General features: G+C 52.0%; 12 protein-coding genes and 3 long non-coding RNA genes across 25 annotated transcripts; 7 read left to right on the top strand and 8 right to left on the bottom strand.

The window, feature by feature from the left end:
• Window positions 1–48,825: 48,825 nt before the first annotated feature.
• On the bottom strand, window positions 48,826–58,622 carry LOC139668512 (uncharacterized). 4 transcript variants are annotated; one of them, XR_011697086.1, is made up of 5 exons: window positions 58,538–58,553; window positions 53,682–53,807; window positions 52,336–52,439; window positions 51,393–51,532; window positions 48,826–49,135 (listed from the first exon to the last, which is right to left on the bottom strand). It is a non-coding gene; the product is annotated as an uncharacterized lncRNA (long non-coding RNA). The 4 variants fall into 4 exon arrangements; XR_011697085.1 differs by lacking the exons at window positions 48,826–49,135; window positions 53,682–53,807 and adding an exon at window positions 56,362–56,445 and having other exon boundaries at window positions 51,165–51,532; window positions 58,538–58,603; XR_011697083.1 differs by lacking the exon at window positions 48,826–49,135 and having other exon boundaries at window positions 51,165–51,532.
• A 2,839-nt stretch (window positions 58,623–61,461) lies between these two features.
• Window positions 61,462–63,698, bottom strand: FOXA2 (forkhead box A2). The gene is made up of 2 exons (XM_071548114.1): window positions 63,612–63,698; window positions 61,462–63,005 (listed from the first exon to the last, which is right to left on the bottom strand). Exons 1-2 carry the CDS (start codon window positions 63,696–63,698, stop codon window positions 61,743–61,745), a joined length of 1,350 nt encoding a protein of 449 aa, XP_071404215.1. The 3' UTR covers window positions 61,462–61,742.
• A 29,496-nt stretch (window positions 63,699–93,194) lies between these two features.
• On the top strand, window positions 93,195–95,496 carry SSTR4 (somatostatin receptor 4). 2 transcript variants are annotated; one of them, XM_071547580.1, is made up of 3 exons: window positions 93,195–93,240; window positions 93,400–93,547; window positions 94,107–95,496. In XM_071547580.1, exon 3 carries the CDS (start codon window positions 94,155–94,157, stop codon window positions 95,394–95,396), a length of 1,242 nt encoding a protein of 413 aa, XP_071403681.1. In that variant the 5' UTR covers window positions 93,195–93,240; window positions 93,400–93,547; window positions 94,107–94,154; the 3' UTR covers window positions 95,397–95,496. The 2 variants fall into 2 exon arrangements, with proteins under 2 accessions (XP_071403681.1, XP_071403680.1); XM_071547579.1 differs by lacking the exon at window positions 93,195–93,240 and having other exon boundaries at window positions 93,372–93,547.
• A 2,167-nt stretch (window positions 95,497–97,663) lies between these two features.
• THBD (thrombomodulin) lies at window positions 97,664–100,332 on the bottom strand. Its single transcript, XM_071547578.1, has one exon. The coding sequence runs from the start codon at window positions 100,205–100,207 to the stop codon at window positions 98,525–98,527; it is 1,683 nt and encodes a 560-aa protein (XP_071403679.1). The 5' UTR covers window positions 100,208–100,332; the 3' UTR covers window positions 97,664–98,524.
• A 3,262-nt stretch (window positions 100,333–103,594) lies between these two features.
• On the bottom strand, window positions 103,595–107,775 carry CD93 (CD93 molecule). The gene has a single exon (XM_071547576.1). The coding sequence runs from the start codon at window positions 107,347–107,349 to the stop codon at window positions 105,616–105,618; it is 1,734 nt and encodes a 577-aa protein (XP_071403677.1). The 5' UTR covers window positions 107,350–107,775; the 3' UTR covers window positions 103,595–105,615.
• An 18,014-nt stretch (window positions 107,776–125,789) lies between these two features.
• On the top strand, window positions 125,790–134,404 carry LOC139668141 (uncharacterized). Its single transcript, XR_011696982.1, has 2 exons — window positions 125,790–130,770; window positions 131,568–134,404. It is a non-coding gene; the product is annotated as an uncharacterized lncRNA (long non-coding RNA).
• An 8,030-nt stretch (window positions 134,405–142,434) lies between these two features.
• LOC139668140 (GDNF-inducible zinc finger protein 1-like) lies at window positions 142,435–155,129 on the top strand. The gene is made up of 8 exons (XM_071547575.1): window positions 142,435–142,504; window positions 143,681–143,858; window positions 146,700–147,878; window positions 148,572–149,453; window positions 150,910–151,004; window positions 151,566–151,733; window positions 152,501–152,658; window positions 154,612–155,129. Exons 3-8 carry the CDS (start codon window positions 146,701–146,703, stop codon window positions 154,762–154,764), a joined length of 2,634 nt encoding a protein of 877 aa, XP_071403676.1. The 5' UTR covers window positions 142,435–142,504; window positions 143,681–143,858; window position 146,700; the 3' UTR covers window positions 154,765–155,129.
• A 20-nt stretch (window positions 155,130–155,149) lies between these two features.
• On the top strand, window positions 155,150–167,180 carry LOC139668138 (GDNF-inducible zinc finger protein 1-like). 3 transcript variants are annotated; one of them, XM_071547572.1, is made up of 8 exons: window positions 155,150–155,395; window positions 157,781–159,111; window positions 161,599–161,693; window positions 162,310–162,459; window positions 162,661–162,828; window positions 163,998–164,155; window positions 165,583–165,787; window positions 166,035–167,180. In XM_071547572.1, the coding sequence occupies exons 2-8, from the start codon at window positions 157,802–157,804 to the stop codon at window positions 166,091–166,093; spliced, it is 2,145 nt and encodes a 714-aa protein (XP_071403673.1). In that variant the 5' UTR covers window positions 155,150–155,395; window positions 157,781–157,801; the 3' UTR covers window positions 166,094–167,180. The 3 variants fall into 3 exon arrangements, with proteins under 3 accessions (XP_071403673.1, XP_071403672.1, XP_071403674.1); XM_071547571.1 differs by having other exon boundaries at window positions 165,583–167,180; XM_071547573.1 differs by lacking the exon at window positions 162,310–162,459 and having other exon boundaries at window positions 165,583–167,180.
• A 479-nt stretch (window positions 167,181–167,659) lies between these two features.
• NAPB (NSF attachment protein beta) lies at window positions 167,660–179,143 on the bottom strand. The gene is made up of 11 exons (XM_071547574.1): window positions 178,998–179,143; window positions 176,294–176,373; window positions 175,889–176,005; window positions 173,404–173,450; window positions 173,217–173,294; window positions 172,416–172,471; window positions 172,116–172,200; window positions 171,423–171,527; window positions 171,115–171,183; window positions 170,859–170,909; window positions 167,660–169,383 (listed from the first exon to the last, which is right to left on the bottom strand). Exons 1-11 carry the CDS (start codon window positions 179,093–179,095, stop codon window positions 169,279–169,281), a joined length of 891 nt encoding a protein of 296 aa, XP_071403675.1. The 5' UTR covers window positions 179,096–179,143; the 3' UTR covers window positions 167,660–169,278.
• Window positions 179,144–184,758: 5,615 nt separating this feature from the next.
• On the top strand, window positions 184,759–186,990 carry LOC139668488 (vinculin-like). Its single transcript, XM_071548089.1, has 5 exons — window positions 184,759–184,815; window positions 185,340–185,582; window positions 185,835–186,007; window positions 186,272–186,389; window positions 186,970–186,990. Exons 2-5 carry the CDS (start codon window positions 185,526–185,528, stop codon window positions 186,988–186,990), a joined length of 369 nt encoding a protein of 122 aa, XP_071404190.1. The 5' UTR covers window positions 184,759–184,815; window positions 185,340–185,525.
• Window positions 186,991–189,584: 2,594 nt separating this feature from the next.
• On the bottom strand, window positions 189,585–206,389 carry ZC3H6 (zinc finger CCCH-type containing 6). The gene is made up of 12 exons (XM_071547567.1): window positions 205,657–206,389; window positions 201,366–201,546; window positions 200,804–200,929; window positions 200,052–200,307; window positions 198,231–198,352; window positions 198,010–198,126; window positions 196,818–196,929; window positions 196,164–196,273; window positions 195,337–195,590; window positions 193,514–194,007; window positions 192,860–193,099; window positions 189,585–191,981 (listed from the first exon to the last, which is right to left on the bottom strand). The coding sequence occupies exons 1-12, from the start codon at window positions 205,746–205,748 to the stop codon at window positions 190,501–190,503; spliced, it is 3,585 nt and encodes a 1,194-aa protein (XP_071403668.1). The 5' UTR covers window positions 205,749–206,389; the 3' UTR covers window positions 189,585–190,500.
• Window positions 205,789–215,017, top strand: LOC139668137 (uncharacterized). The gene is made up of 5 exons (XR_011696981.1): window positions 205,789–205,943; window positions 207,786–207,863; window positions 212,760–212,833; window positions 213,222–213,349; window positions 213,531–215,017. It is a non-coding gene; the product is annotated as an uncharacterized lncRNA (long non-coding RNA).
• On the bottom strand, window positions 209,572–217,182 carry FBLN7 (fibulin 7). 2 transcript variants are annotated; one of them, XM_071547569.1, is made up of 8 exons: window positions 217,033–217,182; window positions 215,636–215,795; window positions 215,005–215,175; window positions 214,492–214,617; window positions 214,284–214,421; window positions 213,214–213,351; window positions 211,925–212,063; window positions 209,572–210,996 (listed from the first exon to the last, which is right to left on the bottom strand). In XM_071547569.1, the coding sequence occupies exons 1-8, from the start codon at window positions 217,132–217,134 to the stop codon at window positions 210,621–210,623; spliced, it is 1,350 nt and encodes a 449-aa protein (XP_071403670.1). In that variant the 5' UTR covers window positions 217,135–217,182; the 3' UTR covers window positions 209,572–210,620. The 2 variants fall into 2 exon arrangements, with proteins under 2 accessions (XP_071403670.1, XP_071403669.1); XM_071547568.1 differs by lacking the exon at window positions 217,033–217,182 and having other exon boundaries at window positions 215,636–216,504.
• A 1,023-nt stretch (window positions 217,183–218,205) lies between these two features.
• MERTK (MER proto-oncogene, tyrosine kinase) lies at window positions 218,206–237,562 on the bottom strand. Of its 3 annotated transcripts, none has more exons than XM_071547564.1 (19): window positions 237,218–237,562; window positions 233,325–233,679; window positions 232,979–233,079; window positions 232,644–232,817; window positions 231,180–231,266; window positions 230,445–230,560; window positions 228,150–228,333; window positions 226,934–227,085; window positions 223,884–224,037; window positions 223,507–223,660; window positions 222,277–222,362; window positions 222,097–222,192; window positions 221,669–221,749; window positions 221,308–221,400; window positions 221,070–221,188; window positions 220,689–220,798; window positions 220,354–220,513; window positions 219,898–220,034; window positions 218,206–218,795 (listed from the first exon to the last, which is right to left on the bottom strand). In XM_071547564.1, exons 1-19 carry the CDS (start codon window positions 237,285–237,287, stop codon window positions 218,339–218,341), a joined length of 2,886 nt encoding a protein of 961 aa, XP_071403665.1. In that variant the 5' UTR covers window positions 237,288–237,562; the 3' UTR covers window positions 218,206–218,338. The 3 variants fall into 3 exon arrangements, with proteins under 3 accessions (XP_071403665.1, XP_071403667.1, XP_071403666.1); XM_071547566.1 differs by having other exon boundaries at window positions 223,507–223,627; XM_071547565.1 differs by having other exon boundaries at window positions 223,884–224,034.
• A 7,314-nt stretch (window positions 237,563–244,876) lies between these two features.
• Window positions 244,877–277,158, top strand: ANAPC1 (anaphase promoting complex subunit 1). Of its 2 annotated transcripts, none has more exons than XM_071547563.1 (47): window positions 244,877–245,193; window positions 246,506–246,667; window positions 246,812–246,863; window positions 247,538–247,647; window positions 247,877–247,959; window positions 248,774–248,847; window positions 249,087–249,220; window positions 250,282–250,502; window positions 251,769–251,978; window positions 252,272–252,367; window positions 252,575–252,665; window positions 252,767–252,832; window positions 252,984–253,121; window positions 253,462–253,602; window positions 253,831–253,891; window positions 254,531–254,718; window positions 255,949–256,023; window positions 256,398–256,663; window positions 256,885–256,976; window positions 257,786–257,934; window positions 259,112–259,190; window positions 259,269–259,305; window positions 259,398–259,468; window positions 259,576–259,754; window positions 262,254–262,480; window positions 263,741–263,859; window positions 264,273–264,544; window positions 265,735–265,969; window positions 266,858–266,949; window positions 267,098–267,232; window positions 267,357–267,439; window positions 267,564–267,642; window positions 268,149–268,223; window positions 268,710–268,786; window positions 269,031–269,121; window positions 269,215–269,268; window positions 269,511–269,704; window positions 269,940–270,026; window positions 270,619–270,736; window positions 271,759–271,836; window positions 272,162–272,229; window positions 273,614–273,752; window positions 274,718–274,804; window positions 275,285–275,380; window positions 275,533–275,731; window positions 276,219–276,353; window positions 276,891–277,158. In XM_071547563.1, exons 1-47 carry the CDS (start codon window positions 244,981–244,983, stop codon window positions 277,004–277,006), a joined length of 5,844 nt encoding a protein of 1,947 aa, XP_071403664.1. In that variant the 5' UTR covers window positions 244,877–244,980; the 3' UTR covers window positions 277,007–277,158. The 2 variants fall into 2 exon arrangements, with proteins under 2 accessions (XP_071403664.1, XP_071403663.1); XM_071547562.1 differs by having other exon boundaries at window positions 249,087–249,232.
• Window positions 277,159–277,904: the final 746 nt, after the last annotated feature.

Raw genomic sequence — 277,904 nt, 5'->3', positions numbered from 1 at the left:
GGGATGTACAAAGTGTCATCCCATCACACAAAAAATGATCCCATGGACCAGACACCTCCCCAAAAAAGTCTGCTGGGAGAAGAGGAGCCAAAAATATTTCACAACAAATAAAGGCTTCAGATTATTTTTCCATCATTCCTGGAGTGATCTATTCCCTCTAAACCGCTGGAATTTCCCTAAACTCCCACTTATGTTGCACAAATGCAGGAGGAGAATTAGCCAAGTTTTAGCAATAAAATACAGCTTGGTTTGGTGACCACCTGCCTTCCTCTGGTTAATAACACCCAGCTCCTGCCTCGGATGCTCCTCCGTTTACTCTCCCGCAAATTATTTTTGTTCTCAGTTGACAAAGATAAATGATGGGATTAAAATATATTGGAGAAGTCCTGGCAAACCCTTTGCCAGCAAAGAGGACGGATTGCTATTATTTCCCTCAGGTAACACAACACAGAAAAACTGGATTAAGAGTAATTTGCTGTGGGGTTTAGTTGTGATCACGAGCCATTAGTGGGACAGCGTTTATGGAAATTGCTTTTTCTCAGATCAGAATTAGCCTGGCTGGCATTACCTGCTGGCTCCGGGAGAAGAGGGACTGTCTGCAGGGAGGGAAATAAAACCAGAGGTCACCAACTGTGCTGGGACATGAGGGTGGAATAGGAGAGGAAAAATCCTGGAATCATTAAGGATGGAAAAGCCCTCCCAGTGCCTGGAGCCCACCCTGTGCCTGATGCCCACCTTGGCAAAGCCCTGCCAGCCCATGGAGCCCACCCTGTGCCCCATGCCCACCTTGGAAAAGCCCTCCCAGCCCAAGGAGCCCATACTGTGCCCAATGCCTACCATGGAAAAGCCTCCCAGCCTATGGAGCTCCCCCTGTGCCATATGCCCACCTTGGCAAAGCCCTCCCAGCCCCTGGAGCCCACCCTGTGCCTGATGCCCACCTTGGCAAAGCCCTCCCAGCCCATGGAGCCCACACTGTGCCAAATGTCCACCTTGTCCCCCAGCCCAGAGCACTGAGTGCCACGGACAGTCCTGCCTTGGGCACCTCCAGAGCTGGGCACTCCAAACCTCCCTGGGCAGCCCCTGCCAGGGCCTGACCACCCTTTCCATGAAGAAATTCCTGCTGCTGTCCAGGCTGAGCCTCCTCTGGAGCACCTGGGACTTTGTCCTCTCCTCCTGTCCCTGTTCCCTGGAGCTGAGCCCGACACTCCCCAGATTCCTCCTCCTGGCAGGGATTGCAAAGCCAGAAGGTGCCCCTTGAGCCTCCTTTTCTCCAGGCTGAGCCCCCCCAGCTCCTTCAGCCCCTCCTGATGTTCCAGCCCCTTCCCAACTCCCTCAGCCCCTCCTGCTGCTCTAGCCCCTTCCCAGCTCCATTCCCTTCCCTGCACATCCTCCAGTCCCTCCATGTCCTTCCTGAATTGAGGGGCCCAGAACTGGACACAGGTGGGGCCTCAGCTGTGCCAGCAGAGGGACAATCACTGCCCTGGTCCTGCTGGCCACAAAATCCAGCATCCTGCCATGAAACCTGAGGAAGAAGGTTCCTGGTCCTCTCTCCACGGATCAGTGTTGCTCACACTGGGACACTCAGCTCACACACCACACACTCCAGCAGTGAGTAATATTCTCTGTACTTCCACGACTAAACCTTGCCTCAGAAATGCTGAATTATATCATATTCTACAGGAAGCAATCCTCTCTTCCTGCTGTCTTAATCAGGCTCCTGAGGCACAAACACTCCTTGAGGGAATATTCCTAAAGGTCTTCCCCAGGGGATTGCATTTCCCCATCGCCAGAGGAGAAACTGAGGCAGGAGGAGCCCAGCTGGGTGCACCCCTGGGGGCTGCAGGGCATGGTTTTCCCACTGGAATGTTGGACCAGGAGTGATGCCCACCCATGGCAATGCTCCTTCCCAGAGGTGCAGCAGGGGGTGCAACCTCATTCCTGAAAAATGGGGATTCTGCCCCAAAACTACCAGAGAAGTGGATGGAAATCAGACCAGAGCCTGCTGAGGTCCCCTGGATCATGCCAGGATCGATCCCAGAGCCCCCACCACTGGCTGGCTTCCTCCACAGGCTCGGAATCAGAAGTCTGCCAGCCCTGAGGGTTTGGAAAACAATACTGGAAGTAATCCCTTTTGATCTGATGCTAATCCCAGATAATTGCTTTCAGGCTTAATAGGAAAACTGCATTTTCTTGGGGGGGATTGGTCAGTTTGGAGGAGCTTTGATTGAGCTGATGCTGGAGGTGCTTGTTTGAGCAGAGGGAGCTCCATTGTTCCCGGGAATGCAGGATGCCAGGAGGAATGCCAGGCAGTGACCCTGCAATGAAACCCGGCTGGGGCGGACACCCAACACATGGGCAGAGCCTCCCGCAGAAAGGAGGTTTTCTGAAGCCCTCCAGGCTGGGGAGTCTCCAGAAAACTGGGAAAGCTGCTGCCATGGAATGCTGAGAAGGTCAAATGTACCCGTGGTCTGGAGGAGATGGGATAATTTCCTGGCTAAACAAACACATGGGCTCAGGGTGCTGTGACCTTCCCCACCCACACCTCTGCCTCAGGGGGTCCAAGAAGTGCCCCCCATTTTCAGGATCCATGGATCTGGGATGTATCCAGCCTCTTCAGGCACTGTGACCCCTCCCAAGCCAAACTTCAAGCTCTGAGTGCTCCCTAAATCACCAATCCCAGCGACCCAGAGGTGTTCTAAGGGTGCTCCAAGCACACTTGTCATGTTAATGGCAGAGCTGGCTTTGGATGGCAGCTCGTGGGTCACTGTGCTCTCCCTCTGTTCCCCCAGAGCCCTGGAGCAGGGCTGACCATGGGCATTCTTCCTGCTTAGGCTCCAAAACTCCCAGACAATGGCTTTGCCATTGTTCATTAACCAGAGGTTCCCATTTCGCAGCTGTGGGTGTTGGAAACACCTCCTGGCCGAGGCCACAGGAACAAGGAGGGTTTGAAGCCATACCAGGCTTGCACATCCTTTTTATTTCTGGAATATTGGCTCTTTGAGGAAGAATTGATTTGTGATGGTTTATTTAGGCAGTCAAGTTCCCAGTTAAGGCTTTGGAAGTGATCACAGAATCATAAAATTCCAGAATGGTTTGGATGGGAAGGGATCTTAAAGGGCAACTTATTCCAACCTCCTGCCATGGGCCTGATCCAACCTGGTTCCAAGTCTGATCCAACCTGGTATTGGGCACTTCCAGGGATGAGGCAGCCACAGCTTCTCCATCTCCCATAGGGATGGATGTGTGGGAGATCCTAAAAGAGGGGATTTTTAGCATGGAAAAGGCAGCTGAACCTTTGGGTGTCAAACCCAAACCAGTCCCAGCTTTTCTGGCTGATTAAAATCGGCCTTGAGATAACTGGTGGAAAGTCAGAAAATTCCTGCTGCCTTTGCTCTGAGGTCCTTTGCCCACTGGGGGGAGCAGATGGCAAACAATTGGATAGTCGGGACATGAGCTGGGAATAGGTTTGAATCTAAAGGAAGGCTGAGGAAACTTGGTAGACCTTGCTCAAGAAAAAGACTGTTAAATAAATTAAAAACTGGAGAGGATTGTGAGTTTTTTCGTGGTGGGCTTGGATGTCTTGCCTTACACGGAGCTGTTCCTACTTAGCAAGGAAACTCCACGGAGATTTCCCTTCATTTAGTTGTATAACTCAGTTATTAAGCCTTAATATAGTTTTTAATAAACGAGTTAATTTAGTTTATAACTCAGCACAGTTACATTCATTTTAAACAAATAAAATACACAGAGAGAAAATGAAATCAACATAAATCCTGGAGGAGTTTTGGAAGCTGCTTTGGGAATAATTTCAATATTTTCCTTTTGGTGAGTCACACCTTAAAACATGTGTCAGTTGTACCTACTGGGAAGGGAAGAAAGAGAAGAAAAGCATCATACACACCCCACACCCCCCCCAGTTCCCACACTGTCACTCCTGCCCCACATCAGGGCCAGGTGCTGCCCTTGGGACCCTTAAACACCTTTCAGGGTCTCTCTGCTGTCCCCCAAAATACGCTTTGGGTGCTGGTAAAAGCCCATTCCTTGTCCCAACAAGGTTTTGCATCCTGGAGGATCTTTGTCACAGCACCGTTTAATCTCTGTTAATGCCTCTTCTGCCTCAGCCACCTGAAGGGGCTCCAAAATTTGTGGGTGCCATCCCCTAATGTCACTTCTTGGGCTGTGACATCCCCTCTGCACAGGGGAGGGAGAGCAAAGAGAAAGGTTTTGGACCAGTGAACAGGATCTGGTATGGGATGAGCCTTTCTACCCTCAAATACCATCAATCTCCACCTTTTTATCAGTTTTATTAGGAGAGAAATGCTGAGTGTCAGTGCCCAAGGAGCTGGTGGGGATCCCCATCCATCCACGGTTCCAGCAGCTCCATGTTCCTCCAGATGGTTCTCCAGATCCCTCTGTCATTCCCACCTTTCTTTGAAGGTGTGATTTGAGCCTGTTTTGGCTGTGGCCAAACAAAGAGAAAAAAACCAAACAACAACAACCCACCCTGCTGCAGCCTCCCAAAAACTCACCGTTATTAGCACAGCAAACGGAACGCTGTGGATTCCCGGGATTTGTGGTTTTCCAGAGTACTTGAGTTGTGCCCTGACTCATGAAAACACACCGAGCCCCAAATAGTTTGTTTATGGTTTAAACAGTTGGGTTTGTGTCTGTGCGTGTGTGAGAGAGATTTATTTATTTTTATTAATCCAGGTCACATTTCCCTGGAGACTTTGCTGCCACTTTGCTGCAGAATCCGATGCCCTTGGATGCCCTTCCAGGGAATTCAATAGCACCTGGATTATGGCCACCAGCCACCATTTCCAGAGGTGCTGAGCAAACACAGCTCCTGGTGGCCTTTGGAGTACACCTTTGGAAATCAGGGATGCTGCCTTCTTTATCCAAGGCACTGGATGCTGCCTTCTCCTGTATCCAAGGGGCTGGATGCTGCCTTCTCCTTGATCCAAGGCATTGGATGCTGCCTTCTCCTTTATCCAAGGGACTGGATGCTGCCTTCTCCTTGATTCAAGGCATTGGATGCTGCTTTCTCCTTTATCCAAGGCATGGGATGCTGCCTTCTCCTTTATCCAAGGGACTGGATGCTGCCTTCTCCTTTATCCAAGGCATGGGATGCTGCCTTCTCCTTTATCCAAGGCATGGGATGCTGCCTTCTCCTTTATCCAAGGGGCTGGATACTGCCTTCTCCTTTATCCAAGGGGCTGGATGCTGCCTTCTCCTTTATCCAAGGCATTGGATGCTGCCTTCTCCTTTATCCAAGGCATTGGATGCTGCCTTCTCCTTTATCCAAGGGACTGGATGCTGCCTCCCTTTATCCAAGGGACTGGATGCTGCCTTCTCCTTTATCCAAGGGGAATGCACTGCCTGGCTCCTGACAGGTTGTCTCAGGAGTGGAGATGGTGCCTCCACTCTGTTTGGGAGGAACAAAAGGCTGCTATTCCCAAGCTCTGGAATGCCATGTGGGGCTGATTACAAAGGTTAAGGCTCAAAGTGAGTCCCTTCAGTGGCTGCAGGCCCAGCCCTGTAACAGCCCCCATTAAAGAAGAGCCCGGGACAATGCAGGGATTGTAATCCAGCCTGGGTTTGTCTCCCTGGGGGATGTCACTGCAGTTCCCCTCAGCCTCTGGCAGTGCCTCTTCCCCTCCAGTTCTCTGTAGATGGAGCCAAAGGGCAATATGCTGTTGGATAATATTCCAAGGCCAACCCACACCTGAGGGCCTCTGGCTGTGTGCAAAGTGAGGGACCAGGAGCAACCACGGCATCCACATGGTGGGATAAATGCAGGGCTCCTGCTGCACCAGTGACTCATCCCAGTATCCCATTGCATCCCAGCATCCCATTACATCCCAGTATTCCACTGCATCCCAGTCGAGCACCAACCATTCCATGAAATCCCACATATTCCTTCCCAAACCATCTCCTGCTCTGTACTCCTTACTGGGATAAATCTAGGGCTCCTGTAGCACCAGTGACCCACCCCAGTATCCCATTGCATTCCAGTATCCCATTGCATCCCAATATCCCATTGCATCCCAGCATCCCATTGCATCACCAGTATCCCATTGCATCCCAGCCAAGAACCCACCCCATTAAATCCCATGTTTTCCTTCTCAAACCATCTCCTGCTCCAGACCCCTTACTGGGATAAATCCAGGGCTCCTGCAGCACCAGTGACCCCCCCCAGTATCCCACTGCATCCCAGTATTCCACTGCATCCCAGCATCCCACTGCATCCCAGCATCCCATTGCATCCCAGTATCCCATTGCATCCCAGCATCCCAGCCGAGCACCTACCCCCTTAAATCCCACATTTTCCTTCCCACACCATCTCCTGCTCTGTACTCCTTACTGGGATAAATCCAGGGCTCCTTCAGCACCACTGACCCACCCCAGTACCCCATTGCATCCCAGTATCCCACTGCATTCCAGTATCCCATTGCATTCCAGCATCCCATTGCATCCCAGTATCCCACTGCATCACCAGTATCCCATTGCATCCCAGCCAAGCACCAACCACTCCATGCTCTGAATTCCATGATTTTATGATTCTGTCTCACTGCTGGCCCTGGTGGGAGATCCTCCACTGGCTGGTCTGACCCATCCTGACTCCGAGGGATGGTCAGGCTCCGGGTCAGTTATTGGGGATGCCCATCATGGATGCACAAAGCCAGGCCATATGCTGGGAAGACACAGGAGTGTCTGCACAGCATGCCTGGCATGGAAAAATTCCCTCATCTTAGTGCTCATTGAATTAATTTAATCATACAGTTGATAATTTTAATGGGAAACAGACTTCTCCAGATTCCATTGCTCCAGACAGGAGGAGGCTGCAGAGAGAAATCTGGGAGCAGAGACACAGACAGCTATTAAATACTATAATATTTATTTTATTAGGGCTGAGAGCGGCAGGATGTTGGCAAGTTCCTAATTAAAGCACTTCTGAATACACAGTTCCCCTCTTCAGAAGAGAACAGGAATGGATTCTTGGTGCCTCTCCTATGGACAAAGGGACTTCTAAGGAGACATTTTGGCACCTGGTTTACTCTTGATGAGGTCAAGGAGGAGGTTTTATTGTTCTGAAACACGCCAGGTCCATCTCATCAACTATGGACAAGGTTCCATTTTCAAAAGGTGTGCCAGGAATTAGAGAAACATTGGATAAACAGACCCCCATCCCTGGATGGGTCCTGGAGCAGCCTGGGCTGGTGGGAGGTGGAACCTGGTGCTGCCCATGTTGGCACAGGAGGCCCCACAAATACCAAACTGCAGCAAAGGGAGCAAAGCTGCTGCAGTGGGGTGGGATGGCCGTGTCTGCCGAGAAAAGAGGGTGAAAGACTCTGGAATTTATTGATTGGATTCCCAGTGAAACACAAATGCCTTCTGAGGAGCCGGGAGGAGATAATGGCTTGGCAAACAAGTGCACACGGAGTGCACTTGGCTGGAGGTATTTCTGCTTAGTCGCAGGGAGCTGAAAGGAGAGGGAAAGGTGAGGACCCCGCTGCTCTCCAAGGATTCCCTCCCATCCAGGGCGGGTGGTGCATTCCTGGCAGGGGGCTGGACCTCTGGGGCAAACCCTGCCTGCTCCTGGAGCTCTGGGGCTTGGGAATTTTACAGCATTTTCCATCCAGATTACCCTGATAAGGTTCAGGACTCCTGAGCATCCCCAGTGCATCCCAGCTGGCACTCCAGTTTAAACCAGTGAGTGACTGGGACAGGCACAGTCAGGCCCAGCACTCCAGAGGGGCACCCTGGGGGGATTCCCAGGATTTAGGCCTTACCTAAAGGCACAAACCCAAAGGGGTTCCCCCTTTCCCCTTCCCTTCCCTGGAATGACTCACTATCCCAAAGGCTCCTCCTTTAGCAGCCTCTCTTTGCAGTCTGGAGCACAAGAGGGGGATGTAGCTGGAAGGGAAAAATTCCAAACAAAAAAAAAAAGAAAAGAAGAAGAAGGCAAAAGAAGTTGTATTGGGATTTTTCAGCTCTGGCTGCAGGCAGAGAATGAGAATATTAATTATAATAAATTACATAGATTGTATAATTATATGTTACAAATTATAATGGTATCATAATAAAATAGTAAAGTAAAACTGGAAATTTCCCTTCAATTTTTCATCTCAGGTTGCAGGCAGAAAAATATTATTTTTCTTATAATTAATAGTACTACAAGTAATAATAATAATAATAATAATAATAATAACAATAACAATAACAATAATATAATTATTATTACAAAATATAAATTATAATTATAATTATTATAAATTAATAATTGATGATGATGATGATGATGATGATGATGATGATGATGATGATGCAATTTTTCAGCCCAGATTGTGGGCAGAAAAAGAAATAGTAATAAAAAATGAAATAAAAATCAAGTTTTCCTGCAGTTTTCCACTCTGGCTCCTGGTCCCAGGGCAGAGTCGGAGCTTTCAGCCCCTGTGGTGGGTGAATTCCAGGGGCTGAATTAGTGGGAATGTGGTGCCATCCACAGGGCTCTGCTGAGTTACTCCATTTCAGGAGCCATGCAGGGGTCGGGGCCAATTCCCACCTGCTCCAGCTCTGCCCTTCCAGTGGCTCCACATAATTCTCCTCTGGGATTTGCCTCAGGAAACCCCCCCGGGGTTGGCAGCAGGCAGGAGTTATGGGGCAGTCTAGGCGTGGGGTGATTCATTCCCATGGGAAGCAGCTGGAGATTCCCTGAACTGAGGAATGGGCTGAACTCAGGGAGTGAATGACACTCTGCCAGGGGATGAGATCCTCCTGGAGCAGTGGGATGCAGCTGTGAGGGGGAATGGAGGTGCTTGGGAAAGCCATGGAGGAAAGGACAGGACGGGGATAAAGTTGCCTTTGGACTCGGGAGCTGCCGCCTCTGCTCTTGGCTCGCTGAGAGCCACAGGCTCCTTCAAAGAGCCAGAGGGCTGAAGGTTTATGGGATTATCCCTAAGCACCTGCAGACCTTTTTGAGCCTGGCCCGGGGCTCCAGGGATGTGATTCATCCGTAACTTACACCTCAATTAGTGTCCAAGTGCTCCTGGAGGAGCATCCAGCGGGATGTGGCTTGAGCAGCTGCCCCAGGTGAGCGGCTCCCCTTGGCTCTGCCCCTCTGCCAGTGCATTCCAGCTCCATGGCTGGTTCTCCAGGATCCAGATCCTCCTGCCTTTTCCAGACTTTCTGTGATTTACTGTTATTTTGACACGGCCCTCTTTTCCCATTTCTCTCCGAAATTAAATGACATCATCATCAGCCTTTAATTTAATTTCCCCAATATTCTGTTCCTTAGACATTCCCAAGCTCACCCTTCCCAGGTCCTCTGGGCACTCTGCTCTGGATATAACAGGTCTTTACAAGTTGCCACAGCACCAACCTTACAACATAAGACTCCTGTTATTCCTCCTTTTTTTGTCAATCCTAAAAGGATTATTTCAAAGCCAATTTTTATAATCACATCCCAGATAAAGAATGTGTTCCCCTGGGGGTGTTCAATGTGTGGAGCAAGGGAAGCACAGCAAGGATTGTGTCCTGGCTCACCATGGTATTCCACACTTCTCACAGCTGGGATGATGCCTTTTTTTCCCAAATCAACCTGTTTCTTGGAATTCCAGCTTGCTGGGGGGCACTGTTGACCAGCAGAAACCCTGCAGGAAGCAAACAGTTCATTTTAAGGTATTCCCAAAAAAAACTTGGAGCCATCACAAGCTGCTGCTTCCACAAGGAAGGAAAATTAGGATCACTTTGGAAAGATCAGGCCAGTTCCATCCATCGGAGTCAGCGAAAATGCATCGGACAATTTTATTGCACTTAATTCTGGGATAATGGAACAATGAGAGATGTCTGTTTGCATTCTGTAAAATTAAACTGTATGCAGCTATTTATCTTTTACCTTAATTGTTTGAGCTTGTTTCTAATGTAAACTGTTGTAATTTTAAATAAATATAATAGAAAAAACTTTCCAAGGTATCGGAAATCCAGAGTAAATTTACTTTGCAAATAGGCTTTGGTAGGTGTGTTCTATGCTGAGGATCCCCAACTGACACTTTCATTCAAAAATATTTGGAGTACTGTGGTGGAGGCTCCAGCACTCCTGGTAGGATGTGGAGAGCTCCAGGAGAGGAGAGGACCTGGCTGGGTGGAGGAGTGGCTTTCAGGTGAAAGAAGGCAGAGTTAGATGGGATATTGGGAAGAAATTCTGCCCTGGGAGGGTGGGCAGGCCCTGGCACAGGTTTTCAGAGAAGCTGTGACTGCCCCATCCCTGGATGTGTCCAAGGCCAGGTTGGACAGGGCTTGGAGCAACCTGGGATAGTGGAAGGTGTCCCTGCCCATGGCAGGGAGTGAAATGAGATGAACTTTAAGGTTCCTTCCAACCCAAATCATTCCAGGATTCCATGGCCCACTGGATCCACTCACTGACCTAAAATGCACACGGTGGTGCTGGATCCCACAAACAGGGAGCCCTGTCCCAAGGGGGCTGAAGCAGCTCCTTGGATGGACATAACTCTGATGGTCCCAAGTCCTCCAGCTCTTGGTTTCACATCACTCTTCTATAGAAATTGCTTAAAAATAGGAGTGAGGCTTGTTGGGACCTGTTCCACAGATCAATGTCATGGGTGGTTGGGGTGGTTGACAGCGAAGGACTCCAGGTCTTTCATCTCCCACTGCTCCTCAGCCAAATATTGGTGGTTTGGACAACATGCCCAAGCGTGTCTCCACGATGCCATCAGACAAGGGAACGCTGGGACGATGACTTTGGGACTCCCAGCAGGGAGCAGTGGGGTCAGGACAACCTTTTCAATGAAGTCTATCATCATGCCACGTAAAATCCCAATTACCTGCACCGGCAAAGTACAGTTCCTGCTTTGTAGCTCTTTGAGGAGTTTTAGAGATGATCTTGGTTAAGCCCAAGATGTTGATTAGGGAGGTGAATGCCAGTGTTGACTCAGCCCCGAGGGGTGGTTATAAATGTGTCTGTTTGTTTTTCCAGTACCTCGGGAAGGCTCCGACAAAGGGTTGAAAGGTAACCCCAGTGATTAATGACATGTACATTCAGCCACGGCTTTAGCACGGGGTGGTCTTGTTGCTTTGGAGTTGAGCAACCTGGGAAGAGGAAAAAGAGGCTGTAAAAGTGAAAGGCCTGTGAAAATTAATTAATTGCCGAAACAAAAGCGTGGGCCCCCTCCCGTACCTGGAATTTGGTGGGCAGTCCCATCTTGCAGGATCCTTGTGCAGGCTCTGTAAATCATGACTGAAGCTGCTTTCAGAGCATGCACTGAGTCAAAAAAGGTGGATTAGGAATGCTGGGGTTGGTTTGGGCTTGTTGGCTGCTTGTGCCAAGAGGATTTTTTGGATGACTGCAGCCCTCTTGACAAGGGGAATTCATTGGTTGGGAATTCAAGTTTACACTGGGCCAGAGCACCATCGGATGTGCCCATGGGCTGACTTGCACTGGGGAGCTCAAAGGCTTTTTGGTGGAGATCCTGGTTCCCAGTAACCATTCCTGATGCTCCAAGAAGACTACTGGGGCAGGATGGAGCTTTGGGTCGTCATCGGGTATGGGCACTTCCAAAACCTGATGCTCAGGAGCTGTGCTAAGTCCTCTGGGACTGTCTGGCTTTGGGTGAGCCCCCTGATTTTCTTGGATTGAGGATCCCAGCCAGGCCAGCATTCCCATGGTATCAGCTGTGTACATGCAGGAAACAAGGAGGTGCTGGGAGGAAACACCCCCGGACACCAGCTTTGAAGGGAACAGGAAAATTCTGTGCAAATGAGGGCCCCTATTATCGCTCTGGTGGCAAGAAACCATCAACACCCGCCAGAAACTCCCTGTGGAAGCCTCTGCTGAGCCGGGCCGCTGCTGAGCCACCTCACCAAGGGACACTGCGGGTCCCCGCGCAGCCCCTCGGCGGCCGCTGCTCCTCCTGGTGTCCTTCGGTTCCTTTAGATGGCACCATCCCCCTGCGCTGGGGCCGCGCCGGAGCCCGGCTCCATTAGTATTCTCCCTGCAAAAAGAGGAAAATTCCTTCATTACGGGCCGGCGGGAGCGCCGCGATAATTGAGGTGGTGTCGGTAACTCCACCACAAGCTCCCGGTTCCACGGGGGGAAGGTCGAGCTTGTGATGCCACAATCCCAGAGCAGCCACATTCCTCCTCTCCACAGGTATCCCTGGGTGGGATGAGCTGCAGATGTGACCCTCCCACACAGCAGCCCATGGGACCAGTCCTGGTTTGAGGAGTGAAAGCTGGTGGGATTACACCGGCTACAGAGCCAAGGGGTTTGCTGGGAGGAACTGGGAATGAGGTTGGGAACCCACGATGACACAGTGGGCTGTGCCAGGGTGGCCTTGGTGTCCTCAGGGGCAGCCCTGAAGGGTGAGGAGCAGCTGACTCCATGTTCTCCGCGGAGCTGAGGTGTGGCTAGTCCTTCCTTTAGCTTTGGGAAAGCCACTGGGGAGGAGAGGATTAAAGCAGAAGGTTTGGACCATCATGGATGATGCTGATTTATAGGGACCATCCTCACCTGAATTGATGGGCCCTTCTTCATTGGGCAACCCCTTGGTTCCAAAAATACATAATCTCTTTGACAACATAGAGAAATAATACTGTTTGAGATTCAAATTCTAGGGAAAATGTGGTGGGCAGAGGAGCTGGGAGTGCTGGGGGTTCCCCCAGTAACTTTTCCCCCCCTCTCTGGGACTTGTTAATTTAAATACAGCATCACAATCGACAGCAGCAGAACATGATTCCCCCCAGCGAGGGAGGATGTGTCTTCCCCTCCCTGACAGGCCAAGTGCCCCCTTTTCCCTAATTCCTGGCTGCCCTGAAACAAAGCAGCAGCAGGGAATTCCCGGGGTCAGCCCAAATCCCTTGTTCTCCCAGCCTGCTCCCGGCCCCCAGGAGCTGCCGCCTTGTTCAGCCTTTTAGAAGTGCAAATAATCTCAATAAATGGGGGGAACAGATCAAGCGGTGGGGCAGGAGCTCATCCCACGCAGCCCAGAGAAACACAGGGCTGGCCATGGCCTTTCTTAGCCACTTTGGTTTATTTTTCCTGCATATTTTTTTAGTGGGGAAGTATTTTTGGTCTCTCTTCCCTAAATATCAGGAGCCAAATTCATCTGATGGGTCTCACAGCTCCATCTCCACACCCACCCCTGCTCTGGCACCTGGGGAAGATCAAAACCATCCCCGTGTTGTATTACCAGGCTGTGCAACATTCCCTCATTAAATTGATGCTCATGAATTAGAAAAGGATCCTAAATCAGTCCAGGACCCAGGAAATTGTAATGGCGAAATATTCCCCTTTACAGGTGTGGTTTGGGATGTGGGTAAAGCAGGAATTGGTCCCAAATAGGTGCTGTGGGTGCTGAGGGTGGGGGAGCTCCTCTGTCTCCCCAACTCAATGTATTTTACTCGTTCTGGAGTGAAGGATCCACTTGTGGAATAGCACTGGCAGGAGAACAATTCCTGCCCTCCAGCCCCTGGGAAAGCCACTCCTGGGCAGCAAAAATGAGCATTAACCCCGTGATATTTTTCCTAACAAACACCCACCACCCCCCTCACATCCACGGGCAGGGAGAGCGGCGACCCCGCACGAGTCTCCTTTATTTCCCTCCGCCTTTTGTTCCCCTCCAGCCTTTGTCTGTGCCGAGCCCACGATGCTCCAGGACCAGCACAGCCTCCAAGGATGCCCCATCCTGGGGTCCCTCCAGCCTTCCCCTCACTCAGGGTGGGCACCCACCAGGAATTTCCCCCCTGCTCGTTTCATCTCCCAGCCTGGGCTGCACAGGCAGCTCGGAATTTTGGGGGATCACAGGGATTGCCAGTGGTCTTGGTTACCTGGGAAAATAGATTTGGCTTCCTCTTGCTTTGGTGTGTCAGCTCCCACCACTTTGGTGTTTCTTTGTGGAGTCCTTCTCGCTCCTCTCCTTGTTGAACACACAAAGTCACTCAGCAAGTATCACACGCTGCCATTTGACCCTTTTGGAGGCATCATGTACAAAATCCTCATTCCTTTCTACACTCATGTTCCCTTTGGATGGAGCAGAGCTAAAAAAAATATTCAGGGTAGTTTAAATAGCCTGGAAGGATTTTTATGCAGAGGGAGCATCCCCACAATCCATTCAATTTTCTGCAACTAAAAATGCTTTCCCCATTAACCTCTGAATCTTCCCCCCTTAACCACTGAAGTTTCCTCCTTTAGCCACTGAGGTGTTCCTCATTATCTGTTGAATTTTCCCCCTTTAATCACTGATTTTTACCCCATTATCCATTGACATTTCCCTCTTTAACCATTGAATTTTCCCCTGTGAAACACTGAATTTCCTCCCATGAAACACTGAATTTTTCCCTGTGAAACACTGAATTTCCTCCCATGAAATACTAAATTTTCCCCCATGAAACACTGAATTTTTCCCTGTGAAACAATGAATTTTCCCCCATGAAACACTGAATTTCCCCCCATCAGCTATTAAAGCTTCCCCCGTTAAAGTTTCATATTCCTTCCTCCAAATTACAAACCCTGGGACAGCAGAGACAGAAATTCCAGGTGCAAGCCCCAATGCAGTTACTTGTAGGTGACAGTGGGTAAAGGGCAAGCACAAATTTAAGGAAAGCAAAAAAAAAAAACAACAAACAATTAAAATGTTAAAAAAACACAAACAACTCCCCCCCTCCCCCACTGCCCCCCAGCAAAATATCTACTGCAGCATTTTAACCTCATTTTTTCCACCTAAATTTGCCCTTCCCACAGCAATGCAGTTTGGAACTCCTCGGGTGCTCCCTGCAGCTTGTGGCTGGAGGAAGGAGCTGTGATTTAGGAACCGGCCTGGGCAGGAGAAGCTCCTTCCCTTTCCCACCCAGAGGGGCCCAGACTCTCATCTGGGAGTCGCTGGTTCCAGTCTGGCCCCGGCGCCCCCTCTGTCCAAGCCCGGCTGCTGAGTTATGCCGGCTTTGCCCACAACTTCTCCTCGAGGAAATTGTATTTAGACAACAATATATTTCATTCAGGTCTTTTGCAATGTCTGGACCAAGGTCAGTTTTATATTCTGCCGAAATCATAAAGTGACACTTGAGATAAACAGAATGTTTACTCTCTCCATGTGAGCCGAAGCTGATATGTAAATTTATCCTTATTCTGTCATCAAATTTGCATTTACCCTCTTAGTCAAACACTACAGGCTTCCAAATCAAACAGCTTTAACGGTGGTCAGCCCTTCCTGACCGATTGCCATATCGGAGCGAGAGGAACGGCAATTTAGATTAAAATGAAAAGAGTAACACGACATAAGGAGCGTCATCCTCTCGGCCAGAATTGGATCAGCTCTTGCTGCCGCAGCCGTGGTTGGAGGCGCGGCCGCCCGGAACGCGGCTCCGCATCCTCCCGTCGCTCCGGCCCTTTATCTGCCCTGCACACACCCTGCTCACCTCTCATTATTTTCTCCCTCTGATCAAACAAGCCAAGTGCCACTAAATAAATTCTGCCATGGGTTTGTGGTTTGGTTTGGGATTTTTTTTTCCTTTTTTTCCATTGGATTTACATAAAAGAAAGGGAATTGATTCACGGCACCGAATCGGCACAGCCCCTTCTGTCTGCAAAGCTCAGGTCAGGGTGGAATAAAACAGGCAGGGCAAGGTGGACACTCAGGTTCAGGGTGGAATAAACAGGCAGGGCAAGGTGGACACTCAGGTTCAGGATAGAATAAAACAGGCAGGGCAAGGTGGAGGTTCAGGATAGAGTAAAACATGCAGGGCAAGGTGGACACTCAGGTTCAGGACAGAATAAAACAGGCAGGGCAAGGTGGAGGTTCAGGATAGAGTAAAACAGGCAGGGCAAGGTGGACACTCAGGTGCAGGAAGGAATAAAACAGGCAGGGCAAGGTGGACACTCAGGTGCAGGAAGGAATAAAACAGGCAGAGCAAGGTGGACACTCAGGTTCAGGATAGAATAAAACAGACAGGGCAAGGTGGACACTCAGGTTCAGGAAGGAATAAAACAGGCAGAGCAAGGTGGGCTCTCAGGTTCAGGAAGGAATAAAACAGGCAGGGCAAGGTGGACACTCAGGTTCAGGATAGAATAAAACAGACAGGGCAAGGTGGGCTCTCAGGTTCAGGAAGGAATGAAACAGGCAGGGCAAGGTGGACACTCAGGTTCAGGATAGAGAAAAACAGGCAGGGCAAGGTGGAGGTTCAGGATAGAGTAAAACAGGCAGGGCAAGGTGGACACTCAGGTTCAGGAAGGAATAAACAGGCAGGGCAAGGTGGACACTCGGGTTCAGGAAGGAACAAAACAGGCAGGGCAAGGTGGAGGTTCAGGATAGAGTAAAACAGGCAGGGCAAGGTGGACACTCAGGTTCAGAAAGGAATAAACAGGCAGGGCAAGGTGGACACTCAAGTTCAGGGTGGAATAAAACAGGCAGGGCAAGGTGGACACTCAGGTTCAGGGTAGAATAAAACAAGCAGAGCAAGGTGGACTCTCAGGTTCAGGGTGGAATAAACAGGCAGGGCAAGGTGGACTCCCAAATCCACCATGAATGTTGTCCTGATAGACAGGTTGTCCCTTTTTCCCAGTGCTTGAAAGCGTGTCCTGATGCCACAGGAATGGGCTGGAAGTAAAGGGGCTTGTGGGCCAGAACTTCTGCAAAGGTCCAGAGTTGGAAAAACATAACCAAAGATGCAGGGTGATAACACAAACCTTCCAGAAAATACCAAAACCCAGGAAGATATTCAACACCTTAGTTAGAGGGAGGATAAATACAGAATTTATGGCCCAAGGGGGTGGTTCCTGTGTCCCAAATGCTAAGCTGAGACCCCACAACTCATTTCACAAATGCCTTAGACTTGTGCATTCAGAGGAGGGGCAGCACTACTTTTTAAGCCTGTACCCAAGAAAAGGGAGAGGTTTAGGTCACAACTAACATTTTTGGGGTGCTCACAGACTTTTGGGTTGAGACAGGAAAGAGTAAAATGGGTTTGAAGACAATGGCTGGAAAATGCCATGGGACACAGAGGGCAGGGGCAGAAAGAAAGGAAGCAAAGACCTGGAGGGATGTGGGGCTGGGAGGGATGTGGGGCTGGGAGGGATGTGGGGCTGGCAGGGATGTGGGGTTGGGAGGGATGTGGGGCTGGGAGAGATGTGGGGCTGGGAGGGATGTGGGGCTGGCAGGGATATGGGGCAGGGAGAGATGTGGGGCTGGGAGGGATGCTGGACTGGGAGGGATGTGGGACTGGGAGGGATGTGGGGCTGGGAGGGATGTGGGGCAGGGAGAGATGTGGGGCTGGGAGGGATGTGGGGCTGGGAAGGATGTGGGGCCGGGAGGGATGCTGGACTGGGAGGGATGTGGGGCTGGAGGGATGTGGGGCTGGGAGGGATGTGGGGCTGGCAGGGCTGTGAGGCTGGGAGGGCTATGGGGCTGGAAGGGATGTGGGGCTGGGAGGGATGTGGGGCAGGGAGGGATTTGGGGCTGGGAGGGCTGTTGGGCAGGAAGGAATGTGGGGCAGGGAGGGATGTGGGGCTGGGAGGGATGCTGGGCTGCAGCTCTCTCCAGGTAACAGCAGGTTTGGTGCCTGGAATGCTGGAGCTGGCACCGAATGGCTTCATCCAGCACTGTTGCTGCACCAGAGCTCCAACAAAACCACCACTAAAAACCCCCACGACTAAATCAAAGAGAGGGGGGGGGGAAATAAAGGCTAAAAAAAAAATTAAAATAAATAAATTTAAAGGCAAAAAGCTGGTGGAGGGGGAGGAAAAAAAGGGAATTTTCCTTTTCAGAGTGGCTGTCAAATGGATCTGTTGGAGTGGGAGGGCTGGGAGGGAACAGATATCTGCCTCTCTCCGGAGCCTGGAAGTATTTCTGCCATTCATGAAGCCAAGGGATGCCACACACATTCTGTTTGTTCAACATAAGCAAACAGATTGTAAACTGGCTGATAATTTTTGTACTGACAATGTCATTTACAGCTGTCAGCCTTTTGTCTGGCATGTTTGCTTTATTCAAATATGAACCAAGTGGACCTCCCTTCCACCGCTTTCTTCTGCATTAAAATCACATCAATTCCGTTCCATTCTGTCTTATCTAAAATTCATTGGAGGCCAATCACTTGGATGAATGCTTTGGGGTTTCCATGGAGGCAAGAAGTCTAGTGTGGACTTCAGGGGATTAGGAAGTTTCAGATTTAAAGCCTTGAAGTGCACGTTTCTTTCAGTTCTTTCTTTTGATTGCAGAGGAAGGAGAAAGAAAAAGAATAAAAAAAAAAAAGAAAAAAGAGAAAAAAAATTTAAAAAGGTAGATTTCAAGATAATTTAATTTTTCCAGGACAGAGCAATCCCTGCTTGTGGCACTTGTGTCCGGACAAGCTCGTCTGATAAGATTTTGCTTCCACATGATTTCCAGCTGTGATTTTTCCAGCTGAGCTAAAGGAGTTTACACTGTACTGGCATCTCCCCCAGCTCAGGGTCCTCAACAGGATCTCTCCACCCGCTCCTATAATAAATTCAGCCCCGTCTTCAATTAGATTGATTTGGATCCAGCTGCTTCCCATGGTGCTGCCCGCAGGTCTGGAAGCATCTCCCTTTGTTAATAGAGGTCATGGCACTTTGTGTTAAATAATTCACATCAGACTATCTGTCTGTCTGTCTGTCTGTCTGTCTGTCTGGGGCAGCTGCAGATGTTGCCATCGGTGAGGAGCCCCCACTCCCACCTGGATCCCAGACACTTGGACACAGACAATATTTCATTTGTATTTGTTGCTGCAGCCGCTGTAAATCAGGAGGGATCCAGTGGGATGAATTTAACTTGATTTCTTTTTATCTTTGAGATTTCCAGTGCTTCTGGGGTTGGATTTTTGGTGCTGAGCAGAGGTTTGGAGCTGGTTTTCCCGGGTTCTTTGGGAGCCAGGGCTCTGCTGCCAGTCTTGGGCTAAGAGAGCCAAGAGTGTAAGGAGCCAAATCGCAAACTGGGCATAAATCTTGGGTTTATGGATTGTGGACAGAAAGAGAAAGGAGCTGTTTGTCCAGGGAAAGCTGGGGCTGGGGATCACCCCTCCTGGTGCCCCCCCAGCTGCTCCTCTGGGGAGAGGACACAAGTAAGAATTAAAGTCCCCTTTTCCCTGTCCTGCCTCGGTGTCCTTTCCCTGCACCCAGGGATTAAAAACCTCGATTCAAACCTCAAAGGAAAAAAGCCTCAGACTGGTTTGGTAAGTCTGAAATCTTCAAAAAAGAGAGATAAATATGTGCCTTTATTTACCTTCTGGGTCCTGAAACTCACTAAGAGCTCCTGGAGCACAGCCTGGAGCTCCTCACCACTGTGGGAGGAGGGGACAGGGGACAGAGCTGAGCTTTCCAGGGGCAGAGCTGGTCTGGGGACCACAGAGACGGTCACTGAGCCATCCCAGCTGTCCTGGCATTGCTACAGTGATGGTGACAATGACATCAGTGACACCAGTGACTGCAATGGTGATTGCCATGGATTGTCTGGGGCAGCTCCACAGCTGCTCCCAGCAGGAGACATTCCCTGTGATCCCTCCACCTGCCACCTTCCCCTCGTCCTCCCACCAGCCCATGGAATGAGACTCATCACCTCAGCCTGGTGGTGGGTCTGGCTAGGTTTTGGGGAAGGGTTTCCCTGAGACTCATCACCTCAGCCTGGTGGTGGGTCTGGCCAGGTTTTGGGGAAGGGTTTCCCTGAAACCCATCACCTCAGCCTGGTGGTGGGTCTGGCTAGGTTTTGGGGAAGGGTTTCCCTGAGACTCATCACCTCAGCCTGGTGGTGGGTCTGGCCAGGTTTTGGGGAAGGGTTTCCCTGAGACTCATCACCTCAGCCTGGTGGTGGGTCTGGCCAGGTTTTGGGGAAGGGTTTCCCTGAAACCCATCACCTCAGCCTGGTGGTGGGTCTGGCCAGGTTTTGGGGAAAGGTTTCCCTGAGACTCATCACCTCAGCCTGGTGGTGGGTCTGGCCAGATTTTGGGGAAAGGTTTCCCTGAGACTCATCACCTCAGCCTGGTGGTGGGTCTGGCCAGGTTTTGGGGAAGGGTTTCCCTCTGCCTGTGGCTTCCTGCACAAAGTACATCTCAGTCAGAACTCATTGCTGTGCCCCTCCTCGCCGATGCAGATTGCAGGGAGAATGTAAATGTCATTATCCATCAATCCCAGAGCTGCTTCTCCTCCTGGAGGCCTCCCCATAACCCCACTTATGCATCAGCACAGCGCTGGGTCAATAAAGCCTCAGCACACCACACACACACCACACACATCAACAAACAAACAACCCGAGCAAACAGGCAAACAAAACTAATCAAGACATTTCTCCCTGTGTCCAGGAAGGAAGGCAAGGACCAGAGTTGCATTTCTGATTTCTGCTGCTGAGCTGCTCGTGCTCCAGGCATTGGGATGTGACCTGGACCACGCCAAAGGTCCTGCTGGGATTTCTCCTGGCTTTGTGCCCCACTCCCCAAACGGTGCAGAGCTGACCACAAAGCTCATCCAGTTCCAGGTGTCCAGGCAGAGGCACCTTCCACCAGATCATCCACCCTGGCCTTGAACATTTCCAGGAATTGGGGCATCCTCCCAACCCCAGGGGAGCAGCTTCAGTGACTGGCAGCACATCCTTCCTCAGAATGAACTGTCCTAAACATGAACCTGAAGTCTAAGCTCCCTTTTTGCTTTTGGTGCTTCATATTTAGTAACTGCCATAATTTCCCCCATTTTTCCCCCTCTTTTCCGCAGCTCCTCTGGTTCAGGATGCTTTGGAAATGACAGAGGTTGTTCCCTCGCAACCCTGGGCTGTTCAACGGTTTAAAATCCCCGCGATGGAGCTGCTGACGGGTTTTGTTCCCTCAGTGCTCTGGCTCATCTTCCTTTCAAGTTGGGCTCTTTTTTCAAAATTACAAAAGGGGGAAAAAAAAAAAAGAAAAGGAAAAAGTGGGAAGGAGCTTTTCCCCATCATTTGTCTTGCTGCATATAATAGCAGGAGAGAAAGGGGAGAAAGCAGAGCAAAGTTTTCCTTTGTTTCAATAATGTCTCATTTCAATTTGAAACAAAATTCAACCTGTGTGTGCTGCTTTATAAACTCCAACCCTCGGGACAAAGGGTGGCAGCATCACCCTCCCTGTGCCAGCTGGGAAAAGGCCTTGGAGCTGTTCAGGGTTGAAGATGATGACTGAGGGGTTTCTCCAGCATGGATTGCTCTGTTTTACCCCAGAACGGTGTCAGAAGTCCAGGAAATCCTGAGATTCTGCTGTCCTGGTACAACTCACTGCTCAAATACCATCTCTTTGGAAAATTGTATTTTCACAGAATTCCAGACTACTTTGGGTTGGAAATGGGCTTAAAGTCCATGTTGTTTCATCCCCTGCCATGGCAGGGAAACCTTCCACTATCCCAGGTTGCTCCAAGCTCTGTCCAACCTGGCCTTGGACATTTCTCTGGGCAATCTGTGCCAGGGCCTCACCACCCTCATAGGGAGGAATTCCTTCCCAATATCCCCCCCATTCCTGCCCTCTGTCACTGTGAAGCCATTCCCCCTTGTCCCATCACTCCATGCCCTTGTCAGAAGTCCCTCTCCAGCCTAATTGACATCAATAGGATTGGGGATTGCTGGGAGATGCCGTGTGGTCCAACATGCCCCACAACCAAAGACCAAACCGACTAAAACTGGAGCTCACTCTTTTTTCATTATTATTATTATTATTTCTTTTCTTCCTTCCCTCTTTCTTCCCCGCACAAACCCCCCGCCGCCGGCTCAGCCGCCCGCACAATCCAGCCCCACAATCCCTGTCCACTCCTGGGATATTTACAACATATCCCACAGTTGTCATGTCAACCCCACAAGCGAGGGCGGCCTTAAATCAAGCTGTCAAGGGGCCAGAACAGCCCCACTATGCAAAACAACGGCCCTGAGTGACACCAGGAGCGCATCTGGCATTTTGGGAGCCGGGCGGCCGCTCCCGCCCTACCTTTGGGTTGGGCCCTTGCAACAGGAGTAGGGCAGGGGCAGAATATCAATGAGGTGGGGAAGAAGGGCCCTTTTTATTCTTGAAAAAAAATAAAACAAGGAAAATTGGTGTTTGTTGGAGTGTCAGGTGGTTGTTTTCCTTCACGGGGGGGATTTGGTGCTGCCACCTCAGTAATTCTGGAGCTGAGCGTAGAAGGCAGTGCTGGGTTAACAGCTGGACCCAGTGACCTTGGAGGTCCTTTACAACCCAAACAATCCCGTGTTTACAGCCAACCACCACAACCTCTTCACTCCACTTACACGCCTTGGACAGCTCCATCCTCACCTGCCCAAAGGAATCTTCCTCCCTCACACCAGAATTTCCATCCACCTGCCAGGGCAGCAGTTGGGAAAAAGCACATTCTTACTGTAGCCAGCCAGTTTTCCCAAGGAAAACCACCATGGGGTGGCTGCCTGGCTGTCCTGGTAACAGCCTGGGAGGGCTCACCCATAGATCACACTCCTTCAAGTTGTGTGCAAATACATGAGTGGGCTGGAGGAGGGGGGTGAGGGAAGAGCATCCCCATGGCAGGAGGAGCTGGGAGCTGTTTCCAGGGAGAAAAACAATTTTCTGTACATTCCTACACTTTATGTTAAAGAAGAAGAAATACCACCTGCATTTCAAGCTCCCCACTCACAAAAAAAAAAAGACTATTTAGGCCAAATATTTCATTCATTGTTCTGAAGTACCAAGATTAAGAAGAGAAGGCCTGATCCCTGGAAGAGTTCAAGGCCAGGCTGGAGAAGGCTTGAAGCAATCTGGGATAGTGGAAGGTGTCCCTGCCCATAGAAAGGGTTGGAACTGTATGAGTTCTAAGGTCCCTTTCAACCCAAACCATTCCATGATTAAAGAGGAGCTTGGAAGCTGCTCAAATACCTCAGGACTCACCAAACCATTCTGCATTCCCCTTGTGTGGGAAATGCTGTGATTTCCAGTGCTGGAAACCCATTTATGCTTTAGTAAGCTAAGGCTGACTGTTGGAAAACAGATTTCCCACAGTCCAAAACGTTGGTACTTCCCACTCTAGTACAACATTTTAGTACCTACAATAATATATATAATACACATAATATATTTAATACACATAATATATATAATACACATACTATATATATAATCTATATAATACAAAACTTTGCTGAACGACTGGTTGTTGTGCACCTGCCCACCCCAGCTCCGCGTAATTCCGTGTTTTCCGCTCTGCAGCCCCCCTGGGAAGGCGGACGGCGATGTGGACAGGCAGGAGTTTTGCCTCCTGGGAGCTCCTCGCTGTTTCCCCGGCTTTGCACGCCCGTATTAACCGCGGGCCAGGCGGGGGAGCAGCCTGGGTGGTAATTTGCCCCATTAGCAGAGGTGACAAACGGAGCAGGGGGGACAGACGGGGAGGTGTAAAGCAATTAGCGGGCCCGTCAGGAGCGCTGTGCCCTCCGCTCCTGCCCGGGAGGGTTCGGGCTGCAGCGCCCAGCAGGGAAATGGGTTCCCAGCCCTTCGGGCACGCTCCGTGGCCCGGCTTTCCCCGGCACTGTGCCCATAACCAGATGGCTGCAGAGGCCATTACAGCCCGCGGTGACGATTTTGTGAGCATGCAAATGATGTCGCTGTGTTGGTGGCACAGTTATTCCCCGCTAATTGCTGAGCTGTCCATCATTATTATATTCCGTGCTGACAGGGGTTGTATTTGCATAGTTGAAGCTATCGAAAGTGAGCATGTGGCTTTGGGGTTTTAATAAAAATATAAAAGTTTATATTTCACCGACCGGGGTGGAATATCGCCAGGCTTTTTTGTATTCACACCCCGGCGCTTCTCTGGGAGGAGGATGAAACTCAGCACGATCCGACTGCGAAGTTTGCAAACAACCTCCCACCCCGGGCTCTGCATCGCATTTGCCTTTGTGTCCTGGCTCAGGGCACGGAGAGATCACAGACCCCATCCTCGCCTGTTTACTTTGGGAACAATCAGTAATGTATGAATAATAATGCCACCCTCTGACCATGACTAATTGAATCCCGGCATGTTGCGGGGCCGGCACAAAGCTCCGCTCCCGCCGCTCCATCAGCACCACGTTTCAAGTAGCAGCCGACAGTGATTGATGCCGACGTGCTTCCAAACAAGGCTCCTTAAACACCCAGCGCTGGCACGTATGGACCTGCAGCCTCGGGATTTAGCCATTGAGTCCCTTAAAGGTCCTTCCAGAGGCTGGTTTGTCCCCTCGGACAAGGTGCCCTTGCAGGAGCCTCATCCTCGCTGTCACCCCGCCAGGATCCTGATTATCTCTGCTGGGACCCCCTCCATCCCTGCCAGACCCTCACCATCCCTTCCAAGACTCCACCATTCCCACTAGTATCCCCAACATCCATTTTGGGAACCCATTATTCCTGCTGGGACCCCACCACCCCCAGCTGTGCCATCCCAACACTGGGGAGAGGCCTCTGTGCTTCCAAACAAGGCTCCTTAAACATCCAGCACAGCACCTGCAGCCCCTGGATTTATCCATTCATTCCATTGAAGGTCCTTCTAGAGGATAGTTTATCTCTTTAGACAAGGTTCCCTTTGCAGTGAGAGAGGGAAGGGGCAGGAATTTTGCTTTCAAATCTATTTCTATCTGTCTTTCCAAGAGGCTGTTTTAGCTTGGAAATCCAGAGGAAAAGCTGGATGGAAAAGCCACTCACAGCCGTCAGGCACAGCCAGGATCCCAACCTTTCAGCTCAGCACCCCGGGGACCCTGGAACAATGCTATTCCTGCCCTCACTGCTCTGGTATCCCACAAAAAAAGCACCTGGAAAAGCACAGGAAAGGAGCTCCACATGGAGCCTCACTGCACTGTGGTGGCATTTCCACCCTCAATTCCCAAAAATCCTCATTTTTCCATCACAAGTTAACCCAGATCAATAGCAAATCCCACCTCCCAAGGGCTGCAGAGGACACAACTGGGATGTGCAGCTCCAGTCCCCAGGTCCTTCCCCAGAACCTGAAAGCTGAAAACTGAGGATTTGAGCCCCAGCCTGCCAGCCCAGGGGTTTATCCAGCTCTCCCCAGCACACATTCCAAGTTGGCTCCCCTGCCATGCTGGTGAGGCAAATGTCCAGGCCCGGCCTTGTGCAGGCAGGACACTGCATTTGGTTAAAATAAGGCTGGGAAGTCCATTAAATCCTTTCTTTAGGGGTATGATTGAGTGAAACGTTAGTGATTTACTTCTCTCCCTGTGTTTGGGATTTCAGGCCCCAGGTGGCAACGACCGGGCCGGCCTTGGGTGGGAGTCAACAAAAACTGTGTTGAGCAAACGAGAGCCAAAGGGAATCTGGCCCTTGGACACAGCCTGATGGTCACTGCAGTGGGGCAACGAGTCTTGGGTCAAAACCTTCTGCTAAGCTTCACCTCAGAGCTTTCCCAAGCTTCCTCTTGGCTGTTGCCATGCAGGAACAGCAGCTGGCAGCAGGGGTGTGCCTGCTCAGTGCCCACCATGGCATCCTGCCCCTGCTTCCTTTCCTGGAGGCATCCTGCCTGCTCCTGCACATACCCAGGGGCAAACCCTGGGAGAAAAAGGCTTTATCTCCCTCCTGAAGACGGGAGTTGCTCTGACTGGAATGTGGAAGATAAATTCAGCTGAATGCTGGAGCCTGCTGCAGGAACAGCCTGCACAGGAGGATCTGGGGGCATCCCAGAGACTGAGCAGCCTGGCACAGGAGGGTCTGGGAGCATCCCGGGACTGAGCAGCCTGACACAGGAGGGTCTGGGAGCATCCCAGAGATTGAGTAGCCTGGCACAGGAGGGTCTGAGAGCATCCCAGAGACTGAGCAGCCTGACACAGGAGGGTCTGGGAGCATCCCAGAGATTGAGCAGCCTGACACAGGAGGGTCTGGGAGCATCCCAGAGATTGAGCAGCCTGACACAGGAGCACGTTAGTTTGGGAGCATCCCAGGGATTGACCATCCCAGTCTGGTGCAGGAGCACCCCAAGGCAGAACATCCCAGTGTAGGACCAGGACCACAGTATCCTCCTGTGGGAGCATCTCAGTCCAGGACCGTCCTGGTCTGGGAGCATCTCAGGGCAGGAGCATTCAAGTCTGGGAGCATCCCAGAGCCAGGTCCCTCATAGCTCAGGAGAGCCAGGGATGCAGTAGAGCATCCCTATCCCAACTGGACTTAGTTAAGACCAGCTGTTTGCCCAGGAATAACTCAGCCTCCACCCTCCTCCCTGGGAAGCTGCCACATTCCAGGCTGTGATGAGCATCCCAGGGCCAGAGCATCCAAGTCCAGGAGCATCCCAGAACCAGAGTATTCAAATCCAGGAGCATCCCAGAACCAGAGTGCCCAAGTCCAGGAGCATCCCAGGGCCAGAGGATCCAAATCCAGGAGCATCTCAGAAAACCAGAGTACCCAAGTCCAGGAGCATCCCAGAATCAGAGCACCCAAGTCCAGGAGCATCCCAGGGCCAGAGCATCCAAATCCAGGAGCATCCCAGAACCAGAGCACCCAAGTCCAGGAGCATCCCAGGGCCAGAGCATCCAAATCCAGGAGCATCCCAGAAACAGAGTACCCAAGTCCAGGAGCATCTCAGGGCCAGAGTAACCAAATCCAGGAGCATCCCAGAACCAGAGTACCCAAGTCCAGGAGCATCCCAGAAACAGAGTACCCAAGTCCAGGAGCATCCCAGGGCCAGAGTAACCAAATTCAGGAGCATCCCAGAACCAGAGTACCCAAGTCCAGGATCATCCCAGAACCAGAGTACACAAGTCCAGGAGCATCCCAGGGCCAGAGTAACCAAATCCAGGAGCATCCCAGAACCAGAGTACCCAAATCCAGGAGCATTCCAGAACCAGAGTACTCAAGTCCAGGAACATCCCAGAACCAGAGTACCCAAATCCAGGAGCATCCCAGAATCAGAGTACCCAAGTCCAGGAGCATCCCAGAACCAGAGTACCCAAGTCCAGGATCATGCCAGAACCAGAGTACACAAGTCCAGGAGCATTCCAGGGCCAGAGTAACCAAATCCAGGAGCATCCCAGAACCAGAGTACCCAAATCCAGGAGCATTCCAGAACCAGAGTACTCAAGTCCAGGAACATCCCAGAACCAGAGTACACAAGTCCAGGAGCATCCCAGAATCAGAGTACCCAAATCCAGGAGCATCCCAGGGCCAGAGCATCCAAATCCAGGAGCATCCCAATCCAGAAGCATCCCAGAACCAGTGTACCCAAATCCAGGAGCATCCCAGGGCCAGAGTACCCAAGTCCAGGAGCATCCCAAGACCAGGTGCCTGATGCCTCAGCAGAGTGGGGGACGCAGCAGAACATCTTCATCCCAACTGGGCTTAGCCAAGCCCCACTGTTTGCACTGGAACAAGGCAGCTTCCCCCCCCTCCCCGGGAAGGCGCCGCATTCCAGGCTGTGGCGAGCAGCTCTGGGGGCTCCCGGGTCCCCGGCACAGCATTCCCGCTGGCGCGGCCCCCGGAAGGCGGCGGGCCCTCCATCGCCCGCACTATATGTACACTTGGTCAGGCTGTGTAAACTTTGACATGTGGATGTCAATCTTTGCCATATTTGCAGATGGCTTTATCAGAGCGTGATTAGTTTCTAGAACAAATTTGAGCAAAAGAAAACATTACCTACAGTATGTAAAGCCAACAGCCCGGCGAGTTTCAGATTTGTCTATTTACATGGGCACGGGGTGTTTTGCTAAGGCTCTCGAAAAGTGATGGTAATTGAACAGTGCCAGTGTGTGAGGAGAAGCTGATGAGTTGTAAAGGTTTTATAAACAACCACGGTGGATTTGGCTACAGCCTTTGGAGTAATGTTTGTTAATCTCACGGAGCAAGTGTGCACCTCACGCAGTGTAAATACTCCCGAATTTGGAGGTGTCAATAGTGTAACTTTTACTGTTTGTAAAATCATTCGCTGATATCATCAGTAAGTTTACCAAACGTCCCGTGGCCAAATATAATAAAAGCTTAAGCAAGCGCCTGCCCAGGAATAAGGGAAAACATGTTTGCTGTTTGTTAAAGGATCCCAAAGAACAGCTAATAAATACAGTCATTATCCTGGTATCTTTGGAGGGATCCGCGGGACTCCCCGGGATGACGCACCGACACCGCTCCCGCTTTTCACAGGGAATCCCTGGGCAAAGAGGGCTCCTGATGAAGCCATCTCCACGCTTCCCTTTCTCCTCACTTGCTCAGCAATCACAGTATCCAAACAGCTCCTGCTTTGCCGGCAGGAAACCGCAGGCGCGCACGCCGAAAAGCCGGAATTTCAGCCAAAAATGCCACGAACCACTAGAGGGCCCAAAAATTTTAACAGAGAGACGCGATGCCAGCAGGGAAACGGGTGTTCCGGAGGGATTTATTTTCACCCCCTCTGAGGGAACGCAACTCTGATTTCCCCCCTTTTTTTTTGGCAATAAAAAGGGTGTGGAAAGAAGGAGCGTGGTGGGAAGCGGCGCCGGGGGTTAATAAGCAGCCCCCGAGGCTGGAAATATTGATGGCAGCGGGAGATGAAACGGCTGTGACATTTAAAGGAGGAATTTGTGAACCACAAATATGAGCGTGACTGACACAGCATGGCAGCACATAAAATCAATACAAATAACCTAAACCTTAATACCTTGATCCCGGGGAAGAGCAGCGCATTACCGGGGGCTGCAGGAGCGGCGGGATGTGCCGGCTGGGCGCTATCGACTGCAGGGGGCAAGGACAATTAGGATGCTCTTTAGGAGGGAGGTTCTCCCATCACTTCCATACCTTCAGGGTGAGACGTGGGAGGGGGGACAGCGATGCCAGAGCCTGGGGGCTCCCTGTGCTCTTCCTTTTCCGAAAATGCCAGGTTCGTTATTCAATATATAAAGGCAGATTTTCAGAGATCATCTCCCGTAAAGAATGAATTCCTTAAGCGGTGGGGCCTTGGGGAAAATGAGTGTTTTATCCTCAGGAAGGAGAGGCGAGATCTCCCCTCCCGCCCCAAGGACGGTGCTAAGCCATAGGAAACCAGACCTCAAGCTGTGCCCGAAGCATCTCCCACTTCTTAGGAGCAACGTGGCTCCTGCTGGATCATGGGGATGTGGGATCCAGGCTGGGGGAACTGCCTGGCCATGGGTCCTGCGAGCCATAAACACAGCCAGGGGAGGAGGGTGGAGGAGCATGATCCCCCCCAAACAGCTTTTCAACAGCCGGGGACCCCCATCAGCACCCCAAGGTGTGGGGAGAAGCGGGAGGCAGCCAAGAGGTGAAAGGAGCCATCACCATCATCATCATCATCATGGCCATCATCATCGCCACCAGCCGGGGCGTGTTTGTTAATGTGTGTGCAGAGGAACTCTGTTTGTTTGGAGGTCCTTAGGAGGAGTGTGTCTAATGTTGACTCTTGGAGTCTAATATTGTTTGAATTTTCTCTCGCCAGCCTAAGTCACGTTTGCTTCCCGTGTTTGTGTGCTCGTTCCCTTTTGGAAACATCCCGGAGTCACAAAGAGCCGAGAGGGTCTCCCGACCACCCCCCTGACATCACAGGGCTTGTGGGTTTGGCTTGGGCCAGCCATCCCACCAGAAAAGTGGGAATTCTGCTCCAGCAGCTCCACAGGCAGGGCCAGGCTCGCCCCCGCCGGGTGATCCCGGGCCAGGGCCACGCTTATTTCCACAGTCAACAGAAAACACGCTGTTCCAGCCAATTCTCCCCTAATCTTTGAGTCAATACAAACCCTGGGCACATCTCTTATCCAGCCCACAGCTCTTTTAAGGTGAAAGTTTACTGCGTTCCCCCCATATCTCCATGGCTGGGGGAATATTCCAGCCCCTGCACCTGGCTCTGCAGCGCTCCTGCAAAGTGAGGAATTGCAGCTCCACACGGAGGCAAAGCTCTCCCAGGGATTCAAAAACCCCTGGGAAAAAGCTGCCAGGGCATGGGAGACCTCACTGCTGGGCACCCACCACCCTCATCTGGCTCCCCAGGGTTGGGTTTGCTTTGGAAATGCTTTGCTGCTCCCAGGGACTCCACAGAACTAATACCCAGTGATGGAATGACCTTTAAAAGGACATAATTAAAAAAAAAATAGCCTGGATGGGTGTAATTCTTACTTCCCTGGGGAAGGAGCAGCAGGGGCAGCACCATGGAATCACTGTCGGGGCACCAGCCCCCGTGCCAGGCAAAAAAAATGGGCACACAGACAATCCCAAATAATCAACTATATATTTCAAAAGGAAAACCCATTTTTTTTACATGTCCCTTTATGTCTCCTGTCCAACATCAGGACGTAACAGCATCAATATGTCTCACCAGCTAATAAAACTCAGCCAGTAATCCCTCCCACACAAGGATTTGGGAGGGAAAGATCCCAAGACAATAGAAATATAGGGATATTTCTCCTTTTTTTTTGTGCCACACAACAAAAGCTGCCGCCTGTAAACTGCTGTTGTGACTGAGAGCCTAAAGCAGGTGCTCAGAGAGCAGCTGTCACATAAAAGCCAATATTTCAAGCCATTATGTTGAAATTACAATTATATTTACCTTTACCATCTTCTGGGCATTATTAATTTCCCCCATTAGCGTCTGCTTTAACCTTTCCTTTTCCACCACCCCCTTGGCACCCAGGATTGGTGTTTTCCCAGAGTTTCCATCCCTCCTAGGGCAGCAGGATGCAGTGATGCCCATGCACATGGATCACTGCAGGGGACTGTCGGCTCAGCCAGGTTTTTGTGGCCCAGAACACCTTGGAAGCCACTGGGCACCACTGGGAACCCACTTTGAACCTGCTCACGCCCAAATCAGAGCAGGAATAGATAAAAGCATCTGTGCACACACACACAAAAAGCAGCCTGGAATTTTTTTTTGGTCACTGAGGGCCAAAATCCCATTTTATCATGGAAAGGAGCTGCTTTGTTGTGCCCTCTTTGATGGGACTGTTTGGTTAAGCACCACAGACACCTGTGGTACCACACCAGGGTTTTGTTAGTTGAGGGGTTTTCTGTGGTCTTTCATCTTTCAAGCAGAGAATTTATTGGCTTGCTTTGCCCTCCCAGATTATTGAAAACCCTGGTGGCTTGGGTTTGGTTTTTTTTTTCCTTCTTTTTTTTCTCCATGGAAAGAGCAATCCCTGGTGAAGGGGGAATTATCTTAGGAACAAGGGAACTGGGTGGTTTGGAGGCAGGAAAAAGCATCTTTCCCAATGTGATGCGAGTCAGACCCACGTATGCCAGCCCTGGAATGGGGCTTGGAGGTGGCATCTCACCCAGGGGAATTTTCCCTGCCCTTCCCAGGAGTCTTTAGGACCTCATCCAGCACTGCATTTACCCTCACACATCACTTAACTGCTGGGTAATCCCATTAACCTCCTCAGCGAAGGTCCAGAACAGACAGTGCCTAGAGCCTGTTCAGTGGGATGGAGGGTTGGAACATGCCCAGACTGTGCAGGGTTTGGGAAGAATGGGAAGAGAGGGCTCGTAGCCCCTCACGTGGCCAAGCTCAGTCCCACTGGGACTGGATGAGGGGACCCATCCCTGGAGATGTGGCTCCTGCCCTTCCCCAGACTGCAGGTGATGGTGAGAAAACACCCCCTAAACTCCTCTGCTCACACAGCCCTGGGCAAAACCCCCCCACAAGCACCAAATATTCTCAAAACCCCCAAATCTGCTGCTGTCCAGGAGCAGGATGAGCCTCCCAGAGCCAGCTCTGTGCGAGAGGACCCAGAGGGCCCATCCACCTCTAAATGCCTGGTGTAAGTACAGTATATCTCCGTTAAATTATGGGCACTCGGATTAGCATGTCCTTGTCCTTGCTCCCGTACAGGAGCCCGGGGGCTGGGTTAAATTATAGGAGCAAATCAAGCCTTCCTTTGATTCTGACCCTAGAGACACAAGAGTCCCAGAGGGTCCCAGTTTTCTTCTGCCCACTTGCCTTTATTTATTGCTAATTTCCCCTCCTACAATAAACACGTCCAGGGTCATCTGCTCCCCATCCTGGGGGCGCTTTGCAGCCGCATAAACCAGGAGCAGCCACGGCATTCCTGCTGCCCCGTTGCTGAGAACCAACAGAAAGTCCTTTATGAACTGATGGGGAGACAGAGGGTGTCAGGAGGAGCAGAGGCTGCTGAATGGATGGCATTTCTTTCTCCCTTTTCAGAGGCCTCCCTGAATAGATTTGTAATGGGATGGGTCGGACTGGGAATGGGGCAGGACTGGGAGCGGGATGGAAAGACCCAGTGAGGGCTCTCCAGGCTGGTGTGGCTGGAAAAAAACACTCCTGGGGTTTAAATCCAACCATGGCTGTGTTTACTTAGGTGGGGAAAAGTGCCCTGGGAAGGTTTCTGTTGCAGCAGGTGGGGATACCTGGGAGCCAGGACACTCTGGATCCCGGGACACCGAGCCCTGGCACAGCACAAACTGGGACAGAACTGTCCCAGCATTCCTTTGATTCTGGGCTGGATTTGTTTCTACTACAGAAAAAACAATTTACACCTTTTCCCCTTTTATGGGTTTGGGGAGGATCAGAAACCACCCCACAGGGCCACATCCCAAACTGCATTCTGGAGAAACAGCCACCCTGCAACTCTTCCTCCCCAAATCTCCTTCCAAACAACACTAAAATGCCCAGATATGACACTAAACTACTTTTTTCTTCCCCAAACAAGAACTTGAAGATAAAAAAGATCCCCCACCAAACAAAGAAGGCTCCACTTTGGCACTTTCAGCTGCCTGAATGACTTAGGAGCAAAAGGCCTGGGGACTTGTGGGGCTCCCAGGGAACCAATTTCCGAGGATATCTCCATGCCAAGGTGGGCAGTATCCAGGAACCCCTCCCAGAGCACCCTGGCACTGCTGCAGACCCCACAAAACCTCGAGGTGCCCTTTAAAACCTGTTCCCTCCCTCAGTTTTTGGGCTAAAATTTGGATGCCTGGAAAGATTTGGGGACATTTTGTGGTAACTTCAGGTGGGCGGTTCTTGTGTTTAGTTTTGAGTTACTTTGGAGGATTTTTTTTAATATTTTTAAAATATCTCCTGGCAGAGACATCATGAGATTTGAGAAGGAGGGAAGGAGGGAAGGAAGGAGGGAAGGAAGGAAGGAGGGAAGGAAGGAGGGAAGGAAGGAAGGAAGGAAGGAAGGAAGGAAGGAAGGAAGGAAGGAAGGAAGGAAGGAAGGAAGGAAGGAAGGAAGGAAGGAAGGAAGGAAGGAAGGAAGGAAGGAAGGAAGGAAGGAAGGAAGGAAGGAAGGAAGGAAGGAAGGAAGGAAGGAAGGAAGGAAGGAAGGAAGGAAGGAAGGAAGGAAGGAAGGAAGGAAGGAAGGAAGGAAGGAAGGAAGGAAGGAAGGAAGGAAGGAAGGAAGGAAGGAAGGAAGGAAGGAAGGAAGGAAGGAAAAGAAAGAATTGGGGAAACAAGTTTTTTTTAAGAAAAACCCTTAAAAATAGAAGTATTTTCTGTGAAGGTGTTTCAGTACAGCCTCACCTGCTCAGTTTTGGTTTCCCTCCACCTTCCAGACCACAGAGCTCATCCCTAAAATACTCCTTGCCCAGCTCTCTGGGGTGATTCCTTGCTCTCTTCCCACTGGGATGCAGCTGCCAAGCCTGGCTTGGAGCCCCAACATCCCGGGCCACCCGGGAGGAGGAGATTTGGGATCCAGGTGCTCTCGGAGGCACATTTATGCAACCACAGCTCAAATTCCCTCAAACATCACCCAGGAGGGTCAAAAGTTCAGGCAGGCACCGCCAACCCCAGAGAGTTTTGTTTCCTGCTCGGGAAAGGGGTGAAGGAAGGACCCAGGGGGGAACAAGAAAGGAGGGAGAAATCCAATAAACGAGGGGGTGAGAAGGGAGAGGGGCAGGCGGTGAGAAAAGCAAACAAGGGCTCCACAAAGGAGCGGAGAGGGAACAAGGAGCAGCACGGAGAGCCCAGGACAGCAGGTCTGGAGGAGCCGGAGGGGCGGCAAAGGGGCTGCAAAGTGGGAGCCACGTCGGGGGGTCGGACGGTGTTTGCCGACACTTTTGTCACCACCAGGAGGGTTTGAGCAGGTGGGGATGGGGCACCCCCGGGGTGGGCAGCGCAAATCCATGGCCACAGTCCGTGCCCACAGCCCTGGGATGCTGGGATAGACACAGCTCCCTTCCTTGGGACTTATTCTGACATGCAACTGGAAAGGGGTGATTTTTGGGGTGAGATCACCTGCCTGCTCTGTGCATGAAACATCAACCTCGTCCCTTATCCTCCTCATGAGCTCCCGTGTCCCACCACACAGTCTGGAGCTCTCCAAGGGCTGGAACATCCCTGGGCACAACAGGGAGGCTTTGCAGCCACCCATCCCAGGTATTCCCAGGATCCCTGGGGAAGCTCCTACCTCCTCCCTGGCACCCTGCCAGCCAGATGGCCCTTGCCGTGCCTCCTACTGGCACCAGCCCGGCTGCTCCCGGGTTTTCCAGGAAGCAGGATGGTCCCTGGGCTAAGGAGAGCGTGCCCTGACATGCTGCCCAGCTCCACCACGGGCATGTGCACCTTGGAGGTGGAACAAAGGCTTTATGGCTCCCCATGGATTCCTGCCGTGGCCTTCCCCGGCTCTCCGGCGACCTTGGGCCTTTATTGTCCCGGAGAATGGACCCTTTATAGACTCCAGCTGGAAAGTGGAAAATTAATAACCCCTGCTTGGCAAAGGCCCATATGTTTTCCACCTTCTCCCGAGATCCAAGTTGTTTATAGTGACATTTATTTAATGCAAATTAACATACAAATGAAGATACATGGCTCTTCCTGCAGGAGCTGCTTCCAGCCCATCCTGGATAATGATATGGGGGGCAGGGGCTAGGAAATAATTCCAAATATTTATCTGCAAACTCCAAACCTCTCCTGCCACTCCCCTAAATCCCTCTGCCCACCCAGATGTCCACTGGGATCCCACCACAGGATGTCAAATGAAATATGATTTTTTACCTATTTTTTTTGAGATTTTTTCCTAACTTTTCTCTCATTCCCAAGAGACCACAACAATTTCCAAATCCCCCTCAAATCCCTCTTCCCACCCAGAGGTGCACTGGGATCCCACCACAGGATGTCAAATGAAATATGATTTTTTACCTATTTTTTTGAGATTTTTTCCTAACTTTTCTCTCATTCCCAAGACACCACAACAATTTCCAAACCCCTCTCAAATCCCTCTGCCCACCCAGAGGTTCACTAGAACCCCATGACAGGGAATCTACTTAAATATCAGCTTTTAAACATTTTTTTTAGTTCTTTCCTAACTTTCCTGTCATTCCCAACAACTTTGCAAACCCAAACTCGTGTCCTACAGAAGAAAACACAGTTTTGCCACCCAATTTTCACCCAAAAAATTACACCTCCAAACCCATAGGAGAAGTTTCCTTTGAAATCACCTCCACCTTTTCTTTGCCCCTTTCTTTGCATGCAGGAGGAATTTCCTCAGCCTCCTGTGAGGCTCAAACAATATATCCCAAGCCAGCCTGGGAGGTGCTAATTGCTTTTTTTATCTAAATGGACCTTTTCTCCTCATGCCACCAGTGCCTGTGGTGGTGGAAGGAATACAATGGGGTGCAGAGGAGCGAGATCCATGTGTACAAAGGGTATTTAGAGATAAAAATAAAGATACAGCACAAAGAAAGGCAGCCCTGCAAGGGGACGCTGTTACCCAGTGATGGATGAACCACCACCAGAAGAAAGCCCCGAGCTGATAAGACTTTCCAAGCCTTATCTGAGCCCGTAGGTACCTCCTGGAGGTGCAACCACCAGGGATTTGTGGGTTTCCAAGGTCTCAGCCTGAAGCAGGAGGGTTGGTGCAAGTCATGAGGAGCACCTGGGATGGGGTGGCAGCAGATCTACCCACATCTCTTGGCAACCCCCCCGGTGGGGTTTGGGGTACTGTGGGCAGTGATGAAGGTGAACCCTGCAAAAGATTCAGGGGCCTTGAGACATTTTAGTCCTGTGGAGTTCCCTTATGGAACCCACAGGAAAAGGGTTTGGAGAAAGGTGAGGGAGCAGCAGGGCAGGGTGGGGTGAGCCTGGCACAGCAACTTCTCTCCAAAACCCCCCAATTTCACAGCGTTTCTCCACCAATGACCTCAGTTAAACCAGAGCAAGTTTCTTCATTCAGAGCCAGCCTAAGCCTCTAAAAACCTGTTGACTTTCCAGAAAAGCAGGAAACGGGTAAACACAGCAATTGGCTGCTCTTTCTGCTGCCCACATGTCACCATGGGGGGGTGGAGGGGGGGAAATTCTATTAGGCTTTTATTTAACATGAATTTGAATGTATTCCAGGTCACTGATCACATAAGCAATGCTGATATGGGTAATAAAGAAGTTCCTACCATACCTTTATTTGCCTTCTCCCTGTAATAAATCTTTATCACACACCAGGCCGATTGCAACAGTATAACTTCCTTTTTTTCCACCCCATCCTGTCCTTTTTTTTTTTTCAGAGAGAGTCAAAAATATAACTGGATACGGCCCAAACTCTCTGCTTTGTCATCCAGGGGAATAACTGGAATTAAGAGGACATTTTGGGCATGGCTAATTCTCCATATTCTCCTGAGGGCCAACTGTGCCCAGGGTCACCCTGGTCCCACAGGAGATGGGGAGAAATGGGTTCAAACCCAACAAATCCCTGGAATTTCTCCATGGATGCCAGCTGGGCATGGGATCTCACTCCCTTGGTGCCCACCAGCCTGGGAACTACTATGGGAGAACACCAAGGAAAACACTCTAGTAGGGTCTGTAATCCCTGGAAATGCAGAAGGGAGAGGTGATGTTAAAAACTGTATCAGCAGCTGCTTCCCAAGCAGAGAAACCTGGATCTGTTTCCTCTTTCCCAGCTCCAAGGGATGACCAACCCTGTGCTAGAGCAGCCAAACACACCCCAGATCCAAGTTCTCCAAAAGCAGCAGATCAAGGGGAAATCTCAGCAAATGAGTAAATCCAGGCTGGATGGGGCTTGGAGCAACCTGGTCTGTTAGAAGGGGGTGGAATGGAATGAGCTTTAAAGGTCTCATCCCACCCAAATCCATCTGGGAAATCTATAAAGGAAAAAAATACCAACTAGGCCAAAAATCATCAGAGACTGAAACTCCTTAGTTTGGGGAGGAGGCAAAGGGAGGGTTAAACTCCACCTGGCATCTGTTCCAGATGTCAACCCCGAGATTTAGCTTTGGCCTGGCCAAACACAGACATGGGGGGCATTCCTGGATGGAAGAGAGTCCACAGGGGATAACACAAAGTGCTTGGGGTTTCCCCATCTCGTTGTGATAGCAAAATTCTTTTCTAGGACTTCTACCATCAACCCAAAAAAATCTGCAATGGCTCTCACTAAACCAGAATCCATGACCCATTAGAAAGAACATTTCCCAAACTGAGGAATATTTACCTCTTCAAAAAAAAAGAAAAACCAAACACACAGAGAACTCCTGTAGATTCTTTGCTGGAAAACAAAGTTCCAGTTCCCAAAGACAAGCTGAGGGTTTCCCACTCTTCCCAGTCTCCTGCTTTGTGGATCCCATTCTCCCTCATCCCCTTATGCTTCATCTGTCTCATTTGGATGATTTGCATCCAAATCTCCCCAATTTTGTCCTTCCTTGAGCACACAGTGGTAGTTCCTGCTAATACAAGGGCATCAATGGCCTTCATCTTTCCCCGTTTAATGATATTTATCCACCATCGCTGGGGAGAGGAATTGGCCGCAGCTCAGTCTGGCAAAATAAATTGGTGCCAGTTCAAGCATAATCCCACTAAACACACAGATTTTAATTTCCCCCCGAAGCCAATGATGCTGCATCTGCAGCCATTGTCCTTGGGACAAAATCTGGACACTGCTTTGCAACTCCTGCACTTTTCTTTCCCTGTAGGAATCCACTTTCTGTCTGAATTAGCCCCTTGGAGGAACAGGTGGGCAATGACACAGTGACTGTCCTGGATTCTCCTGTGGGTGCATCCAGTAGCTGAACCACACTAATTGTTCCTTATACAACTTAAATTCTCTTTATGCTTAAGTCACTAAGGCAGCAGATCACAGAATCACAGAATTCCAGCATGGACTGGTTGGAAATGAGCTTAAAGCTCATCCAGTCCCACAAGCAGGGACACCTTCCACTATCCCAGGTTGCTCCAAGCCTTGGCCAGGGACACTCCCAGGGAAGGGGCAGCCACAGCTTCTCTGCACAGCCTGTGCCAGGGCCTGCCCACCCTCCCAGGCAAGAATTTCTTCCCAATATTCCATCTATCCCTGCCCTCTGGCAGTGGGAAGTAATTCCCCCTGTCCTGTCACTCCAGGCGCTTTTCCCAAGTCCCACCACCAAAGACTCAGCACCAGCCCAAAGGAAACCCTTGGATGTTGCAGATTGGAATCCTCCTCCCCTTGTGGGAGCCATCCCAGTTTTTAGGGTGAGGTCAACACTTCCTCCACAAGGATAAAGCCGAGGCAGCTCCAGCTGTGTGTCCAGCCGAGCCTTCCCTGCCCCATTCCATCTGGCAGCCCCCCAAAGCTGAAACCCTTGGGGAGCCTGTGGAATTATTCCTGCCCCTCTGCTGCCGTTTGCGGAGCTGCCGTCGGGATTACCCGGCCCTGAAAGGCTGCAAATCCCTCCTTTGGAAAAGCGGGATGCTTTACTCCTCCTTCCCAGCGCGGCATTTCAATTCAATGGCCCCGGCGTGGGGACAATTTCAGCCCCGTTGTTGTTATTTGCTGCAGGCTGATGCGGTGATTATTTGTAGACATTTATATCACCCCAAACCTGGCTCTTTTTTATAACTTTATTTCATTTTCTGCTGTTTGCTCCCAGCACCTTTATCGCGACACGCTGATAGTCTGTTCTTTATGGCCCCTCCGCGATTGCCGGGAGCCCGAGCGCCGAGCAATAACGCGCCGATATAAATATTTGAACAGGGAAAGAAAGTCTGGCCGATTCCTGCTGGCAGGACCAAATTAAAACAAATAATACCACTAGAGGGACCTTCAGGCTGAACGCCGGGGAGGTCACACTCGGAGCGCGAGGGTAACACCCCCCAAACCGCCCGGCTCGGACCCTTTCCCTTCGCCCTCCCTGCTCCAGGATTATCAGCCAGGGCGATCCCAACCCCCTGGCCGTGTTTGCAGGACTCGGTGTTTGCTGAGGATCACCCAAATAATTCCACTTGAGCGCAAGAAACGTGTTTTGTTTTTGCAGTTAAAGACCCGGGGCGGTTTAATTAGTTTACTCGGGTCTTTTTTTTTTGCATGCGAGCCCCACGTTCAAAGAGGAGCCTTTCGGGGGGTTTTTCCCCCCTTTTCTTTTCTGTGCCTCTCTCGCTTTTAACGCTGCGTGTGAATAGTGAAGGACGGGAGCGAAAGACGCCGGACTTAGAAAGTAAAATCTCCAGGAAGGAAAAATGGAGGCAAACACAGGAGCTAATTTAGGCAGGCATAGCTGCTGGTGTTTGTGGTTGTCCCTGACAGCGCTGCTGACTCGAAAGCACCTGTGTTTGCTCACTAGCTTTCCCCAATCTGCTAGAAAATGGCCCGAGCTTGTCACATGGCAGCCAGATAGTCCCAGCGCCATGGGAATCAAAAAGCCGGAGCTTTTAGCGGAGTTAATCATTAATGCGCCGTCTCTTTGTCCCATTCAGGAGTGCTGACAAGCGCTTTGATATTTCATATTTGCCATCAGGTCAGCGGCAGCCGGACCCGGGACTAATGAGCAGCCTGGCTCACACCTCCCCGTTCCACTGCCCGCCCCTGGGGTTCTTTTCACCTGCGCTCCGATCCCTCCGGATTCACCTCTGGAGGTGCCTCTGGCGCCCCTGCCCCTAATCCACAACCTCCTCCTGTTCACAGCAGCTCTGAGCCCACGCAGGACTCCCCTGGCTCACACTGAGGGTGCAGCTCTCTGCTCCAACCTCTCACTCTCCCTTCCTTCTTTGGGGATGAAAATCCGTGGCACACACCTTTGGGAGCCACGGATTCACCCCGAGAGTGCTGCTCTTTCTGCTCCAACCTCACACCCCTGGTTCACCCCGAGGGTGTTGCTCTTTCTGCTCCAACCTCAGGCTGTCCCTCCCTTCTTTTGGGATGAAAATCCGTGGCTGACACCTCTGGGAGCCACGGATTCACCACGAGCGTGCAGCTCTGTCTGCTCCAACCTCACACCCCTGGTTCACACCGAGAGTGCAGCTCTGTCTGCTCCAACCTCACACTCTCCCTTCCTTCTTTCGGGATGAAAATTCATGGCTGACACCTTTGGGAGACACGAATTCACCCCGAGGGTGCAGCTCTGTCTGCTCCAACCTCACACCCTCCCTTCCTTCTTTGGGGATAAAAATCCGTGGCACCTTTGGGAGCCACGGATTCATCCCGAGGGTGCAGCTCTTTCTGCTCCAACCTCAGGCTGTCCCTCCCTTCTTTTGGGATGAAAATCCGTAGCTGGCACCCTTGGGAGCCCGTGGCACCTTTGGGAGCCACGAATTCACCCCGAGGGTGCAGCTCTCTCTGCTCCAACCTCACACCCCTGGTTCACACCGAGGGTGCAGCTCTGTCTGCTCCAACCTCAGGCTGTCCCTTTCTTCTTTTGGGATGAAAATCCATGGCACACACCTTTGGGAGCCACGGTTCACCCCGAGGGTGCTGCTCTGTCTGCTCCAACCTCACACCCCTGGTTCACACCGAGGGTGCAGCTCTGTCTGCTCCAACCTCACACTCTCCCTCCCTTCTTTTGGGATGAAAAGCCGTGGCACCTTTGGGAGCCACGGATTCATCCCGAGGGTGCAGCTCTGTCTGCTCCAACCTCAGGCTGTCCCTCCCTTCTTTTGGGATGAAAAGCCGTGGCTGGCACCCTTGGGAGCCCGTGGCACCCTTGGGAGCCCGTGCAGCCGGCCCGGCGGGGCGGGCAGAGCGCTTTGTGCTGGGGACCAGCTGTCACTCCGCGGGTGTGCGCGCTGAGCAAACAACGCGCGGCGAAGGGGGCGCGGATGGGCAGGAATGCGGCGGCCTCGGCTCCTCTTCCTGCCCGCCCTGGCACTGCGCTGGTCTCTGCCTGGCATTGCTGTTTCCCAGGTGTTTGCCCGGGGCCTGGTTGTTCCAGGTGTCAGGAGAAGGAGGGCACAGGTTGTGGGACCTCACCTTGGTTGAAGGGGAGGGTGAACGCTCGCCCTCTGGCCGGCGCTGCTTTCTCTGACTTAGCAAACAAAATGCGTTTGTTTGCGCCAGTTTTGGGCAGAGCCACCCCCCCTAAAGGACAGGTGGGTCCCCAGGTCCCCATAAAGCTGCTGGGGGAGGTGATTTGTGCCAGCTGAGCCACGAATCACAGTCAAACTCCAAGGTGCTTGAACTTTTCCCTTGACTCTGTCAAGCCCTGACAGCTCCTCCACAGAGTCTGCCAGAACAGGGATGGAGGGGAAGCTGTGCCAAGGGGCTTCTCAGTGCTCTGTCCCCACATTTATATCCCCCACACATGGAAATCCAGCTGAACCCCCCCATTTATACCACCCAGGTATGAAAACCCAGCTGAACCCCCCCATATTCCCAGCTGGAGAACTTCCACCCCCAACATCCAATGCCAATGCACCAATGCAGATGGAAAGGTGGAAAATGCCAAATCTGATGAGCAATTAAATAATTCCTCAGCTTTTTGATCCCCCTGTTGCTGAGATGTGCTGCCTGTGGAAGCTGGATGGGAAAACACGGTGGGTCCCTCCGTTTGCTCCGTGGATTTACAGGCTGCTCACACTGGTGAAATGTTGGAAAAATATCCAGGGCTTGCAGCCTCTGGCAAAGGGACACACAGGCAGCTGAGAAGTTTCCACCCTGGCAGATTGGGGCCCACGGAGCTCTGCCAGCCTGTCCCTCCTAACCTGGCACACCCCAACGCCACAGAGCTCCTGATTTTTCACACCAAAGAGGAAACTCCCTTGAGTGTCCCAGATTTGCAAAGGCCAGCTCATGGTGACTCATGGAGATAAAGCTCCCAAGGTCACGGAAGGAGCCTGGAAGGCTGGAATTCTTCCCCTCCAGGACTGAGCTGCATCTGGAGGAGTTGCCAAGCAACCCCTTTGTAAAGACACACCCAGAACATCCACCCCTGCACCTGCAGCATCCCCTGGGTACCTCGGACTGAATATCCCCGTGGGAGGCTCCACGTCAGGGGTTTGTGTTGAGCACGTGGGATCCTGCCCTGAATCCAGAGCGACTCCAGGACAGCACCCCAGGCCACAGCCAGATTTCCCAAAGCCCAGGTAAACATTGCAGCCCAAGGCCACCCAAAGCTTTGATCTCCCCACCTGTTGAAACACCCAGAGAGGCTCAGCTGTTTTGCAATACCTATAACAAAGAATTCAACTTAAGCCACTCCTGAGCAGCTGAGAGCCAGAATTGCAGCCCTTGGAAGCAAAGGAACCACCCTGAGGCCAGACCTCAGAGGGCTCTTCTGGAGAAATTCCTCCACACTGGAGGCACTGGGACACTCAGAGCCACAGCTCCTGCACCTCCAGCTTATGCACAACCCCTCCAGCTCCTCAAGCTTTATTTACTCCTTTAAACTTCTTAAAACCAGCCAAGGGAACACAAGGATTTCAAAGCCAGGCCGTGGGAAGTGTGACAGGGAGCTGGGTAGGATGCAGAGCCCAAAACTTGCTGGTACTCATGGTCACACCTTCCCACCTCGAGGTTCTGGCTGCTGCTCCATCCCAGGCAGGGCAGAAGGGAGGCTAAGCCCCTTTTGTAGGTGGGACTCTCCAGGATTGGCCACCAGGAGGGTGGGAACCAGTGCTTACCCTCCCTGCCACAAAATCCCAGCACTGTGGATGTGGGAAGGGGCCTCTGGACCTCAGCACATCCTCCTGCCCAAAACTGGCAGTGGGGTGAGGTGTGAAGCTCTTGCTTTGCTCAGTCATTGTAGAATCATGGAATCATTAAGGCTGGAAAAGACCTCCAAGGTCATCAAATCCAACCTTTGCCCCATGCCCACCTTGTCAGCTAAACCAGAGCACTGAGTGCCACTTCCAGTTGGTTCTTGAACACCTCCAGGGATGAGGACTCCTCCACTTCTTGGGCAGCCCCTTCCAGCCCCTGCCAACCCTTTCCATGAAGGAATTCATCCTGATGTCCAGCCTGAACCTCCCCTGGCTCAGCTTGAGGCCGTTTCCTCTCATCCTGTCACTTGTTCCATGGGAGCAGAGCCCTCCTGGCTACACCCTCTTTCTAGGTGGGCTCGGAGTTAAAGCTCCCAGAGAGCCAGAGGGAAGATTTTTCTCCCTTTCCACAGGCTTTAGCTGGGGGCTGGATGTGCTTTCCCCTTAGAGGGATCCATGAGGTGGACACAGGGAACATGGATCCAAAGTGTGGGACAGCTGCCGGGGGACATTGAGGAATGAGTTGCTGTGGTGTGGGATCTGCTTCCCAGAGAGAAAACCCAGGGTGCTAAAAGGCTCTTTAAACCAGTGGGGAGAAGATAAATGGAATAAACAGGCAGGACCTGCTGGAGGCAGATCCACACCGGAAGTGAGGCCGTTCTCCAGTAGCACAAGTGATTAATGAGCACAGCAGATTAATTATGGCCCTCTCAGGCCACAAAGCTCCAATCTCAGCCCTTAATGAACTCCTGAGCTGCCGTTGGGCTCCGGGGGTAAATCACAGTTTAGGCCAGGCATAGGAAGCTGCTCTCGGAGCACTCCAGGCTCGTTCTGAGTTGCTTGTTTAAATATTTTTGCTCCCTGGCCGCCACAGCCCATTTGCCGTGTGCATCCTCCGCCGGGGCCGAGCCGGCCAGAAAGGAAGCTTTCCTGGAAAAATCACAAAGCCACTTTCAGCCACAGAAATCCCCATCCCAAATCCAAACAGGGAAGCCTCTGTCCCTTGCCAGCCTAGGCAGGGTTTCCGCCCTGACATAGCAGAGGAGTTGGGCAGGGGAAAGGGAAGGGGCCGCTTCTCCGGCTGTGGGGTGGAAATCCTGCTCTTTCCAGGTGCCCTTTCCAAGCTCAAGCCTCGTGCTCATCATGGATGGGCTGTTTATTCATCCCTGTGTTTCCCACCGAGGATGGAGAACACCCAAAGGCAGTGCAAACACCCCGGGGAGCGGGCTGTGGGCATGGAATGTGGGTTTCCATGTGGAAAAGCCATGTCACCCTCACTCACAGCTTCATTATAGAGGGCTGGAAAGCCTCATTTCTGCAGACTGGGAGCTCAGCTGCAATAGGTGTTTGCAGGAATATGTGGTTGCTTCCTGCCAGGTTGGGGTGCAAAGGGAAGGGGGGAGAGGATGTGCAGCATTCCCAAGGAGGGAGAGGATGTGCAGCATTCCCCCAGCTCACACCCATTGCTGCATCCCACCTGCCAGAGCAGGCCAGGACTGGCTGTGTCCTCAGCACCCTCAGCATCAGGGAACGAATGAGACCCTTCCTAGCACTGCTGGTGACCTTCTCGGTGACCCAGAGCCACTCGGTTAACCTCTGATGATAATGGGATAATGAGTCTCCAATGGGTAAATAGCAATTCCAGGGAATGCTCCAGAGGGCAGGGGTGGCTGGGCAGGGGCAGTACAGCCCATCCTGCACGTCCCAGACACCCTCCACCCCATTAACAGGGAGGAAAAGCACCTTTGCCCCATGGTGAAGAGGCCAGGAGGAGCCACAGGCTCAGGTGAGGCTCCAGCAGATCCAGGAAGGTTTGTATTCCTACTTTCCATTATTAAGAAGCTGGATGGCACTCAAAAGAGCCAGGAAGGAGGAGAGGCTGAGTGGCACAGACATGGTGAAGGAACATCCTGGTTTTGCCCAAATAAAGGATTTAAAGTCCTTTCTGCACTGGAATGGGATGTATCTGACCTATTGGGGGCTCCAGTGACAGAGACAGTCACACAGTGACAGCTGCCCCTCCATCCTGCAGCATCCACAGCTGATTCCCACCTTCCAGGCTTGGCTCCTTTTCAAGACACCCAGACAGTCAGGCCTCATCTTTTTGTGTGGCACCAACAATTCCAGAGCAAAGCCCTCCCAGAGGGGATGTTCCAGAGGTCAGAGGATGCAGAGCCAGTGGCAACTCAAGGTGACCTTCCACTCCTCTGCCAGGAGAACTGGGCAGTGCAAGAACAGTCAGGCTTGGGAAAAAACACAGGATGAGCTTTTATTTTCACTGGGTGGGTTTCAGTGCCAGGAGCATGGATGTGACCAGAGGAATGGATGTGACCAGAGGAATGGATGTGACCAGGGGTATTGATGTGATGGGAGATGTGGATGAGATCAAGGCTGGATGTCATTGGAGACATGGATGTGACCAGAGGCCAGAGTGGCCTCCTATAACATCAGTAAAGATGAGACAAGTCACAGGTCCATCCAGAGTAGTTAAGCACCAGGAGACTCCCATATTTTGTTAAAACGCCAACAAAACAACTCATAGACCCTCTTGCTGGGTGAGGATGAGGGAGCAGGAGCTGGGGGGCTGCTGAGGGTGCAGGCCACCCTCTCTCCCTGCTGGCTCCCTCCTGCTGTGCAAACACAGTGGGAGAGATAAGCCCTGTGTGCACAGCACTCCGCCAGGAATTCGGGGCCGCCTTCCCGACAGCCACCTTGGCCTGGCTCCCTCCCCTTCACCCCTCCAGCACCCACTGGGGATGGCCAGAGCTGCCCCCACTGCAGCAGCCCCACATCGTGCTGAGGTTTATGTGGGGCGTGACACAGGACAGGCAGCATCCCACCAAAACAAGCTGATGGGATGTAGGATATCCAGTCCCTCCAAAAAAAGGGAAGATGGGCATCCACGGAGCAGGAAGGAGACAGGATTCATCCCAGCTAGGGTGATGGGGATGTGTCACACCAACGTGGATCCAGCAGCAGAAACACCTCCTCACCCTCCAGCCACCCCAGCCCAGGACTGGGAATAGTAGAGGCCGGGTTTAAAATTAATACAGGGATAACTGGGAGATTAATCTCCGTGATAAGCAGGACAGTGGGAAGGCTGAGTGGCCCCGTGGCTCAAACAAAGGGATCTGTGAGCCGGCCCAGGGCAAGACGGATGGTTTGTTAAACATTGCCAGCATACCTGGCTGGAGCCATTCCCGGGTCACAGGGAACGGCAGCCGGGGCGTTGGGTGACAGATTCAGCAGCCAATTTCAGCCCAACTTCCACCCTGCTCCTTATCTCTGATGGGCTGGCCGAGATGAAGGTGCTTTCGGGGTTTCGAAGGCACTACACTCCACGGAAAACATTCCTGACCGTCTCAAGATGTTACAAAACCAACACTGCCCACCCAGGGTGGCTGCCCAGCAGGGGCTGCTGTCCCAGGGGCTCCCCAGCTTTCCCAGCAGGAGGAATTCGGGAGAGCAGCGGTGCCCTCTGCGTCGCCTTCCCCCTCCCAAACATTTCCCGAGTGCCCAAAATGTGTTGAGCAATTTGGACTTTGTCCCTCAAAGCCTCTGAACAAGGGCTGGTCACCCTCCCTGTGTTGCTGCTGCACCTCTGACCATGGGGCTCATCCAGCCTGTGGAATCAATTCTCCCTAAAAGCTGGGGAAAAAAACCATGGGACCAAAACTGGCGTCTCTGGGCAGCCTCTTTTTCCTATTCCCCGGTCGGTTCTGCAGGTGAAACACTCAATGACTCTGCCTGTGGAGAAAACCAGGACAGATCCCATCAACTTCCCTGCCTCCTCATCAGCTTCCCTGCTCCTTCATCACATTCCTCCCCCCGCCGCCCACCAGAGATTAAACACTAAAGAACGGCGTGTCAGGGCCACTCGGCTGCTCCTCTCCATCCATTATCGCACTCCAAAGGTCTCGCAGCCCCATCCATTCCCATTTCCACGCAGCCAGCCGGGGTGTCTGGTGTCGCCCCTCCCCTCCCAACCCTTGAACCCCCCTGGTTTCCAGCAGATTTCCCAAGACAATGGCTGTCTGGAAGCTCCTTAACTCCTCGGGTTGGGGGGTTGTGGACACAGGCAAGAGGCTGGGGGGGAAGGCTGTGGCTAAAACCCCATCCCAGGACCCCCTTCCTTCCCTCGAGAGGGAGAGCACAAGCTTTCCCCTCACTTTGGGGGGAGGATTTTCCCTCTCTCTGGATCCTTCTCAGTGTTTTGCTCCAAACTGGATGCTCATAATTTTGAGCAGTGGGTAATTAATGGCATTTATCTCTCTCTTCACCATGCTGAGTCACAGGGTAGGATCAGGACAGCTCCAGGGGTATGGAATCCTCCGCAGGGCCAGGCCAGAGGGCTCTGCCAGGGCCAGCAGGCAGGGGGACAGGCAGATTTCTGGATGCTGGGATGAGACCAGGAGTGGAAGATGCCATTTGGGAGTCACCCCTGCCAGGCAGGACCTACCTGGGGTAACACCAGTCCCATCCCAGGCCATGCCGGGCATTCCTTGCATTTCCCAGGAATGCTCAGAGGACTCTCATGAGAATTTCCTCTGCAGCCCCTGCACCCCAGACCAGATCCAGGGGGCCAAAATTTCCCCATGTCCAGCCACACCTCCAGTTCAGGCACTCCAAAGAGCAGGAATTACTTACAGGGTGTTCAAAAATCCCAAGGAAAGGATTTCTTTTTCCTCAAAAGTTGTTATGAATACATGGTTATAGGTTCTTCTTACTATTATCATCATCATCATTATTTTATCTCATTATATTTGACTTTCATATTATTTATTACTTTATTTCATTATCATTATTTTTGTTATTATTCTACTTATTAAATTGTTGTAATTTTTGTTATTATTACCATGATTTTTATTATCATTTTGTTATTCTTGTTATTATTCTCACCATTATCCTGGGATTGGAGCCAAACATCCTCAACATGGACACAAACTTGATTTGGGGTGTGTTTTATCCCTCCCCATGTAAGATGTATTTAACCCCCCAATCCTCTGGTCCCCATGGCCATCAGTGGTGCAGGGAGGATGATGAGGGTCCCTGATCCCCCTCCAGCTGGGCCTGGAACACTTTAGGGAGGTGCTGGGAATGCCAGGACACCTTATCTGGTGGCAGAGAACCCCACGCTGGCAGCCCTGCCAGGGGCAGTTTATTCCCTTTGAAATAAAGGCAGCAGAATTCCAGTGCCAAATCCATTGTTCCTGGAACAGAAATGACTCTGGGTCTTGCCAGGTTACAGAGCTCCTGTTCAGCAGCTCCTGCCATGCTGCAGTTAATGCCTATTGTTATTCCAGAGCTCGGGATCACCCTGCTTTGAAGTAGGTGAGGCAGGAACGCTCTTTCTTCTCCGCTTTGCTGCTTCTCTTCCTTTATATTTAATTTTTTTCCCCCAAAGCCCTCAAGTCTACCACTTGACTTTGATGGGGGTTGGAACAAGATGAGCTTTAAGGTCCCTTCCAACCCAAACCCTTCCATGATTTTATGATTTAGGCTGGAAACCTTCAAGATAAGTGGGGAAGTTGGGCAGAATTCCCAAAAATTTGTGCACAAAGGGCAGAGAGGAATGTGGATGCTCCAGGGTTTGGCTGTTGGGTTTATGCCACGTTTTGGATGAGCTGGGCACAGCTGGGAAGTTCCTGTGCCACCACCAAATGTCACTGCAATGGATTCTGGAGGATCAAAGTGCTGCCGGGTTCTGGAGCACAGGAATTGGCAGGTTGGGAGTTTTCCAGCCTGGCATGGGAATGCTCTTCCCATCCCTCCTGGGGTGAGGGGTCTCCAGGGGCAGCACAGGATGTGTCACCAGCCTGCACTGCCCTTTCCCTGGAGCCCAGGCACCCCCTGCACCCGGAGCATCCCTCGGGAAGGAGCTGGAGCCGAGCCCACCGGCTGCTCCTTCTCCCGGCGCGAGGCTCTTTATCCAATTTAAACGGCGAGGATTTGAAATGCCACCTGAGTTAAAAGGAGCTGATTAAAAGCGTAGCCTCATCAGAGTTCTTAAACACGCAGTTGCATCGCTGTATTTACATTAGTGTCAACTTTAATTTAAATTCTGCATAACTATATTTGCTCCCCGAAATTCATTCGCCAGCAACACGGCACAAATGACTCGGCAGCGCCGGCACCTTCTCTTTGTCTATGGCGGAGGGGTTTGGAAATTAGCTGGGTAAGTGAGCGCTGGGAAGTGTCATTCCGCCTCTTTAACGTCTCATTAATTAACCCATCCCGCTCTTGGGGCTGAGGCTGGAGCTGGTGGGCACCCTGAAATGGGAATCATGTTGGATGTGCCTTCCAAAGGGAGATCCAGTTGGGCTTGATGGTCCTCGACCCACTTGGGATGTTCTGTGGGAATTAATACAGTGAAATCAAACCGAGTGGCACAACCATGAGGGGGATAAGGCATTGCTTGGGGTATAAAAATGGTGAAGTGTGAAGTCATAAAAACCCTTTTCCTGAGGGTTTTCATGGCTCTGGACACTGGGGATTGGTTGTGGTGGTCCACCCAGGGATGGAATGTCGGAGCATCCCCAGGTGGGAGGGACATCCAGGTGCTCTGTGACTTCAGGGACACGTGGGATCAGCTCTTCAGGGAGCACAGAGACAATGGGAGCCCTCCTGCCTTCCAGCCCATCCTCCTGACCACCCACTATAGATGAAAGGGGAAAAAAACACAACAAAAAAAGCAGTTCCTTGGATTTTTGGGACAGTGATGGTGTTTCCTGCAGGTGTGTTCCCTGACTGATGAGTCCGCAGCCTTTTCCCTTTCCACCTTGTAAAGCCCTTTCAAGTTAAATAAACCTTACTGCAACATTCCAGCTCCCAAACCCTACAGTCTGGGGTCAGACAAAGAGCAGGAATAGCCAAACCTCCCCATTGGCACCGGCCCTGCCAACCTTGCTCCCAGTTTAATTCTAGTATTTTCCTGCCTGATCAGCAATGACATGGATTCAGTGAAGTGAGGGGTGGCCTGGATGGATCAGAGGAAGGTGATTGTCAAAGAGGGAAGGGGAGTGGAGGCCTGGATGAGGTCAGGTGCAAGGATGCTCCCAATATTTTCCATTGCCAGCATCCAGCTCTCAGGAGATGGATCTCACAGCAAGGGCAACACATGTTTATGCTTTTCACACCCCAGGCTCCTTGTGCCTTAAATAAATACAGAATCCTGCATTTAACTGCCCTGCATCTCCAGCCTGGGCTGGACACATCCTTATCCCGTGGAATGTGGCATTCCTGCAGCTTCTGTGGAGTGAGGACATGATGGCACTGTGTGTGGGCACAGCTAAGGCACAGCATGCAAGGGTTTCCTTGCCCCAAAAGGGTATTCTTACCCAGAAAAATTTCCTTGCCCAAAAAGGTTTCCTTGACCCTAAAGGTTTTCCTTGCCCTGAAAGAGTTTCCCTGACTAAAAAAAGGATTTGCTCACCCAAAAAATGCTTCCTCAGCCCAAAAATCATTTCCTTGCCCAAAAATGCTTTCCTGGCACCAAAATGTTTCCTTGCCCCAAAGGGTTTTCTGCCCATCCCCAAAGGCTCCAGACCAAGGTGTGTGGGGTGCCTTGCCCTGGTGACTGACCCTGGGGGCACAGCCTGGCACGGGTGCAGTGGGAATGCCAGGGAAGGCGGGATTGCCTGGCTAAGTAGGGGCAGCTGTGCTCTTATCTGGCCGGAGGAAGGGGCTGCACAACAAAGGGGGCTCAGGAGCAGGGGTGATCCATGGGAAAGCCATTGGCCCGGCATTGTGGCTGCCCTTCTGCTGAGCAAATAGTTCAAACTGTTCATTCCCATCTCCTATTCTCTCCCTGGTACATTGTTTGTGTCCTTGCATTTCATTCCCGAGGAAGATTGCTCTCTGGGCCTATAAGCAAACAGTCCAGAAAAGAGCCAACTATCCTCTCCTTTTCCCTGGAGAACTAGCATTTTTATTTCAGCTCCAAGCTGTCAAAGAGCTGGAGAGTTTATGTCAGTATCCTGAATTAATTGCTTTAAGCTGGAGCAGCCTCCGCCCGCCACCAAATGTCCAGAAGATGTTTATTAATAATGTTTCCTCCAGGTTTTTTTGGTGGGTGGGTGGGTGGGTTTGTTTTGTTCCAAGCTGTGCTCTCACATACTGTGCCCTCTATTAACCGCCTGGCGCCGGGCGAGGTGGGGAAATGAAAGCTGCTTATAGGGAATTAATAGCAGCTCCCGAGGTTCTGTCGGCACGGCGGGCACGGGGAGATCCCTTTAGGACTTTTCAGGCACCGGGAAGGAGAGGAGGAAGATGAATTGCTGGAGAAGGTGTTTAAACACAAATATCTTTGGTAATTAACGAAAGTGGCGAGGAAATTACCGACGGAAAAAAAAACCACGCGGGAGGTAAATGGGTTTGTGTTTAAACATGATATATTTTAAAGTGTTCCCCAGTGTGAAAGTCCCTGTTTAAGGGAATGGAGTAATAAACCAATTTATATACCAATAGAAAGTCGAGATCCTGAGTGCCTTTGTGTAAATTTTCCACTTGACTTTTCATTATCTACCTGAACAAAATCAATCTATATGTATGGGATCAACATGCAATAGGAGAGATAAAAGCCGGAATAAATGTGCTTTGCATATCCCACCGATAAAAGCCCCCGGGCTCCGGCGCTGCCTCTTTTCCAGGCAGATGCATTTTCGGGAATAAATCATCTTGCAGAGGGAAAGGAGAGCGAAGCAGAGTGGGGCTGCTCGAGTGTTTGCTCCCTCGCCTGAAATATTGATCCTGTCAAATGAACAGCCGTTAATAAGTAACTCAGGAAAAATATGCCGGCTCTGCCTTTGCTCCCCGCTGGAGCACGGCCCCGGCTCCGGGTGGCACAGCCAGGAGCGCCCTGGCCGTGGGCACAGCCAGGCCCTGGGCAGGGTGCAGGGAGGTGAGGGAAGGGGACAGAGCAGGAGGAGTGGGACAGGTCCTGGAATCCCACAGGGAGCCCCCAAACCCCAAGGCATTTGCCATCCCAAGTTGTATCCCAAATCCTGCCACATCCCAAACCACGCTGTATCCCAAATCTCACTGCATCCCAAACTCTGTTGTATCCCAAACCTGCTGTAACCCAAATCTGGCTGTATCCCAAACCCTGCCGCATTCCAAACCCCACAATACCCCAAATCCCACCATATTCCAAACACTGCTGCATCCCAAGCCCTGCTGCCTCCCAAACCCTCTTGTATCCCAAACCCTCTTGTATCCCAAACCTGCTGTAACCCAAATCTTGCTGTATCCCAAACCCTGCCACATTCCAAACCCCACAATACCCCAAATCCCACCATATTCCAAACACTGCTGCATCCCAGATCTCACTGTATGCCAAACCCTGCCACATCCCAAACACTGTTATACCCCAAACCCCACTATATCCCAAACCCTGCTGCATCCCAAACCCTGCCGCATCCCAAACCCTGCTGCATCCCAAACCCTGCTGCATCCCAAGCCCTGTTTCATCCCAAGCCCTGATGCATCCCAAGCCCTGATGCATCCCAAACCCTGTCCTGTCCCAGCCCCTTGTTTGCCCCTCAGGGCCTTGCCTGCAAACACCGAGATCATCCCCTTGGCCTCCTGCACAGAGATGGCTCCCACTCATGTCACTTCAGCAGGAGCCACTCCTGATCCTGAGTATTCCCAGTTCCAGCTGAGGGAAGAATATTGCTGTGTTAAAAGCAGCCAAAATACCTGCCCCGTCCGTTTGATAATGCAGAGACTGGAGTGAGGGCCCTGTCCTGTCCTTTCCCCAGTTTGGGTGACTGGTCCCTTCACCCACCCCTTCTCCTTTTCTTGGATCCCAACACCATGGAGAGCTGGATAATGATCTCTCTTTTCTCCTTTTTTTTTTCTTAGGTGAAGAGGCAGAAACTCCTCGTGGGGTTTATTTTCCCTTTAGTAACAGGATATGGAAAAGGTTAAGAGGCACTTCAGCAGATCCAACCCCTCTCCTGGGGTTTTATTTCTGCAGAAAGCCTGACCCAGTTTGGGCAGGGTCTGTCACCCTGGTTGATGAACTCCTTCTCCTCCTCCTCATATCCTTGTGCCAGGGAAAGCAGTCCCACTGGTCAGTGGGCAGGGAAGAGCCAGCCTCCCTCTGGCTTTATTTCTTTGAGGATCTCTCCACACCTCTGCTTGCTGGACATGGGAATTTCTCCATGTCAAGCAGTGCACTTTTTCCTTTCCTTACACTAAAGGTGCTTTCCAACCTTTTCCCCTCTTCTCCCCCTAAAATTCCACACAGGGAAGTGATGGGGAGGAGGGTGGGGAAGGAGATCAAACAAAGAGAAAAGCAGGGATGAACTAATGACTTTCCAAACTGGAGAGTTCGCCAGGATGTTCCTGAGAAACACGTTCTGCCTTCGGCTCGACATCTGCAGTGATTTTATGGGTTTGCTAATGATGGCTCCGATTGGACCCGGGGGTGGCAGAAAGTCCTGGAAGCCCCTTTGGAAGCACATTCACCCTTCTGTCCCCTCTTCCCGTTGCTTCCCTCCCTCCCAGGGCTGCTGGGTTTGTGGCCCCCATTTCCCAGGCATCGGCTCAGGGTGGTGAAAAAATGGGATTGTGCATCCACACATCCCATCCCTGCCCATGGAACCCCCTTTCCTTCCCACGGTGGTTTCAAGCATCCACAATGAGCTCCAAGGTTGGGCATTTCAGAAAAGCTTTGGCATGGGAAGGGGTTCCATCACCACCCACTCTGGGGGGATTTTTGGCTGCCGGAGCTCTTCCTCCCCTCTGAAGCCTTTCCTGTGATCACTCTTGGAAAAATGCTAATGTGCATCCCACAAATAGCTCCACAGATTAATTAGCTCGACTTTCTCAAGGTGCTGTTGGAATTTTCCCCCTGTTTCCATGAAGCCCAGAAGGATCCATCCCAGGCAAGCACCTTCTTTGGCTTCCTGCAGGCCAGGCCATCATCCCTCCCCACTGCAGTCAGGAATTACTGGAGCGTGACCCAGGTATCGCTCTCGAGGACAGACACAAAGAGGCAATCGGAGATGGGAATCTTGGCCTTTAATAGGGATGAGGACACGGCAGCAGTGCACGGGAGAAGCCCAATTTGTCCCAGCTCCCCCTGACACCGACTCCTTGTCCATTAGTTAAATAAATAAAGGAGAGGGAAGGGCAGTGTGGGATCAGGCAGGCGCGGAAGGAGGGAGCAGGAGGCTGGAAGGGACAAGCAAAGCATTCCAAGGGCTCCGAAGTCCCTCGATGTCGCTGCCTTTGGAACCGGGGTGGGAAATAAAATCCCCACGTTTCCACTCCTCTGGGCTGTGGCACTTGGGAGCTGTTTTCCAACAGGGATAAGGATCAGGTGGGAGTAAACCTTGTGGGAAGCTGCTCCTTCCCCAGGCAGGGTGAGCTCCTTGTCCAGTGCCAGCCAGCTCGGACAGGTAGGGAGCTCCCAGCAGGCAGGATGGGGATGTGGGAATCCAGGGAATGATAAGGATTCCCAAACAGCCCCTGAGAGGTGGGAGCAGCAGAAGGGACCCTGCCCACAGCCTCACCCTGCTGCTCCCTGCTTTTCCCACGTTCCCTCTGCAAAGGAGCTCTGTGGGCTGGGGGAAGTGGAGAGGGCGAGAGGGAGTGGGGTGGGATGTGAGGAAGGTGTTGGTGTCAGTGGGGAAAAGGAGAGAAAGGGGGAAAAGGAGAAAAAGGGAAATAGGGAAAAAAGGGGGAAAGGGGAAGAAACTAATGGAAAGGAAAGAATGGAGGTAAAGGTAAGGAAGGTGAAAAGAGAGGGAGAAAAAAGGGAAAGAAAAGGGAAAAGGGGAAAAAACTAATGGAAAGGAAAGAATGGAGGGAAAGGTAAGGAAGGTAAAAAGAGAGGGATAAAAAAAAGGAAAGAAAGGGAAAAAGGGAAATAAAGGGTAGAAATAGAGGGAAAAAGGAAAGGGAAAAGAGAGAGGAAAAGAAAATGAAAAGAGGGAAGAAAGAAAAAGGAAGGAAAAGAAATGGGGGGAAAGGGAAAGAAATTGTAAGGAGAAGAAAAGACAATAAAGAAATAGAAGGAGAGGGAAAGGGGAAAGAAAGGAAGAGTAAGGAAAAGAAATAGGAAAAATAGGAGAAGGAACTAAAAGGGAAGGAAGGAAAAGAATGAGAGGAAATGGAAAAATATTTACGGGGAAAGGAAAGGAAGTGGAGAAGGAAAAGCGAGTGGTAGTGCCCAGAGGGGCCCCTGCCCCACTCCCCTCACAGTCGCCTCTGCCTCATCGTCGGCTTTTAAAAAAACTTTTTCCTTTTTTTTTCCCTATTTTTTTCCCTTTCCTTTCACTCCAGTTTCACACCCGGCTCCCCCTGTAAACAAAACAGCTCTGCCGAGCAGCCCCCCGGGGCGGGGGGGGGAACCAGGCCCTGTGGGGCTCCTGGACCGCTGTCCATCCTTCCTTCCATCCATCCATCCATCCATCCATCCATCCATCCATCCATCCATTCCGGCATCCATCCCCGCATCCTTCCATCACTCCCTCCATCACTCCCTGGATCCTGCATCCTTCCCTCCATCCCCCCATCCATCCCTCCCTCCATCCATCCATCCCTCCATCCATCCATCCATCCATCCATCCATCCATCCATCCATCCCTCCATACCTCCATCCATCCATCCATCCATCCATCCATCCATCCATCCATCCATCCATCCATCCCTCCATACATCCATTCATCCATCCATCCATCCATCCATCCATCCACCCATCCATCCCTCCATCCATCCATCCATCCATCCATCCACCCATTCACCCCCCCGCGAAAAGCACCATCCCGGGCTCGATGCAGCTTTTCCCGTCCTCACATTCCCGTTTCCCGGGTGGATTCCATCCCTCCCGCTCTCCCGACTACTCAGGTGCGCAGTGGGGCAGCAGAAACACCTGTCCCTGTTGTCTGGAGTTGATCCCGGGATTTTCGGGGTGTTCTACAGAATACAGCTCCTTACAGAGAATTTTCGGGAAAAAAACTCGATTGCGAGGACTGTGGGCGTAATTTTTCCACTTTTTTTTGTCCTTTTCACCTTCCTTTCCCCCCTTATTTTTTAAATTTTATTTTTAATTTTCCTCTTTTTTCTTTTCCTTTTTCCTTTTCCCCTTAATTTTTTATTATTCTTTTCATCTTATTCTTTCTTGTTTAATTTTTTCTTGTTTAATTTTTTCTAATTTTTCCCTTTTTTTAAGAGGGATTTGTTTTCTTTCCCTTTTTTTGTTTTTGTTTTGCTTTATTTTATTTCCTTTTTTTTCCCCAATAAAGCCAACTATTACCAAATCCACCTTTCCCACCCCCGACTGCCCTTTCCTCTGCTCCAGCAGGAATATACAAATATTCCTCTCACCTCCGCGGGACTCCGAAAAAACACCACAGCGAGCGAGCAAAAAAAAAAAATCCCCCCGAACTCGTCTGGCTCTTCCCGCATCCCCCGGCCCCGCAATCCTGGGTTTAGCTGTCCCAGAAATACGGAGCTGGCGGATTCCACATCAGTCTTTAGTATTTACTTTCCTGAAGGTTACACAGGGCAGAGGGAACAAACTTCAAACCTTTTTTTTTCCTCCTCCCCTTTTCCATCCTCTTCCCTACCTGGTTTTATGTGGTTTCTGGATTAGTCTAGTGCGGAGCCCGAAGCGGACTTTCTGCAGCAGAAATACAGGATTAGGACTATTTCTGGAAGAAAGGGAATAGTGTGAACTGCCTTGAGCCTGCGATAGTCTAAAGCAGAATTACAGCTTGTAAAATAGGTCTCCATCAGTTTCCCAGGAGACGGGTTAAGCCCTACTTGGGTGTTCCAGCTCTTTTTAGAACCACTAATAATTAGTCTCATCTCACCCCCGAGTTGTCCGGTTGGTTTTTTCTTTAAGATCATCAGTAAATGCACTTTTTGCCCGCGCTACTGCCGCCGCGGGCAGGGCAGGCAGGGCCGGCTGTTTCCAGCATGGTTCTTATCCCGGGGGGAAAGGTTTGGGGGGCGTTGGGAACCCTCCGTTGCCCACCGGGGCTTCCCCATCCTGTGCCATCCTCTTTGTGCTTTGATGTCTTTTGGAGGCATCGCTGCATGTCATTAGGGGCTCGAATAATTAAAAAAAAAAAAAAAAAAAAGGAAAAGTAGTGGGTTTTCCTCCATTCCTGGAGGAAAATAAAATAAAAGAAAGTAAAAATATGGATAACGGAGGGAAAGAAAGTGGCTGGATCGGGGCTGATTTGGGGGCTCAGGCCCTGCAGCCTCTGTACCCGATCCGTCTCAACCTTCCCAAATCCCAGCCGATGCCACCCGCTTTCCGCAAAAAAAAACTAAATCAGGATTTGAGGGAAATTAACGGGAAAACGGAGCCGGGCGCTCGGCCCCGCCGGGAGCCGTGGCAGAACAATCCGGGACGCTGGAGGGAGCTGGGATAGCTCGGGGAGGGAAAAGGGGGAAAACCAGCCGAGGGGCGCGGGTGGGAGGGCAGGACTGCGGGACAGGAGTGCGGGGACGGCGACCCGGGAGGGATGGGGCGGGATGGCCCCTTGGCACTCATGTCCCCCTCCCAGCGAGGGCGACAGGCGTGTAATGACAGGTAATTGGGCTGGCGCGGAGCTGCTTTCGATGAATTATTGAGAGCCCATTAGCGCCGGGGCGATGTCACCTGGCAGGGCAGCGCGGGGATACGGGCACGGACACGGACACCCCGAGCTGTGCCCCCTCCTCGTGCCCTACACCCCTCGCACCCCCGACAGCCACCCTGGTCCATCCTCGCCTGGGCGATGCCACTCGTGCCCGTGCCCGTGCCCGGCTCCGGTGAATCGGGAAGGGCCGCGCCGAAGCTCCCGCTTTTCCCGGGAAAAACGCCGGGGGAATTATTTTATCCTCTGTTTTTTTGCCCACGCGGGTGCTCAGCCGTGACCTGCCCACGGGATCGACGCCGGCACCGGCACCGGCGCTTCCCGGTGTCCCAGCCAAGGGAGAAACCCATTCCGTGGGGAGGACACGGACTGGCCGCTCCCAGCCCGGAACAAAAGATTGTCACGGAGCAGGGGAGGACAAACGGGGGGGGGAAGGGAGAAAGCAGCAAAAATTAAAATAAGCATAAAATCTAGAAGTAAAGCCCTGGAGTCCGGCTGGGAGGAGAGGGAGGAGGCGGGAGCCGGTCGCGCACGGCCCCGTCCCTCTCCAGACCGAGCCACAACGACTTCCCCCACGCAGCGCCGGGTTTTGGGGTTAAAACGGGCAGAATCGGGGCCCCGAGGTGTCCTGGCCCCGGCCGCACCCCGTTCCCACCTGGGCTGCCCCCCGACACCCCTAAAACACCCCACTTTGCTCCCGTCCCCTGCTCCGCACCGGCTCCAACGCTGGGAGAGGGATCCGACAAAACACGGGGGTAGGAGAAGGGGAGCAGGTCTCCATCTCTCCATCCAGCCCTCCTCTATCCCTCCATCCATCCATTCATCCCTCCATCCCTCCATCCATCCATCCATCCATCCATCCATCCATCCATCCATCCATCCTTCCATCCATCCATCCATCCATCCATCCATCCATCCATCCATCCATCCATCCATCCTTCCATCCTTCCTTCCATCCATCCATCCATCCATCCATCCATCCATCCATCCATCCATCCCCACGACCCTCGCGGCCTCCGGGCCGCTTCCCTCGCCCCCACCGGCTCCAAGGCGAGCTGAAGAGGAGGAGGAGGAGGAGGGAGTGCTGGCAAAGAAGCAGAAGGTGGGAGTTGAAGGCGAAGGAGAAGGAGGAGAAGGAGCGGCGGGTGTCCCCTACCTGCGCCCCGGCCGCCGGCCCGGCTCTGCGGGAGCTGGGAGCATCCCGGCATTTATTGGAGCTGAAACTCTGCGACTGTTGACTTTAGCACAAAGCAAAGATTTCGCTGCCCGCTAGTTTAAAAATGAATATTTTACCAAGATATCGATCAGCTTTATAAAATTCAGTTAAGCACAATGGCTCAAAAGGAGGGGGGGGTGGAAGGAAAGGGGACGCAATATAATATCTGTGTAAATTTGCTGAAGTATGACGTGGTGGGGAAAGTTTACCCTCCTGGAATTTGGATCTAGATTCCACCCCCCCACCACCCCGCCTCGTCTTTTTTTTTTTTTCCTCCTTTTTTTTTTTGTTTACTGACTTTGTTTATTCACAGATCACGGTTGCTTAACCAGGCAGGAGCAAAATGCACTTGCTGTAAGGCTGGGGGCGGGCAGGTTGTGTGGGGAGGGGGGGGGGAAAATGCCAGAAGGGGGGGGGAAGTAAAAGAAATAACGTCTAGCGGGGAGGATTTTTTGTGTGTTTCCTCCTTTTTTGGCCATTTCTCGCTCAAATCGTCATTCTTGTGTTTCGGCGTGAGGCAGGGCAGGAGAAGGGGAGAGGAAAAATCATAAAGAAATTGAAAAAACAGGAGGAGAAAAGGAGGGAGAAAAATAGGAGGAAGAAAAGGTAGTGAAGGGCAAATAAAAGGGGAGAAAAATAAAAGGGAAGTAGGAAAACAAGAGATGATAAAATCAGGGGAGACAAATAAAAGGAGGAGAGAAATAAAAGCAGGAGAAAAAAATAAAAGAAGGTGAAATAAAAGGAGGGTGAAATTAACGGGGAGAAAAATTTAAGGGAGTGGAAATAAAAGAGGAGAAAAATAAAAGGGGGAGGAAAAACTAAAGGGAGGGAGATATAAAAGGGGGGAGAAAAATAACGGGAGATAATAAAAATAAAGCGGGGAAGTAGAAAGGGAAAAAAAATTTAAAAATTTAAAAACTGAAAAGGGGGAATAAAAGGAGGAAAAGAGGAAACTAAAATAAGGGAAAATAAAACCGCGTGAGTTAAAAGGGGAAGGAAAAAATAAGAGGGGAGAAAAAATAAAAAGGGGACAATAAATAAAGGGGGGGGGAAGAAAAAAAGCGGGCGAAAGCCCCGGTGGTGGAGCGGGGATCCGAGCGGGATCTGGCGGGGGGATCTGGCCACGGCCGGAGGCGGGGGCGGGGGTCGGTGTCCCCAAAGCGGCGACACCCCCGCGCCCGTGCTCGGGCCCTGCGGGAGCCTTTTATGTGCTAATGAAACACATTGCATGCCCCGGTTCACAACGTGTGTGTCCTTGGCGTATAGAGACCGACACATTGCAGCCTGGAGCCCGGTTTTGTTTTTGGGAGGGTTTTTTCTTTCCCCTCTCTCCCCCCCTCCCCACCTCTCCCTTTCTCCCCTTTTCTCTTCCCGCGGACAATGCGGAATTTTAAGAAGGATTTGAATGTTATTTCGGAAAGCAACATCTATGAGTGCCGTAAACGCGTGGGAAAAACAACAAGTGGTTGGGAAGACGGGGAGAGGGGAAAGGAATGAGCGTTTCTGCGTGGCCGGGGCTGTCAGTGGGCACCGGAGGGTCCCGGTGGTGGGGCCAGTGGCTTGGAGAGCCCGGGAGGTACTTAAAATAAACCTGTTTATGGTGTTTAAAATAAAGCTTTTCGGGTTTTTCGCTGCGGGTTTATACCCTGCGGAAAACTTGGGATCCCGTCCCGGGAAGGGAAGGGATGCGCTGCCCCTGCGAGCCCCAAATCCTCCCCCAAATAACTGCCCGGTTGTAATGATTCCTCCACAGTCTCGTACGGGGGCTTTGGGAAAGGGGGGACACGGCGGGGGGGGGGGTGGTCTCCACTTCCCATCTCCCGGCTTTGAGAGGGGACAGAGGATGCCCCTGGCTGGGAATGGTGGGGTTTGGCAGGGATGGGGGAGTCTGGAAGGAATGGGGGAGTCTGGAAGGGATGGGGGCGTCTCGAAGGGATGGGGGAGTCTGGAAGGGATGGGAGAGTCTGGAAGGGATGGGGACAGTCCTGACAGGGATGGAGGATCCCAGCCGGGAATAACTTGGTCTCGGCGGAGATCTCGGCGGTCCCGGCAGAGATGTCAGGGGTCCTGGAAGGAATGGAGGGATCCCGGCAGAGATGTGGGAGATCCCATCCGGGAATAGAGGAGTCCCGAGATGTCGGGTGTCCCAGAAGGGTTGGAGGGATCCCGGTGGGGATGTCTGGGATGGCAGAAGTCCCGGCCGGGGATCGCAGAGATCCCAGTCGGGGATGTTGGAGGTCCCGGCCGGGGATTGCGGAGATCCCAACCCGGGATGTGGGAGATCCCAGCCGGGCAGGGCGGGGGTCCCATCGGGGCGGCGGCGGCGACGGGCGAGTCCCGACGGAACAGAGAAGCAGCGGGAAAAAAACCGCCAATAACACTTTAATGGAGTTTGCGGCGATGTGGCCGGTCGCTACCAGAATACACATTTATAAGCCATAAATAAAGCATACAGAAACGATAAATTAATCAGATCCAAGTAGTTTACTCTCCCGGTAACATCAAGCGTTTGTTTCAATTACAACGATCTATCCTGTCCTTTTTTAATTATTATTATTTATTTTTTTCCTATTTTTCTCTTCCCTCCTCCCCCCTCCCGCCCCGTCCCCCCCCCCTTTTTACAACATTACAAGACTTTTGGTCCTCGGATTCCAAACTAGCGCGGGTTTCACAATAAAGGAGGGTTTCGTTTTCCTTGTGGGGTTTTTATTTTGCCCCCATCACTTCCACACAAAAAAATAGATATATTTATACCTCCTTGCGACGACGACAACGAAAAAAATAAAAACAAGCCCGAGAGAACCCCCGTCTGCCCAGCCCCGAGCCCCCCAACCCGCCCTCCCCACCAAAACAAACCACCCCACAAGGCAAACCAAGGGAATCGCAGCCCCCGCGGGTGGCTTTGGGCCGGGGAGGAAGGGGGTGACCAACACGCCTGCCCTTGGCACGGGCTCGTGAGACACACGGCTGCTGTTTCCCGAAGGGATGCAAACATCTGGAGCCAACAGAAAAAAAATAGATATATATATATATGTATATGTACCGTGCTCGCCAGCGCTGAGAGTCCACCGCGCTGCTGGGGGGGCTGCGAGGGGGCACCGGGGGCTCTCCCCTCTCTCCAGGGGCGCTTCGCCCTGTTCCCCGTTTAGGAGGAGTTCATGATGGGCCGGGAATACACACCTTGATAGTAAGAAGTCTCTCCGGCTAAAGGGGAGGACTCCAAGCCGGGTTTGTTCGTTACGGGCGCCATGGCCAGGCTGCCGGGCATGGGCGAGGCGTAGCCCGAGTAGTGCATCACCTGCTCGTAGGCCTTCAGGTCCATTTTGTGGTGGTGGTGGTGGTGGTGGTGCGGGTGGTGGTGCTGCTGCTCCGAGGAGGACATCAAGTTGTTGATGGAGAAGGGATGGTTGAAGGCGTAGTGGTGCTCGGGCTTGAGGTGGGCGTCGTGGGGCAGCCCGGCGTGCGGTGGGGCCAGGAGGTGCTGGCCCGGCGAGGCCGAAGGCTCTCCGGGGCTCAGCCCCGCCGTGCCCTTCAGGTCAGCCAGGGCGCGCTTGTGGTCCTGGCACGGCGAGGCGCTGGCCGGGGACTCGGCACCGGCAGAGCCCTCGGAGCCCCCCGAGGAGCTGCCTTCGCCCAGGGGCTGGCTGGGGGGCTGCCCGGGCCCTTTCTTGCCCCCGCCGCCCGCGCCGCCGCCCGCGCTGCCGCCGTCCTTGGCCGCCAGCTGCTTCTCGCACTTGAAGCGCTTCTGGCGGCGCAGGTAACAGCCGTTCTCGAACATGTTGCCCGAGTCGGGGTGCAGCGTCCAGAAGGAGCCTTTGCCCGGCTTGTCCGGGGAGCGCGGCACCTTGAGGAAACAGTCGTTGAAGGATAGCGAGTGGCGGATGCTGTTCTGCCAGCGCTGCTGGTTCTGGCGGTAGAAGGGGAAGAGGTCCATGATCCACTGGTAGATCTCGCTCAGCGTCAGCATCTTGTTGGGCGACTGCTGGATGGCCATGGTGATGAGGGAGATGTAGGAGTAGGGCGGCTTGGCGTGCGTGTAGCTCCGCCGGTACGTCTTGGGGTCCCGCGAGCGGTTCAGGTTGGACTGCCCGTAGATGGGGCTCATGGAGTTCATGTTGGTGTAGGGGGCCAGGGCGTTCATGGAGCCCGCCTGGCCTCCCATGGGGCTCATGCTGGGGCTCAGGTGGGCGCCCATCCCTGCCACGCCGGCCGAGCCCATGCCGGGCATGGCCCCCGCGCCGGGGGACATGCCGGTGAGCGAGGGGCTCATGCCTGTGTTGGCGTAGGACATGTTCATGGAGGTGGCGGCCGTCATGTTGGCCGTGGTGCTCATGGCCGACATGGTCATGTACGTGTTCATGCTGTTCATGCCCAGCCCCGCGTTCATGTTGCTCACCGAGGAGTAGCTCTGTGGGTGCAAGTGAAAGAGAGGGGGGAGATGGCAGAGAGGGGCAGGCGGGTCATCCCGTGGTGGCCAAGGGCAGGCGGACAAACGGGGGACAGTGGGGGATACCCCCAGCCCAGCCCTGCCCGGATCGTCACCAGTAAGAGGCTCTGCAGCCCCGGAGCTCCGCGGGGTGGAGGGGCAAGGGTTAAATCCCGGAGCGGGAGGGGTTGTTTTTCTCCTTAATGAAAAACAAATATAATTTTATATATGTTAAATAAGAGACGGGCTGGCAGCAGGATCGGCGGAGCCGTCCCGGGAAGGAGAGTTGCAGGAAGGGGAAGGGACACCGCTGCCCGGAGAGTGAAAAATACCTGGGAATAGGGAGGGGATGAAGAGGGGGGAGGAAAAAATAGGGAACAGCCGCCTGCAGCCCTATGGGCATCCGCGCCCCCCGAGCCCCCCACTCGCAGCCCGGCTCCCCCACCCGCACCTCGGAACCCCCAACTGCAGCCCCGAGCCGCGGTTTGATGCCAAAGTTAATCGCGACTCGGGGCTGGGGTGGCGCGGGGACCCCGGCCGGGACCGGGGGGGACTCGGGGGGCGACGGAGCCCCGGCTCCTTCCTTACCTCGGGCTCCCCGTAGTAGTTGCTCCAGTCCGTGTGCTCATGGCCTTCCATTTTCACCGCTCCCAGCATACTGGAAGTGGAGTGCATGGCAGTTTAAAATTTAACAGCCACAACAAACGACGACAGAGAGCAACCAAAAAAAAAAAAGGGGGGGGGAGAAAAAAAAAAGAAGGGAAAAAAAAAAGTCCCCAGCCCTCCCTCCCCTCCGCCGGAGCCTCTGGAGGAGGAGGAAGAGGAGGGAGGGAGGAAGGGGGGGATGGAGCGGCGCTGGGGCTGGGGTGGGATTTTTTCGCCGCTGCTCCTTGGGTGGGTTTTCGCAGCGCTTCGCGGCGAAAAGTCGCCCGGAGGCGATGGAGGAGCCGGAGGAGGAGGAGGAGGAGGGAGGAGGGAGGAAGAAGAGGAGGAGGAGGAAGAGGAGGACAAGTGCTGCAGTGACGTGGGTGCCCGAGTGATATAGCACGGAGCGGCCGGGCGAGCCTCCAATCCCCAGGTCCTCGGCTGCCCATTTGAATAATCAGCTCACACCTAGGCGGGAGCGGCTCCTCCGCGGCCCCCCGCGTACCTCTCCGCGCCCGGCGCGGGGGCCGGCGGCGCCCTGGGGCTCCCCGACCACCCCCGCACCCCGCTGTCCCCCCGCCTCTGCAGGGCGACAATTCCCATCACACCTCCCGCTCCCCGGGAAGCCCCGACGCGACTGTCGCCCCCCTCCCCAGCACCGCGATGGGAGCAGCCCCCTCGCAGCCCCCCGAAAACATCTGTGTGTCCCCCCGCAGCCCCCCGGCCCGGCCCCACACACCTTTCCTCCCCGCGGCTGCTCGGCGGTCCCGGGAGTCCGGCTGCGCCCCCCGCCCGTCCCCCCGGCAGGTCGGTCCCCGCCGCCGCCGCCGCTGTTCCCCGGGCTCCGGCTCCTCCCCGGGCTCCGGCTCCGACTCCTGCAACAAAATCGCAGCTAACCAAGCGGGCACGGCTGGGAAAGGGCGGGGAAGCGCCGTCGGGGGCGCGGGGGCTGTCCCGGTGCGGGTCCCGGTGCGCGCCGTCGGGGCAGAGCCGCTCCCGCTGCCGAAGCGCCTCGGAGTGGAGGAAAGAAGGAAAGGAGGAAGGGAGGAAGGAAGGAGGAAGGACAGACGGACGACAAGAATCACCCTCTCATCCCCGGCTCCAAAACACCCCCCCGGCTTCCCCGCCCGCCCCATCGGCGCTGTGGGCACGGCGGCGGCTCCCGTCGGGGTCCTGGCGGCGAGGGGGCACCGAGGGCGGCGGGGAGAGACACCGAGGAGCTTCCCTCCACTTCCAGCACCCCCTCCCAGGGCCGGACTGGGCCCGTGCCTCCCCCGGCAACATCCCTGTCCGCCCCTCCGCTGCTGTTCCATGAATTCCCACCTATATCTGCCCACAGTAAAAAAAAAAAACCTAACCGCAAACCTTATTTATTTATTTCTTTAATTATTTGTTTCTTTATCTCTCGCTCTCCAGAGGGATCACACCACTCCCCCCACTCCGCCGATAGTTTATACACACACACCCCAGAGAGCAGAACTTCACTCCCCCTGCCCTGGGAACACCCTTAAATTCACCCCCGGGACTCTTTTCCTGGAGGAAACAGGGGAAAACCTCCCTCAGAAGTCATCGCCAAACAACCCCACTCGCCTCCTCCAAGAGGGCACGTTTCTATCGCGATAGCCGCGCTAGTGGCAGCCCGCCTCCCTCCCTCTAACCCCACCCGCGTTCTGGCTGGATTTGGGGGATTCGGGAGCTGGTTTGGGCCAGGATGGGGGAGGACACCCCCAAAAAGAGGGAGGGGCCGCCCCTGTCCCGCCCCCAACAGCGGTGACGGGGCGCCCCCTGTCGCCTGTCGTGAGTCCGTGGGAGGGGGTGGTTGCGATACCCCCGGGCGGGGACCCCAGGGACCCCCCAGTGTGGTGCTGGTCACTCCGAGGGGCTCCCAGTGGGTCACCCCATCTGCATTCAGTGGTTTCTCTTCACCCCAAGTCGCCCACCCTGCCTGACTGGAGGTCCTGGGCTCGGTGCACCCCAAAATCCAAACCTCTGACTTCACACATCTCCAGGGAGCTTCCTGCTCCTTGGAAGCGCCATGGAGGGCAGTCCAGAGGCTCAGAAAGGGAGAACTCTGGGAGAATTCAGGAAAACTCAACATGCTGGGCATGATGAGGCTCACCAGCCCAAGGATCCTGTGCCCACTCCCAGATGGATGCAGCGGGTTTGGGTGAGCTCTGGTTGGCTTTAGAATCCCCTTCTCCCTCTGACCACGAGGTGCAGGAGGTGAGTGTGTGTTCCAGCATGGCTGGATCTGGAAGGGAAGCTCCAGGAAAGCTCCAGGGGAGGAGGACAGAGGCCAGAAGGAGAATTTCCCTGTGTAATAAACTCTCCCACCCTCAGGCCTTGGCCCTGCAGATGTTGGGACAGAAGTTTGCCTCTGGCACCTCCACACAAGGGGTGGCAGGAGGAGCTGACCCCATCCCCGAGCTTAGTGGCTCCTGAATTTCCTGGTTTTTTACTTTTTATTAAGTGCCTTTTATCCCCCATCAGGTCCTCAGGACTGGGAATTTTGTCACCCCTCAAAGTTGAGGTTTTTCTCCCTGGTGTGGGCTGGGAGCTGCAAAGCAGAGCTGTTGTTTCCTTGGATTTTATCCCAAAACCTTTGCTTGAGGCCACTCCTCAGCTACAGAGAACATCCCTGCTGTCGGTGCTGCAGCCCCAACACTTAAATCCCATTTGGCTTCTTTTGGATTGTCTGTCTCCCAGCCCCACTGTGCCACCTGCCTGGCCACATGGAACCATCCATGGAGTGAGAACCTCTCCTGGTCCAACACATCCTTTGTGTCACAGGGAATGGGGATGTCCATCCCAGTCCACTGATGCAGACACAGCACTGAGGATGAACCACAACCACCTTCTCCTCCTCCTCCTCCTCCTCGGACAAAGGCTTTGTCTCTGGAACACGAGGGCACAGAGCAACATCAACATTTGTATTCAGCAAGGTGGGCTTGGAAAAGCGGTGGATGGACTGGAGGTGGCTGGATATGGGATGGATCCCGGAGGCTCCGCTCTCACAAATAACCCCCTCCTGCTTCCTACTCTCCCAAGGGCAGCTCCCCACATGGATAAAATAAATATATCTTAAGAGAGCAGGAAAAGAAGCAGCAAAATAAATGTTCTTGCCTTAAGAGGAACATTTTTAAGGAAACCAAGAATGTTAGAAATTAAAATTAAGATTTTTCAGTGCTGCTTTATTTAAACACACCCGGTTGTGTTACGGAGAGACACGATTTCTTCTCTTTAATATTTAACTAATATTTATTTTAAATTTAATTTTTAAATTATGCTCTTATTTGCATTGGGAGCCATGACTTGAGGAGGCATCTCCCCCTTCCCAAGGGATGGTGGGCAGGAGTCGGAATGTGTTTTGTCCACCTCCATCACTCACAGCGATGCCAATGCCTTACCTCGTCCTCCACAACAAGCAGGGTAATTATCTCCCTTCCTCTGATAATTATCATAATTAATCCAGCATAATGAACTCTCCCAATTGCGCCGCTCCTTCAAAATGAATGTGGTGTTGGTTTTTTTCCTTTGATTGAGGAAATTGGGAGAAGTGGCAGCACAGAGAGAGAGACTTCAACAAGGACCAAAAGGATTGTGAGACACAAAAGGCAACTTGTACAGTGTCACCTGGATTTATTGAGGCCTTTCCCTGATAAGACATGGAAATTATGGATGAATCAATGCCTGGAGGTACTTGGGGAAGAGGAGGGAGATGGGACTGAGATGAGGAGAGCAAAGGGAGAAGGTGGAGCTGGGCAGAGAAGCTGCCATTGCCTTCGTGCCATGTGCTGCCTCTCACTGGATTTATTCCCAATTTTTCTTTTAGGATGCTTGGAAGAAACTCTTTGTAAGGTCAAGAGCTCTGCTGGTCTGGGAGTATCCCCAGGAGCTTTGTCTGCAACAAGAACAGACCACTGGAGGAGGAGGAGAAGGATGATGATTGATGATGATGATGATGATGATGATGATGATGATGATGATGATGATGATGATGACAATTCACATTCCTGAAGTGGGGAATTAGGCCGGAGAGAGGCTGAGCATCCCCACCGAAGCTGAGCTGTCAGCACATCCCAAGGTCACGTTCAGTAGCAATATGGGATCCACACCAGGATCCTGCTCCTGAGTTGCCTCTGGAGTTCCCATAAATTCTATGGAGCACATCAGGAAAAACTACTCTCTGCTCACTGAAGGATTCAGATGGGAACCCCCAAAATTCCCCCTTTTCCCTCACCCATGGAGCTTCTGGACTGGAACAGGTGCTGGAAGCAGCAGCACCACCGGGAATTGCCACAATTACACTGGACAATATTGACTCAACCATTTGAAGAACTCCACAACCAAGTCCCTCCTAATTAGATTCAAAATTTAATGGGAATTCTTAATTCTGGGCAATATTTTATAAGGCCTTAACAAGTCTAACAATGGAAAATCCAAGAGTGTGCAAAACTTTTATTGCTTTAATATGTGATGCAGAGCCCAAGGAAATCAGTCTTTTTAACGTTGCAATGATATCCTCCAATCTCAGGGGTTCCATCACAGACAAACTGCCCTCATCCACATGGATTCCTGAGGATCCAGACAGTCAGGAAATGGCTGGCATCCCTATTTTTGGCATATTCAGTCCCTATTTTAATGTTCTTCCCCACTCTGTAATTATTCAATGTGCCAATGAAGGTAACGAGCTGCTGGAATGGGTGGTTGGCACCACAAAGTAAAATAAACCCCTGGAAGTGCCTGAAGGATGTGATGGAGAGGGGAATAAAGTCCCATTATTGTCCCCCTTGGGGTTGGAAGAAGTATCCCTCAGGGATGGAGGAGATTATCCCAGTGGGAATAACAGCTGGGACAACTCTCGGGATGGTCCCTGGGGACAGTGACAACCCAAGGTGGGGATCTCAGTGGCCCCAGCATGCAGAGATGGTGTGATGGGCACTGGTGGGACCACAGTGGGCATCCACCACCAGGAAGGGGTAAAAACCCTCTCCCAGTATCCCACCAACCTTCTGGAAAGGCTCTGGAGCAAAACCAGCAGCATCTGCTCGCTGTTTACCATGAGCCACGTGACACCCCAGTGCTGGTTCCCTCCACCAGCACATTCTACTGGGTAAACAAGATGCTCAGGCATCTGGAATGATGGCCAGGGGAGAAGGCAGGGTGTGGAAAACTGGGAGCTGGCAGATTCATCTCCAGCTCCCCTGGTTTCACCTGGCAGCAGAGAGAGAAGGAGCTGAGAATGGAGATGCCCAACGATGCCAATGGTACAGGTCAAGAGAGAAAGGAAAGAAAGTCTTCCTTGCCCTCCAGAAAAGTCCTGCCATGGACATCTTGTCCCATCAGGCAGGGAAGGTTTCACCTGGCTGACCAAGGTATTCAGGTTTTGGGTTCATTCAGGGAAATATTTTTTGTGTTTAATGATCAGTTGCTGAAAACTGAAATGTCTTTGGTTTTACAATAAGAAAACAAACAGAAAAAAGGAAATATGGAGCCTCCTCCCAAAACCCTCTGCTTTAAAAACTCCCTGTTATTTCCCCTTGCTGCTGGAAACCTTGCAGCCTGGAGAGGGTGCTTCAATTCCCAGAGGGAATTTGCTACTGAGTGAGTGGGATAAAGTGGTCCCAGTGCAGCCCAAGGTGGTCCAGAACATCATCCAAGGAGCATCCAAGGTCCCCCATTAGGGGACCTGATTAGGGAATCAGGGACCCAGTTCCAAAAATTTTAACACATCCCATAAAAAGGAAGGGATGGCAAGGTCCCCATTAGGGGATCTGATTAGGGAATCAGGGACCGAGTTCCAAAAAGTTTAACACATCCCATAAAAAGGAAGGGATGTAACCAGTCAAACCAGTTACAGGGGCATCCCATGGGATCCAAGCCCATCAGAGGCTCCTGATGCTCAGCCCATGGCAGGGATGCACCAGGAGAATGGAGACAGGGGCTTGCAGGGTTTGGAACCACCCAGGGCCCAGGATATGGGTGGGAGAAGCGCCCCTATGGATGAAGGAGTTGGAAGGGGCGATGCCGGTGGGGCTGGTGCTGGAACACAGAGGCAGGAGCTGCCCAGGCTTTCCCATCACACTGGGAGGCTGCTTTGCCGAGGAGATCCATCTCCCACAGCCTCTCCGAGGGCTCTGACGGACATTTATAGCCCTGTGAGTCATTACCGGCCTTGTTTAAACCAGTTATACCTGGCCAAGACCTTGAAAATAGCTCCATTTATCCCGAGCGGCTCCTCGCGCGTATAAATAGCAGAGTGAGGCCGCTCCGAGCCCGGGAATCCAAGCACCAGTTTCTGCTGGGAGAGCACTCTGTGCCACCCCCCTGTCCCCTCCTGGCTGCTGTGGGGACCCTGCTGCTCCCGGGGCACCCCTTCTCCCCGTGTGCCCCATCCGCAGCTGGCGGCTCCCGGGAATGAGGTGTCTGTCCCTGGCAGAGCCACCGGCCAAACAGCCGGAGCGGAGCTTTGTGCTCTGAGAAAACCCCGGAGTTTGGGATCAGGCCCTGTCTGGGAGTCTGCGGTTCCATGACCACTAATAACAGCCCAGGATCACCCCATAAATCTGCTCGGGGTGGGCACAAACCTGTGTCTGTGCCACGAGTGCCCGCCCCGGCGTGAGGGGTTGGTGGCACCGCGGTGACAGCAGGACACCCAGAGCCCGTCACCCTCAGCCTGGCACAGCTGGCATTGTGGCTCTGGAATGGGCACCCTGCCCCGGGGCATCCCAGCACTACAGCTACAGGCCGCTGCCACCTGCAAGGGTGTTTTAACCCCATCCCACTCTTTTCCAGGGAAAAATTTCAATTTTGTGCTTTAGGATCCAGGAAAGCTTTGAGTGTGTGATCGGCTTAACTTCTGCTGAACGAATGTTCACCTGGCTCAGAAATCCTTTGTTTCTGCTAAAAAAATAAATTTAGTTATTCAAAATCCCACCTCAGGGTGAGAACAAGCCTTTGGCACCTGCACTCGGATGAATCCAGTGCTTTGGGGCTCTATATCCAGTGGGTTTGGGCTACAAAATCCAATGTTTTTGGGCTGCTAATTCCAATGTTTTGGGGCTACTAAATCCAGTGGGTTTGGGCTACTAAATCAAATGGTTTTGGGCTGCTAATTCCAATGGTTTTGGGACACTAAATCCGATGGGTTTGGGCCACTAAATCAAATGGTTTTGGGCCACTAATTCCAGTGGGTTTGGGCCATTAAATCCAGTGTTTTTGGGCCACTAAATCCAATGTTTTTGGGCCACTAAATCCAGTGTTTTGGGGCTACTAAATCCAATGTTTTAGGCCACTAAATCCAATGCTTTTGGGCTACTAAATCCAATGTTTTTGGGCTTCTAAATCCAATGCTTTTGGGCTGCTAAATCCAATGCTTTTGGGCTGCTAAATCCAATGGTTTTGGGCTGCTAAATCCAATGGTTTTGGGCCACTAAATTCAATGTTTTGGGGCTACTAAATCCAATGTTTTGGGCTACTAAATCCAATGGTTTGGGGCCACTAAATCCAATGGTTTAGGCCACTAAATTCAATGTTTTGGGGCTACTAAATCCAATGTTTTGGGCTACTAAATCCAATGGTTTGGGGCCACTAAATCCAATGATTTAGGCCACTAAATCCAATGTTTTTGGGCTACTAAATCCAATGTTTTTGGGCTACTAAATCCAATGTTTTGGGCTACTAAATCCAGTGCTTTGGGCTACTAAATCCAATGCTTTTGGACTGCTAAATCCAAGGTTTTGGGGCTGCTAAATCCAAGGTTTTGGGGCTGCTAAATCCAATGGTTTTGGGCCACTAAATTCAATGTTTTTGGGCTTCTAAATCCAAGGGTTTTGGGCTACTAAATCCAATGTTTTAGGCCACTAAATCCAATGTTTTTGGGCTACTAAATCCAGTGCTTTGGGGCTGCTATATCCAATTCATTTCCAAGGGAGAGCATTTCCCTGCAGAGGGATGGAAAAGCTCCATGATGGAGGTGACTCTTTCCAAACATTTCTTCTCCCCCCTCCTCTCTCTGATCTCTTTTTTTTATTTTTTTTTCTCAGAGGAAACATTGCCCAAATCAACACACACCCGAGGAATGGTTTTACTCGGATCGGACGGCACTTTCTGCTGGAAAACCTTCCAATCAGCCGCATTCCCGAGCTGGGCTTATTTTTCACAGTTTTCTGAGTGCGTTTTGTTTTGGTGCCAGAGTAAAGAGCTGGTGGTACAGACTCCAGCCCAACCTGTCCCACCAGCATCCTCGCTGCATTTCGGGGAGGAGAGGCCTCTGACCTACATTCCCAGCCCAGGAAGGAGCCGGGTTATCCCTTAATATCCCTGATTCTCCTCTGAGCATCACAGACACCGGGAAGAAAACCACCCTCTCCCCCCAAAAAAGCAGCCTCCGGGTGTTTTGCAGCCTCCAAATCCCCGCTCCGGAGGGTGGAACAACCTTAACCAGAGCTTTTTAAAGCTCTCCCACCTTTGCCTCCTCTCTTCCTCCGGGAAGGTGTCCCGGCGGCGGCAGAACAAGACGGCTACAGACGGCTGCTGGAAGCCGGCGGCGCGGAATACACTGGGAGGCCTTTTTTTCCTTGGAAAATATTTCCACGCCGCAGGCTGCGGTGACAGCAAACATTCCTGCCGGGGCTGGCGTGGGGAGGCATCACCCTGCGGGATGGCTGGGGCGCCCGGGGCGGCTCCTCCTGCCAGCCCTTCCCTTCGCAGGGTGCGATCCCGCTACCTCTCCCGAGGGAGCAGCGCCCGGGCACACAAAGGCTTTTTATGCTGGGAGGACTGGGGGTTGTTTTTCCAAAAGGGAGACGGGAGTAGCTGCCTGGACCCCCGGGAGCAGCCAGGGGAGCCCTTGCAGCTCCACGTGCCCTCGGCTCGCCGGGAGAAAGGGAGGATTGTTAAAAACAACACATGGGATCCGGAGCTGTCGGGGAGCAAAAGCAGCGCAGGGAAGTCAGGGCTGTGGTTGTAAATCAACAGAGCCGCTGCTATTTCCATCCGTTTGGGAGCAGGGACGGGCCCCCACACCCCAGGTGTGTGCCGAGGGGATCTCGGGAGCTGCTACATGGAACACACGTGGGTTCGTTCCTCCTCTGGGCCTCCCTGGGCAATTCCAGTCCCATGGAGGCAAAGCAGGACCTCCCAGCTGGTCCTGGGGGCACCTGAGCAACCCCAAGGTCTTTCTTCATTTTTAATTTTTTTCATGGATCAGAGAATCCCAGAATGGTTTGGGTGGGAAAGAACCTTTAAGCTCATTTGTTTCACCCCCTGCCATGGACAGGAACACCTTCCACTACCCCAGGTTGCTCCAAGCCCTGCCCAACCCAGCCTTGGACACCTTCAGGGATCCAGGGGCAGCCACAGCTTCTCTGGGCATCCTGTGCCAGGGCCTGCCCACCCTCACAAGGAAGAATTTCTCCCTAATATCCAATCTAAATTCACCTCCCTTCAGCTTAAAACTTCTCCTGTCACTCCATGCCCTTATCAAAAGTCCCAAATGATGACAGTTTGGAAAGCAGATACCCCAAACTCCTGAGAGCTGTGCTGGTGCCAGTCCAAGGGGCTCAGCCGGATTGCATCAGGAACTGCCGGTGTCCCTTCTCTTCCCCAGCAAGGAAGAGCCATTCCCTGGGGCCATGCAATGGTCCAGTCCCACCCAGCCCTGGTGCCGCTGGGAAGCAGCAAGGGCTCAGCTTATCTGCAGGAACAGCCACCCTGTCTCCATCCCCAAGCCTTTTCAGCCCCACTTTCCAGCTGATTCAATCTCTGCATAGCAGACAGAGCTTCCCCAGGTCTCCCATAGGAGTTAAATCCACTCTGGAGAGGACACGGGACCACTACACACCTCATCAGCCACGGCTCCACATGGGAACGGCGGGGCTGCTCCTTATCTCCAGAGATATCAGCTGTGGATGTGCTGGGTGTGTCCTCATCCACCGGGTCTTACCTGAGGGAAGTACCTGGATTATGGTTTATATGTTGGAGTTTGTACTTGGGGTTTATCCCATCTCTCACAGGGAGGGCATTGGAGCATCCCAACTTCCATGGTGAGGGTACCAGAGCACCCCAGCTTTCCCTGTCAGCATCGCAACTTCCATGGTAAGGCTACCAGAGCATCCCAGCTTTCCCTGTCAGCATCCCAGTTTTCATGGTGAGGATACCAGCGCATCCCAACTTTCCCTGTCAGCATCCCAGTTTTCATGGTGAGGGTACCAGAGCATCCCAACTTTCCCTGTCAGCATCCCAGTTTTCATGGTGAGGGTACCAGAGCATCCCAACTTTCCCTGTCAGCATCCCAGTTTTCATGGTGAGGGTACCAGAGCATCCCAACTTTCCTTGTCAGCATCCCAGTTTTCATGGTGAGGGTACAAGAGCATCCCGACTTTCCTTGTCAGCATCCCAGTTTTTCCTGTTAGCATCCCAGCTTCCATGGTGAGGGTACCAGAGCATCCCGACTTTCCCTGTCATCATTCCAACTTTCCCTGTCAGCATCCCAACTTCCGTGGTGACGGTACCGGAACATCCCAACTTTCACTACAACATACGACCTTCACTCCCCCTCTTTCCCCCTCCACTTCCATCACAAAAGATCCCCTAACAGGGTAACTTTCCCAATCCACAGAGGCCATCCTGCCTCTGGTCGAAGCATCCCTGCCCCCTGAGGCAACCCTGTATCCCGGACCCCCCCCCTCCACCCCCTGCCACTGCAAAATGAGGCTCTTCCCAGCCAGCTGCTCTCACGGGGAGGGGGGAAGTTGGGATGAAGCCGCATGCGGTGCCCCCTTCACTGCCCTCCCCCCTTGTCCGAATCCCTCCTCCCATTAACACCTCATCAGCTCCCGGAGTTCCCGGCAAACACAGCCCCCCCAGCCGAGGAAATACGCCGGGCCTTGTGATGCAGAGCCCCCGGAGCGGGAGGAGGATGAGGAGGAGGATGCTTCCTGGCCCTGGATGCACAGCTGCCTCCAGCCCCGGCACCTCGGTGGGCAAACAGCACCTGGGAGGGCAGGGAGGCCAGGATGTGGATTCAGGAAGCGTCCCCGCATCCCGCTGCTCCCGAGCCCCTCCACATAGAGATGCTAATGGGTTCCCCATTATCCCGGGCTCCCGCTGCCCAAGGGGGTGCTCCCCCTGCTCCCACTGTGCCGTGGGATTAGGAGCAGCGCGGGGGGCTCTGCTGGCACCCACCCGCCGGCCTTGGGAGGAAAGGGGGGCACAGGATTTATCCTCGGCTGGCAGCCGCAGCCATGAACGACGCGGTGACAAACAGCGGCCGCTGGCACCTCCTTTGTTGGGAATATTGCAGGAGCAGCCGGAGCTGCGGCGGAGATAAAGCAGCGTGTCAGCTCCGTGGAGGTCAGGGCTGGGAACGGAGCCTGCGGGTTCCTCCCTGCCCGCTCCGCAAACAGGGAGCAGGACAAGCCTCAGGTGGAAACATCACTTGGGGCACTGGGAAAAGGGAAGGGAACTCACAGCCCATCCCGCTGCTGCTGGTTCCATCCCACAAGGATTAAAGCCCCCTCATCCCTTCAGCCCCCTCCAACTTGTCCAAGCCACCTTCTGGGGCTCCCAGAATATCCTAAGCCAGAAGGGATCCACAAGGATCCCTAAGTCCAGCTCCTGGCCCTGCATCCCAAATATCCCACCAGCTGCTTGCGAGCATTGTCCAAATATTTGTTGATAGGGTTTGCCTCTGGGAAACCTTTTTCCTGGCTTTGGTGACCCCAAAAGGACGATGTTTTGGTAAAGAAAGGTGTGTGCAAGAGTTTGTCCATGGGCAGGGGAAAGTGGCGCTTCCCTATGGAATTTTATAGCTCCTCCTCCCATGGTGGGGAGCTCAGTGTGCTGGAGCTGCCTGTGCTATTGGGAAAGGCAGTCCTTTTGGAAAGGGGAATCACCTTCAGGGCAAACCTCAGGCCAGCTGGGGTGGGATGGTCAGGATCTCTCCATACAGAGGGATCCTGCCTGGAGCTCCATGGCATCATTCCCTGGGGATGTGGTTATTACCACCAGAACTCCCTGTAAAGGTGGAGAGCAGATCTTTCTGCACAAATAGAATCTGTCTCACAATCAGAACTTATCAACCAGGAGACATTGGAAGCTCCAGTGGGGAAAATAAACCAATTTGGAAGCAAAGTGCCGGAGCAATCCTTGGTTATCTCCCAGTCTGCGGCGTCTCCGATCGCATCACTCTGGCAATGGAAGCTCTGAGTGATGTAATCAGGGGCAATCCCAAACTCTGGGCAGATAACACCCTTCCTTGTCCCCCAGACAGCTGGAATCAGCTCTGCCCCATTCCCCACGCAGCAATTTCACCAGAGGCTGCTCCCAGAGCTGCCTTGTGCTCAGAGTGGGAACTTGTTCCTCTGTGCCACAGCCAGAGGCTGCATCCCGTGGGAGGGCCGGGATGGGAGCACTGCTGGGATCGGCACTGTCTCCTCCCTCCTCTCGGCAACGGGGATGTGGAAATCCAGGTGCTGAACTGATCAGGGAGCTCTGCCCTGCGCCTTGGGACACCCAGGACAAGGCATATCCCAAGGGCGCCCTCAGCTCTTCCCAGTGCCAAACCATCCCATCCTATTCCCTGCTCCTTCAGCATGGGAAGAGCAGCTCTGCCTCCAGGTTTGGAACATCCACATTACATCCCTCCCTTTGGGCTTTGCAGTGCTGAGCAGATCCCAAACACCACCTTGACTTGGGCCTTTCCAAAGGGGCACAGCATCATTTTCCAGAGGCTGTCCAGGTATCAGCACAATGCTTAAACCCCCCAAATTATTCCCTGTGCTCAGAGCAGCCACAGAATCCCGTGTTTCTGGGAACAGACCGCTGTGAAACATCGTGTTTTGCCCAAGGAGAACCATGGAATATTGGAATTGTTAAGGTTGGAAAAGCCTTGTGAGATAATTGAGTCCAACTGTGTCCCAGCACTGCCAAAGTGACCACTAAGCCACATTCCCAAGTTCCTCATCCACTTGGCTTTTAAATCCCTCCAGGGATGAGGATTCCATGACTGCCCTGGGCAGCCCATTCCAGGATTTGACAACCTTTTCCTGAAGAAATTTTTCCTAATACATACAGAAAGAGATGGCTGTGCCACAGCCCTCCCCAGATGTGGCCAGAGGTTCATCACTCACTCCCCTGTCCCCAGCATGGCCACCCAACGGTCTGTCCCACAGAGACCCTCCCCAGCATCCCTGTGATCCCAAAATTCGGCAGCCACGCACGAGGCGTTGGCGGGAAGAGCTCCCGGCAGCCTTGTTTGACTGAAATAATTTTATTTGAAGACACTTTGCTATTTCAACACTTTTAAGGTGCAGGGGGTTATTTAAGATGGATTCAGTTTTAATCAGTTTAATGGGATTTTCTGTTTTTAGATGGAAGCGCCTCCAAATTGTCTGATTAACTTTTCAGAATCAATACGCTTAACGGCAAAGCACACAATTATCCCGGCAAATGAGCTCCAACGTGGCTCCTGCAGGAAAAATCACCCAGCTCCAGCTTGGGGGTGCAGATCTGCCCCCAGTCTCCTTCCCCAACTCCTGTTCCCTGAGGAAATGGGGCAGCACAGACATGGATCTGTCCCAGTCCCCTCCCCAGCTCCTGTTCCCTGAGGAAATGGATCTGTCCCAGTCCCTTCCCCAGCTCCTGTTCCCTAAGGAAATGGGGGAGCACAGGTATGGATCTGTCTGTCCCTCTCCCAACTCCTGTTCCCTGAGGAAATGGGGAGCACAGACATAGATCTGTCCCAGTCCCCTTCCCAACTCCTGTTCCCTGAGGAAATGGGGAGCACAGACATGGATCTGTCCCAGTCCCCTTCCCCAACTCCTGTTCCCTGAGGAAATGGGGCAGCACAGACATGGATTTGTCCCAGTCCCCACCCCAGCTCCTGTTCCCTGAGCAAATTGGGCATATGGATCTGTCCCAGTTCCCTTCCCCAGCTCCTTTTCCCTGAGGAAATGGGGCAGCACAGACATGGATCTGTCCCAGTCCCCTCCCCAGCTCCTGTTCCCTGAGGAAATGGATCTGTCCCAGTCCCTTCCCCAGCTCCTGTTCCCTAAGGAAATGGGGGAGCACAGGTATGGATCTGTCTCAGTCCCTCTCCCAACTCCTGTTCCCTGAGGAAATGGGGAGCACAAACATGGATCTGTCCCAGTCCCCTTCCCAACTCCTGTTCCCTGAGGAAATGGGGAGCACAGACATGGATCTGTCCCAGTCCCCTTCCCCAACTCCTGTTCCCTGAGGAAATAGGGCAGCACAGACATGGATTTGTCCCAGTCCCCACCCCAGCTTCTGTTCCCTGAGCAAATTGGGCATATGGATCTGTCCCAGTTCCCTTCCCCAGCTCCTGTTCCCTGAGGAAATGGGGCAGCCCAGACATGGACCTGACCCAGTCCCCTTCCCCAACTCCTGTTCCCTGAGGAAATGGGGAGCACAGATATGAATCTGTCCCAGTCCCTTCCCCACCTCCTTTTCCCTGAGGAAATGGGGCAGCACAGACATGGATCTGTCCCAGACCCCTTCCCAACTCCTGTTCCCTGAGGAAATGGATCTGTCTCAGTCCTCTTCCACAATTCCTGTTCCCTGAGGAAATAAGGAGCACAGACATGGATCTGTCCCAGTCCCTTCCCCAACTCCTGTTCCCTGAGGAAATGGGGCATATGGATCTGTCCCAGTCCCCTTCCCAACTCCTGTTCCCTGAGGAAATGGGAAGCACAGGTGTGGATTTGTTCCAGTCCCCTTCCACAGCTCCTGTCCCCTGAGGAAATGGGGCATATGGATCTGTCCCAGTCCCCTTCCCCAACTTCTATTCCCCAAGGAAGCACAGCCAGTGGGATGCCAAAGGAAAGCCACCGGCTGCTTGGTTTGGCTTTCATGTTCTGTATTTTAATCACCACATGTTAAAGGCCCAAAAGAAGACCCAGATCCCTGGAAAAGCTGGCTTGGGATTGCTGGCACACAGGGATAACCCCAAGCTGTCCCATTTGATCCCACTTCCTGGTTCTACCCCCTCAGACACAGCTGTGGGAGCACATCCCTCTCTCATCCATCCCAACATCCCTTCCCACGGGGGACACAGGTCACTTCCAGCTCCCAGCTCCCAGTTTATCCCCCCAGGCTCCAATATCCCCCTCGCTTTTGTCAAGTTGCATAATTTTTTGAACTTCCATACTTGAAAAATTCTTTTGGAAATGTCAGGGTGACGGGAGGATTAAACATGAGCCAGAGCAAACAGCAGTGACATTATTTTAATTCTTTCAGTGCCAGGTCATTTTCTCCATAATAACACGGCTCAGATCCCCGGCTCCTGCCCCTTGCATCATCCTTCCCCTTCCCTGCTCCCTTGTTTTTATTTGTTCCTCCCACAGATAAAAGCAAGGAGGAGGAAAAGAGGCTTCCCTTCCTTTGGCAGAGATTTTCTTCCCATAGCCCTTTGGAATTTCACAGGGTTTGGGCGAATTCAAACTCCCCAGAAATGCCATTTTTTTTAGGATTAGGGTGATATTTTTTAGGGAAGCATTCCCAAATTTATATACCAGTTGTTGCATTATTGCAACAATCTGTATTAGCACCTCCTGGCACATTCCCAGCTGTGGAGCATCCTGTTGGAATTGATGTGTGGAGAAGCCAGGCCCGTTAGCAGGGCCAGGATGATCCAATCCTTAAAATCCTGCCCTTCCCACTGGACTGTGCTGCCCATCTGGATAACTGGAACTGTGGCTGCTGCCAGAATATTCCTGGCTCTGCTTTTGGATTTTACTCCTCTCCTTTCCCCACCAGCCCAGCTCCAGGTCCCTAAACCAGCAGAAAATCCACCTTTTCCTGACAGGGATTGTTTCCTGCTGGACCAACAAGCTGAGCTGGCTCACAGAGGGTGTTGGACTGGGAGCAGCAGCCAGAGGATGAGATTTATCCTGCACATTCCCCTTGGCCTCCGGGATCAGGAGGTTTGTGGCTTGAAGGTACCACATCACAGGGAAAAAACCAAGGTGCAAAAAGCTATTTTGGGAATTGCTGGCCTTCCCAACCCCCTGGCAGAAGCTGCTGCACAGGGACAGCAGGAGGACCCCCGGACCACACCATCCTCCCCTGGGGGTGCTGAATGCCCTGTGGAAAGCTGGAGATCCACCAGGAGAGCCCTTCCCAGGCCGGGGATGCTGAGGGGGAATGGGAGAGCTGGGAGCATCCAGCACAGCCACAGTTGTTTGCTTGGGCAAACAGCAGCTCTTTCTGCTCTCCCAGCTGCCAGATCCTGACTCCAGGCAGGAAAAAACATTTCCTCAGGTAGGGCACTAGCGATGGAAGCTGGGAGTTATTTTTCCTCCAGCTGTTCATACAGCAAGTGGAACTCAGAGTCAACGTGCAGCTCCACTGCCACCATGGATTTCAGCACATTCCCAGGCTCAGGGGCTTCCAGAGGGATCCCAGTGGGATGATTTCCCCTGGGAAAACAAGGAGGATGCAGCCTCCAGCCCAGTCTGCACCAGTGGAAACAACATGGGTGGTTCTTCCCCACCTGGTCAGTGTGGAGGGAAAGCCAAGCAGGGAAAGGTGGGTTTAAGGGGAAATCACTCCTGGAAAACTGGGAAAAACTGTGCCCACCTTGAAAGGAGACAATTCAGGATGGGGCTCTCAGTGCTGGGGGCTAAACCTGAGGGCAGTAAACATGGAAAGGAAATCGGATTTCTGCCTTTCCCAGCGTTTTGCTGAGCAAACAGGAGCTGTTTGCAAACGGTTTGGAGGTGGCAGCAGCTTCCCTGCACCAGTGCCAGACTCTGGGAAGCAAAGGGGAGGTTTCCTCACCCAGGAAAAATGCAATGCACAGCTGGGTCCCTTTTCCAGGCACCCTGGAGAAAGTGTGGCAGCCTCTTTTCCCCTCGATGGTGATCCAGGGTAGGGATGGATGGAAAAGGGGAGAATCCATCTGCCTGAGCAGGAAAATCAATAAATACAGGAATTAAAATAAGGAGCAGCTTCCCAGCAAGGCATATCCCACCAGCCAGGACATCCAGGTGTCACAGCCCACCCCGTGGTCACTGTCCCACCTTGGAGCATGGAGATGCTTCCCGGCTCCCTGGTTTCCTCCCACCGGAGTGGTTTGGGCAGAGCTGCTCCAGGTTTGCTATTTCTGGGCTCTTTTCAACCCCAGCCGGGTTTCAGCTGTGCCCTGCCAGAAAAATTCCCTGTGCCTCCATCCTGGCAGGCAGGAAACCTCGAGGAGCCCATAGGAAACGGCAAAGCCTCAGGATGCAGCACTCCAAAATAAGGTGCAGTTAATTAATATGGTGTGAGGGAGCGGGGAGTGATGTCATCCCGGATTTGGGGAGGATAAATGCATCCCTCTGTCCTGCCTTCAGCCTGCTCTTCCCAGAAATACCCTGCAGGAAAGGCACCCCAAGGAGCTGCAACCACAGATGGGGAACACAGGACCTCAGGGGAAAACTGGGAATATTGAGGGTATTCATGTTAATTTGGAGTATTAATTTGGAATATTAATTTGGACAATGAATTTGGAGTATTAATTTGGAATATTAATTTGGGATATTAATTTGGAATATTAATGTGTAATATGAATTTAGAATATTAATTTGGAATATGAATTTGGAAATATGAATTTGGAATATTAATTTGGAATATGAATTTGTAGTATTAGTTTGGAATATTAATTTGGAATACGAATTTGGAAAGTGAATTTGGAGTATTAATTTGGAATATGAATTTAGAATATTAATTTGGAATATTAATTTGGGATATTAATTTGGAATATTAATGTGTAATATGAATTTAGAATATTAATTTGGAATATGGATTCGGAATATTAATTTGAAACATTAATTTGTAATATTATTTTAGAATATTATTTTGGAATATTAAGGGAAATTTCACATATTACACAAAATTATTGCCTGTGACTTTCACCTATTCCCAATGTCATCTGTTCCCAGTTTTTCCCCTTTCTCTCAGTTCTGGGATAGAACACCCTATTCCCTGTACAGCAGCATTTGGCCCAAATCCCGCTGGATCTGGAGCTTCCCAGCACTCCTTTGGTCCCTGCATTTCTGCACAGCTTGGCTGTGCATTGGCAATCCAAGCTCATCCATTGCCATTTAATCCAGCAGGATTTACACAAATTCCACCGTGCTGTTTAAATATTAATTAGGATTTTGCACCCTGTACATCCTCTCCAACAGTTTTCCTTCCTCCAAACCTGGGAGACATTTCTCCAGCAAGTTTATGGCAAAGGGACAGGGGGGAATTGCCTCATCACCCCCAAATTCCTTGGGAGCCAAGGACCCTCGTTGCTGGGATCAGACTGGAGCAGGGCAATGGATAATTCACTGAATTCCTCCCCTCTCCATCCTCAGCTCCTCAGGTTAAAACGTTGGTCTGGTTTGGGGTGATGTGGATTCAGGAGGTCCTTCCTATTGCTGGAGTTCCAATAAATCCAACTTTTGCTTCTTGCATGGAAGTGTCTTCCCTTAACTTTAAAACTCCTGTGGGAATCAGCCCTGGAAATCCTTGGGATTCAGGTGACAGGAGGGTCCCTTCCTGCTGCCTCTTCCCTGCTTCCTGAGGGGAATTTTTTGTAAGCTCCATGGCCATAAATCCCAGATTTGGGCACGCAGAGGGAATTGGGAACCAAACCCTTCACTTTGGTGAGTGCAAACGAACTCCCACCTTGAGGACGGGTCCCAGCGAGGGCTGAGCTCCACCCCGCAGGCTTTGGGAAGGAAAGGCTGGGATACAGGCAGGATATCCCACTTCCCAGGGCCTCCCGCAGCCCCTGCCACGTCTCCCAGCCCGCTATAGGGGAGGACGTGAGAGGCATCGGGCCGGAGCAGCTGGATGGGCGCTGGCCGGAGCTCGCTCCCAGACGCGTCCTGTGTTCCTTGGCCACCGCTCCAGCCCCAACCCGACCCACCTTATCCCCCCTTCCCAGCGCGGGATGGTGGAGGTTTGGGGACACCCCCTGGCTGTGCCCATCCCGCGCCGGCAGCCGGAGGTGGGAACGCTGGAGGGGCACACACAGGGGCATTGAGCGGCGCTGTGAAACGCCGCAGTGTGTGCCAGCGCCCGGGAGCGGCCGGGCCAGCGGCCAGCGCAGGAATAAGGGAGGCCACTGTGATTCCCAGACAGGGCAAACAGTGCCCGGCTCAGCCCAACTACCCGCCCCGGCCCGCCCCGGGAAGGTGCGACAGCACAGCCCTGACCTCCGGCTCCCCTTTCCTCAGGGATAACGCCACCACGGGGACGGCAAACACAGCCATGGGTAGAGAATTCTGGGGATAAAACACCAGGAAGCTCCATCCCAGGGAGCCACGGAGCAAAGGGAACTCACACCCAAAGCATTATCAGCCTTCCAGGCTTCCTTCGTTCCTTGCGGATATTCACTTAATGAATACACAAAGTAAATAAATCCCTTTTTTTTCTTATCGCTCATCCAGGGATGGACAGGCCAAGGATTCTCCCAAAACATCTCGCCTATATTTTAAATTTTATATATTTGCTTATTTATAAATTATATAAATATATATTATCTAAAATTATAATACATTATAATATATTAAGATGTTTACAGTATATTATGTATAAATTATATAAATATATATTATCTAAATTATAATATACTATAATATATTATATGTAAATTATGTAAATTTATATTATGTTATATATTATATTATGTTATATACTATATTATATTATGTTATGTTATATATTATATTATATTATATTATATTATATTATATTAATAAGCTACACAGAGTGTTTTGTTATTACCTTTATTCCCAAAAATTAGTTGCATTCCTGAAAACAGATTTTCCCCATGAGATAAAAGAAATCCCAAACTTAAGGGAGAAAAAGTGTTGAAAAGTTTAAATTTACTTTTTTTCCTGGAAAATAAGTTGGTAACAGCTGAGTGGAAGTTGCCAACAGGTCCCAGTCAGGTTTAGGCCAATAACCTGTTCCTAATTCAAGGTGAAGTTTTCCCACATCTCCCAAAAACATGGTGGAATTGGAAGGGAAAATGAATTTTTATATAGGTCAGTACCTTTTCCCACTCTTCTTAAATGATCGATTTTCCTTATTGGGAATGACTGGGAGATTTTAATCAGCATTAAAGCCTAGAGCATAAGAATAAGAGAACCCCTCGAAGCATCCCAAATCCCGGGATTTGGTGGCTCCCAGGCAGGAGAGGGCAGCAGATATCCACGGTTCGGGCTCTCCTCGGGAAGCCGAGGAACAGAAGGGGGGCAGCAGGCAGGGAAATTTGGGAACAGCCCGTGGCGGAGCGGGGTGGAACGAGATGCTCTTTAAGTCCCTTCCAATTCAAACCACTGTGGGATTGTGTGAAATCCATGGATTCCTGCTCCTGACTGTCCCCAGGAAGCGTCACGAGGCTCAGGGAAGATCCAAGGTGTGGAAAAGCCTCATCCAAAGGGATTCACGGGGGGTTTACCTGGAAAGGGGGGGCGGCATCACCTCGTTTTGCCAACTAAAGCATCATCCCCTTCTCCAGCATCCCGGTCCCCCCTTCCAGACCCTTTTCCCTCCCTCCAGCTGTTCCATTCCAGCCTTAATGTGACAATCGGGGGCAGCAGCAGCTTCGCCGTCTCTCCTCTCACTCCATTATCCATGTGGCTCCTCTCAGCACCTTCCTCGTTTGGCTTGGACACAAACCTGACAGGATTTGGAGAGAAAACACAGGATCGAGGGGTCGCAGGCAGGGAATGTCCGTAGGGGACCTACATTCCCATCCCAATCCCACCAAACATTTTTTTCCCTGCATGAGATGCATCAGCATCAAAGCAGCACCGCGGTGAGGTGATGTTTGTGCCTGGCACTGTGGAAGGAGGGAGGGAACAGCCTCAGTGTCCGTGTTTATCCTGCAGAGGGTGGAAAAGCAGCTTTGGGAGACTCCCAGCCCTTCCAAGGACACGGAACAGCAGGCAGGGCAGAAAGCAGAGGGGTGTCGTTGCAACAGCACCGGGATGATGATGAGATGCAGAAGAAATGCAAATCAAAGGCAAATCCATCATCCTGGTGGGGAAACAAAAAGCCTGGAGGCAACAGGAGAAGGGACTTTTCCAAGGTCATCCCGGATTCCTCTGCAGCAGAGCACAGGCCCAGGGCACCCAGAGCCCTTAGGAGAAACCACCGGGAAAACAGCACGGGATAAACTGTTTCCCCAGCACTCATCCCATCCTCGTCCCACAGGGAAGGGCCCCTGGAATCCTTTAAATGCAGGAAAATCCCATGTAAGGAGCCCCCATTTAGGTGTTTATTAACCCCCAGCTGTTCCCACAGCATCCACAGGCTCCTGTTTTCCCACCCTTGCTAGGCTGGGAATTTTGGATCCAGGCATGGAGGGGGAGCAGGACAGAACCGGGATGGGATTTCCCTGCATCGGGATAAGGGGATAAAGGGGAAAATTAACTGTATTGCAGCCAAACTCGGGCTAAGGGAGCTAAACCAGCCCCTTGGGCACAGGGAAAACCGTGTCCCACTTAAAACCTGGGACGGGGAAAACCAGATCCCACTTAAACCCCAGGACTGTTTCCTTGGAAGTGGTTGACTTCGAGGCTTCCTAAAAATAGATCTTAAGTCCCCAAAACTGCTGATTCCGGATCTGCAGCTTCCCTGGGAGCTGCAGCATGTCAGGAATGCACTGAGCAAATCCCGCTTTTCCCTTGGCAGTGGAGCAGGCTCTGAGGTTGGGATCTGGGCATGGCAGGGAAGCACCTGAGGGTGGAATTGAGGGGAATCCAAAGATTAAGCTTTAGGAGTTGGCCTCAAGGATCCTTGTGGATCTCTTCCTACTCAGGATGTTCCAGGATTCTATGGATGTTCATAGGGAGTGGGAAGAAAGCAGAAGCTTCCAGAGCACCCTCAAATGGGGTTGGATTTCTTTCTCCCAGACAAATCCTGGTCCTGACAATAGGATTATCATGTTGTGATCCATCAGAAAACCAACCCCAAATTCCTTGGAGTGAGGAGGAAGGATCCCAGGAATGGCACTGACAGTGGAGCTGAGACGACGTGCTGGCCCCAGAATGTTTTCCTGGAGGAACCTCTCGCTGCCTGCCAGGAATTGCTCTGATTCAGCTGAAATCAGTCAGGCTGTTTGATAAGTGGAGTTTTCTGGGAGGGAGAGAGGGAGGGATCCGGCCCCTCCTCTCCCCACAGCCAGAGGAAGGTGCTTTGCCCTGGTCAGCAAATCCAGCTTTTTTTTTTTTTTTTTTTTTTGCAGGCATTGAACCCTGGGGTTGTTTTCTTTCCAGCTCGGCTGGAATGTTGTCAGAAATCTGAAATACAAGCAGGGGGTTTATTTTCTTCCTTTTTTTTTTATTCTGGGTATGGCTCATTTTGCTTTTCTTCACCCTCCTCCCAAAAATGTGCTGATCTGAGAGGGAAAAAATGGGTCTGGAGGCTCTGGAGAGTTCCAGGGGAGTGGGAGTTTGGGGGCTCTGCCACAGCCACCCTGAAAAGAGGGATGGGGGTCCCTGTGGTCCCTCTGGCTCTCATGCAGATGGATAGACAGGGAAAGACACGTTCCCTTCATTCCTCTGAGCTGGAGGGACGTACAAATGAACTCAAACACTCTGTCCAAAGGAGGATTTGGGGATGAGGTCACACAAATCACCAGGGCTTATTTATTCCTTTGCAATCCTGAGCGAACTCAGATGGAAAGGAAGAAATTGGATCCACGAGCGAGGAAAATATGGGAAGGACAAGGACATGGGCATGAGAGGGACAGACTTAGGGAACACTGAGCAAGTGGTTTATTCCCTTAAAAAATGGACTGTTCCCAATGGGAATTGATCCATGAAGTTTGGGTCCTGCTGGTACTCAGGGCCTAAGGAATTTCTAATGAGAATCTAAGGAATATCAGATGGGAGATGCTGCTCTGTGAGGAGGAGCAGAGGCTTCCCAGGCTTGGGAATCTGCTCCCTAAAGATAGATATATTAAATATACATTAATATATTCTATAGTAACATATTAAATATATTTTAATAGAAAATAGAATAAACTTATTCACTATACAAATAAAGTTGACATTAAATTAAATTTAGTATGAAAAGGAAGTTATTTAGTATAAAATGGAATAAGTTCTAAATTTATTTTTTCCACTCCTTTTTCCTACCAGCTGCTCTTTTTTCCAGCACAAAACAGGGAATAAAGCAGCTCCCATTGGATGGACCCAAGGAACTGGATATCCCAGCAATTCCCATCCAGCTGCCCTTCCCTAAGTTTGGGAAGGTGCTGGAAGGGAAGGAGGAAAGCCACGGGCAGGAGTTTGGCTCCAACTCTCTGCACAAATTAATCACAGCCCAACTGCAGGGAGGCACAGTTTTGGGGTAATTTATTGTGCTTTAAGGACTTAATAACTTCCAGCTGGAAGAGAGACCAGGAAAAAATAGAAACATCATTCCAGTGAGCACCCAGCCCATGGATCTCAGTGCTGATGCCCACAATGCCATTGAAATTCCCATCTGGACATGGCCAATATGCTGGAGGAGACCTGGTTTGGGTGGGAAGGACCTGCAAGACCATCCAGGTGACCCCTGGCCATGGTCAAGGACACCTTCCACTATCCCAGGTTGCTCCAAGCCCATCCAAGGTGACCTTGAGCACTTCCAGGGATGGGGCAACCACAGCTGCTCCTAAACTGGCTGCTAAAATAGTCATGGATGGGCTGTGGGCAGTGGGGTGGGTGCCAGCAGTGGGGCACCCCTTCTCCACCCACAACAGGGTGGGAACCTTGTCCAAAAAAACCTGGGATGGGTCCTCAGGACCAGCCCACCTTCACCCCCAGCCCTGCTCATTGTTTGCCTGAAGGTTCCCAGTCCTGGAATTTCCTTTAGAGGGGCAAAACAATATCAGGAAAATCAGTTTGTCTTTTTTTCTCTCCTCTTTTTTTTTTCCCCCTAAAAAGCTGCCCGAGGCCTCCCTGCCTTGCATGGAATAACATCCCCTACCCTCCAGGCTCCCTGTGGCTCCTCCCTAATCCCAAATCCCGCCTGGCACACTCGGGAGAAGCTTCCACGTGTGTCCCCGTCCCTATTTCGTCAGGCAATCTGGAAGGGAAAAAAAGGAAAGCTTCTTTGTGGCTGCAGAGGAGCATCCCATTCCATCCCATCCCATCCCATCCCATCCGGCAGCTTCCCAACGGGAAGGGTGGGGGTGACATCCTCCAGGGCGGGGGGTGGCTGTGGCTGTCCCGCTGCTGAGCCAGCAAAAAGCACATCCAGAGAGTTCCTGCAGCGCCCCTGGGCCCGGCTTTTCCCTGCTCCCTGGATCCAGGAGGCGCAGGATCTGCTGAGGTTTGGGAGGGAAGCATCCCATTCCCACGGGGAGCGGGGAGTACCCAAACGTGGTGTTAAAAAGTAGCTTTATTCCCTTTTCCTTGGGAATTCAGCAGGTTTTTGGGAGCCCAGCGCCAGCTCCTTCCCTGGGATGCAGGTGTGGGTCCGCACAGGATCTCTGGGAAGGGCTGAGGGCACCAGGCTGTGGTTTTGCCCCTCCTGGAGCTGAGGATGCGGCCCCAGAGGCGGAGGGTGTGCCCGGCGCGGTGCGAGCTGCGGGCCCTCCCCAAGGTGTGGTGTTCCCGCCGATCCCGCTTCCCGCAGCAAAAGGAGCCGGGTGTTCTGCCAGGAAATCCCTGCCCTGCCCAAACTGGGGATCTGTAGTCGTGGACACAGAAGCCCAGAATAGTGCGCCTGGGGAGAGATTCGGGGTTGGAAGGGACCAGTTGGCATCCAACCCCAACGTGTCCCTGCCCATGGCAGGGCAGGGGGTTGGATGCCAAAGGTCCCTTCCAACCCGAATTATCCAGGGATATTCTGGGATTCTGTGTCCAGACTCAGTCCCATGGCAGGGCAGGGGGTTGGATGCCAAAGGTCCCTTCCAACCCGGATTATCCAGGGATATTCTGGGATTCTGTGTCCAGACTCAGTCCCATGGCAGGGCAGGGGGTTGGATGCCAAAGGTCCCTTCCAACACGGACTATCCAGGGATATTCTGGGATTCTCTGTCCAGACCCAGCCCGATGCCAGGTGTATCCTCCCCTCTGTGCTCTCCAGGGAATTAGGGTGTTCCCAGCCTCAAGGAACAAGGGGATTCCCAGCTGTCCCACTGGAATTTGGGATGTCTCTCCCTGGGATGGGCATTGAAAGAGAGAGTTTTCTGGGAAAAATCTGTTAATACTCCTGAAAATACCCCATTCCAGATGCCTCTTCCCTGGTTTCAGAGAGCAGTGGGTGATGCCAGAGTTGGAAATCAGGGAAAAACTCTGAGGTTTGGGATGGTGCCCTTTGCCTGGAGCTCCTGGAGCATCCCAATCCCCTGGGATGTTCTGCAGAACCCTCGTGTTGCTCCACAGCCAGACTGGAATTTCGTTGGATTCTGCTCATTTTCTGTCAACTCTTTCTGGAAGTAGAAGCTGAAGAGGACGGATATTTACCCAGAGGAAGGGCAGGATATTCCATGGATAGATATTTACCCGGAGGAAGGGCGGGATATGCCGTGGAACTGGAAGCAGCAACCCCCCAGAATAGGATTTAATGTCTCCACCTTTTATTTTTAAATTCAAATTGCCAATTTAATTGGATTTCTTCAATTAAATGGGAATGAAATTGAGATCCCTCAAAGAGTAAGGAATTTGGGATGCAAGAGGCTCTGGGGTCTTCTGCTGAGCTCGCATGTAATTTTAATAGCTATTTAATTAATTAGAGTAATATAAGAATATTTCATATATTAAATGTAGGGTCATATAACAATGTATTAATATAATACTATATAAGACATAGTGTTGTATTAAAATATAAATAATAAAGCTGAAAATATCCAAATATGCTAAATATTGTATATATTATATATATAATAATATATAATTATAATATTATATATTATAATATCTAATAATATATTATAATATATAATATATTATATATTATTATTATATATGCTAAATATTGTATATATTATATATAATAATATATAATTGTAATATATATTATAATATCTAATAATATATTATAATATATAATATATATTATTTATTATGTATTGTAATATAATATATATTATATTATAAACAATGTCATATTCAGCGTAAATGTATAATTTATATTCTATATAACATAACATACATAACATATAATATATAACATATATGACATATACAACATATATAACATCTAATATATATTCAAAGTGCATTTTAACATATATTTGAAGTGTATTTTTATACATCTAATGAAATAGAGTAATATAATACTATATAATATATTATATAACCTACCATATATTAATATAATAGTATTATATATTAAAGCGATTTAAATATATGTTAATCTATTAATATAATATATTATATGTGGTGCTGTATAACAATATAGACCATATGATACATAATAAATGACATAATATATGATATGCACAATACAATGTAAATATATATTAAATGTAATTTATATTATATAGCAGTATAATATATAACACATATATCATACTATACATAAAATGATATACTATGATACATAATAATAAATATCTTATAATGTAATGTACAAAAATGAAAAGAAAGAAAGAAAGAAAGAAAGAAAGAAAGAAAGAAAGAAAGAAAGAAAGAAAGAAAGAAAGAAAGAAAGAAAGAAAGAAAGAAAGAAAGAAAGAAAGAAAGAAAGAAAGAAAGAAAGAAAGAAAGAAAGAAAGAAAGAAAGAAAGAAAGAAAGAAAGAAAGAAAGAAAGAAAGAAAGAAAGAAAGAAAGAAAGAAAGAAAGAAAGAAAGAAAGAGGTAGGTAGATAAATAAATATTAAAATAAATATATCATAAATATCTTAAAATAAATAAACTTATCTAATACACATTCAAAGGATATTTGCCTGACATTTTACCCTTCAAATATTTCATTAAAAAACAAAAAAGTCTCTTTTTTCAGGAAAAGATTTAAAACTAAAAAAAAAAAACAAAAAAAACACAAAAGGTGATAAAAACCCTCCCCACAGTCTGTTCAGCCCAGCACTCCATTTCTTTGGATTTTCAGTTTGAGCAGAGAAGAACAAGACATTTTTAACACTTTTGGCCACATTCCAGGGTGGATTTTTCAGTTGGAGACAGGGAAAGACCAGCCAGTACCAGCTGGATTTTGCTGGAAAATTCAGTGTAGCAGGATGAGCCTTGGGGTGGGAAATACTGGTGATAAATAAAATATATATGAAATATATATTATATAGGGCAGGTTTCTGTCAGAGAGAAATAAAATCCACACCCAGGTGCCAGCTCAAGGTGTGTGTGCAATAAACCCACAGGGAAAGCTTTGGATTTCACCTGGAAAAACCAATTTTTTGAGGCTGGGATGGAGTTTTACCCATTTAAATAACGTTTGATGCTGTCTCGGAGTGGAGGTGTTGGATATTTTAGAATGAACCATCTGGAGAACTTTGCTGGAGGGAAAATGGGAATTTGGCTTCTTAGGCAAATCGATTAAAATAACTTTGTGCCGAGGCTGTGATCCCAAATCTGTGGGATCCGTGGGATTTGGGAGGGAGGACGATGGAGGCAGGTGGGCTCAGCAGCACCAGGACAGTGTTCAAAGCCACCCCTCAGCTCCAGGAAAACTCATTCTGCACAAGCACAGGGCGCAGGATCCCCTTGGAAATCCCCCTGGAAAATAATAAACAACACCAAAAAAACCCAAATCCAAGAAGGATTTGCTGCTGGAATGGTACCAGGGCACCATTATCCTACATTGTGGCACCAAGCACCCCGAAACGTCCCCCTGCTCCCCACCCAAAGCTTTTCCATGGAAGTCTGGGAGCACAATGTGGGTCAAAGCCCTGCTCGCCGTGGAGGAGTTTCCTCCTTTACAGTAAAAGAGCATTTAACAGTTTCCTGTTGCTCCGGGGGCGGAGGGTCTGTGTGATCTGTGGTGGGTCCATTGTTGGATCACGCCTTTTCCGGCCTCCGGCTGGGACAGGAACCCTCAGAGCTCTGCACCCCCAGGTTCCAGGAGTGTCTGTGTCCTTTACCCCCCATTCCAACCCTCCACAGAGACAGGGGTGCTCCAGGAGCTGCCTGTGCTCCTCCATGTCCCTGCCATTCCAGCAGGGATCTGTGCCAGCTGCACAATTCACCACGGTGGTCTATGGAAGCAGAGGGCAGAAAATGCACCTGCTTTCCCATGTGAGCAGAGCCCATTCCCAGGAATATCATGTACATGTTTATCCATATTCCCATCCCAGCCATCAGGCCTCTTCCACGCACAGATGGGCTCATTCACCCAGTTCCAGCTTCCCAAAAACCTCCCAATGCCATCACTTGGAGAGTGAGATGGGGACAACTGAGACCTTTGCTCTGTCTCTTGATGGCCCAGGCTGGGACAAATGTAATGGGAAGTAGATAAAGGAGCTGGGAATGTTGGAGAGAAGGAGCCTCAGGAGGGACCTTCCCTGTCTCTCCAACTCCCTGATGGGAGGGTGAAGCCAGTGGGGATCAGGCCCTGCTTCCAAGGAACAAGGGACAGGATGAGGGGAAAAGCCTCAATCATAGAATCAGATAATGGATTGGGTTGGAAAAGACCTCCAAGATCGTCAAGTCCAACCCTTGGTCCAACCCCAGTCCCTTTACCACATCATGGCACTCATGTTGCACCAGTGGAGGTTAAGATTGGATATTGGGAAAAATCCTCCCCCAAAAGGGTTGTCCAGCCCTGGCACAGCTCTCCAGGGCAGTGGTGGAGTCCCCATTCCTGGAGGGACAAAACAGCCCTGTGGATGTGGCACTGGGGGACATGGGTTAGTGGTGGCCTTGGCAGTGCTGGATTAACACCGGACTTGATTATCCTAGAGGGCTTTTCCAAGCTAAATGACTGAATTATTCCATGATTCTCTGATTCCATGACCTGGGCTATCACTGAACTGAGCAGCTGCCAGTCATTTCTTGGCACAAAAGTTCCCTGGGGATCCCTTTCATCAAAAAAGCCCAAAACACAGCAACTGATTAAAAAAAATCCCCCAAAGATGCCTTTTCTGCCTATTTTAACTCATCACACTACGAATTTCAGTGTAGACTCTGATTTGGAGTGAGATTGGTGCATTTGGGTTTGGGACCAGGCTGGGCTGGTCCTCACCTGCCACCTCCCCACTCCTGGGATTCAGGGATGCGATGCCATGGGATGCCCCTCTCCTTTCAAGGGAGGGACAGCCAGCAGGAGGGAGCCAGTGGTTCCTGAAGCGCTGGGATGGGGCCGGGCTGGGCACAGGGAAGGCGGGAATGCGCGGGAAGGATGCGGGATGTGGGATGCGGGAGCGCGCGGGATGGGGGGGGGTGCGTTGCCAGGGCAACCTCCCTCCTCCATCTCCTGCCTCCCCCGGGCGGGGGGACCCCGCAGGGACCCGCAGGGGATCCGAGGGCGGGGTGCGGGATGCAGGGATGGGGGGGCGGACTGCAGTTCCCGCCCGCCGCAGCGCCGGGAATTGGCCGCGGGATCGGGAGGGCTCCGCGCCGGCAGCGCCCGGGGGACGCTCCGGCCCCCTCTCCGCAGGGCACCGCAGCCCGGAGGGAGGAGGGTACGTGTGCTGCGCTATTTTCCATCGGAAATCCAGAGCCTGGATGGGAAACCTGCGTTCTGTTTATCTTTAATGTGGAGCTGATGCCTGCGGCGTAGGGATGCGGGAGAGGGGGAAGAGCCCGTGCGCCCATCCTTGCTCTGCCTTTCGCTTTAAAAGGTCCGGATCCTTCTGATCATCTGACTCAGGTCAAGCAGGACTTTCCGTTGCCAACAGCCGGCAGATCCCACCGGAAAATCGACCTGCACCGGCTGCTGCCCCCCAGGAGGGAGACGGGAGGCTCCTGCAATCCCTGGAAGACTGAGAGGTAAAATATTCCCAGCTCGGTTTCTCCTTGTCTTTTCTTTCCCCACAAGGTTAATGAAACCCTGGAGATTTGCAGGGGTTTGTTGAGGTGGATGGTGTGGATTCCCAGGCCATGCTGGCATTGATTCCCAGGCCATGCTGGCACTGATTCCCAGGCCATGCTGCCTGCTTTGCCACCAGCAGCTGAGGAACCCCACGCATGGTTGATGCCCACCCCACACTGCAGCCCCAGAGATCCCAAACCACTGGGATGCTCCAGCCAGGAGAGCCCACTGAGACCCCAAAAAGCCAGGATGCTCCAGCCAGGAGAGCCCCCTGAGACCCCAACAGCCCAGAGAGCCACACTAAATCCCCAAACACCCGGGATGCTCCAACCCAGAGTGATGCTGCTGCCCTGAGGAGTGACCAGAAGGTGTCCAAGCAGGGTGGGAGATTGAGGGACGGAGCTGGGGGGCTGCAGCCAGAGCTGCCCAATCCAGGGGGAATGGCAGGGGATTGGGCTTGGACGTGTCACGCACTGCAGCTCTCATGCCCCCTCTCTGCCCACGCCCTGCCTGCAGGCTGACCCCAGTTCCTGGTGGTGTCCCATCCATGGATCACCTCCCGGCATGAGCACGGACACCGAGCAGCTCCTGGCAGGGGCCCGGGCGGCCGCTGTGCCCCTCTGGACCGTATCCAGCTGGACAGGCTCTGAGATGCCCCCCAACAGCAGCGTGGCGGCAGGAGAGGCCGGCCGGCAGCAGGACCCGGCGGAGCAGGGTGGGACGGCGGGCGAGATCGCGGGCATGGTGGTGATCCAGTGCATCTACGCCCTGGTGTGCCTGCTGGGGCTGCTGGGCAACTCCCTGGTCATCTTCGTCATCCTGCGCTACGCCAAGATGAAGACGGCCACCAACATCTACCTGCTCAACTTGGCCATCGCCGACGAGCTCTTCATGCTCAGCATCCCCTTCGTGGCCACCTCGGCCGCGCTGCACCATTGGCCCTTCGGCCGGGCCTTGTGCCGCACCGTGCTGGGCGTGGACGGGCTCAACATGTTCACCAGCGTCTTCTGCCTGACGGTGCTCAGCCTGGACCGCTACATCGCCGTGGTGCACCCGCTGCGCGCGGCCACCTACCGCCGGCCCCGGGTGGCCAAGATGGTCAACGGGGGCGTGTGGCTGCTCTCCCTGCTGGTGGCTTCTCCCATCCCCGTCTTCGCCGGCACGGCCGCCACCCGCGATGGCCAGGCAGTGGCCTGCAACCTGCTGTGGCCCAGCCCGGCATGGTCGGCCGCCTTCGTGGTGTACACCACCCTGCTGGGGTTCCTGCTGCCCGTGTCGGCCATGGGGCTGTGCTACCTGCTCATCGTGGGCAAGATGCGGGCGGTGGCGCAGCGCGTGGGCTGGGAGCAGCGCCGGCGCTCCGAGGGCAAGCTCACGCGCCTGGTGCTCATGGTGGTGGCCATGTTCGTGGTGTGCTGGATGCCCTTCTATGTGGTGCAGCTGGTCAACCTGCTGCTGCCCGGCCGCCTGGATGCCACGGTCAACAACGCCTCCCTCATCCTCAGCTACTCCAACAGCTGCGCCAACCCCATCCTCTACGGGTTCCTCTCCGAGAATTTCCGGCACTCCTTCCACGGCGTGCTGCGGCGCTGCCTGGACGCCAGCCTGTGCTGCTGCCACGCTGGGGACAGGGACAGCGAGGGGGACGAGGAGGAGGAAGAGCCCCTCGACTACTGCGCCGCCCCCCGGGGCGACGACAAGGGCAAGGGCTGCGTGTGCCCCGCCCTGCCCTGCCCGCAGGACCCCCTGCACCCCCAGCCCTGCTGCAAGTCCGGGCCCCTCCTGGCAAAGACCACCACCTTCTAGGGGCCCCCACGCCGTGCCAGGCCCGGGGATGGAAGGGGATCCCAGAGGGAGAGGGGACGGACGCCGTGCCCGCCCTGCCGGTCCCCCCTGTGCTGTGCAGTTCCCGAAATAAAAAGCCATAAGACTGGCCTGGGATACCGTTAATTCCATGGAGCGAGTGGTCATTGCCGTTGCCTTCGGCATCCAGGAGCCTTCGCTGGGATCAGGGATGGGGAGGATCCCAGAATGCCACTGGTGTTTATTAATCTGCCCCTCCAGATTAATAAATAGCAAATTCCTGTTCCTTCCCAAGAAATTCCCTGAGAGCCAGGGAAAATTCCCAAAGCCCATCAGCCCCACTTTGTCTATAGCAGAGTGATGTCCCACCAACAGACACACCCACACACTCCCTCAAAATTCCCAGATTTCAGCATGCACAGCACCCAAAATTGTAAGTGATGTAACAAACCTCGGGTAAACTTGAAACCCCCAGGACCTTGGGGTGAGGAATAGCTGGGGATGACACTGGCTGGGCTGCACCAAAGTCACATTAAATGAGCCATTTCCAGCTTATCTGGTTTATTTTGGATTTAACTCTGTCCTTTTTATGTTATTCTTGTCCATTATTTATGGCTCATTCCTTCTATTTTAATCCCACCAGGGAAATAACTGACTGGGCGTGTTTTGAGGCCTGAATGTTCCTGGGTTTTTTGGTGACTCCGGGAACTTGGTGAGGAAAACCAGCAATTTTTTGGGAAGGGAAGAAAGAATATTTCCTTAGCAACTTTCTATAAACCAGACTGTAAAAGCTTTATTGGTCTTCACACAGAACCACTGCGTGACATCACCAAGGGTATAATTCCAATAAATAAATAAGTATTTACAAACGTGCTGGGGGTATAAAACAGAGGGTTGACTCTTTGGAAGGAATTAAAGACATCTGCATGTCTCAAACGCTGTCAGGGCCATGGAAGGAACTTTTCATAAGATAAATCACCACAGTGAGAATATGAGATAAGCACAGAAGGGCAGGAGCAGTTTCTGGGGTGTGGTGGCAAAACCTCTGACCTGTGTGAGATGTGGGAGGCTGACCACGACAAACTGAGTTTGTTTAGCAACAAGCTGAGTTTTGAGCCAAATAGGAGCAAGGCCAGGAAGGAGCAGCTCCTTCAAGGTAGGATAATGCTTTTTGTCATGCCACTGTTCTCCCCTCCAGGAGTTATCACAGGAACCAGAAGGTTGTTGATCCCATCTAAGAGGGCGTAACTGGCTCAGGGTCAAACACAGTCATGTCTTAGAAGGGGCCAGAAATGATCAAAGACCCCCGAGGTTGCCCCAGACTCATTTCTGGGTCTTCCACCAGAGGACTGCATGTGGTGCACAGTGTTGGGTCAGACAGGGGAGGGACCTGGGTGTTCCCACCTGGACCTGAAGTTGTATTAACCCTTGGAACTGTTTTGGGGGCTTCCCCCACCCTGATGGGGTGACTCATCAAGATTGCAACAACCAAGTCCCACCACTGGAGCCACTGGGGGTATCTTTCCTCCCCCCTTGTGCTCTCATCCTTGCTTTTTCTTTCTTTTCTTTTCCTTATATGATTTCTTAAGTGACCCCTTTATATTTTGATTCTGCTCCATTTCTATAGAGAATCCAAACAGCTCCATCCCTCCTTTCCACAGAGAATCTAAACAGCTCCATCCCTCCTTTCCAAAGCAGGCAAATTGTTCTGAAATAAACCTGCCACAGAAATATATTTACAATAAATCAGTCACTCTAATTGTCCACTGACAAGACCCTCCGTTACCCAGCCCCGGGGGGACCAATCTTTTAGGAAATACACAGTTCACACAACTGTTTTGATTTTCCTTGGAATCTGCAGCATAGGCTCAGCATTCCAGGGGGGATGCTGCGTGTTAGGAAGGTCACAGCGTGTGAGGGGAGTGTGGGGGAACAGAACTCCCCAGCCCTGACCCCAAGCTCCCAAAACTTCCTGTGGGAAAGCAAACTGCTGCTCTGGGGAGATATTTCACTGGCATTAAGCTGTCAGCACCCGCTCCCACATTCCCACCAGCAGCTTCACCCCACCACGGCCGCTGGAGCAGGACCCCCATGGAATGATGGAGCTGGAAAAACACATCCTTTTCCAGATTTGGCCCCAGGCTGTGGCTGAAAAACAAGCAGCAGGCTGGATCCTGCCCCCCGTGGGAATGTTTTGCTGTGATTTCCAGCATGGATTAGACTCAGCTCTGGACAAGGGAAAAGAGAAAAATCCTTGTGAGCAGGAGGGGTCGTAAGTGGGTTTGTAAAAATACCCTGAATCTGTTTAATGCAACAAGGGTGGAAAATCAGGGAAGGAACTGGGCAGGGAACACGAGGCTCCTCAGTGCTGCAAAGCTTCCCTACCACAATAAAACCCACCCCAGCAGTGTCGTGTCCCTGTTTGACCTCCACAGCCCTCCAGAAAGCCCCAAAATAACGTGAGGGAATAGGAATCAGACCTTGGAGCCTCCCCTGGTTGACACTCAGCTGGGTCCCGGTGATTTAAGGTGGAAAATGCTCAAGAGTGAGTCACGACATGGGGGGACACAGTGCAGAGGTGGGGGGCAGAGGGGCCAGAGAAACTGCTGCCCACAATATCTTTGCTCCTTCTTCCATCACCCAGCAGTTAAAACCAAATTAACCCGACCTCAGGCAAAGGCAGGAGCCTCCCAATCCCGGAAAACCATCCTTTCCAGCCCGGCCCGGGGGAGGAGGTTTGGGCACCTTCCACAGTCCCCACCGACTCATCAGATGGTCCACGCGGATTTAGAGTCAGTTCCACATGGAGATGTCCCTCCTGAGTTGTGGCTCCCCGACCACCGACTCGGGAAAAGGAAAGCTGAATGCCGGCTGAAGGAATGGAGCAGGAACGAAGGGAGCAGGAACGAAGGGAGCAGGGACGGAGCAGCCTCTGCGCCTTCTGCCTTCCTGGCTCTCTGGCGCCAGCCTTCCAAGAGCCGGCTGGAAAGCAGCGAGTATATTTAGAAGTGAGTGGATCACAGCTTTTCCCAAATTATCATTACAAAATTGCTGCAGGGCCGGGGGCGGGAGGGGGAGTAAAATGTTACCCAGTTCCGTCCACCTCTGTGTCTCCGTCCTGCGCGGTGTCCCTACAGTTTCTGTGCGGGGCCGGCACACCCGGAGGAGACCGGCTGGAGTCCCAGCTCCTTTTCGTGGGGGCCACCGCACTTGTAATCCATGCTGGCGGGGGGCCGGCAGCGCTTCTTCGCCAGGTGGTAGCCCAGCGCCAGCAGGGCCAGGGCGGTCAGGAGAGCGCCCACGGTGATGCCCACCAGGGCACCGGGATGGAGCCGCTCCGTCTTCGGTGGGGCCCGGCTGGGCACGGGCGTGTGCAGGACGGGCGTCTGGGGAGCGGACGTCTGGGACTCGGAATCCCCGGAAAACGATCCCTCCGTGCCCTCCGGCGGGATCGGGGCGCACTCGATGTCGTTGACGAGCTGGTAGCCGGCAGGGCAGTGGCACTCATAGTGGCCGGGGTGGTTGGTGCAGTTGTACTCGCAGTAGTTCATGTCACACTCGTCGAAGTCCACGCAGAGCTCGTCGTCGTCCAGCAGGAAGCCCTCGGGGCACTTGCAGTTCAAGCCGTACTCGTCGCACAGGGGCGGGCACTGGCTGTCATTGCAGTGCAGGCGACACTGCGTGGGATCCAGTCGGTCCACGGCGTAGCCGTCATAGCAGCCGCAGCGGTACCCGCCGGGCACGTCCTGGCAGAGCTGCTGGCAGGGCGCCCTGTAGCAGTGGGACTCGGGCTGGCAGCGCCCGTCCACCAGCCGGTGGCCGGGGAAGCAGCGGCACTCGAAGCCGCCCATGGTGTTGACGCAGAGCTGCTCACACAGCCCGGGCTCGGTGGCACAGTCGTCCTTGTCCACGCAGCTGCTGCCGTCGGGGCCCAGGTCGTACCCGGTGTCACACATGCACACGAAGGAGCTGCCGGACACCACGCAGTGATGGTCGCACGGTGCCCCCGCGCAGGGCGAGCGGCACCCGCGCCCGTCGGGGCCCAGCACGGAGCCGTCGGGGCAGGAGCAGCGCGGCCGGCCCGTGTCCTCGCTGCAGGTGCCCTCGCAGCCGCCGCTGTCCAGGCGGCACGGCCACGCTCCGGGCGTGGAGCGGCCCCAGCGCAGCCGTCCGCCCTCGCCGTCCTCGTCGCAGCGCAGCTCCAGCCCCAGGGCGGGCACCGAGGCCACGCTGCGGGGCGGCAGAGCCAAGAACTCCCCTCCGCGGGCTCCGAACGGGGTGGTGTAGCTGACAGCGAGCCCTTCGGCGGGCGGCAGGAGCGGGCAGCTGCTGCCGTAGTTGTACTCGCAGAGGAAGCCGTCGGCGGGCTCCTCGCAGCGCCGCTCCTCCCAGAGCAGCTCCGGCCGCGACACCGTCACGCAGCGCTCCCCGCAGCGCGGCCCCGACGGCGCCCAGTTGGTGTAATCCGTGCGCACGTCCTGGGTGACCCAGCGGAAGCCGCGGAGCCGCCGCGCCGGTTCGGTGCAGCTCAGGGACGGCGACAGGCTGAGCCCCAGCCACAGCCGCCCGTCGCGGTTCTGCAGGAGCAGCGCGATCGCCTCCTCGGCCACGGTGGAGCGGACGGTCATGAGGTGCCCCCCGCCCCGCTCGCACGCCGCGCTCGCCGCCGCGAACGAGCTCGATCCCCAGAACACGGCGAAACACTCGTGCTGCAGGCACTGCGCGCCCGACGGGGCGAGCGGCCCCGGCTCCTCCGCATCTCCCAGCCCCATCCCGAGCAGCAGCAGCGGCAGCAGCAGCGAGAGCCGCCGCATGGCCGGCGGAGGGGGCGGCCGGCGCCGCCGCGGAGCTCTGGCATGGCCAAGCTCGCCGCCCGCCCCCTTTATAGCCGCCCGCCCGCCCGCCCCGTCGGGGGAAGGAAGCGCCTCCGGGGACGGGGAGCGATTGCGGCGGGTGAATCCCGGCCAGACGCTCCCACCCGCCCACGCCGGCCCCGGGCCCCCCTCCCTCATCCTCCCGACGGCTCCGCCCCGGCTGGTCCCGCCCGGGAGGAGCGGGAGGGGCGGGACCGAGCGGGGATCCCGCGGGATGCTCCGGGGAGCGCGGTGGGGCTGAGCAGAACCGGGAAAAACGGGGCTTTTTGTCCTGGTGCAAAGGGGAAAACAGCGACTGGTTTGCACAAAAAGGCACCTCGGGATGGGAGAGGGTGAACCTCGCTGGGATCGTCACCCTGCTGGGATCATCCCACTGGGATCATCACTCCAGTGGGATCATCACTCCAGTGGGATCAGCACCCCACTGGGATCAGCACCCCAAGGGTATCAGCACCCCAGTGGGATCAGCACTCCAAGGGGGTCAGCACCCCAAGGGGATCAGCACCTCAAGGGGATCAACACCCCAGTGGGATCAACACCCCAGTGGGAACAGCACCCCAGTGAGATCAGCACCCCAAGGGGATCAGCACCCCAGTGGGCTCAGCACCCCAAGGGGGTCAGCACCCCAAGGGGGTCAGCACCCCACTGGGATTATCACCCCAATGGGATCAGCACCCCAAGGGGCTCAGCACCACACTGGGATCAGCACCCCAAGGGGGTCAGCACCCAGTTTCTGCATCAGCCCCGCTGTGGCAACAGGCCTGGGGCAGTGCCCGTCCCCCTGTGCTGGGCACTGCTGAGGTCACACGTCAAATTCCATCTCCAGGTTGGGATTCCACATGAAAAGAAGGATACTAAGGTGCTGGAGCATGTTCAGGGAATGGAACAGAGCTGGGGAAGTGTCTGGAGCACAAGGAGCAGCTGAGGGAGCTGGGGGGGCTCAGCCTGGAGAAAAGGAGGCTCAGAGGGGACCTTCGCCCTCTCTGCAATCCCTGCCAGGAGGGGGGAGCTGGGGGATGTTGGGCTCTGCTCCAGGGAACAGGGACAGGAGGAGAGGAAAGGCCCTCAAGATGTGCCAGAGAAGGTTTAGGTTGGACACTAGCAAAATTTCTTTAATAAATAATGTAAATAATAATAACAATTTAATATATAATTATATATGCTAATAAGCTATTCTAGATAATTTATATAGTTATGTAAAATTATAGAATTACAATAAATGGTATAATTATTATTATTATTATTAAGCATTATTATTGCCCTTTTCCCTGCCTGCCCTTCCCCCCCAGCCTCCCCCATGGGCACCAGGGTTTTTGCTTCCAGGATATCGTCTGCCTTTCCCTGCAGACACCTCCAGCTGTCCCATTCCATGGGTTTATCTTAGGGGGATCTGTCTCTGCTGCCAGGACACAGCCAGGAGCAAACTAAAAATGAAAAACAAGCATCCCAAGCATCTCCACTCCAAAGAAAAGGTATAAAAGATAAACCCTTTTTTGTTTTGATTCCGAAGGACTCAGTCACTGCAATTAGCCCTCGGGATCCTCCATGGAGCAGCAAATCCCTATTTCCTCAACTCATCGCAAGGAATTTGCTTTATTAAACTTCATTTATTCTTTATTAAACTCCTGTGGTTTGTCTTGTCCTCTTCCCACCCCGTGTGGTTCCTGTAGCTCACATGAGGCTGTGGGGAAAAGGGAACATGGGGGGAAAGGGGCATAAGAATGTTTAATAACACTAATAATAAACTATTATCTCTCATTTCATCCCCTTGAAGGTTTCAGCTCTGCCACACTCTTGGGAAATGAAGGTCCATGGGGTTTAATTCCAGCAGCAGGGATGTAGCCCAGGGAGAAAGGCCAGAGGGACAGGTTGGTGTCCCTGTGTGTGAGCTTGCAGTGGCCATTCCTGGGATAAAGAATTCATCCAAGGAGAGCTCAGCCCCTCCATCCCCTCCAAACGAGCACAGGAGCATTCCCTGGAGAGCTGGATAACACTGGCCTTTCCTGGCTTTACTCAAACCTTTTGTTCCCCCTGTTTTCACTTCAGTTTTTTTCAATTCTTCTTCTTTTACTTCTTCCTTTTTCAGAAGCAAATCAGCAAAATAAGGGGTGAAATTTCAGGGCAAATGACAGAAAATGAAAGAAACCAGAATGTAATGGGAGGGAAGAAAAAAAACACCAATAGATTTCTGGTTTTTTCTTTATTATTATTTTTTTAAGCAACTGTAAAACCAGATAAAAAATTCCTTTTCAAGGCTGAGTGATGAGAAATATTTCCAGGAAAAAACACAGTCCTCCCAAACAATGATTCCACATTGGTGTCCTTGCCCCACCAACAACATTTGCAGGGTTGACCTTTGTCACTGAAAAGATAATTGGGGCGGGAGGAACATGATTAATCATGTTTTAATAATTCCCTTTATTCCGATGATCCTTCCCCTGAGCTGAGTCAGGGTGCCAGAAATGCCCTTCCTGCTGACAGGCTGCTTTTCCTCTCCCCAAACCCTTAATCATGTTCCTCTGCCATGCAAAGCTCCAGTGAGACATTCCCAGAGATAACGGGATGGAGACCTTTCCCTTTCCCTCTGGCTCTGACTCATCCCTGTCCCTGTCACCCTGTGGGCAGAGGGACACTGGGAGTGGGTACTTGGAATAGTTGTCCTGACCTGTGTGTGTCAACAGGGGGATTTTTGGCTTCTTGTTAAGGTTTTGGAGATGAGGTTCCTCTGTGGGAATGCTGGCAGTTATCCATGAGGGAACAGAATGCAGTGGAATATAAAATAATAATGTAATGTCATGCAACTAATATAATATCCTGGAATTATAGGATAAACAATATTTTCATCCTATTATTTGGTGCCCAAGAAGCAGATCTCTGCCCTCACACAGAGCTGTGCTGGAATCACAGGGATTGCTCATGGATTTAGGGTCATGGTCATGGGATTAGGACCTTGATTGTGGGTTTAGGGACATGGTCATGGTCTTAGGACTGTGCTCGTGGGTTTAGGTCCTTGCTCGTGGGCTTGGGACCTTCCTGATGGTTTTAGGAACTTGTTCACAGGTTTAGGAACTTGGGGTCTTGCTTGTGGGTGTGAGTCCTTGCTCATGGGCTTGTGACCTTTCCTGTGGGCTTAGGAAATTGCTCATGGATTTAGGACCTTGCCCATGGGGTAAGCATCCCAGCAAGCCCATCCCAGTTCCTCCACCCCATGGCCTTGGTAGGGATGAAAGGAAAGGCTGAGATCTCAGGCAGGATGAGCCCTGGCAGAGGTTTTGGGGGCAGCATCCACTGCTGTGGGAACAACAAGGATTCCAAGCACCAAAGGGATCGATTTTTATGAAGACATTTATTAAAACCACTGAAAACACTTTCTGTTCAGGTTTGGTTGGTGTTACATCCAGAAAGCACCATACAGGCTTATTCCACAGGTGGGATAATCCTTTCCTTGAGTGCAAGTGTTTAGTTCTGGCCTGGGAAAATCAAACACTCATCCATGAAAACTCCCTTGGACTAGGATGAATGTCCTGGGTAAGACAGTCCCAGTCCTCTTTGCTTTACCCAAAGGATTCACTGGTCCCTCAATAACTCCCTAAGGAGGACATGGATCAAAATATTCCTGCTGGGTTTGTGGCAGGAAGAAAGGGAGGCGTGAGATTATCCATGTGGAATTGCTCATCAGGAAATATCCCACTAGAAAGAACCCAAATTAAAGCTCAACACAAATTAGAGTCTTCCCTAGGCCAGACCCACCACTGTATCCACTGGAATACACAAAGGTGGAAGGTTGCAAGAGGAATCAGGATTAGTACTTTTTTCTGGAATAAATAACACACCTCAGATTTGTACCAGCTCTGATCCCACTCTTGTGCTTCCTTTCCCCTTATTTGTACTGTTAAATTGAATTATTACTTGACACCTTAGTGAAAATTAAGCCCTTTTTTCCCACACTGACTCCAAGTCAGCATAATTTGATGTCTGTTGGTTGTCCCCCTGATTTTGATGGGATAATAAATTTGCTCAATTTATTCTGTGTTCGGATAACACAGACAGGGAAGGAATTTTCTGCAGGATTTCCAAGAATCCCATTGCTGCATTTTTCCACTTCTCCCAGCCTCTGTGCAGAGAAAAGAAAGCACAGACAGAACGTGGAAAGCATTCCTATCAGCTGCATTTTCCTGTGCTGTGTTTTCATCTTACAATGGAGCCCCAAAGACGAAAAAATAACAGCAGGAAAGGGTTTTCGTCCACACATGGAAGAACAGGATGCAGGTCACTGCCTACTGCAAACTCCTTTGTGTTCAATTCCCATTCCTGGAGCGATTAAGCCTCAAGGACACAATAAACCCTGCAGAAACTTCAGGAAGCTGCTGTACCCTTGAAATCACATGTCTGTTCTTTTCTAGCACCTTTTAGCCCTGTGGAGCATGGAGAAACCAGGCAGGAATGCTGCTGGATGGGAAGCAGGTCCCTGTACCCCTCAGGGTTTTTGGGAAGGATTCCTGGTGAAAAGGCTGGAAGAGGCTTCGTGGTCAGGAGGGGCTCCCTGAAGTCGGGGAAGTACCTGGGGAGCACCTTTGCCCTGAGAAAGCACTTACTGTGGGGTTACAAGTGTGGCACAGAACAAGCAAATATCCAACATCCAGCGTGTTCCTGACACAAGGAGGGAGGGAAAACGCACTCAGCCTGGAGCCCAAGCAGCCAGGAAGGGATCATGCCCCAAAAGGAATGATCCAACAGGAAAAGTCCGGCCTCCCATCCGGCTGCTGCCAAGGAGAGCATTGTTTGCTGTACTTTGAGAGTGGGTTTAGGCCGGATGTGCTGGAAATGGATAGGTGGTTCTTCCAAACACAGCTTTTCCTACCTTTTTTTCCATACAGGTGCTGCCTTGGCTCCTTGCTGAGCAGTTTTCCCAGTGCTGAGGTGACAGATTTTTAATAAAAACCCAAAAATAAATCACTCAAACCCACCCTGCTTGTGTCTGCAGGGGCCAGTTCTCACCCTGGTGAGACACATCCATATTTCAACCGCTTTTCCAAGAGACCAAAGCAAATCCAAAGGTGGAATGCAGCGTGAGGGGTAGGGGAGTAGTGCCTTGGGGATGGCAAAGGACAGGGGGCTGCAGGAGAACTCGGGACGAGCTGTTTTCCTTTAGGAATCCGAACCAATCGTTGTAATTTGTCTTTTTGAAGCACGTCCTGCAGAGCCAAGGGGAAGCCCTGGCAGGTAAATCCCACCCCATTCCCTCTCCCCTTGGAGCAGCAGGGCCCACACTGAACACACAGCAATCCCCCCCTCCCTTTTATTTCCATTTTGGATTCCCCCGTCGCTCCATCCCTGCCTCCTGCCTCCTACCTGCGCTCCCCGCCCTGCCCGCGGCTCTCGGGCTGCTCGGGCACCCAGCAATAATTATCGGCCGCGCTCTTGGCCGGGCGCTTCTCCTTCTTGGCCGCCCTCCTCCTACAAGCCACGAGGGCCAGGGCAAAGGCCAGCAGGAGCAGGATGGCCACCAGGCTGCCCAGGATGTAATACAGGAGCAGCCGGGGGCCGTCGGCGCTGTGCTCGGCGCCGGGAGACGCTCCCGCCGCCGTCGGGGCCGGCGGTGTCACCGCGGCGGGAACTCCCACAGTCCGGGGGATGCTCGTGGTCCACGAGGCTCCCGTGCTCCGTGGGATGCTCGTGGTCCACGAGGCTCCTGTGCTCCGTGGGATGCTCGTGGTCCACGAGGCTCCTGTGCTCCGTGGGATGCTCACGGTTCCCGGGGGGCTGTCGGGGCCCTCCTCGGGCTCCTCTCCGGCCGTGCCTGAGGCGCGGCAGCCGCGTCCCTCCTCCTCCGGGAGGAAGCCGGGCGGGCACACGCACTCGTAGCCGCCGGGCAGGTTGCGGCAGGGCCCGGGACAGGGATCCCGCAGGCACTCGTCCACATCCAGGCAGGAATCCCCGCCCGGCTGGCGCTGGAAGCCGGGCCGACAGGCACAGTGGAAGGAGCCGGGCACGTTGATGCAGAGCTGGGGGCACACCCCGGGCTGGGCACACTCGTCCAGGTCGTGGCAGTGGCGGCCACCGGGCCCTGCCGGCCGGTAGCCGGGCGGGCACAGGCACACGAAGCCCCCCGGCGTGTTGTGACACTCGTGCTGGCACGGCCCGGACTCGCACTCGTCCACGTCCAGGCAGCGCCGGCCGTCGGGGGCCAGGGCGTATCCAGGCTCACAGCCGCACTGGAAGCCGCCGGGATGTGGCCGGCAGGTGCCCTGGCAGGGGTTGGGATGGCAGGAATCCTCGGGCACGCAGGAGGCCATGTCGGCAGCCAGCGAGTAGCCGGGGTGGCAGGAGCAGCGCGGGGGCTCTCCGGGCACCTCCAGGCAGCGGTGCTGGCAGCCCCCGTTGCGGTGGGCGCAGGCCACGGGGCACAGCGGCCCGGGGGGGTGCCAGGCGAAGCCCCCTCCGTCCAGAGGCCCCTTGCAGAGGGCGAAGGCCGGGCTCTGCCCTCCCTCGCAATCCACCTCGGCCAGGGTGCCGAAGGGAGCGGCCGACAGGCGGGAGCTGCGCACCCCGAAGGGGGTGGTGTAGGTGACCCTGCCGTGCCCGGCCAGCGGCAGGAGCCCGCACATGCCCTGGAAGCTGAACTTGCAGAGGAAGGCGGGCAGCGGGAGGCGGCAGGGGCGGTCGGCCCAGCCCCCGGGGGGCCGCAGGCTGGCACAGCGGGCGCTCGTGCAGGTCATCGACGGCTCCGACGCCCAGGCCGAGAAGTTGCCGGGCTCCCCTCCGGCCACCCAGGAGAATCCCCGCAGCGGCTCCTGCGCCTGCACGCAGTGTCCCCGCTGCAGCCACAGCCCGATCCAGGCCGGGCCGTGCCACGCCGCAGCCTCCAGCAGCTCCTGCAGCCGCGCGGCCTCGCCGGGGCTGCCCACGCTCGCCAGGTTGCCGCCGTTGTGCCGGCAGCGCTCCTGGGCACCCTTCCAGCCCAGCTCCTCCCGGTGCAGGGTGTAGCAGGCGTTGTCGGCACACACCACGTCCACCTCCTCCCCGCCAGACCCCGGCACGGCCAGAGCGAGTAGCAGCAGCAGCAGCCTGGCCGCGGCCATCCCGCCGGCTGGACGGACGGACGGACAGACGGACAGAGGGGCTCGGCAACGCCGGCTCACATCCCCTCGTCCCGCCGAGCTCGCCCTACGCGCATCCTGTGCTCCCGGGGCTCCTATTTATCACCGGAGGCCACGGCTTCCTGTAGCGCGGTTTGGCTCCTGGTCGGTTGTTGGTCCCTCGCTGTCCTCCCCTTCCCCTCCGAGCTCCCATCCCAAACCTGCGGCTGCTCTGCCTGGCGACGCTTTTCTACGGGAAAAACTCGCCCCATTCCTGCTTTTTTTTTGCTTGTTTTTCAAGGGCTGGATTTAGTCCCTCACGCAGCAGATGATTTTCTAACCCCTAATAGGGTCCGAGAGTTTGCAGGCACGTCTTGCTAAAAGGGGAAGGAAAACAACCGAAATAAGAAGCCGTGGGATCCCTGGCTATCGGTCTCTAACAGAGACGGAATATTTGGCGCCGTCTCCCTGCACATGCGCGATGCTTCCAGAGCATTTTTCCCTCTTCTTCGTGTGCTTTAAATAGATGGACGAGCCCTGGAATAGGAGCTGGGTCGTGGGAAGGTCCAGGCTGCCAGGACAGAGCCAAGATCTGATGCCGTCTGGAGCAAACCCTGGTCAGCGCTGGCATCACGTGGGTGAGGGTGGAATCCCAGAAAGGTTTTGATGGAAGGGGCTTTAAAGCTCATCCAGTGCCACCCCTGCCATGGGCAGGGACACCTTCCACAGAGCAGCATGCTCCAAACCCTGTCCATTGATGCCACAATGCTCCACTAACAACTCCTTAATCCCCTGCAGCAGGAGGGAAGGCAGGTTGGTGTCTCCAGCCACGCTGCTCCTGGTGCTTTCCACAGGCTGGTTGGAGACCCTGGCATGAAGAGGAGCTGGTGGATGCTTTGATGACACATGTCAAGCAGTGCCAGTCATCTGAACACGTGGCAGAGCAGCAGGGAGATAACAAGGGACAAAAATGAGTTTAAAAATAGCTCATCACTGATGGTCCTCCCACCATTCTGCATCCCCAGGAGCTTCTCCTGGAGCTTCCCTCTGGCAGCAGCTAATTCAGACTTTAACCCCCTGACCTGGGAGCCTGTTGTATCTTTTCCTGCTTGGCAGGCATCTATCACAGCCATGAATTCCCTGTTCATTCCAGGATTTGTTGGTTTATGTGGATTCTGTGTGTTGGGTTGGTTCAGTAACCAGAGGAACTGAAATGAGGAACCCCTTCATTCACTTCCCTCCTAAACTGAAAAGCTGCCAAAAATCCCACTACTGAAGACCAGATTTCTGTTGTCATTCCCCAGACCTGTCCATGTACAGAATTCCTGGGAGAGCCCTGTTTGCTGGGATCTCCTATCTAAGCAAAGCTCCAGAGATCCACATCTAATGCTACAAAACTGGAACATTTTGGGTCAGCAGCCTCCCAAAAAAATTGCAGTGGGAGGGGAAAAAAAACCACCTTGTCATTTTGAATTGTTTTTATTCAGCATTTCAGAAAGGTGGGGGGTTCTTTTCTGACTTGGAAGGAATAAGAGAGCTCAACACAAAAGCATTTCCTTGCTGCCAGCCCAGGACTGTTAGAAAAACACAGATCGTGGTGTTTTCCCTTTCCAGCTGGTCCCACAACTCCCAACCAACAACTTATTTCAACAATCCAAACCAGCTTTTTTTTTTGGTCCATTTTTCTCTATTCTGTGAAGAAAAAAGTGCCCATTTCTAACTATGGATCCTCTGGATAGTCCCAGACTGGGGTTATGAAAAATCCCCCAAATACTTAAATAGAATAAAAATACTTAAATATAATTTCTTATATATATATATATATTTTATATATAATGACCAAGAGGTCATTCTGGAGTAATTAATGAATTGCTGGTGATGTTCTTCATTAGGAAGTGCATATGAAATTAGGGCTCCTGTCCCAGGATAAGACTGTGGTGTCCTTTAATATGCAAAAATAAAGCTAAAAACTTTTCCCCGTGGCTTTATTACATTTCCCCCCCCCAACAAATATTTGAATATCCCTGTTTACAAACAGTTCCACAGACAGGAAACCTCCTCCCCTCACTTTTTAGAGAGATCTCCATCTGCAAAACTTATGCCAGTATTTTTACCCACAGCTCTGGCAAGAGAGATGTTTTGGGGGAGTTAAAAACACATTCTTTTATTTTTATTAAATATTCCACACTCTTTAAATTTCCTTCTCAGCCTGATGTTTGGAAAGTCACGGTTCATAATTAAAAAAGGGGTTTGTTTCTTGGCTGAACACATCCATAAACCCTCACTATGCTTATTAATCACATCCAAATTATCTTCTGGAGAGCAGAATTCCTGCTGGAGGGCACAAAGTGCTTCAAATAAACCAGAATCCAATTAAAACCAATTAAAAAATCGCCTTGATGGAGGAACTGGTTAAAAGCCTGTTGCTCCAAGGCTAAAGAAGGAAACATGTGCTGTGTGTGTGACATCAGCACAGGCTGTTTGTGCAGCTCCCGAGGGGTGGGATGAGGGACAATGGGCCAGAGGGGGGGACACCTGAGCCCGTGGCCAGTCCAGAAGAATGGCAGGAACTGGCCTTCCTCTGGAGACATCTCCAAGGCCACGGCGCCAGGAACGTGCACTGAGCAGCCTGGCAGCCCTGGCAAGGCACTCGGGATGGGGCAGCACCTTAATCCAGGAAATCTGGGGAATTTGGGCCATGTGGGATGGAGTTGTCCCCTCCTAATGCCCAACGTGCCTTATTGGATGGTAAGGTTGTTCCCATCTGAGTGGGACATTTTCCAGCTGAATATTTGGGAAGGCTGATGCCCCATGGGCAGTTTGGGAGCCTCTTGCTAAGAAGCAGCAATTAGCAGGGCTGTAATGGGAATAAAATGGAAATCCCAGGGTTTTCATCATTGTTATGATTGAGGCAGCACCACCACCGTGGACTTGGGGCCAGTTTATCCCTCCAGGCAATCCCTGTCCTTGGAGGAAATGTGTAAGTCATGGAGAAAATATATGGCTCATATTACATATATATATATATGTGTGTGTATGTATGTATGTGTGTATATATATGTATATATTTATATTTATATTTATATTTATATTTATATTTATATTTATATTTATATTATTTATATTTATATTATTTATATTTATATTCACACACACATATATATATGCTCACATACATCTATATATACATATATATAAATACATATATATACACAGATATATATCTCTTCTAATCTGCTCAGGTGAGACCACACCTGGAGTCCTGCATCCAGCCCTGGGCACACAGCACAGGATGGACATGGAGCTGTTGGAGCAGCTCCAGAGGAGGCACCAGGATGATCAGGGGATGGAGCAGCTCCAGAGGAGGCACCAGGATGATCAGAGGGTGGAGCAGCTCCAGAGGAGGCACCAGGATGATCAGGGGATGGAGCAGATCCAGAGGAGGCACCAGGATGATCAGAGGATGGGGCAGCTCCAGAGGAGGCACTGAGATGATCAGAGGATGGAGCAGCTCCAGAGGAGGCACTGAGATAATCAGAGGATGGAGCAGCTCCAGAGGAGGCACCAGGATGATCAGGGGATGGAGCAGCTCCAGAGGAGGCACTGAGATGATCAGAGGATGGAGGAGCTCCAGAGGAGGCACCAGGATGATCAGAGGGAGCAGCTCTGCTGTGAGGAGAGGCTGAGGGAACTGGGATTGTTCAGCCTGGAAAAGAGGCTTCAGAGTGACCTGACTGTGGCATTCCTGAAGGGACTACAAGAAACATGGAGAGACATTTCACAAGGGCCTGGAGTGCCAGAACAAGGAGGAATGGCCTCAAATTGAAGAAGAGTAGCTTTAGGTTGGATATTAGGGAAAAATTCTTCCCTGTGAGGGTGGGCAGACCCTGGCACCATTTTCCTGGAGAAGCTGTGGCTGACCCACCCCTGGAAGTTTCCAAGGCCAGGTTGGATGTGGCTTGGAGCAACTTGGGATAGTGGGGACTGGGGGGGGGGGTTTAAGGTCCCTCCCCACCAAAACCTTCTATATTTTTTTTTATGGAATGAGTGGACACCCACCAAGATGGAAGGAAATAGGGAGTGAGGAAAGGAAGGAGCAGTGTCCACCCCAAACATCCCATCCTTTCCAGGTATCTCCCTCCCTTTTATGCAAGGAGGGTTTGCTCTTTGGCAGTCTGGATTTTGGGCTGGCATTTTTCATCCTGGCCACGTGTGCTTAAGGACCTCCCTGAAGGTTTATCAGCTTTCCTTGTCAGTGTGTCTCCAACACTGCAGCAGCTTCCAGGCCAAAGCTGGGGGAGAGGATGTTCAAAACAACCTTATTATGGAATCCAGGAATTCCATATCTGTCCCAGATAAAGTCCAGGCTGTGTGTGGACCTTTGCCTGTGTTGGCAGGAGCTGTGTGGGGTCTCTGCCAGGTGGGAGGCAGCTGCTCCGGGTGTTCCCAGTGGCTCCCGTGATGATGAGGAGGGAAGTCAAGTAAGGACACAGTCCCTGCCTTTGCCCATCCTTGCTCCAGCTCTCTGTGTTCCCAAATCCACCTGGGCTGGGTTTGCTCTCTTTCTCCAGGAATTCCAAACACTGTCTCCTCCTTTCCATTTGAATTTGGCCACTGGGAATTCACTGAACAGCAGCAGACACATCCTGAGTGTGCTTTTAAATTCCTTTGGGTTATACATGCGGCACTCTTCCCAAGCTTTTCCCTCTTGGAAGTGGAAGGACTGGACCACAGCTGGAATATTAACCTCTCACAGACAACCTGGGAGCAGCAGCAGGACCACCTGGAAAATGGGGAGATCATGACTCTGAAATCCAAAATAAAGCTGGCTCCTTGTCAGTACAGACTTCTTGACACACACGAAGAAAAAACTCCTCAGATCCTCCTGGGAAGCCTCCCAGGAAGGAAACCCTCACCCCAAAGGGATGTTCTATCTCTTAATTTGTTGTTAGAGTGGGGTTTTATTATTTCAATAATACTGATGCTAATAATATTTAATTAAAATTATGTATTATTATCCTCACTTAATTACAAATCAAACAGGGCCTTGGAAGTGCTGACTGGGTTGTACTGGGTGGTCTGGAGTTGGGAATGTGGTGTGGAACAGCCCTTGCTTGCAGATGGAGTGCATTTTGGAAAAGCAGGGACTGAAAGGAGCTGCTGTCCCTCCTCCCACTGCTGGGATGAGGGATATTCTCCAACGAGTAGTTCTGGAGGAGTTCTGCCATAGCAGGGGGGAAGGTGAAGGAGAGGACAGATGTAAAACCTCAGCCCAAACTCCCTCCTTTTAATTTCAGTGGGAGATTTAGGGATATTAATGTTGGAATGGCACCAGGACACCTGGCTAGAGCACACACCGCTCTGACCACACAAATAAACTCTGATTTCTGCAGCCAAACAATCCAACCCTTCCAGAGAAGGCAGGGCTGGGATTTTGAGCTCAGAGTGGGGATTTGCCTGTTGCTGATCTGAGATAAAGCAGTTTTTGGGGCAGTGGTGGAAAAAAATCCTGGAAAAAATGCTTCAGCTTTGCTGAATTCCCTGTTATTCCCAAATTTCTTAGTGTCTCCTGGTCATGTGCTTTGCTGGATGAGCCATTAGGGAATTTGGCAGCATGGGGAGGGTTGTGCTCCTTCTGTTCCTGAAGCAATGGCTGAGGGAATTCCAACCCACCTTCCCAAAGGGATTGCCTAAGGAAAGGCAAATCAGGCTGTTTCACCTGTTTCTGACATTCCTGGCCCCAAAATACAAAGTGGTGAAGGAAAATGGACAAATCCCAAAGGACAGGGATAGTTTGTTTGTTTCCCCCCACCCGGATTTTTGTGTCTGCTCTTTGTGGGGAGCTGGAGGCAAAGGCAAAACATGGCGAGAAAACATTTTTAATGTATTTTAAACCTTTTTTTTTTTTTGCATAACTTGGGATTCTCCCCTGTGCATTCCCAGTTTAGCTCATCCCATTTGGTGACAACATTGTTTTCCCAGTTCAAACACTTAAAGGTTATTAAATACTCCGAGCAAGGACTGCAGAGAGCTGATACAGATCCTGGAAATTCAGGGATGTGGCAGCTCTCCAGAGCCTGTGGCTGCCCTGGGCCTGATATTTACACTAAAAAAAAGCAAAATTTAAATAAAAAGTCCTGTCCTAAACCCACAGAGCACCCAAAGCAGAAGTGGGATAAGCATGTCCAGGCGAGGATGTGGTTCCCGTGGTTCCTGCTAAAGCTCAGCCTGTGGGACGAACATCCCTTTCCTTTCCATGGAGCTGCCGTCACCTCCCTAATTTTGGGCATTTTCCACTCTCTGCAGCTGCCTCAAGTGCTGTGAAGATGAATATTAAGCACTGGCTGGGAACAGCAGCAGCGATGCTGGCTGTGTTCCCACAGGGAGAGCAGCATAAGGATCCTGGAGAGCCTCTTCTCCAATGGACTTGCCTGAATCCAAGTGGATCCAGCGTTCTCCCAATCCACTCTGCTTATTGCTGGACTACAAGACATATTGAATTCCAAATGGCTTTTCCCAGTGCAGATTTGACCCCTCTGCTGTGCTGGTGGGTGTCCAGAACTGCTCACCCAGACCCTTTGCAGACAAGCTGAAGTGTCTGTTGCTGCCTGTTTAAATATGGAATTAATGTGGGAAGGAAACGCTGTCCCATTTCTCTCTCAGGTGATACTTGGGGACTTCTTTCCCCCTGTTCCATGGGAGCATCAATCTGTGGGAAACATCCTTGGCCTGGAGCTGAGGTGGAGTGGCAGGAGATGCCAGGAAATAGGAATGGAAAAAAACTGGGCTCTGTTAGGGCTGAAAATGGGACTTGGAGGGGAGAAAATCAAAGAATTCCAGGAGGATTTGGGTTGGAAGGGAACTTAAAGATCCTCTCATTCCAAGCCCCTGCTATGGACAGGGACCTTCTACTGCTCCAGGTTGCTCCAAGCAGGGAGTGCTGCAGGACTGGATGTCCTGCACATTCCAGGGACATCCCAAGCAACTGAGCTGTGGCAGAGTTCCCCATTTTCTTCTAAAACCAGGACTCCACATCCCAGACACATCCCAAGCAACTGAGCTGTGGCAGAGTTCCCCATTTTCACTTAAACCCAGGACTGCACATCCCAGGGATATCCCAAGCTGTTGCAGCATTCCCCATTTACACCTAAAACCAGGACTCCACATCCCAGGGTCATCCCAAACTGAGGCAGAATTCCCCATTTTCACCTCAAGCCAGGAGCAGGGGGATTCCAGGTGGTCCCCCATCCTCTGTGCCCATCCCATGTGGTGCCAGCAGGAAAATCCTGAAGGAAGCACCACCACCTAGCACTCAAATTCAGCCTCTGCCAAGTGTGATCCCAGCAGTGGGAACAGTGGGAAGGGGCCCTGGGGCCCAGAGTGGGGGATCTGGGGGCTCTCCTGAGGTTTGGAGCTCTCAAGTGTGTTTAGGACAGTCACGTATCCACATAAACGGAGGTGTCTCCAACCGTCTGTGGTTTCCTGCCTGGAGCAGAGCCAGGGGAGTGGTGGGCTCTGTTATTAAATATTGATTTCCTCCCTTTATGCCCTGTTTACTCCTCACACACAATTTCCTGCCTGTTTTCCCTCCTGTCGGAATTTCTGCATTTGTGGCAGAACCCAAATTTCCAGTCCCACCCCCCAAATAGCCCCCGGGAAGCCCCAAGGATCAAACATAATGATGGGGCTTAATTTGGGCTTCTCAACCTCACCTTCTCACAGGATTTAGGCATCATTCCCATATCCCAGGGCCTCAGAGGGACAGGAGTGACTCAGCAGGGCTGGCACCTTCCCTGTGCCTCCAACACACCCAGCTGGGTTGTTCCTTATTTTCCTATTTTGCTCCAGGATTTTTTTTACTGCTGTCCCAGCCCAGCTGCCTTGAATTGCTTTTCCATTCCCTCCCGGTGCTGTGCATGCTCCTGGGAAGGAGATGGATTTGGAAATAGCTGAAACGTGAAGGAAAGGGCAGGATTGTAAACAGTGCAGGGGTTCAGGGTGTTGCTCTGTCTGGGCAGCAATAGCTGGAAGGAAAGGGAGGGTGGGAGCCTCCAAAGGGATGAGCAACTTCTCCAAACCCTCCCCAGTTTTCCAGGGCTCTTTGGAGTGGCATAGAATGGGTTGGTTCTTCCTCTGCTTCCTGGGCAGAGGGATAAAAGATGGACATAGCCCTGATAAGGAGGGATTGATGAAGGGTCTGACATGCAACCTGCAGTGGAAGCAGGATAATTGCTTTCCAAAGGAGTGGGGGGTTGGAAGGAGATGGTGTTTAAGGTCCTTTCCAACACATGATTATTGTTCTCCTGCTGCTTTTCCAAACAAACAGCTCCTCCAGGCATCATCTACCCCCAAAGATCATGTTTCTGATGTGGGATGGATACACCAACACTTTGGGAGACTCTGGGTGGTCACTCTGTGTGTGTGTGTGTGTGTGTGTGTGTGTGTGTGTGTGTGTGTGTGTGTGTGTGTGTGTGTGTGTGTAAAATTCCATAAAAGATGGGGCTATAAACGTGTCATCAGCTGGGAAATCTGGAGCTGCTGAGCTGCTACCAGCAGTAGCCCCCCTGAAGCTCCAGCCCTTCTCCCCATCCAAGGAGAGATCCCATTGGGAAGTGCATCAAGAAGGAAGATGAGCCTAAAGCTCAAACACTCCTTAAAACAATTTGGCAGGAAAGTATCTCGTAGCACATGAAAACATTGAGGTCATTCCCCTCGGGATCTGATCCCAGCAATGCCTGGACTGCTCCTGCAGAAGCGTCACCATTCCTGCCTTCCAGAACTGGGCTCTTTTCCAGGTTTTTTGGTAGTTATATCCAGCAAATCTTCATCCTCAAAGAGGAGGAGGAGGGAGAGACTGCCCAGGAGGGGCTGGAGCCTTTGGTTCGCCCTGGGAATGGGAATGGGGCTGCATTTGTCATTCCAGGGGCATGAAAGGAATCCTGAGGAAAAAGCAAACTATTTTCCTTTCTGCTAATGAATGTCATGGCTTAGAGGTGAGAGAAATTGGGAATTTAAATGGATATTTATCCCTGGTGAGAGGAATTGAAAGACTATCATCCCAGCTCACTTTCTTCTCCCCCACTGGATGTGACTCTGGGCATCTCTTCCATGCTGCCTCCAGCTGGGAATAGCATGGCCTTCAGTCCTATTTTTGCACCCTTTTTTTCCATTTCTTTGCAAATTCAGAATTAGTTTCTGGGGAAAGAACACAAGTTTTGGGATGTGCCTTTCTGGGACTGTGTGTTTCTGTGGAGCATTGAATGGATTGGTTGGAAGGGATCTTAAAGATCATCTAATCCCAGAGGCAGGGAAGTGGGGTTTGCTCCTGTGCAAGGAGCTGCTCCAGGTTTTTGCAGGAAGCTCAGCAGATGTTCCAGATGTGCCAGGAGCCAGCTGGGGAGTGTTGCCAGAGCTTTATTCCCAGTGTCATCAACTCCAGCTGAATCCAGGACAAACAGTGAATTATCTGCAGTGAACATTATTCAGTATAAACCTCACTCATAACCAAGAATAAACAGAAAGCCAAGGGGAAGCCACAGATAAGGCCTATCCATGTGGGCCAATCCCTCCTTTTGATGGATTTGTTTCCTGAGGAACAGGGTTCAGCTGGAAGTCACACTGAAGGAAGCAGAAAGTGGGCCACACTTCCCATTCCCAACAGCCTGGATGTGGCAGAGCTCAGTTTAACACTCCACAAGTTTACATTCCAAGATCAGCACTGGAATGCACTGGAATGACCATTCCCTGTTTCCAGCTCTCATCCCCTGGGATTCAAGCCCTGGATGCTGCTGGGCCTGTTTGCTCACAGGGTGTGAGATGCTGCAGCTCCCAGTGCCAGGAATTCCTGGTCATTCCCTGCCCACTCTGACCCACTTCCCAAACACATACAAATCCCAGAATCCTTCTTTCCCTCTTGACCATATTCCCTCACTTAGGGAGAATTTGGCTCAGACACATTTAAATGAGAGAGAGATGTTAGTTCCCAGCTGGGCCAAAATAAATAAAAAACGTGTAAATATTTCCCTGGAATTTCTGAGGCTTCACCATTTGCCCTAAAGAATCTGAAGTTTCCAGCTCCTTTGGCTGTGGAGAATTCCTTGGAAACCTGTCCCATCCCTGCACTTAGAGCCCCAAAAGCAACAAAAGGGAGGTGAAAAGCTCAAACAGATGACAAACTGCTGTTGGCACCACTCAAAGTTGCAGTTTTTGAGGAGAAATTGGGATGTGACTCCTGTGGCTCCCAGGACAAGCAGGTGATGCTGTCCTGGGATGGCTCCTTTCCCTCCAGACTCCCAGGATGTCCCACATCCTTCTGAGAGCTGGCAGAACTACAGAAATCCTGGAAAATTTCTATTCTGGGGGGAAAATTTTCCTTTCACGCACTTTTTAAATTATAATTTTACAACCACATGTGTGGTCTCTTTGAGGCCAGGGAAGCAGATTTTGACTGTGGTTTTCCCAGTTTATGTGGAGCAGATGGATTAAAACTCCATGGAAAACAGGAGGGAAGGAAGCCTTCCTTCTTTCAAGCTGTTGGTGCAAAAGTGACACAGTTTGGAGTGGGAAAAACAACCAAAAAACCCTTTTTTGCATGGAAAAGAGTCACAATCCTGAGCACAGCTTGGGAAAGCAGCCATGACATGGTGGGATATACAGAGCAATTCCAGCATGGTTTTCCTTTTCCATGTCACTCTGAGTTTTCTTTCCTTTGGTTTTGTCTGGTTTTCCCTCTTCCATCTCATATGTATCCAAGGAAATGGGGCATTGAATGGGAGGAAGGCAGGAGTTGAGTCCCATGGCATTGCTGGCTCTGTATCCAGGTGCTGTTGGAGGGGAATCCTGAGGAGCTTCCCTACATTCCAGTGGGATGGAACAGTAATTGCTTCTGAGCTGGGCTTTTCCCCATTCCCTCTGCTGCAAAACCCATGTAGGTTCTGGAAAAGTGATATTCCAAGAGCTGGAGCATCTCATGCCAGAGCAAACCAACTGCTAAGGAATTGGGATGTTTGGGAGAGGAAGAAAACAAAACAAGCTCTAAAATCACTGGGAAAAGGTCAAGCAATGTTTTATGGTCTTGCTGGGACTCTGGGAAGAAGCAAATCCCACCCTGTTTGAAGCATCACCAGGATCTCAGGTCTTCCTGGACGGATGCTGGGATGCAACGGCCTTTGCTCAGCAGCAGGGGTGATTTGTGTGGGAATAAAGCCCTGGATCTGACCCCGGGGTGCTTAGAGTCACCAGAACAGGCTGAGCTGGAAGCAGGGAGTGAGCTGGAAAGCTTGGAAGTGGCTGGGATTAAATCCTAAATGTGCTCTCAATCCCTCTCGCTGTGGTTGGGGCTCAGAGGGATGGCAGGAGGTGGCACAGGAAAATGTCACTAAATCCTCCTGTAATGGTCCAGAATCCCAGAACGGATTCCATCCAGAGGGGACCTCCTCTGGGGCAGAACCTTTGGATCTGCTCCATAATTAATGGAGTCATTCTATGACTCCATTTCCCTTAATAACTGGGATTAATAACTGGTGACCCCCAGGCAGGCAGCCCTTCCCTCTGCCAGCTCCTTTCCCACATGGATGGATCCACCCCTGGCATGGATCCACCTGATGGTGCCATCTCCATCCAATGGCACCCACCTCCTTGCAGATGGGTGCTGATCCATGTGCAGCATTCATTAGTCTGGGAAAGCCATTACTAATTGGCTGGTCTCTGCTAATGAAGGCCCTGCCTGCACCAAGACCAAAAAGCCTCCACACCCCAAACTGCAGCAGGATTGACAAAATTTAGGGATCACATCCCTGCCCTAAGCCTGGCTTAATTTACCGGAGCTGCCAAGCTCTGCTTGAAAGCCCCCCTGAGGTTTTCCTTGGTGGAGCTGCCGTGGGGCAGGAGGGTCTCGTTGCCTTTTCCCAATGCTGGCGGTGGATGGCAGCGGTGCGGGACGCGGATCCCGCCGGGATTACTCCGGGAAGCGAGAGGCGCTCGGCAGCACAATGCACGATTTCCTGCAGGGAGGGTCCCCGCAATACAGGAAAACATCAGCACTTTTCTGCAGGCATCGCTCAGGCACTGCCTGCCCCGAGCTCTCCCGCTTCTCTGTTCCCACTGGGAGCCACCACCCCCTCCCCGTGCCAACGGAGCAGGGATGGATTTGGTTCTTTTTAGTGGAATTCTGCTGCCGTTCCTGCTCACAGCGCAGCCCCTTGGATCCTGCTGCCCCCCGAACGTGGATTCTGCATGTCCCGGAGCTGCCGTGTTTATCATCGCATTAACCTCCAGGATAAGAACTCCATAAATAAAAGACGGGATTGTTCGGAATGTGGGCGATAAAGATAAGAGCCGGCGAGGTTGGGCAAAGCCCTCCCGGGCAGGGGACGTGTTCCCTGTGTCCGGTGGCCGCGTTCCTCCCTCCTTATCACTGCACAGCAGGAGCTGGGCACCCGTGCCAAGGGATGTGCTGGGTGCCCGAGCTGGAATGGCACTCAGGGAGAAAGGGAATAACAGTGAACAGCGCCTGGGATGGTGGGCAGAGAGAAATGCTGGGATGACAGCCAGAGGAAAACCTCCCCTTGAGTCCACACGCAGCTCCAGGGATTTATTTTGCCTCCTCAAGTGCCAAAAACGGGAAAGAAAATAATTCCTTAGGGGGTTAAAAGGCATTTTGTCTTTTCCAGAGCTATTTTGTCCTCTCTTGTGTCATGATAAACATGTGGCTAAAGGTATCCACCACTGGATTCCCCTATGAAGGAGGGATAAACATGTGGCTAAAGGTATCCACCACTGGATTCCCCTATGGAGGAGGGATGGATGGAGCCAGGACTGAGGTCACAGGAATTCTGGGGCTTTGATGCAGCTCTGAGACCGCTGGCACTGGGTGGAAAATGCAAACAGCCCCCAAAAAAGGTGGATTGGGCTCCATTTCCACACCCTGAGATGCCACAAGGTTTGCTAAGCTTTTCAGGAGCACCTGGATATTCGTGGGATGGAGGTGCCTCATCTCGGATTTGGGAAGGGGAAGCACTGGTTGGTGTGGAGGTGGGATGCTCCCCTTTTCCAACACTTGAGTGTTTTCCCATATTGTGGTGATTCGTTGGCAGGTCAAAGCTGTGTGTGCAGCTCCCCAGAGCTGCAGCTGGAGTGGCATTTCTCTGGACAATTATGGCCAACCTCACCCAATTCCCGTGTTGGAATTGAATAAGAAATACCTGTGTTCCAGGTGCTCCCTCCCCTGCAGCAATTCCAAGGGTTTTTACCTTGGCCAGGAGCTACTCATCTCTAGGCATTATCTGTGGATGCCTTTGGAGCATCCCTGTGGATTTTGGTGAAGGACAGGGAGGCCCCAGGACAGGCCCGCTGGAAATGGGAAGAGCCCTGCAGATAAGCATCTGGATCCTGCAATTGTTATCCCGAAAGGAGCAGCAGCAGAAAGGAGGGGAGGGACAGGGGGTGGTCCGAGGGGGCAGAGAGGGGCCAGGTGGGGCTCACAGGGGATGGAGCTGCCGAGGGGTGTTTGCAAACAGACACAATCCTTGTCCATCCCGGACACCTGCACGGCCCAGCCTGATCTGAGCCCAGCTGGAGGCAAGGGCAGCCTTTCCACTGACCTCACTGGGGAAACATTCCCTCCTCCCTGTTTTTGCAGGAAGGAAAACACTGGGGAATGAGACACTGGGTATGCAGGATTTAAGGAAAAATGCGTGCCCTCAGCTGTGGCAAAACACAAGTCCATTCCCAAAGCCCTCCTGGGATTTCCTGAGGAGCCAACAGCCCTTTTTCCCACTGTCAGGCCCCTGGGAGGGCTCCAGCTGAGATCCAGCTGGATACCTTTGGCTACAGGAAGTCTGGGGTTCAGCCCCCCTTTCCACCAAGGTAAAAGCTTCTAATCCTTCCTTTTCCCAGTGGCTGCCTTTTGGGATCAATGAGTTCTATGTCAAAGCCAGGCTCCCATTAACTGCTCCCAATGAGCTGAGTCATTTCTCTGTCAAACAGCTCATTCTGGGAGGTTCGGTGTGGCTTCCCAAAAATTACCAGGAAAAGCTGGAAAAGCCTTATCAGGCAGCTCTGCCTATGGCTATTGTGTCACCGACAGGCTCCAGACAGAGAGATTATCCCTAGGGAAGTGGGAAGCAGGTTCTGCCACACATGCACTGCAAATGGGCAACTCGGAAAATAACGGCAGTGTCATTCCCATCCTGCAAAGAAACAGAGGGAAAGGTTTCTTTCCCAAATAGGTGGGATTATTGCTGGCATTCCTGCAGCACCCATGGCCCCCCTTCCCTCCAGTGCTCATCCCTGTTATCATGGATGTGGGAATCCCCCTCAGCCAAACCTTCCCTTTTAATGCCACTTCTGCATTGGCACAATTTCAAACAGGCACCACTTCCATGACTTTTAACAGGAAGGGGTGGAAAAGCGGCATCCCATTGTTTATGGTTGTAGGAATGTGTGGTGCTGGTACATCTTTCCTTGGAACTGTTCCTTGACAGATTCTTCAATCTCTTTATTTATAATTTTTATCCTTAGTCTTCACTATTAAAGAATAGTGAAGTTGTGGTGGATTATCCAGGTAGGGAAGTTGGTATCAGAGTCTCACCCAAACCACAAATTCCCTCACTAAATTCCACCTCCTGAAATTATCCCCTTTATGATCCTCTGAGACAGGTTTTCCATGTAAGACAGCCCTCCTTCATCTATCCTTGGCAAATTCCCATCTTGGCCACAGGAGTGGATTCCTGCAGCCCTCCAGCCACAAATCACTGGGTGTAACGTGCTGCTGCAGCCGGAATTTCGGATGGGATCTTCCTTGGACACATGGCTCCGAGTCTGGAGCATTCTGCACTCACCCCTTGTGGAATTTGGGCCATAAATTTCCTCGGCAGTTTTGGCACCGAGCAGGAATGACGGTGTTGGAGCTCCCACCTGGCTTGAAAAGGACATTTAGTTGGGATTAAAGGCTGAAGATGGAGAATCCACACTGTCCCAAGGTGATCCATCCCAGGATCAAACAGCCACAGCTCCAGCAAGGGGGGTGAGGAATGGGAGGGTTTATTTAGGTGGGACCAGTTTGGGTCTCCAGGTGTTCCAGCTGCTCACTGGGAGCATCAGTATGTTTGGTTGGGAATAGCTGGAGCTATGGAGCTGTTTATTCATCCCATTTATGTGGGATTTCAGGGACTGTCCTTCCCTCTTCATTCTCTGAGACTGAACTGGTGGAAGCACATGAGTATCCTCTGGAGCTCCCAGTGCCAGACTGGGGAGACCAAACTTCTCCATGGGAACAGCCTCTCTGGAATGACCCCAGAGCTGCTGGAAAAACACCATGTTGTGGTCCTGGCTCTGTTGCCATGGCAATGAGTTCTTGGATTACATCAGCAGAGTCGGATGGGGTCATTCCTGGTTTGTCTGCCTGTCCAAGGAGCTCCCATCGGTGACAACCAGGATCCCAGCAAGGACAAGGTTCCTCTGCTGTGCCTCCCCATGGCCTGCATCCCTCCTCACTCACCCTCCTTTTCCATGGAGGAACAAGCAAGGAATTGTGCCAGCCTCTGATGCTGGACACGGTGGGATCTGTTGGTCACTCCCTGCGTGGGTTGGGATGGCAGGGCAAGCTTGGAGCAGATTCTTGGGAAAAGCTTTTTTTTCCAAGGGATTAGAAGGAGCAGTGTCTTTCCACCAGAGAAACAGCGTGAACGCACAACTCCAACTCTTGCAAATACTTCAAACTGGGAACAGCTTGAAAGGATTAGAGAAAACAGGGAACACAAATCCCCAAGAGGGTGTTGGAGACTGGCCTGCTCTGTCATGGAGTGCGTGATGCCTCCGTCATTCCCGCCTGGATGGGACTTTGGGCTTACTAAGGGGTGAAGCACCACGTTGGCTGCGCCTGAGTCCGTGTGTGTCACGGGTGGGAACCCCTGGGATGGGATGCCTTGACTGATTTCCAAGCACAGAGCACTGACATCCAGCTGGGATGCACTTTGGTTTCACAAGCCCTGGATAAGCCGGGGTTATCCTGGGTCATGTGCTGGGCTCTGCACGAGCAGCCCCTTTGGAAGCAGCACAGATTTCGTGCTGATGTCCCATTAGCCCTCAGGCACTGCTGTCTTCACGCCTCAGCTGCATTTTTGGGACACTTTCCCCAAGAAAGCAGCCCCAGAATTCCGTGGGGAGGTGGTGGACACGATGTGCCTGCAGCACAGGGGGTCACAGCGAGCCCACTGGCGTTAGGGGTAGGTCACAGGAGGAAACTCCACCCCGGCCGGCAAATCCCTGCCAAAACAAACAGGCGGGAGCCGCTGCTGCCCCGAGGCGCCGGGAGAAGGAATTCCCAGACCTGCCTCTGCAAACGGAGTTTGTGCTGCTGCTTCTGCTGCTTGAGGGTCCCCCATGAGCATCCCCCAAGACAGCCCTTGCTGAGCACGATGCTTTTTTCCCCATAGGAAAGCACAACGTGACACGAATCAGGAGTGTTTTATTGGCTCTTCCCATGGGAGGCTTGGAGCAAGGAGTGGAGACCCTCTTGGGTTTATCTTTCCAGTTTGTGTTTCCCAGGAAAATAACCCAAGTGGCTTTTTCAGCCTCATTTGGAAAGTTTGGAGGAAGGGAGCAGAGCGTGCCAAGCCACCTCCCTCTGCTCCCTTCCTCCACTCCTGCACCTTGTCCTGGGAATAAAAGGATGATGTTCCTCCTTCCCAGCAAAGGTGGGATGTTCCTTCCCATGCACTCAGTTTTTCCAGAGGAACCAAATTCCCACCCTGATCCTCGTGGCCCAACCACAGTGTGACTTTGGTGTGACTTTGTGCACCTCGTCCCAGCTCCGGAAAAAGGCCGGAAAGGTCGGCGCAGCCAAGTGGTTGGCATTTTGATGGAATTCTGGCTCTTTGCTCCTATCTCAGCTCTAGGTGTGTGTCTTGAACTCCCAACCTTTTGCTCTGGAGAGGGAAGTGCTATTTGTGGAGCCACGGATCCACTCCCAAACTTTTCCATAACCTTGGCATGTTCCCTTGGGAAGCTGGAAATGTCATGTTGTGCCTCTCCTGGCAGCAGGGTGGGAGGAAGGCAGCTGGTCAGCTCCTTGAGTCCATCCAGGAGAGATGGATGTAAAAATCATATTTAAGCCATTTGGAATCTTTTTTTTCCTTCTTTTCGGCTTCTGACCCTTTCCAAGGCATTTATGTCTTTGCCAGATTTTTCTCTGACACTTTAAGGATCCAACCTGGTTTACTTTTATTATTCTCTTTTAAAGATGGGGTTTCATGTCTTCACATGTCTGGGAGGTAGGTAAGGCTTAAAAATATGGACCTGTCATATTTTGGGATGTTCTTCCCAACACAAGCCTGGGCTTGGCAGTGCCACCTGTGGAATCCCAACTGCAGCCAGGCTGGCACCACCACATCATTCCTAACCACTCAGGGGGATTTTTGGGATAAACAGGGCTCTGAAAATCTGTTGCCAGGCCCTTCATGGAAGTGCAGTGAGGATGCTCTGGCACATCCCTAATAAATATTCCACTGGCACATTAATAACCTAATTAATCCACATTATATTGCAGTTTGTGAGCTGGAAATTTTCATCCTCTCCACAAAAACCTGTTGAATGCACTTGGAGAGGCTCCTGGAGTGGGAGCAGCACAGCTCCAGGACAGGTCTGTTGTCCCCATTCCTACCTTGGCCACAGGTTCATGGAGCCAGTTGGAAAGCTTCACAATTCCATGGGTCCCTCTGGAGCTGAGCTGCAAGAACAGATGGCACAAAAATGTCACCTCATCCTTTTGTCACCTTTGGGACATTGAGGGGGGACCCACTATTTATTTTCTGGGAAAATAAAGGAATTTTAGAGTTAATTAGGTGTCATTTCAGACCTGCTTTGCTCTGCAAACCAGCACAAATCCCCTTTCCCCTCCCAGTGGTTTCCTAATGTTCAGCTTCTTTATTTTCCCCATTTCTGAGGACATTGAGAAATAAACCAAGTCAAGGTTTTTCCTTGTTATAATCCTTTTTTCCCTTTTTGCCTGAGGAGAGGGAGGTGGAGGGATGGCCAGAGGTCAGATCCACCCCTTTAGGCACTGCAGCTCATCTTGCCTGTGCCTAGCCCAGAAAATTCAGCCCCACTCGGAGCCTTCTCCGTGTTTGCAGCAACATTTTCCCTGCAATCCTGGCTGATAATCAAACAGAGGATAATGATGGAGCACGATGTTCTGGGATTTTAATTGAGGTGAAGCACAGCTTTTATAAACTCCAGCCCCATCCAAAGGGATACTTTACTTTATCCACTCTGGCCTTTTTACAGCTCTTGAATTTGTGCCTTTCTGGCGCTTTGCAGTCATTAAATATCCCGGAGTAAAAGCAGATGCTTTTAACAAAGAGCTCGTGGCCTGAACAAAAGTCACAGCTGCTTTTCCAAAGGGTGTCTGGGCATTCCCAACCCCAGTGCTCTCTAGTGTTACAAATATATTTGTAAATCTAACTGTGGAAGTAGTTATGCTAAGGTTTACGGGGTTTAACTGGGCCTGTGGTGAGGTAACTTGAAACAGTAGTGGGGGCCCAGAAACTATTGGGAACTTGCTAGGAACAGCAGAACAATAATTAAAGCGATTAGTGAAGTAAATAGAACCTGAGGAAGAAAACAAACTGTTGCTTAAAGATAAGATTAGAATCAACATATGTAAGGGGTTTGGTGATGGGGGCCTAATTAACCAGAATCCTGTGTTAGACGAGCGTGGTAGATTTTTAACCCTTGGAGACGGACATCAATTGTATACATATAACCTATGTAACTGATTTATGAACGAGACCGTGTGTCTTTGTGCACGTACAATGCTGTAGAAAAAGTATAAAAGCTGTCTTCGAGAACGGCTCGTTGGAATCCTGGCTTAGGACAGTAGTCCCCAGGTTTCCCGGGCCCAGCAAATAAAGCACCGCATAAACTGATACTCTGTCGGTTTGTGTTTCTGTGAACGGGCAACAGTTTTCTGGCGCCCAACGTGGGGCTCCGAGGGTTGCTGGGGCGGTTCGCGTCCTGATCCACTCCAAGCCGGCACCGAGCAGTTTCCTCGGGGAGTCATCAGTTCGTGCCCGGCCCCGCGCCCGTCGGACAACTACATAGAGGTGAGCCCGAAGGTGCTTTATTTTGAAAGGGGGGTGGCTTTATTCTGAAAGGGGGTGGTAAGATTGGTTGGTTGGTATTGGAAGCCTAGGCACCGGCCGTAAGACACGTACATAGAATTCGTGCAGGTCCGGTACTTGCCATTCGGTAGCGACTAGAATTGGCAAGTTGGGGATATAGGTTGGTGGTTAGTCGCAGCGTCGTACGTGTTTCTGTTATATATGTTGTCATTCGGGAGCTGTGGGATAATGTCTTCTAACGATAAGGATATTCCCGAGGATTCCCCTCTCGGGTGTTTGTTGAAGCACTGGAAAACGGGGAATTTTGAACAAACTATGAAGAAAAAGAACTTGATTGATTACTGTAATCATGTTTGGCCAGAATATGAAACGGGGGGAATGCAATGGCCGCGGAATGGTACAATGACTACGGAGATTATCGCCCCTTTGATGGGTTTCTTAAGGGAAAATGATAAATGGGATGAGATACCTTACTTAGATTTGTTTTATCATTTAAAAGGAAAAACTGAATGGTTAAAAGAATGTGGTATGCTGGTTTTGGAAACTATTAATAATGAATGTGTGGGTTGTAAAGAGCGAAAGTTGCGCTTTATTGAGCCCCCGGAGGAAGATGTGTCGTTGTTGGTCTCCCCTAGTGCACCTCCGTGTCCCTCTCTTGAAAGCCTTAAAATAGGAAAAGGAAAGACCTCTGCTCCCTCCTCTTCAGACGAAGAGTCGGAGCTAGATAATAGGGGTGATGTACAAAGAACCCCATTAGCTGGACGCACACGCCGGGGAAGGCAAAAGGGGAAGGAGGGGGACGTGCGGCCTAAATTGATGGCACCTCTACGGGAGGCGGTGGGGGCAGATGGTGGAAGGGTTATAGTTAAGGTCCCGTTTTCACCTAGCGATTTGATGATTTGGAAACAGTCAGCCGGAGCTTATCGGGAGAATCCGGAGAAGGTTGCACGGGTAGTAAAAATGGTTATTAAGGCGCAAACACCAGACTGGAATGACCTCCAAGTTCTGTTAGATACTCTTATGGATTCTACTGAAAAGGAGATGGTGATGAAAGTTATGACTGACCGGGCTAGGGACATGATAAGGGCTCAGGTAACCCATAGTACGGTTAATGAGTTAGTGCCGAGGGATGACCCAGGATGGAATCCTAATACAGCCAGGGGATATGAGGCGCTTAAGGCATATCAGGAGTTGTTGGTTGAAGGAATTCGAGATGGCATTCCTAAAACAATGAATTGGTCGAAATTGTATTCGGTTCGGCAGGAGAAGGGAGAATCTCCGTCGGCATTTTTGGAGAGGTTGAAGGATACGGCTCGAAAATATACTAACTTGGATGTAGAATCAGAACCTGGTAAACTTCAGTTGGCTTTAATATTTATGGGACAGTCTCAGGAGGATATTAGGAAAAAGCTGCAAAAATTAGAAGGAGAAGAAATGCGGAACTTAGAAAAGCTGTTAGAGGTGGCATGGAAAGTATATAATAATAGGGAAAAGGAGACGACAAAGAAGCAGCAGGCAGGTATGTTGGCAGTATTGAAGCAAGCGACAGGGGGAAATACAGGAAATTTTAGGGGTCGGGGCCGGAGCCGAGGGCGAGGCGGACTTGGAAGGGGTGGCTTCGGCAATCAAGGGATGAATATGCGCGGGATGTTGGGACCTAATCAATGTGCCTTTTGTAAGGGATTTGGACATTGGAAGAACGAATGCCCGCTCAGCCAAGGAATGCAAATGGGTGGCAGTTCTTTGCCCGGGGTTAACTTGGTCAGTGCTGTGGGGAATGGAATGAATCCATTTGCAAATAATCCACAAAGTGTCGCTCAGGCACTGATGATGGGAAATACTCAAACTCAAAGCTGACTAGACCAGGATCTTAAGGTGGTCATGGAAATAGAGGGGGAGCCGGTAGAATTTAGGGTGGATACTGGGGCTAGTTATTCGGCAGTAAACGAATTACGGGGAGTTTTGAGTGAATCGAAAGTACTGGTTGTTGGGGTGTCTGGGGAGGTGGAAGAAAGGCCATTCCTGCGGCCGCTTGATATTAAATTTGGGGGGAAGGAATTTGATCATCAATTTTTATATATGCCGAACAGCCCAGAGTCACTACTTGGAAGAGATTTGCTTTCGGTTTTACAAGCAAGAATAATATTTGATAAGGATAGGGTAAAATTGGAAATACCAGAAGAAAACTTAGCAAAAATGTTTATGATTAAGGAAGTAGAACCAGAGACGATACCAGAGGTGATAGAGCAGGCTGTGACTCCGTGGGTTTGGGAGACGGGGATCCCTGGTAAATCGAAAGCGGCTGAGCCGGTAGTAGTAAAACTGAAGGAAGGAGCGCAACCGGTAAGGGTGAAACAATACCCAATAAGGCTTGAAGCAAGAAAGGGAATAGCTCCAATGATTGATCAGTTTGTGAAATTGGGAATATTAAGGGAATGTGAATCAGAATATAATACCCCTATTTTTCCAATAGTGAAGCCAAATGGAAAATACAGACTGGTGCAGGATTTAAGGGCAGTTAATGCAATCACTAAAGATATATATCCTGTGGTAGCTAATCCGTATACGCTGTTAACATCTGTCTCTGAGAAATTTCAGTGGTTTACGGTAATTGACTTGAAAGACGCCTTTTTCTGCATACCCCTGGCACTTGAGAGTCAGCACATCTTTGCATTCGAATGGGAAAATCCAGACACGAGACGGAAGTGCCAACTGACTTGGACCAGACTGCCTCAAGGATTCAAATCGTCACCTACTATATTTGGTAATCAGCTAGCCAAAGAATTGGAAGAATGGAGAACTACTCAGGTAAAAGATTCACCTTTTTCATATGTAATTCTACAATACGTAGATGATATCTTCCTGGGAGCCACAGAACGAGAACTCTGTTGTAAACTGACTATTGATCTATTGAACATGTTGGGGCAAGCGGGATACCGAGTTTCTAGGGAAAAGGCACAGTTGGTAAAACAGAAAGTTATCTACCTGGGTTGTGAAATTTCCCAAGGCATACGTAGATTGGGAACGACCCGCATAAAAGCAATCTGTGACATTCCAGTGCCTCGTAATCACCATGAGTTAAGATCCTTCCTAGGAATGACTGGATGGTGCCGGCTGTGGATCCCTAACTATGGACTAATGGCTAAACCATTGTATGAGGCTGTAAAGAAGCAGGTGTTTACCTGGGAGCCAGCAGAAGAAAAAGCGTTTCAAAAATTGAAACAAGCCCTTAAGGAAGCGCCGGCCTTGGGACTGCCCGACCTGACCAAGGATTTTCAATTATATGTGCATGAGAAACAGCAGCTGGCGTTGGGAGTCCTCACCCAGAAACTGGGGTCGTGGAAGAGGCCGGTGGGGTATTTCTCTAAACAGCTGGACGCAGTGAGTAGTGGTTGGCCGGGGTGCTTGAGGGCGGTAGCAGCTACCGTGATACTGATACAGGAAGCTCGCAAATTGACTTTGGGAAAACATATGACAGTCTATGTGCCCCACATGGTGATTACTGTGTTGGAACAAAAGGGGGGACATTGGCTCTCCTCAAGTCGTATGCTCCAATATCAGGCCCTGCTAAGGGAGCAGGACGATATCGAATTAAAACTAACCAACCACCTTAACCCGGCAGAATTTTTATTGTCTACTCAGGAGGAAGGGAAATTGGAGCACGACTGTGTCGAAGTGATTGAACAGGTTTATGCCAGTCGCAAGGACTTAAAAGATGAACCATTACCGGACCCTGACTGGGAACTATTCACAGACGGATCCAGCTTTGTGGAAAACGGCACCAGGTATGCTGGATATGCAGTGGTCACCCTGCGACAGACAGTGGAAGCAAAAGCACTACCACCGGGTACCTCAGCGCAAAAAGCTGAAGTTTGGGCTTTGGTGCGAGCTCTAATTTTAAGCCAAGGAAAAAGGTGAACATTTGGACCGATTCTAAGTATGCCTTTGGAGTAGTGCATGTGCATGGAGCCCTGTGGAAAGAGCGTGGACTGCTTAATTCACAGGGGTCTTCGATAAAACATCGAGAAGAAATCCTCCAGTTGTTGGAAGCAATTTATAAGCCTACCGCAGTAGCAATCATGCATGTTAAAGGGCATCAAAACGATTCGGGGAAAGAATTTCAAGGTAATCAACAAGCAGACCAGGTGGCACGCCAGGTTGCCCGGGAAGTATGGACTCAGATGGCATTATTACCAACCCGGGAAAACCCTGCTGCATCTTATATGGAGACAGTGCCTCATTATTCTCCAGAGGACGAGAAACTTGCACAAATGATGTGTGCACGGAAGAATATCAAAGGATGGTATGTAACCCCTGTTGGTCAAGTGATACTGCCGGTAAAAATCATGAAGCAGGTGCTTGAAGTGGAACACAATAAGTGCCATTGGGGTGCAGAGGCGTTAGTAAAATTTTTAAGGAAAGAAATATTCTCAAACCAGATGTTAACATTAGCAAAGAGGATCAATGCCATGTGTGCGGTATGTATTAAAAACAATCCAGTGGTAAGGAAACAGGTAAAAATGGGTATAATTAAAGTGGGGCCACAGCCTGGGGATTATTGGCAGGTGGATTTTTCTGAGTTTCCTAAAGCCCAACATTTTAAACATTTGTTGGTTTATGTGTGTACCTTCTCAGGATGGCCAGAGGCTTTTCCCTGCAGAACTAATCAGGCAAAGGAGGTGGTTAAAACGTTGTTAAAGGAGATTATTCCGAGGTTTGGAGTGCCTTTAGGAATTTCATCAGATAGGGGACCCCACTTTGTGGCTGGGATTGTTCAGGATCTTTCCAGAGTTTTGGGAATTTCCTGGGATTTACATACCCCTTGGAGGCCTCAGTCTAGCGGACAGGTAGAACGGATGAATCAAACATTGAAAAATCAAATTACAAAAATTTGCCAAGAAGCAGAAATCCAATGGCCGCAGGCATTGCCTTTAGCTCTGCTAAGAATCAGAATTAAACCCAGGGAAAGGGTGGGAGTTAGCCCATATGAGATTTTGTATGGGAAACCCTATCATGCTGCTACATATCAGGGGGACCCTCATTTAACTGGGGATCAAATGTTGCTTAATTATGTTTTGGCTCTGAATAAAACTCTTACAGCAATCAGAGGGACGTTGCAGTGGAATCGGCCTTTACCCCTGGAGAATCCAGCACACGATATTCTTCCGGGTGACCAGGTGTATGTGCGAAAGTGGTCTGAGGAGCCGTTGAAGGAGAGATGGGACGGACCTCACCAAGTGATTATGACTACATATACCGCCGTCAAGGTTCAAGGGATCGACAACTGGATCCATTACACCAGGGTGAAAAAGGTTCCTCTGAAATGGACAGTAGAACCACTGTCACCCACCCGATTAATATTGCGAAGTCAGTCCTAATATTGTGGTGGTGGATTGTTCCAGTGGGAGGGGTGGTAACGGTTGAAGTTCCAAGATCTTATGTAACTGTACGTGAAGGGAACGCTGTCAATCTAACTTGTTTATTTATTTGCGATCAGAGAGTTGGTTTCCGAGAAATTAAAGCTAGATGGAAGGCTCGATGGGATGGGGCCGATGACGATCAAGAATTGACTTCAAAATTGACTTGGGATGAAAGGATGCGAAGGGGCACTTCTATCATGCATATACCGAAAGCTACAAAAATGTGGACGGGACACTATACATGTACAATAACAGTTCAAAGTAGTAGGGACCAGGGAAATGTAGAGTTACGGGTGATAGGTTCCTCTGATCAGGAACCTGTCACTGACTCCCCGAATTCAGGGGTAGGTTGGGAAAAGGAATATGGACATCGTGAAAACTTAGTGATAGGTCTAATTAGAGATTTTGGTTTGATACAAAATGTATCTCAGATTACCGCCTGTTTACCTATTCCCCGGACTGCAAGTGATCCTATTCCGTGGGGGATAATCCCCGTAACTGTTATGCCATTATCAGGCAAGAATTTTTCATGGACATGTCATAAAGTATTTGGAAAAGTACCTCGACCAGAATTGAAAGGGGCTGATATATGTTTGACTAAACGGGTAATGACAGAAACAGAGTGCAAAAGGAAACCTACGTATTATGTATGGCAAAGGGACACAGGTAGATGTTATATCGAACCCCCTTTTGATGAACCCTGTGATCACGCCCGTACTGGGGCACCACGACAAAATATAAAATGGGAAAAACAACAATATACTATAGAATGCCGGAATGTTACTCATGATGTTGATATCTGGAAAAAATGGAAAACTACTTGGGGTTCTAGTATTTCGGAGCATTATAGCTATATTGGCAAGGTGCAGTGGTGCATACAGTGGACAGGAACAGAAGATCAGTCACACCTAAAGGTTTTTACCACTGAAACCTCTTCCAGGTATTTTCATACGCAGCTAGAAGAATGGAATTGTACCCAAGTATTTACATGCGACACTCCAGAGGATCAGATAGGACTTGTTCCCGTAAAAATGGTATTGAAGTGGGGATGTGAGTGTAGAGGATATAAACATTATATTACTATAGAACAGGAAGAGAAGGCTGTTAATTGTAAATACTCAACTGTACATAGCCCGGGAAATTTAGTATGGGTACTAGGACACGGGCAGTGGACAACTCACTTGCCCTTAGATGGACTGATTACACAAATTACTTTAGGAATTCCTACATTATGCCCTTTTTGGAAGGAATCAAAATTAACTAAGGAAGAAAAACAACTACGAAGTAGACGAAGTGTGGATCAGGATTTGCAGGATTTAGGATTAGATAAAGAAGGTTGGCATGAACCCTCAGGGGGAGTTAAATTTGGGTGGGCTCTAGAATCTTTGTTTGCACCAGTTGCCTCCTATCGGAATAGGGAGATGTTGTATAAATTAATGGGTCAAACTGAAAGATTGGCAGCGGTAACCAGGAAAGGATTCAAAGCTATAAATATCCAATTGCAGGCTACTTCTAGGATGACTTTACAGAATAGAATGGCTTTGGACATGATACTTCTCAAAGAACACGGTGTTTGTGGGTATTTGCATGGTAGAAATGAGCACTGCTGTATACACATCCCTAATGTTACTCAAGATGTCGAGAATGACATTCGTCAATTGGGACAAATCGAAAATAAGGTACGTGAGGTAAAAGAAGAAGCAGAACATAACTGGATTGGACAAATCTTTAGTTCCCTAGGAATCCAGGTCTCTGGTTGGCTCTCCTCGATTATACAGTATGCAATATCAATCGTAATAATTGTTGTGGCAGTTTTAATTGTTTATAAGTGTCTTTTAGGAATGATTCTAAAAGAAAGTCAGCACACACGCCAAGTAATCAAGGCTGTCACTCGGAAAGAAATGATTATACCGGGAGCTTTGAATCCTAATATGTCAGCTCCTCCGCCCTATTCGGAGGCAACTATTTGAATGATTGAGCATCCTTGCGAAAAAGAAGCTCGAAGGATGCTCAAAAGGGGGGAGTTGTTACAAATATATTTGTAAATCTAACTGTGGAAGTAGTTATGCTAAGGTTTACGGGGTTTAACTGGGCCTGTGGTGAGGTAACTTGAAACAGTAGTGGGGGCCCAGAAACTATTGGGAACTTGCTAGGAACAGCAGAACAATAATTAAAGCGATTAGTGAAGTAAATAGAACCTGAGGAAGAAAACAAACTGTTGCTTAAAGATAAGATTAGAATCAACATATGTAAGGGGTTTGGTGATGGGGGCCTAATTAACCAGAATCCTGTGTTAGACGAGCGTGGTAGATTTTTAACCCTTGGAGACGGACATCAATTGTATACATATAACCTATGTAACTGATTTATGAACGAGACCGTGTGTCTTTGTGCACGTACAATGCTGTAGAAAAAGTATAAAAGCTGTCTTCGAGAACGGCTCGTTGGAATCCTGGCTTAGGACAGTAGTCCCCAGGTTTCCCGGGCCCAGCAAATAAAGCACCGCATAAACTGATACTCTGTCGGTTTGTGTTTCTGTGAACGGGCAACACTAGGAACATTAATACTTTAGTGCTAGTTGGGGAAATATTCTTTCAAAGATGAGTTATTGTCCTGCAAACACTCCTGTATATTCATTTTTTTATATTCAAAGGGCAAAGTGGCCACGGGTCTAAAAACCATCCCTGGGATTCAGTATAATTATTAGGAATAAGCTGATAAATTATTGGTGGAAAAGCTCTTCCAACCCCTTTCCTTCAGCTGGAGCAGATCAAGCCCCTCACCTTAGAGGTGCATTAATTTTGACTTTTGGGATGTGTGAAGGTGGAGTTGGACAAAACCAGATCAAGGAATCACTTTGGTTGGAAAAGATCTCCAAGGCAACCAAGTCTAAACCTCAGATATAAAAACCAGGGTTTGGTTCAAGGTGTGGTTCTGCCTGTTCAGCCCATGAATTCCTGCACAGGCAGTGCCACATTTCCCTAATCCTTTCTTAATTTGCTTGGATCAGCCCTGGGTTTTATTAATTATCCACCCCTCAGATGGTGCAATCCCGTGGGAGGATGGCAAGCAGGGGGAAGCCCTTGCCCAGGGAAGTGAAGTGTGCTCACCTGGCATTCCAGCAGCTCCACAGCCAAGGAGATGAGCTGGAAAAACAATAGGAAAAGAGGGAAAATGAAGTGGAGCCAGAAATTCCTGATCTGCTCCTTTATTCCCAAGGCTGGCATAACCCTGAGCTCCACGTGGGCACCCACATCCAAGCCTCATTCCACAATTATTTGAGTTTTACGCTTTTCTTGGAATTCCAGAGCGATTTTAATCTCCGATGGCTTCAGTGTTTATCCTAATTAACATCTGTAAGAGTGATTAGTCCTGTGGGGGTGGAGCAAAGGGCCAGCCCTGCCCGTTCCCACCTCCCAGGGGAGTCCGACCACCTCTACAACAACAGCATTTTCCTTCACTTCCTCTACTCTTTGCATTCTCCTTCACTTCCTTTACTCTTTGTTGTTATTCTGTGAGCGAAATAATGAATTATTTCCCCTCCAAACTGGGCAAGGAGGGCTTGGGGGGAAAGCCAAACTCTGGGAGGAGTCCAAAAATAACCAATCTGTTCCCTTCCAGCACGGAGCCTCCCTCCCTGCTCCTTTTCAGTGCTTAATGACCGTGCTGGGAACAAATATTGATGGTTAAAAGGGGATTAATTGGGCCCTTAATGAGCTTAAACCGCAGCTTGATGTGGCTTGTGATGAGATCTCGCTGTTCCATCAGTGATGGGGACAGATCTCAGCATGGCCCTTTTCCAAGCTGAAAGGAGCAGACAAAGATGGAATAAGAGATGAAGGCAGATGGGAATTTCTTCCTGGAATGGGAGGTGGTGGGGGGAACTGGGAGTGTTCAGGGAATGGCTGGACGTGGCACTCGTAGCTCTGGTCTTGTTGGTGATGGGAAACATCGATGATCTTGGAGGTCTTTTCCAACCTAAATGACTCCATGGGCTGGTGTGAGACTCCCTGGGGTCCTTCACCCACACACAGACAGTGACTAAGCGTGAAATCCTGCAAAAATATTTTGCCAGGTGTTTGTTTCTCCAGGCAGCTGCTCCTTGCAGGTTTAGTCATCCCGGGCCAAGACTCCACACCCAAGCTGGGGATAAAAAAGGCATTTTCTCATCCTCTGGAGGTGCAGATACACCCACAGAATGATGCCCAAAGGCAGATCAGGACTCCCTGAAGACACTCAGGTTAAGGACACAGAGAGAGAGCAGATACAAACCTAAATTCTCATTGTTTTCCCAAATAATTTGGATTCCCAAGCAACGACAAGCACACTAAGGAAAATAATCACTGTGGGGAAAATATTATTGCTGTGAAGACAGATGTTTACATGCAAAAAAAAACCTGTGCTAATTCCTGTGTCTAAAAGTCAAGAGGCTTCTGTAGGAGGACACGAAGTTTGAGGTCTTGTGGGGTGATGCTGCTTTGTGGGGACCAAGGAAAACACAACAGGCTGGTGCCAAAATATCACTTAGCCCAATGCATTTGGAGTTATTTTCTTTAAAACTCTCCCTGGTTAACAGCTGGGATCAGGTGGAATTTTTCTGGCATCACCTCCATCAAAGCAGCAACTATTTTAATCAGAGCCTTGGTGAAGAGAGTGGCCGATAAGATCAGCGAGGCTGGGACTGTAAACCTGGCAAGGAATTGCTCTTTTCTTGCCATGAAGAATAACTTTGGGGTTTGTTTTGCTTTATTTCTTTTGGCTGGGAGCAAGGTGCTAATATTAATTTATTCTCTGTGATCCTCTGCAATCTGTATGGCCTTAACACAGAACAGTCTGGCTTGGAAAGGACCCAGGGTAGGAGAGGAAAAAAAAAAGGGTGTTTTTTCCCCCCTCCTTTTGCTGATTGAATATTTGTTTTATATTGAAGTGCCTGTAACTAAACAGGAGGAGATTGTTTCCAACAGGAGAAAGCATTAACATCCTGTCCCTTAGGCTGAGACTAAACATCATCCACCTGCTTTCTAGATCCTTCATGGAGAAACAGGATCTTTAGGATCTTTATGAAACCCCTGACTCAAATATTTAAAATTCAACTTAACTATTTAAAACTCAACCAAAACTATTTAAAGATGGGCTTGACTGGAAGAATTTAGGAGTTAAAAAGAAGAAGGAAATGCTGTCTGAGAGCTGTGTCAGACCTTCAGTAGTCCCTGGAATGTGACAAAAAATCATTCACCTTCACAGGTAACTGTTGGGTTTGATGCCTCAAGTTTAGCAGGGGTTAAAATATTTTTGTTTCTCTGAAAGGAGGAGAAGAAAAAAGTTTACAATGTGCCAACAGCTCAAAAATGTGTAATAAACAAGGGCCTGTAGCAAATGAGTTGTGCAGAGGATTTATTTAGTACCAAAAGGAAGCCATCGCTGATACACTCCTTAAATTTGGGTTTCCATGGCCCCAACACGCCACTTGTCACAAGTGTGGGGTCAGGACTGGAGCAAATTCAGCCCAAAGCAGCCCAGTCTCCCCTCCCTGGACTTGTGGGAATCCATCCTATCGCAAATGCCGACGTGCAGGAATGAGCTCCCGAGAAAAATGAGATGGGAAAAGCAGGAATTGCCAGGCCAGAGCCAAACTCCTGGTGCCTGAGTGCCCAGGGTGCTGCTGACCTGGCTCAGGCTCCTTCCAGAGGGACCTTCTCCAAGGAGGGTCCTGACCTTGGTGAGGGCCCTTCCAGGGGCCTTGGGATGTGCCCCCACAGCAGGAACATGGAGTTGGTATCAAAAGTGTTGACTCAGTAGCACAAGGGAACAAGAAGGGGTGAAAAGAGCTTTTAATTTGGTTTTTAACCACAGTGGTTAAAGAAAACCCCATGGTAGGAAGGGGCACTGAACCACCTGAGATGAGAGCCCAGACCAGGAAGATGACAAGCACTTATATTTTCCAAGTGACAACCTAATAAATTATTATTAATCACCTTGGCATATTAAAGCCATCAATGTTGTAGAGCCCCAGGTTGTCAGGAAGGAAGGGATGATGAGTTTAACCACCTGGCTGGACCAAGACCCCACCTGGAGTCCTGCCCAGCCCTGGGCCCACAGCACAGGATGGACATGGAGCTGTTGGAGCAGCTCCAGAGGAGGCACCAGGATGATCAGAGGGTGGAGCAGCTCCAGAGGAGGCACCAAGACAATCAGAGGATGGAGCAGCTCCAGAGGAGGCACCAGGATGATCAGAGGATGGAGCAGCTCCAGAGGAGGCACCAGGATGATCAGAGGATGGAGCAGCTCCAGAGGAGGCACTGAGATGATCAGAGGATGTTGCAGCTCCAAAGGAGGCACCAGGATGATCAGAGGATGGAGCAGCTCCAGAGGAGGCACTGAGATGATCAGGGGATGGAGCAGCTCCAGAGGAGGCACTGAGATGATCAGAGGATGGAGCAGCTCCAGGGGAGGCACCAGGATGATCAGAGGATGGAGCAGCACCAGAGGAGGCACTGAGATGATCAGGGAATGGAGCAGCTCCAGAGGAGGCACCAGGATGATCAGGGGATGGAGCAGCTCCAGAGGAGGCACCAAGACAATCAGAGGATGGAGCAGCTCCAGAGGAGGCACTGAGATGATCAGAGGATGGAGCAGCTCCAGAGGAGGCACTGAGATGATCAGAGGATGGAGCAGCTCCAGAGGAGGCACTGAGATGATCAGAGGATGGAGCAGCTCCAGAGGAGGCACCAGGATGATCAGAGGATGGAGCAGCTCCAGAGGAAGCACCAGGATGATCAGGGGATGGAGCAGCTCCAGAGGAGGCACCAAGACAATCAGAGGATGGAGCAGCACCAGAGGAGGCACTGAGATGATCAGGGAATGGAGCAGCTCCAGAGGAGGCACCAGGATGATCAGAGGATGGAGCAGCTCCAGAGGAGGCACCAGGATGATCAGAGGATGGAGCAGCTCCAGAGGAGGCACTGAGATGATCAGAGGATGAAGCAGCTCCAGAGGAGGCACCAGGATGATCAGAGGACAGAGCAGCTCCAGAGGAGGCACCAGGATGATCAGAGGATGGAGCAGCTCCAGAGGAGGCACCAGGATGATCAGGGGATGGAGCAGCTCCAGAGGGGGCACTGAGATGATCAGAGGATGGAGCAGCTCCAGAGGAGGCACCAGGATGATCAGAGGATGGAGCAGCACCAGAGGAGGCACTGAGATGATCAGGGAATGGAGCAGCTCCAGAGGAGGCACCAGGATGATCAGGGGATGGAGCAGCTCCAGAGGAGGCACTGAGATGATCAGGGAATGGAGCAGCTCCAGAGGAGGCACCAGGATGATCAGAGGATGGAGCAGCTCTGCTGTGAGGAAAGGCTGAGGGAATTGGGACTGTTCAGCCTGGAAAAGAGGCTTCAGAGTGACCTCACTGTGGCATTCCAGGATCTGAAGATGCCAACAAGAAAGACTATTTACAAGGGCCTGGAGGGACAGGACAAGGGGAATGGCTTCACACTGGCAGAGGGTGAGATGGGATACTGGGAAGAATCCTTCCCTGTGAGGGTGGTGAAACCCCAGCAGAGTTTTCCTGGAGAAGCCGTGGCTGCCCCACCCCTGGAAGTGTCCCAGGCCAGGTTGGACGAGGCTTGGAACAACCTGGGACAGTGGGAGGTGTCCCTGCCCAGGGCAGGGGGTGGAACTGGGTGGTCTTTAAGGTCTATTACAACTCAAACCATTCCATGATTTGATGGTTGGATTTGAGGATTCTCCACCAAAACAAACCATTCTTTGCTGCAAATCAAATTCTGCTTCTTTCAAGTTATTTCAGTATTTCCCTTTAAGACAAACCACGTAAGGACTTTTATCAATTCTTGTGTTTTCCCAGTGACAGAGGATTTTGGAATTTTTTGACAGAATACACATAACTCCTGGGGTTTGAGACTTACCATGAGGGGGAGGATTTGTGGGATGTTTGATTTGCAGCACAATCCCAGGCCAGGATTTATTACAGAGAATGGCAGGAGAGTCTAAGCAGAGCTGACACACAGAGCAAGGGCCTGCTGGTTGCTCTCCATCAGGAGTTTGTCTGGAATCTGCATTTTTAGACCATGCTGAAAGCTCTGTCTCTGTTTTGGGGACAACCCTGAGGTTTGCTGAGTGGTGGCTTGGCTGCCATCCAGGACAGTTTGGGGAAAAGGCTCTTTGAAGCCCTCCCTGCAGTTCCAGCATTGACTTCCATGGTTGGATTCTTCCTGATACAAAAATCAGCTGACCAGCAAGAGTTGGGAATTGCCCACCAAGGAAAACTACTCAGAGCAGCCTTTTTTTAGCCTTCCCAGAATATTCTCCCTCCAAACTCCTCAACTATTTACCTGGTGAGATTCCAAACATTTCATGGTGCACATAAAGAGGTCCAGGTGATGTCAGCGAGCCCCTGGACACGGATCTCTGGATCCTGGAAGGGATGAGCAGGGGCTGCAGTCCAGACTGCTCTTTCCAAAGTCTGCAGCATCCTCTGGTGGAGCCACAAGGAAGGGAGAGCCATCTGGGGAAGAGGCACAACGAGGTTTCATTTGGAGGCTCAAAAACTGTACCTCAGTTTGGCTCATCTGCAACGAGACCAGAACGAGCCAAAATCACCAACAGCAAGACACAACCAGACTCCAAGCAGGTGATGCTGTTCATGGAGAGCTTCCCACTGACCACCCAGCAGCCAGCCTGGGATTTGGGGATCTTTCCATGCCTTGTTTTGCTGCAGATGTCCTGGCTGACCTCGGGTGAGTGTCTGGAGGGTCAGGAGCAGAACCTGTGACCCGACTGGCAGAGCTGCCTCCCACCTTCTCCCCTTTTCCTGCTCTTACTCACCGAGGGATTTCTTCCCTCCCAACCCAAGGAAACACTCAGATAAAATCTGAGTTCCCAGGCTGCGATTCCTTCCTGGATTTTGTTGTGTTTTGGCTGAAAGGGCAGAACAGGTCGTTTCATTAGGACATCCCAGTGCTTGGAATGTTGGATCCACTATGGGATACCTGGATCCAGAGTCTCCCTTGGCATGAGGGGGTTTGGACACCTCTTGGCTGCCTCCCACCCATTTCATCCCTCCACAGAAAAATTTGGAGAGAGTGACCACTACACCCTCCCTTCCTTTTTCCCACAGAGCAACCAGGACACTCAGGGAGCTGTGGGGAGTGTGGAGACTTCCCCCTGCCCTCAGGAGCTCCTAAAGTGCATTTTAACACCCCAAACACCTGGAGAATCAAAGGAATATCCTCAGAAACACAACTGATGGCCGAGAGCAGCGTGAAATCCTGCCTGGAATCACACAGCAATTCCAGAATCCCTTCAGGGGGGCTCGGCAAAGATTGACACGTGGATCCAACCCAACTTCTCCAGCAATTCACTCAATCCTTGAAAAAAAAAAGCAGGACTAAATTGGCCAGGAGCCTTCACTTCATCTTCCCTCCCAACTCCTCTGGGTGAGAGCTCTCGAGCAGAGCAGGTTTCCTGCAAAGGAAAAGCAAACACCAGGAATATTATCCTGACATTTTAGCAGGAATTGCTCATCTTGCTGCCATTCCCTCCACCCCAAGGGCTGGGCCTCGACAATAGACACGTTCCCTGACTACAAACAAAATAATCAGGGCTGAGAAGCAAATTAAGGGTGGAAAAATTCCCTCCTCCTGCAGCGATCCAGGGTGGATTTACCCCACAGCACGTTGAGTTTGCGCTGGTTATTTTTACATAGAATATCTTGATTTACAATATTTTTATTCTTTCTGCCTTGTTTTTACATGAATTTTTAATATCTGGCCCCCAAAGGCTGATAATTACAGGAATGGGGTTCAAATTTGTGCGAAAAAAGAAAGGTAAACAGCACAATGTCAGCCTTTTCCTGATTTATTTTCATGGAGGAATTTCTTCTACATTTCCTCAAGGAATTACAATCATTCAACATTTTTACAAGTCATTAAAATTTTCAGATTAAATCTGCACTTAAGTTTCAAAAAAAAAAAGCATCCAAGGAGGGATTTATCTTGGAATCAAGATTGGTGTGTTGAAGTCCTTGGCAGGCCATGGATTTGTTCTAAGTAGTTTTATGGGATAAATCACAGAAATGTAGGATCAGGGGTGGGAAGGAGCCCCTGTTTGTGCCTCTCCCAAGGTTCACAGTGGGTTTCTATAACCCCCTCTGTGCCCTCCCAGTATCCCCAGTGGACATCCCAGTGCCCGACTGGGACAGGAGCTGGATGGGAACTGGGACCAGTTAATGCTCTGAGGGACCCACTCACCGTAGGCAGGCGCCGCGGCCGTCCAACCTGGTTAACCACGGCGCTCTGCAAACGTTAAAACAATTCATTTCTTTCAGTTTTGGGCTGATTTTTGGTGGGGGGTTTTGGGTGGGTTTGCGGTATTTTACTGAGGTGTTTGGGCGCTTTTCGCCCGCTCTGTGGGAACGCCCTGCCCGCACCCAACATGGCGGCGGCGCTGAGGCGATGAGGCCGTGGCGGCCATGTTGGGTGAGGGCAGTGACGGCAGAGGTGAGGCCGCGGCGGCCATGTTGGGTGCGGGCGAGAATGGCGGCGCTGAAGCCGCGGCGGCCATGTTGGGTGCGGGCGGGGACGGCGGCGGTGGCGGCGGGTAAGGGCGGGCCGGGTCGGGAGGGACCCTCGGGATGGAGCCCGGGAGGGACCCCCGGGATGGAGCCCGGAAACACCCCCGGGAGCGGCGGGAGCGAGCCCGGCTCCTCCTGTCCGGCGGGAGGGCGACCCCGGGCTTTGCCGCCTCAGGGACCGGCGGGGAGCTGCCCCCCGTGCAGGTGTCCCCACCACGTCCCCTCACATGGCTTCATGTCCCCTCACATGGCCTCATGACCGCCCACGTCCCCGCATGTCCCCTCACATCCTCTCATGTCCCCTCACATCCCCTCACATCTCCTCGTGTCCCCTCAGTCCCCTCGTGTCCCTCCACGTCCCCTCATGTCCTCACATGTCCCCTCATGTCCTCTCATGTCTCCCCATGTCCCCTCACATCTCCTCATGTCCCTTCACACCCCTTCATGTCCCCTCAGTCCCCTCATGTTCCCCCATGTCCCCTCATATCCCTTCACACCCCTTCATGTCCCCTCAGTCCCCCCATGTCCCCTCATGTTCCCCCATGTCCCCTCATGTCCCCTCAGTCCCTTCACATTCCCCCCATGTCCCCTCAAACCCCCCATGTCCCCTCATGTGCCCTCACATCCCCTCATGTCCCCATGTTCCCTCATATCCCCTTTGTCCCCTCACATCCCCATATGTCTCTTCATGTCCTCCTACATTCTCTCACATCCCCTCATGTCCCCTCATCCCCTCATGTCCCCTCATGTCCCCTCATGTCCCCTCATCCCCTCACGTCCCCTCATGTCCCCTCAGTCCCCCATGTCCCTTCATGTCCCCTCATCCCCTCATGTCCCCTCACATCCCCTCATGTCCCCTCATGTCTCTTCATGTCCCCCCATGTCCCCTCAGTCTCCTCACATCCCCTCATGTCGCCTCACATCCCCTCAGTCTCCTCATGTCCCCACATTCCCTCATATCCCCTTGGTCCCCTCACATTCCCAAATGTCTCCTCACCCCCCCCCCATGTCCCCTCATGTCCTCACATGTCCCCTTACATGTCCCCTCACATCCCCTCATGTCCCCTCAGTCCCCCCAGTCCCTCCAGTCCCCCCATGTCTCCTCACATTCCCCCAAGTCCCCTCCTGTCCCCACACCCCGAGGACACTCCCCTGATGCCCAGCCCTGGGATAACCATTCCCGCTCTCTGCTTTCCTCGCAGGGTTTCAGGCGGGTACAGAAATGTCGTGGCTGCACTAACAGATAAAAAGCTGAAGATGGTCCCGGCTGTGGCAGCAGGAGCAGCCCGGGCTGGGATCAATCCCTTGGGATGCTGAGCCTGGGGCTCTTCCAGCCGGGATTTCCTGAGGGATTTCCTCCTTCCCAGGGGGGGCTCCAAGGTAACCCAACCAGGCAGAAATCACAGTGCTGGGTGGTTAAAAAAATACCAAAGTTTAAGAGTTTTAGAGGAATTTGGCCAGCAGTGTGCTGGGGGATGACTGGAGAGTGTCTGGAGCATAAAGGGAGATTTTCTGGAATATAAATAGAGATTTTTCTGGTGCATAAATGGAGGTTTTATGGAGGATAAATTGAGATTTTTCTGATGGGTAGATGGAGATGCTTTAAAGGGTAAATGGAGATTTTTCTGCAGGATAAATGGGGATGTTCTGGAGGATAAATGGGGAATTTTCTGGAACATAATTTGAGATTTATCTGGTGCATAAATGGAAAGTTTCTGGAGCATATATGGAGGTTTTTCTGATGGGTAGATGGAGATGCTCTAAAGTGTAAATGGAGATTTTTCTGAAGGATAAATGAGGATGTTCTGGTACATAATTGATATTTTTCTGGAGCATAAATGGAGATTTTTCTGGAACATAATTTGAGATTTTTCTGGTACATAAATGGAGATTTTTCAGATGGGATTTTTCTGATAGAGATGGTCTAAAGGGTAAATGGAGAATTTTCTGGAGGATAAATGAGGGAACATAATTTGATATTTTTCAGGTGCATAAATGAAGGTTTTCTGGAGGATAAATGGAGATTTTTCTGATGGGTAGATGGAGATGCTCTAAAGAGTAAATGGATATTTTTCTGGAGGATAAATGGGGATGTTCTGGAGCAGAAGTTTATATTTTTCAGGTGCATAAATAGTGATTTTCTGGAGCATAAATGGAGATTTTTCTGGAACATAATTTGAGATTTTTCTGGTGCATAAATGGAGAATTTCTGGAGAATAAATGGAGATTTTTCTGGTGCATAAATGGAGGTTTTCTGGAGGATAAATGGAGATTTTTCTGATGATTAGATGGAGATGCTCTAAAGTGTAAATGGAGATTTTTCTGCAGGATAAAGGGGGATGTTCTGGTACATAATTGATATTTTTCTGGTGCATAAATAGAGATTTTCTGGAGCATAAATGGAGATTTTTTTCTGAAACATAATTTGAGATTTTTCTGTTGCATAAGTGGAGATTTTCTGGTGGGTAAATGGAGATTTTTCTGAAACATAATTTGATATTTTTCTGGTGCGTAAGTGGAGATTTTTCTGATGGGTAGATGGAGATGCTCTAAAGGGTAAATGGAGATTTTTTTCTGGAGGATAAATGGGGATGTTCTGGAGCATAATTTGAGATTTTTCTGGGGCATAAATGGAGGTTTTCTGGTGGATAAAACAGTTGCACTAATTCCAGTTGTATTTACTCCAGTTCCTTATCAGGAGCTCTAATTGAACTGAAATATGGTTCCAGTCTTGCATCAGTTCTGATGCAAATACAGTGGGGTTTGCAATTAATCTGTTGGATTAATCATCTTTTCTGCAAATCTTGGCACACATGCACAGGTTTTTAAGTATTCACTCCCTCATTGCTGGGCAAAAAAAGCTGGAAAGGAGTTACAAACAAATCCATAAAATATGGGGGGAAAATGTTGTTTTCATTTAAATTCCTGAAATGGGTGTTTTGTAGACACAGAAATTCAACAGCTCTTTGGAAAACTAAAGATCAGTTTCCAAATGGGAACAAAACCCAAAAATGTTGTTTTTTTCTGAAGGAAAAGTGGTGGAAACTGATCAATTTGTGGCGTTTTTCACTGGAAAGACCCCTCAGCCAACAGTTTTTGGGGAGGCTTAATCCAGAAGCAGATAAATTAGGAGATGATCTGGGAATGTCTCTGTCCCCTCTGGCTCGGTATCAGATCCCGGTGTCAGCAGAGCTCCCGGGCGAGGGCGATCGGGATCTTATCAGAGCTGGGAATCTCCCAGAGGAGCAGCAGGAAATTAGCACGTGCTGTGCTCATTGATTTCTGTCAGCTGCACAGCCCAGGGGTCAGCACAGAAACCAGGATATCCTGGGGGGAAACATTAAGGCAGCAGATTAAGGAGAGGCTGCTGTGGATTTTTGGGCCAAACCTTTGGAGCTGCACTTTGTCCTGCAGCCTCCAAATGTCCCAGAGGAACTGCCAGAGTTGTGTCTCCACATGGGGATAGTTGGCAGGTGTTGAGTTGGGAGCGTTGCAAAGATCCCTGCTGGCTGTGGGAATGGCACAGGAGGAGTTGGGATGTGGGGAGTCCTTTTCCAAGAGAATTTAGACAACTTTATTTTGCATATTTCCCAGTTCCATCTTCTAGGGGATGGTTTAGTTAACATGGGAATAGTCTGTCAAAGGTTGGACTTGATGCTCCTGGAGGTCTTTTCCAGCCTTACTGGTTCCATGAATCCATGTTTCAAACCATGCTTGGTTTGGCTTTTTCCTCCAGTTCCTTTTCCTAAGTAGTTTTCCTGTAGGAATATTGTTGTTTTTCTCAGAGGAGACACCTGGGAACTTGCTGGCAGCGGGAGTGAGAAGGTTCTGGATCAGCCAGGTAAGGAGGCTGAGATCCCCATGGATCTCATCCCTAAATGCTCCATGGAGACCTCAGCCTTCCAGGATCTGCAGGAGGCTGGTTCCCACTGTGACCTCTGCTTGGGAGAGGAATGATTGATCATTAATCCAGGCCAATCACGTTGCTTGTGTTTCGTGCTGCGGAATATTCATTCCGAAGGGTTTTCCTCAGGGATAAATCCAAGCCTGCGGCTGAAATAAGCCAAGTGTGTTTGCTGATGAAGGTTGTGTTGATAGGGATAACCTTGAGGTCCTCGCTGCATCTCACAAGCAAGGAATTAAGACATGGAATTCCACTTGAATGGAAAGACAGGACAGAGGGAGCACATTCAAACTTCATGTGTGTGTTTCTTCTGGCAGGATGGAGAAAAAGAAAATCCTGATGAAGTCCAAGGTTGCTGCTCCCAACCTCCTGAGGGCACTGCACTCCCTGTACCAGTTCGGGCACCTCTGCGACGTGACGGTTCACACCCAACACCTGGGAATTCAGGAGGAGTTCCTGGTTCACAAAGCTGTCCTGGCAGCTTCCAGCAACTACTTCAAGGGGCTTTTCCTGCACGAGGAGATGCTGGACACCAAGAACTGCACGGTGACCCTACAGGACATCTACACAGAGGAGTTCACCTCCTTCCTGGAGTTTGTTTACACTGCAGAAGTGGAGATCGAAGCGGAAAAACTCCAGCGGATGAAAGAAATAGCCGAGAGATTGGAGTGCAAGGATTTGCTTGACATCTGTGAAGAGGTGAAAGCAGAGGGCAGAAAGGGTTTGGATTTGAGCCTCCACCTGAAAGGACAGAGGGGTGAAAATGGTGGGTCACAGTGGCCTCACATCCAGCACGAGGAGAACCCCAGCCTGAGGAACTCTTCCCAGGTTGTGGCAATTCCCGTGCAGAGGAAAGTTTGGGATAGGCAAAAGCATAAGAAGTTGCTGGCGAGCTATGAGCTGATTGGAGGCCAAGCAGCAGGTCTGGAGCAAGAGGACACTGCTTTTCCACACCCAAAATCCAGCCCAGCAAAATGTCACAAGCCAGATTCCACACACAGGCTGGATGTGGATCTCCTTAGTCTGGAAAACAAGGATGGTCATTCCCTCCTAAGCCAGACTGAGGCACAGGGAGCCTGTGTTGTAATTGGGAACACTCTGCCCGAGCAGTGGGAAGATGAAGAGAGTTTAATTTCCCAGTTTTCCGGCAAAACAGAACGCAGGAAAACCCCAACGCCGACGGCGTGTGGGAAGTGGGACAACTCCTTCCCCATCCCGGAGCGGCCCCAGGAGCACATGGAGCTCCAGCACGACGCCAGCCTGGCCCTCGGGCAGCGTTTCCCGGCGCCGCAGGACCTCCGGCAGCACCGCCTGCACACCCACGGCCGCGGCTCCTCCCGCCACGGCAGGCTCCGGCGCCGGCAGGACGCAGCCGACCGGATCCGCAGGGTGGAAAAGCGGGAATGCCGCGCCTGCCCCTACTGCGACAAGGTGGTCGGCTCCAAGTGCGGCCTCTCCGTCCACGTCCAGACACACACCCGGGAGCGGCCCTACAGGTGCGAGCGCTGCCCCGCCAGCTTTGCCCACAGGGCTGCCTACACCACCCACGTTAGATACAGCTCTGGGGATGTGTCTCCTCTCTGGATATGAAGCATTCCTGACGTCCTCTCTGCTGTAGTTCCCGAATTCCTTAGATCTGATTTGGAGGGTGTTGAAACCGGGATGGATTTTTGCGGTTGGCGTCATCGAGCTCGCAGTGCAGATGTCTGGACTGAGGTCTCTCAGACAGAGAATTCAGGGAATTTCCCATTGAATTAAAGGGAAACCGGATCTAGGAAGCATCAGATTTGGGGTTTTAGTAGGAATTTTGTGTCTCCATATTGTCATTTAATCTTTATTTCCTTTGTTTTAAGTCCATAATTTCTTATCCCATCCACCATGGCCTTGGAGGAAAAGTTTTGCAGTCCATCCTGTGTTACAGGAGGAAAAATTTACAGTCCATCCTACATTCCCAGTCAGGTGACAAATAAAGATAAACTGAGACATTTTAATTGTCTTTAATTATTTGGTCCAACTCTACCCAAAATTTCCCTGGTCTTGGGCTTTCCAGATACACTGAATTTCTTAAGTGCTGCAAAGAACAATCTGAAGGAAATGACTCTTCCCCCAAGGCAAACATGTCTGAATTGAAGCAATTAATTAATTTTAATGGAGTTTCAATTAAACTTATTGCTTGTTTATTTTAATAGGAAAATCCATGAGTCTGGGCAAGAGAGGAAACTCCTGCCTGTCTATTGGGTGGTGGTTCCTCCCACACCTGGACCAAACGCCACGAGCTGTGACAAAGATCCCGACAGAGAGACTTGGGATGGGACATCAGAGGCCACGAGGAGTGAGGGAGAACCCAGGGGCTCATCCATTGCCGAAGCAGACCGGAACAAGGAGCAAGAGGAACAGAATTGGGAACACAGGGAAGCTGAAGGAAGGAGTGAGGAAGGGAATGAAGATGAAGGTGAAATGAGTGTGAAGGGTGAGGAGGAGGGAGATTGCAATGCAGGATGTTCGGAAGTCAAAGGAGGTAGAGCCAATGAGGTGGGTTCTGAGGAGGACGGTGAAGACTCAAACGAGAGGGATGGTGAAGGACATGACTTAGATGAAGAGTCCAAACTAAAGAAGGGCAGTAAAAGCAGGGCCAAGAAGAGATCCCCCTATGTGATCCGGTGTGACAAGTGCCACGAGCAGTTTGTTTCCCGCAAGAAGTACGTGGATCACTGCCGGGATGTCCACCAGTGCTTGCCTGGCAAAGCCTACCAGTGCGACGTGTGCAGCAAGGGCTTTGCCAGCTACACCAGCTGGAAGGAGCACCGGGCGTGCGTGCACACCGAGGAGCGGCGCTTCTCCTGCCCCCTGTGCCACGCCACCTTCAAGCGGCAGCGCGACGTCAGGACTCACTCCGTGCGGAAACACGAGGGCCGGGCCAAGCGGCCCCTCTGCTCCGTGTGCGGGAAGATCCTGAGCTCCCGCACGGCCCTGGTGCTCCACATGCGCACACACACCGGGGAGAAGCCCTACGAGTGTGGCACTTGTCACTCCAGGTTTGCACAGCCGTCCCAGCTGAAGATCCACACCAGGTCAGCCTCCAGCCTCCCATTCTGGGAGTTCTGGGCTCCTCAGTTCAGGAAGGATATTGAGGGGCTGGAGCAGGGCCAGAGAAGAGCAATGACGCTGGAGAAGGGAGGGGATGTGACACTGAGTCTCCTCTTAAACACCTCCAGGGACAGAGAATCCAACATGTCTTGATCCAACCCTACTGTGATCACCAGCCCATGGCACAGAGGGCCAGAGTGATCACAGTGGGGTTGGATCAAGGGTTGGACTTGGTGATCTCAGAGGTCTCTTCCAACTCAACTGAGAAGAGCAACGAGGCTGGAGAAGGGACTGGAGCACAAGTGCTGTGGGGAGAGGCTGAGGGAGCTGGGGGTGTTCAGCCTGGAGAAGAGGAGGCTCAGAGGTGACCTCAGCACTGTCTAGAACTGCCTGAAGGGAAGTTCTGGCCAGGTGGGGGTTGGTCTCTTCTCCCAGGCACTCAGCAATAGGACAAGGGGGCACGATGGGCTCAAGCTCTGCCAGGGGAAGTTGAAGTTGGAGATCAGAAAAAAATTCTTTGCAGAGAGAGTGCTCAGGCATTGGAATGGGCTGCCCAGAGAGGGGGTGGATTCCCCATCCCTGGAGGTTTTTAAACTGCGATTGGCCGTGGCACTGAGTGCCATGATCTGGTAAAGGGACTGGAGTTGGACCAAGGGTTGGACTTGATGATCTCGGAGGTCTTTTCCAACCCAGTCTATTCTATGATTCCCTCCCTGCATGCAGAGTGTCCTTCAGCACATTTTTCCTCCTCTGACTTTGCAGCTGTGAGTCATTCTCCTTAGAGCAGGAACACGGCACTATCATTTGGATTGCAGGGTCTGTGATTAATTCCTTCACGCAAAGCCTTTGGCTCCCCGTGGTCCTTGTGTTGCTCACGGTCGGGATTTCGACATGGAGGCACCGTCCAAACTTGCAGGCAAGAGCCAGTCATTTGGGACAGGCTCTGAAATCCAATGGGATGTGCTGATCAAGAGTAGTGTGGACTGAAGAATGAGTCAGGGACCTCGGAGACGCTCTTGGAGTAAGAAATTACTGTGGGTTTTCTTTATGCAACACAAAATCCACACTGCTCCTCAGGGCTCCTGCTGCACTCTGTGGAGCTTGATGGGATGAGTTGCTCCCTGGTGGTGTCTGTGTCAGATGTGTCGTCTCCCAGGAGATGCTGAATCATCCCATGGAATTTCCCATCTTTCTCCTAAAAGAGAGCATAGCAGATAGCTTATCAGCCTTTTACCTGACAGCTCAAAGTTAGGAATGATTTTGATTGGAAATTCTGTTTGGATTGGATTAAGGGAAGTCAGCACAGTGTAAACACCAAATCTTTTGTCCTAAAAATGGGAATATCCTGCCAGGTAAAGTTTGCAGAACACAAGTGATTCTGGAGGCCCACAGGATCAAGATCTAATTTATTAATAATCATTTGTGCTTTGCCTCCTTTAGGTCCCACACAGGGGAGAAGCCCTATATCTGTGAGGACTGTGGGGCTTCCTTTGCCGACAAGGGAAAACTCACCGGCCACAAAAGGACACACACAGGTGGGCATTAAATACTCCATGTGGTTCCTCCCATCACTTTCTCTTTTCACTACTAGGAATTGCCAGCTGGGATATGAAGAAAGTGCCCTTTGTTTTTTTTGTAACTCACAGAAGAGACTCCAAGTACCAGGAAGGAATTAGTAGGGATAGAAGGACTTTCAGTCTGGAGAAAAGGAGGCTCGGGGGGACCTTCTCACTCTCTGCAACTCCCTGACAAGAAGGGGAGCCAGGGCGGAGGTCAGGCCCTGCTCCCAGGGAACAAGGGGCAGGATAAGGTGAAATGGAAGCTGTGCCAGGGGAGGTTCAGATTGGACAACAGAGGGAATTTCTTCATGGAAAGGGTTGTCAGGCATTGGAATGGGATGGAGTCCCCATCCCTGGAGGTGTCCAAGGAACAACTGGACGTGGCACTCAGAGCTCTAGGCTGGGTGACAAGCTGGGGATTGGTCATAGGTTGGACTTGTTGGGCTGGGAGATCTTTTGCAGCCTGAATGATTCTGTGATTTGAAACCAAGTTTAAAGCCCAAAATGCCTGAGAGAATTCCTGTTCTCTTCCCTCAGGGGAGCGCCTTTTCAAGTGCGACGTGTGTGGGAAACACTTTGCCACCAAGGAGTACCTGAAGTGCCACAAGCGCTGCCACCTGGGTGCCAAGCCCTACAGGTGTGAGGTGTGTGGGAAAACCTTCGGGCTCAGGGCCTCCCTGGCCCAGCACAGCAACGTCCATGCAGGTAACAGAGCCAGCTCTTGGCACTGGGAGAGGGAATGGTGGCTCTGGGGTACTTCCCAGTCTGGATGGGCACATAGCACAGTTCCTGGAATTAGTGATCACAGAATCACTGAGGTTGGAATAGACCTCCAGGGTCATGGAGTTCAACCTGTGATCCATCCCCACCTTGGCACTGAGTGCCACGCCCAGCCGTTCCCTGAACACCTCCAGGGGTGGCGAGTCCATGGTGATGGAAGCAGGACTCATCCTGGTCCTGGCTCGTTAAACAGAGCCCAGTAACATCTTGTGTCATATCAGTGGTGCTTCCCCAGCAAACTGAGGCCTAGTTTGTGCCAGGAGTAGGAAACAGCTGTAGTTCTGCTTGCAGGATCAGAGAGCTGATCTCAAGCTTTCTTTGGCAGCTGACAAATGTTTATCATGGAATCAGGGAATCCCACAATGGCTTTGAAGGCACCTTAAAGAAGGGACACCTTCCACTGTCCCAGGTTGCTCCAAACTCTGTCCAAGCTGGCATCAAACATTTCCAGGGATGGGGCAGCCACAACTTCCCTGGGCAACCTGTGCCAGAATCACAGAATGGTTTGGGTGGGAAGGGACCAGGAAGCCCATCCAGTCCCACCCGCTGCCCCATGGGCAGGGACACCTTCCACTATCCCAGGTCGCTCCAAACCCTGGCCATCCAGGCCTTGAACACTCCAGGGATGTTTTTTAATCGGCTCCAAAGAAGGCGCTTCCTAACTCGGTCTTCCCCGGCACTGGTTGTTCCAGAGACCCGCCCCTATTTCTGCGAGCAGTGCGGGAAGACCTTCACACAGCCGGGCGCGCTGCGGCGCCACCAGCGCATCCACAGCGGAGAGAAGCCCTACAAGTGCCGCGCCTGCGAGAGGACCTTCACCGACATGTCCACGCTGCGCCGGCACACGGCGGTACGGAACTCCCGGGAGCTTCCCGGGCCGCGGGGACCGCAATTCCCGCCGGGAATTGCTGAGTGGTTCTAGCGTGTGGAATTGTCCTCCGACGGCACAGCAGCTCCCTCTGCTGGCAGCAAAGTCCAGGCGTCATAGAATCATAGTAGGGATTGGGTTGGAAAAGACCTCTGAGATCATCAAATCCTAACCCTTGATCCAACCCCACTGTGATCACCAGCCCAGGGCACTCACAGCCCTGGGCTGGTGATCACAGTGGGGTTGGATCAAGATGTGGTGGATTCTCACTCAGTGCCACATCCACAGAATCACAGAATCATAGAATGGATTGGATTGGAAAAGACCTCCGAGATCATCAAGTCCAACCCTTGGGCCAACTCCAGTCCCTTTACCAGATCATGGCACTCAGTGCCACGGCCAAGCTCAGCTGAAAAACCTCCAGGGATGGGGAATCCACCCCCTCTCTGGGCAGCCCATTCCAATCCCTGAGCACTCTCTCTGCAAAGAATTTTTTTCTGCTCTCCAACTTCAATTTCCCCTGGCAGAGCTTGAGCCCATCGTGCCCCCTTGTCCTGTTGCTGAGTGCCTGGGAGAAGAGACCAACCCCCAGCTGGCCAGAACTTCCCTTCAGGCAGTTCCAGACAGTGCTGAGGTCACCTCTGAGCCTCCTCTTCTCCAGGCTAAACACCCCCAGCTCCCTCAGCCTCTCCCCACAGCACTTGTGCTCCAGTCCCTTCTCCAGCCTCGTTGCTCTTCTCTGGCCCCACTCCAGCCCTCAATCTCTTGCCTGAACTGAGGGGCCCAGAACTGAACACAACACTCAAGGTGTGGCCTCCCCAAGGCAGAGTCCAGGGGAAGGGTCACTGCCCTGGGCCTGATGGCCACGCTGGTTTGGATCCAGGCCCGGATCCCATTGGCCTTCTTGGCCACCTGGGCACACTGTTGGCTCCTGTTGAGCGCCTGGAAAGGAGGCACCATCCCTGGAGGTGTTCAGGGTGTGAGAAACGTAGTCTCAATGTCATGGGTTTTTAATTAGAATTTATTATATGATAAAAGCAATTTCAGCTCAGTGGGTGCAACGGACACAAATATTGTTTGGCCATCACACACTGAACACAGTCTAACTCCAACATTTATTTATTCTGTATATACATACTCATTAGATCCTGCATAAACATTCTTAGTACACTTTTAAGCAGTTTAACATGTACTACTGTAGTTGAGTTACTTTTACAACCCCAGTGATAACCCCACCATAAACTCTGCTCCCCTTAGATGTGGGAAAGTTTAACTCTTCAACCTTTGTGTTACAATTCATGTGGTCCTTGACAAAATTATAGCAGATAAAGTGATTTAACACTATCCTGTTTATCTCTTCATATGGGTGTTAGGTGGAATTTTTAATTGACTGGCCATGAGTTTCTTCCCATGTCACTGTAGGAGCTCCAATAACTCACTGGTTTTACTGACACAAATCACATTCACACTCCTCACAAGGGAATGGCTGCACATGGCACTGAGTGCCAGGGTGGGCACCAGAGGTTGGGCTCAGAATCACAGACTACTCTGAGCTGGAAGGGACCCACAAAGATCATCGAGTCCAACTCTTCAGTCAGTGGCCCACAGAGGGGATTGAACCCATGACCTTGGCATTATTGCAACCAAGTTTGAACCAACTGAGCTCATCTCAGGGTCATTTAGTGCCAGGGTGGGCACCACAGGTTGGGCTCGGTGATCTTGGAGGTCATTTCCCACCTCAGTGAGTCCCTGGAAACATTTGAGGGAGGCCTTGGGATGTGAGTGCCTGTTATGACTGTACCTGTGGGGTCTGCAGAGCTTTAATCCCACCCCAGACCTGGCACGTGGGGGGTGAGAAATGTTTTACAGTTTTAATGACGTTAGTCAAAAGCCAGAAGTGATTGTTGTCCTGTCCCCTCCCTTTTGTTTTCCCAGATTCACGACCGCAACGCTCACTGGAGGAGTTTCCTCATCGACCTCACGCCCAAAAAGGACCACAACTGGTCCAAGATCGAGCCGGCCGGGGCAGCAGCGGGCGGGCCCCGCCCCGGGGGTGTGGCCGGTGGGCAGGAGGGGCACGCTGGATAAACCCGCCGGTGCCAAACCAGCCGCACAGGGCGCTGGGGGCACCACCCGCTCCCTCCTCTGCTTGTAAGGTCAGTCTTGGCCCTAAACCGCGAGGGGTGGGGCAAATTATCCCAGAATGGGGGATTACCCCCCTCGCTGCTCCTCAGGAGCTGGGTACAGGTGGAGCAGGGGGTGTAACGCCTCCTGATGGTGTTAATTCCATGAAGGGTTTAGATTTGTCCCGAGGTTTGTTTTCCCGGAATCGTGGATACCCTCAGAGCATCCCCTGGGAGCGGGCAGGGTGCGGTCTGTGCGTGTTGATACACACACAGCGCGGGGCTGGCGCTGTAAATCACCAATTCCTCTCTGAATAAAGCTGGCAGTGCCTCCCGGCCCGTCACTCGTTCATTCGCGCCGATTTCCCGGCGGGATTTGGGAATAACAAATCCGGGAAAGCGGCCCCGCGTTGCCTGGCGGCGGGAGGCGCCTCCGTGACGTCATTCCGGCGCGCCGCGGCCTTGCCCGGGGCGGGCCGGGCCCGTGTCGTGTCAGCGCTTCCGGCCGCGCCCGGGCCGAGCGGGAGCAGCGCCGGGACCGGGACAGGAACGAGCCGGGAACGTGCCGGGATCGCGCCGGGAACGCGCCGGGAGCGGTGAGTGCGCGGCTGGGAAGGCCCGGGCAGTGGGGCAGCCACGGTGGGGCTGGGCCCGCCCCGCTTCTTGCAGCCCCCTCCATTCCCCCTCTGCCCCTCCGCACTCCCCTTTTCCCCCCATTCCCCTCCCATTCCTCCTCCGTCCCTCCCTTATTCCCATCTCATTTTCCCCCATATTTCCCCTTTAGCCCCCTCCAAGCCCTCCCTTCTTCCCTCAACTCCGCCCTCATTCCCCCCTTCACTTCCTGCCCTCTTCCCCCTCTCATTTCCTCCCCTTCTTCCCTCTCCTCTGCTGGATGCGCTCCCAGGTTCCCTGTGATCCAGGTCTTTTCCCAAAGGCATTGGAAGCGGGAATTCCTTCTGCAGCAGCTCCATAACTTTATTACCTGCCCCAGGTCTGGCACCCCCTGGGAATCCTCTCCCCATTCCCCTCCAGGGGCTCCTGCTTGGAATTTTTGCATCTTCCCTGCTAGTTTTGCCTCTGGAAGGGAACATATTCCCAGAAATGGGAATTAGGTGGATAGTTGTGAAATAACATGATCAGTGATTAAAAGTCATATTACTGGACAAAAAAGTGACATTTTGGTACCATTGGTTGCTCATAAAGCATTCAGGGAGTCCTCATTTAATTCCCAGGAAGTGACAGGAAATTCCTCAGATTCCAGTAGGAACAGGGTTAAACTCAACAGATGGCTCAGAGCATCTTCAAATCCAGGGAAATGTGGTTTGTTCTGGCGTCAGAACTTGGGAAAAAAGCCCCAAAACGTCAATTCTTTGGCTCCCTTTGGAACAGCTTCAGACATTCCCAGGAAACTGCCTGGTGCTGGAATGGTGACCCCTTGGAATGCTGGAAGTGGCCATCACAGTGTGGGGGTCTGAGCCCATTCTGGGGGAGGACTTTGTGAGATAACAAACATTTTGAGGCAGTTTGATCACTGTGGGGGGTTTATGGGAATGTGATTATCCATCATACTTGGGTCAGTTGAGCACTTGGAATTTTTTCTGGGAATGCTGTTCAGGCAGTGGGTTTTTAGGATTGCAGTCAGCTTGTACTTGATTTTACCTTTCTTTAATTGCTTGGTGAGGAGAGGAATCATTCCTTAATTCCTTAACTAGAACATTCGTTTGATCCATCTCTGTTTCCTCCATCCCTGCTCCGGGTTCTGATATTCCAAAGGGTCCCAGGTAAAACTGGGATTTAAACTCAGGTTCAGTCCATGGTCTGGTGGAGATCAGTCCAAGGCTGGACTCAATCCCAGAGCTCTTTTCCAACCTCAGTGATTCCATGAGGCACACAAAGCTCATGAAATACAAAAAATCTTATGAGACACACAAAGCTCATGAGAGACACACAGCTCATGAGACACACACAAAGCTCATGAGACACACACACAGCTCATGAGACACACACAAAGCTCATGAGAGACACACACAGCTCATGAGAGACACACAAAGCTCATGAGAGACACACAAAGCTCATGAGAGACACACACAAAGCTCATGAGACACACACAAAGCTCATGAGAGACACACACAGCTCATGAGAGACACACAAAGCTCATGAGAGACACACAAAGCTCATGAGACACACACAAAGCAAATGAAAACACACAAAGCTCATGAAACACACACAAAGCTCATGAAACACACACAAAGCTCATGAGACACACACAAAGCTCATGAGACACACACAGCTCATGAAACACAAAACACACAAACCTCAAACACACAAAGCTCATGAAACACACAAACCTCATGAACACACAAACCTTAAACCCACAAAACCTCATGAAACACACACAAAGCTCATGAGACACACACAAAGTTCATGAAACACACACAAAAGCTCATGAGACACACACAAAGTTCATGAAACACACAAAGCTCATGAAACACACAAAGCTCATGAGACACACAAAGCTCATGAAACACACAAAGCTCGAGACACACGCAAAGCTCATGAAACACACGCAAAGTTCATGAAACACAGAAAGCTCATGAAAACACAAAGCTCATGAGACACACACAAAGCTCATGAGACACACACAAAGCTCATGAAACACACAAAGCTCATGAAACTCATGAAACACAAAGCTCATGAAACGCACTAAGCTCATGAGACACACAGAACACACAAAGCTCATGAAAACCCACACAAAGCTCATGAAACACACAAAGCTCATGAAAACACACACAAGAGCTCATGAAACACACACAAAGCTCATGAAACACACACAGAGCTCATGAAACACACACAAAGCTCATGAAACACACACAGAGCTCATGAAACACACACAAAGCTCATGAAACACACAACCCCCAGCGTGGCTGTTGCCTCCTGGGAATCTCAGCATTCCAATGGCTAACACGGGATATCCTTGACAGCTTCTTGCAGGGGGCACAGAGATGGAGAGCGCTCCGGTCCTGCTGGAATCCAAGTCCTCTCCCCTCAACCTGCTGAACGAGATGCACCAGCTGCGCCTGCTGGGCCACCTGTGCGACGTGACGGTGAGCGTGGAGTACCAGGGCGTGCGCGCAGAGTTCCCCGCACACAAGGCCGTGCTGGCGGCCACCAGCAAGTTCTTCAAGGACGTTTTCCTCAACGAGAAGGCCACGGGTGGCTCCCAGAGCAACGTGTTCCTCAGCGAGGTGCAGGTGGCGGATTTTGCCTCCTTCCTGGAGTTCGTGTACACGGCCAGGGTGGAGGTGGAGGAGGACAGGGTGCAGCGCATGCTGGAGATAGCAGAGAAGCTCAAGTGCCTGGACCTCTCCGAGACCTGCTTCCAGCTGAAGAAGCAGATGTTGGAATCCGTCCTGCTGGAGCTGCAGAACTTCTCGGAATCGCAGAACTCCGAGGAGGAAAGCGCAGCCCACCCGGATGTGCTGCCCGAGTACAAAGTGGTGGTTGTGGCAGAAGCTGAGCAGGATCCTGTGGATTCCCCCACGGCGTCCCCAGAGGTGCCAGCGGCCAAATCCAAGGAGAAAATGGACAAGAAGAAGGAAATGCTGAAGGCTCCTTACACCAAAATCCGGAGGGCGAGCGGGCGGCTGGCGGGAAGGAAGGTGTTTGTGGAAATCCCCAAGAAGAAGTACACCAGGAGGCTGAGGGAGCAGCAGAAGAGCGCAGAGGGGGTTGCTGAAGGCGACAGATACCCTGAAGATGAGGAGATGTGTGATGTGGAGGCAGAGGAGGAGCAGGCGGAGATCTCCGTCAAAATGGAAGGCGCGGGATGCGATGGGAGCCCCGAGGAAAACCCCCCGGCGGGCAGCGAGGACAGGAGGAAGCGCAGCAGCAGCAACTTCAAGTGCAGCACGTGCGAGAAGGAGTTCCTGTACGAGAAGAGCTTCCTGAAGCACATCCAGCAGAGCCACGGCATCGCCGCCGAGCTGGTGTTCCGCTGCGACACCTGCGGCCAGACCTTCGCCAACCGCTGCAACCTGCGCGCCCACCAGCGCCACGTGCACAGCAGCGAGCGCCGCTTCCCCTGCCACCTCTGCGGAAAGAGGTTCAAGAGGCAGAAGGACGTCAAGAGGCACATCCTGCAGGTCCACGAGGGCGGCGGGGAGCGCCACCAGTGCCAGCAGTGCGGGAAGGGGCTGAGCTCCAGGACCGCCCTCAGGCTCCACGAGAGGACCCACACGGGCCACAAGCCTTACGGGTGCCCGGAGTGCGAGGCTAAATTTTCCCAGCCTTCAGCACTAAAAACCCACATGAGGTATGGACAGCCTGCCCTGGCCTGGGGAGATGCTGGGGGGGTGAAAACAACCCCCTGGAGACTGGCCCTGCTTCCCTTTTCCCCGTGCTCCGGAGTGTTCCCCGGGATGGGGGACTGGGATCGCTCCAGCTCCCTGGCTGCCTATCTGTGGGCAAGAAAATAAGGATGGGAATTTTGGGAAAGGTTTGGTGGGGTTTGAAATGGGAGGGAAAAACTGAACTGGGAAAAACAGCTGAGTTTGAAATGGGAGAATGCTGGATTTGGGGGCTGAGCTGGGAAAAACAGCTGAGTTTGAAAGGGGAGAACGCTGTATTTGGGGGCTGAGCTGGGATAAACTGAGCTGGGAAAACTGAGCTGAGTATGGAAATATTGGGAAAGGTTTGGAGGGGTTTGAAATGGGAGGGAAAAACTGAACTGAGTTTGAAATGGGAGAATGCTGGATTTGGGAGCTGAGGAGGGAAAAACAGCTGGGAAAAACTGAGCTGAGTTTGAAATGGGAAAAGGCTGGATTTGGGGACTCAGGAGGGAAAAACTGAGCTGGGAAAAACTGAGCTGGGAAAAACTGATCAAAGCGTGGAAATATTGGGAAAGGTTTGGTGGGGTTTGAAATGGGAGGGAAAGACTGAGCTTGGAAAACTGAGCTGGGAAAACTGAGCTGAGTTTGAAATGGGAGAACGCTGGATGTGGGGGCTGAGGAGGGAAAAGCTGAGCTGGGAAAACTGATGTAAGTGTGGAAATATTGGGAAAGGTTTGCTGGGGTTTGAAATGGGGAAACGCCAGACTTGGGAGCTGAGGAGGGAAAAGCTGAGCTGGGAATGGAAACCAGGGACACACCACTGCGGGGAAAACCCTCTGAGGGGTTCGACTGATTTTATCCCTGATTTATCCAGCTGGATTTTATCAGGTATTTTCTCTGTCTCAGGGCAATCTACCAGGGGAAAATCATCTCTGGAGGGTTAACTCTCATTTTATCACTTGTTTTGTCTCTCTCAGGGAAGAGACAATTTTATCAGGGCAAAAATCATTATGAAGGCCTTGAGCCTGAATTTATCCCTTATTTTATCTGTTTCATTGCAGAGACATTTTTATCAGGGTAAAAATCATCCCTGAGGGGTAGACCCTGATTTTGTCCCTTACTTTGTCCATCTCAGGGCATTTTTATGAGGGAAAAAAATGATCTCTGAGTGATTTAACCTGATTTTATAAGTTATTTCATATATCTTAGGGAAGAAACTTTTTTATCAGGGCAAAAATCATCTCTGAAGGGTAGAAACTGATTTTATCAGTTTTTTTCATGTGTCTCAGGGCATTTTTAAGAGGGAAAAAAACTGAGACCCAAGGGATTTTCTCAGTTCCCAGAGCACCCCCTGCCCTTCCCTCACCCGGGGGACTGACTTGATCCTCCTGAACTTTATTTTTTGGGAATTTCTCCTGCATTGTGTGACTCAGGAATGCTGTCAGGAATCCTCTGGGAGCTCAGGGCTGTAATTTGGGTGCCGTGGGAGTTCCTTTTGTGGAATTTATTCAGCCATCTGTCCTCTCCTGCTGGATGTGTGTCCATGAAATTCAGCCATCCCAACGCCCCCCATGTGCTTTCCCTCCCATCCCAAACCCCCCATGTGCTTTCCCTCCCATCCCAATCCCCCAACGTGCTTTCCCTCCCATCCCAAACCCCATACGTTCCTTTCCCTCCCATCCCAAACCCTCCATGTGCTTTCCCTCCCATCCCAAACCCCCCATGTGCTTTCCCTCCCATCCCAAACCTCCCAACGTGCTTTCCCTCCCATCCCAAACCCCAAATGTGCTTTCCCTCCCATCCCAAACCCCAAATGTTCCTTTCCCTCCCATTCCAAACCTTCCATGTGCTTTCCCTCCCATCCCAAACCCCCCATGTGCTTTCCCTCCCATCCCAACCCCCCATGTGCTTTCCCTCCCATCCCAACCCCCCATGTGCTTTCCCTCCCATCCCAACCCCCCATGTGCTTTCCCTCCCATCCCAAACCCCCCAAATGTTCCTTTCCCTCCCATCCCAAACCCCAAATGTGCATTCCCTCCCATCCCAAACCCCAAATGTGCATTCCCTCCCATCCCAAACCCCAAATGTGCTCTCCCTTCCATCTCAAACCCTCAACGTGCTTTCGCTCCCATCCCAAACCCCCCAAATTTCTTTCCCTCCCATCCCAAACCCCCCAAATTTCTTTCCCTCCCATCCCAAACCCCCCAGTTGGCTTTCCCTCCCATCCCAAACCCCTCAAAGTGCTTTCCCTCCCATAACAAACCCCCCATGTCCTTTCACTCCCATCCCAAAGAATGGGCAGCTCATCCTGGGGGCAAATTTTCTAAACTTCCCTGTGTTTTACCTTAAAAACCCCCTTCCCAAATTGATTGTTTCCCCAAACCCCTGGCTGTGGGTGTCCCCCCAGCTCGGGCTGCCCCTCAGAGGGAAGAGCTGGGGCTGCTGTTTGAACATTTCCTCTCTCCCTGCAGGATCCACACGGGGGAAAAGCCCTTTGTGTGTGATGAGTGTGGGGCCAGGTTCACCCAGAACCACATGCTCATCTACCACAGACGCTGCCACACAGGTAAGGAGCCTCCAGGTTGATCCAAACCCACCATCCCAGGCTGCCTGGGAATCATCTGCCTGCAGAAAACACTTTATTTTTGTAGTTTATTTTTGCTGGCATCTCTAGATGTGCTTTCCCTGAGGAGGGTTCCTAAGGATATCCAGTCACTTGGGATATTCTGGGATTTGAAGCTGAAAAAGGGTTTATTTAAATTAGGTGTTGGGAAGAAATTCCTCCCTGTGAGGGTGGTGGCCACTGGAACAGTTTTCCAGAGAATCATAGAATGGATTGGGTTGGAAAAGACCTCCGAGATCATCAAATCCTAACCCTTGATCCAACCCCACTGATCGCAGTGGGGTTGGATCAAGATGTGGTGGATTCTCACTCAGAGCCACATCCATAGAATCACAGAATGGATTGGGTTGGAAAAGCCCTCCGAGATCATCGAGTCCAACCCTTCGTCCAGCTCCAGTCCCTTTACCAGATCATGGCACTCAGTGCCACGGCCAATCTCAGGTTAAAACCCTCCAGGGATGGGGAATCCACCTCCTCTCTGGGCAGCCCATTCCAATGCCTGAGCACTCTCTCTGCAAAGAATTTCTTTCTGATCTCCAACTTCAATTTCCCCTGGCAGAGCTTGAGCCCATCGTGCCCCCTTGTCCTATTGCTGAGTGCCTGGGAGAAGAGACCAACCCCCACCTGGCTAGAACTTCCCTTCAGGGAGTTACAGACAGTCATGAGGTCACCTCAAGCTCTGGGTTCCCCATCCCTGGAAGTGTTCCAGGTTAGTGTGGACAGGGCTTGGAGCAGCCTGGGCTGGTGCAAAGTGTCCCTGCCCAGGGCAGGATTTGGGACTGGGAGACCTTTAAAGGTCCCTTCACACCCCGGGGTGAGGATGCTCCATAAGATCCCTCAGTTTTGCTGGGTTGTTTAAGTCCCTTCCCAAAGCCCTGTTGGTTTAATTCCCCTTTTCCCTCATTTTCAGGGGAAAGGCCTTTCATGTGTGAGACGTGTGGGAAGAGCTTTGCCTCCAAGGAATACTTGAAGCACCACAACCGAATCCACACGGGCTCCAAGCCCTTCAAGTGCGAGGTTTGTTTCCGGACCTTTGCCCAGAGGAACTCCCTTTACCAGCACATCAAAGTCCACACAGGTGGGATTATTTGCCACACACCATTACAATATTCCAACAAGGAATCTCCCAACCAGGCTTTCCCAAGGCTTGAATTCCCACTCTGCATGCACAGCTTGATTCCTCATGTGTTGTGTTTTTTTCCCTTCTCCCACTACTCCCTCTGCTTCTTCCTGACTCATGGCAATTCCCTGGAATACTTCCAAGGGCTGTGGAGATACTGTTAACAACCTACCAGGATTATTAGTGACCAAGAACTCCGGTTTAACTCCAAGCCAGGGAAGGAGGAAAATGGGATTTGTTCCCAAAAAGAGTTTTTGATGTGTTTGGAGAGATTCCTGTGGGTGGGAGCAGCTCTGGGATTCTTGCTCACAGAATGTCCCTTGCAAAGAGGAAAACTTGCATTCCAGGCAGGAAAATCCATGTTAAAATGGGGAGGCTGGAGCAGCAGCACACCTGGGTCAGAAGGACACCTGGGTCAGAATAGACCCAGCCATGAGATCTGTGACAGCATCTTGTAACAACAAGATGTTTCCTGTTGTCCCCAGTTCCTTCCCTGCCATCCAGGGGTTCCTGCAGGGCGCAGCAGCCCGGGTGCCCCCATCCCACCCCGTTAACCCCGTGCTGTGCTCTGTATGTTGGCTTTCTTTATGCCTCGTTGGTGCTGTGTGTTGTATGAATTCTGCAACGATATGGTGATTCTCCTGCTCCTGGAGCTGTTAGTCCATTAACCCAGGAGAAATGTGCTCTCTGCTTTTACCCCTTCCACATGGTCCCTGAGAGCCCCTGAGAAAAGACACGCAGAGACCACCAGAGAGGACAGGAACAAAGAGGAAGTTTATTCATGGGGACAGGTTTATATGGACTTGGGAGGGATTCAAACTCACCAGTAAAGGACAAGAGGAACATTGGCTTTGGGCCAATAGGAGTAAGGGGATTTACATTCAATAGGAAAGGGTTTCAAGGAACATGAGGTCACAATCTTTCCCCAGCCCCCTGACCTGACAGGGTATTCTGGGAAGAAGAAGCAGTAACACTACAGTTTTTACATTCAGTGCATTCAAACCCCATTAAAAACATCAGTTGGTAAAGCATTATCAGTGGCTGGTTGATTCTCTTCGTCAGCCCATTTTCGGCAGGACATTCTCCATGCCGTGTATTGTGAGTGCATTGCTACACTGTGCCCGCAGGGGAGCGGCCCTACTGCTGTGACCAGTGTGGGAAGCAGTTCACGCAGCTGAACGCGCTGCAGCGGCACCACCGCATCCACACCGGGGAGAAGCCCTTCATGTGCAACGCCTGCGGCAGGACCTTCACCGACAAGTCCACCCTGCGCCGGCACACGGCGGTAACGGCCCCCTGAGCCCGGGCGGGGGGAGCTGGGTGGGAAACGGGGAAAACACCCTGCCTGAGAGGGTGGGCAGGCCCTGGCACAGCTGCCCAGAGAGGCTGTGGCTGCCCCATCCCTGGGAGTGTCCCAGGCCAGGTTGGACAGGGCTTGGAGTACCCTGGGATAGTGGAAGGTGTCCCTGTCCTTGGCACAGCATGGGATGGTATGAGCTTCCAGGTCCCTTCCCACCCAAACCACTCCATGATTCTGTGATTCTGGCACAGGTCACCCAGAGCAGCTGTGGCTGCCCCATCCCTGGAGTGTCCCAGGCCAGGTTGGACAGGGCTTGGAGCAGCCTGGGATAGTGGGAGGTGTCCCTGCCCATGGCAGGGGTGGGACGGGATGGGCTTCCAGGTCCCTTCCCACCCAAACCGCTCCACTCCATGATTCTGTGATTCTGGCACAGGTCACCCAGAGCAGCTGTGGCTGCCCCATCCCTGGGAGTGTCCAAGGCCAGATTGGACAGGGCTTGGAGCATCCTGGGACAGTGGGAGGTGTCCCTGCCTGTGGGTAGATGGCTGTAAAGTCGTGGCAGCTAAAAAGGAGAGGGGACACAGCAGGTGTCACACATGAGATAGTTTATTAAATCACTCCATGAAGAAAGAAAAATAAAAGAAAAAGGCAAGCAAGAAAGAAAAGAATAAAAAGATAACACTCTAGCTACAAGTTACACAATATATGTTGTAAAATCCCACCCAACCTGGGATAGTGGGAGGTGTCCCTGCCCATGGCAGGGGGTGGCACTGGATCACCTTTAAGGCTCTTCCAACCCAAACCATTCCATGATTCTAAAATAGAATTTTCTACCAGGATCACGTATGAGCTGGATCCAAACTTTTCCTTTTTATCTCTTGTCTGAAGGAAAGTTCTGGCCAGGTGGGGGCTGGTCTCTTCTCCCAGGCACTCAGCAATAGGACAAGGGGGCACGATGGGCTCAAGCTCTGCCAGGGGAAATTGAAGTCGGAGATCAGAAAGAAATTCTTCACAGAGAGAGTGCTCAGGGATTGGAATGGGCTGCCCAGAGAGGGGATGGATTCCCCATCCCTGGAGGTTTTTAACCTGAGATTGGCCGTGGCACTGAGTGCCATGATCTGGTAAAGGGACTGGAGTTGGACCAAGGGTTGGACTTGATGATCTCAGAGGGCTTTTCCAACCCAATCCATTCTATGATTCTGTGATTCTGTGGATGTGGCACTGAGTGAGAATCCACCACATCTTGATCCAACCCCGCTGTGATCACCAGCCCAGGGCACTCTGTGCCCTGGGCTGGTGATCACAGTGGGGTTGGATCAAGGGTTAGGACTTGATGATCTCGGAGGTCCTTTCCAACCCAATCCATTCTATGATTCTATCCAACCATTTCTTTTCTGGTTCTTCATTTCCAGATCCACGATAAAAACACCCCCTGGAAATCCTTCCTTGTCATCGTGGAAGGAGCATCGAAGAACAACGACGGACACAAAACGGAGCTTCCCGACGAGGAGTACGAGGAGTCCCCTAAATCCCCGGAGAAGCTGCTGCCCTTCCCTGAGAACAGCCCCTTCCAGAGCCTGCCAGCTGTCCCGGGAAGTGGGACCACAGCCATGGACTGTAAGTCCTCTGGAGGGCCGGGGTCACAGGAGGGCCTGATGGGGACGGCACTGGGCGAGCTGACGGTGCTGCAGCCGGAGCCCGGCCAGCCACAGCTCCAGGCTCTGGTGAACATGGAATAACTTGGGATTTGCTGGTACCCCTTAAGCTGCACCCCTTGTTTAGCCTTGGCCTGAGGGAAGCTGGTGGTGGGAAGCAGGTGGGAAAGAGTGGATTTGCAGAATTCCTCTGAAAATTCATTCCCCAGCTCCATCTCCTGGGGGTCAGCAGGAGGACTCTTCACTCTTCCAGAGTGCCTGGAATTGACTCCCTGGGAATAGAGGGTGTGGTTCAGGTAGGTTATAAAGGTGGGGCAGGTTTGTTTTCCAGGTGATTTGATGCCACATGGACAATCAGGAGAACCAAGGTTGTGTTTCTCCCTGACATTCACCATGTTCTCATCCAGGAAATAAGTCTGGTTAAACTGTTTTTCAGGAAATCCTGGTTTCTCTCTGCTTTTGCCAAAGATCCCAGCAGTGAGCCAGCTCACTCCTTGGGAATGAGTGGGAGCTTTGGATTTCTTTCCAGGAGTTTTGAGTCTCTAAGTAGCAAAATGGGCAGGTGGGAGCCAAGTTCTGGTTCTTGTTTCCACATTTCCATGAAAACTGGGGCAGTTTGGCACTTGCATTCCATCAGTCTTGACCTTCCAACTGCTCCAGCTCACATGGAATGGGCACTTAGAGACCAAAAACATCTCTTGGAAAAATGTCTGGGAACAGCAGCTGTTCCAGAAAAGGTTCAGTTCAGAGGCTTTTCATTGGAATAGGATTTGGGGCATTTTCCCTGGGCAGGGAAGGAGCCTTAAAGAGTTGCCATCCAACTGGGATGACTCTTTTTTGGGAACACCAACTGACTGCTGTGGTTTAGTGCTTCAAAACTTGGGATCAGCTTCCCGGTGCCACTGTGTGAAGACCTGCATCTTTCCCAGTTAATTTCCCTGTTTATTTGCCTGTCACTGTAGTATTCCCACAGAAACTTTCTCAGCTGGAGCTGTGAGCAGAACTTTGGGAAAGGTGAGCACATTCCAGCCTGGTGAGGGCCTGTTGGCCAGCAATAAACACCCCCCACCAGTGGCACGGAGCTATTTTCGAGCCTAAAGGGATGTCAGGGGTGTTGCCATGGAATTCTACTGTAGAAAAAGGGAATTTTTGTAAAAGAGAACATTTCCAAGAGGTTATATTTGAAATATTTATTCCTGGTGAAGCTCAGTTATTCCCAGTGACCAATGGAAAGAGGTTGTAGATATATTTAAATCCTGAGCATCTGGACTTGGAGTGGGGAAAGTTTTGTACTCTGGGAATGTAGGGAAGTGAGTTACTGTTGAACTGTTCTTATTAAAATATGGGAATATTGAGACCCTTCTGGTGACTGGATGATCTTACCAGATGGAACATTCTGGGACAGTGACAGGCTGGAAACAGTCAGAGGAGGTTCCCTGGAAACCTCAGAGCAGCTTTCCAGGATCTGAAGGTGCCTACAGGGAAGCTGGAGAGGGGCTGGAGTGACAGGACAAGAGGGAATGGCTTCAAACTAAAAAAGGGGAAGAAGCCTGGGGGGGTGGGCAGGCCCTGGCACAGGTGCCCAGGGAAGCTGTGGCTGCCCCAGCCCTGGGAGTGTCCCAGGCCAGGTTGGACAGGGCTTGGAGCAACCTGGGATAGTGGGAGGTGTCCCTGCCCGTGGCAGGGGTGGCACTGGGTGGGATTTAAGGTCCCTTCCCACCCAAACAGTCCGTGATTCCAAACAGGAACCGAAGGAAGCACTTCACCTACTCACCTTCACCCTCACACCAGGCCTTTTGTCTTTCCCAGAAAAAACCACTTCTCCCTCCTTACATCCATGATTTTCACTTTATTCATGTACAGAGTTACACAAAACATGATATTCCTGCTAAGGCCATTTCATTAATTAGTTTTCCAAGTAGAGAGTGATGGAGGTGGGGGGGATACAGCGGAGTGGTGGCGGATTGTCACCTGGAGACCGTCACAGTTCACCATGGATACACCGGAGGACATGCTGGGTCCTACTCACACACAACTAACGGGTGTAGGGAGTGGGAGTGACAGCCCTTCTGCTCCACCTGCCTCCTGCAGCCCCTGTGCTTAACACTGAGCAGGGAAAGGGAACAAAACAAGGCCTAAATAAACACTGGGGAAAGTGGAGCCTCCCAGGCTGTGCTGCCCCTAATCCCGGCCCCCAAAGGGCTGGACAAACAAAGCCCTCGCTAAGGGTGGGAGTAAATCAACTGCTGCCCTCCCAGCCTCTAAGCCCGGGCTTTTCCATCCCCTTGGGATCACACAACAGCCTATGGAAAATACGGGATCAGGAAGGGCAGGAAAACACCAAAACAGTAATAATTTGGCATGGATCAGGTTTTTTGGTTTTCAGAAGCTCATGGTAGAGACCAAGTGCCCCCTCCTACAGCAATGCCCACCAGACCAAGCCCTGCTCTATCCCAACACCAAAATTCCAACCAAACTGAAGTGCAGAACCCCCAGATTCTCACTTTTTCCAGAGAAACGAGGGGCTGGTGCTGCCTGGACCCACCAAAACAGCCCTTAATTAATGACAGTTTCACTCTTTGAACAGAACACAAATTGCACAGACCCCAATATATCCATGAAAAAAAGAGGCAGCTCAATCCTCTCATTCCCCACACAGTTTAAAACACACCTGGAAATTCCAGCAGGAATTTTTCAATGTATCTCTACCTTTTCAAAGCAAACTTTGCTCACCTGGCACCCAAATTCCAAGAGAGTTCCCTTGGGATGTCAACTCTCAGCCAACACCTTTGGGGGGCTGGAACTAAGGGATTGTTCCCAGCACACACGGAGGGAAAGGTAGAAAAATAGATTATTACTCATGTGGGGTTATCCTGGGGGTGGAGGGATGGGATACACCACGAAATAAAGTGGAAAATCCATCCAAGGGGAGCCTTATATTGGATACTGGGATACCAGCCAACCATGACCTGGGGCTCCGTGAGAGCCAACCCTGATCCCGGTGCTCCCGTTCCCAAGCCTGGAATGCCTTCGGCACTAGGGCAGCGTGTGGGGAGTGTGCAGGATGTTCCCAAATCCCAAAGCCTCTCACTGGCACCGGGAAAAATTGCTTAAAGAACCCCAAATCCAAGTGTATCCGACAGAGGGCCCCCGAGAACCGGGAAACGGGAACAACACAACGGGTCGGAAGCGTTACTTGTGCTGTACATGCTGGAATCGGGAGAAGGGCAGGAAAACCGGGAGCTGCTAGTGCAGGAGCCGGGATGGGGCAGGAGCAGAGCCGAGCAGGAATTCCGCCCAGAGGGGCCGCTCCTGCCTCGGAGGCGCCGCCCGGCATCACCACGGGGAGCGGAGCTAAAGGAACACACGGAGCGCTGGGAGTGGGAAGCGACGGAGGGAAGCGAAGGGAGCGGGCCAGGGATCCCAGAACAGTCCTCGGCAGCGCCCGCGGCGTCACTTGAGGTCCCCGTCCCCTTCGCCCTGGATGGTTTTCTTGATGCGCAGCAGCATCGTGGTCAGCCACTGGTCCAGCCGGGAGATGGAGTCGAACTCCTTCACCTGGAGCCGGGAAAACGGGATCAGCCGCGCGGCACAGCCCGCCGGGGAGGCTGGAAAAGCGGCTGGACAAGAGGCTGGAAAGGGATACAAAAAACGGGTGGAAAACCAGGGGGGAAAGTGCTAAAAAGGGGAGGGATGGGGAAAATAAGGGGGGAAATAAGGTGGGAGAAATAATGGGGAAAAAAGGTGGGACAAATGAGGGAAAAATAAGGGGGGCAAAAAGGGTGGGGAAAAAATGGGAAAAAAGGGAAAGGGGGAAATATGGGGAGGGAAAATAAATGTGGGGCACAAAAGGAAAACTAGAAGAAAAAGGAAAAAAGCAGGGGAAAATAAGGTGGGGGGAAATGAGAGAAAAATAATGGGGGGGGGGGATAATGGGGAAGGGGAGGACAAAGGTGGGGATAGGGAAAAAACAGCAGGAAAAAAGGGGAGGGAGGAAATAAGGGAGTGACGTAAAGGGGGAAAAAGGGTAGAAAAGGCCACGGGGAAAAGGGAAAGGAGTAGAATAAAGAGAGGGAATAAGGGGTGAAAAAGGTGGAAAAAATGGGGAAAAGGAAAAAGCAGAGAAAAAAGGTGGGGGAAAAGGGAAGGGGAAATAGGGCTGAAACTAAATTAGGGGAAAAGGGAGGGGAATGGAGTGAAAATAAGGGGAGGAGGAAAAAAAGGGAGAAAAGAAAGGGAGAAAAAGGAGAAAGGGGAAAAAAAGGTGGGGAAAAAATGGCAGGGGAAAGGGGGGAGAATAAAAAGGAAAATGGGGGCAAAAAGGGTGGAAGAAACAGAAAAAAGAAGGGAAAAAAGGGGAAGGGTGAAAGAAAGGAGGAAAAAAGGGAAATAAGGGGGGGAAATAAAGGGAGTGAAATATGGGGGTGAAAAAAGGGGAAAGGAGAGGAAGGGCAGGGAAAACGTGTGAAAAAAGGGAAAGGGAGAATAAAGAGAACATGGAGGGAGAATTGGTGGAAAAAATGGAAGGAAAGGGAGGAGAAAAAAGAGGAAAGGGGGAGAAAAAGAGCAAGGGTGGAAATGAGGAAATAAAGGGATGAAAAAAAGAGTGAACTAAAGGGGAAAAGGGGAAGGGGAACTAAAAAGAGGGGGAAAGGAGGGAAGGGAAAAAAGGAGAGGAAAACAGAAAAAAGAGGAAAGGGAGAAAAAGGAGAAAAGGGGAAAAAAGGAGAAGAAAAAAATGGGAAGAGAAGGGAAAAAAGGGAAAAGACACAGGGAAAAGTCTCTCCAAAGCCACCCAGAGCACTTGGAGCCCCATCAAACACCAGTGGAGCTGAAGCAAACCCAGGAGGGATCTTCACTTGAGTGTCCATAAAAAACTGGGAATTCTGAGGTAGGAAACTGGGGCCTTGCTGGAGCAGCTCCACTCCCAGCCCCTCTCCACAGGCCCCCTGACCTTGAACAGGACACACATCCCAGAGAAGAGGGCAGGGAGGGAGAAGCCCCCATTCCCAAGGGAATCCATTCCCACTTACTGCCTCAGTGTAAGCCTCGCTGTTCTGCTCCTCATGGGCTTCCAGCAGTTTCTAGGAAAACACCAGGAAAAATCAGGAAATACTCTGTCAGGGCATGTTCCCACTCCAGCATCTCATCCCAGGGAACAGGGATGTCCCATGGAAACCACGTGGATCTGGGCCAAACCCGGGGCAATGTGAGGCTGATAATCCTCTAAAATACTGGGATAAGTGATGGAAGCCATGGAAAAGGGGAAGAGTATCCTGGTTTACTCACTTTCAATAGTTTGCATTCCCGGGAATCTGTGAATGCTGGGAACATTTCCTCATATTTCTCCAGCGCAAGCTGGAAGAGAGAAGAGAACCCTTGAGACACAATTCCTGGGGGGCTTATCAGGATTTACCTTCCAAGTATCCACCAGAATTCCAGTGGGACACTGTGGTGTGTCTTGATTCCACCCGTGGGACAGCCACACAAATCCCTGAGGAGGAGGGATCAGGGATTTTGGGATAACAGCTGGGAGCCCACTGACCTTCTCCCAGCCAGCCAAGGCTGGAGGGATCAGGAATTCTGGGATAACTGACCTTGGCATTGAGCTCATCCACAATAAAGTGGCAAAGGGCAGCTTTGAAGAAATATTCCTTGGCGCTGTACTTGAGCAGAGGGTTATCCATTGTGTTTGTTCCCACCTGGACAAAAAGCCATGGAAAAAGGGTCAGCAAAGGAAAGCCTGGATTAAAACCAGAGCAGCTGCTTAAAATTCCACCTGGATCCACAGGGCTGCAAATAAAACACATGGAAAAAAAATGCCAGTGGCTGTTGGGAATTGGGCAGGTTTTTAACTCATCCCAAGGGAAGTCAGATCCCACCAGGCTGGGGAATGGCTCCTGGCTGCTGAGGAAAGGAGGGAACAACTCCATTTGGGAAAAACCTGCTCCAGTGTTAATGCTCTGGAAGCACAAAAGCAGCACTGTGGGTGTTCCCAGGTAAATGTCCAACACAAAGGCAGAGTGGATAAATTTGGAGGGGGAATTTCCTGCCAAATGGAGTTGTAAATACAGTCCAAGGTGGAATTTCTGACAGCCTCCTCCCAGTCTTTTGCTGGATCCAACAGCAAAAATGGTGGATGTGGCACTTGGGGACAACTGGACTCTGATCTCAGAGGGCTTTCCCAGCCTGAACAATTCCATGATTTTAGGCCTTGGCAACTTTGCCATCCCAACCCTGCTTTGGGAGAGGATTTTTCCCCTGGGATGAAGCAGCTGCTCCTCCCTCACCTGCTCGTAGATCTCGATGGCCTTCTGGTACTGCTCCAGCTGTGCGGCGTAGGCGGCCACCTTCAGCAGACACTTGTTGGCTGAGCTGCAATCCACATCCCCAAAATCAGCCCCTGGATCCCAGGAATGCACCAGCCCACCCTGGCACCTCCCAGCACCGCCTCGACCCCTCCATGGAGAACCAAGAGCTGGGATTTTGAGGAATTCTCGTTGTAACAGCCCCAGGTAAAAGCATTTTGGTTCCAGGATGTCTGGGATGGATCCCTACTCCAGCCCTTCCCGCTGATCCCGAGCACTTGCCTGTTGGATTCCTCTCCTTTGTAATAATCCGCAGCCTGTTCATAGTGTGCAATGGCCTGGGGGCAGAAACACTGGGATCAGTAATCCTGGGATCAATAATCCTGGGATGAATCACCCCAGGGAACAGCCTCCCTGGAGTGGCAGCACCCACAGTATCCATGGAGAGAGATGGGATCCAGTGGAGTGGAGACAAGGAAGCAAAGCATTCCCTACAAAATAACACCTAAATCCCATCGATTTTTATCCTGCAAACTTCCAGCAGGAGATCCACAGTGAGATTCCTGCTCAGGGAGCTTGGGAAGGGAAAAGAGGGAGTCAGTGCTCCACTGCAAACTAAAAGGGACAGAAATAGCCATAGAACTGCCCCACGACATTCCCAAAGTGGGGAACACTGACTCAGTCCAGCATTCCCACCGGAGCATTCTGCCAGCGCCACTCGGCACAGGGACACGGGAGAGCCTCGGGATTGCTCCATGAAAGCCCCTGTGCTGGGAAAAGCACTGACTCCAAGTCATGGCTGGATTGCACCTACACAAGAAACTGTGGTCCTGGATGCTGGGAATTAATTGGCTGTGCCGAGCTCAGTGCGAGGAAATCATGGAATGGTTTGGGTTGGAAGGGCCTTAAAGGTGATCCAGTCCCACCCCCTGCTGTGGGCAGGGACACCTCCCACCAGCCCAGGTTGCTCCAAGCCCTGTCCAACTTGGCCTTGGACACTCCCAGGGATGGGAATCCACAAATTATTCAGGAAAACTGTGCTGGAGCCTCCCCACCCTCCAGTGACACCAACACCGTCCTCACCTTCTCGATGTCGACCAGCTCGGCCTCGTAGATCTCAGCGATGGTGATGTGGTGCTTGGCGGCAATGGTGAAGCGTCCCTAGGGAAGGGAAGGGATGGGATGGGAAGGGAAGGAAGGGAGGGAGGGAAGGGGGCAGCGATCCGGGATTCCCGGCCGGCCCCACGCGGCGCTCCGGGGGTTCCCTTACCATGTCGGTGTAGATATCGATGGCTGCGTTTAAGCAGTTGATGGCCTCTGGCAGCGTGTGCGGAGAGACAGCAGTGTCAGCGGCGCCCGGGGCATCTGGGGCATCCTGAGCACCCGGAGCATCCGGGGCATCCAGGGCATCCTGAGTACCCGGAGCATCCGGGGCATCCAGGGCATCCTGAGCACCCGGAGCATCCAGAGTACCCGGAGCATCCAGGGCATCCTGAGCACCCGGAGCATCCGGGGCATCCAGGGCATCCTGAGTACCCGGAGCATCCGGGGCATCCAGGGCATCCTGAGTACCCGGAGCATCCAGAGTACCTGGAGCATCCAGAGTACCCGGAGCATCCGGGGCATCCTGAGCACCCGGAGCACCCAGAGCATCCCAAGCACCCGGAGCATCCAGGGCATCCCGAGCACCCGGAGCATCCAGGGCATCCCGAGCACCCGGAGCATCCAGGGCATCCAGAGTACCCGGAGCATCCAGAGCACCTGGAGCGCCCAGAGCATCCAGGGCATCCAGAGTACCCAGAGCACCCGGAGCATCCAGAGCATCCCGAGTACCTGGAGCGCCCAGAGCATCCAGGGCATCCCGAGTACCCAGAGCACCCGGAGCATCCGGAGCACCCAGAGCACCCGGAGCATCCAGAGCACCTGGAGCACCCAGAGCATCCAGGGCATCCCAAGCACCCAGAGCATCCCGAGCATCCAGAGCATCTGGAGCATCTCAAGCACCAGGAGCATCCCAAACACCCAGAGCATCCCGAGCACCCGGAGCATCCTGAGCATCCGGGGCATCCACAGCATCCAGGGCAACCCGAGTACCCGGAGCATCCTGAGCACCCGGAGCAGCTCAAGCACTTGGAGCACCTACAGCATCTCAAGCATCCGGAGCATCCAGAGTACCCGTAGCATCCTGAGCACCCAGAACAACCTGGAGCATCCCAAGCACCCAGAATAGTCCCAAGCACCCAGAGCATCCCGAGCACCCAGAATAGTCCCAAGCACCCAGAGCATCCCGAGCACCCAGAGCATCCTGAGCACCCAGAACAGTCCCGAGCACCCGGAGTGCCTGGAGCACCCGGAGCATCCCAAGCACCCAGAGCATCCTGAGCACCCAGAACAGTCCTGAGCACCCAGAGTGCCTGGAGCACCCGGAGCATCCCAAGCACCTGGAGCATCTCGAGCACCTGGAATAGCACACACCCCCTGGCCTCTCCCAGGAATATCTACTGGGGATGCTCTACACAAACTGACTTTTTTCCTGTATCCCAAACACATGACAATCAGAAGCACAGAGCCTTGAAGACTTTAACTCTGTGGGTTAAAATAAGGATTCCTGTAAAAACTCAAGCTTTTCAGTAAATGGAACAAAATAATGTCCGATAGCTCATGAAATTTTAAGTCTTTGGGATAAAAGTACAACAAAAACAATCAAGCATTTTGTTGGTACATATTTTGGAAGAAAGGTCAATTACATAATGATGAATAATCCATTAAAAATCTATAAATACAGGCCTGACTACAGTTATTCTACTGAAAGTTTCAACATAGAAAATTGTGGAATTCTACAGTCAGAAAACAATCCTCCCTTTCAAATTTTGCTGGTTTTAAGAACTTTTCACTAAATCTTTATTTATTATCTGCCTATCAATCTATCCTGCTAAAGATCAGCCTGATGTACAAGCCATCCTACCTCAGGATTGCCCACTGAAGGTTCATGTTGAACTTCTCTGTTCTGTAATTTCTCTTTGTTGTCTGGACCTGCTCTGTGTATAATCCCCTGAAAACCTGACACACCTCATGTTGTCACCCCTAAACCCACAGCTGTGTCACCCAGCAATTCCCAAAGGGAACAGTCAAACCCTGGGATGAGGCAGCTGCCAATGATCTGGGTCCTGGGGTTGTCCAAAGTTCCAATCCTGGGGCTGCCCTTTCCAAGGGAATTCAGGAGTTTTGCTGCTATAAAAGGGTTTTATCTGCCCTGAGTTTGTTCTGTCAGTCCCCAGCAGAGGAAAACAGGGATAATGCTGGTGGGGAGGTGGGGGATTTGCTTCCAGACCCTGAGTTAGGGAAAGGGGAATCAGAGCCTTTCCCAAAAGCACAACCCTGCTCTTTGCAACCAGGTTTAAAGAATTCCAGATCCTTTATTTTCATCCCATCAAAGGTCAGGAGCAGGGAAAGCCCCAGGAACAGGACAAGGATCCCACTGGGATCCCTGCCTGAAGCATTCCAAGAAGCCACTGTTTCCCTCAAGTCAAGTTAAACCAGGATGGAAGATTCCAAGGGGCTGCACTTCCCAACCAAATCCCAAATCCCAGAACATCCCAAATCCCAGCAAAGCTTTGCCACAACCAAGAGAAGATGCCAGGATGCTCCTGATTCATCCCAAGGCCTCTTCCAGAGAAGCAGAAGGGCACTTCCACTGCCATGGAGCGCCTGGCTGGGAACAATCCCAGCTCCAGCTCCCGGAATCCGCTCCTTACCTTGCGGATCCGCTTTTTTGTAGGCATTCCCGGCATCCACGAAGCTGGTGGCAGAGTCGTGCTTGCTCTGGAGCTGCATGTGCAGCTTGGCTGCCTGGCAGAAGGCATTTCCTGCCGCTGGAGAGAAGGGACAAGATTCCATGAACCCCTGGAATGAGCGGGATTGTGCCACTTCCAGGACCCCTGGGAGTTCTGGGAATGTGGGGCTTCCCAGCAGGATTACCAGCTTAAAACTCACTGGAGACCCTTCAGGATGCCCACCCTCCCACTAATTAAATACAAGGACATAGGCATTGCATGGACACAGAGCCCATTCCCCATGGAAACAGCCTGGGATAGCTCCCAGGAAGATGCTGTGGGTCATCCCGGGATCAGTGACCCCCCCCAACACAGGGATGGACTCACCACTCCAGTTTTTGGCGATCTTGAACATGTTGGCAGCCCTGGTGTACATCTCACAGGCCTCCTCCACACGGGTGTTGCCCCTGGAATTCAGCAGGAATATCCCTGAGGTCAGGCCGGGAAGGAACAACAGCCCCGGAGCCAAAATTGGGATTGGGAGATTGGGCCCCTCCAGGCTCAGGGAGGCCGATCCAGCATGTCGGAATGTGCTGCTGGGAGGGGAATGATGGACTTGGGGTCTCTCCCGAAATTCCAAGATGCTAGAGAAGGTCAGTATTTTTTTTTAAGGAAATGCAGATTTTGTCATGGAATCCTGTAGAAAAGGAAACTCAGGGGGGACCTTCTCACTCCCAAAACTCCTGGACAGGAGGGTGGAGCCAGGTGGGAATTGGGCTCTGCTCCCAGGGAACAATCCCAGAATCCTTAAGGCTGGAAATCCCTCTGAGCATATCAAGTCCAACATTCCAAAGCCACCAAAACCCAAGTGCCAAATCCACCACGGTTCTAAAATCCCTTCGTGCCCCAGCTCTCAACATGGATTATTCCCTTTTCTGCCATCCCTTGGGAATTCTGGCCTCTTTTTTCCCCTCCCTCCCTCTCCCTGGCAGCCGACCACGACCACGGTGCATTTCAAAGCTCAGGCGGGATTTTTGGATCCCTCCTTGCCCTTGAAAGCTGCCTCTGGAATGAGCCAAAGCCAAGGGAGGTGGTGCCAGGAAACGCCACAGCCAGCAAGGCCTCCAAACCTGAGCCTTTTAATCGCCAAAAAAATAAAAATAAAGGAATAAAAACACTTGTGCCAGGCAATGGAGCAATCCCAGGAAGAGCCTGGGTGTGGAGAAGGTGTTTGCCTGGACACCAGGAGGCCTGGACACCCCATTTCCTGGGAAGATGCCAAAAGCCGAGTCACCCCCACCACCTTTTCTCCCTGTTTAATTTTTCCTGCCTCTATTTTTAGCCATGGAAATTAAAAATTCCCCTCTCGAAATCCGTGCCGGTTCGCTCCAAGGATTTTCAGGAATTTGCCGCCCGGATTATGCCCCTGGAGCAGGCCCTGGCTGATTAATCTGCCCGAGGCCGGGCAGGAATTTCTATTTAAAACTTGTGGTTTCGGGGCTGCGGACGCTGATTTTTCCAGGCCGATGGATGGAAACATCCAGGCTTTCATGGAGCATCACTCCAGGAATGCTTTTTCCCTAAAATCCAAGGTGGTTAAAGCCAGGCTGCTGTCAGGAACAGCAGCAGGAGCAGCAAAGCCCAGGGAAAAGGCAGCTCTGCCATTTTCTCCGGCCGCAGCAGCCGGAGCAGATCCTGCTGTGCCGCTGCCAGCCGGGAGTTTGGGAGAGCCCGGCCCTGCCAGGGTGAATCCCGGTGATGGGGCCGGGATCCCCCCGGGATAAAGCTGGGATGGGCACAGAGCTGGACACGGGGATGAGGGACAGGAGCTGCAGGGGGCACAGCCCTGTGTGCATGGACAGAGGGGCTGCTCCCGAGGGACTGGAGTGGGATGGAGGCACTGGAGAGGGATAAGGAGCTGGTGGAGCTGAGCCCTGCCCTGCCAGGGGTAAGGGACACCCCCACCCACACTGTGGGGAGCAGGGATTGGGAAAAGGGGGATGGAGGAGATGGGAAAGGGGGGATGGAGGAGATGGGAAAGGGGGGATGGAGGAGATGGGAAAGGGGGGATGGAGGAGATGGGAAAGGGGGGATGGAGGAGATGGGAAAGGGGGGATGGAGGAGATGGGAAAGGGGGGATGGAGGAGATGGGAAAGGGGGGATGGAGGAGATGGGAAAGGGGGGTGAGGAGATGGGAGGGAGGGAGATGGTACAGGGGTCCAGGGGCTCGGAGATGGTGCAAGAGATGGGAAGGCAGGGGCAGGAACTGGGGAATAGGGAATACAGGAGCTGGAAATGGAAGGCATGAGCTGGGAATGGGAGGAAGGAGCTGGGGATGGGAGGCAGGACATGGGAACGGGAGGCAGGACATGGGGACAGTGGGATAGAGCACATGGAGAAGGTGGGATACAGGAAATGGAGTGGGGGACAGGAGATGGGAAGGGAGGGATACAGGAGCCGGGAGGGGATACAGGACGTGGGAAAAACAGGTTCTACAGAAGCCAGGAAGGGGGTTAGATCCAGGAGATGGGAAAAGTGGGGATAGAGAAGCTGGGAAGGCGGGATACAGGAGATGGGGTGGGCAGAAGATGGGAAGGGGGGCAGGAGCTGGAGAGGGGAGGCTGCAGGAGTTGGGGGGGTGCAGTAATCGGGAGAAGGACGGATGCAGGAGCCGGGAGGGAGGGATACAGGAACCAGAATAAGGAGGGATGCAGGAATGGCGAGCGGCGGATGCAGGAACCGGGAGAAGAGGGGATGAAGGAATGAGGAGCGGAGGACGCAGGAGCCAGGAGGCGAGAGGATGCAGAGGCCGGAAGGAGGGATGCAGGAATGGCGAGGGAGGGATGCAGGAGCTGGGAGAAGGGGGGATGCACGGATGAGGAGCGGGGGATGCAGGAGCCGGGAGAAGGGGGGATGCAGGGATGGCGAGGAAGGGATGCAGGAGCCGGGAGAAGGGGGGATGCACGGATGAGGAGCGGGGGATGCAGGGATGGCGAGGAAGGGATGCAGGAGCCAGAAGAAGGGGGGATGCAGGGATGAGGAGCGGGGGATGCAGGACCGGCCCTGCCCGCCCCTCGCCCCGCGGCCTCACCCGAAGAGCCCCCTGAGGAAGGAGTGCGAGCCCTTCACTCGCTTCTCGGCCTCCGCCATGAGCTGCACGGCCTCCCGCTCCTTCCCCGCGCTGTCCATCGCTCCTGATGCTCTTCCTCCTCCTCCTCCTCCTCCTCCTCCTCCTCCTCCTCCGCGGCACCGGGAGCGCGGCGGGCGCGTGCGCGGGGCGGGGCGCGCGCGGGATGCGGGATGATGGATGCCCGGGATGGATCCCGGGATGGATCCCGGCTGCGCGCCCACCTGGGAGCGATCGGCCGCTCCCGCGGGACCCAAAGGTGGATTCCTTCAGGAGCTCTCAGTGTCCAACCCCCCGGGAAAGGGAGCGGGATCAGCGCACGGGGCCGGGGCTGGATCCGGGTCACTCAATCCCGATCCTGGATCTGCCTTCCTGCGGCTCTGACGCTGCTTTGACTTGTGCCACTCGCCAGGTTTGCAGGGAAGCAGCTCACCTGTGACGCAGGATTGCTCAGGCTCCAGGAAGGAAGGCTGCCCTTTGCTTTCCTGGGAATATCCCGCATTAAGGAAAAAAAGCAGGAGAAAGGGCAGAAAACAATTCTCGCTCGCACCTGTGTCCTGCCCCCGTTACCTGAGCACAGGGGGTTGTTCAGCAGTGCCCCTATGCGGGGGAACTGCAACATTCCTGCCCGATTCCTCCCTGGATGAGGGAATTCCACATCCCTGAACACTCATCAGGACTACAATTCCCGGCGTGCCCCGCGCCCGGCGCGCCGCGATGACGACACTACCCCGCGACCACCATCTCCATGGCGACACTGCCGCGTCCCGGTGGCCGCTCCCACGGGAATGTCCCGCTCCGGGAACACCGGGAACGTCCCGCTCCGGGAACACCGGGAACGTCCCGCTCCGGGAACACCGGGAACGTCCCGCTCCGGGAACACCGGGAGCGGCGCTGGGCAGGGAACAGCCGGCGATCCCTCTGCGAAAGGTAATCTCGGCTCCACTTCCCAGGAAATGCAGGTGACTGACCCTGGTTTGGGGCTGGGAGAAACTAAAGCCTTTCCTAATCCATGAACCTTTCCCAAACCAGGAGCCTTCTCAAACCAGGAGCCTTTCCTAATCCATGAGCCTTTCCCAAGCCAAGAGCCTTTTCCAAGCCAAGAGCTTTCCCAAGCCAGGAACATTTCCCAAATGAGGAGCCTTTCCTAATCCATGAGCCTTCCCCAAACCAGGAGCCTTTCCTAATCCATGAGCCTTTTCCAAGCCAGAAGTCTTCCCAAACCAGGAGCCTTTTCCAAGCCAGGAGCCTTTCCCAAGTCAGGATCCTTTCCCAAGCCAGAAGCCTTCCCAAGCCAGGAGCCTTTTCCAAGCCAGGAGCCTCCATCCACATCCAAGCTCGCTGACAAAACCAGTACCTGTTCCACACCAGATCCCAAATAATCCATTTAATTTCGCATTTCCAGGCAGGACAACATGGATCCTTTTTCTCTCTCTGCGCTCGGGCTCCCAGCAGAGAACAAAGCTATCCAGGGAATCCTCTGCCCCATGGCTGTGGAGCTCTGCCGCCTCCTCCTCGCCCTGGAACAGGAAGATGGGATTTGTGAGGCCTTTCCCAGTCTAGGGGAGAAGGCGGAAAAATTGGCCAAAGCCATGGAAGAACTGGCTGTTGTCGCAGGAAGGTGAGCGGGATGGGAAGCTCGGCTGGATGGGAGTCTCCAGGTGGATCTGGGGGCTGGAAAAGCTGGCAGGGAGCCTACACCCTCCGGGAGAGGTGGGATTGGGAGTGGGGAATAGAATTGGGAAGGAAAAGCTGGGACAAAGCTGGGATATGTGTTTGGAAGGGACACGGCAAAGCAACACCTCAGCAAACCATGTTTGAGATAAAGACATCCCAAAGGATTATACAGTTCTGTGGATTTATGGAATGCTTTGGCAAATCCAGAGCCCAAATCCACAGACCCTGCAGACAGCACATCTTCCAAAGGCAGCTCCCATGGATACCAGTTCAGCTCCACGGCACCGGCAATGCTTGGGATAACAGTTCCCATCCACCGGAGCGCTGAGCCCATCCCTGCCATTCCAGGCTGGCCCAGGAATCCAGCGAGGAGGTGACCATGGAGGAGATGCATCCTGTGGCCAAATCCCTACTCCAGGCCGGGAGGGATGTGCTGCTGGCAGCGCTCCAGCTCCAGGACCATCCGGAGAGCCCTCAGATCCGGGAGCACCTGGCAGTGGCTGCAAAGAGGGTCCTCACGGAGACAGCAAAGGTGCGTGGGAATGTGGGAAGGGACACGAGTTGCGGAAGCTCCAGCAGATCCATGGAGCAAACCACACCTTCTCCCCACTCCAGGATGAAACTGGGATGGGAATTCCTGACTGGATTTTCTGCCTTGTTCCCTGGCTAGATCCTTCAGCTGGAAGATGCCGCAGGGATGAGGCGAATAACACGGGCTGCCACCCGGCTCCTGGAGTGCCTGTGTGTGCTGCGGGATGCCCGGGATACGCCAGGGCTGCTGGCAGCATTCCAGGCCTTTTCCCAGGCCGTGCTCCTGCTGAGCCGCCTCACAGCCAAGCACCTCCAGGAACTCGGAGATGGTCCTGCACGGAAGGGCTTGGCCCAAACTCTGCAGCTCCTCCACAGGTGTGTTCCTTTGCTCCACGGAGCCGTTAAACATTCCAGGGATCACCACGCCGACCTCTCCGGAGATGATGCTTTCCAGCTGACGGAGAGGACCATCAGGGAGCTCATCTCCCTGCTCACGGAACCACAGGACAGGAGTGGGATCTTCTCCCAGCACATGAACGTGCTGCGGGATCTCCTCTCCCACCCAGACCCGCTGTGCCTCTCCGAGGGCGGGCTCAGCTCCCATGTGGAAGCAGTCATTGTCCATGGAATGCTGCTGGCAGGCTCATCCAGGCGGGACCTGCAGCTGGAGCTGGTGGAACGTTGCTGGGTCCTGCTACAGCTGTGGAACAGCATCTGCAGCTGCGTGAGCCAGCCAGAGGGATGTCCAGGACAGAGCCAGAGAAAACACGGATTGGAGCAGGAATGTCACAGCATGAGGGAGGAGCTGGAAAACCTGGACCGTGCAGTGCTCAGGGGCACTCTGTGCCAAATCCTGGAGGGATTCTTTGCGGAGAAGGAGCCCCTGAGGCAGCTGGTAGAAGGTGCCCTCAGCCTTGCCAGTTCAGGATGTTTTCCAGCGGGACCAGGGGGAATTTTAAGGAAGCTCCAGCCTCTCACTGCCGCCCTCTTTGCTCAGGCACAGCAGATGCTCCAAGCGGCTGACCTGGTCCTGGCCAGGTGCACCAAAGCCCAAACTGCCAGAGAAATCCGGGAGTGGGTGGAGCATCTGCGGAGCCTCCTGGGCAGCCTCCCTTCCTTACTCCTGGAAAGGAGTGGGAATGCCATGGAGCAGCTCCAGGCCCTGTGCCAGGCCTGGGCCAGAGCCACTGACAGCCTCCTGCACTGCTTCGAGGAGATGGTCGGCACACAGGAATTCCTGGAGCTGTCCGTGCAGGAAATGGCCAAGCACCGGGAATGGTGTGACACGGCACTGGAATGCCGGGATCACCAGGGATTCTCCTGGCATGCCGCTCGCCTCACCAGCTGGGCACGCTGGGTGGTTGGAGCCACCACCCGGCATGTGGACAAGGCCACAGATCCCATCTTCAGGAATGGCTTGCTGGTGTGGGTGGAGCAACTGGCCAGCTCCATCCTGGAGCTGAGGGCAGTGTGTCCAGAGAGGCTCTCCTGCCTCCAAAGCCAGGATGCCTTTTCCCAGGCAGCGAGCTGCCTCATGGATGCTGCTCTCCGTGTCCAGGCTGGGCTGGACGGCTCCAACCACCCGGATATCCTCAGCCCGCTCCGGGAGCGAGTGCGGAGCACCAAGGTGGCCAAGGGGCCAGAGCTCAGCCCATCCCACACTGGGATACAAACCAGTACGGATCAGGCTGCATTCCAAGGAGACATCCCAAGTCATCCATCTTCCCCACCAGGTAACTCCCACCTGGGTGTTCCATGGAAAGAGGGTGCACACCCTGCCATCACGGCTCTCCTGGCAGCATCCCGAGCCCGGGACATGGGAGCTGTCCGTGCCGCTGGCTCTGCCTTGCTGGAGCTCTCCCACAGCTGTGTGGATGCAGCGCGGGAAGCGCTTCCCATGGCTGAGCCCCACCAGCTCCAGGTGCTGGGACAGCACCAGGACATCGCGGCACTGACCCCATGGATTGTCAGCCTGGCCACGGCAATCCCCAGCCAGCTCTGTGCTCCAGGCAGGCTGCTCCACATGGCACTCGGGCTCTCGGGAAGGATCTGGGACACCCAGGCATGCCTGGCAGCCGTGGCAGGCTCGTGGAACAGCCTGTCCCAGCAGGTGCTTGGCTTTATCTTGTCAGGTGACTTTCCAAGAGGGAAGCAGGCTTTGGATGAGGCCATGCTGGGGTTAGCAGGAGCAGTGCAGTTGGCAGGAAACATTGCAAATGTAGCCCGCAGTAAGGAAAGTCCCATTCCCTCTGATGTCTGGGAGAGCTTTCTGGAGGTCCAGGACAAGTTTTCCCGCGCTCAGCAGAACACCAAAGCATTCCTGGAGAAGGCAGAATCCTTCAGGGGCTCCTGTGGCATGGAAAAGGCCGTCCTGGAGCTGCAGAGTGTCCGGTGGGCTGTGGGCATGTGTGTCCTGCTGCACAGCATGGATCAGTTCTTGGGAAGGGATGTGCTGTTCCTGAGGGAGCTGAGCAGAGCCGTGAGGAACAAGCTTGGCTCGCAGAGCCTCTTGGCTGCTGTGGCTGAGAATTCCCTGAGGCTGCAGGAGGCTGCCCGGCTCTCCTACCTGTCCTGCCCTGGAGACTGTGGTGCCAGGGAAATCCTGGTACTTCGGGAGGAGATCCAGGTGCTCATGGAAGCACTGCTGGATGTCTCCAACACCCTTCTGGTGTCCCCACTGCCTTCAGCCAGCTTGTCCATCCGCTTTGAGCTCCTGCAGAGAGACGTGGCCCTCAGGGCCAAGGCACTGCTGCTCCACCTGCAGAGGGTCAACATGGAACAGCTGCACGTCATCCAAGATGTGGTTGGAACAGCCTTGTCCGGCCCTTCCCAAGAGGAGAGGGACAGGAGCAAGGAGGCCTTTGAGGAGAAGGCGAGTCGGCTGTTGGCTGATGTCCAGTGGGTCAGGAACACCCTCCAGGATGCTCCAGAGGCTGGAGCTCAACTGCCACCGTGGGACAGCCTGGTTTCCATGGTAGAGCACCTCCTGCTGCTCACGGAGGAGGCCGTGGGGAGAGCCCGACAGAGCCTCCGGAGACACCTGGACACTGGGCATCCCCATCAGGACACCGGACATCCCCACCAGGACACCGGGCATCCCCACCTGGACACTGGGCATCCCCACCACCACCACAACTCTGGGAATCCCCACCTGGACACTGGGCATCCCCACCTGGACACCGGACATCCCCACCAGGACACCGGGCATCCCCACCACCACCACAACTCTGGGAATCCCCACCTGGACACTGAGCATCCCCATCTGGACACTGGGGATCCCCACCTGGACACTGGGCATCCCCCCCAGGACCTGGGGGATCCCCACCTGGACAGTGTGGTCTGGTACTGGTCGGCCCAGGCCCACTACCTCGTCACACAGCTCCGGGCCACCCATGGGATCGGCCCAGAGATCCTGCAGCGCATCACAGAATGCCTACAGTGGGACCAGGGATTCCCAGGACAATCCAACAGCACAGCCAGGCTCTCCCCACCCCCAGAGCCCACTGGGGCAGCGGGAAGTTGCCCACACAGGAGTGGAGTAGTGAGTGGAACCACGCGGGAGGTGGATGAACTGGTACAGTAGCTCTTTTCCCTTCCTGCAGGGTGATGGGCTGTCACTCCTGGTGCTCCCAGCACAAAGCGGGAATGTGAGGGATGCTGGCAGGGCCTCTGGAGGTCAGCAGTCTGACCCTGGGCAGCTCAGGTTGCTGGCAGCCCTGGTGTCCTGGATATCCGATCGGCATCAGCAAACCCATCCCAAACTGCTGTTCCAGAGGGGCAGGGGCTGTACCACATTCCCTCACCTCCCCACAAGCTCCCCCTGGGAATATCAGCAACTCCTCTCCCACAGCAAACACTGCTGTATGACAGGAGCTGGGAAAGCCTTCAGCACACAGCCCAAGTCCCTCAGCAGAGCAACTTTAGTTGTGCTCTGAAGAAACTGTGTATTGTCAGCTCACGTGACAGCTGTTCCCATTTGGAACTGGCTCCAGGGGCTTTGGATCTGGGAAGAAGGGTTGGTGGGGAGGTAGAATGGACCCAGCAGGGAGGTGGGTGGGCAGGTCCCTCACATCCTTTCCTCACCTCAATCTGCTTCAGAAACACACAGGTGGAGGAGCCCACTCAGCATCGCTGTGTCCACACACTCCAGACCCGGAATCTGTTCCAGTCCTGTCTCGACAGCACCACGATGGCCCTTCCAGCCTCTCCCCTGCAAAGCACAAGAGAGCAAACTGTGACACACAGCAGGGTGGCCCCAGCAAGGTGTCCCAGGTCATCCAGGACATGGCAATGAGGCTGCTCCACATGGCTCAGTTCCTGAGGAAGAAGGGCCCCATCGCGGTACGCAGCGTTCCCCTCCTCCACTTTTCCCTTAGGATCACAAAGCCTATCCCAAATCCCTTGCTTTGGAAAGAGGCACAAGCTCTATGCAAAATACTCAAAATTCCTTCCTCCTGGTTATATGTAAGCTTAGCTTCCCACCCTTTCCTGATCCCTGGATGTCTCTGGGCCTCCTGGACCCTCCCCCAGGGGAGCAGGAAAAGCCTTTTTCTCGTTCTTTCCCCAGTGCCATTGATTTTTATCCCATTTTAGAGCAAGGAGCAGTTTGTTGCCTGTGCCAGGCAAATTGCTTCCGACGGGCAGGTGGTTGTCAGATTTGGGCACATCCTTGCCAAGCAGTGCCAGGACCAGAGATGCTCCAGGGAGCTGCTCCGTGCCTGTGAGCACACCCACACCCTCAGCAGCCAGCTCGGCATCGTGGCCAGGTGAGTTGCCAGCTCAGGGATCCCCTCTCCCAAGGCCATCCCAAGAGCGTGGGCTCCGTTCTCCAAGGGATGTGCGTGGTGGTCCCCAGAGGTTCCTGTGGGAGGTGGGAGTTGCCCTCAGAGTTCAGACACAATTTGGAGGGTTCCTTCCCCTCCTCAAGTTTCCCTGCTCTGATGGCACATGGCACGAGGTGGGTTTGGAGTAATGGCACTGTCAGGATGCCTGATGTGCTTCCAGTAAAATTCCTTGGCATGTCTTTGCAGGGTGAAAGCAGTGACTGGTGAGAGCAGGGCCTCCTCTGAGCTGCTCCTGAGCAACACCCAGAGCCTGGTGCGCGCCGTGCGGCACGTCCTGAGGGCGGCCGAGGCTGCCTCTGTCACTGTGAGTGATCCCCGGGATCAGCCACGGGATCAGGGAATGCTGGGGCTGGGAAGGGGTGCTGGGAAGGGGTGCTGGGAAGGGGTGCTGGGAAAGGGTGCTGGGAAAGGGTGCTGGGAAAGGGTGCTGGGAAAGGGTGCTGGGAAAGGGTGCTGGGAAAGGGTGCTGGGAAAGGGTGCTGGGAAGGAGTGCTCCAAGCCCCTTCCAGCCTGGCCTTGGGCACTTCCAGAGGTGGGGCAGCCACAGCTTCTCTGGGCAACGCCAAAGGCTGCTGGCATCGAGTCCAGGCTGTGGGGAGCTCCCAAACCAGTCTGACTCTGGGAGCTGGAATCTGGATGTCACAGGACTCCAGCTGGAGCAAACATTCCTCCTGGAATGTTTTTACTTTGTGCCTGTCTTTTTATGCATCCCTGCCTTGTTTCCAAAGCCTCCCATGCATTTCCCCAGGTATTGATTCTCCTTGAGTCACCTTTAGCTTCTCTAGTTCCATTTTAATTTCTGGACTGGGGAGCAGCAGCAGCACCTTTGGAAATAGTCCCAGCTTTATTCCCAAAAGTCAAACTCCCAAGAGCTTCCCATGCAGCTGCCATCGATGGCCAACTGATCCCACTGGGAACAGTCTGTGGAGCAGATTTTAGCTGAAAGAACTTGGAAAACAAGTGCAACCACCACCAGACTCATTGGGCAGCATTTCCAGCCATGTCCCAAACTCTTCTACAGTCCTACAACTTTTTCTGGGATTGGCCTGTCTTTTTTGAAGGAAACAGAGTTTTTTTAGAATCCTGTTCACTGTGTAATCAGCCCCAAGGGTGACAAAGCTCCTCCTGTGTTAATTAATTCCCCAAACTTAAAACTTCCTTTATTTGTCCTTTTTTTCTTACTTTGCTGATCCCAGCCTAGATTAATTAATTATCCTTGACTGTCTAGATTCCAAAGCCCTTTATGACCTGGAAATTTCCCTTTGGAAATCTCCCTGCTTATCAATAAACTGCACCCCTTTTCTCTCCCTGTTAAGCACCTTTTTAAGCATTTTTAAGCATTTTGAGCATTAAGGGATAGAAACTCTGCATGGATGGGCTCACTTCCAGACTTTCCTGTCATTTAGGATGTACAGGGATATTTAAAGGAATTCTTTTTGTCCAGCAGGGTTTGGGACAACCCTCACCTGACCCTGAAGAAGAAGAAGTTGCTGCTTTTTGCCTGCAGTGGAGGAAAAATCTGTCGTGGCACAGAGCCAGGGAGGCTTTACATTCCAGCAGGGATGAGCTGGGGCTCCGCAAGACTCGGGAAGCAAAGGCTGAGCCCGCTCTGATGGCTCTGGTACAAGAATCCCCTCAGACCAGGAACATCCCAAAGCATCCCAGCCCTAGGAAAGGACACACAGCTATGGACAGACACCTGTAAAACCAGAGGGGCTTCTCATCCCGATGGTGTTGGAATATTTGCAATATGAAGGGTGAGTGTTGGAGCGTTTCCATCATGGCAGAAAAATCTTGGAAGAGGCTCCGTGGGGAGGCCAGAAATGTCTTGGTGAGTGTTTTACCCCCAGGGCAGCAAACTCCAGGTGCTGAGACAGGGTGGAAGGGGCTGGGAGCAACCTGGTCCAGGGGGAATGTCCTTGGGTGGAATGGGATGAGTTGAAGGTCCCTTCCCCCAAAACCACTCCAGGATTTTATGATCCAGAGATGCTCAGGCTTTCTGCAGGGCAGAGAGCAGACAAGGTCACAGACCAACACCTTCCTCCTTGACTATCCAGGGATACAGCAGAGGGCACATTATTTTGTGTCCCTGATCCTGCAGATTTCCTCCCCAAATCCCTTTCAGCCCCAGGATTTTCTCCTCCTGAGTAAAATGTTCAATCCTGATGATCACCCACCTGAGAGCTTCCAGAGGATCCCAGACTGGTGGCTCTGGCTGCTCCTGCATCTCTGGCTCACACATCCATCCTTCCCAGGCTCAGGAGCTGCAGGTGTCCAGTGGAAATCCTGATCCATGCCAGAATCCTGCACAAGCAGCAGGGGTGGGCCTTCCCTGTGGAATACACAATCCAACACCACAGCAGATCACAAGTGGCTGATGCACAGCCCATTCCAGCCCACCTTGGTGTCCCCACCTGCCTCTCAAGCACCTTCCCCAGACCAGGAATTCTGTTACTGGCACAGTCCAAAGAAATTTCCTCCACGTTCCCTGGGAGAGCAGCAAGCACAGCAGAGGTTCTGGAAAGCAATCTGCAATGGATAAAGCAGGGAGCATGGGTGGATGGAGGAGCAGAGCAGCCACAGAGCAGCTGGGAGTGTCCACAGGGACCTGCTGAATTAGAGGAGAAGGAAGGACAGAAGGAAGGAAGGAAGGAGCAGTTACACAGAGATAACAGGCTGTGAGGACTCACTGGCCTTTGTATCCATGTCCTATTTCCACACAGTTTTCCCTGCTGGCTTGGTTTTTTTTGAGGAAAACTTTTACGAGCCACACTTGTCACCAGATGAAGATTTAATTACGCAGGACTAATGAACTAGTCCAAAGTAACAACTGAGTTCTGAGCCTCTTATCCAGTCTTCCTACTCAAAAGATCATTAAATTAATGCAGTTTATATTCTGGGAAATTAGGAAGGCAAATTGAAACCGTGATTGCCTTTGGAGATGTCTCCTTTGCCACGCAGGAACCACCAGCTCCCCTTGGCTCATCCATGCAAGAAAACAAAACCTCAGAATTTGGGATAAACTTGACTGTCCCAGTAGAAATGTCACTTGGCCAATAGACAAACCAAGAGGAAAAGGTCACAACCATCACCTGGGTGAATAAACAAAGAAGAGGAAAAGGTCTGTGACCATCACTTGGCCAGCAAACAAAGCAGAGGAAAAGGTGCATCAAGAAGAGACTGAATGCAAAGGAACACTCCAAAGGGCAGGGAAACAGGTGGCAACTCAGCAGCCAGTGAGTTTTTACTGGAAAGGCAGCTGGCTAAGAATGAGTACATTCCCTCTGGAGAAAAAGCATCCCAAAAGGCAGGACAAGAGGCTTGGAGGACAGTCGTGTTCTCCCATGGAAATTAAAGACATGCACGATGTTTTGAGAGGAAACCAGTGACTCTCTCCCAGAGAGCCCTCAGAACCAGACACAGGGCTGTGTGAAAAGCCCCCAGACCATCCCACTGTGCCAGTCCCAACTTCAGGCCCCTCACTACATGGAGTCACCACCAGGATTAACGGTACCCTTTTAATTTTTTTGTTAAAAATGTCGTCGAGACACCATGAATACAAGTACTGCGGTTACAGCCATACAAAAAAAGCAATACAAATTAAGCAGCTGAATACAAAAATACGTTGAAATACATGAACACCACAATGGAACTCGGAGCACTAAATCCCAATCGTGTAGGCGTGGAAAAAAATTAAATAAAAACCTTTTTCTTCTCGTATTAGACAATGTAGTTTTCTCCACTTTGAACAGTTACTTTGTCTAGTTATGTACTTCACAATTTTTCTATGTACAGCATAGAATAAAATACTTTTAAAAGATATGACATTTTTCATCCTCAATATGCGATAGAGTCTCTTTTACACTAATATTGACTGCAGGAATAAAAACTGTCCGTGTCTTACATCAACTCATCGGAAAAGGAGGAGCGACGGTTTCCTTGGAATTCATTTACCAAGTTTTCCATCGGTTCAGGGTTTGGCAGTCCTGGAACGGCGTCTCTCCTGGGAATTCATGTACATAATATTGCTTGGATCTATACAAATGTGGCAATCGGACCTAAGTCGTGGTTGGGAAGAGGCAGCTCACACATATACAGCTCTGGGGATTCTCCATGACTTATTTACAATGAAAGTGCTTTTCTCAGCTCTAACACGATCCGGGGGGATTGGTTTCCTTTCTACAGGTCAATTATTAGTCTCCCTGAAATTGGAAAAAAAGGATTCTCTAGAAAATACCACAGCTTTGCAAACACTCGAGAGCACTGGAGAACTGCGTGTGGTTCAGGATTAGCAGCTGAAAAGTGGTGGGAATTATAATTTAAAAATAAATAAAGCCAAAAGAGGTAACCCAGGTACAAAACAGCAGAGAACTGCAATATCCACAACGGTAAAAAGGCTCCAAAGCCACCATCTGCTAACAAAAAGGGGAAGCAGTTGGATCGAAAGTCTTGAAAACATCTTTTAAGGATTTATCATCCGACTCCCCGTTGGGATCGCTCTCCGGGGTCTGCGTTACCTGTCCGGGCTGCCTCACCTGCCTGGGGTCGCTGTACTGCGGCCTGATTAATCCCGACAAAGCCTGGATCGGGAGATTATGCACGGCAGGAGCAGCGCTGGAGTGTTTAGCCTGAGATTTACTGGTGCTGTTTGCTTTGTCTGAAGCAGCTTCCGCTGATCCTTCCGTCGCTTTTTCCGTGTTGGAGGCGGCTTTCTGCATGGGCGCCTCTTCCACGAGGCTGGGCTCGTTTTTACTGGAATTTTTCAAAATACTTTTTTTCTGGTTCTCTCCGTTCTCCCCCAAACCGGCTGGAGCCGTGTCCGAGGCCGAGCTGTGATCCCTGGGATCGTACAAGCTGATCCCGCTCAAGATGGAGCCGGGCGTTCCCAGCCGAACGCCGCTGGACGACAGTTTGGGCGCGTAGGGAGGCAAAGCGTCGGGGTCGGGTTTCGGAGCCGCGGCTTCCGAGGGCTGGGATGAGCTGGCAGCAGCTCTGGCAAGCCGGGGGTCAAACTTGGCAGGGTGGGAATCCTTCCCGACTCCGTGGTGTGTGTCTGCACTCGACAGTCTGTGGAGTCTGGGATCCAAGTTTTTTTGCAAGCGGGGATCCCCCAGTTTGCTGGAGCTACTGGTGTGGGAATCTGCAGAGGGATCCAGGTAGCTGCTCCGGCCCGCCAGGCTGTTCTTGGCCTTGGCGGCGAGCCGGGGGTCGGCCGGCATCGCGTTTGGGTGCGGATCGTTCTTCAGATTCCGCAGCTTGTTCAGTCTCTGGTCGGCAATGAGCGGAGGGAGAGGTAAATTGATGGAAGAGACGGGGTCGGGCTTGGGCAAAGGGATGGGGAGCAAGTCCTCGGGGGCCCACACGATGTGCTTGGCAAAGTTGGGTTTCATCAGGGTCACGTCCATCTTGATGTGGCTGAACTGCCGGAGCTGGGATCGGGGATCCCTTAACGTGACGCCAGGCAAGGGTTCCAAGGGAATGAGAAAAGCCCGTTCCCTCAGCTCTCTTTCCGAGTCCTCCTCGTCATCGTCCATCCCTTTCTGCTTGACTTTCACTCCGGCGTGGTGCAAATCCAGCTTGGAGCCACCATGGCCGCCCTCGCTGAGCTTGTGCATCCGCGGATCGCGGGCCAGCCGGGGGTCCAGGGACGCAGACTCGGAGGGTTTCCTGGGATTGGGCCTTGGAGAGGCCCGGAGTCTCGGGTCAGCAGTCTGAGGGCCCACACCTTTGTCTTTGGCCAGCCTGGGATCCGTAGGAATTCCAAGCATGTGCTGCTCTGTGGAATGTTGTTGTCGATTCCTGAAGTTTTCACTTTGTTTCTTTAAGGTTTTGAGTATTGATTTAACACTGCTCCCCTCTTCCTCCTCACTGCTGGAATACCAGTTGACATTGTCATCTAGAAACCAAAGAAATTCCAAAGAATTTAGATTATTGGAGCAAATAATCCCCAGGGAATCCAACACATTCACTCCGTAACAAGAAACTTCTCAGTAAAATCAAACTGAAAAGATCTGATATTAAATCATCACTCCCTGTATTACAAAAACAGAATCTAAAATAAAATAACAAACCTTGATTTAATCAAAGAACTGACATAACAAAAAAAACTTGGAGGTAGTGGAGACACTCCCAAACTCTGCTGCATTCTCTCTCCGTATCCATCAATATTAATTTGAGAAAATAAACTGCTTCCAAACAATTCTAACAGTACTAGTGAAAAAAAGACAAAAACCACATTTAAAAGCTGAGTCTTGATGGAAAAATGAAAAGTAAAATGGCCCCTTAAAACCAGAGAAATGACAAATCTGCTGCCATACTATAATCCAAATCCCAAGGTCTGGGGGAGAAGATTCAGGATGGGAAGAAACTGAGAATATTTAATTTTAAAAGGTATCACAGAGGGAAAAATACTGCTCTAGAAAAAAGTTCTAGAGGTGCAACTGAAAAGCCAAGATCCAGGATGCACCTGCATTCCTGGCCGCAAGAAAATCTTCTGGATCAATCAGGGATTTTCCAAAATAATTATCAACCACAAAACCTTTTAGAAGTGCAAACTAGATCCATAAATTACCACGGATCTTCTTCCTTGGAGCTACGACAAAGCAACTGAGCCTGTATTAAAATCCTAAAAGGTGGGAAGAAGAGCTGAGAACACCGAGTTGCTGCTTGTATATCCCAAATAAAACACTGATGTGCAAGTCAACATCAACGGATTTGCTCCAGGCTCATTCACAGCCCAGAACTGGGCTGAGAATTCCAACAAACCCTCCTCACCTTCGTCTTTGCTCATGGCCCTCTGGCCCTGGCTGCTGGCAGAGTCCCCATCCCGCTGGTGCTTCTGACTGAGCCTGGCATAGAGGGCCTTCTGCATGGCTGGCAGGAAGTCGGGCACGTTGAGGCCCTGGTTGTGGCCCATGTGGCCGCTCATGCATTCCGACTCACTCCCGCCCGGATGCGACTCCTGAGCCATCAGGTGAGCCTGGTGGTCTGGGAATTCTCCGTGCCATGTGCCATCTGCAGGAGGACAAACCCCAGTTAGCAGCTACCCTAGAGAAGTTGTCATAGCTATAAATCATGGAATCATGGAATTGTTTGCTTTGGAAGGGACCTTAAAGCCCCTTCCACTAGACCAGGTGGCTCGAAGCCCCATCCAATGTGGCTTTGGACACTTCCAGGGATTGGGCATCCACAGCTTCTCTGCCCGACCTGTGCCAGGGCCTGCCCACCCTCACAGGGGAGAATTTCTCCCCAATATCCAGTCTAAACCTGAAGCAAAACATGACATCCAACACAACTGGACACCACCAGGTGAAAAAAATTAAACTCAAAAGAATTAAAAAACCAAAAAATTTAAAAAAAATTAAACTCAAGACACTGAAGACATTCCAGGAGGTTTCTATCCCAGTTTCTTCCAGCAGACGTGCTCACCTCCGGAATTATTGGCTGGCTGGAAGTTGTGCACAGCTTGGTGGGAATAGTAGTTGTCGTAGAAGTCGGCCTGGTTCTGCATGGCCTCGTACTCCCCAGGCATCTGCTGGTACTGCGGCCCCGGGGGGCAGTGGTTGTCCCTGGGCATGTTGACCATGTGCCCCTGCACCCCAGGTGAGCCATAGGAGCCGCCGAGCCCCGGCGGGGTGAGGGGCGGGCCCCCCTGCTGCCCCTGCATGGGCATGCCCGCCTGGTTCTGGGGGCCCATGTACCCCGGGGGCACGCCCTGCATGGGGGGGCTCTGCGGCATGCCCGGCCCCCCACACGGGTGGTGCCCGGGCGAGCCGGGGTGCAGGGGCGGCCCGTTGTGGCCCTGGGCCATGCTGGGGCCCGGCCCAGGGCTGGAGCCGGGGTTGTACATGTGCTGGGAATGCGGGTCGGAGCCCTGGAAGGGCGGCCGCGGCGGAGACGCGCTGTTGTAGAACGTGGGTGGCCTGGAGCAGAAGGAAATTAAGGAATCAAATTTCGGTCTTACACAAAGCCTGACAGCCCATTGGCTCTTTCTTCCCCCTCCCACTCTTATCATAGAATCATAAAATCATAGAATGGATTGGGTTGGAAAAGCCCTCCGAGATCATCAAGTCCTAACCCTTGATCCAACCTCACTGTGATCACCAGCCCAGGGCACAGAGTGCCCTGGGCTGGTGATCACAGTGAGGCTGGATCAAGATGTGGTGGATTCTCACTCAGTGCCACACCCATAGAATCACAGAATCACACAATGGATTGGGTTGGAAAAGCCCTCTGAGATCATCAAGTCCAACCCTTGGGCCAACTCCAGTCCCTTTCCCAGATCATGGCACTCAGTGCCACGGCCAAGCTCAGTTGAAAAACCTCCAGGGATGGGGAATCCACCCCCTCTCTGGGCAGCCCATTCCAATGCCTGAGCACTCTCTCTGCAAAGAAGTTTTTTCTCATCTCCAACTTCAATTTCCCCTGGCAGAGCTTGAGCCCCCCATGCCCCCTTGTCCTATTGCTGAGTGCCTGGGAGAAGAGACCAACCCCCACCTGGCCAGAACTTCCCTTCAGGGAGTTCCAGACAGTGCTGAGGTCACCTCTGAGCCTCCTCTTCTCCAGGCTAAACACCCCCAGCTCCCTCAGTACTTATTTGTACTTATTTGTACTTTTTATCCAATTTCAGTTGGATAAAAATCCCAAAGGAGCAGAATTATTTTCCAAATGAGTTAATAACTACACCCATTCCATATATCACAGAATCACATGGAATCATTTAACCTGGAAAAGACCTCTGAGATAAGTCCAATCTTTGCCTGGTCACTAGACCAGAGCACTGAGTGCCACTTCCTGAACACCTGCAGGGACAGTGACTCCATCACCTCCCTGGGCAGCCCCTTCCAATGCCTGACCACCCTTTCCATGAAGAAATTCCTTCTGATGTCCAGCTTGAACCTTCCCTGGTGAAACTTGAGGCCGTGTCCTCTTATCCTGACTGACAATGGAGCTTGGCTGGAAGCACATTTTTTTCAATACTGGCTCATCTCCATCAGTTTTCCTTAAGAAAAAGCCAATTACAAAAAGATGGGAGCAGGGAATGAACTGCTCCACCTGCAGGAGGAGATGCCAAACCAAGAGCCAATGGAGTGACCTTCTGGAAGGTCAAGCTTTTCTATGGAATGCATTAAGTAATTCTGGTATCAGTATCAGGCAGATCCTCAGCTTATCCCAGAATCCTGACAGGAACAAAGACTCAACATTAAATGAGAAACACTCAGGAGAGTTCCACCCAGAATTCCAACACCTACTTCTTCCCAATCTTGTGTGCCAAATCCACAGTGGGCTTCACGACTATTTCAAACAGAGATGGGATTTTCTTATAATCCCCTGAAGGATCCTGGTAGTTTTCCATGTCGGACTCGGAGAAGGGATATTGCTCCGGGGGGGTTGGCAGGAGCCCGACGCCGGGAGGGGGCTTGGGAAGGGGAACTATCCCTCTCTTCCGGAGCTCCTCCAGCTCCTTCTCGTCCTCGTTCTGGGGCTCCTCCTCGTTATTCAAAACCTGCAACAAAGCCACGGAGCAAACATTCCAGCAATCTGCCAGGAGTTGCAGGTCAATTTAGTCTTGCACCCTCTATTTGAATATTATTTACATATTTAAATAATCCACCTTGCCATTAATGCTACAAAACTACTGGACGTCAATTCCCAGACGGGAAGAAAAATCGAAGGGACAATTCCCCACAACTCCACTTCCTTCAAAGAGGAAGATTCCCAACGATTTCAGTGTTGGATGGAGACACAAATATCCCCACAACTCCACTTCCTTCAAAGAGGAAAGATACCCAACGATTTCAGTGTTGGATGGAGACACGAATATCCCCACAACTCCACTTCCTTCAAAGAGGAAAGATTCCCAATGATTTCAGTGTTGGATGGAGACACGAATATCCCCACAACTCCACTTCCTTCAAAGAGGAAGATTCCCAACGATTTCAGTGTTGGATGGAGACACGAATATCCCCACAACTCCACTTCCTTCAAAGAGGAAAGATTCCCAATGATTTCAGTGCTGGATGGAGACACAAATATCCCACACAACCCAGGGGTGAGGATCAGTGTGTGGATCCCTCACCTTGTCCAGCAGCTCCTTTGTTTCCGCAGTCAGGGGAGCGTGGGAGAACTTGCATTTATCTCCTTGGTAGCACTTGGCTCCTGTGTGGTAGAACTTGCAGGGGAATTCATGTAATTCAAGGAATTAAGGATTCCTAACAGTTTGGGAAGTTTGGAAAACCCAGCTGGCAGCTCTCCTTCAAGTCTTCACCAGGAATTCATCCTTCCAATGTCGTAGGTCAAGAATTTTGGAAGCTAAAAACCAACTTACCTCTTGCTCCCATTGAAGATTCTCCTAATAATGACATTTCTGTGGCCTTTGATTTTAAAGTTGTGATTAAAAAGTCTCAATTCCAGAGAAAAACACAAGAACAAACAGAACAGATCAGAGGTTAAAAAACATGTGGATAATTATGTCTAAACTTGAAGGAGTTTTAGCCTCAAAAATGTTAAAAATCCTTAAAATTTACAAAACACCAGTCATTTTATACTCATTTTTCCTTGTAAGTATTTGAGTAAAAAAATAATCTTGCAATAGATCTGCAGAGTCTTTGGTAGAGCCTCTTAAGAAAAGAAACAACCACACCCTTAAAAAATACTTGTATCAAAATAAATACAAATTAATCAATAAAAATAGAAACTCTCAGTTGAATTTACAGGTGTTTTGAAAGGATATTGTGCAAATAAATGCAGTTCTCTCCTTTGGTGCAGTAACCCTGGATGTAAAACTTGCAGATTTCCTTCTTCTTTTCAATCTCTGCATCGTGATCAAATTTACACTGTTCTCCCTAGAAATAAATCATAACACAAGGAAAAACCATTACCTTTGTGAAGTGCTGAGTAATTTCATTTCACAGTGGAAGAAGAACATCCTCCTCAACTGAATTTAAACTAATCATGTTCCTAAAAACCCTGAATAGGAGAAAATTCCTGGATTTCAAAGGAATACACAGAGTGGTGACAGAAAACAAGCTGCCATTACTGTCTCAGGTCCTTTCTCTGCCTCCACCTTGGAATTCACATTAAGAAGGCATTTAAACAACTATTTTCCTGAATTATTTTCCACATATCCTGTTATCCATTAGGATTATTTTGCTGGGCAGGGAATTTATGTATTTATTTTACTTACATGACCAAGACACCAAATGCTCTTTCAGCTTCTTTTAAAACTGAAGGTGGCAGCAAATCCTCATCTCACTGAGCCAGAAATATTTAAAGGCAGCAAGAAAAACACTATTTCCAATAATTTTTACCTTTATTTTGACCATTTGAGAAAGAAACAAAATATTCCACTTCTAAATCCTGAGGAACCAAATAAAGTGATTGAAGCCCCCAGTGGTTTAAGTGTGTTTTAACAACCCCACTTTTTAAAGAGAAATCACTTACAAATCAAGGTTTCCAAATTAGCAGGGCACAAATAATTTAATATATTCAGGAATTGCTGCCTGTCTGGATTCCAGACCTGTGAGATCTTTCTATCATGATAACATGATTTGTATCACATTTACATGGGACACACTGTCAGTGTAAATTCATGATGCTGTCAGATGTTTTAGGGAAAATAATTCAGGAAAATATTTGTTTAAATGCCTTTTTAATGCCAGTTCCAAGGTGGAGGCAGAGAAAGGGCCTGAGACAGTAACAGCAGCTTGTTTTCTGTCACCACTCTGTAATAAAACATTGTAACTTTAATAGAGTAAATTGAATAGAATTTAATAGAAATTAAACTAAAAATGTGTGACAGAAGGGGATGTTTTTGACAAATAATTCTGGATTTATCAATAAATCCTCGAAACACCAGAAGAGTGAGGTGCAACAGCCAAGTTTTCTTTAAGAATTAAATAAAAACAAGAGAATTAAAAATGTACCTTAATGCACCTGCCCTCGAGGAAATATTTACAGATCTGTTTGCCCTTGTGCTCCACCGTGTGCTGGTTGATGAACTCCTGGCTCATATTCACCCATTTCTTCACTGGTTTGCCATCCTGGAAAACACCAATCCCTGTTTCACTGGTGCTGCTCAAACATCAGCTCCAGTTTGGTGCACTGGTGATCCCAGAACTGGGAATAAGGATGGAATTCCAGGTACCTCATGGAAGCCATCGGAGCCTTTGTTGCCTCCTCTGCCCCTTCCACGATCTTTGCGCTTCAGTTTCTTCTGCATCCCACGCCCTCGGCCCACGCTGTAATTGTTGCCTCGCTGGGAAATGCCTGGAAAACAGCAAGGACAATTCTGGGAAATGCCTGGAAAACAGGAAGGACAATTGTTCCCTGGCTGGGAAATGCCTGGAAAACAGCAATGACAATTGTTCCCTGGCTGGGAAATGTCTGGAAAACAGCAAGGACAATTCTTCCCTCACTGGAAAACAGGAAGGACAATTCTGGGAAATGCCTGGAAAACAGCAATGACAATTGTTCCCTGGCTGGGAAATGTCTGGAAAACAGCAAGGACAATTCTAGGAAACGCCTGGAAAACAGGAAGGACAATTGTTCCCTGGCTGGGAAATGCCTGGAAAACAGGAAGGACAATTGTTCCCTCACTGGGAAACAGGAAGAACAATTCTGGGAAATGCCTGGAAAACAGCATTGACAATTGTTCCCTGGCTGGGAAATGTCTGGAAAACAGCAAGGACAATTCTGGGAAATGCCTGGAAAACAGCAATGACAATTGTTCCCTGGCTGGGAAATGCCTGGAAAACAGCAAGGACAATTGTTCCCTCACTGGGAAACAGGAAGGACAATTCTGGGAAATGCCTGGAAAACAGGAATGACAATTCTGGGAAACGCCTGGAAAACAGGAATGACAATTCTGGGAAACGTCTGGAAAACAGGAATGACAATTCTGGGAAACGCCTGGAAAACAGGAATGACAATTCTGGGAAACGCCTGGAAAACAGGAATGACAATTCTGGGAAACGCCTGGAAAACAGGAATGACAATTCTGGGAAATGCCTGGAAAACAGGAATGACAATTCTGGGAAATGCCTGGAAAACGGGAAGGACAATTCTGGGAAATGCCTGGAAAACAGGAAGGACAATTGTTCCCTCACTGAGAAACAGGAACGACAATTCTGGGAAATGCCTGGAAAACAGGAATGACAATTCTGGGAAATGCCTGGAAAACAGGAAGGACAATTGTTCCCTCACTGAGAAACAGGAACGACAATTCTGGGAAATGCCTGGAAAACAGGAATGACAATTCTGGGAAATGCCTGGAAAACAGGAAGGACAATTGTTCCCTCACTGAGAAACAGGAACGACAATTCTGGGAAATGCCTGGAAAACAGGAATGACAATTCTGGGAAATGCCTGGAAAACGGGAAGGACAATTCTGGGAAATGCCTGGAAAACAGGAAGGACAATTGTTCCCTCACTGAGAAACAGGAACGACAATTCTGGGAAATGCCTGGAAAACAGGAATGACAATTCTGGGAAATGCCTGGAAAACAGGAAGGACAATTGTTCCCTCACTGAGAAACAGGAACGACAATTCTGGGAAATGCCTGGAAAACAGGAATGACAATTCTGGGAAATGCCTGGAAAACAGGAAGGACAATTGTTCCCTCACTGAGAAACAGGAACGACAATTCTGGGAAATGCCTGGAAAACAGGAATGACAATTCTGGGAAATGCCTGGAAAACAGGAAGGACAATTGTTCCCTGGCTGGGAAATGCCTGGAAAACAGGAATGACCTCCTGAAACAATGAAATTAAGGGAAAATGGTTCTCCAGTGATATCATGGAATGAACTAACTCTCTCCCTTTTTTTTGCTGTTGGAAATGTTCTTTCTAAGCAGCCCAACTACCTGAAATGTTTGGTGCCAGGAAATCCATCCCTGGCCCATTCCCTCATCCAGGACTCCATCCCAGAATGATCCACAGCACAACTGCTGCCCCCACATTCCCTTACCTTTCTGGATGCCTTTCATCCCCTGTTTCTTCACCGGTTCCTTTGGGAATGGAGGTCCCAGATCCCCACTGGAGGTCTCCTTGGCTTGTCTGTACTGTTTCAGCTGGTCAGCAAAGTCCTCATCCTTTTCCTCATCATTGTAATTCCCAAAGTTTTCATCACTGTAGTGACTGTAGTCGTCGTATTCCTTACTTTTGACATTTTTTTTATGCTGCATTTTCTGGGAACTCATGTAATTCCCTGACATGTGGCCATGCTGTAGGAAAGGGATTGCATTAGGAAGCAACTCCACAGTTCCAAACCCCACAGTGCTCTAAAATTCCCTCTTTTGGGCTGGTTTATTCCCAATTTGCCCAAAAAAGCATCAATGAAAATCAGTTGTTTGGGAAGAATGGTCATTTTTGATTCCCAGACTGAGGAAAACCAGGACAAACTGAATCAACTTTAGATATTGAAAAGTGGCTTTTCAGCAGCTGCTTCCTCTTATTCTGGTTTAAATCCAAAACAGGCAAGAAAAGATTCCTTAATAATAATAAATATTCCTTAAGTCTTGGTGCCACATGGAAAAAATATTAAGCTTTTTTGGACCTCCTTTCTGCCACAGATCCTGCTTTCCATCTGGGAATCTCCCCAGGGAGATGAGAACTAGTTGTGCTCCCTGAAATCCAGAATTCCAAACCCACATTGTTTACACTGGCACTTTCAATGGCCCCTCACTAAAGACCTGCAGACTCCATTTCCCAACTTCCCACCTGACTGAAGGAGGAATCATAGTCCCTGTAGGAAGAGCTGCTGCTTTTCTTGTGGGGCCGCTCCGGGCGCTCCAGGTCGGAGTCGTGGCTGTAGTCGGAGCTGTCATCGCTGGAAGGGGAATTATGCTGGAAAAAAGCACAAGAGAGCTCTGGAACTGCAGGGGGTTTCAAAGGAACTCTCTGCTGTAGGAAAGAATCAGCAGGTTTCATTTGCCAGGATCAAGTTTTATTCATCTCTTGTGCTGAAGTCCATTAAAATCTCTCTTAAATGCATTTTCCTGAAGAATTCACTTCACCTGCCTGAAATCTTTTCTTCCATAAATAATCAGCACAAAAAGTGAAATTATAAATTTAGATTTTGCCTCTTGTCCTGAAAACTCCCAGATCCCTGCAGTTCAGCTCCCATGACTGGTCCCAGTGTCCATGGATTAACTTTAAAACCAGTTCAAGTCTTAATGGTACTAACACAATTTTCCTTTCCTTCTCCAACTCCCTGGATTCTGGTCTAAACCTGGAAACCTGCACTCCAAGCAGCCCCTCCAATATTTCATTTTTTCCTCACCTTATGCTTGTCCCGCCTCCTCCTTTTGGATTTCTTCTTTTCCTTCTCTTTTTTGCGTTTTTTCCGGGATTTCCGGTGGCCCTTGTCTGTTTTCTGCCTGTCCTCCCCCCTTGTGCTGTGCTCCTTCACATCCTCATAGGCAGCGTCGTCGATCTCCCCGTCCTCCAGCTCCCCATCCTCTCTGCAGGAGGAAAAACAGCAGGACAATGAAATTCCAGGGCATTATCCACCTTCTTATCACTGGAAAAATAGTGATTAAAAAGTTTGAAGCAACCCCAAGCTGTGATTTTTGGGATAAATGGATATGCCAGGGAAAAGCTGGATGATCTCCCACAGCCTGGAATCTCTTGGAATTACAATGAAGTGGAACTGGAGCATAAATATTCCTGAAACACCTGCAGCTATCCCAAAAAAAACCAATTATATTTTGACAACATCAGGTAAATCTGTTCCCTCAAGGATCAATGAAATTCTCCTCCTAAAATACCTACTGGGAATGTTCTTTAGGAATCAGGTCATTCCCACTTCCCTTGGGAAGAGCACTCAGGTTTCCCCCTCTGGGCCACATCCTGGAATAACTTTCCAGGTAAAACCACCTCAGTAACACAATCCCCTGGATTGCATGTCAGGGAGAAGATCATCCAAGTCCTCTAATCCCTAAATTTATTCCACAACATCCAAGCATCTTCCAGCACTGAACTTCCAAAATGTAAAAAGGAAAAAACAAATAAACCCAACTGGATAAATGTGAATTGGAAAGACAATGGTCCTGGGAAAAGTTATTTTCCAAGGAATGCTTCAAAGAAAACAGGGCAGGAATTCTCATGTTTTGGAGGGGTTTATTCCCATTTTAATCCCGACCTGGAGCTCTGCACCAGGAAAGGAGAGCTCAGCCTTCCCAATTCCCTCCCTCTTCCACACCCTCCAGACACTCAGAGCCGGATGGGGGTGGGAAACAATCCCAGAGAGCATTCCCACTGTCCCAGAGGATTCCTAGAGCAGCACAGAACCCACGGAGAATCCGACTGGTGAAATCCCTGAGCAGCCACAGAGATTTGGGAAGGGCAAATCCAACCCCAGACAAAGCCCCAGCTCAGCAAGGCCCAAACTCTGCTCTCTCAATGGCAAATCTGGCCTTTAACTCCCATTCCTTGACCTCATCCCGGGCCATTCCTAAAAATAGAACTCCTTGGGCCCAAAGAAGGTTTACCCCTCAAGCTCCTTAAGGCCAAGCTCCAACCCCAGGATGTGTTTTCTCAGTTATTTTTAAATCTCAAGCCTCAAATCTCTAAATTTTAGGTTTGATTCAGGGCTGATTTAAAAAGAATCATATTTTAGTTTAAACAGTGCAAGAGAATTTAAGCCCCTCCAGGTGTTTGGGACACTGGTCCAGAATTATTGAGGGAAAATGTTATGGATTTAGCCAAGTAGGCCTAAATTTAATTTAATTTAATTTAATCTTCCATCACAGTGCCCTCAACAGGTTTAAAAAATTATAAGAAGCTCAATAATTAAGATAATAATGATTTAATAATGAAATACGATTCTGTTAGAATTCTATGTTTAAAATAAAACTAAATTAGAGGGTGAAAATTCCCCAAATTTTGCTGCTAGGGTGGTGCTGGGCCCGAGAAATTAGGAATTAATAAGGAAAATAACTCCAAATGACACAGAACTTTAACTGGGAAAATGAAATAAAATCACAGGGAGAGTAAAACCTGACAGTAAATGAACCCCAAGTGATTTTCTGAGGTTCCTGGGAAAGCTGGTGCTGATTTAGGTGTTTATTTGTCTTCACTGAGTTTGTCTCCAACGTCTTTCTCGCCCACAGACCCAAGAAATCCTCACTGAATCCTCACCTTGCAGGAAAACCCTTCCCAAGATCCCTCTATTGGGAGGCTCAGACCCTTCAACACTAACATAAGGTCACCAAGAGGAGTTAAAGTTATTTAAAGAATTACCAACAATTGGGCTTGAGGAAACAAAGAGTCTGCACTAAAACAACTTCCCAGCTTGGAATACCCAAAGTGTGGCCAGACAGGGCTTGTTTTTTACAATTTCCTACTGCTCCAATACAGCAATAAAATCAAAGACTCTGGATCCAAACAGGATTAAAACAACCTTCCAACTTGGAATATTCAAACTGGGAACAGACAGGGGGTTCTGCTATTTTCTACTGAGCAACTTCTTTATAATTCTATAGATAAAACTAAAAATATTCCCACAAATGCCCCCAGTTCCTGCTGCACAAACTGAGGGAACCTGTGATGGCCCCAGTAGTGAACTGGTTCTGCTGGTTCTGGATTTGTCACCTGATGGGACACAAAAACTTGGGGAGTTGGTGCTTTTATTTTACAAAAAATTTGATTTCCCAGGTCGTGTTTATTGTTGCTTTTCACTTGGGGAATTACAACATTATAAAGCAACGTTTAGAAATTAGAATTAATTAAGAGTATGAGGTGGCACTTCCTGGCTCTGTTGCCCAATTTACCAGTGGCCCAACTGGCTGTGCTGGTGGGAATGGCTGAATTCCAGGCTGGAATAACTCTGCTCCCAGCACAGCCCGGAGCCACTCAGGCCTGGCCTCAATGAGGACCTGCAAACGTTGGATATTTTCCATCCCTGGGGAGTGAAAAGGCCCAGCCTGACTCCAGGAATTCCCAGCACAGCTCCAGCAATCCCAGTGGGCTCCTGGGGGGCCTCTGGGAACAGCACATGGAACACAGAGCAGGACAAAACTTCCAGCCTTTCCCAAGGATGAGCAGGAAGGGGAAAACAAGGACTCAGCAGCTTCAGGCTCTGCCCTGACCCTCTCCCTGAATCCCAGGATTGTCCTGGTACCACTTCCCAATTCCTGACAAGAAGCAGGAAAGGAAAAACAAGACCCAGAAGATCTGGGCTGTGCCTTGAACCTCTCCCTGAATCCCAGGACTATTTTGGGATCAATTCCCAACAAGTAGGAGGGACAAAACAAGACCCAGCAGCTCCAGGCTCTGCCCTGACCCTCTCTCTGAATCCCAGGACTATTTTGGGAGCACTTCCCAACGACAAGGGAAGGACAAAACAAGACCCAGCAGCTCCAGGCTCTGCCCTGACCCTCTCCCTCAATCCCAGGATTGTCCTGGTACCACTTCTCAATTCCTGACAAGAAGCAGGAAGAGGAAAACAAGACCCAGCAGATCTGGGCTCTGCCCTGAACCTCTCCCTGAATCCCAGGACTATTCTGGGATCACTTCCCAACCAGAATCAGCAGCTCTGGGCTCTGCCCTGACCCTCTCCCTAAATCCCAGGACTATTTTGGGATCACTTCCCACTTTGCACACGGAATTAGGGACTCTCTCCCGTGGGGAATCTGTTGGCGTTTGCTCACAAGCACTTTTGTTTTTTCCTTTGTCTGTTTGTTTTCCCCAGTGTTTTCCAGCCCTCTGAAGCACCACAGAGGGTTGTGGAGCCGTGTGGGGGAGGCCAAGCTGAGGGAATCCCAAAAAAACAACGTTTTCAACTCCTGCAGCCGTGCCAGGAATGCTCTGAGTTGGTGTGGGCTGAAGGACTAACCAGGTAGTTGCCACCCTGGCAGAGTATTTTTGGAACTAGTTGGGAAGGCCAGGGCTGCGTGGAGAAAGGGTTTGAATTTCCAGCAGCTGCAGGAGAGAAAGGGAGGGAGGGAGGGAAAGAGGGAGGGAGGAACAGAGGTCCTTTCACCAGGAACAGGACTCTGGTTCTGCGCATGGGGATTGAGAGGTGGCAAAGATAACGTCAGTCAGCCCTTAATCTGCATAAAAAAAGATCCAGTTAAATGTGTAAGGTGGAATCTGGCAAGAAAATGACGTTAAATATGGCTCTAGTGAGAGATTGTGGTATCAACAAAACCAGCCAAAAATAAAAAACCCGCCCCAGTCGGAGCACCCTTTCCTGCCTGAGACAGAGAACAATGGTGACATTCCACAGACACCCCTGGAAAGTGCAATTTATGGAAAGAATGGCAAACAGCCCCCCTGCCCAGCCAGAATAAACCAAGGAAGATGTAAAAAAGCATGCAGCCCGTAAGGAAAAATTAAAACCTTGCTAAAAAAAAATGCACTTTTAATGCAGTGACACCCGCCCTCCCCTCCTTGCATTCCCCCCACCACCTCCCCGGTCCAGCCTGAAGGTGACCTGCCCCCCCAAAAACATCGTTAACCCCCTCAGGCAATTAACAGAGCATCATCATCAGCATCATCAGCATTACCAGCATCACCCCACTAAGTACCACCATTATGAGAAGCGGAGAGAGAGAAGAATGTTACTCGACCTTTCGTCCCCTGCATGTTGCCTGTCAGAGTCGGGCATGTTTGGGTCAAGAACTGGGTTTGGGGGTTTGGAGAACAGGCTTTCAAAGGCCATTGTGCCTGGCTGTGGTGTGGTGAGGAGGAGGAGGAGGAGGGAGGTGGAGGAAGGCAGGGCCCCGCCGCTGCCCGCGGTGCGGAGCGGAGCGGCGGGAGGAGGCGGCGGCGGCGGCGGCGCGCACGGCCGCGCTGGGGGCGGCTCGGTGAGGAGGAGGAGGAGGGCCGGGCCCCTCAGTGAGGAGAGATGATGAAGGTTTGCACTCACGGTTACTTAGTGAGACACTAACGGGCACTCAGCGCCCGGGCCCGGCCGCCCCGCGCGGGCGCTGCGGGCAGGCGGCGGCGGCGGCGGCGGCTCGAGCGGCAGCCCCGGGGCACAGGAGAGCGGGAGGACACACACACGGGGGGAGGGAGGTGCTGCTGGCCGGAGATGGCGGCCCTAATTCTTCCTTACAAACATGGCGCCCGCGCGAGGCACTCGCACAAAATGGCGGCGGCGGCTGAGGGAGGAGGAGGAGGAAGAGGTGGTGGAGGAGGAGGAGGAAGAACGGCGGCGACAGCAGCGGCGGCGGCAGCGGCCCCCGGCGCTTTGTGCCCGCACACGCTCGCTCAGCGCCCGCGGCCCGCACACGCCGCCGCCGCCGCCGCCACAGCGTCTTCTGCGCCCGCCGGGGCCGCGATGGCGCCGCGTCCCCTCACGCCGCCGCCGCCGCCGCCTCGCCCTGCCACGCCCTCGTCCCGCCCCCTCCGCGCTCCCATTGGCCGCCGCCGCACCGCCTCGCGCGCTCATTGGCCCGTGGCCACGCCACTCACACGCCCGCGGTGACGTCACGAGCGGGCCCCGCCCCTCCCGCTCGGCCCCGCCGTGCGCGCGCGAAGGGGGCGTGGCCTGAAGGCGCGCGGCGTCACGTGCTCCCCCCCTCCCCTTTTCCATCCCCGCCCGCCACGTGATGGCGGCGCCATCCGGGACGCGCTTTTTCCTCCCCCCTGCCCCGCCATCGGGAACGGGGTGGGAAGAGAAGGAAAATACTGGGAAAAACGAGGGGGGAAAAGGGAGGCGGCGCTTCCGCCTGGCGGGCACACCGGGCCGGGCAGCGCCGCGAGGCTGTTGCGTCATGGCCGAGGCCACGCCCCTCACGGCGGGCGGCAGCGCCCCCTGGCGGCGGCGCGTGAGGGGGCCCGGCCCGCGCCGCTAATTAGTGACGGCAACAGTAATTAACTAAGAGCTTGTGGCCACAGCGCCGGCCCCGCCATCGCAGCGTGCCCTGCCGGGTTGCTTTAATCCTGTTTGGATCCAGAGTCTTTGATTTTATTGCTGTTTTGGAGCAGTAGAAAATTGTAAAAAAAAAGCCCTGTCTGGCCACACTTTGGGTATTCCAAGCTGGGAAGTTGTTTTAGTGCAGAGTCTTTGTTTCCTCAAGCCCAATTGTTGGTAATTCTTTAAATAACTTTAATTAACTCCTCTTGGTGACGTTATTTTAGTGTTGAAGGGTCTGAGCCTCCCAGTAGAGGGATCTTGGGAAGGGTTTTCCTGCAAGGTGAGGATTCAGTGAGGATTTCTTGGGTCTGTGGGTGAGAAAGACGTTGGAGGCAAACTCAGTGAAGACAAATAAACACCTAAATCAGCACCAGCTTTCCCAGGAACCTCAGAAAATCACTTGGGGTTCATTTACTTTACTTTTTTACTTCTCCCTCTGGTTTGATTTGATTTTCCCAGTTAAAGTTCTGTGTTATTTGGAGTTATTTTGGAAAATCACTCGGAGTTCATTTACTGTCAGTTTTTTACTCTCCTTCTTGTTTTATTTCATTTTCCCAGTTAAAGTTCTGTGTCATTTGGAGTTATTTTCCCTATTAATTCCTAATTTCTTGGGCCAAGCACCACCCTAGTAGCAAAATTTGGGGAATTTTAACCCTGTGGTGCCCACAAGGCTCAGCATCATCTCCCCCGGCTACAGGGAAGAGAAAACGGGATTTGAAATGGAGAATAAGAGGGAAAAACCTTCAATTTTGGTTGAATGTCCCAGTTTTATCCTGTGGTTGAAGGTGATTTGATGTTCCTCTGTGTGTGTAATAATTGTCATTCCTTTAATTGCAGCTCAGAGGGAGGAGAAGCTCTGGAATGCTCCGGATTTGGGATGTTCATCTGGGAAAGGCCTGTCAGGAGTGGAGTTTGGTAAGTGGAGGAGGATGAGGAGAAAAATAGGATGAGACATCACAGTTGTCTCATCAGCCCCTGCTCTGAGCTTGGTGCCTGGCCCTCCTCATGGAATTAGGAGGAGAGGGAATGCCTTCCCAACCCAATCTCCCAAATTCCAAGGCACTGGATTTCTCTCCTTCTTCCTTTGCATCCCCTCCTTGGGGCAGCACATCTGGAGCCAGCTGTGCCCACCAAAGGGGAGGCTTTTCCAGCTATTTTTTCCACTCCAAAATATTATTATCCCAAGGTAAATTGTATTTCAGGGCTGGAAGAGCCTCCCTGTGCACATTCCAGCCTCGGGAAGTCTGAAAGGTGCCGGAGCAGCCGCTCTGGGAAGGATCTCCTTGAGTCAGCTGGGATGGCAGCCAGAGATTTGCAGCCCAGAGAGCCAACCTTAAACTTTTCCAGGGCTGGAAGGGAGAAAGCAGCTCATCCTGGCCTCGGGAATTAGGAAAATGTTGTCAGCTTGGAATTGTTCCACAAGGAAAAGCCTCCGGAGCGCGGTCCAGGCGCCCGACTCCGGCTGTGGTATCCATGGAAAGCAGCACATGGAAACTGTCCTGCCCCAGCAGGAGCTTGTCCTCTCCCAGATTCCTGAGGTTTGGCTCCCAGATTTTGTTATCATCCCAAAATACGGTCATGGCCTGGTGTAGGAACCAACCAGCCAGGCTGGGAACTGCCAGGGAATGGGAGGGGGAAAGGGAGGAGGAGGAGGAGGAAGAGAAGGAGAAGGTGAAGGAGGAGGAGGAGGAGGAGAAGGAGAAGGAAGAGGAGAAGGAGGAGGAGGAAGAGAAGGAGGAGGAGGAGGAGAAGGAGGAGAAGGAAGAGGAAGAGGAGAAGGAGGAGAAGGATAAAGAGAAGGAGATGAAGAAGGAGGAGGAGAAGAAAAAGGAGGAAAAGGAGGTGGAGGAGGAGGAAGAGGAAAAGGAGAAGGAGAAGAAAGAGAAAGAAGAGAAGGAGGAGGAGAAGGAGAAGAAAGAGAAAGAAGAGAAGGAGGAGGAGAAGGAGAAGAAGGAGAAGGAGGAGAAGGAGAAGGAGAAAGAAGGAGAAGGAGAAGCAGCCATGCTCCCAGGAAATCATTTTATTTTCATTTTGGGGGTTTTTTTAAGGAAGTTTTCCCCCTCTATCCTGCAGCACAACCCTGGGATGCATTTCCCTGCCTGCTTCACATCCTTCTGGAGCTCCTGCCAATCCAAACATCCTCTATCCACCGGCAGCAGCCCCTGAATGTCCCTCCTTGTTCTGCCAGGAGAGATCCCACCCCTTCCCAAGCTCCCACAGAGAGGCTGTACCCCCAAAAAGTCTGGGAGTTGATCCCCCAAAGGATGCAGGGATCCATCCCCCTAAGGAGACAGATCAGTCTTGGGAAGTCTCTCTCCCTGGGGCAAGGACTGGGAAGGGGTTGAGTGGGTGCAGCTCAGCAGGATACTCTGGGGTGAGGATTCCTAGGGATGAGGATGCTCCAGTGTGGGGATTCCTAAGGATGAGGATGCTCCAGGGTGAGGATTCCTAAGGATGAGGATACTCCAGGGTGGGGATTCCTAGGGATGAGGATGCTCCAGGGTAGGGATTCCTAGGGATGAGGATGCTCCAGGGTAGGGATTCCTAGGGATGAGGATGCTCCAGGGTAGGGATTCCTAGGGATGAGGATGCTCCAGGGTAGGGATTCCTAGGGATGAGGATGCTCCAGAGTGAGGATGCTCAGGGATGAGGATTCCCCAGTGGGAAAGGCTGCTGAGGGTGAGAATTCCTGGGGGAGAAGGATGCTCAGGGATGGGGATGCTCGGGATGAGGATTCCCAGAGAAGATGCTCAGGGATGGGAATGCTCCAGGGGGAATCTTCCAGCCAGCCCCTTCCAAGTAATGTAAGGCAGGAAAATAAAACTGGATAACAAGTTCTTGCCTTCCTAGACCTGGAGCTCTCCCAGACAGCTCCAGATGAGCATTCCCACCATCCGCACGGTGCTTCACTCCAGTGACATCCTTTATATCACCCTTTAATTGTACTAAATCCAGCAGAATGTGGGAACATGCAGAATGGCAGGACATGCACAAGCAGAGTGTGAATCCCCCTGGGAAAAGCCGAATCCCAGCTCTTCCCAATGTTCCTACACCAGGATGGAGGCTGTGGCTGATGGAGATGGGGATATCCCCACCTCCACAGACAGCCATGAGGATCCATGAGGGATCCCCATGGGGAGGTTTAGTGAGCAGGGGTAGCCCCGGGATTCCTCCTTTGCCCAGCGTGCCAAGGAGGGCACCAGGAGCCAGCCAGAAGTTTCCCAGCCCTGATCAATCCCAGGGGATTAAGGCACCAGACCTCAATCCCCACAGGCTGCCAGGAGGATTCTCAGCATCCAGAGGGAAGCAGAGGTGTGTTTTTAGGGAGCTGGGGTCCAAGCAATCCCAGACCAGCAAGGAGGAGAGCGGGAAAGGCCAGGAGCCTCCCTTCTCCCACACACTCAGCCTCACTGCCTTCCTAAAGGAAAAACTGGACTCCCAAGGAAATCAGGGCCGTGGTTGTAGGACATCATCCCTCTGGAGCCGGGGCTGAGGATGGATTCCCGCTTCCCACTTCTTTCCCACCTCATCTGGGGTTTCCTGCTGCACTCGGCAGGTGTAAATCCCCCCGGGAAGCACCTTGGGACAGCGGGGAGCCTGGCTGGCTCCGGAGCGGGATATCCCGGGAGCAGGAGGAGGCAGAGCGGGCACCGGGAGCCGCCGCCGCCGCCCCTAAAACTCAAAGGCGGAGACAAAGAGGGTGATTTTGGACACGTGCTTGGCCAGGAACACCCTCTCCAGGTACTCGGACATGTCCACGTCCACCTGGATGGTCTGAGGGCCCTGCAGGCTCTGCACCAGGATGAGCTCCCCGGTGTGCCGGTCCGAGCGCTGCACCACGAACTGCCCGCGGCTGTGGCCGCCGCCGGCGATGCCGAAGCGGAGGCTGTCGGGGCCGGGCCGGCCCGGGGCTCCCGCCGTGGCCATGCGGAACAGCGGCGCGGGGGTCGGGACCCGCGAGGGCAGCGCCAGGTAGTGGAACGAGATGGTTTTGGGAGCCTGGTGGCACGCCCGGCTCTCCATCGGGCAGGGGTTGCGCTCGCACTGGCTGCGAAGGGAAAAGCAGGGAGAGAATCACAGAATCAATTGAGTTGGAAAAGCCCTCCGAGATCATCAAGTCCAACCCTTGGGCCAACTCCAGTCCCTTTACCAGATCATGGCACTCAGTGGCACGGCCAAGCTCAGTTGAAAAACCTCCAGGGATGGGGAATCCACCCCCTCTCTGGGCAGCCCATTCCAATGCCTGAGCACTCTCTCTGCAAAGAAGTTTTTTCTGATCTCCAACTTCAATTTCCCCTGGCAGAGCTTGAGCCCATCGTGCCCCCTTGTCCTATTGCTGAATGCCTGGGAGAAGAGACCAACCCCCACCTGGCCACAACTTCCCTTCAGGCAGTTCCAGACAGTGCTGAGGTCACCTCTGAGCCTCCTCTTCTCCAGGCTGAACACCCCCAGCTCCCTCAGCCTCTCCCCACAGCACTTGTGCTCCAGTCCCTTCTCCAGCCTCTTTGCTCTTCTCTGGCCCCGCTCCAGCCCCTCAATCTCTTTCCTGAACTGAGGGGCCCAGAACTGAACACAACACTCAAGGTGTGGCCTCACCAAGGCAGAGTCCAGAGGAAGGGTCACTGCCCTGGGCCTGCTGGCCACGCTAGTTTGGATCCAGGCCAGGATTCCATTGGCCTTCTTGGCCACCTGGGCACACTGTTGGCTCCTGTTGAGCTTCCTGTCCCTCAATGTCCCCAGGTCCCTCTGCCTGGCTGCTCTCCAGCCACTCTGTGCCCAGCCTGGAATGCTGCAGGAGGTTGGGGTGGCCAAAGGGCAGGACCTGCACTTGGCCTTGTTGAACTTCATCCCATTGGAATCAGAGGGTTTGGGGGATCCACGGTGTGGGATCCACAGGGATGCTGTGCCCTGGGGGTTGTGCCCCGGTGTGGGATCCACAGGGATGCTGTGCCCTGGGGGTTGTGCCCAACACTTACAACGGGGATGTTTGGACGTAGGAGACGTTCCCAACGGCCGGGGGACACCGGGGGATGACACACTGGAACCCGCCCCCGGTGTTGATGCAGCTGCTCCCGCCCGTGCAGTTATCCTGGGACAGGGAACACTCGTCGATGTCTGGAAAACAGGACCCCAGGAAACTCCAGCTGACCTCCTTTTGATGTTCCTTCTGGCAGAAAATAGCCAAAACCACCTTGCAATGGGTCAAACCCAATCCAAAATATATTAAAGAGCACTTTTCACAGAGATTCACAGACTGTTCTGAGTTGGAGGGACCCACAAGGATCACTGAGTCCAACTCTTAAGTCAATGGCCCACACAGGGGATTGAACCCATGACCTTGGCATTATTCCAACCAAGTTTTAACCAACTGAGCTGGGAGCATCCCAAAATCCCATCTCCTCTCCTCAAACTCTGCCCTGGGCCAGCAAGGGGTAAGGGCAGCTGCTTTTCCAAACTTCCTGCTCAGTTGTTTGGAAACACCATCCCTTTTTATTGACTAAACACCCCTGGGACACCTGGAGGAGTTGGATTGCAGAGGATTTGCTGGGAGGATTAAGATGCCATGCAACACATGGAAATCCAGGAGAAAAGGGGATAGCAGCAGGATTTTCTCACCCTGAACTGCAGCAATCAACACTTCCAGCAGAAAAATGCTCTGTTTTTCAGGAGGAGACTTTCAACAGGTCTGTCCTGCCACCATTCCCACCCTCATCCCAACTTCCCTGGGACTGGGAGAGACACTGCTGCCCTCTGAGCTGATCCCTTGCTGTGGAATTCTGGGGTTTTAACATGGTTTTTGGTTCTTTCCAGGGATTCCCTGGGAATTTCAGGGGGTGCAGCCCAAAAGCCTTTCTCAATCATCGTCCTTCCCTCTGGAGGAGAAGGTAAGAGAGGGGAAGGGGAAAGGGGAGAGGAAGAGAGAAAAGGGAAAGGGGAAAAGGGAGGGGGAAAGGAGGGAGAGGAGATCCAGGAAAGCATTTTCCTTTCATTTTGGGGGGGGGAGGGGTGGGTTTGAAGCTCTGTGGTGGAGTTTTCCCTTCCCTCCCAACCCTGGGATGCATTTCCTTGCCCAGCTCCACATCCAGCCAGAGCTCCCTCCAACCTAAACATCCTCCATCCACCTCCATCCCCCAAAACATCCCTCTATCCTCACCCTCCTCTCCGCTCCACCCTCTCCATGCCAACCCCTTGGATCTCGGGGGGTGGGAATGGAGAGAAAGGGGGGAGAAAGGAGAAGGAACCTGTGGATTCCAGCCCCTCTCACCTTCACAGCTCTTCCCATCTCCCAGAAGGGCATATCCAGGGGGGCAGGAGCAGCGGAAGGAGCCGGGGATGTTGACACAGGAGTGGACGCAGAGCCGGGGACCCCCATCCCGCTGGAACACCTCACACTCATCGAGGTCTGTGGAGACAGGGATTGAGCCAGCATCCTCCTGGGAAAACTTGGGAAGAGTGGGCAGGCAGGTGGGTTGGGAACTGGCTGATGGTGAATCCCAGGGGATTGGGATCAGTGGCAGAGGGTCTGGCTGGGATCTGTCCCCAGGGGTCAGCACTGGGCCCAGTTTTAACTCATCCATCCAGGACTTGGATAAAGGAGTTGGAGCCTCCTCAGCAACTTCCCAGAGAGCTGTGCAGCCCTTCAGAAGGACATGGACAGGCTGGAGAGATGGGCAGAGAGGAACTGTCTGGAATTCCACAATGGCAAATGCAAGTCCTGCACCTGGGGAGGAACAACCCCGGGCACCAGCACAGCCTGGGAAGCAGCTCCATGGAGAAGGACCTGGGGACACCAAGCTGTCCATGACCATGGGACCAGGAAGGCCAATGGGATCCTGAGATGCATCAGGAAGAGCATTGCCAGCAGGTCAGGGAAGGGATCCTGCCCCTCTGTTCAACCCTGGGCAGGTGCATCTGCAGTGCTGTGTCCAGGTTTGGGCTCCTCAGGACTGGAGGGAGGAGCTCCTGGAGCAGGTCCAGAGGAGGTACTGAAGGGACTGGAGCATCTCCTACAAGGGATGAAGGAGCTGGGGCAGTTCAGCCTCAGGAAGAGATGGATGAGAGAGGACCCCATCTATGTCCATTAGTATCCAAAGGGAGGTGTCAGGCTGGACCAGGCTCTGCCCAGGGGTGCCTGGCAGTGGGACAAGAGGGAATGGGCAGGAACTGATGCCCAGAAAGTTCCACTGAACATTGGAGCAGATTGCCCAGGGAGGGTATGGAGCCTGGACAAAACCCTGTGCCACGTGCTGTGGGATGGTGGGACCAGCTGCCCCGTCCTGTGACTCCATGAGGGCCCCACATCCCAGTCCTGTCCCGATTCCCGGCGTGGCTCACCCTGGCAGAGCCCGTTGGAGGCCATTCCGCTCATGTGGAACCCGGGATCGCAGCTGCACTGCTGGCTCTGGGCCACCTGGGCACAGCGCGGCCGGTGGCTGAAGGCGGGACCGTCCGTCCCGCTCCGGGTGGGAGGAGCTGGGGGGACACGCTGGGATGAGGAGGGGGCACCAAACACCCCCAGTGCCCCCCAGTGAGGGTCACCCACCCGTCTGTGCCCGGTACTGGCAGGTGCTCCCAGTCCACTGCTGGGGACACAGGCATTGGAACTGGTTGGACCCCTCCAGGCACGTCCCACCATTCTGGCAGGGGCTGCTCGAGCACTCACTGATCTCTGTGGAAAAAGCAGCCACATTCCATGTTACCTCCTTCTGGGAATGCCACACGCACTGGGATGCTTTGGACCCCACAGTGCTCCGATGCTTTTCCCCCTCATCTTTGCTGCTGAGCTGCTTCAGAGGCTCCAGCTGTAATCCCCAGTTTTCCTTAAGGATGAGGAAGCCCAAAGTGCTGGGGCTGCACCATCCCTGGGATGTTGGATGACCAGCACTCAGGATCATCCCAAAGTACCATCCCGTGGAGCTGCAGCATCCGTGGGATGTTGGGAAGGAGCTGCAATCCCTTCCCATCTGGTGAATCCTCAAAGCCCCCTTTACTCAAATAAAGCCACAGTACATCCTGCTCTTCCAAAGGACATTCCTGGGCAGGGAATGAGCGGTACCTTCACAACGGGGCTCCTGCCCACTCCAGGTGCCATTGGCCTGGCACATCCGAGTGCTGGAGCCCTGGAGCTGGAAACCCACATCACAGGTGAAGTGAACCTCGTGCTCCACCAAATACTTGGTGCCGAACTTCCTCCCATCCGTGGGGGCTTGGAGGGCAGGACAGGAGACTGTGAGACCACAGGGAGGGTGTCAGTCTTGGGGGCCCTTATCCTTCCCATCCCAACTCTCCCTGAGCCCACCCAGTCCCTCCAAGCCTTCCTTTAGGTGTTATTTTCCTGGAATATTGTCCTGCTGACCACATCCAGCCCCAGCAGGGATGCCAGGATTGGCAGGGGGTTGGTGCCAGTCCACACTCCCAGCACCAGACTGTGGCTTTTTTGCTGGAGACACCAGTTTTCCAGCCCACTCCAGTGCTTTCCCAGCAGTGCTTGGCTTTGCCAGTAAGAGCTTCTCCCCCTTTTCACTCTCCCACATCTTCCCAGGCCAGAGAAGGGCTTGAATTCACAGCAGGAATTGCCACCATGAATCCAGGTGTGGAGATGCCCAGACTGGCACCTGTCCCGGCCCTGAGCATCCCGAGCTGCCCGTGCCCAACCCAGATGCTCTGAGGCCATGGGAAGGACTCACCCCTGGGTGCCTCGGGAGCAGCCCTGGCCAGGGTGGAGTGGAGGGAGCTGAGCCGGCTCCTCATGGCGCGGAGCCCTTCGGAAAAACGCGTCTCCTGCCCCTTGAGCAGCTGCTGCATCTGCCGGATGGCGCCCAGGAGCTGCTGCCTGCTGAGACAGCTCTGCGGGAACAGGGATGGGGACGGGAATGGGGATCCCGCCCCAGCCCCGGCGCTGCTGCACCATCCTGGATCCCGCCTGCCCCCCGAGCGAGGAGGCTCGTGCAGGAGCTCCTCTGCATCAAATGACATCCCAGATTTTGTATTTCCCCTCCCATTTACCCAGATTCAGGAGTTTTTTCCACCTGGGCAAGAAGTCCTCAATTCAGGCTTCCTCCCTGGAATTTACCCGGGTGACGCCGCGCTCCGGGCAGGGCTGGGATCGCTCTGATAGCCCTGGAGAGATGCTATAACTCATGTTTCATCCTGCTGGAGCTACAGAGCCCTGTCCTGCTTCCACATGACAAAGTAAGAGGAAAACAGCTGTCTTGTGAGCTCTGCCGGGGCCAGGAACGCTGGTGGGACTCCTGCCTGCAAACCGATCACTCCCTCGGGACTGAGTCATGCCGGAGACGGGCACCGTTATTATGGGATTCCTGTGGAATTGACTTGAAACCGAGGAAAAAGAGCAAAAGGCAGTTCCAGAGCTCAGAGATCCAGGGAAGACAGCGGGGAGAGAGCAGAGAGGGGCTGGGCTGGGGGCTGTGGGCTGTGGAGCTCCACGAAAGCGAGTGGAACTGGTGGGCTCTGCCTCACCTGGACCAAGGGATTCCTTTCCCCTTTTCCATAACCACACTGAAATTATTCCCGTTTCCAAAACGGGAGGAGAAACACACCATCCCAAGCACAGAACGTGCTGGGTGTCCTCTGGTTCCCTGGGAGCAGTCTGGGGGTCCCGGGCTGCCGGTGGGGATGAGCCGGACTGTGCTGCAGCTCTGGGATACCCCGATCCCAAAGGAAGGGAGGCCAAAGCAAATAGATGCTGGCGCGTCGCTGGCTTTAATAAACAGCTCTTTGTTAGGGCTGGGTTTAACGCCGGGAGCCAGCGCGAGCGCCGGCGGGATGCTGAGCCATCGTGAAGCCGTGAGTCCCCCTCGGAAGCCCCAAACGGGGATTCTTTGCTCCCGGTGTGCTCGGGGGCAGCTCCAGGTGTAGGGGAAGAAGGGAAAAATCCCGAACGAAGCCAGGCGCGGTTTCAGCGCGGTTTGGGACTTTGCCCACCTGTTTGCCGGGGCAAGAACAGGAGCAGGGGTTGCACTGCAGGACTGTCGGGGCGCTCCGACCCCGGGGAGGGGGCGGGAAGGGGAGAAGAGCCCTGTGCCCCCCCGAAAACCCCTCCCGGGTCCCGCTCCCCGCTCACCTGGGCGGCCGGCGCGGCCGGGAGCGGCAGCAGCAGCGGCAGCAGCAGCAGCAGCGGCGGGAGGCGGCCCCGCGCCCTCCGCACCCCCGGCACCCCCGGCATGGTGCGGTGCGGCCACACCGCTCTCCGGGACCGGCTGCCCCGCGCTCTCCCCGCCCCGCCCGCGCCGCCCCCGCGCTGCCCCGTGCAGGGGACGCGGCGCTTCCCCGCCCCGGCGCCGGCACGGCCCGCGCATCCCTGTCCCGGAACACCGGCACGGCCCCGCGCATCCATCCCGGGACACCGGCACGGCCCCGCGCATCCCTGTCCCGGGACACCAGCACGGCCCGCGCATCCCTGTCCCGGGACACCGGCACGGCCCCGCGCATCCCTGTCCCGGGACACCGGCACGGCCCCGCGCATCCCTGTCCCGGGACACCGGCACGGCCCGCGCATCCATCCCGCGGGACACCGGCACGGCCCCTGCATCCCTGTCCCGGCACACCGGCACGGCCCCGCTGGGGTTGAGATGCGGAGGGATGTCTTGTTCCCCGAAAAGCTGTTTCTGCCGCTGCCGGGACCAGCGAGCACCGTGCACGAGGCCCCGATAACTCCCCCGCGGATCGGGACCCCCTTTCCCAGCCCTGCACCTTCTCCCCAGCCCAGCACCCCACAGGAGATGCGGGAGGTGCTGGACAGAGCACAGGGGCCGGCTCTGGTTCCTGCTGAGCAGTCCCTGACCTGGAAGCAGCAGAAATCCCCCCAAACAGAGAAGGGGTGGCAGGGAAGGGTCAGTCCCCAGCTGGGGGGCTCCAGCCCTTCCAGGATCCCCCTCACAGACTCCTGTTTTCCTATTGTTGCAACGGGATCGATGGTTCCTCAGCACACGGACAGGACAGATGGAAACCTGCTGTCTGGGAGAAGGGAATGTGGGAGCACACACTGTTCCCATTGGGGCTCCCACTGCCATGTTGCACCAGGATTTCTTGGTTAGCTGCTTGTATAGCTGGAGCCCAGACCATCCATAGCGCTGCTCATCCCAAAATGCTCAACAAATGGTGGAAAAGTGGGAAAAGACCAGGCCATGCAAGGCTGGCTGCCCCCTCAGAGTGTGGGGAGCCCCAGTCCCTCAGCACCATCCATCCAACCCTGCTCTGGTCCTTGTGGAAGCCAAAAATAATTACAGAAAAATAATGACAGCATTAAGGATGTAATCCCAGGAAAATGCTGCTGGGAAGGGCCACACTCCTCCAGGAAACCCGTGCAGGAGATGATAAATAAAAGAGATGACCATTTATTACAATACACCCCCTCTGTCCTTGCCCACTCACACCTTTCCCAGCGGCACTGCCGAGTCCTCGCCGCGGCTCTGGGCACGCGGCCGCTCCGGCGCTGGCAGAGTGCTGGCCTGGCTCCAGCGGCTGCCGGGCAGCAGCGGCACGTAGGGCTCCTCGGTGGCACTGCCTGGCTGCTCCCCCAGCACGTACCGCGCCCGCCACGGCTCGCCGGGATGCACATCCACAGCCACCAGCGCCGCCTCCGTGCCGGGCGAGCCGGGCTCTGATGCCTCGCCTGCCTCCAGGTCAGAGTCCGCCTGTGGGAAGCCCGAATCCTGCGTGGAGTCCGGGCTCTGCTCCGGCACGCCGGTGTTGATGTAAATGGCGTCCCCGGAGCCCTTGGCGCGGGGCAGGTTCTCCAGCAGCTTCTCCAGGTGGCCCTTGAGCTGAGAGAAGGTGGGGCGGGCGGCAGGGTCGGCTCTCCAGCACGCAGACATGATGTCATACCTGGAGATCGGGAGAGGAGCGTGGTTAGTACAGAGAATTGATAGAATCCCGGAATGGTTTGGGTGGGAAGGGACCTTAAAGTCCATCCAGTGCCATTGGCAGGGACACCTTCCAATATCCCAGGTTGCTCCAAGCCCTGTCCAACCTGGCCTTGGACACTCTCAGGAATGGAGCAGCCACAGTGGCTCCAGGCAGAGAAGGTATGGGGTTAATTCCCAGCTTCCCTCCAAACTGGGCAAGCCTTGATATTTCCATTAAAACAAAGCAAAACAACTCCCTCTGCTCAGGCTGTTTCCAAAGGGCAGGGACTGATCAGCCCAAGCTGCTGTTAGAAGTGTTAGAAGTCTCTTCCAGTGCAGTCCTGGGATCTGTTCCCTGGGAACATCCCAGTTCTGTGTCAGAGAATTCCAGCCCTCCTCTTGGCAGGTGCCTGCTGCCAGGCTGAGTGTCAGGGGGCACAGGGAGTCCCCAGCATGGCCCAGCTGGGCACACGCTGCCTCTCCACCCTCGAGCAGGCGGGGGCTAAGAGGTTCCTTCACCACTTCCTTCAGGAACACGCACTGGAGAGGAGCCTTTTAGGAAACGTTGCACAACTCAGTTTATCCGGTTTGGATTCTTAGCCATGGGGGGTTAAACATCCTCAGCTCTAAGGCACCAGAGAAAACTCAGGAAGGAAACTCAGGAGAAAAGCCTTTGCTGAGCTGCTCAGAAGTCCAAAGGTTTGAGGTTTCTGCATTTTCCCTTTCCAGATTTATAGATTTGAGACCATGAAGGGCCTTAGTGGGAGTTTTGTAGGGCACAGAGGAGCGTCACCAGCCAGGACCTTCTGGCCAGAACCAATAAATAAAGAAATAAAATACTAAAAAATCCTGTCAGCAACTGCTCCTGGTGACCCTGGCACATCTCTGAAAACCCATCACTTCTCCCTGGGATACTTGCTGGGACTTCTGCCTGGAGTTCAGATGCTTTTCCCTCCTGCTGTGCTCCAGGATGTGCCTTTCCTTAGGCACGTCAAAACGTGGGAGATTGTGCAAGGAGTTCATTCCCAGGATACCTTCATTGAAGGTGTGTTAGAGCCCAGGAATGGGGCTTTGGTACTCACAGTTCATCTGAGCAATCCTCAGGCTTTTTGAGGCGCTGCCCGTGGAAGAGGAACTCGTAGATCTCGTGGTTCTGCACCCCTGGGTAGGGCGTCATCCCGCGCGTCGCGATCTCCCACATCGTGACGCCGAATGCCCACTGGGAGGACAAAGGGAAAGGACAGTGCTGAAAGGACACTCCAGGAGGAATGAATGACCCTTTTCATGAGGAAAGGTCACTGCCTGGCATCCAAGGCACAAAGGGCAGAGCTGTCACCCTCCCAAAATCGGGAATAACAGGCACTGGCATGGCAGGGGCGAGCAGCCCACTCAACAAAGCCATGGCAGGAGGCTGAGCCCGCAGCAAAAGGTCATCCACAGCCTCCTCTGGCATTTCCAGGGAACGACAACCACCAGAGCACAGCATGGCCACAGCCATGGAACATGGGACAGCTGTTCCCCCAACCCTGAGGACCCACCACGTCGCTCTTGGTGGTGTAGACACGGTCAGCCAGGGACTCGATGGCGATCCACTTGACTGGCATCTTGGCTATGCGGCCCTGCCGATAGTAATCCCCACTGTAGATCTTCTTGGAGAGCCCAAAGTCTGCCACACACACCGTCATGTCATCCCGCAACCTGCCGGGGAACAGCCAGGGGAACGGCTCCATCCTCAAGCACAGACCCAAGGCTGAGCTTTGCCTCTCCAGCCCAAGGGAGGTTTTATGGAAGGGAGCCCAGCTGGGCTGTAAATCCACAGGGATTCCCACTGGGGTTCGTCTGCCTGGGGTGGAGCAGAGCAAAACAAACTCACATGCAGTTTCGGGCTGCCAAGTCCCTGTGGAGAAAGTTCCGACTGCTCAGGTATTCCATCCCCAGGGCAATGTCCACCATGAACTTCACCAGCGTCTGCAGGGGCACAAACTGGGAGGGAAGGGAAGGAAAGGGAAGGGAAGGTGGGGATTAGACAGTGTGTGGCCTTGGGGAAGCACATGTGGTTTGATCCTAAAGGTTTCCCCATCCAAGGCTGCCAGCTGACATTCCGGTGGTCCCCCTGGCCTTGGAGAGCACCAGGAGCCCACGGGAGCAGGGTGTCATCCCTCAGACTGGGCCATTCATTGAACCACAAGCGTGCAGAAGCTGGAGACAGGGATCCTTTCCCACCCTGATCCACCTTGCTCCCAGTGCTCCCTACCTGGGGGGCCATCTCCAGCCGGGAGCGGAGCAGGAAGCTGTGCAGGTCCCCGTATTTCATGAACGGGAGGATCACCATGGGCTTGGGGACCTGCTGGGAGCTCAGCTCGATGCACACTCCTGGGAAACACAGACAGCTTGGAAAAGGCACCACAGTCCCTCACAGACATCCCCGCAGGGTCCTGGTCGGGCTCCCCAGCCCAAATCCCAGCTGGAAGGTGGGAAGGGACATTCCATACCCAGAAGCTTGATAACATTGGGATGGTCAAAGTCCTTCATGCACGCTGCTTCACTGAGGAACTCCTCTATCTCCCTCTGGGAAAAGTTATCCACTGGGAAGCAGAGAAAATAAAGGAGGTTTAACATCTGGAATTGCTGCTGCCATCTCCCTTCACAGCACAGCTCTGGTGTGGGAATGGGATCACCAGGATGGCTCCACCATCCTTGGATGGCTGAGTGTCCCTTCCCTGTGGCACCAGGAGCTGTGGGAGAGATGCCACAAAGTGGTCCCAGGATGCTGCTCCTGAGGGAGGCAGTGAGAATGTTGGAATCCAGTGGGATAAACAACATCAGGTCCTGGGAGGGCAGGGAATGACTTACACTTCATGGTCTTCACAGCCACCTTCAGTGGGACACCTTCGGGCTGGTTCAGGCGTCCCTCCATCACTGATCCAAACTCCCCTGTGCCACGGGAAACAAGAAATCCCTGTATCCACAGCCCAGTGCAACACCTTTCAGGACACTGCCACATCCCTGGAAAGATGGAGACCTCATCCCCCAAAAGCTCAGGAAAGGCTCATTCCTTATCAGTGACACCAGGAGGACAACCTGGGCTCCTGGAAGGTTCTTGCCTGTGGCAGCGATTTGGGATGAGATGAGTTTTAAGGTCCCATCCAAACCATGCCAGGATTCTGTGATTCCATGAACCCAGATAACTTGGCTGTCTTGTCCCACCCTCTCCCCACATCCTCTGGGCCTGGAGCTGGGGATGGTGTAGGGAACAGGGGCAGCCCCAGCTCTCCACTCACCCTCTCCCAGGACCTTTCCCAGGCTCAGGGTGTTTCTGTCCACGACAACATCCTGCAGCTTCTGCTGGAGTTCCCTGCTGACTCCCAGGCTTCCCACTGCAGGAGAGGGGAAGAGGAGCTCAGTCACCTCCAACCTGCTGCCACGAACCTCCTTGCAGAGGGATAAGGAGTCACCCTTACGCGTGAGTTCCACAGCTCTCCGGCAGTAGGACTTCTTGGCCGTGTAGCTCACTGCCAGCTCCAAATCATTCCCACTGAAAGCATTCCTGGTGGGACAGAAACACATCCTGCTGGGACATGTGTGGCTGCTTGGATGAAGGAGTCAGCGTGGCTGAGAGGGCACAGCTACCCCTGGGATCCATAGGAAAGGAGGAAATGCACGTTTCATTTCCCTCTGGCTGGAGCAGCTCCATCGCCTACAGCAGAACAGCCACTCCACAAACAAAGCTCAGCTGTCAAGGAGTGTGTCATAGAGGTTTTTTGGAGGAAACAGGACACTCATTTCCCACTCCAGGAGCACTCTGTACCAGTAGGAATGCTGCTGGAGGCACTACACAGCCCCTCTGGTACAGGGCCCTGTGCAGGTCCAGCTTTGGGAAGCAATAACAGGGCAGGATGTTCCGGAGCTGGAGCAGGGAAAGGGTGACAATGCTGAACCAGTTAGGAAAGGGATCCTCACACACTGCCAGTTTCCAAACTGGGAGCACAAGGCAGTTAATGCCACTGGGGAAATCACAAGGATGAGTGAGTAGTGTTGGCTTATTGTGGGAGAAAACAGCCCTTTGTGTGTGTTATTTAAACAACACTGGGCCATCAAACTGGAGCGTGGGATGAGGCAGGAGGGGTTTCTCTAGGCCAGAGGATATTAGAGAATCATGGAATATCCTGAGCTGGAAGGAACACACAGGAATCATCCAGTCCAGCTCCTGGCCCTGCACAGACACCCCAACAATCCTACCTGTGCCTGTCCCATTGTCCAAACTCTCCTGGAGCTCTGGCAGCCTCGGGGCTGTGCCCACTGCCCTGGGGAGCCTGGTCAGTGCCCACCACCCTCTGGGGGAAGAATCTTTCCCTAATATCCAACCCTGGCAGAGCTCCAGCCATTGCCTGGGGCACAGAGAGCACAGCTCTGCCCTCTCACCTCCGTGTCAAAATGCCTCCCACCCCAAGTTGCACAAGTTTACTTCCCTTTAAAAATGGGAATAGTGAACGAAAGGTGAACTGCTGGGTGAGGAAGGGAAGGAAATACCATCACTGCAGTAAAAATACACTTGGTCCCTCACCACAGGCATAAAAAACACCACATGTGGCAAGACCACCAGTCCTGGAGACAGAAACCTTGTTCCCAAATCCAGCACGGGCTGCTGGGCACCCACCCACCCAGACCTGCCTGCTTTGCCCTCCCCTTACCCATATTTTGTTTCCACACATCGTTTCTGGATGAGCACGGACAGGCAGAGGATGAGCCCCACGGCCACGGTGCCGCAGATAAAGCCCAGGGCCACCACGAAGGAGTCGGCATTCCCAGAGGCTGGAGTCGAAGAGGGGGCTGAGGTTATTAATCCTAAGAAAACATCCTGTTAATGGAGCCAGGGGCAGAGTCAGCCTGCAGCACCTGGGGCTGGGGAGCAATTCCCAGGGGCTGGATCCGAGCCCAGGGAAGAAGAGGGAATGAGGAGCGAGGCTGCACATGGAGAGCAGGTCCCTCCTGCTCCCAAATGATCCTTGGCTGGCAGGGAAAGTGTCCAGATGGGGATGGATACCAAAGGGGACAGGCTCCTCCTTACCACTGCCAGGGATGAAGATCTCCACGGGCACACTGAAGGGTCCCACCCCGCCCCTGGTGACGGCAGCCACGCGGACAGAGCAGGTGGCGTTGGTGGCCACCACGGGCAGCACGGCCACACTGGAGTTCGGCCACACCTCGGCAGAGACGTCCTGCTGGACACAGCACAGGGAGGTTTGCTGAGAACTGTCCCCTTGGCAACCTTTGGAACGGCTTTGCTTTCCCAGCCCAGAGGAAATGCAGCACCAGGCTATTTAGGGAGAAGAATGGCCCTGTGTGCAAGGGCCGGATGGGATCAGGGAAGGAGCTGGGCAGCGTTTCCCATTCAGTCCTCCTGGCTTTATCCCTCTTTGCTTCTCAACAGCAGCAGCACCAGCAGCCTGAGCCAGGAAAGAGGCAGGAGAGGGATCTCACAAGGAAGGGAAAGGCTCTGGCAACATGGATGGGGACCCTCAGCCCTCCCTGTGGCCAGTGGAGCCCTGTGAGTCTCAACACTCACGGAGTGTCCGAGCTCTCCGTGCGTTCCTGGTGGGATTGTCCAAGTGCTCTGCCACAGGAAGCAGATCTTTTCTGCCTGTAGTTTCTGTGTTGAGCTAATTATATTTCCAGCTTTAAGGATTGTTTCCCTGTCTGGTGCCATGGCAGGAGACAGCGTGTCCCATGGAACAGGCCTTGGGAAAAACATGGGAGTCTTTCCCTGCAAATTCCATCATTTCCTGGTGGTTTTCAGCTCAGCAAGTGCTGATGCTGCTCTCTGCTGATTTCCAGCTGCAAAACATCTGCCCAGCTGCAACCAAAACATCTGGCAGGCTGTGACCAGCAGAGTCTGGCTCCTTCATGAGCATCCCAGAAAGAGGCAGGAGCCCAGACGGATCAGTGGGAGAGCAGGAGGGAGTCAGGAGATAAGGGGGATCTGTAGGAGAGGAAGAGGGAATCAGGAGATGAGGGGGATCTGTGGGAGAGGAGGAGGGAATCAGGAGATGAGAGGGATCTGTAGGAGAGGAGGGAATCAGGAGATGAGGGGGATCTGTGGGAGAGCAGGAGGGAGTCAGGAGATGAGGGGGATCTGTGGGAGAGCAGGAGGGAATCAGGAGATGAGGGGGATCTGTGGGAGAGCAGGAGGGAATCAGGAGATGAGAGGGATCTGTAGGAGAGGAGGGAATCAGGAGATGAGGGGGATCTGTGGGAGAGCAGGAGGGAATCAGGAGATGAGGGGGATCTTGGGAGAGGAAGAGGGAATCAGGAGATGAGGGGGATCTGTAGGAGAGGAGGGAATCAGGAGATGAGGGGGATCAGCAGGTGAGGAGGAGGGAATCAAGAGATGAGGGGGATCAGGGGGCGAGCAGGAGGGAATCAGGAGATGAGGGGGATCTGTGGAAAAGCAGGAGGGACTCGGGAGATGAGGGGGATCTGTAGGAGAGGAGGGAATCAGGAGATGAGGGGGATCTTGGGAGAGGAGGGAATCAGGAGATGGGGATCAGGGGGTGAGGAGGAGGGAATCAGAACTGCTCAGAGGGAACCGGTTTCTGTTCCCAGTCCCACAAAAGCCACAGAAATGGATGTGAAACACCCCAGCTCTGGGAGCATTTCTGCATCCCTGGGCAGTGGTGGGAAGTGGCACCTACTGGTCCCACATTCCTGCCTTCCTCCAGCATCCACATGAGATTCTTTCCCTACCAGCAGCCTAAAACCACCCCGGGATCCCTCCCTGTCCCAGAGGCTCAGCTGTGTCAGCTGAGGACAGACCCTGCTGATGTCACAGACTGTGAGCACAGAACAGCACAGACCTGCCAAATCTGATGGGTTTTGAGGAGTTTTGTGGTAGTTGAGGAATTTCTGCATGTCCCAGATCCGGCAGCCTTGGCTCAAACAAGAGCTGCTGGTTTAAGAGTAAAATAAACCGATTCTTTGGAGTTTTCCTGGTTGTGGAGAGACCTGCAGGTGGCCCTGTGACACAGAAATCCAACTTCCCCCTGACTTATCCTGCAAAACTGGTGGTTATTTTGGGGCAGTCCATATTTAGCCTGTCCAGGGCCAAAACTCAGGGACTTATGAAAATGATTCTGTGAGACAGAGCTGGAAAAGTCCTCCAAGATCATCCAGTCCAACCTTTGGAGGAGCTTTCTAAGGAGTCAAAGCTCCACTCAACATAAAGCACATTATTCTCGTGCCTCAGACTCATGGAAAAAACTGAGAACTGGAGAAAATCTCCCTCCGTTAGCATTTGGCTGGGGAAATGGATAAAAAATAACAACAATAACAACAACAACCAGTCTCCCAGGGCTTAAAGGGCAAGGCCTGGGTCTGGCCCTCCTGCTGGAGGGACGACAAAGCCGTCAGCACTTTTTTCCGTGCTGGTCACAAGACCAGACTGTTGTTTCCCTCCCTTCATTCAGGCTGGATCTGTACAGGCTTTTTTCCCTCAGAAAAGGAGAACAGAAAATGCAGCATCCTACAAAATGAGGGGGTGAGTCAGTGTTTGCACGCTGGGTTCAGGCTGCCAGCCTGGACAGAGGAAGCCCAAACCGCAGCAGAGGTGACAGCTGGACACAGCTGGGCCCTCACCCAGAGGCTCCTGCCCTCTGGCATGGCCTGGATTGAGGCTCTTGTGCTCAGACAGGCCAGGCCAACCTCACCCTAGGAAATTCCTGCAGGCTGTTTCCCAAATCCTACAAAAGGCAAGCAAGGGTTTGCCAGATGATTTCACATCCTCACAGACAGGCTGTTGGGCCAAAATGTTCCTTGAGCTCTGAACTCTGTGCTGGGGGTTTGCAGAGGAGTTCACGTGTCGGATAAATCCCATTTGAGCAAGGAACAACTCAAAATCCAGGGAATACACGCCCACACACACACCTTTGGACTGACCACAGGGCCAGGAGTTACATAAACACACCAGAGAGATGGTCTGTGTGGCAGAAGTCCAGCTGGAAGTGCAAGACAGCCCAAATAGGCTCCAAATAATGTATGGAAGCACCAAGACCAATCTGGACATCCCTGTTGGGATTTTTTTCTGGGCTGCAGCCATTCTTCCCCATTTCCCCAGTGACTTACCATGCCCTTGGAGCTCTGCCACCTGTACCAGATGTGATAGCCCTGGAGCTCCCCATGGATCCTCCCCAGGGGTGGCTTCACCCATCGGATCTCCAGCGAGGAGCTGGATTCATTGAGGGACACGGTGACGTTGAGCGGCGGCACGCTCGGAGCTGCAGGGACCAAACCAAAGGGGAGGGAGGTGAGGGGAGCAAAGTGGGTGGGTGAGGAGTCTGATGGAAAATGAGCTGGAGCTGACCAGAAATCCCACAGGATTTCCTGCATAGGCTGGAGAGATGGGCTGATTCCAATGGGATGAAGTTCAACAAGGCCAAGTGCAGGTCCTGCCCTTTGGCCACCCCAACCCCTGCAGCGCTCCAGGCTGGGCACAGAGTGGCTGGAGAGCAGCCAGGCAGAGGGACCTGGGGGGACTGAGGGACAGGAAGCTCAACAGGAGCCACCAGTGTGCCCAGGTGGCCAAGAAGGCCAATGGGATCCTGGCCTGGATCCAAACTAGCGTGGCCAGCAGGCCCAGGGCAGTGACCCTTCCTCTGGACTCTGCCTTGGGAAGGCCACACCTTGAGTGTTGTGTTCAGTTCTGGGCCCCTCAGTTGAGGCAAGAGATTGAGGGGCTGGAGCGGGGCCAGAGAAGAGCAACGAGGCTGGAGAAGGGACTGGAGCACAAGTGCTGTGGGGAGAGGCTGAGGGAGCTGGGGGTGTCTAGCCTGGAGAAGAGGAGGCTCAGAGGTGACCTCAGCACTGTCTGGAACTGCCTGAAGGGAAGTTGTGGCCAGGTGGGGGTTGGTCTCTTCTCCCAGGCACTCAGCAATAGGACAAGGGGGCACGATGGGCTCAAGCTCTGCCAGGGGAAATTGAAGTTGGAGATCAGAAAAAAATTCTTCACAGAGAGAGTGCTCAGGCATTGGAATGGGCTGCCCAGAGAGGGGGTGGATTCCCCATCCCTGGAGGTTTTTCAGCTGAGCTTGGCCGTGGCACTGAGTGCCATGATCTGGGAAAGGGACTGGAGTTGGACCAAGGGTTGGACTTGATGATCTCAGAGGTCTCTTCCAACCCAGATGATTCTGTGATTCTATGATGGCCAATGGGGAAATTTCCTTTTCCACCCTGTGGGCATCCATGACTCTGGAGCAGCATCTCATCCAGAGCCCTGCAGGAAGCACAGCTGCTTTTCCCAAGGCAGAGAAAGCCTTCCCAGTGGGCACCCCTCCTGTCCTACCTCCCTCGGTGGTGCTGGCAGAGATCCAAGGGCCAAATGCCGACCAGCCGACCTCGTTCCGGCAGGAAACGCTGATGTTGTAGCTCTCCATGGGCTCCAGCTGCTGGATGTGGAACTCGTGGGGAGGCACCGAGGTGTGGAACAGCAGGAGGGACACATTGCCTCCTGGAGCAGCTGCCTCGACCTGAATGGACAAATGAGCCCACCAAGAGGGATTAGTCAGCCACAGCCTGCAGGGAAGCACGAATCTCACATGGGAAAACAGGATCTGGAGCACTAACTCCCATCTGAGCCCTGCAGGGCTTTGTTCCTGCACACTGCAAAGCCAATGGCAGGACACTCATGGGGTCTAAGGACACATGTGGAGAAGACATCCCTGCCATGGGGACATGGAAGAGACCTCAGGAAGGAGGAGGGGGAGAGCAAAAGGAACCCCCAATAAAATGACCAAGCAGCACATCCCAAATAAGCATAGGAAGTCCTTTGTGCAAGGCATCATTGGCAAACAGGATTTATCACCATCAGATGCCATGGGATTGATCCCAGGCCTCATCAGGCTCCATCATCACATTCAGCAGTATGGATGAGTTCCACATCCCAAAACCAAGTCCTGCTTCCTCCAGGACTCAGAGGACAACCCAACCCACAGGATACATTTCCGTGTGACCCTTGTGCAGAAGGTCCTGCAGTCCTCTGGAAAGCCCCCATCATGGCTTTGGGGTGGCAGGAGACCTGTCCTTGTGCTTAAACAACAATATCACCCCCCAGGGATCCCAAGATGGTCTCAGCATCCATGTTTTCCAGTCAAAATCAAAGGAACAGGCCTCAGGTTGTCACATCTTTCCATGGAAAGATTCCCAGGAATGCTCTAAGTTGCTCTTTGGGAGACTTTGCCAGTCTGGAGTTGCTGCAGCCACACACTTGTCCTGGTCAAACACTTCCCAAACCAGCAGCCTTCCTGCTGGCGTTTGGAGGGGCAGATTTCCCTCAGCTCACAAATACTGGGAAGGAGCTGAGGGGTTCTCTGTCTCCTGGAGAAGTCAGGGAATGCCCCCTCCATGGGCAGAGCCCACAGAGAGGTCTCCAGGCTGCCATGAGATGGTCTGAGGGGGGAACACACACAACACGCTGGACCCAGCTCTTGTCCCGAGCATCCAGATCCATCCTCAGCTTGTCTTCTGGACAGAGTCCACCAAATCCACGGACTTTTTAAGAAAATCAGAATGTTTGCAAGCTGAAACAGTTGGAAGATGACAGGTGGGACAGCTGGGAATGAGTCACTGTGGCGGTGGGATTATCAAAGGGGACAGGAGTGAAAAGGCTGAGTCACGGCTGTGTTTTTTTACCAGCAATCAGCTCTTGTTTTCCATTTTGAAAGGATGTTTCCTACTGACAGGCTCTGAATGTTAAGTCAGAGGAAATTCCTTGGCTCCCCACCCCACTTCCCAAGCTCCAGCTGGAAGGCAGCAGTGGATACCATGCCAATATTAGCTCTGGTACCTTCCCTCCCTGGAACTGCTTTCACTTTTACCTGCCTTCAAACATCTCCATCCACGTGTTATCTCAGCTGGAGTGGAGATTAGCCAGGAGAAAAACCACATCCATGAGAGTAAGCAATGGGCCTGAACTGGGACACCCAGCACAGAGAGCAGGTGGAAAATGCCTGCAGGGAATGGAGGGGGCATTCCCTGACTGCACCAGGAGACAGACAACCCCTCAGCTCCTTCCCAGTGTTTGTGAGGAGTGGGGAGCCGAGGGAAACCTTCCCCTCCACACCCCAAAGGGAAGTTTTGGGGAGTGTTTGACCAGGACTTCCCAAAGAGCTACTTGGAGCATTTCTGGGAGTCTCTCCATGAAAATGACATCCTGACTGTCTTGCCCATGTGGAAAGGGACTCCAAGAGAGCTGGGGAGAGGCTTTGGACCAGGGGATGGAGTGACAGCACAAAGGGGAATGGCTTCACTGAGAGAGGACAGAGTTAGGTGGGGAATTGGGAAGGAATTCTTCCCTGTGAGGCCCTGGCACAGACTTCCCAGAGAGGCCGTGGCTGCCCCATCCCTGGAAGTGTCCAAGGCCAGGTTGGACAGAGCTGGGAGCAATCTGGGATAGTGGAAGGAGTCCCTGCCCATGTCCCACGGGCATCACAAGATGATCTTTAAGGTCCCTTCCAACCCAACCCATTCCAGGATTCTATGAAATCCATGCAGTTCATGCCAAGCACCACTCACTTCCACCTTCCTGGGAGCATCCATGTGGATGGAGGCTGCAGGGACGTGGGGAATTGCACATGGATACCTGGACACTGCAGCTGTTGAAGGCAGAGAAGGCATCAAAGCCAGGCTCCCAGGATATCCCGATGCCGTGGGCTGTCCTGTTGAGGACACGCACGCTGACAGGTGGGGATGGGATTCCTGCAGGGAGAAACCAAGGATGCTCAGCTGGAGGTCAAAGCACACACATGGCCTGGGTGGCTTTTCCCTGGCAGCTCCCAGGGCTCAGGAGTGACCCCCTGGCTCTGGCTGCAGCACCATCCTCCACAAAAGGACTGCGGATGTGCCGGACCACCGGACAGGGAAGCACGAAAAGGTCATTTTCAGGACTATTTTGAGCATGTTCTATATTTGTGAGCACTCTGGGTTGCCTAGAGGCAATGACATATTTCAGGGAACACCTTCCTCATATTGCCAGGGTGGCTCCCGTTAGGAATGTCAGCGATTTCCACCATTTCCTGTGGAAAATTGTGAGCTTTTGTGAAGGAAGGAAAAGAGTGATACAGCCCTTCCTAAACCCACTCTGCTTTCAAATGCACTTTTTGGTGCTTCCTCCCCCAGCCTGGGATGACCAAACCCCTCCGGGTGACTGTGCTACAACGTGGCTCCCACTTTAAATACAGGATTAAAACAGGAAAAAATGAGCATGGGAGTCCTAAGTGGGATCTCCCTCAGCTTGTGAGGGCCGAGTGCTCGGACAGCAGGCCAGCTCCTGCTTGGACACGTGGCTTTAGCAGGGAAGGGAGAGCCCATGGCTGACCTTTGATGTTGACCTGGCCAGGGCTGGAGGCCGTGAGCCCTTTGCTGTTGTGTGCCTCGCAGCTGAACAGCGTCGTTTCATTGATTCCTGCAGGGAAAAAACACATCCCTGTGCACTCCACACGCACCAGGACCCACCACCTCCACCCCTGCTGCTCACTGAGAACCCTCCCACTTTCCTCCCTTAGGCTTTGTTATTTCCAGCAGCACAAAAGCCCTTTCCTTGCCCACTCGTGGCTGCCCGGGGGTGACCCCAGGCCCAGCTCAGCCCACTCCACACTGGGAGCACGAGCTGGACCGGGGCCGGCACGGCGATCCCTGCGGTGCCCTTGCACAACCTCCTGAGGAAGGACTTGCTCTGCCCTCAAAAGGGGAAAGGCAGAAAGCAGAAGAGCCCCCAGCCCGGGTCAGATGACTGATGGCTTGTCAAAGATTGCTCAAATCTCCAGCTGATCACAGAGGAGGACCCTTGGAAATACCCGAGGGGGGATGGTATGGCCTCCCCCTGGGCCCAGGATTTCTGGCTCATGCCAAGGATTTCACAGAATCATAGAATGGATTGGGTTGGAAAAGTCCTCTGAGATCATCAAGTCCAACCCTTGCTCCAGCTCCAGTCCATTTACTGATCATGGCAGTCAGTGCCACATCCAATCTCAGGTTAAAAACCTCCAGGGATAGTGAATCTTCCTGGAGGTGCCTCCTGGTTGCTGCTGCCGTGGACGTGCTGAGTGCTGGCTCACCCCAGGGCTGCTGGGCCAGGAGGAGCAGGACTGTTCCAACAACCCAACCAAATGCATGCCAGCCGGATGCAGGGACATCCAAGAGGAATGAGTCACTTCTTCCGGCTTTCACTGCCCTTTAAAGGCTGCCTTTGGATGCCAAGACCAGGCAGTTATAGCCTGGCTGGTAATTCACTAATGGCCCTCTCCTCAGAGGCAAAGCATGAAATCCCCTCTCATTTTTGCCTCTGCATAGTGGGGTTTATGGGACACAAAGGATTTTTCTCCCTGTGTTCCACTGGCTGGAATGTAGATAAGCTGCTGGGACCACCCCAAGCTCTTCCAGAGACATGGAAAGGGGACTACAAGTCAAGCAGCCCAGGACAGCAGCAGCTTCTTGTTGGCATCACCACACGCTGGAGGACAAATCTGCTTCTTGCTCAGGAAGAGTTACTCAAGTATCTGCCTCATCCAAGAAAAAAAACTCCTGGCAGCAGCCAGGGGTGTTGGATGGGCCTTCCTGGGACTTTTCCTTAAGAGTTGGACTCCATGATCCTTGTGGGTTCCCTCCAACTCAGGATATTCTGTGATCTAAGAGGGGTGCCCAGGGCTGTGAGAGCAGACGGGAACACAGCCCGTCCCCAGAGGAGTGTGAGGCCACAGGGGCAGCTCTGAGGTGGCACAGGGCACTTTCCCAGTGCCACAGACATGTCCTCATGGCCAGGGGAGGGACGCTCCAGGCTCACCTGGCACGGTCAGGACTGATGGGGAGATGTGTGGCTCCTGGTTGACCTGGATGTTGTTGCGGAACCAGAAGATGCGCACGGGCTCCGGGGGGCCCACGGCCTGGCACGTGAGGTTGAAGGGGCTGCCCCTGGTGACATTCAGCCTCTCTGGCTGGCGGATGAAGTGTGGGAGGCCTGTGCAGGGAAGCAGCTGTCAGTGCCAAAGTCCTGCCCAGGCTGTGCCCAGCCCCAGCAGCAGGCCCCTTCCCAACCAGCATTCCCCGTTTTTGGAGGCCAGCTCCCAGCTCATGGTGCCTGGGGCTGTTCCTCAGCTACATGTCCCTCCTCCTGCTCACCTTCCAGCTGCACCAGGATGGGATCCGACACCACCTCCACGCCGGAGATGTTGATTTTGCAGACGTAGGAGCCGTTATCCGAGCGCTGGGCCCCCAGGATGCTGCCGGAGAGAACGGAGACCTCGTCAGGGCTCTGGAGACACGGCAACACCCCCAGCCCAGGGTTGGGGCTCACCCAGCACCAACCACCCCACAGCACACGCTGCCAGAAGCTGGGCTTGCAAAGCCAGGCTTTGGGCATCTAATCCCATCCCACACCCCTGCTGTCATCTGGCCTCCTGTCTTTCCCTGGGAGCAGAGCATCCCTCCTCCTCCCCACGTGCCCAGGAGGGACAGCAGTGCTCACCTGAAGGTGGAGGTCATGGACACCTCCTCCTCATCAGGAATCTCGAAGTGGCTGCTGGCAATGCGGTCCAGCACGTGCAGCTCTCTCCCGTCCTTCCACAGGGAAATTCCCGGGGCATCCGGCCGGAGCAGCGCCTGAGGCACTTTGATGGAGCAGTTAAAGGTGACGTCCTTGTGCTCGTTGATGATGATGTGGTGCACCGTGGGGTTGAATTTCAGCTGTCTCAGAGGGCTGGCTGGGGGCTCCTCCCTGGGGCTCCAGTGACCCCAGTGGCCAACGGTGGTCACGCCGTGCTTTGGGTGGTGGGAATCTGCCAACAGATCCAGCCTCACACCTGGATTCTGATCAGCGTCATCTGCAAGAGGAGACCTTGTGTTTGTCACCACCAGGCAGCAAGTGCCCCCTCCAAACCCCTGTTGAGCTCCTTCCAAGAATAACTAAAGGCAGTTTATTTCCATTTCCAAAAATACAACATCTCTCAGACCTCTCCCAGGAGCATCGAGGAGGAAACATGGAGCAGGGACTGACCATGTAGAAGAATCACCTCCAAAAAGCCCTTTTAAAACAAACAGGAGCAGCCCAAGTTAAAGAAAACACTGGGCTGTGTCTCGTTGGACAGGGCAGAGGCAGGAGCTATTCCTGCTGCACTGCACCCCTGGGACTGGAGTATAAAAGGATCCCTGGGCAGCAGGAATTTGGGACTTTACTCCAGCAAACCCCTTTCGGGGCCTCATCTCAAGCGTTTTCAGCTGGGGTTGAGGAAGAGCTCCCGGCAGGAATTTCGCTGACTTTAGGCTGTGCTGGTGATGCCGTTCCCTTCCCAGGACAGGGGGAGCTGCTCCAAGAGCAGGACAAGCTCTGAGTCAACTTTTGCTAAGTTAAGTGCCTCCACTCAACTGCCTTTCCCGGGAAAAGAGCTGCAGTCGGATCTAGAAATGCTTTTAGACAGTATGTAGGAGTCAGTTGTTGTCTAGTGTTGCTCTCCCAGGGTCTTTTCCCATATTTTTTCCCAAGGGAAGGTTATTTATTAGCTCTTTTTCAAGGCTTCATGCCCTGACCTACATATCACCAAACAGTCCCGTAGTGGCATTTTCCTCCTCCCTCCCAGCACTTCCCACCCAGCCACAGCCAAGCTGAAAAGCAGCTCCATATAAAAGAATTCCCTCCCAAAAAATGTGTATCTTTTAAGAGATAAAATCCAGAGAATACACCACATGTAGGTGATTTTACTGGACCATTTCTGAGCTTCCTGAGGCTTTCACAGCCATCAGCAGTTCCAAGTGGTAAATCTCCCTTTCAGCAAACAAAGGCATTGTGCCAGACAGGAATTTCAACTACATTAATTTCCCTCTTCTGAGTTAAAAGAAACCCAAACAAATATTCAAAGCTTAAACGAGAAAGAAAGCACAACCCTTTTACTGAACCTGAGCTCGGCTGGGTTTGGTTCTGGGCAGGTTTTAGCCCTCAAACATCAAACAACAAGTTTTTAAAGCTACGTCACCACCGTTGTGAGTAATGGGGCACAAGCCTGGTGTGTTTTCCCTGGAGCCAAGAAACACAACTGAATTTTGAGGCTGGACATATCCCTTTGCTAAATCACTATTTTTAACCCTCAAGAAATGCTACTTGAGGACAGAAATTTAAGTCCTGCCAGTTCTGGTGCTGCAGAAGGAAGGGGGAGGCTCTCCCTGGCTCTCCAACAGCACAATGAGTTTCCCTTGCAGAAAAAAACAAAAAGACTCGAAGCTTTTCCAACCTGCTTCCTAAGCCTCAGATCCCAACACAAACAAAGGCCATGTGACTGCTGCACAACAGCGGGACTTCCACAGGGACCGACTCTGCCACAACCCCCAGCAGCTCCCAAAACATCTGCCCAATGAAAACAAGGGAGCAACCCCAAACCCCCTCCCCTGCCCTGCCCTTCCTGGAGGTCACTCAGGCTGGAGCCTCTCACGGCCTGGCACAAGCCAAGCTCAAAGTGCCATTTTCATGCTCCATTTGGAGTGTTCCAGCTCTGGCCGGAGCAGCTCCCCCAGCACGGACCCCTGGCTGGGGAACACATGGATGGATGTGTGCCCTGGGATGATTTCTGCTTCCCTGGGCTGCTTCAAGTTTCAGGTCAAAGAGGATCTCCGCCTTGTTTTTACACTAATTAAGTGGGAAGAGGTGTTTGCTAGCCCAGGAGTGAAATACTTTCCTCTCTGAATCATGTGTCAGCAGGAATTTCTCATATCCAGTGCTGCCTTTGGGTACCCATTCCATCCCATCCCCAGAGGTTTGGGACATGGATATCATGGCACCTTAGAAGGGATTCACCCTGTGTGGCAGGACAGCCCTTGCCTGCATGTGGAGCAGTTAGGCTGGCTCTAAACTCCCAGGCTGAAGCCAAGGAGCTCCCAGCCAGGCTGCCTGCGTGGGTGCCGGAGCAGCTCCTGTCCTGACCACAGCCCGGCCTCAGGGAAAAGCTGGCGTGGAAATCCAACCACTCACGAGTGCAGTGCTGCTCCCACAACACCTGGGATCACAGCAAAACTCCAGGGCCAACAAAGGCATCCCCCTGCACAGCCCAGCAGCTCCTCTGTGCCTTTCTCCTGGAGAAGGGAGTTTTAAAATCTGGCAGGATGCTTCAGTATGGATGAAAAGCAACAAGCAGGGAGCTGCACACCCCAGCACTGACACAGAAAGGGCTTCTGCTGCAATAGCAGCATCCAGGGCTGCCAAAAAGCTGGCTGCATCCCTCGCCCTGGAATTCCCATTGCTGGAAGTAATTCACCTGTTGACACAGCTCAGGCCCTTGTTGAGCAGGAGGAATGAGGAGCCCTGGCCTGTGGGGTTTTCTACTCCCCATCCCCTGGGGGCTGTGGTGGATCTGGCAGTGCCAGGTCCATGGTTGGACTTTGTGAGCTTAGAGACCTTTTCCAAGTCAAATGATTCTATAAGAAATTAATTTCCCCCAGGGCCACACGTGGAATCCAAAGAGACTCTCTGGATTCAAACACCTTCTGTATAAAGCAGCACAGGATCCCTGGTTACAGCCACAGTGAGTTCCTGCTGTGCTCTGCAGGGTCCTGCTGTGACAGCCAGGACTTTAACTCCCCCGTGCCCAAAGCAAACACTCACATTCCTGCCTTCCCTGTCAAATCCCATCTGCACAGCGACTCTGAGACCCCCCAGCATCCACCCCTGAGCAGGGGCTGTGGATCCCCAGCAACTCCCAGCAGGCACCCAAAGGTCGGGCAGCCTCGGTGACAGCACTTTTGAAGTCCAAAAGCTACTTTATCTCCACATTTCTTTCTGCACATGGAGCTGAAAAGCCACCAAACTGCCAGCACAGCAAAGTGCCACAAACCCTGGTGATTCCCGATGATTTCTCCCAGTTCTGGTACACAGCTGGCTCGTGGCTAACAGGATAGATCCCAGACTGATCCGTAGCAGTTTGTGTGTCCCCAGCAAGCAGGGGCACAGCAGGCAGCAAAATGCTGGGACAGGACCACACTTCAGAGGCAGAGCTGTGTGCCAGGACAGACAAACCACGTGTGCCAGGACAGACAGACCCTGTGTGCCAGGACAGACAGACCCTGTGTGCCAGGACAGCCGAATCCTGTGTGCCAGCACAGACAGACCCTGTGTTCCGAAACGGCCAGACCCAATGAACCAGGACAGACAGACGGCGTTCTTCCGAGACAGCCAGACCCACTCTGGCTTGCGATGCCTCCAGAAACCCGCGGGGCAATCCCTGCGGATCTTCCCCCCGGGGGCCCGCCGTGCCGGGCCCGCCGTGCCCACGGAACACCCGGGATCCCGAATAAAGAGCACTGGCCGCCCCCCGTGCCAGGGCCGTGCTGGGATGTCCCCGATCCCCCCGTGCCCGCCCCGGGGTCCCACGGACTCACCGGCCTCGCCGCGGGGAAGGCGCAGGGCCGCCAGCAGCGCCCAGAACAGCGCACAGCGCCCGGTGCGCATCGCCCGCCGCCTCCGTCCTGGCACAGCCACAGCCACCGGGACCAGCCCTGCTCCGCCACCGGCCCCGGGACGGGCACAGTCACCGGGACCGGCACAGCCACCGGGACCGGCACCGCTCCGGCACAGCCACCGAGATCAGCCCCGCTCCGGCACAGCCACAGCCACCGGGACCGGCTCCGGCACAGCCAGCGGGACCAGCCCCGCTCCGCCACCGGCCCCGGGACGGGCACGGGCACCGGCTGGACTCCGCCGCACCCGCCGCCCCGCCCCGGTCCGATCCCGGCCCGCCTCCCGCGGGGCCCGGCAGGGGAGGGAGGGACGGACCGGCGGCACCAAACTGCAGTACCAGCCCCGTCCCCAGCGCCGCATCCACGCGGCTGTCAAACCCCCCAGGGATGGGGAGCTCCTGCACTGCCCTCCTGGAGATGGACAGCCCTTTGGGTGAAGATTTTTTTCCCAACATCCAACCTAAACCTGCCCCGGCATAGCTTGAGGCCGTTTCCTCTTCACCTTTTGCTTGTTACCTGTCAGCAGAGACAGATCTTCACCTGGCTCCAACCTCCTTTGTCCCATCCCTGGAAGTGTTCCAGGCCAAGCTGGACGGGGCTTGGAGCAACCTGGGATAGTGGAAGGTGTCATAGAATCATAGAATGGATTGGGTTGGAAAAGACCTCCCAGATCATCAAGTCCAACCCTTGGGCCAACTCCAGTCCCTTTACCAGATCATGGCACTCAGTGCCACGGCCAATCTCAGTTTAAAAACCTCCAGGGACGGGGAATCCACCCCCTCTCTGGGCAGCCCATTCCAATGCCTGAGCACTCTCTCTGCAAAGAATTTTTTGCTGCTCTCCAATTTCCCCCGGCAGAGCTTGAGCCCATCGTGCCCCCTTGTCCTATTGCTGAGTGCCTGGGAGAAGAGACCAACCCCCACCTGGCCAGAACTTCCCTGCCCATGGCAGGAGTGTGGAACAATATAAGCTTAAAAGTCCCTTCCAAACCACATCATTCCATGATTAAGGAGTTGCAGAGAGTGAGAAGGTCTCTTTTGAGCATCCTTTTCTCGAGGCTGAGCTCCCTCAGCTCCTTCAGGGATTCCATGACAAAACCCACATTTCCCTAACAAAAATATCGACCTTCTCTTTGTTTGGCACGGGAAGGAAACAATGGAGTTTCTGTGTATTTCAAACCTGTATGAAGATTGTTTCCCTCACCACAAATGGGAAGGGACTGGGATATGGGGAACCAGGACTTGCTGTGACTGAAATAATCCAGTTTGACATCTTTTCCAACTGGGAAGAAAAAAACTTGTTAAGTTCAGTGAAGAAAAAAAAAAAGAACAAATCAGTCCCAGACTTCTTTGACTTGCAAAGCTGCTTATTCACTGCACATTCCCAGGCATTGGTGACAGGGATTGAATTTTCCTGCCAACCAGATCCCCACATCTTGAAGCCATCAGCAGCCAGGGAAGGGCACGTGGCACTGGAGGCCCCGAAGAAAGGGAGAAGGAAAATGCACTAAAGCTGCCGCAAGAAGTGGGAGCATCCTCAGGTGATCCAGTGCCTTCCATGCAGCTCCAGTCTGCCTCCAGATTTTGAGTGCATTCCCTGTGGATCCTGTGTCACTCAGGGAGCAAGACAAGACCAGGGCACAGGGATTTGTCCTATGCCTGTCATTTGTGGTCAGCCTTTGCCACACAGGTGCAACTTTGTCTGGCTGCACTCCTCACTGGCTTTGTAATTTTTGGGAACAAAGCACTGGAAAAGCCTTTGGACTTTCTGGCTCCAGAGTGGAAACAGCCCCTTGCATTGGGTTATTGTCCCCACACTAAAAGGGGGTGAAAAGAGGAGCAACTTCTGCAAAAGAGGATTGATAAAATAAACAAGAACACCAGGGCATGTAAAGAGGATTTAAGTAGCTCCCTAAAGTCCCCTAATTTGGGTCATTTCTGTACAGCAGTTTGGACTCTGCTCAGTGCTGGTGCTCCAGCTCCAGAGGGTTTGTTGCACAGCTTGTCATGAGGAAGAGGATGGTGCATGGAGAGGGAGGAAGAATGTAGGGAGGAAAAATAAGAGCAGCTGTCAGGAGAAGTTTGTGGTAGGAAAGACCTGGAAAAGCAGCTGTCAGGAGGCAGTTTGACCACTCTGGCTCTTGGGTTGGTGATGTGCAGCTTCCTCCATCTCACTGCCATCCTCCTGCTCCTTCCCATGGCATATGGAATAAGGAGCAGATGATGGATTTCCAACCTCAGAGCCCAAATCAGCAGTTGCTGGGGGTGTCCACACAAACCCTTTGTGGGTTTGGCCCCAAATTCACCATTCCCAAACAGCATCCCCTGCTCCTGCTGCCCTGAGCTGGGAACCACTTGGCATTCGGCCCTAGAAACACCTCCTGGGGTGGTGGGAGAGGGAAAAAGGCAACTGATATCAAAGGAAGGAGTATTGGAACAGAGGGAGAAAGAGAGAACCTTTCATGCAAACAAAGGCTGCCTGTGTGAGTGCCTGGATCACCCCTGAACCAGCTGAACCAGTCGCTCTCCGGGGTTATCCGATCCATCTCCTGGCCACCCAGGCGAGGAGGGGCCACGGTCCTTTCAATCCAGGTTTTCCTGCTGTGTTGCTCTGGAGCACAGAGCCTCCTATCCTTATCCTCACGGGCTTCTCCTGCCTGGGAGAGGCTTATAACCCTCTTCAGCACCTCCACAGGTATCCTCAGCTCTCCCCTGGCAGGATCCCGGGCTCTTGAAGGCACCTGGACCATTGGGCTGGGCTGGATTTCCCCCCTTTGGTTTTTTTGCAGTTTCACTTCAGAACATTGACCCTGTTTCCCCACAAGACTTTTGGACACTTCAGAGTCAACACAATCCTTGTGAAATCAGATGGTTTAGCAGAACTGGCCCTCAGCAATTGGGCTTGGGGATGTTATTTACTAAGGGTTTTTTTCTCCCTTTGCAATTTCTGTATTTTTATTTTCATTTTGCTAAATCTCTCTTTTATTTCTGCTTCCCCTTTGGGCCTGCTTTTATTTCGATTTGCAGGAGCTCCTGTTCTCTCAAATGCCAAACCCTTTTGGCAACAGGTCTTTAGCTGAGGGCAGCTGCTCTGTTTGTGTTAAATGTTCAACCCCAGGCACAGGATGCAGCTCAATTTGCAGAGAAAACTGAACATTTTGTGATGCCACTAAGATGCCTTTTTTTCTCGTGCTTGGGGCACTGGGACACGCTACAGCTCTTACTGGGCACATCCTGTCCCTTGGCTCAGCTCCCTCTTCCAAGGAGTTTCTCCTGGTCTGCAAATCATTTTTCAAAAGCAGGAAGCCACCTCCAAAGGTTGGACAGTGGCTTTTTCCTGTCAAACTTCTCCTTTCCGAGAAAACAGTCACGACTCAAAACAAGGATTCCCCAAAACACGCACTGGAACCCCAATTTCAAACATATTTTCGATTCTTCTGCAGCTTCTCCCTTCTCCTTTGATTACTGTGAAACCAATGCCTTGAAAATAAATCAGCCCCGTGGGAATCTGCACTTTTTTTTCCAGTTCCCATACAGGTTTTAGAGAGTTTAGAGGCTTAGATGGGATGTCAGGAAGAAATTCTTCCCTGTGAGGGTGGTGAGACCCTGGCACAGGTTGGGCAGAGAATTTGTAGATGCCTCATCCCTGGAAGTGTCCAAGGGCTGGTTGGATGAGGCACAAGTGAGATGAGGAGTGGCTGAGGGAGCTGGGGAAGGATCTGGAACATAAGGAATGGCTGAGGGAGCTGGGGAAGGATCTGGAGCATAAGGAATGGCTGAGGGAGCTGGGGAAGGATCTGGAACAAGGAATGGCTGAGGGAGCTGGGAAAACATCTGGAGCATAAGGAATGGCTGAGGGAGCTGGGGAAGGATCTGGAACATGAGAAATGGCTGAGGGAGCTGGGGAAGCATCTGGAGCATAAGGAATGGCTGAGGGAGCTGGGGAAGGATCTGGAACATAAGGAATGGCTGAGGGAGCTGGGGAAGCATCTGGAGCGTAAGGAATGGCTGAGGGAGCTGGGGAAGCATCTGGAACATAAGGAATGGCTGAGGGAGCTGGGGAAGGATCTGGAGCATAAGGAATGGCTGAGGGAGCTGGGGAAGGATCTGGAGCATAAGGAATGGCTGAGGGAGCTGGGGAAGGATCTGGAGCATAAGGAATGGCTGAGGGAGCTGGGGAAGGATCTGGAACAAGGAATGGCTGAGGGAGCTGGGAAAACATCTGGAGCATAAGGAATGGCTGAGGGAGCTGGGGAAGGATCTGGAGCATAAGGAATGGCTGAGGGAGCTGGGAAAGGATCTGGAACATAAGGAATGGCTGAGGGAGCTGGGGAAGCATCTGGAGCATAAGGAATGGCTGAGGGAGCTGGGGAAGCATCTGGAACATAAGGAATGGCTGAGGGAGCTGGGGAAGCATCTGGAGCATAAGGAATGGCTGAGGGAGCTGGGGAAGCATCTGGAACAAGGAATGGCTGAGGGAGCTGGGGAAGCATCTGGAACATAAGGAATGGCTGAGGGAGCTGGGGAAGGATCTGGAACATGGAATGGCTGAGGGAGCTGGGGAAGCATCTGGAGCATAAGGAATGGCTGAGGGAGCTGGGGAAGGATCTGGAACAAGGAATGGCTGAGGGAGCTGGGGAAGGATCTGGAACATGAGGAATGGCTGAGGGAGCTGGGGAAGCATCTGGAGCATGAGGAATGGCTGAGGGAGCTGGGGAAGGATCTGGAACAAGGAATGGCTGAGGGAGCTGGGGAAGCATCTGGAGCATAAGGAATGGCTGAGGGAGCTGGGGAAGGATGTGGAACATGAGAAATGGCTGAGGGAGCTGGGGAAGCATCTGGAACATGAGAAATGGCTGAGGGAGCTGGGGAAGCATCTGGAACATGAGAAATGGCTGAGGGAGCTGGGGAAGCATCTGGAACATAAGGAATGGCTGAGGGAGCTGGGGAAGCATCTGGAGCATAAGGAATGGCTGAGGGAGCTGGGGGGGCTCAGCCTGGAGAAAAGGAGGTTCACGGGGGACCTTCTTGCTCTCTGCAACTGCCTGACAGGAGGGAGTAGCTGGGAGGAGTCAGGCTATGCTCCAGGAACAGGGACAGGAGGAGAGGGAACAGCCTTAGGTTGTGTCAGGGGAGGTTTATGTCGGATATTGGGAAAAATCTTTTAATGGAAAGGGTTGTAAAGCCCTGGCATGGACTTACCATGTAAGTGGTGGAATCCCCACCCCTGCCAGTGTTCAGCAGTGTGGCTGTGACACTTGGGGACATGGTTCAGCAGGGAGCACAGTGGTGCTGGTCAACAGCTGGACTGCATGATCTTAAAGGTCTTTTCCAGCCTTAACAATTCTGTGATTCCATGATCCATACCCAGCAACACCTCCTTGTTCAGGTGAGCAGGGCTAGGGGGGAGAGGGAAATAAAGAGGTAAAGGAAAGAGGTAAAGCAAAGCCCTGTGCAGAGTGTGAGTGGCTGGAGGTGCTGCAGGGCAGCCTGGCCTGGGACAGACCCCAGAGCTGGCAGCGTGGCTGAGCTCAGCAGCACAGCCAGCCTTAGCCAGGGTTATGCTAATCCATGTCACAAGGGTCTGGAATGCTGGAAAAGGCTTGTCCAACCTGCCTCTGGGTGGCTGCAGAATTCCTGCCAGTCCTGTGAAGGAGTTCCCTAAGCCTCATATCACAAATCCCAGAATGGTTTGGGTGCCAGGGGACCTTAGGGATGATCCTGTGCCACCCCAGGGACACCTTCCACCAGACCAGGCTGCTCCAAACCCCAGCCAGCCTGGCCTGGGACACTTCTCCAGGCCAATGTCCATCTCTGGGACATGGACAGCTGGATAGCCATGGAGCCAAACAGGGATTGTTGGGAATAACAGACAAGGATTGTTGGGAATAACACACTGCAAGAAAGAACAAGATGTGCCTGGAGAAGGGGCCATGTGGAGGTTGGGCAGAACTTTTCTGGGACAAACATCCTTGTTCCAGCCCACAGAGACACAACAACAAAAAGAAATATCAGCACAGAGGTGGGCTGGAATCAGGTCAGGGCTGGTAAATTCTTTCTTTTGGTTTCTTTTTTTCCCCCTCTCTTTTTCTTTCTTTCTCCCTTTCCCATTTCCTTTCCTTTTTCCTTCCCTTTCCTTTTTCCTTCCCTTTCCTTTTTCCTTTCCTTTTTCCTTTCCTTTTTCCTTTCCTTTCCTTTTTCCTTTCCTTTCCTTTTTCCTTTCCTTTCCTTTTTCCTTTCCTTTCCTTTTTCCTTTCCTTTCCTTTTTCCTTTCCTTTTTCCTTTCCTTTCCTTTTTCCTTTCCTTTCCTTTTTCCTTTCCTTTCCTTTTTCCTTTCCTTTCCTTTTTCCTTTCCTTTTTCCTTTCCTTTCCTTTTTCCTTTCCTTTCCTTTTTCCTTTCCTTTCCTTTCCTTTTTCCTTTCCTTTCCTTTCCTTTTTCCTTTCCTTTCCTTTTTCCTTTCCTTTCCTTTTTCCTTTCCTTTCCTTTCCTTTTTCCTTTCCTTTCCTTTCCTTTCCTTTCCTTTCCTTTCCTTTCCTTTTTCCTTTCCTTTCCTTTTTCCTTTCCTTTCCTTTCCTTTTTCCTTTTTCCTTTCCTTTCCTTTCCTCTTTCCTTTCCCTTTCCTCTTTCTCTCTCTTTTTCCTTCATCTTTTCCTTCCTCTCCTCCCTTTCCCCTCCTCCTTTATCCCAACCCACCACCATGTGCTTTCACAGCAGTTCAGGGTCTCACACACCAATTTCCACTCCAGGAGTGGAACTTATTAATAAAACTCCGCAATTTTTTGCAGACCCTTTTCCTTTTCCTTTCCACGAAGGTGTGATCCCCTCTCCTTAGGGATGGGATGCCACACTGTGCTCCTTCCTCACAGGGCGGAATTCCCTCCCAACATCCAACCAACCTTTCTCCTCTCAGTTTAAACCCAGTTTAAAGTTTAACATTTAAGCTCAGTTTGAAGCTCACGGGCCGCGCTCTGGGCTGAGGGAGCTGCGGGAGAGCATTCCCGACAGGAGCGGGCGGGAGCGGCGGCATTCCCGGGAATGAGGGGTGGCATTCCTAGGGAACAGAGGGCGGCATTCCCAGATTCCCGCGGCGTTCCCAGGGACAGTGAGGTAGCATTCCCGGGAATAGAGGGCAGCGTTCCCAGAAACACAGGGCCGGCATTCCCGGGAATGAAGGGTGGCATTCCCACATTCCCGCATTCCCGTCAGGCTCGGCCATGGTGGCATTCCCAGATTCCTGCAGCATTCCCGGGAACACAGGGGCGGCATTCCCACATTCCCGCGCATTCCCGTCAGGCTCGGCCAAGGCGGCATTCCCACATTCCCGGGGACAGAGGGCGGCATTCCCGCGCATTCCCGTGAGGGGCGGCCATGGCGGCATTCCCACATTCCCGGGGACAGAGGGCGGCACTCCCACATTCCCGCGCATTCCCGTCAGGTGTGGCCATGGCGGTATTCCCACATTCCCGGGGACACAGTGGCAGCATTCCCACATTCCCGCGCACTCCCGCATTTCCCGCCCATTCCCCTGAGGGGCGGCCATGGCGGCGGGCGCGGCGCGCGGGGCAGGGCGGGAGTGCCAAGATGGCGGCGCCCGTGTGAGGGAGCGCCGGGGCCGCAGCGCCGCCGGGCCCGGGCCCGCGGGAGCCGCCGCAGCGTCCCGGAAATAATGAGGATATCGGGGCCCCATGTCGGACCACTGTGAAGAGAGGGCGACGATGATTGCGGCCGGCGACCTGCAGGAGTTCGCGCCGCGGGGCCGCGAGCAGAGCCGGCGGCACCCCAGCGCCCTGAGCCTGCAGCTGCGGCGGCTGCAGCCCGCGCCGGAGCTCTGCTCCTCCGACGGCGCCGCAGGGCTCGTGGGGTCCCTCCGGGAGGTCACCATCCATGACCGGCACCGGGTACGGCCCTGGCTGGGGGGGAGGGAGCGGGGGGTTCCCGGCCCTGCGGGGGGTTCCGGGCGCGTCCGGCCTGCAATGGCCTCAGCCCCGCCGCACCCCCTGCCAGGCCCGGGGGACATCCCGGAGAGCTCCGGCTGCCACGGGACATCAAAGCCCATCCTGTCCCACCCCGGCCATGAGCAGGGACACCTCCCACTATCCCAGGCTGCTCCAAGCCCTGTCCAGCCTGGCCTGGGACACTCCCAGGGATGGGGCAGCCACAGCTTCTCTGCCCACCCTGTGCCAGGGCCTCGTAACTGATGGCACTGAGGGGTCTTGCAGCTTCTCCTTGACTTCTCTGCTGTTTCCCAGGAATGCTGGCAGCTCATTGATTCTATCCTGTTTCCCAGGAATGCTGGCAGCTCCTTGATTCTCCCCTGGCAGCTCATTGATTCCTCCCTGTTCTCCCTGATTTTTCCCTGTTTTCCTTGACTCTCCCTGTTTTCCAGGAGAGCTGGCAGCTCCCTGATTCTCCCTGTTTCCCAGGAGAGCTTGCAGCTCCTTGACTTCTTCCTGTTTCCCAGGAATGCTGGCATCTCCCTGACTCTCCCTGTTTCCCAGAAATGCTGGCAGCTCCCTGACTTCCTCCCTGTTTCCCAGGAGAGCTGGCAGCTCCTTGATTCTCCCTGTTCTCCTTGATTCTCCCCTGTTTCCCAGGAGAGCTGGCAGCTCCTTGATTCTCCCTGTTCTCCTTGATTCTTCCCTGTTTTCCAGGAGAGCTGGCAGCCCCCTGATTGTCCCTGTTTCCCAGGAGAGCTGGCAGCATCTTGATTCTCTCTGTTTCCCAGGAATGCTGGCAGCTCCTTGACTTCTTCCCTGTTTTCCAGGAGAACTGGCAGCTCCCTGACTCTCCCTGTTCTCCCTGACTCTCCCTGTTTTCCAGGAGAACTGGCAGCTCCTTGATTCCCCCCTGTTCTCCCTGGCTCTCCCTGTTCCCCAGGAATTCTGGCAGCCCCCTGACTCTCCCTGTTCCCCAGGAATTCTGGCAGCCCCCTGGCTCTCCCTGTTCCCCAGGAATTCTGGCAGCCCCCTGACTCTCCCTGTTTCCCAGGAGAACTGGCAGCCCCCTGACTCTCCCTGTTTCCCAGGAATGCTGGCAGCCCCCTGACTCTCCCTGTTTCCCAGGAATTCTGGCAGCCCCGTGACTCTCCCTGTTCCCCAGGAATGCTGGCAGCCCCCTGACTCTCCCTGTTTCCCAGGAATTCTGGCAGCCCCCTGACTCTCCCTGTTCCCCAGGAATGCTGGCAGCCCCCTGACTCTCCCTGTTCCCCAGGAATTCTGGCAGCTCCGGAAGGGCGTCAGCGCCGCGGGGGAGGACGTGGACTACGACGAGGAGCTGTACGTGGCCAGCAACGTGGTGGTTTGGAGCAAGGGCAGCAGGGGCCAGGCAGCCACCGTGTACAAGGCCTTCACTGTGGACAGCCCCGTCCTGCAGGTGTGGAAACCTGGGAAGGGGAGGCCAGAGGGATCCACAGGCCACTTCCAGGCAATGTTCCAGGGGGGGTTGTTCTGGGGAGGTGGGGAGGTGTGGGAGCATCAGGTTGTTCGTTGGGATTAATTACTCTGTGTTGGGTTTCAGGCCTTGTGGTGTGACTTCACTGTGCCCCAGGAAAAATGGGAAAAAGGTGATGGTGAGTGTCCTGGGTAAATGCTTGGAGCTCTGCTCCCTTGGCTTGGGATCATGGAATTGCTGAGGTTGGAAAAGCCCTCTGAGATGACTGAATCCAAGTGTTCCCCAGCACTGCCAGGGCCACCACTAACCATGTCCCCAAGTGCCACATCCATATGGGTTGTAAATCCCTCTGGGAACAGGCACTCCAGCACTGCCCTGGGCAGCTGTGCCAGGGCTGGACAGCTCCTTCTATGCAGAAATTTTCCTAATATCCAACATAAACTTCCCCTGGCACAACTTGAGGCCATTCCCTCTCCTCCTGTCCCTGTGCTCTGGAGCTGAGCCCGACCCTTCCCAGATTCCCCCTCCTGGCTGGGATTGCAGAGCCAGAAGGTCCCCCCTGAGCCTCCTTTGCTCCAGGCTGAGCCCCCCCCCAGCTCCGTCAGCCTCTCCTGCTGCTCCAGCCCCTTCCCAGCTCCCTCAGCCCCTCCTGCTGCTCCAGCCCCTTCCCAGCTCCCTCAGCCCCTCCTGCTGCTCCAGCCCCTTCCCAGCTCCATTGCCCATCTCCAGAGACACTCCAGGATCTCATTCACCAAGACTTGATATGTTAAAAACTTACTTTTTGTGTCTAGATGATGTTTGAAAAAGAGAAACTTCACTGTGTAATTGTTTTTCCTTTCTCCCCCCTCCCAGTTTTGGGCAGTGAGGAAAGAGTGGAGAAATGTATCTGCATTTTGCAGAATTCCTGTATAAACATTCACAGCATGGAGGGAAAGGATTACATTGCAGCTTTGCCTTTTCAGGTAAGCTCTGTCCTGCTTTTTGTCCACAATTGGACCATTTTTGTCCACAATTGGACCATTTTTGTCCACAAAGGGACCATTTTTGTCCATGAATGGCTCCAATTTATGTTCCTCTGCTCTCAAGAAAAAGCCTGAACATCTTAGTTTGCTATAAAATCCCTGAACATAATCAATACAGCAAATACTTGACTTTTTTCTTTGCCATAAATCTGTTTATCATTTTTTATAGGTTGCAAATGTCTGGCCAACAAAATATGGTTTGTTGTTCGAGCGCAGCAGTTCTTCCCATGAGGTGCCTCCAAGCCCACCCAGGTAAGGGCTGAGGGGTTGGGATGTTCCCTCAAAGCCTGTTGGATAATTTAATAAGGAGTGGAGTGGTGAAAGGGTGTGTGGGATGGTGGGAACGGTGGAATCAGGGGAACAAGGTGAAGGTTGTGGTTGCCCCATCTCTGGAAGTGTCCCAGGCCAGGTTGGATGGGGCTTGGAGCCACCTGGGATAGTGGGAGGTGTCCCTGCCCATGGCAGGGATTGGAATCGTGTCATCTTTAAGGTCCCTTCCCACCTAAACTGTTTTGGGATGATTATGTGATGAATTTAGCAGGAAAAGGCCAAATGCTGCCAATCCATGGTATTCCTGATACTGTGGTAAGAACTAGCTGGGAGTTGCAGTCCTGGGAATAGGATCTGGGAGGCAAAATATGGGTGTTTCCAGCCTGATTTCATTAAGGTTTCTCCTGGGAATTGATTCCAGGCTGTGATGGACAGGGAGATTCACTGAGGGATTGTCCTTGAGACATTTTCTGTCAGCTGCAGGATCCCATTCCCTGTCGGGTGAGGATCCCATTCCCTGCCGGGTGAGGATCCCATTCCCTGCCGGGTGAGGATCCCATTCCCTGCTGGATAAGGATCCCAGCCCCTGTGGAATCCCTCTGTGGATCCCAAAGGAAGCAGTTGGACAGTGTGGATTCTGTGTCCACCCCAGGCACTTGGGATTCTCTCTTTCCCAGGAGAACTGGAATTAGAAATAGAGGCCCTGAATTTGTTGTGTCTACTCAGTTAATCCAAGAGGGCTCAGGGAATGTCCCTCCTGTCCCATTCCAGGCTCTGATTCTTGGTTTCTCCCTAGGGAGCCTTTGCCCACCATGTTCAGCATGTTGCACCCCTTGGATGAGATCACTCCTCTTGTCTGGAAGTCTGGAGGTAGGTTTGCCCCTTCGGGGGTGTCCCTGGAGTCCCTCAGGGTGGGATCAAATCTCAAGGTGTCCTTGGAGCATTTTATTTATCAAAAAATGTGGAATTAATCACCTTCAAGTGTTTAGTTAAGGGAAACTGTTAGGGAAGAACCCCAGATCACGGAGGGAACAGAGTGTGGGAAATGCTCCTCATCCTGTTACAGAAACAATCCTGTTGCCCTGAGTGGATGAACTCCTGTTTTCCAGGTGTGTTTGGCTCTTCCAGAGTGCAGTATGTGGCTGACCATGCCCTGAGGATCGTGTTCCTCAGCTCTGACCCTTCCATTGTGATGACCTACGACACTGTGCAGGGTTTACACACGGTCTGGGCTCTCCGCAGGGTAAAGCCAGAGGTACCAGTTCCATGAGCACTACAGAGCACTAGAAAAAGTTTTCTCTGTGTATTCCATGCCCTTATGGCTCTGTGTATTACAAACATGTGATATTTGGTATTTATTTAGTGTATAAGGATGTTTGTTGGGGTGAGTTTTATTTTATTTTTTTCTATGGTTTCTTTCACGGATTTTCCTGGAGCAGGGAAATCATATGATGGTGATTGTCATGGATCATAAAGTGCTTAATATGTTATTCCATATATTGTACCAGAAGGTTTGGACCCCAAACTGTTGTGTTCTGTAAGAAAAGTGGGAAGTAACTTATGCCATGAAAACTTATTACTATGAGGATATTGAAGTTGCCCAGAGAAGCTGCCCCATCCTGGCTTAAGCTCTGCCAGGGGAAATTTAAGTTGGAGATCAGAAGAAAATCCTTTCCAGAGAGAGTGCTCAGGCACTGGAATGGGCTGCCCAGAGAGGGGGTGGATTCCCCATCCCTGGAGGTTTTTAACCTGAGCTTGGCCGTGGCACTGAGTGCCATGATCTGGTAAAGGGACTGGAGTTGGCCCAAGGGTTGGACTTGATGATCTCGGAGGTCTTTTCCAACCCAATCCATTCTGTGATTCTGTGATTCTATGGATGTGACACTGAGTGAGAACCCACCACATCTTGATCCAGCCCCACTGTGATCACCAGCCCAGGGCTGTGAGTGCCCTGGGCTGGTGATCACAGTGGGGTTGGATCAAGGGTTGGACTTGATGATCTCGGAGGTCTTTCCCAACCCAATCCATTCTAGGATTCTATGACTCTATCCCATATTCCAGGCCAGTTTGAACAGGGCTTGGAGCAACCTGGGACAGTGGAAGGTGGCAGGGGCTGAGTGGGCTTTAAGGTCCCTTCCAACCCAAACCATTCTGTTGTTCTGTGCAAACCACAGGAGCAGTTTCTGTGTTGATAGGAATAACTCCACAAACTGAGCACCTTCCTAGACAGAAATGAACACCTACCATGGAGGAGGCTGTTGGGCCATGTCCCTGTTGCCCACCAGCTGCTGGTTTGTGTCCCAGGAGCAGAGCCTGGTGCTGAAGTTCCCGGAGCAGGGGGGCACCCCCCAGCACGTGGCCATGAGCAGCTCCCTGACCGCCCATCTCCGCAGCTTCTCCAAAGGAGACTCCCCGGGGGGCTCCCCTTTCCAGAACTACTCGTCCATCCACAGCCAGAGCAGATCCGGCTCCTCTCCCAGCCTGCAGTCCCGCTCCCCAACCATCTCCAACATGGCTGCTCTCAGGTGGGCCCTGCACAGCACAGCCCAAAAGGATTGCAGGGACATCTGGGGTTGCTGTCTGTCTTTCCCTGCCCTTCTTGTGTCACAACACCTGAAAGCCCTCTTGGAATTCTCTTGGTGTGCTATTCTCCCAGTGGCACAGCAGGATAATCCTGTGCAGGAGCCAAGGAGGCTGTTCTGTCACGACACAGCTGGACTGTCGTGGATCAGGGACTCTCTACAGGTCCCAGGAGTGGGTTTGGGTCACTTTTCCAAAGAAAGCCACAATTAGAGGGAAGAGATTGGGAGAGATTTTGATGGAATGGGCCACACAGCTGAAAATGTTGGGTTTCTTCCTTCTGAAACGTCATCTGTTGGATTCTGATAGAGATGACTGGAAATTAATTGGAGAATTGTTTTCCTGTGCTAAAGGGATCTAACACTGAACTAGTTACTAGCTCAGTGTGGCTTTGGTTGGTTTTTAAAGTCAGTGTATGAGTTTTCTGGGAATCTGTCCCTGATACTAAAAATCCACTTTCCAGCTGTGTTGTGTGTCTTTGATTCTTTGATTCTCTCCCTGATTTTGAAGATTCACATTCCATCCACACCCTGTATTTTTGATTCTCTCCTTGATTTTGGGTATCCCCTTTCCATCCCTGCCCTGTTTCTTTGATTCTCTCCCTGATTTGAGGCTGCCCTTTCCATCCCTGCCCTGTTTCTTTGATTTTCTCCCTGATTTTGGGAATCCCCTTTCCATCCATGCCCTGTGTCTGGTTCCCTGATTTTAGGGATCCACTTTCTGTCCATGTCCTGTCTTTGATTCTCTCCCTGATTTTGAGGATCCCCTTTCCATCCCTGCCCTGTTTCTTTGATTCTCTCCCTGATTTTGGGAATCCCCTTTCCATCCCTGCCCTGTGTCTTTGATTCTCTCCCTGATTTGGAGGATTCCCTTTCCATCCCTGCCCTGTTTCTTTGATTCTCTCCCTGATTTTGGGAATCCCCTTTCCATCCCTGCCCTGTGTCTTTGATTCTCTCCCTGATTTTGAGGCTGCCCTTTCCATCCCTGCCCTGTTTCTTTGATTCTCTCCCTGATTTTGGGAAACCCCTTTCCATCCCTGCCCTGTGTCTGATTCTCTCCCTGATTTTGAGGCTGCCCTTTCCATCCCTGCCCTGTTTCTTTGATTCTCTCCCTGATTTTGGGAATCCCCTTTCCATCCCTGCCCTGTGTCTTTGATTCTCTCCCTGATTTTGGGAATCCCCTTTCCATCCCTGCCCTCTCCTTCCTTGCAGTCGCTCCCATTCCCCAGCCCTGGGCGTCCATTCCTTCTCAGGAGTGCAGAGGTTCAACTTCTCCAGCAGTGCCCAGTCCCCAAGGAGGCACAGCCTTCCCCACTCTCCAAACAGCACTTCCAACGACTCCTTCCTCGTGCCAGAAACAGAGCCCATTGTTCCTGAGCTCTGCATTGACCACCTGTGGACAGAAACAGTCACAAACATGAGGTCAGGAGCTTGTGGTGGTGGGGGGAGGAATTTCCTTGGTGGGAAATGGGGCAAAAAGTGAAATCACAGCTCATTTTTAGTGTGTTTTCTGCAAGTGGAGCCACCTGAGTGGATTGGGGAATTGGACGTCCCAATTTTTGGGGGAAATGATGCTCTTTAAGTGCTTGGCCTCCTCCCAGGGAGAATGGGGCACTTGGAGCAGTTTTTCCTGGTGTGTTATTCCAGGCTCTCTGGTTTCATGATGTCTCTGAAGCAAAGTGGGTTCCAACCTGGTCCTTGTGTGTCTTTGACAGAGAGAAGAATTCCCAAGCATCCAAAGTGTTTATTTCCACTGACCTTTGTGGGCAGAAGTTCCTGTGCTTTTTGGTGGAATCCCAGCTCCAGCTGAGGTGAGCATTCCAGCCTTGGGAACAGCTGGAATTACAGCAGAGGTTTTAATTAGACAAGAAAAATGAAAAGAAATGGCCTTATTTGGGGCAAAGAAACAAAGGGAAAAGGAACCAGATTACCTGCTCTGTGTGAATTCTGTGTTTTCCTCCTGTAGCAACACCCAGGACAATCTTTTTATGTTTCCTGTTGTTTTCCACAATCTTTAGGTGTGTAAAATTCCAAGAGAGCAACGATAAGTCGCAGCTGATCTTTGGGTCCATCACCAATATTCCAGCAAAGGATGCAGCTCCAGTGCAGGTACATCCCTCCCTTGGAATGTCCTGCTGTGTCACTTGTCACCCAGCTGGTATCTTCCTAATTAAATATAGGAAGCTGAATATGCTGCTTGATTATTCCAGGGCATTGACACACTCCTGGTTCTGGAAGGAAGTGGAAATCTGGTGCTTTATTCTGGAGTGGTTCGGGTGAGCAACAGTTTTCCCATCCCTAATTTATGTGCCGTGCTGGAAAGGGAATTCTGAAGACTCAGTGGCACCTTGTGGTACAAATAAATAATCTTTTGAGCTTATTTTCAGTGAACAATTATCTATTTGTTTCCCTCTTTCCACCGAAAAGGTGGGGAAGGTTTTTATTCCCGGGCTTCCTGCTCCATCCCTGACAATGTCCAACCAAATGCCTCGGCCAAGCACTCCCTTGGACACTGTCAGTACTCCATCCAAGCCTTTGAATAAGCACCTGGGGCCCCTGGAAGAGGTAAGGAATAAGGAAATATCCCTTGGAAAGGATTTAATTACAAGAGCTTCAAATGCTTGGTTGATTTTTCAACTCTTGAGGTATCTTTTGGAGCTGAATCTTTTCTGTTTGTTCTGTGAATTCACTGAATAAATGGTGGTTAAACAACACTGACCTGGTGCTGCCCTGTTTATTAATTTGTGATTTCCAGAAACCCTGGGGGGATTTATAGTTGTTTTCAAGCTCCTTGTTAGTACTTCAAACCAAATCATTCCATCTGTTCTTTGCTCACATCCACTGATTTCAATTCTTAATTCCAATTGAGTTTTAATTCTAACCAAGCATTTTTGCCACTTTCCAGGGTATGCTTTTGTCACCAGTGCCAGAACTGAGGGATTCTTCCAAACTCCATGACTCCCCCTATGTTGAGGACTGTACTTTCCAGCAGCTTGGGACTTTCATTCATGCTCTCAGAGATCCTGTCCACAACAGAGTAACTTTAGTGAGTATTTTCCTGTCATTTGAGGCCACACTGTGAGCAAAGATTATTTTGAGTTAATTTCAAGCTCTATTCCAAGTGTTTCATGGAGCTGGTGCCTGAGGTTGCAGATCTTGCAGCCAGGATTTGGGAATATCTTAATGCATAAACTAGTTCTGAGTTGATGGGAAAGGACTCTGCCTTTCTTTGGTGCATTTCCCAGTTTAACTCTTCCCTTCCTGATGTTTTCAGGAGCTCAGCAATAACACCATGGTCCGGATCACTATTCCTGAAATTGCCACCTCAGAATTAGGTAGGATTCCAGAGCTTTGGGTCACTTTGCTCTCTGTGTTGTGTGTTTTGTTCTTTGGGGAAGGGCTGAGGTGCCAGTTCAGACACTCCTGGTTTCAGTCATGAGTTAAAGGGGACATTTTCCCTGGTTTTGTTTGAAATTGGAGGGTGTGTGTTCAGCCTTGCAAAGTGGAGCTGTGTGGCTGTTGCTAAGAGTTTCTAGAGGGTTTAAAGCAGGTGCAGTGAGAGGATTTCTCTATGATGGGACAAATCCCAGGAAAACAGAGCTGATGACCTCAGCACTGCCTGTAACTCCCTGAAGGGAAGTTCTGGCCAGGTGGGGGTTGGTCTCTTCTCCCAGGCAACCAGCAGGAGAACAAGAGGGCATGGTCTCAAGCTCTGCCAGGGGAGGATTAGGTTGGATATCAGGAAGAAGTTCTTTCCAGAGAGAGTGCTCAGGCATTGGAATGGGCTGCCCAGAGAGGGGGTGGATTCCCCATCCCTGGAGGTTTTTAACCTGAGATTGTCCATGGCACTGAGTGCCATGATCTGGTAAAGGGACTGGAGTTGGCCCAAGGGTTGGACTTGATGATCTGGGAGGTCTTTTCCAACCCAATCCATTCTGTGATTCTCTGTGTGCTTTCCCTTTCCCTCTGCACAGTGAGGAGGTGCCTGCAGGGCCTCAAGGCCATCCTGCCCAAGGAGACGGCCGTGCAGGTGCTGGTCAAGTGGTACAACGCCTACAACGCGCCCGGCGGGCCGAGCTACCACTCTGAGTGGAACCTGTTTGTCACCTGCCTCCTGAACATGATGGGCTACAACACCGAGAGGCTGTCCTGGACACGCCATGTGAGCCACCCCACACTCGACGTGGCCACCTGACACTCTGTGTGACCACCTGACACTCTGCCCGGGCCACCTGACATGCTGCCCTGGCCACCTCTCACTCTGCCCTGGCCACCCCACACTCTGCCCTGGCCACCCCACACTCTGCCCTGGCCACCCCACACTCTGCCCGGGCCACCTGACATGCTGCCCTGGCCACCTCTCACTCTGCCCTGGCCACCCCACACTCTGCCCGGGCCACCCCACACTCTGCCCTGGCCACCTCACACTCTGCCCTGGCCACCCCACACTCTGCCCGGGCCACCCCACACTCTGCCCTGGCCACCTCACACTCTGCCCAGGCCACCCCACACTCTGCCCGGGCCACCCCACACTCTGCCCGGGCCACCTCACACTCTGCCCGGGCCACCTCACACTCTGCCCGGGCCACCTCACACTCTGCCCGGGCCACCCCACACTCTGCCCTGGCCACCTCACACTCTGCCCGGGCCACCCCACACTCTGCCCGGGCCACCCCACACTCTGCCCTGGCCACCTCACACTCTGCCCAGGCCACCCCACACTCTGCCCGGGCCACCCCACACTCTGCCCGGGCCACCCCACACTCTGCCCGGGCCACCCCACACTCTGCCCGGGCCACCCCACACTCTGCCCGGGCCACCCCACACTCTGCCCGGGCCACCTCACACTCTACCCTGGCCACCTCACACTCTACCCGGGCCACCTCACACTCTGCCTGGGCCACCACTCACTGGGGCTGCTGACAGGTCTTGGTTCCAAAGGGTTCCAGAGGTGCTGGAGGCACAAATAGTTTGTGTCTTGTCTTAGATCACAAAGTGCTGTGGAATCAGTTCTGTCTTAAATTTCAGGTCCATTTCCCTCTGTGTTTATCATGAGATGTATTTATAAGGTTCTTGTCTAACCATGACAGTTGGTTATGGAAATAAGTGTTGAAGGTTTGACTCCAGCTCACACCCTGCTGCATTAAAGATTTGGTCCATCTAATCCTTATTAAGTTTAATCCCAGTTTAAACACAGATCACAACTCAAGATTGTTGTTTCTTAAACAGGATTTTACACTTCAGTGTTTTAAGTTCTGTGTTTTTTCAGCCGAGTCTAGAAGTAAGTCAGACCATGTCATGTCATCCTTGGTTTGAATTCAGATTTATTATCAGGGATTCACTTCCAAAACCTCAGGAATTTCACTGCTTTTACTCCTTTTATTTCCTGCAGCTTGATTTTGAAGGATCACTTTCCCCAGTGATTGCTCCAAAGAAGGCCAGGCCCTCAGAAACAGGGTCAGATGAGGTGAGAAATGGATCTCCCTTACAAATAAGGGGCAGGAGGGGGCTCAGTGGGGTTTGGTCTTGGCTTTTGTAAAGGCAAACACACTCTGAGTATGGAATTTCACCTGAGATGGATCTGGGGGAGAGGAAAAGTTTCCTTTTCCAAAGTTACATTGTGTGATGTTGCTTGTCAGGGTTCTGACTTCCAGAGGGAGTTAGGATGGACTCAGGAATGAAGGCTTGGATTCTTTTGTGGGAAGGATAAACCTTAATCATGGAATCCCTGTGGAGTGCAGGGTTTGTGCAGCACATTTTCCATTCAACAGTCACACTGGGATCAGTTTTGGGGGGAAAAGCCTTCTCTTCTGGAACCTCTTCCCTGTTTCTTTGCTCTAGGACTGGGAATATCTCTTGAGCTCTGACTACCACAGGAATTTTGAGTCTCATCCCATTGCCAAAGCTTTACGACTGGACCCTCTGGAAGTTTCACCTTCCAAGGATGACTTTTCCCAGAGCCTTAGTTTGGATTCCTCCACCCTCCTTTTCAGCCACATTCCTGCCATTTTCTTTGTGCTCCACCTCATCTACGAGGAGCTGAAGCTCAACAGCCTGATGGGAGAAGGGCTCCGTTCCCTCGTGGTTCTCCTGGTTCAGCTGGCCAGGTAATCCTGGGAAACCTGGAAAATTGGAGGCTGAACATCATGCACCGGGTGTGGGAAATCTGGGAACTGCCCAAATCAGAACAGACCTCCCCTGTACTCAAGAGAATGAATGTTTAAAGCCTTTATTTTTTTCTGTGGCTCCAGGTTCCTCCTGAATGATTCCCATCCAGGAAGGTGGAATTGTTTTTCCATCCCTGTGACTCACCTCTCTCTCATTCCAGGGATTTAAAACTGGAAGCTTACATAGATTATTACTACAGAGATTACCCAGCCCTGGTCAAAACCTCCAGACAGACCTGCATCATTGATCAGGGTGAGTTGAAGAGGATGTTCAGTGATATTTGGAGATTCCCTTTGGTTTTGATGGTGTCCTAAGAATTATGGAGTGAAATCAGCACAGTATAACCATGACCTGGTGCTTCCAGTGTTTCATGGGAGCCTCCACAGAACAAGGAGTGCTGGTTTTTTCTTGGCAAAGTCCCAGCTCAGGCTGGCTGAGAAATGTTAGCTGTGGAAAAAGCCTGGTAGTGAGAAGTGCCTGTCTTGTGGAAAGTATTGCTGGGCTGGCAGGCTCTCAGTTTCGAGTTCAGAAGAAGCAAATCAGAGCTGAAACCACAACTCTTCACGTTAAAATCAGGTCACAGATTGTCTGTGTGTCTGCTTGGTGTCCTGCCAGCTGGATTTTACCAGCTGTGGAAGAAAAACTGACCAAAAAAATCTCCCAGAATTGCTCAGGCTTTGCTATCAAGGAAGACAAAGAGGTTGGAGTTTAGCTGTGTAAGAAAAACTGACCAAAAAAATCTCCCAGAATTGCTCAGGTTTTGCTATCAAGGAAGACAAGGAGGTTGGAGTTCAGTTTGGTGGTGTTGACTTCCAGGACTGTTCCAGTGAGGTTTTTGGGAATAACTCTTTGCTTATTCCTTTTTACCATGGGCTGAGATAATTTTTATTCTTAAAAGTAGGTGCCTCAAGTTTTCATTCCTATCTCAGTTCTGACAGGAGGGAGGAATCTGTAAAGCTTTGGGGGAAATGCTGGATTTTTGTTGTTCAAGGAAGTTTTCTATGGTTTTCTTTGGGAATTTCTGTGCCCTGAACTCACTGACCTTGCTGTTCATACTTAAGTCCAAACAGGTTTCATGCTCCATCCCTCCTTTTTCTCTGCTGAGCCTCCAAGTATCTTCCAGTGGCTGAGTTCCTGCCTGAAGGGAGAGGGAGTTCAGCCTTATCCCTATTTGCCTGGGATCTGTGAACGGAGCAAACTGGTGGTACTGGTGTGTACTGGGGCATGGGGGGGTTTGTTCTCTCAGCACAGCAGCCCTGGGGTCAGGGTTTGCTCCAGCTGGGAGTGAGATATCCCTCTTGGAAACTGGAATTACTCCTGCTTGGAGTGGGTGTGGAGCAACTGGGATGTATTGGAGAGGTGTGGGTCAGTTATTTGGACACTGAAGCATCTCCAAGGCTTCATCTCCCTGCATGAAATCCCCCTGCAATGTCCCCACTTATCAGAGGGAAATAAACCCCTGTGGTCCCCTCTCCTATGAAATTCCATTGACTGGAGGCTCTGGGTGGGTTTTCCAGGTGGGAAGAGGGAGGTGTTTGAGGGGAAGGGGAGCTGCTGAGGGCAGAGCAGCCCACACTTCACTGCTCAGGTGGTTTTTTGTGGTTTGTGCAAACTAACAATGGAACTCCAAGCTAACTGTGTTTTGGGAGTGAGAATTCCCCAGCTGTCTCCTTGGGCAGGTACCAACATCAATGTTTACTCATGTGAGTAGCTCTAAGTGCTGGTGTTTTCCCCTGCTCAGCATCACTTCCCACTCACAAAGCATTCATGGAAAAAAACTTCCCACCTTGGAGCAGAGGAGAAAAAGAAGAAAAAGAGACTTTTATTTTCCTCCTGCTCTGCCTGAACTGCCTGTGCAGAGCTTGGAGTTGAAAGACCTTCATAAAAACACCCAATCATTTTACCTGGGTGTGATTTTTCCCAGCTTCTCTTGTCTGGAAGCATCAAAAAGTGAACAGGAGGAGGGCTGATCCCTGGGATTTTGCTGGAGTGGGAGCAGCTTTTCACTTGGAGCCTCCACAAAGTATCCAAGACGTGGAGGAAACCAAGTAGAAAACAATGTTAATAAACTGTGTGTGTGTTCTGCAAGAGAAAAGAAACATCAGCAGCACAAGCAGGAGGAGTGGGAACACATTTTTCTGTCCAGAAAATATTTATCTCCTCACCTTTGGAGCAATTATTATGAAAAATTCAGGCTGGGTTTTTTCCCAAAATTTACATATAAAGCCTCAAAGTTTGTTGCTTGTCTCAATCATTTCAGTCTCTTTTCACTAACAGTAACCCTGCCCACTGCTGAGGTTCCCTGGCAGTTGTCCCTGCCTGTTCTGGTGGGAAGCAAAGCCATCTCAGCCCCCAGGTGACTGTTTTGGTGTCTCCTCCCTCTCCAGAGTGTGGCTCTTTACATCCTGGGGGACGAGAGCGCCGTGGCCAACGAGGCCTCCCACTACTTGTACAAGATCACATCAGGTGAGGACACTTTGATGCCATCCTGGGATTGTCACCTGCTCGGAAAACATGGAATTAATGCAGCCTTGTCTCTCCTAGGCCAGCGGAAGCCGCAGATAGAACAGGATGACAATCGGTATGAGGGGGGTCTGTGGTGTTTTCCTGAGCTCTGTGCTGACTCCTGGGCGAGCTTTATTGGCTTCTCCTTAACTCTGCTTTGTTTTCCAGGTGCAGTTTCAAGCACAGCTCATCCGTTTCCAGCCTGGCTGAGAAATTAGTCCTTTGGATGACAAGTGTTGGTAAGACCGAGGGAGGCAACAGCCTTGTGCTTGCATGACATGAAACACACACTTTGTCCAGCTTTGATAACACAGTTTCTTTGGGTTTTTGCCTCGTTAATTTGAAGGTTTCACCTTAAGAGACCTGGAGTCTCTGCCCTTTGGGGTGGCCCTGCCCATCAGGGATGCGATTTATCACTGCCGGGAGCAGCCGGCCTCCGACTGGCCAGAACCCGTTTGTGTCCTCATCGGGCGCCAGGATCTGTCCAAACAGGCCCGGGAAGGGAACCTGCAGAAGGGAAAATCCGTGAGTATGATTCCACCCTCCTGGGGCTGGGGCAGAGCAGCAGTTCAGGAGCTTTGGGGCATCCCAAGGTGCGGAATAATCACGAAATCGAGGGGTTACACCTGCGAGGGTTTCATTAAAAATCCAGGATCCAGCACAGACATAAAAGCTCAATATGAAACACATTTTAAAGTTAATTTAGACCAAAAATGCCTCCAAACAGATTTTTGCCAAAATCGTTTTGCCAAGACCATTTTTGCTGCCTCCAGACAAAAAAATTTGCCTCCAGAGCTGTTTGGTTCCTCCTCCTCTCATCCTTTGGGTTTTGTCCAGAGGCTCTGCCATCAAACCATGGGAAGGAGAAGGAAGTGGGCATTTCTCAGCCTGGCTCCATGGCTGGCATCTCCCTCTGCTCTGGAAGGGCTGGATTGGGAAATAACTCCTGCCATATGTACATTTTACTTACTCATATCCTGAGGTAAATGATAAAAAAAGTGTGTGGTGATTTTCACTTCCACATTTTCTCCTGATGGTGGGAATCACCAGAGTCCCAGGGAATTTAACTCACTTAAATCTCTTGTGTTGAAAGCCACAGATCTTGTTGAAAGCTGCCTTAAAACCCCTTCAGGGCAGCTGATTGTCCATGGCCTTTGCCAGATTCAGAAAGAGGTTTTTTTGTAACCTCAGATACATCTTGGTCGAGATCTTTTTTGCTGTCTTAGCTTTGAAAGGGTATTAAATCATTCCAGTTTTTATAACAGAGGCTTCATGGCTAATTGCATCTTAAAAACCTAATTAATTGAGCAGAAAAGCAAATCAACTGCATGTCCAAGCTGCCACATTAAAACCCCTCTTTGTTTCCTGCGGGTGAAGTTCTGCCCAACCGAAACACTCAGGGATGGTAAAAATGATGATAAATTTGATTTTATCACTCACTTTATAACAATGCCTCGAATAGCTGTTGCCTTAAAAGGGTAAAGTGCTCCTCAAACCCCAAATTGTTTGTCATTTCTCAGGAGGGCAGGGTGGAGTTTCCTGTTTCAGAACGGACGCTGGGTGGTGCAGTTCTGAATTGAGATTTACTGGGTATTTATCAGAAGAAATTGGGTTTCATTCATCAGCTCCTCATTTATTTGCCTCCCTGGGCTCGTGTGTTCCCAAAGAAGACCTTCTTTTTGGTCCTCTGCACCACCTGGAGGATAAGAATAAACAGGAGAACAGAGTTTTAAGAGAGGATTTCTTAAATCTTGCATGGAAAGAGGGATTGCAAACAACTTTGGGACTTTTCTGGTCATGTAGTTCCAGCGTGGAGGCTCCAAACCCCATCCTGGTGCCTTGGTGAGCACCAGGCTGACTGACAGCAACAAACATTTGGCATTTTCTGCTGTGCAGGCTCTTTGTTTTAAAAGGTAACCTGGTTTTCCAAGGTCTGTGCTGAGAAAATCCAGGAGAAAGCTCAGATTCATGAAAACATTGATGCCTGGGAAAATAAAGCAGGTTTCTGGCAGAACCTGCAGAACAGGAGCTCTGATTGGGCTGATCCTAAAGTGGGATAATCCCAAATTGGATTGATTGTGGAGGGGGAAATCCTTCCCAACTGCTCTGAAACAGGAGAGAGTTGGGAAAGAACAACAACCATGTTCCACATCACCTCGCCCAAGCTCGGCCTGGTGGTCCCTGATGTCTTTGAGGGGTCACCTCCTCTTGTCTTGGTAGTTCTTTATCCCATTTCCATGGGCAGAAGAGCTTGATTTCCATGTTCAGAAATCCTCCAGGCCTTTGTATTCCTGAAAGGAGCACATGGCTGTGGGAATGAGATGAGCTCAGTTGGTTAAAACTTGGTTATAATAATGGCAAGGTCATGGGTTCAATCCCCTCTGTGGGCCCTTGACTTGAGTTGGACTCAATGATCCTTGTGGGTCCTTTCAACTCAGAATAGTCTGGGATTCTGTGAATGTTTCAGGTGGCTCCAAGTTAAATAGATCTGGTCAATGTATTTGAGCCTGGACTGAGCATTAAGTTAAGCCTGGGTGAAGGATGGATAGAATCATAGAATGGATTGGGTTGGAAAAGACCTCCGAGATCATCAAGTCCAACCCTTGGGCCAACTCCAGTCCCTTTACCAGATCATGGCACTCAGTGCCACGGCCAAGCTCAGCTGAAAAACCTTCAGGGATGGGGAATCCACCCCCACTCTGGGCAGCCCATTCCAATGCCTGAGCACTCTCTCTGCAAAGAATTTTTTTCTGCTCTCCAACTTCAATTTCCCCTGGCAGAGCTTGAGCCCATCATGCCCCCTTGTTCTGTTGCTGAGTGCCTGGGAGGGTTGGGTTGGGTTCCATGATCTGTGATGATGCACAAATCAGCCCCTTGTGTTTACAGACCCACGTTATGGTTGTGCTGGCTGAGTTCAAGTAGCGGTGCTGATCTCCCTGAGGATTCCCAGCCCTGGAATCATGTCCTTCCCCTCCTCTCTCCCAGCCCTGGAATCATGTTCTTCCCCTCCTCTCTCCCCCGCAGTCGGTGGGCTCCGTGCTGAGCTCGGACATTCCCTCGGCGGCCGAGTCGGAGGAGGACGAGGACGGCATGAACGACATGAACGAGGAGGTGATGTCCCTGATCTGGAGCGAGGACCTGAGGGTGCAGGAGGTGAGGAGGCTCCTCCAGAGCGCCCGGCCCGTGCGCGTCAACGTGGTGCAGATGCCCGAAGCGAGTGACCACGAGTACATAGAGGAGAAGGAGAACCGGTAAAGAGCCGCGGAGTCATGGAATGCCTTGGGTTGGAAGGGACCTCACAGCTCATCTCATTCCACCCCCCTGCCACGAGGACACCTTTCACTAGACCAGGTTGCTCCAAGCCCTGGCCAGTCTGGCCTTGGAAAACTCTCTGTTTCCAGCAATTTCTCATTAACTTTGCTCTGAAAAGGTTACGGAATCAGAATCCCAGACTATTCTGAGTTGGAGGGACCCACAAGGATCATCGAGTCCAACTCTTAAGTCAGTGGCCCACACAGGGGATTGAACCCATGACCTTGGCATTATTACAACCAAGTTTTAACCAACTGAGCTCATCTCAGGGTTGTCTGAGTATTTTTGGTGGCTCAAAGTGAAGGGGATCTAACGGGCAGTGGATTTCAGTCTGAACTGAGCATTACATTAGAGCTTTTAGAAAAGGGTTGAGTTTCATAATCCAAGTCTTTGGAGCTCTGTGGGCATCAAAGCTCTGCTGTATTTGAGTTGGAGAGTTCTTGGAATGGGAGCAGCAGATGGAAAAGTCAATCAGTCCAAAACCCAGACAGAATGTTGGGGGTAGCTGGGTGCTGGAAGCAGTTTGTAGCACCTTTTTTCCACCTAAAAATTGTGAAATATAAGCAGGACCTACTTTGTGGAGAACAAAACATTATCCATGCCCTGCCTGAAGCTGGAGAACACTTTGTTCAGGGCTGGTCTGGGCTCAAGGGTCCTCATTAATGCTTCACAAAACACACTCATTGTCCCACCCCTCTGTCTTTTTAAACCTGTGCTCAGTAGCCTTGTGATTGTCCCCATCCTGCTTCTTTATTCACTTATTTTAGGGGTGTTAAAAGCATCTCCTCTTAAAAAAAACAAAAAAAAGGGCAAATTTCAGGGCACTATCAACATGCAAAACCCTGTACGGAGATAGGAACGTGTCAGATTCTTGTGTGACCTGCCAAGCTGAGTAATCTGACGAGTGTAGAAAGTGTTTCCAGAGTAAATCGTAGAGAGCTGTGGTCAGAGTTCTTGGAAGCACCTTATTGATGCTGTGCCTGGGTTATTACTCGGGGTGATCACCAGTCATAGCAGGACCCCACCAGCTGTGTTTGGCTTTCTCCTGTCACCAGCACGGCCGAGGGACGTCTGTGGCACAGATTTATGGAACCACCTTTAGGGCAAAACAGTGGGAGGTTTCAACAAGGTGTCAGTGAAATGGAGGTCTGGTTTATGGAAGTTTTGCACCTGAAGCTTTGGTTTCATGTCCCCACCAGGCTGTTGCAGCTGTGCCAGAGAACCATGGCACTCCCTGTGGGGAGAGGAATGTTCACCTTGTTCTCCTACCATCCTGTTCCCACGGAGCAGTTGCCCATCCCTAAGCTGAATCTCACCGGTACGTTGGTTCCTTCCCAATCAATCCAGTGTCTCAGAGTTGGATGGAGTTTCTTTCAGTTGTTATTTCCTTCTGAGCTCACTGTGATTTTTGTAGCATCTTCTGTGCTTTCCTGCAAAGCCTTTCATGGCTTAAGTGTGATTTTTGTGACACAGCAACTCTTTGGAGTTTTGAACCTGCCACCCGCTCGTTTCTTCTGGAGTGGCCAAGGCCAGTGTGGTTACAAACACTGAGACCTGCTGTCAGGTGCATCCTGGAAAAATTGAAATGTTGGAGGCACACAGAGATCCGGGAAAGCTGCTGGTTGATCTGTGCTGTCCTGAGGACACCAGAGGCTGATTTGGATCAGAGCTGTTCCCTCACTTGGCTGGTTTGGATGTACCTAATTACTGTTAATTGCTCTGTCCTGGCAGGCCGTGCTCCTCCACGGAACACCACTGTGGATCTGAACAGTGGGAACATTGATGTGCCCCCCAACATGGCTTGCTGGGCCAGCTTCCACAACGGGGTGGCCGCCGGCCTGAAGATCGCTCCCGCCTCCCAGATAGACTCTGCCTGGATTGTCTACAACAAGCCCAAAATTGCTGAGCTGGCCAATGAATATGCAGGATTCCTCATGGCTCTGGGCCTCAATGGGCACCTCACCAAGCTGGCCACCCTCAACATCCACGACTACCTAACAAAGGTGAGGCCTTTGGGCAGGGCTGAGGGAGAAATCCCGGTGGGACTTGGGTTCTTCCAACAGAACAGGGAGGAAAAATCATCAGGTTTGAACCACTGAGCTGGAAGTTTCCTGGTGTGGGACAAGAGCAGAGTTGCTGCATTAATGGTTGTGGTGCAGGACTTAGGATGGTTTGGGTTAGGGTTGGAAAGACCATTCCCCAGTGTGAGGAGGAACTGGAAGAGCACTGGGAGAGCTGCCCAGGGAGGATGTGGGGTCTCCCTCTCCAGAGACATTCCAAACCCACCTGGACATGTTCCTGTGTCACCCTGGACCGGGTGATCTCCAGAGGTCCCTTCCCACCATAAATATTCTGGAATTCCATGAAATGAAACTTCACTTTTGTTTAAAGATTACAGCCAGTTCCACCACTAGATCTTTCCCTACTGTGCCCAGCCACTGGGATATGGGAATGGAACACCAGGACTGGTGTTTTCCCATCTCCAAAGGCATTTGTTTCCCATGGTTCGTGTTTCCTCAGGGGGCTGATTGACAGGAAGCTCAACAGGAGCCAACAGTGTGCCCAGGTGGCCAAGAAGACCAATGGGATCCTGGCCTGGATCCAAACTAGCGTGGCCAGCAGGACCAGGGCAGTGACCCTTCCCCTGGACTCTGCCTTGGGGAGGCCACACTTTGAGTGTTGTGTTCAGTTCTGGGCCCCTCAGTTGAGGCAAGAGATTGAGGGGCTGGAGCGGGGCCAGAGAAGAGCAACAAGGCTGGAGAAGGGAGTGGAGCACAAGTGCTGTGGGGAGAGGCTGAGGGAGCTGGGGGTGTTTAGCCTGGAGAAGAGGAGGCTCAGAGGTGACCTCAGCACTGTCTGGAACTGCCTGAAGGGAAGTTCTGGCCAGCTGGGGGTTGGTCTCTTCTCCCAGGCACTCAGCAATAGGACAAGGGGGCATGGGGGGCTCAAGCTCTGCCAGGGGAAATTGAAGGTGGAGATCAGAAAAAAATTCTTTGCAGAGAGAGTGCTCAGGCATTGGAATGGGCTGCCCAGAGAGGGGGTGGATTCCCCATCCCTGGAGGTTTTTCAACTGAGCTTGACCGTGACACTGAGTGCCATGATCTGGTAAAGGGACTGGAGTTGGCCCAAGGGTTGGACTTGATGATCTCGGAGGTCTTTTCCAACCCAATCCATTCCATGATTCCCCCTGCAGGGCCACGAGATGACCAGCATTGGGCTGCTGCTCGGCGTCTCTGCCGCCACGCTGGGCACCATGGACATGGCCATCACCCGCCTCCTGAGCATCCACATCCCTGCCCTGCTGCCCCCCACCTCCACCGAGCTGGACGTGCCCCACAACGTGCAGGTGGCTGCTGTGGTGGGGATAGGCCTGGTCTACCAAGGCACAGCTCACAGACACACTGCTGAGGTGCTGCTGGCTGAGATAGGTGAGTGCTGGCACCGGGGAGGCACTGAGGGATTTGTACCTCCCACCACACACTCACCTCTTTTTCCAAACCTGGTCTGGTTTTGGTGGAGCAGAAGCTCCTGTGAGCTGTTGGTGTAGCATAAAACAGTTGGTGGATTTAGGAGTAGAAATGTCATTGCTGGACCTGGTTCTTCCACATGGAAATGTTGGTGTCCTGAATTCTCCTGCTTGGAATTTTAAGGCTGTTTAACCACAATCTGATTCTGAACAGCAGAATTGTGATCTCAATTGTGTCCTCATTCTGTGCATGGTGATTTTATCTGTATCTTTTATTCATATTTATATGGAACTTTACTTAAAAACTCTGTGGTTTATTAGATAGAGAATGGGATTTTAAGGGTGGAATTGTTGTGTTTGTGGTAATTGTATCTTTTATTCATATTTATATGAGACTTTACCTAAAGACTCTGTTATTACACAGGGAATGGGATACATTTTAAGGGTGGAATTGTTGTGTTTGTGGTAATTTGGGATGTGCAATCTCTTCTAGCAACAGCATTTGGATACTTTCGGGGGTGTTAAAACATTGGCATTTTCACTGTGTGCCCAAACTCCTGCCATGACATTTAGGTGGGAGTTGCCATTTAGGGATGGGTGGATGGATGGATGGATGGATGGATGGATGGATGGATGGATGGATGGATGGATGGATGGATGGATGGATGGATGGGTGGGTGGGTGGGTGGATGGGTGGATGGATGGATGGATGAAGTGCCCGTTCCTTGTAATTCCACTGAGAAGGGACAGTTTTTCTTCCCTCCTTTCACGAGGAATGTAGCTCTTAATTAAGCAATTTTTGCTAAGCTGGAATTTTCAAAGATGAATTTTGCCACTTGGTTTTCTCCAGGGCGTCCCCCTGGGCCAGAAATGGAATATTGCACTGACAGGGAGTCCTATTCCCTGGCATCTGGGCTGGCTCTGGGAATGGTGTGCCTCGGGGTAAGTCACCTGCAATCAGCAGAACATTCCTTATCCATTGGGATGGGATGATGGGAGCTGTTTGCTGCTGGACTCCCAGCTGCTTTTGGTGAGGTTTGCTGCTCAAGGAGGGCACTTCCATGTTTGTCCTTGTCCCCTCACTCCACAGCATGGCAGTAACCTGGTAGGGATGTCAGACCTCAACGTTCCCGAGCAGCTCTACCAGTACATGGTGGGTGGCCACCGGCGATTCCAGGCGGGAATGCACAGGGAGAAGCACAAGTCCCCCAGTTACCAAATCAAGGTATGTGCTGCCAGTTTGTTGGAAGTCTGAGAGGTGTCTCCATGCTCCAGGTGACTTTGGGAGGGTGCACACCTGGCTGGGGTCACTCCCTTCCCATCTGGAAGTGTTCCCTGTGTTCCCACAGGAAGGAGACACCATCAACGTGGACGTGACGTGTCCTGGTGCCACACTTGCCCTTGCCATGATCTACCTAAAGACCAACAACAGGTATGGAGCTTGGAGTTGCTGCAGGGGCCTGGGCCAGCAGATTAAACTGCCACAGTGCTGGCTCTGCTGGTTGGGAATTGCTGGAATGTGACCTGGAAAACCATCCCTTTGCCATGCTCTGCAGATCCATCGCTGACTGGCTCAAAGCTCCAGACACCATGTACCTGTTGGACTTTGTGAAACCAGAGTTCCTTTTGTTGAGGGTGAGGTTTGCTTTGCTTTCACTTCTCAGCTGTTAATTCCAGCCCACATTGCCACCATCCAGAACCCCCTGGATCGCTGGTCTCCCCATTGCTCTCCAGCCAAACTCACCCCTTCCAACAACTTCTCCATGTCCTAAAGCAGCTTCCTTGTCATCCAGCACAGAATTTATGGAGCAGTGTTAGAAAGACACACTTTTTGTGGAATGTTAAATGCCATTCTTAGGCACATATTTATGCTTTTCCTAATTTTACATCTAAGTTGCAAGTACATAGGGAATTTCCTTGCAAGGATTTCTCCTGGAGTCCTTTTTCCTGTCAGCAGAGTTTGCATCTCTTAAAATAAAAGCTGTTTTGTCATTTCTGATATGAAAAATTAAAAAACACTGTGGAAAACGGACAGCTGGATTGTCTGTTTTTGGGGATGGAGAAGGACATGAAAAAATACCATTGATGTTTGTCTAGTGGGTTTTTAATTCCTTATGTTTTGGCTTTCTCCTTGTTTTCAGACCTTGGCTCGGTGCCTGATTTTGTGGGATGACATCCTGCCCAATTCCAAGTGGGTCAACAGCAACGTGCCTCAGGTGGGTGTTTATTTAGGTTTGGTGTCTTTGCTTCCCAGTTTTCCACCTCCCTGGATTGTTCTGTGTGGGAGCAGTTCCCTGATCAGGTGGGGTGCACAATGTGCATTAACAGGGATTCCATTGGATCCCTGGAATGTTTGGGGAGCACTGGGGACTGGAAAGGAGAGGATGTGACTGTTCAGGACAGAAAATGGTGTCAGGGAAAGGTAGAAATGAAACTTTTCCCCATGTTGCCCAAGGAAGGGCAAAACTGCTGCCTTAGGAATAACTTCTCAACAGTGAGATCTGTGATATTCCAGGATACTGGATGGACTCTTTAAGACCAGATTAGATCAATATGAGAAATACAGGATGCTGATACGGGAAATAAACCCAACAGCTTCTGCATGGCTGTGCCACAAACCTGCTCTGTCTCACTTTGATGGCGAGAATTTCAATTAAAACCCAGATTTCCCTGGATTAATTTTTCCCTTTTGCTTTTTACAGATCATAAGGGAGAACATTGTCTCCCTCCAAGCCCCAGAGCTGCCTTCCTCTGAAGACCTGAGCCTGGAAACCCTGGCGTGAGTGACACCCAAAAAACGCAGCTAAATTCTTTTCCTGCAAAAAAAAAAAAAACCTCTTGGGGAATTTTCCTCCCCTGTAGAGTCCAGTTATATAATAAAGGATGTTATATAGATGGATGTCTATAAAGGATGAGTCTGTCCTTTGGTTTTCCTCCTGATTTTTCAACGCTGGAGGAGTTTGTGCTGTGTATTCCAATGAGGAAAAGGGCCATTTAGTCACTTCCTGTTTGTTATTCCTTAGGCAAGCCCATGTTTACATCATCGCCGGAGCCTGTTTGTCCCTGGGATTTCGCTTTGCCGGCTCGGAAAACCTGGCAGCATTTCAGTGCCTGGTGAGGGGGGGGGGTGTTTTTCCCCCTTCCATTTCCACAGAGCTTTCCCTTCTCCAGGAAGCTGTATTTAGGCTGCATCTCTTTGCTTTCCAGTACAAATATGCCACAGATTTCCTGAAGCGTTTGTCGGCTCCCACGGCGTCCATAGTAAGTTCTTTGGAGTTTTCTCTCACCTCATGGGACAAACTTTGAAAACCCTCAGCAAAACCCAAATGGAAACCAACCCTTCTTGTCTCACACACCATTTATAGGATGTGGCAAGGCTGGGAATCACTTTGAAGGCTTTGCTGCTTCTCCCTTTCACTGTGGGCTGTGGTTTTCAGGCTCTGGGGTAGAAAGCAGGGGATCAGCCCCACCACAGGAGTAACCAAAGCTCTGTTTGCTCCCAGACAGGTCACTATAACTTGGAGACATGCCTGAGTGTCCTGCTCCTGGCCCTGGCCATGGTCATGGCTGGCTCAGGAAACCTGCAGGTCCTTCAGCTTTGCCGCTTCATGCACAAGAAGACGGGGGGAGAGATGAACTACGGCTTCCACCTGGCTCATCACATGGCCCTGGGGCTCCTCTTCCTGGGAGGAGGAAGGTGATTTGCCATTTCCAAAGGCAGGGCTCATCCCTCCTTCCAGTCTCCTTCATTTTCCCTTTCTTTTCCTAACATATTGATGCACAAACACATCTTCTCTTGCACAGGCAAGTCTTGTTGTCTCTGAAACTCCAACTTGAAAATTCCTTTCCTCGTCCCTGGAACACCAAAATATTTTTAAATCCTGTGGTTTTTAGCAGGGAAACTAAGAGATAACATGTTTTTTTCCCTACAGATACTCACTGAGCACTTCAAACTCTTCAATTGCTGCTCTCCTGTGTGCCCTGTACCCTCATTTCCCTGTCCACAGCACAGACAACCGGTAAGGCTTTGCTGGGGATCCTGTTTCCTGAGGGATCCTGTTTCCTTAGGGTTGCTCCTGCCTTAAGCTAAACCATCTTCTTGTCCCATTCCTTGAGGAATGTGTTTAACAAATCCAGAGAGCCCTGCTGGATGTCCTGAGGCATTCAGGGGAAGTCAGGAAGGGGTCTGGGTGTTTTGCATGGAATTCCTTTGCAAAAAAGACAGATGGGGAGTTTTGACCTATGGGCTCTATAAATAAATTTTTGGAGGTTTTCCACCAAAAGAAAGGGGAGAACAGAAGGAGTAAGTGATGATGGTGGCAATCTTTGATCAGTGAGGAAATGCCAGCAGGTTTCCTGAGCCTGGGACTTGTTTCCTCAGCTGGAAAGATTTTCATGCAAGATCTGTCCATTTATGACCCTCAGTCACTTTTGGTTCTGACCCATCAAGTCCTGTTCTGTCCCTTAACCCACACAGGTTATAAAATACAAACCACAATCACCCATTTCTCTGGAGTTGCATCCCCAGCTGGGTTTGCTGATGGAGCCAGGCATGGTGTGGTGTTTGGGAACCATTCCCTGCCTGTGCTGAGCTGCTGTTGCCACCCCCAGGTACCACCTGCAGGCCCTGCGTCACCTGTACGTGCTGGCGGCCGAGCCCAGGCTGCTCACTCCGGTGGACGTGGATTCCAACACTCCCTGTTACGCCCTCATAGAGGTCACCTACAAGGTACCGTGGCTGGAGCACATGTGGGAGATGCCTGAACACTGGGATTCACCCCAGTTTCCATTTATCTCCAGTCCTGGGTTTGGTTCAAGTTGTGGAGATGAGCCAAACTCTGCCAAATAACTGATGGGTTGTGCTCAACCCACTCCCTCCCTTTGGTGGCACCTTCAGAGCAGGAGAAAAGTCACCACAGAGTCCTCAAACAGTCCAGTGTGACATGGCTGAGCCAGGTTTTCCTCCCTTTAAGGAAGGACTTCCAAAGCACAGAGGTGGCTGGAGCCATCTGGTTCTCCTCCCTCTAAAGGATTTCCAAAGGCACAGGACAGAGGTGGTTGGAACCATCTGGTTCTCCCTCTAAAGGATTTCCAAAGGCACAGAGGTGGCTGGAACCATTTGGTTCTCCCTCTAAAGGATTTCCAAAGGCACAGGGGTGGCTGGAACCATCTGGTTCTCCCTCTAAAGGATTTCCAAAGGCACAGAGGTGGCTGGAACCATCTGGTTCTCCCTCTAAAGGATTTCCAACGGCACAGGGGTAGCTGGAACCATCTGGTTCTCCTCCCTCTAAAGGACTTCCAAAGGCACAGAGGTGGCTGGAACCATCTGGTTCTCCTCCCTCTAAAGGATTTCCAAAGGCACAGGGATGACTGGAACCATCTGGTTCTCCTCCCTCTAAAGGACTTCCAAAGGCACAGAGGTGGTTGGAACCATCTGCTCAGGAAAGGACTAAAGAAAGGGTTCCTGGGATTTTTGGGTGGTTCTGGAAAAGGGTTCTCCATATCCACAACATAGTTTGCTTCCCAAACTTCCACATTTCAGGCTTGCCCACCAGTGGGTGTTGATCCATCCATGGAAAATCAGGTTTATTTGTGTTTTCTGACATGAAAAGCAGTGCTGAGTCCTGTATTTACTCAGGGCTTGGGAATACAAACCTCCTGAAGTGCTGCCAGGGGAGTTGTTCCCCATAAGATGCCCTTTTACCATGAAAATGAGCTTTCCTAACCTGGGAATCCTGTGGCATTTTGCAGGGCACACAGTGGTACAAAGAAGCCACCGAGGAGCTGATGGCACCCACGCTTCTTCCAGAGCTTCACTTACTGAAACAGGTAAAGGAGCTCTCCATTTTAATGGAAACTCCCCCATTTTTGTGTCACAAACAGTGCAAGAACAGCTACAGGGATTTTGGATTCCCTGCCCTGTTGCAGTGATTCCAGAGACTTAAATTATGCCATGTGCTTCTCTTTGGTCTTGACCACAATCTGATGGAACAGGGAGTTCCCTGTGCCAGAAATTTCACTGTGGAAGACACAAAGCTCCTCCTCCTGAATTTTCTGTGTGAGCAGCAGAAAAAGAGCCCAGAAAAAACTGTTGAAAACTCTTTAATTTCATGATGCTGTCTCTGTTTAACACTAAAACTGCTCCTATTAACAGATCCGAGTGAAGGGCCCGCGGTACTGGGAGTTATTAATAGATTTAAGCAAGGGAACCCATCACCTCCAGTAAGTATCTTAACACTTCACTGAATCATGAGTTCGTAGTAATTTCTACTGCCTGGTTTTTTTTAGACCCTCCTACAGATTAGAAAGAAGTCTGGCCTTGCTCAGGTCACTGGGGTGCCTTTGGCAGCACCCTGAGGGGGGAGGAGAGAAACTGCGTAGCTGGTTTCACCTACTCATGTGAACAATTCATGCAAAAAAACAGGGCAGGGGAAAACCTGATAGTAAAAACCACAGAAATTGGCAGTGGGAAGGAGCAGCACCAGAAAGCAGCTTCAGCTCATGCTCTTAGTTCAGTTCTGAGTGGCTGTGATGTCATGTTTCCCAGACTGTTGGGGCTGTTACTGCTCTGTCAATGCTATTTTTCTCGTGGTACAAAGTGCTTACTGTGTTTTCAACACGCTCAGAACGTGTTAGGCAGCTGTGGGAACCAGAGGTTTTACCAGAACACAGGATTTGGGGTGAGAGCAGTCTCAGCTTTGCACTTCCAGTGAGTAGTAGAAGGACCAGCTGCATCTTTGCTCAGTACTGGGGTTCTTCTGGTGAACTCAAAAGCCATTAGTGGTTAAACTTAATCATTTAAGTTGGAAAAGTCCTCCAAGATCATGGAGTCCAACCACCTTGTCAGCTAGAAAGGTGAAATTCAGCACAGTATGGGCACAGTCCACGAGTGCAGCATCCATTGGTCCGTGGTTTTCAGGATACCAGTCAGGGATGAGCTGGTTCATCCTGATCAGGAGGTGAATCCTGAGTCACCTCCTGCTCCAGAGCTTTGTTTTCCCAGGCTGAGCCATCACCACTTGTTGCTGCTTTGGGGATTTACCTGCTCTCTGGGTCTCCAGGAGCTTTGAATCAGCTCTGTGTCACAACGTGTCCTCAGGCCTTCAGGATGTCAGGGACATGCCTGGCACCAGGAAAGAACTTTCCCAATCTTCCTAGATGGGAATTGCTGGGTTTTATTATACAAGGCAGTTTCAGTGACATAATTCAGTTACTTTAAGGATGCCCAGTGAAGCTGATGCTCCAAATGGGGTAAACTTTGGACCTCTGCACACTCCTGTTTGTAGGAATAGTGGTGGTTTCATGGGATTTGGGATTTTTTACCCAGAGAAGGAACCATGTGGTGCTGGGAGCTCATCTGAGGAGAATCATAGAGTGGTTTGGGTTGGAAGGAACCTTAAAACCCCTCTCATGCCACTGCTCCATGGGCAGGGACACCTTCCACTATCCCAGGTTGCTCCAACCTGGCCATGGACACTCCCAGGGATGGGACAGCCACAGCTTCTCTGGGCAGGGTTTAGATAATTAGGACCAAGCCTAACCAGGGATGTTATTGCCTGGGAGCTCCTTTCCAGGCTGCCTCACTGTGTCCATGTATCCATTCCAGGTCAATCCTTTCCAAGGGTGGCATCCTGTACGTGAAGCTCCGAGCTGGACAACTCTCCTACAAGGAGGATCCCATGGGCTGGCGCAGCCTCCTGGCACAGACGGTCACGCACCGCAGCCCTGAGGCACGGGCCTTCAAGGTACTGCCCTGCCAGGTGTTCCTGCCAGGTGTTCCTGCCAGGTGTTCCTGCCAGGTGTTCTGCCAGGTGTTCCTGCCGGGAGCACTTGTGTCCTGGGTGTGCTTGGGCACAGAATTGTTTGGGTTGGAAAAGACTCACAGAGCATGGAGTCCAACCTTTGGATCCTGAATCCAATCTTTAGGTCATGGAGTCCAACCTTTAGATCATGAATCCAACTTTTAGATGATGGAGTCCAACTTTACCTGAAGGGAAGTTCTGGCCAGGTGGGGGTTGGTCTCTTCTCCCAGGCACTCAGCAGTAGGACAAGGGGGCACGATGAGCTCAAGCTCTGCTAGGGGGAATTGAAGTTGGAGAGCAGCAAAAAATTCTTTGCAGAGAGAGTGCTCAGGCATTGGAATGGGCTGCCCAGAGAGGGGGTGGATTCCCCATTCCTGGAGGTTTTTCAACTGAGCTTGGCCGTGGCACTGAGTGCCATGATCTGGTAAAGGGACTGGAGTTGGACCAAGGGTTGGACTTGATGATCTCAGAGGTCTCTTCCAACCCAATCCATTCTGTGATTCTATGGATGTGGCACTGAGTGAGAATCCACCACATCTTGATCCAACCCCACTGTGATCACCAGCCCAGGGCTGTGAGTGCCCTGGGCTGGTGATCACAGTGGGGTTGGATCAAGGGTTAGGACTTGTTGATCTCAGAGGTCTTTTCCAACCCAATCCATTCTATGATTCTATTCTATGATTCTAAATAATGAATCCAACTTTTAGATCATTGATCCAACTGTCAGATCATGAATCCAACTTTTGTATCGTGGAGTCCAACCCCTGGGTCATGGATTCCAACCTTTGATGTGGGTTACAGTTTTCTCACTTGTGTTTTGGGAGGTTTGGGTATCAGTTGCTGTTGTCTTTGTGCACCAACCTGAGCGAGTTCATTTTCAGAGTGTGTTTCAATCCCTTTTTCCCCAGCCAGAAGCGATCTCTGCGTTCACTTCCGACCCTGCTCTCTTTTCCTTCGCTGACTATTTCTGCAAACCAACTGTGGACCTGGGCGAGGTTGGTGTGTTGGTGTGGCCAATGTTTGTGGCACAGGGCAAAGTGTGGGAAACCTGCATCCAGCTGCAGAGCAGAGCCCAGCCCTCCAACAGCAGGCACAGGGAATGTTGTGTGGGATGATTTGTCATACAAAGGTGTAAAAGGGTGGTCACCCTCTAGCTTCTCTTGGTTTGATTTAGTTGGGGTTTTTTGTCCCATTCCTTGAGGAATGTGTTAAACAAATCCAGAGAGCCCTGCTGGGTGTCCTGAGGCATTTAGGGGAAGTCAGGAAGGGGTCTGGGTGTTTTGCATGGAATTCCTTTGCACAAAATTACTCAGGGGAGGGAGTAAAACAGTTTATTGATCCCAAGGATGAGATCAAGCTGTGTGTTATCATGAGTACCCCAAATTTCTGTGCTGCTGGCACATGGGGTGACTTTAATGGAAGGAAACACGACCAGGAGCCTGAATAAAGTGTGTCTAACACGTGTCTTTGCTCAGAAACAGGAAATCCTGGACCTTTTCTCTTCCATCCTCTACGAGTGTGTCACGCAGGAGAACCCTGAGATGTTGCCCACCTACATCGCCATTGACCAGGTGAGCTCTTGGCTCTGGTTTAAGGAACACTTTGGGCACATTTTTGGGGCAAAGAGTGTTCATTGCACTGTTGGAGGACCCACTTCCTTCATGCCTGGGACACCCTCGTCCTGCTCCCCCTGCAGTTCCCACCTCATGTTTTCCCCCTCCAGGCCGTGAGGAGGTTGGAGAGGAGGGAAATGTCCGAGACGTTCGAGCTGTGGCAGATCAAGCTGGTGCTGGAATTCTTCAGCTCCAGGAGCCACCAGGAGAGGATGAGCAGGAACCCAAACCGAGGGCTCTTCATGAACTCAGAATTCCTGCCTGTGATGAAGTGCACTATTGATAACACTTTGGATCAGTGGCTTCAAGGTAGAGAGGAGAGAATGGAATTCCAGACTAGTGTGGGTTGGGAGGGACCTTAAAGACCACCCTGGCACCCCCTGCCATGGCAGGGACACCTTTCCTTGGATCAGGTTGCTCCCCTGGTTCTTGTCTTGCTGATCCAGGTTGTCTTTCACCTCCAAATTACAGAAAAGTGCTAAGGGAAGGGCAGGCACTTGGATAAACCAACTGGTTTTCAGTTTGCTGTGGATCATTCCCTGAGGAATTCTGTTTGTCCGTAATGTGGGAGGTGCAGTTCATGTTTCCCAGAGAAAATCCCTTCCTAATCCTGCACTGGGAGAGTTTCCTGGGAGCAAAAGCACAGCAGGGAATAGGTGGCTGTGGCAGAGGGAAGGAGGCTGGAAAACAAACCCCAAACCCACCTTCTGTGAGGACATGGAGACTTTCCTGTGGAAATCCCGTTTTCTCCCAGAAATACTTCCTGAATTTCCCCAGTGTGCCTTGTGTCTTGCAGCTGGAGGGGATGTGGCCCTGCATTCCTACCTGAGTGGGCAGCCCCCAGAGGAATCCCAGCTGGGCATGCTCTCCTGCTTCCTCATCTACCACTCTGTGCCCACGCCAGCCCAGATGGCAGCTGGAGGCTTGGAAGGTGAGTCTGGAATTGGCATCCTGGGAAATCCTGGACCCTTTCACTGGGCAGCTTTTCCAGCCTGGGACACACCAGTCCTGTGCTCTGCTGAGGAAACTCAGCTGGACTGCAGTTCTGGGAGCTCTGTGCCCTGCTTAGGGCTGTGGCAGGAATGTCAGCACCTCCTTGGAGAGAGGGATGGGGGGCTGGAGGATTCCCAGGAATCTGGGGCTGGGGGATTGCCAGGGAGTGGCCATCCCAGGAATCCTGTGCTGGCCATAGCCTGGAATGTAGAGAGTCCTGTGTCTGGGCTTGGATGTGCCTGTTACAGACATTCCTTCTGGGTGTTCTCTTTGTGTTCTTCCTGATGGAATTCGGGATTTTTTACGGTTTTCATGTAAAAATTGACATTTTAACCAGTCTTCCAACCATGGGATCACTGGGAAAACACCTCCGGAGCTCTGCCTGCCCCTGGCTCAGCTCCCTCTAACACAGCTCTATCTTGGGCAGCTCTTGGCCCATTTTTCCCTCATTTTCTTAGTGCTGAATGTTTTGCAGGGAGCAGGAACTTCTCGGAGCTGCTGCTGCGGTTCCGGCGGCTGCGGCTCCCGGTGCGGGCGCTGCTCCGGCTGGCGCCGCTGCTGCTCGGCAACCCCCAGGCCATGGTGCTGTAGCACCACCAAAACCTGCTCTCTTTTGTACCTTCTCAGCCTCCAAACTCATCCCCGGGGCTGTGGCCACCGACAGGTGTTATTTATAAACCGTTACCGCGAATAAAAAACAGATTATAAAAGCGAGGTCATAATAAATTTACTTTTGTAAGGAAGGGGCGTTTACAAATGTCTCTTTTATGGGGAATTCTGAGGGGACCTTGCCTGGGAGCTGGGCCTTTTCCTTGGTTTTCTAACCCCTTTGCTTGTGATGTCTCTTAATCCACTTCCATGAGGTCCTGAAGGGTGGAGGTGCCAGACTTGCTTTCCCTGGAGCTCTGAACTCAGAGCAGGGCTGGTTCTGGTGCTTCATTTGTCATCAAAGAGGTGGAATTCCTCCAAAAAAAGCAGCCAGAGGTTGAGTGATTCCTCAGCCAGAGCCAAGGGGTTGGATCCTGCCTATTCTGGCTTCAAATTGAATCATATTCTATGGGATTTGTGCTGGTCTCTCCCTGTTTTATCCCAAACCCTCAAGGAGGGAAGTCAAGGGATTTTGCACATGGACAGAAGACAACCTGGAGTGATTAAAAAGAGAGCAAAAGTAGAGGAATGATACAAACCACCTGATTATTACTAAAAAGAACATGTTTAATGTGTGTTAACTGAAGTTTTCCAGTTGCTTGAGGCACCCTGAAGGAAGCAGAGCCCGTGACAAATTCCAGCCCTCATCCTGCTTTTTTTAAGCTGGCCAAAAGTTGCTCTTATTTAATACAACTAATTTGATTGTATTAATTTAATTTCATTTAATACACCTCCAACTGCACCTCCTTTATGTGAGTTCAGTAAATTCATGAGCAGATGGAGAACCACAGGAGCTGTGGAGTCTCACAGTGTGATCCTGGGTGTTCCTTCCCCTGGGAAG

Source organism: Pithys albifrons, chromosome 2 (assembly GCF_047495875.1).
Source record: "Pithys albifrons albifrons isolate INPA30051 chromosome 2, PitAlb_v1, whole genome shotgun sequence".
In the NCBI taxonomy this organism is placed as follows: Eukaryota; Metazoa; Chordata; class Aves; order Passeriformes; family Thamnophilidae; genus Pithys; species Pithys albifrons.
The sequence above is the reverse complement of the archived record's forward strand: the minus strand, read 5'-3'. Positions and strand labels throughout refer to the sequence as shown.

What these genes read in the sequence shown, in the direction of transcription:
- THBD (XM_071547578.1), bottom strand. Translation starts at nt 100,207, where the DNA reads ATGCGGCGGCTCTCGCTGCTGCTGCCGCTGCTGCTGCTCGGGATGGGG.
- FOXA2 (XM_071548114.1), bottom strand. Translation starts at nt 63,698, where the DNA reads ATGCACTCCACTTCCAGTATGCTGGGAGCGGTGAAAATGGAAGGCCAT. An exon ending in ACTACTACGGGGAGCCCGAG is followed by an intron (nt 63,006 to 63,611) that starts GTAAGGAAGGAG and finishes TTGCACCCACAG; the next exon opens with AGCTACTCCTCGGTGAGCAA.
- FBLN7 (XM_071547568.1), bottom strand. Translation starts at nt 215,924, where the DNA reads ATGTCATTTGATGCAGAGGAGCTCCTGCACGAGCCTCCTCGCTCGGGG. An exon ending in TGCTCCCGAGGCACCCAGGG is followed by an intron (nt 215,176 to 215,635) that starts GTGAGTCCTTCC and finishes GTGGTCTCACAG; the next exon opens with TCTCCTGTCCTGCCCTCCAA. An exon ending in AGATGGGAAGAGCTGTGAAG is followed by an intron (nt 212,064 to 213,213) that starts GTGAGAGGGGCT and finishes CCTGTTTTCCAG; the next exon opens with ACATCGACGAGTGTTCCCTG.
- LOC139668140 (XM_071547575.1), top strand. Translation starts at nt 146,701, where the DNA reads ATGGAGAAAAAGAAAATCCTGATGAAGTCCAAGGTTGCTGCTCCCAAC. An exon ending in CAGCTGAAGATCCACACCAG is followed by an intron (nt 149,454 to 150,909) that starts GTCAGCCTCCAG and finishes TGCCTCCTTTAG; the next exon opens with GTCCCACACAGGGGAGAAGC. An exon ending in CGCTGCGCCGGCACACGGCG is followed by an intron (nt 152,659 to 154,611) that starts GTACGGAACTCC and finishes TTGTTTTCCCAG; the next exon opens with ATTCACGACCGCAACGCTCA.
- NAPB (XM_071547574.1), bottom strand. Translation starts at nt 179,095, where the DNA reads ATGGACAGCGCGGGGAAGGAGCGGGAGGCCGTGCAGCTCATGGCGGAG. An exon ending in TTCCTCAGGGGGCTCTTCGG is followed by an intron (nt 176,374 to 178,997) that starts GTGAGGCCGCGG and finishes GCTGAATTCCAG; the next exon opens with GGGCAACACCCGTGTGGAGG. An exon ending in GATCGCCAAAAACTGGAGTG is followed by an intron (nt 176,006 to 176,293) that starts GTGAGTCCATCC and finishes CCTTCTCTCCAG; the next exon opens with CGGCAGGAAATGCCTTCTGC.
- SSTR4 (XM_071547580.1), top strand. Translation starts at nt 94,155, where the DNA reads ATGAGCACGGACACCGAGCAGCTCCTGGCAGGGGCCCGGGCGGCCGCT.
- ANAPC1 (XM_071547562.1), top strand. Translation starts at nt 244,981, where the DNA reads ATGTCGGACCACTGTGAAGAGAGGGCGACGATGATTGCGGCCGGCGAC. An exon ending in TCCAACATGGCTGCTCTCAG is followed by an intron (nt 250,503 to 251,768) that starts GTGGGCCCTGCA and finishes CCTTCCTTGCAG; the next exon opens with TCGCTCCCATTCCCCAGCCC. An exon ending in ATAGAACAGGATGACAATCG is followed by an intron (nt 259,306 to 259,397) that starts GTATGAGGGGGG and finishes TTTGTTTTCCAG; the next exon opens with GTGCAGTTTCAAGCACAGCT.
- LOC139668488 (XM_071548089.1), top strand. Translation starts at nt 185,526, where the DNA reads ATGGCAATGAGGCTGCTCCACATGGCTCAGTTCCTGAGGAAGAAGGGC. An exon ending in CAGCTCGGCATCGTGGCCAG is followed by an intron (nt 186,008 to 186,271) that starts GTGAGTTGCCAG and finishes ATGTCTTTGCAG; the next exon opens with GGTGAAAGCAGTGACTGGTG. An exon ending in CCGAGGCTGCCTCTGTCACT is followed by an intron (nt 186,390 to 186,969) that starts GTGAGTGATCCC and finishes CTTCCCATGCAG; the next exon opens with CTGCCATCGATGGCCAACTG.
- LOC139668138 (XM_071547571.1), top strand. Translation starts at nt 157,802, where the DNA reads ATGGAGAGCGCTCCGGTCCTGCTGGAATCCAAGTCCTCTCCCCTCAAC. An exon ending in GCACTAAAAACCCACATGAG is followed by an intron (nt 159,112 to 161,598) that starts GTATGGACAGCC and finishes CTCTCCCTGCAG; the next exon opens with GATCCACACGGGGGAAAAGC. An exon ending in CATCCCTGGAAGTGTTCCAG is followed by an intron (nt 162,460 to 162,660) that starts GTTAGTGTGGAC and finishes CCTCATTTTCAG; the next exon opens with GGGAAAGGCCTTTCATGTGT.
- MERTK (XM_071547564.1), bottom strand. Translation starts at nt 237,287, where the DNA reads ATGCGCACCGGGCGCTGTGCGCTGTTCTGGGCGCTGCTGGCGGCCCTG. An exon ending in ATCAGTCCTGACCGTGCCAG is followed by an intron (nt 231,267 to 232,643) that starts GTGAGCCTGGAG and finishes TTTTCCCTGCAG; the next exon opens with GAATCAATGAAACGACGCTG. An exon ending in GGCAGAGCTCCAAGGGCATG is followed by an intron (nt 224,038 to 226,933) that starts GTAAGTCACTGG and finishes TGCTGTGTCCAG; the next exon opens with CAGGACGTCTCTGCCGAGGT.
- CD93 (XM_071547576.1), bottom strand. Translation starts at nt 107,349, where the DNA reads ATGGCCGCGGCCAGGCTGCTGCTGCTGCTACTCGCTCTGGCCGTGCCG.
- ZC3H6 (XM_071547567.1), bottom strand. Translation starts at nt 205,748, where the DNA reads ATGGCCTTTGAAAGCCTGTTCTCCAAACCCCCAAACCCAGTTCTTGAC. An exon ending in CAACATGCAGGGGACGAAAG is followed by an intron (nt 201,547 to 205,656) that starts GTCGAGTAACAT and finishes TTCCTCCTGCAG; the next exon opens with AGAGGATGGGGAGCTGGAGG. An exon ending in GAACTGCATTTATTTGCACA is followed by an intron (nt 196,274 to 196,817) that starts ATATCCTTTCAA and finishes TCCTTGAATTAC; the next exon opens with ATGAATTCCCCTGCAAGTTC.